Source organism: Mytilus galloprovincialis, chromosome 10, assembly GCF_965363235.1.
Source record: "Mytilus galloprovincialis chromosome 10, xbMytGall1.hap1.1, whole genome shotgun sequence".
Lineage (NCBI taxonomy): Eukaryota > Metazoa > Mollusca > Bivalvia > Mytilida > Mytilidae > Mytilus > Mytilus galloprovincialis.
The window spans coordinates 86,041,001-86,329,358 of NC_134847.1; the positions used below are offsets into that span (position 1 = coordinate 86,041,001).

General features: G+C 32.7%; 4 protein-coding genes and 5 long non-coding RNA genes across 11 annotated transcripts; all 9 read left to right on the plus strand.

The window, feature by feature from the left end:
• Window positions 1-22,111: 22,111 nt before the first annotated feature.
• On the plus strand, window positions 22,112-44,505 carry LOC143049419 (acid-sensing ion channel 2-like). Its single transcript, XM_076223065.1, has 7 exons — window positions 22,112-22,227; window positions 22,761-22,862; window positions 27,146-27,302; window positions 38,846-38,899; window positions 40,164-40,329; window positions 41,592-41,686; window positions 44,206-44,505. Exons 1-7 carry the CDS (start codon window positions 22,165-22,167, stop codon window positions 44,376-44,378), a joined length of 810 nt encoding a protein of 269 aa, XP_076079180.1. The 5' UTR covers window positions 22,112-22,164; the 3' UTR covers window positions 44,379-44,505.
• Window positions 44,506-78,910: 34,405 nt separating this feature from the next.
• LOC143049423 (uncharacterized) lies at window positions 78,911-205,958 on the plus strand. The gene is made up of 4 exons (XR_012970232.1): window positions 78,911-78,941; window positions 204,360-204,533; window positions 204,780-204,876; window positions 205,698-205,958. It is a non-coding gene; the product is annotated as an uncharacterized LOC143049423 (long non-coding RNA).
• Window positions 93,909-106,902, plus strand: LOC143049420 (uncharacterized). Its single transcript, XR_012970230.1, has 4 exons — window positions 93,909-94,012; window positions 97,972-98,025; window positions 99,553-99,939; window positions 106,662-106,902. It is a non-coding gene; the product is annotated as an uncharacterized LOC143049420 (long non-coding RNA).
• On the plus strand, window positions 108,743-111,497 carry LOC143049421 (uncharacterized). Its single transcript, XR_012970231.1, has 3 exons — window positions 108,743-108,935; window positions 110,131-110,224; window positions 110,946-111,497. It is a non-coding gene; the product is annotated as an uncharacterized LOC143049421 (long non-coding RNA).
• On the plus strand, window positions 138,775-150,900 carry LOC143048809 (uncharacterized). Its single transcript, XM_076222677.1, has 8 exons — window positions 138,775-138,860; window positions 140,362-140,415; window positions 141,656-142,039; window positions 143,112-143,354; window positions 145,194-145,367; window positions 146,835-146,962; window positions 149,597-149,603; window positions 150,824-150,900. The coding sequence occupies exons 1-8, from the start codon at window positions 138,812-138,814 to the stop codon at window positions 150,898-150,900; spliced, it is 1,116 nt and encodes a 371-aa protein (XP_076078792.1). The 5' UTR covers window positions 138,775-138,811.
• Window positions 187,162-201,583, plus strand: LOC143048810 (uncharacterized). The gene is made up of 4 exons (XM_076222679.1): window positions 187,162-187,251; window positions 189,273-189,326; window positions 192,733-193,116; window positions 201,447-201,583. The coding sequence occupies exons 1-4, from the start codon at window positions 187,203-187,205 to the stop codon at window positions 201,581-201,583; spliced, it is 624 nt and encodes a 207-aa protein (XP_076078794.1). The 5' UTR covers window positions 187,162-187,202.
• Window positions 205,959-213,453: 7,495 nt separating the features above from the next.
• LOC143048682 (uncharacterized) lies at window positions 213,454-229,740 on the plus strand. The gene is made up of 6 exons (XM_076222489.1): window positions 213,454-213,579; window positions 220,740-220,799; window positions 222,107-222,493; window positions 226,119-226,307; window positions 227,597-227,687; window positions 228,978-229,740. The coding sequence occupies exons 1-6, from the start codon at window positions 213,519-213,521 to the stop codon at window positions 229,471-229,473; spliced, it is 1,284 nt and encodes a 427-aa protein (XP_076078604.1). The 5' UTR covers window positions 213,454-213,518; the 3' UTR covers window positions 229,474-229,740.
• A 23,672-nt stretch (window positions 229,741-253,412) lies between these two features.
• On the plus strand, window positions 253,413-257,648 carry LOC143048683 (uncharacterized). The gene is made up of 3 exons (XR_012969915.1): window positions 253,413-253,643; window positions 255,640-255,838; window positions 257,257-257,648. It is a non-coding gene; the product is annotated as an uncharacterized LOC143048683 (long non-coding RNA).
• Window positions 257,649-281,726: 24,078 nt separating this feature from the next.
• Window positions 281,727-285,064, plus strand: LOC143048684 (uncharacterized). Of its 3 annotated transcripts, none has more exons than XR_012969918.1 (3): window positions 281,727-283,121; window positions 283,517-283,693; window positions 284,247-285,064. It is a non-coding gene; the product is annotated as an uncharacterized LOC143048684 (long non-coding RNA). The 3 variants fall into 3 exon arrangements; XR_012969917.1 differs by having other exon boundaries at window positions 281,727-282,520; window positions 282,989-283,693; XR_012969916.1 differs by having other exon boundaries at window positions 281,727-283,693.
• Window positions 285,065-288,358: the final 3,294 nt, after the last annotated feature.

A 288,358-nucleotide genomic window follows, 5' to 3' on the forward strand; every position in this document is an offset into this window, starting at 1 on the left:
TTATTTGTTCAACATATTTAAGAGTGTTTCCATTTATATAAATCAATAGTTTATTATTGAATAATTTGATCCTGATAAAGCTTTCTGTCATCGTTATAACTATGTCCGAGACCCATCGACCAGTAATTCATCAACGTAGTTAGCGGACTGCCGAGCTGACCTTGAGAGCAGCCGTGGTGGAGGAAGTAGATTGCAACCAAACAACAATAGTCAAAAACAAAATCAATCTAGCAAAACCAAAATGGCCTCCTTGTTCCTGCTTAACAACAATAAAAAACAACAACATTTAAATGTTCACCAAACACTCTTCGGGCACCGAGCCGACCATGCAGGGGCTGTAAAGCCAGTCAAGGTCGCTAAACACTTTCATATCATCGAATAACATACCAATGGGTCTTCAACGCAGATAGAAAATCCCGCTCCCGCAGGTGGTTTTCAGCTAGCCCCTAAATAAAATTGTTTACTAGTGCAATGGACGTCACACTAAACTCTAAAACATATAAATGAACGTAAATTAAAAAAAACTTGTGATATACATTTGACGTGCCTCTGTACTTATGTATCCCGTCATACTTTGAACCACACTATTATTTTATTTATTATTATTACTTTAACTGTTAAGCCAGTTTTTGTTATATCTATTTTGCGTGACTGTATTTATGCATCCCGTCATACTTTGAACGACAAAATTATTTCATGTCTACCTGTGCGAATTTCAAACGCGCAATTTTCACCAGTACTCAAAACCCTCCTTCCTTGATGGGTGCATTTTACATAGACAAATAAAATCGTATAATATAATCAAAATGAGGATGTCAATTTGATGTATGCCTTTTTGTGCTTCTTCGTTACATTTGTTGTTTTTATAGTGATTAAGATGATAACACAATGTTGACTGCTGTACCCCTATTTTTGACATTTTTACCTATTGTGTCTGTTTGTTTTGTTCACGCATCGGTGACAATATAATGGAATTTGATGCGACTGTCATACAAGTGAGAGGTTTAGCTAGCTATAAAACCAGGTTCAATCCACCATTTTCTACATTTGAAAATGCCTGTACCAAGTCAGGAATATGACAGTTCTTGTCCATTCATTTTTGATGCGTTTTGTTATTTGATTTTGCCATGTGATTATGGACTTTCCGAATTGATTTTCCTCTGAGTTCAGTATTTTTGTGATTTTACTTTTTAAACATACAAGATCAACAAAGGCCAGAGGCTCCTGACGTAGGACAGGCGCAAAAATGCGGCGGGGTTAAACAAGTTTTTGAGATCTCAACCCTCCCCCTATACCTCTAGCCAATATAGAATAAAGAAACTCATAGCAATACGCACAGTAAAACTCAGTTTAAAAGAAGTCCGAGTCCGATATCAGAATAGGTAAAAAGAGACTAAGCAAAAGGACTATGATACATACCTGAACAAAGGACTACAAGCAGTTACTGACATGCCAGCTCCAGACCTCAATTAAACTGATTGAAAGATTATGACTTCATTATATGATAATCAAGTAAAATCCCTCCCGTTAGGGGTTTAGTATTATACCGCAATAAAATATAAGAGTAGAACATGACGCGCATCATGCCAACAACTGATTTTAGAATGAATGTGTTTATTTCCGGTGCAAAGACCCTATGAGTTAATCAACATTAATACCAAAATAATCCTCAATTACTTGACAACAGTATCGTAACTATATCCTTTCCGAATAAGTCTATTTAAAGACTTGGTTAGCTTTTGAAGTGATTGCCGACGTTTTTTTGTAAAGAATATTTTTATAAAATATTGGATGTGAACTACCTGAGAAACACTTTAAAGAACAATATTCTGGTGCAAGAGACTAAAGCAGTCATATCATTTAATGTTTGCTTATTGTGTTGATGATATATGTCATTATACTTTAAAACATTGTCTTGTGATATTTCTGTGTAATCTGTAATATATCTATTGTATATAAATGTTAAATAATATGATTACAATAAAAGATAAACTAGAGGCTCTCAAGAGCCTGTGTCGCTCACCTTGGTCTATTTGCATATTAAACAATGGACACAGATAAATTCATGACAAAATTGTGTTTGTAGATCTTTCTATACTGAACATTCTTGTTGCTACAATTATCTCTATCTATAATGAACTTGGCCCAGTAATAACAGTTGAAAATATTTTCTTAAAAAATTTACAAAAATTTACAAAAAATTATGAAAATTGTTAAAAATTGACCTAAAAGGGCAATAACTCCTTAAAGGGTCAATTGACAATTTTGGTCGTTTTGACTTATTTGTAGATCTTATTTTGTTGAACATTATTGCTGTTTACAGTTTATCTCTATCTATAATAACATTCAAGATAATAACCAAAATTTCCTTAAAATTACTAATTTGGGGGCAGCAACCCAACAACTGGTTGTCAGATTTGTCTGAAAATTGCAGGTCAGATAAATCTTGACCAAATAAACAATTTTACCCCTCGTCAGATTTGCTCTAAATGCTTAGTTTCAGAGATATAAGCCAAAATCTACATTTCACCCCTTGTACTATTTTTAGCAAAGGGGGCCATCTTGGTTGGTTGGACGGGTCACGCCACACATTTTTAAAAATTAGATACCCCAATGATGATTATGGCCAAGTGTGGTTAAATTTGGCCTAGTAGTTTCAGAGGAGAAGATTTTTTAAAAAGAATACTAAAATTTTTGAAAAATGGTTAAAAATTGACTATAAAGGGCAATAACTCCTTCAGGGGTCAACTGACAATTTTAGTCATTGTTAACTTATTTGTAGATCTTACTTTGCTGAACATTATTGCTGTTTACAGTTTATCTCTATCTATAATCACATTCAAGATAATAACCAAAATCTGCAAAATTTCCTTAAAACTACTAATTTGGGGGCAGCAACCCAACAACCGGTTGTCAGATTCGTCTGAAAATTTCAGGGCAGATAGATCTTTACCTGTTCAACAATTTTACCCCTTTCAGATTTGCTCTAAAAGCTTTGGTATCAGAGTTATAAGCCAAAATATACATTTTACCCCTATGTTCTATTTTTAGCCATGGCGGCCATTTTGGTTGGTTGGCGGGGTCACGCCACACATTTTTTAAACTAGATACCCCAATGATGATTGTGGCCAAGTTTGGTTAATTTTGGCCCAGTAGTTTCAGAGGAGATTTTTGTAAAAGCTAACGACGGACGACGACGACGGACGAGGGACGACGGACGCCAAGTGATGAGAAAAGCTCACTTGGCCCTTTAGGCCAGGTGAGCTAAAAATAAAATAAGATAATAATGGCAAAGATAAAAAAATAATTTAAGGGCAAACCAATTGTAAAATGATGTTAATTTCATTGACTGTTAATATTGAAGAAAAAAAATTCTACCTGTATAGTTTATAACAGTTAAATGTATTATTAGTTATTATAGTTTTGTATTATATAATCTGTGATATTCCATTAAAGTACATACTTATGTTATATGAAATAGCACGAATAATCAGAATTGTTTTTTTAAACTACTGGTAATAAACATCAGAACATTAGATCCTTGTTAGTTGTTATTCCTTAGGAAATCATCTACAAAACTAATGAATCTAAAATCTTAATTACAAAGTATTCCTGAATAACATTTTTTAATTATGAGAATGGATAGCCATGCGTAACTGATTTCCCTTTGGCTTTGGACGAGTGTAAGTTTGGTATAATCGAAAAAGACACGTTTGATCCGGAGTGCCTTTTATTTGATAACGTCATTAAAAAGTGATTTTGCATTTCAGATGTGCTTGTTTAAATAAAAGTGGTTGGTATTATCATGTATATTTAATATTGCATTGGGTTTGGCATCAAAATCAATGCACTTATGACAATAAAAATTGATGAATTAGAACTAACCAAACGTCTGCTTAATATACAAATTTAACAAGTACATTGTACAATTTAGTTTCGTATTAATAATGGCAGAAAGTGATCGTAAAACGTTAGCGACAGTTTGGGGAGAATTTAGTCAATCAACAGGATTCCATGGCGTAAATAAGCTTAAAAACGGCAATAAATTAAGATGGTAATGTAGAAATATTTAAAAAAACTTGTTAGTGTGTTAATACTTAATAATAATTAAAGATTTTGCCAATTTTACTGAAATAGCAATAACGACTTCATAAGGCAAAGTTGACACAATAGAGACACATTTGGCATAGTTCTATATATACTCTGTATATGCACAAATAAGAAACGCATAACGGATTTTTAAGAATTATATACATGTATTTTGTATGGAAATTTTACAATTACTAACAAAGATATTCACTCAAAACCTGTTTGATTTAGAATAGAACAGTCAACTCCTTCGAGAATGATGAATAAAAGTCAGTTTATCCCAATTAGAATTCTTTCCGGTGCCATTAACGATAGTACCGTGCATGACAACCTCTCGCTGCTAAGACTGCTACGCATCTCCTCGGCATGGATGCTCTCAATGTTCTAATGTTGCTGCGAAGAATTGTTCGCCATTTCTGTTGCAACATTTGTCGGTGCTGATCAAGGTTCTGAGGCGGGGTTTACGCTGGCGCAAACGTTTATCCATTTGGTCCCTAGATGCTCAATAGGATTCAATTCCAAGGGAATTACTATTTTTATAAGGTTTGTCCTGACTTTTTTTTACATAAATTATCATCCTGACATATTTGTTTGCCAAGTTGCTAATTCTGCCTTTTTTTATTACTCAAAACTCCTGTCCTGCCTTTTTTCAAATTTCATTCCAGCATCCCTGCCCCAGTTGCGGAATGTACACCCCCTCAATCTGTAGCACCAACGGACTCTATTCTGTCTATGTAACGGCCTCAAAACGGGTCCAAAATACGGCCTCTTTGGCCTAATGTCATGTTGTTGCTGTCGATAGCTGTTTGTGAGCTGATTCTTCTCAATCCTGGTATCCCAACTGCAGTGAATGTTGCGGCAATGGTTCGATTACGTAGATGAAATACCCGGATGTAGCGATGTTGTCCAGGATTCGTTAGGCGAGGTCGTCCACTGCACGGGCGGTCCGTAGTACAGTCTGCTGGTATCTGTTCTAAGGTCGCAAAAGTGTTCTCTGGTTAATATTTTAAGTTTTTGCTTCTTAACTTTAATTTGGGACAGTGCGGCCTGAAGAGACGGCTGATGACGATACTTCAAATAACAGTGTCAACCTTGGCATGGCAGCGTTTAAACGTTGTGATGAATTAAAATCTTCAAACTTGATCCTTATAAGCGCAAAAGTGTTACAGTTGAAATGACATTCTCGTGAAAAACGTTAGCAAACTTTTGCGGTGAAAAGGTCATATGCACTTTTAGCGAGTCGCCATTTTTAATGCGACAGAGAGCCAAATCAAACGAACGGGCATCTAAAGTTTAAAACTTCCCAGTAGAAATTCGATGATGCAATTGACCGTTTCATTTTACCTTGTAATATATATATATTGTGCATTTTGAAAAAAATCATCCGAGCTATGCGTTTCTTTATTTTTAACAGTATATTTATGAAATTACCGACACTGTGCATGCTTATTTTGATTTTTAATGTCTTACAAAATAACAACAGAATACGCAAATAAAATTTCTTACAAAACGCTAAAAAAAATGTTGAATTAAGTTGTTTTACATGACATGGTTTATATCCTAGTTGTATGTCCTTTTGCTTATATTTATAATTTTTAATGATTGGGATGTTAACGACCAATCAAAATGTTTTGGTGTACGCTCTTCAAAATATTGGCCAGATGGCAATATATTCTGAAACGGGTAATAAAAAATGCATATCGATTGCAGCAAATGCAGCATGTTTATATACAGTTCTCCGCTATATAAGCAATCGTAAAAGCATAATGGCCGCCAGTCGATATAAATAAACACATGCAATAACTTTGAACTTTTGAACAACTAACAAAATAAAAAAATCCTACCTCAATACTTTGTAATGTTTCCTTTGTTCCTCATTACTCAAAAAATCTTCCTAGGAATGCTGTTGTACAACGATTTCAGGTAAGTTACAGTTAAATGTCCCATGTGTCACGAATTTTAAGTTCCAAGTCTTTGTTATTATGTATGTTCTGCGTTCGTTTTTGTAGTTCCCTTAATAATACCCACCAACAATTCTCAATAAAATTGAGGTCCGAACTCGGAGCTGGCCAGCTCATGCTTTTTAACCCCGTTTCCCTACGAAAATCTTAAACATATCGGACAAGATGGGCGGGGGCATTTGTCATCTAGGAAAACGTAGTCATTATCGGGAAAATTGCAATGTATTTTAAGGTGTAACACCACTAATTCAGGCCCGGCCAGAAAGCACATACCAGAAAGTAGTACATATTTAACACAAAATAATTCCTACGCATGAGTGTAATTTTCAAAATATGTAGAATATTTAGGTAATTTGGTACCAAATGAAAGCTGAAGGACTTGTGATCATTGTAGAACACTTTTGAACTTTTAATTTTGAATATTAAAAAAACTGCATCAAATTTTAAAAAGAGGGTACATTTTGTCTGTTGTCAGATCTGAAGTATCTGTTTTGGTACATCCAAAATTACGGGAACCAGTTCTTTCTTATATGCCATTAAAGGTATGTTGATTTTTTCAGTACACGACACCATAAAGTTTTGCTTTGAAATGATATGGATTGATAATAACATAGATGAAGTCTACATCTATATCATGTATATTAATGTTTAGTAGTTCTAGCACTTTGATATATTGTTCTCGGAGAGATTTCAAGAGAGACATTCTTTCAGTTTCTATAGGTGTACATGAAATCAGAAAATGTGAAATGGTTTCATCCTCTTTGCCGCAGACTCTGCAGATGGCAGATACTTCATTTTAATTAAATTTTGCTCTATTTGTCTGCAAGATGTAATTGCCAGTTGCAAATCTGGTCCTAATGGGTAATTTGATGATATCTCTACAGTTTGATGTATTTGTTGTAAGTATTGGATGTATTCTTTTTGTCTTAATATGTTCACCAGATATGTATTTTAAGCTGGAGTATCTCTCAGAGTCTTTATTAATTTTGTCATTCCAGTAGGTATGTATTTTTCTGTGATTAAACTTTTCCATTGCAATTTTTCTAAAGGGTTGTTTAAAACATCCTGGCAGTCCAAAATGTCATATTTCAAACATATTTTCTTGATTTCAATGAACCAGCTATTACTTTGATTTGTCTTTAAATGTAGTTGTCTTTCTGCTAGTCTCCATTCAATGGTAGATCTATCTGCTCTTGTAATATTTACAAATAAAGATAATGCTTTTAGATGTAGTTCAGCCTCTTATAGGTAGAGATCCACTTAGAATATATACCGCAGGATCAGCTGTAATTTTGGCTAATGGCAGTATTTGTTTTATCATTTTCTTATGGAATTGATGTATAGAATCCAAAATACGGCCAGATGGAAGTAAAAGTTTCAGGATCCAAACCATTTTTTCCATGTAGACCTGTACCCATACGACTATAGAGTGATCGTCTGGCTTTTTTCATGTTTTCCTCAGCAGTACGTATTGTAGATTATTTTGGACATTTTTGTATTTCAATGTTTTCTTCTATTTCAATAGATTTAGTAGAATTACTAATTGGTATGACTACACTTTTTGTTGGTTGCAACGTGTAGCCCTCACTCTTACTGAAGTTGGCAGCAATGTCTATCAACATTTGAAGTTCCACAGGGTTGTTAGAAATTATGGCTACATCATCAGCACATGTTGGGGCACAGCATCCAATGTCACCTATATGTCCACCCAGTCCTGTTCCACTTAGAATATTTAATAGCGGATTAACGTATAGTTTGTATAAATCTGCGCTAATGGCTCCCCCTGTCGTACACCTTGTTCAATCTCAAACATCTGTGAAAGAGGGACGAAAGATACCAAAGGGACAGTCAAGCTCATAAATATAAAATAAACTGACAATGCCATGGCTAAAAATGAAAAAAAGACAAACAATAGTACACATGACACAACATAAAAAACTAAAGAATAAACAACACGAACCCCACCAAAAACTAGGGGTCATCTCAGGTGCTCCGGAAGGGAAAGCAGATCCTGCTCCACATAGTATGGTGACCGAGTAAGGAAAAGTCGCTTATTTAAGGAGTTTAATTGTCATTTGGACTATATGGCTATAAATCACAGTATTGGTAGTTCAAAGGTTAAAGTTAACATTTTGACTTGTCGTCAAAAAATCGTACGGTACAATTTTCGTAAAATGGACTTTAAAGTACGTTAGTTTACTTGAACGAAAAATCAATTTAGAAAAGTGTTGAGGTCTACATTGTAAAAGAACATCCTTGTTATGATTTCTGTTGTTATATACATTGTTGTTACACCTTATTTCAACAATTTGAAATAAGTTAAGCAAAATTAATCCGTTATTAAAGAGTTTATGTAAAAGATTACCACTACGAATATTTTGCATTTAATAGAGTGTTTCAATTTAATTTCTTCTTTATTTTCTAATGCAAAATGTAACATAATCAACATTTATATGATATTTCATACCTTTATTAATCAATAATATTAAATTCATTTATCTCAGACGCATATTTCGGCAATTCAAGCCAGACACAAGTGCTCATATGACGGAGCTATTTGAAGCTCATACACAGCATCTTATAGATACATATAAGCAATGGAGGTGTGCTGTATCACTTACATTCAAATACTTGGATGTTTTCGTTGAAGCAGTAGACATTTTGCTTTCAAATATTAGTGCAGAACGAGAGGGAAATGATCAATTCCTTGAGATCGTCATCCCAAATGTATCCTTATAATTTGTGTTACCAAACGTACCAATTACTGAAGGTGGATGCCAGTTTACATACTCTATATGCTTCAACTTTCTGAGAATTTTATAGATGTCTACTTTGCTTTAAGACAGACTTCTGAACATTTTAACGGTACATGGGCGACATGGCAACATAAAAGACCGTTATACAAGCCCAAGGGGGTCAGGTGGCACTGTAGGCATAACAAATCAAAAGTCCGCGCTTGTTAGATTGACCCCTACTAGACATTTCTAGGAATCCCTTAGTCGTGTAACGCTAAAAAGGGCTTGAATTGCTGCAAAACCAACAGCAATGAAAAGAGATGAAGAACATGTTATTGCCATTGTGAACTAGTTGAATGCATGCTACGAGAGATATTCGATTTCTTTGCTCACAGCTGTAGATAAAGGCTTAAACATGTCTAAACATTGTATCACTAGTGCTCTTTCTTTAGATCCAGACAAGGAGTTTTTATAGTCCAATATCAAAGTCAAAACTAAAAACGTTTGAACACATGACCACAAAAACATACCTTAAATATAGATCGGGGGAAATACTTTTAGGTCACATAAAAACTTGTATTTGGACGTGCACTGACATTTTGGCCTAATGTAGAGATAATGTTACCGTATAACATGTTCTGTCGCACCCTGTAGGTCCCATTCGAATTTCCTTTTTTTCAAGATGACGGCACTATAAGAAAATCATGCACGTCTGATTTGGTGAAGCAATAAGAATCTGAAGTCTCTTTTGCACTTTCCTTACCTTCCTTTGTACCATCTCTCTCAACTTACATTAGAGATGATATGACATTGGTTCAATGTATTGATATTAAGGTTCCACACAAGTGTATCAGATTATTGAGGGGAGAAGTATTCCTGACTGCAAAACTTTGAAATATCCCCCATGATTCCAACTGATGTGAAATTGTCAAAGGCATTCAAACTAACACTGTTAATGGCTGTCGTAACTTGTTTAGCACTCAATAGGAGACCTAGGTAGATACTCACTGCCTTAAACTTTGACACGAAGTTTAGAGAAATGGGAAAGAGCGGAATAACAATCATACGGACCTCTAATACAAATGTGATTGGTCTGTGTGTTCACTACTTTAAATATATGACACATTCAAACGAGTTGTGATTGCAGATGGGGAACATTAGCAGTGTAAAGGATTGGCGGAGATTTTCACCTATTCACCAACTATATGTCTGTTTTCCCACTATTAACTGCTGTACATGCAGTTACCGGATGAGACACAATTTTGTCTCTGTTTGGAGTAGGTAAACACACTGTTTACAAGATTTTGAAGGACACGCTCGACTATTTCAGTGGTTTTTAGAGTTTCGGTAATATTGACAAAGATAAACCCCCTGCTTTGGCATGAACGTTTATTTCAAAGTTTTATGATCAGAAAACTCTCTTTAAAACTTGCCACCAGTAGAGATGTAAGTTTATTCGGGTCACTTCCCTGTGAGGCGGCAGTGAAATAGCATGTTTCACGTACTTCGTTTTAAACTAAAAATTTGGACCGCATTACATATGCTAAAACTTTATTCCGTCAATTTTACAATACGGTTGGTGAAAGTTTGATTCATTACACCCCGTATATTTTAAAGGGCATATGTCAGCAGATTTCCTGCAGGATCTTGTGTTTTCTTTGAAGGGAAAATCTCCATGTAAAAAAGTCAGGTGTTTGTTCACAACAAAACCATACATGTCCGGAGCTTTGCTACTGTAAAGGGTCAGCATTATGTAGAAATTTGAAATCATGTTCCTTGGTAGATGAACAAGAAGATACTCCTGGTATAATTCTGTTGTGTGTATCTCTTTGATTAGATTTTCTAATTGTAACTGTTTTCGAGGTATTCAATGCTTTTTAATTTTAATGAATTATATGAATGAGCTTATGCAAAATACGCCTTCATTATAGAAGGCTTCTTCATTTAAAATAATGATATTTATCTTTTATTGCTGAGGTTGAATGTCAGCCGGCAAGGTAACTACTGTAACTTTATCAGAAATTGTGTAGAATAGATCAAGTGTTTGAAAAACGCCAATTACAAGAATAATTTGATTTCCTATTTTTTTTTTTTATATTTTCGAGATAATTCATTGTTAATGGATTTGAAAACATGTCCGTATCTGAAATTTAACCTTAACTGGTGTATATATCTTCAAATTTTAAAAGTATGGAAGAAAAAAAGGAAAACACAGAATTTGATCTTTGACTTTATTTCATTCAAAACTGTTACCACATTTCTTTTTGACGACATCGATTTTATAAAAGTACTAATTTTTCCGAATCCAATGATATATAATATAGCCATATAGTATGTTTGACGATTAAATATAAAAAATATTGGGTCTGGTCACCGTACTAACATGTGGCACCCGTCGTGTTGCTTATGTGATAACAAATCCGGTAAATAGTCTAATTTGAAGTGTTGTTTCTCCATTTTACGCATGAAGTTGCATTTTTAAATAAGCTATCTATTAATATTATAGATTGGTCTGAAATACCAGCTTGATATAATCTTCGTATTAAATTTGAATGAACAACGACATCAAATGCAGATTTACCATTTAAAAGGGCTATATATGTTGGAAGTTTCAGATCTTTGCTCTCACGTTCAAACTCTTCGATCATTAGTTCACATAATAGAGGGGTGGTGTTTTCTGTAAATCCTCTTTGGAGTGGATTCTGATTTTTCAGGATAACTGGATTCTCCCTAATCTTTATTATTTTCTCTATCAGCATGGAGTATGTTGGAATTACAGTAATACCACGGTAGTTTTTAGCACATTAGATATCACCCGTATTCTTATGTACTGGGAACAATATTCCAATTTTGAGAATGTCAGATATGCAGCCAAATTCAAATGATTTATCAAAAGGTAATTGCAAATATTGATGAAGTTGTTTTCCACCTTGTATGATGTTTTCTGTATTAATGCCAAAGTAATCAACTGCTTAATTTCCATTTAGATCAGATATTGCTTTTTCTATTTCTTTGTTTGTTTTTGGGCAATGTTTGAAACGGTCTTTGCATATGTCTATAATAATTTTGGCTTCATTTTCAATCAAATCAAGATATTCAGTGTCATAATTTGGATTTGGTATTTTCTTTGCCAGTTGATGGAAATGTGTACTCCAGCCTTCTAGTATATCTTCATTATAAAATATTTCATCATCAACATTTAACTGGTCATTAAACTTTGATAATTTTCCTCTTTGATTTTTAATGATCTTGTTGAACATTTTCCGATCTGTTGTTCTAGCATCAATCAATTTTTGGCGTTCACATATCCTTCTTTAAGCAACTTCTAATCTACATTCTTTTCTTAAAGCATGTGTTGTATGTTTTTTATTTTTCAAATATAAATTATCAGTCTTTTTCATTAATTTTCCATTTATAAAATGCAATCTTTTTGTTTTTGAGAGCGTCTTTAATTTCATCATTCATAACTTGAAGTTTTGGTCTTTTTTCTGCCAATTTTCCTAGTTGGGACCAGAGCTTGAGTAGACTGTGTAAATGTGTAAATGTGTAAATGCATTGGCTATGTCTTCAACAGATTTAATTTCCAAGTTCTTATTTGAAAGTTAAGAGTTGATGTTGTTTTCATACTTTTCCTTGTCTATTCTATCCCAATTAATCTTTGGTTTTAAAATGTCATTCTGTGATTTTTGCTGATTTAAATAATGACGATGTTGTAGGACCATTTTAATTGGATAATGGTTCGAGACATTAGCACCTAGTTTCTTGATTTCAAGAAAATAATTTTTATATGAATTCTGGTATAAAAAACAGTCAATAGCACAGTGTAGATACTGTTTTGTACGCTATCCGGAAGTCGCGATTTTCGAAGCGATGATTTTCAACTGGCTAACAGGACAGTTCTGCCTACGGTGACTTTTCTCATCATTTGTTTAATCCTATATCTATAACGTGCTTTGAACATCTTCAAGGTTTGTATAGCATCTTAAATATGAGTAACGGTAACAAAAACATGCATTAGATTATAAGATATACGTGTGCATCACACCACCTTGACAGAAAAAAATGAAATCGATATACAATTTTGCTCTCGTAGTACAAAGCAAATAATCTTTTTTGGCAAATATTTGCATTATTTTACAGTTAAATATATACTGTTTCAATATTCTTTTCGTATTTAAGTAGAATATTCGTATTTCCCATAAAAAAAATATGCTTTCCTTGAGGATCCCAAAATAAATTACTGTACGATCAGTCTAGAACTGACTGTATTCTAAAAGCGATTTCAGATTTTTTGACTGTATGAACAGTCGTGATTTTGAACAAAAAAACAAAAAAACAAACGGCAATTTGAAGGTATATACGTGACTATGTGATTTTATAAACTGTCCAGGTAACTATAAAGTGTAATCAGACAAAACAAATATATTTCTGATGATTTTTGTAGACGGCAAAATAATTGTATTTGTGTTCCGTCAGTCTTATTTAAAATCAAAAGCCTAAAAAGCAATACATGATTCGCTTTTTGTAATAGTGTAGCGATTTTAGTTTGACTGTAAAATTTATTATTATGTAAGATGTCTTTCTTTTAAATACTAATACATAAGGGTTGAATTACGTTTCTATAGGGCAATTCCCGGTATTTTTATTTATTTGAACGGTAACTATATCACTTAAATTAACCGCCCGGTTCCTCATCTTTGGAACCGTCGAGGTACCGTCCGGTACCCCATCTTTGAAACTGTCAGGGTACCACCCGGTAGCCCATCTTTAGAACCGTTGAGGTGCCGCCTGGTACCCCATCTTTGGAACCGTCGGGGTACCGCCTGTAATTGTGTATATAAGGGGATGCGAGAGAGATCAGAGAGTAAGAGAGAAAAGTAAGAGAATAGATAGATTGTTTTTTTTTTGTAATTTATTTTTATTTCATCTGAAAATACACCAAGTATATATTGTGATACATAATTATATAATTAATTCATAATACATATAATGATATTAAATTTTTCAATAACAGTCTAAAATTAAAAAGTTAGTTATGCTAATTGTTCTAAATTTTCTACTGGATCATACACATCCTTTATCACTCTGGATTAGAATACCTGAATATGCTGATAAGGTTAATGATTGCACCAGCCCTCTCCTATAGCCACATGCATCACTGCCTATACAGTGATGTAAAACATGAGAGGTACCAGGAGAGGCCACCAGAGATCATTAACAGATAACATATTGGACAACATGTTGGACAGAGTCACATAATAAATGTCAACCTAAGTCAAGGGGAGATAATTCAAATACAATCAAACAAAAACTAATATATCAATATATATATATAACAATAGCAATAAACATAGATAGTACTTTTAAGATGCACACAAATCACTGTCCAGTTGTGATGTGCATCAACATATTAATTCTACATGAACTATTATAAAGCCTTAAGTAAGTACATAAATAGAAAGATCTCTCCTCAAATGTGAACTAAGTTTTTAATTAATTCCCATTTACTATCAAATTTCTCTCTTGCTCTAGGGGATCTGTAAAAGGAGGTAGATATTTTTTCTATTTGGTAGGAATTTTTAATCATAGCTATGACACCTTTAAGAGTCGGTAATGAAGTATTAAAGCGACATGTATAAATATAATATTTAACCAGAATAGTGAACAAGTTTAGGGAAATATCCCAAGACTCTGACCCAAGAACAATATTTTCCACATTAAGAATTAAAGTTAAATTATTTTCAACTAGAAAAAGTGCTGCAATTTCTAACCACAAATTTCTAACTAGCATACATTCCCAGAAAAGGTGACTTATAGTTTCTTTAGTTTCATTACAGAAACTACATAAGTTAGTTTCTTTTAACCCGTATTTCTGCAATAATGCATTTGTAGCGAGAGTTCTATGTAAAATCTTAAACTGGAACATACTTAATTTGTTGTTTTTAGTGCAACAAAAGGGTAAACTATAAAAGAAATCCCAATTTTCTATATGAGTGCCTAGTTCCTTACACATTTTGTCTTCTTGTTTTGTAGGACGTTCTGTATACATTGACAAGAATTTTTTATTAAAGAACTGACATGACTTTTGATTGTTTTTTATAAATTCAAATTTATCGTTAGATATGTGAGTAATTTTCTCTGAAGAAGTGATTAAATTTTTCCAGTCTTTTGGTATCATATGCAGCAAAGAATGGTATTCCAAGAAATTAATATTAAGATTATATTTTTCGCAGAATTCTTTTAAAGTAAAAAAATTACTGTTTTCATCAAGTAAATCACCTATAAAGAAAACTCCTGATTCAACCCACCTCTGGTAAAAGACAGTTTTATTATTGTTTAGCCATATGGATTGTTTCATGATCCCTTCAGCAGTGCCATTAGTGACAGTGTTTAGGATATTCCAGTTTAGTAAAATATCTTTCCAGAAATTATTAAAATTTGAAGAAATCTTTTGGATACCACCAGGGGTCATCAACCATATTTTGTCTGCTCCGAATAGATAGATTGTTAGTTATAAGTGTTGAGAGTAATATTGTGCTCGTGAATTAGGATTATTGTTCAACTGTTTTATTATGTCAAACTGATATACATTTAAAAGATTGCATAGTGATTTGATTTGAAACTTTGTGTTGTGGTTTGTTTTCTTTGTGCCATTTGAATATGGATTTGACGTAATTTACGCTACCAAAATAACACATCCATACAAAAACGACAACGCTACAATAGTGTATCGTTGCAGTTATCTGTTTAGCTATTACATTTTTAAAGACTATTTACACCGTCCGCCGTTGACCAATTGATGATAACATAAATCAAGCTTGTCTCTTTCAAAAATTACAAAAAAATGGACAAAGAAAGCTTTGCGTAGGGGGATAATTCATGTGATATAATTTGGGCAAGTTTACGGAAATCATTACCTGTATCAATATCGAATGAATTTAAAATGAAAAGGATTTTATCAGTTTACTTAAAGCGATTTCTGGGTTAATCCATATATGTCATTGTACTGATTGCGTGGCAACTTGTGGAAATGATAATAATTTGCTTATGTACTTTCATCCTTTTTAACAGGATTTTCCACAGAAAAATCGGTTGGTAGGTTGGTGCAACCATTAAATAAAGGCAACAGTAGTATACCGCTGTTCAAAACTCATAAATCCATGGACAAAAAACAAAATCGGGGTAACAAACCAAAACCGAGCGAAACGCATTAAATATAAGAGGAGAACAACGACACAACATCGAAACGCAACACACACAGAAACAGACCAATCATCAGACAAAACACCACGAGAATAACAAATGTAACATGAAAACCAAATACATGAATTTGGGATAGACAAGTACCGTGCCACGTCTTATCTCAATATCTCAAAATAAAACGTTTTTGTATAACAATACTAATTAAATCTGTGTGTTTGTACAATTTTAAGTATAACGAAGAACATTTCTGAAACTCATATATACAACAAACCTACCTTTTATTTAAGCAACATTTAAACATCCTTATACTTAAGTAAGTCAAGTACACCCTATCAAGCTAAAACATGTTTCATAAGTTTTCAGGATGTAAATTTATTGAAATATATTTGTGTTATTTAGAAAAATGCCACCTTATAATGTATCGTAAATAACTTTGAAATCACCACTAGAATACAGTGAAATAAAGACTGATCATACAGTTACAAAATATACAAGCGAGACTGATCGTACAGTGAGAAATTCAAACAAGTGTAATTTTCTTATTTCTGTCTCCAAAGATCTGGTTGAAACTTTTACCACTACTTGAAATATACTTCATTTAGTTAATTAAGTCTGGTGTTTACGTAATTTGGTACACTAAGAGTGTAAAAAGATTGTTTTTAGGTCCACCGACTGATTTTCCTTATTGATGCACTTGAAAATCTCTTGATTAAGGCAAAACTACGAATAATGAATGCTCTGAATTTAATTCTAAACCATTTGAGAATATCGATGTTGGCTGAATTAATCATTAAGCAATGTACAGATGATCAACTAACCGTTTAATTCAGTATATCCATCAAATTTTAAATGTGATCCAAAAAGTTCTCGCTTCGAAAATCGCGACTTCCGGATAGCGTACAGAATAGTATCTACACTGTGAATAGCGGTGGTATTATGGCCATTAGAGTGTATAAATGTGCTGCCAGTAAATTTTGTTTCTAAAGAATGATCTTCCATAAATTCAGTGAAAGAGGCCTTTCTTTGTGAGGATGGACCATTTATAATATCTTCATTAAGATCACCACCTTTAATAATTTGATGAGTACGTTTGTAGGTGCAGACTATTTCATGTAGAAGAGCTATACAGTCTTGAAATTCATTTATATGGTCAGAAGTACCTTTACAAGGCAAATATACAGAATAGTATGATGTGATTGGGTTCACCAGATATTTCAATTCCTTGTATTCTCTCATTTCCTATGGTTAACGTTGTTATAAGAGTGTCTTAATCTTTTTTCCATAAAATAGCAGTGCCACCATAGCCCCTAGGCATTGGAAAGGGGGAATTGGGTCCAATGTATCAACAGCTTTGCCAACTCCGGTAAATTTATCATTGGTTTCATTCAGTAGAGGTAATTGGCAATCAAACAACCAATGTTCTTGTAAAAGAAAAATGTCAACATCACTTTCTGTTTCTTTAAAAAAAGGGGCAACAGGTTAAGATATTTTTACAATTAAAATCTAAAATATTCAGAGTCTCATATGTACAAGTATTTACATTGTACTCATTATTTACAAGTTCTGTTCTTTGTATCTGCTGGGGTTGAGACTGGCCAGTTGTAAAAATGAGTTTGTTGAAGAGTTGGATGAAAATATAGCGGTTATCCAAGGATAGGAAAAGAATGATCAGAATTCTGAGTTTGCGGTTGGTTTGTATACTTTTCACTATTTTGAGAATTTCTGTTCACTTTCTCTAAGTTGCAATTCAACTTTGGCAGCTTGCTTTTGTCACAATACATTGTTTGCTGAGTATTCACAGGTTTTGAGTTTATTATAGACGTGTGATTATTTGTAGGTTGGATTTCAATAAGATTGTCTGTGCAGATGTTTTGAGCAAACTCTGTATTGTCATGATAGTTATAATGAGTTTGAGTATTTCTTTACTGTCCTGAATAGCCATTGTTGTAATTCCAATAATTATCAGAGTAGTTTTGTCTTTCATTATTATATTGATGGTTAGAACTTGTTTCTTTGTTGAGCATTGCTTCCTTAATTTTCAATTGCTCCTCTTTCTTTTTCAATTTTTGTTCTAGAGTTCTTAATTCTTTCATCTTATTTGATGTTTGAGTTTCATTTTAAATGTTGGCAGTGTCATGATTTGTTTATCTAAATTGGCTGTTTGTTTGGAAGAGCCTACAGAAGATGTTATTAAATTTGGTGCAGGAGAAGAATTGTTGACGTCTAAATTTTGAAGATTGTGAGATGTTTGTTTCACTTCAGTTTGATGATAACTTTCTGAGTTTATGACGGTATCTTGGTCATCAATTCCAATACATGAGAAACATTGGTCAGTTGTTTTATCTAGACATTGATTATGTAATGTCATATCGCAGTTAACACATTTATTTTCTATTTTATCCAAAGTGTCATTTCAACCATTACATTGTATTTCTTCTATTAATAGAGTTTTTGCTAAAGTGGAAGTTCCTGTTGATAGTATGCTTTTATTTCTGATAATTTATGAGCTATTTGGTAAAGTTATACACCTGGATGGTGATTTAAGTGACAAATTGGAACATTTTTTCCAGATGTAGTTTTGTTCATCTTTTTCAATGGTTTGTATATCTTTTTCAGAAAGTTTGTCGCCCGAATTATGCACCCAATGGCCAGATTGACATAGAACAGCTCTAGATTTGCGACATTTTTCAACAGCTTTATGGGGGTTGGATGTGGCTGATGTTGGTTCTAAAGATGATTTAAAATGATCAATGGACTCTAATGCTGTCTTTAATTTTGAGGCTAAATTTTTGTTCAAAAGTTCAACATTCACTTTTGCTCCTTGAATTGTTGTGTTTGACATAATCTTATGTATATGTATCACATCATTGTTTATGAAATGTTGTGTATTTCTCCTATTTATCAACAATGATCATTTTGTAAGATATGCATTAATAGTATAATTGAACGGGTCTGAATCTTTTGTCTTTATATGGAAAGTATACTGAACATTGTTGCTCTGTCTATCAGTAGCAGTTGTTTTGGTAAATTCATGTATATTGGATTCCCCGTAGAATTTTTCACAGGCATGGATAAAGAGTTCAAAGGAAACAGCATTCAATTTAGACGTTATACCACCCCTTGTATTTTCATATTCAATTCAATTTCTGTTATTTTAGTTGATTCTAACTTTTTCTTTAATGATTTCACAATATTCAGTGTGTAGTTGTTCTCATATTCGTTTGTACCCGAAATTTTACTGTCACTTTTGGTTTTTCTCAAAGATTTTCTTACTAGATCCATTATTGTTGTTTGTTACGTTGTATGCCCAGTTTTATATTACCAATGAACCCTGTATGGCAAGACTGTTGCCACACAGATAACTAGACACTGTGGAAGGTCCCACCCTAGCCTAGCTATACTGTGTCAACGGTCCCACCCTGACCGCTAGCCAACAGCCTACCAACAGTCGATCTTGTTTAACTAGAGTGATGTCCTGATCAATAAATTGTTTAATGTCGGGATGTGAACGACGAGAGTTCCATTCATATATTGAGTAGGGTGATATTTAAAAAAAAGTTGATTTACATGCTGGGTTATTCTTAAGAATTTCAGCAATTTTCTGGAAATTATTTATCACAGATTGAACAATTTCTTCAGGTTCTTGTCTCAGCTTTATAAAAGGATGATTGTATTCAGTGAGGTCGCAAGTGCCAACCCAAATGTAGAATGAAATGTTGCCTATTAGTGCTATTTTTGTTTCTAAATTATCACGTTACCGCTTTAGACCTTGTTTTGAGTTACGGCCAGATTTACCCACCATCTGATACTGGTTTCAATAGGTAAGCTACACTGTGCTTGTACATATTTCCTCTTACTATCTGTGAGAACTACTGGGGTGAGTATTTGTACTTCGTTTGGTGGCTCAAAACTTTTTCTCAAAAATTAAAGTAGCTTTTTATCATTTGTCATTAGTAATTGATAACACAGGTATAAAAGTATATATGGAAAGCTCAGGTGCAGACAGCAAGTTAGGTTTAAGTAAATGTCAAGCATAAGCACAAACATACACAGATAAAAGTATATTTGGTGTTGATGGTACTTAAATACAGCTATATGCAGGTGATAAAATGTTTCTTGATGGAAAGGGTCATACACTGATGCAGGATCACAATTCCGAAGCTTTTGGATTTCTTCACAATAAAATTTCTGGATATAAGAACTTTCTATTAAAATGTCAAGTATTATATTTACTTTAGGATAGATTATCAATTAAAATCTAAAATCTAAAAGTGGTGTGTGGACTGCAAAAACTTCTTTCTCAGCCAAGGGCCGTCATGTTTTCTCGATTTTTGATTTTGGCGGTTCACATGTAAAAAGTTTTTCTTCCTAAAAATCGTAGAAATACTTTTTAAAATTTTAAAATTTATCACGCCAGTGTTATTATGCAATGTTATGATATGTTCCTTACACAAATAAACGCCAACAGTACAAGTTATTCTTCAAATTTGAGCACAATATAAAAAGACGTCCGTCACCATCCACCACCAAATCAAAGTTTATTTGAACTTAAAACAAAAGAGGTGTGCCTACTTGAAACAGAGGAATTTAACATAGAAAGCAATGGGACCATGAATTAGTGGTGTACTTCCTAAGTGCATTTATGTTCCCTTCAACAACAGTTATAGGTTACAAAATACCATTAGATTGTATGGGCGCAGCCATTTTATGAGCATTACATGGTATTCAGAATTAAGAGTATGGCTAATCCTGATTTGTAGATATGTGCGCCTGTAATGTTTTATTATTAGAGACTTCGTGCATTCTGCATTATATCATAGGCCAAAAAAAAATATTTTCCTTAGCAGTAACGGAAATGAGATGTCTTTTCAACGCTAGGACCAGACACGTTTTTTAAGTGTAAAACTGATAGGCATGGGAGATAAGTCTGCATCCCAAAAAAGGCTATTATTGTCGCCTATGGGAAAATTAATTGTTTATTTCAATCTATAGTTCCGACGCCATAATAAGTAACACATCCCGAGATCCAAAGAATATCGTAAGTAAATAAAGTGTGCATCATGAATATTGCAATTAATGTGTACAGGAATATATCTATCAGAAACATTTAGAGCTATATATACCGTAAGTAAATATATTGTGCATTATGAATATTGCAAATAATTTCCATCGGAAACACTCAGAGCTAAACAAATATATAAACAAATAAACAATGTATTTTCAATATTGTAAATATGATAGGATATAGATAAAACCGGTAAATCTAATAAAATGTTCAATTAATAGTATGTCAAAACATAAAATCTGATAACATTAAAGTTTGTTCGCGATTATTAGATTGATTGATTTGCTGTGTTTTAACGCTACTTTCAGCACTATTTGGGCTTATTTGGCGATAATTAGTTTTTAATGGTGGAGGACACCGGAGTGCATGGAGAGAACCACTGACCTTTGTCAGGAACACTGGCAATCCTATAGTCAATAAAGATTGGCCACGTGCGGGCTTCAACATACAACCTCAATGTAGACAGGATAGTGGCACAGAAGTTGAACAAATAATATGTCTCGCTCAAAGGGCTCCCGGTTTGCATTGCACCATTGTTTAAATTGAATTAAGTGTTGAAATTATCAAGTTATTATAAGGTATATGTTTTGGTTTTTTCAGCTTGTTTTGGCTTTGTTCGTTTCTTGCATGCGCTGTATACCTGACTTATGTTATGATTCAAGAATTAGGAAACTACTACACATACCCTACATACACAACACTTGAAGTGGAGATACATTCTGAAATTGAATTTCCTGCAGTAACTATTTGTAATTTAAATTCTTTAAGCAAATCATCAGTTTTGAATGATTCAAGGGTTGATAATTATTATTTAAGTATTGGACCACGAGAGATACATGAAGTTCAAATGTACAACGAGTTCAATTGGAGTGATCCGTTTTATGAACAATACGGATTTTTCAGCGAAAGAAAAATGGAGGACCTCTTATTGGAACATAAAGCATTACACCAGGGTTTGTTTAATATCTTTGTGTTCGATCAAACCATCTTCAAGTTGGAGGATTCAAAAGAGTATTTCTCTGTGGAGTTTAAACCAAACGGACCATGTCTTACTTCGAACAAAACCAAAATATTTAAAACATCTTATACAGGATCCGACTACAACTTTGTAATGTGGTTGAATGTAGACCGAGAGGACAGTTATTTTGGCCAGTGGTTAGGAGAGGGGGTACAGGTAATATACTCATTATTACACATTTACTGTAATTCATAATTAAAAATATATAGTAGAAAAGGTCGAATGAGTGACTGTTTTTTTACACAAATTAAACAGTTTTCGAGTACAGCAAAGTAGGGCATGAGTACATAACAATTTAACTTAATGAATTTTCTCAAATCGTTTTATCGATTCTTACCTTGATAAACAATCAAAACAGATTTAGAGAGTACGGGAAAAATCAGTGAGATAAAAGTGCAATGTTTATCTTTTTGTTTACTTCATATTTTCCATGCATTCCCATTTGTTAATTAAACTTTGTCATACTGTAGCAGTTGTTAAATGCAATTGTGTATCACATGTTTTCTCTCAGAAACGATTGATACTATCTTACTTCCACGTTTTTTTTCCATCGCGGCTTTCCTCTTGTACTTGCGATGTGAGGGAGTTAAATTTTAACGAGACAATTGTTAGCCAGCGTTATTTTTGTATAAAGCATGCATATCCATATCAATTTCATTTAATCGCAAAACCTTAAATTTTTCTTTTAGTTCACAGTTCATGACAAGGAGGAAGATCCCTACTTCCAAGGATCTAGTGGATACTATGTTGAACCAGGACACGAGTATTACGGTGCACTTAGGAAATATACTGTAAGTTATTCTGGCAACACATACTACGTGAAGCATACAGGTATTATCTAGTGGTCGTGAAACGGCTACCTTATTTGATTAGAGATTCACGCATAACTTTTTCTAGAATCTAAGAAATTTCCTTTAATGTATTCAGTATTCAGAGTATACGAGACAAATATTTCATGTCAGTTGTTTAGATAGTTAGAGCATTCTATCAATATAAACTTGTATACGATATAGTATCATGTTTAAAGTCAGTGGTTCTCTTATGATTAGAAAACATTAACCTTTTTTTACTTTCATTTTAAATGTTTTGAAAGACACATACCTTACACAAGACTAATATAAAAAAGAAGATGTGGTATGATTGCCAATGAGACAACTGTCATAAAGAGACCAAAATGACACAGACCTTAACAATTATAGGTCACAGTACAGCCTTCAATAATGAGCAAAGCCCATTCCGCATAGTTCCTTTTTATAATTGATTAAGTAAACGCGGACCTCGAAGAAGACACGCATTAGCTTCCCATTTTGAAACAATATCAATTATAAACAAAAAATGTTATTTTATCATAAAAGAGAGGCGAAAGAAACCAGAGGGACATTCAAACTCATAAATTGAAAACAAACTGACAGAGCTAAAAAGAAAAAGACAAACAACCAAAGAATAGTACAAAAAACACAACACAGAAAAACAAAGACTTAGCTATAAGCCCCACCAAAAGAAAGGGGGTGATCCCAAGTGCTCCGGAATGGTAAGCAGATCATGCTCCAAATGTGACACCCGTTATGTTGATCATGTTAGTACAAACCCGATAAATAGTCTAATTCGGTAGGTCACATTCGTGAAAAGGAACGAGATTGTAGGTACGACATTAGGAACATATCCATAATCATCGATGGAACGGATATTCCAAAACGGGCAACCAACTCGTGATGGAGTCTGTTAAATTTACGAAGGGATGCTTTCAACTTAACCATTTGAAACTCTCGGTTTAATAGCTTCCTTGTGAACAGCAACCCTCTATCAAGATGATAGGAAATACAAGCCCAGGAATATCGTATCAATTGGGAGATATATTTCTAGATGTAAGTCAAGATATGAGGCAGACTTAGCTGTATCTGTTGTATCCTTTATATCTAGTTCGATGGGATACATGTAGATGCGTTCAATACATTCACATAATTTGGAATTATTTAGTGAGAGAACATCATTTATATAGCAGAAAGTATAGTTAAAGGATAATGCTATTAACTTCTTTTCTTTCTTCCTAAGAAGTTCCTATATGAAGTCAGCCTAATAAGAATAAAGGAACAAGCCGGCAAGAAGAGGGACACAGTTTGTGCCCATTGGAATGCCGATAGTTTGTTGAAAAACACGTCCTCCAAACTTAACAAATATGTTGTCAATCAAGAAATCAAGCATCTTGATAATGTCAGTTTCAGAGAATTTTTTGTTTGAATTAGAGTGGTACTTGTATCTACGTTGGCAATTCTTTTTTTATGAAACAAAGCAATACCAACTCTTTTAATTTGTCTTTTAGTTTGGAATGGGGAATACTTGTGTAAAGTGTCAAATGTTACAATACTATTGCAAGATGAAATAGTCTTAGATTGTATGTTCTCTAAAAGATCTTTGGATTTTTTAGTATTTACATCTGATTCACGAAAATCGATAATTCCTTACAACACTTAATCGATCGCAAGTCATCTCATGAATAATATTGATGGCTCATGAATATAATTGACGCCGGCTGTAATCGACGGCTAGCTTCACCTCACCTCACCTCACCTATCCTCTTCATGCCTGTCGGCATTTAAGGCCCTAGCTTCACAATAGTGATTAATTGTTAGTGTGTTTGTTATCGGCGTATTTTATTTTGATGACAGATATGTGACAGGTTCCGTTTAAGGTGGCTGGGGTGACTTCCTCCATCTTGGATTTTGAAGAAGCAGATCTATACCAATCGGTCTAGATAATAAATGAAAAGTGCAAATTTCGAGAGTAGTGTGTAATTCATGTGTAAGACTTTTCGTGTTAATATAGAAAAGTATGTGATTTATCATATTTAAGGCTAAATGTTACAAAAAACTAATTTTTTTTGTTCGATACTTTTTTTCTAAATTTTGCAACATAAGGGGAGTTAGCTCAGATATAAGAGGAGATTACTCAGATAAAGTAATTTTTATTATAGAATGTGTTGTGAATTTACATATTTTATTGTGAAGCAAGAAAACGAGTCCAGTGACCCGTTTTCTTTTTCTTATTTGAAAGCATATTATTAGAGCTATCTTCTCATATACTATCTTTAAATTATATGGTGCAGTTTTCTTTTTATCACACAAAATTAGATTTTCCATGCATAATCCATACAAAATCTGACAATTTTGCACAACCTGTAGCATGAAAAAAAACCCCGGTGACCCATATTTTTTATTATATTTTTGAAAAAAGCATGATATATAAACTAGATTTTGACAAATTATTAAAACATTCTATGGATTTAATTTAGACACCCCATTTACATGTTAGAACGACTTAGATATGTGGCCAATGTAATGACAACTGTCTTTTATGAGATTCTCCATGGATGGTCCTACATTTCTGTATTCATTATTTGTTTAGGTATTTTTTCTGTATTCTTTATATTTTTGCGCATTATTCTCTATTCTTGATATTTTTGCGCATTATTCTCTATTCTTGATATTTTTTGGGCATTATTCTCTATTCTTTATATTTTTGCGCATTATTCTCTATTCTTTATATTTTTGGCGCATTATTCTCTATTGTTTATATTTTAGCACCCCATTGCTCTCTTTTCTTTATTTGTTTGCCTTATTTTTCTCTTTACTTTATTAGCTCATCGGGGCCGGAAGTACCCAATGTAACTAAAGGTTAAAATATGTTTAATAGGTCAAGGTCTATCAGCCCTGAAATTTCTAGTCGAATCGAACAACCTGTTGTTGAGTTGCTGCCACTAGAATGGTAATTTTAAGGAAATTTTGCAGTTTTTTTTTGTTATTATCTTGAATATGATTAAAGATAAAGATAAATTGTAAACAGCAAACGTGTTTATCAGGACCTCTTATTCAGTGGTTGTCGTTTGTTTATGTGTTACATATTTGTTTTCGTTCATTTTTTTTTAGATAAATAAGGCCGTTACTTTTCTCGTTTGAATTGTTTTACATTGTCATATCGGGGCCTGTTATAGCTGACTATGTGGTATGGGCTTTGCTCACTGTTGAAGGCCGTACGGTGACCTAAAGTTGTTTATGTCTGTTTCATTTTGTTCTCTTGTGGACAGTTGTTTCATTGGCAATCATACTGTCGATACCTGTAAATTTGTCATGTTTTTCTCTGGCCGTTTACGACGTCTTTACACTAAATCCATTGGATGTTGGATGTGTACGGATTGATAGTTTAGTCTTAGATGCATGATTTTTTATTAGTTGTTAGTGGCTTTGAACTAGCTGTCAAATAACTGCGAGAACTCTCAGATCTGTTCATTGTGTCTTTTTGTGTCGGGATGTATAAGTACCCGGCCACGTTCACTTGTATTTTTGTCCATCTGATGAGTTAAGACTTTTTCAACTGATTTTTATAGTTCGTTCTTATTTTGTACTGTTATACCACTGTCCCAGGTTAGGGGGAGGGTTGGGATCCCGTTAACATGTTTAACCCCGCCACATTAATTATGTATGTACCTGTCCCAAGTCAGGAGCCTGTAATTCAGTGGTTGTCGTTTGTTTATGTGTAACATATTTGTTTTACGTTTATTTTTTTACATAAATAAGGCCGTTAGTTTTCTCGTTTGAATTGTTTTACATTGTCTTATCGGGGCCTTTTATAGCTGACTATGCGGTATGGGCTTTTCTCATTGTTGAAGGCCGGTGACCTATAGTTGTTAATGTCTGTGTCATTTTGGTCTTTTGTGGATAGTTGTCTCATTGGCAATCATACCACATCTTCTTTTTATATACCACATCTTCTTTTTATATACCACATATTCTTTTTATATACCACATCTTCTTTTTATATTAACAAAGTAAGATCTACAAAAAAATTCAATGAGCAAAAATGTCAATTGACACCTTACCGAGTTATTGTCCTGTATTGAAAGACAACTTTACACAATTTGTTCATCATGTTTGCTAACATTTAAAAGTTATCTCCTTTAAACTACTGGGGACAGAAGCAGTTTTTGGCTTATATTTAAAAACTACAGCAGTTAAAGCCTCTTGATATCTATATATATGTGGTAGTCTTAATAGAAAAACTTAAAGATATCTACTTCCAGTATGAATATTTGCCAGAACCGTTTAAAGCAACACCAACAGAATTCTGCAGAGAATCTTCTGTGAATGGAGATGAGTATTTTTCAACAAAGTGTTGGAAGGAATGCTATGTCAGATATATTTACGAAGCCTGTAATTGTATTGATTTTCATTACAAAGGTCAGTATGTATGTATTATTATCATTTTTCCTTTGATCTTTTTTTGTGATAATTTTCATATCATGCTTCTCGCTTGAGATGGAATAATTATCGTTAGAAACTAAGCAGGCCACTAGGCGTTGCTAACGAAATTGACATGAAATTGACAACGTCGTCATAAGTAAAATAGCGATAAACAGATTATCATTGGTCATCTCAACTCGATTGCTTTTCTCACTTTCGCTGTACCAGCTAAAGCGAGAAAATCAATCTCGTTGACATGATCAACGATAATCTATAACAAACGAGAGTCGAGAAACGATAAACATTTTAAAGGGGTCGTCTCAAAAGACGTTTTGAATTTCTATCGTTAACATAATTGCACTAGTTATGTAAAGTCTAGTGAAATATGATAAAGTAAATATAGTATTACTTTCAGCTAATTAAATTATGTTCTCTTTCTACAAAATTAGAGCAAAGTTTAACACTGATTTATTTAACATTTGAGTCTGCGAGTAGAGTGTGTGATGTATCACATTTACTTCCGCCAAAGATATCAACCAATGAGGTTACATAATACGGCATTTTTCCTTTGAAGTTTTTACGTAATAATCTGCTTCATAGTTCGGTTTCTGCAAAAACCATGGTTTAATATAAAGATTGAGATGGTATTCTATTAAAAGGAATCATGACGTACTTTGTTCTTGCAACTTCATGTAGATAGGCGGAGCTTGGACTATGGTTTAATCTGATATCTTTTTTCATGTTAAACCATGATTTTAATTCCGCCCCTTGTTATTCCTTAATGTGATGACAGTTTAGTGAATACACGAGGACAAGGATTTCGTTTGTTTTACAAATAGGATTTCTACTTTCTGGGAATTCCGTCACTGAATTCATAATTTCAACAACATTTGTACACACCTCTAACGACTCGACCAATGTTTCATATAACACAGAGAAGGCATCTGGTCAATGCTTTTAGTTTTAGGAACAAACCATTTAATTTTCGGAAGAAGGGGGCTGTTTATACCTGAGCCGGATTATTTTTGCCAATAAAATTTGTTGCAATACATTTTTTGGGGGGAAAATCATTTTTTTTTTTAAATTTTATGACAAAGCAGAGTCGGAATATTTTGTTCTAAAAACTCCCAGGCCAAAAGAAAATTAAATGTTATGTGACTAAGAGGAGCCAGAGTCTCTCAATTCAGAAAAAATAAATTTGTCTGATGTGCCGTATTTCCCTTATCGTTTGTTTTTTTTCAACGAAAAAGGATATTATATACCTAGCGTATAGGATTAATTTATTGGAATGGCTGGTGTTCTTGTTTTGTAGTTCGTTCCGGAGCACCTGGGTCGAGATAATTAAATGTCCTCGGTGGCATCAATGAGCCTCTTGCTCGGTTCCAACAATTTCAATAAAATCTACGTCTTCAATTTTCAAGGCCATTCTAAACAACATGTCAGCACTGAATGAAACGGCTGATTTTCGGAAAATTGCCAGGATCGATTTTCTCGTGGGCTTACTAAGCAGAGGGCTAGAACGAAACTCCCACTGTTTTTTTTTATTGGATACAAAATCATCAGGCCACTTTTGAATGATGTTACAAAACATATAGACCACGCCTTACTCGTAACATATAAATTTAAACGAACTCATCCTGCGGATTTGTCGTCGTTTAAATATGTTAACTCGTAAATAGCGTGGTATATTTAATACTTGGACAGCATAGTCACACTTTGAAAAGGAAAAATCCCTTCGCCTACAATCCACGTGGAAAACTACTAGGGAATCAGTGTCCCTCGAACTGTAGACAAAGAAATTTTAATTCAAAATTTCACCATACATAAAATATTAATATACATTGGTATACAAAATCAATCAAATTATATTTAGTAAATAAAACAAAACAAAAATATGGAACAACAGATTTTTGTGAAATCGTTAAACACACCAATGAATTTATTTACACGTCAAATAGGAAACATCCCAAAATTACGGACACATTTTTTAGAATTACTTTTAAATGGGATCATTTAAACATAAAGCTGTTCCATCAGAGATTTTTTTCTTTTTTCTTTTTCAATTAAAATTACTGTGCCAAATTGACATCTTCTGCTTTTCGCCTCAATACAGACAAACATGATCCAGTGTTATCCATATATACACCATTTTTATGTTATTATTATTATATTTTCTGAAATCGAACATTACTAAATCTTGCAATTTGTACACAACAGATGCTGATCAGAAAAATCCTTTTCTTTTAGGTTGATTGAACTCATTAACATGCATTAGCGTGCAATGTCATACATGTATTGCTTTTTCTTCATTCATCAGCTTGTCAAAACTGTAGCTAACACCATCTGAAAACAAAAAATATTCTATTCAATTCTATATACAACCAAACAGACTGCTAAACGCGGACCTTGACGAAGACACCTTATAATTCAATACACATCACTCCAGCTAATAACAAAACTAATATCAAATGACATGTCAGTGTAATCACACTCACTAACTTCTTCACTTTCTCAATCTTTCTATTCTTTTCAAACAAAGATGTAGAAGAACATTTTCTAGTAGTATGTACGATATTATTAATTATAATAAATAAAAAATCTACATAACAGCCAAAGGTTACTAAAGAAACTAAAGGAGTAGGTCCGGTAAGGACCGATTTTGGCCTCAAATTTCAATTTCATCTGACGAAAGATTTTGACCACTTTTTAAACACTTAAGTGTCTATTTCATATGATTCAATTCATTTATGTGAAATATTTTAACTTATTTAGTCATAAAAAGCGATCCGATTCAAGCTCAAATATGAAAAATCTACCAAATATGCGAAAAAATGTCACTTTTCAGATGGTTTCTGTCAAAAACGAAAGTGGTCGAATCCGTGTTCATCTTCAATCTTTATATATGTTATGTATTATCATCAAATACAACTTCCATTTCAATATTTTGGATGAACACGAATGCGGCCACTTTCGTTTTACACGGAAACCGTCTAAAATTTAACTAAAATGCTGGAATTGTGAAGATTTCAGTAATTTAGCATGACTTATTGGTGCTAGTACCCAATATATGTGCATTGTATTGTCAAAAAAGGCCCATATTTATGTAGCAGAACCATTCTACTATCCAATAAATAACTACAAGTTTACATTTTAACAATTTTGTAAAACTGCTATATTTTGGGGCCGAAAAGAGGTCTTACTGGACCTACTCCTTTATTATTCTACTTTCAAATACTGGTTTTGCCCAGCATTTAACTGACGCACGGCATAACAAATATCTGACTACCCGAGTTAATAATAACTACCCATGGCAAGTTCTAAATTCCAAAACATTTCGCCACCAAGGCAAAAAATCATTAAAATGACCACGTATGTCTATAAACACTGGTATTAAAGTGATAACCGTAACTGGAATTACGACTACCCCAATATGGCGACGGCAGATATAGGTAAAATATTTACAGTCATTTTCCTCAAATATAGCATGTATTGTCAATAGTTACTCAGCTACAAAGTTTTTCTATACTATTACATCATATTTGAATCGTAACGGTACACAATGGAATTGTCTAAGCGCTTTGAAAATTGCCGCTGAAAAATTCGGGATGATAATTTTAACTCGGAAAAAAGATAATCGTAATTATGGTATTTAACAAAGACTATCTTTAAAAAAGATATCCGACGTATTTAAATTTGAGTATCATTTCGATAACCTTCAGAAGCACAAAGTTAACATTTAAATAACGTTTTCTCTGTTTGTGTTCAATATTCTCTGTCCTCGTATCTTTCTGTTTACATTCACCAAAACCCCGCAGAAATCTCGCATGGGTAGGTGCGTTCTAAAAGTCATGTACATTCGTACAACAAAGTTTACGTTTAAAATTATATAATTATCCCGAATAAACAGCTGTCACGGATGCAAAGAGCTATTGGAGAAACAATTATTTTAATAAAAATATAAATCTTTGTAAGATCTAGTTCAAATATTTATATTTTTTCACTTGCTTTCCATCACGATATAATTAACGAGACCTTTTTTTAAACACAACCAAATCACCCGACATGACAGCATTTTGTCCAATCACAAATAGGATTTTCGAGCATGCGTATTCTGTTGCCATAGTTAAGCGTCCTTAGGTTCAAAGGGCACAAACCGAAACTATACCGACAACGTCGGAAAAATGAGAAGATAATCGTAACTGGGTAGTGTTTTATTGTTATTGACACTAAAAACGTATATCTGATTGCACATGATGAAATTATGGTGATGAATTAATCACGTTTCAACATCTTATGACAATTCTTTTTGTGCATATATTATTAGGAAATAGTTCTAATGAAAACAGCTACATACTTTTATATCATAAAATTGGAAGGGTGAACAAGCTTCAAGAAATTTGGAAATGGGAAAAACACGTGCTACATGTATGTTAAAATACAGAAAATTCCATGAACTAGGAATGTCACAAAATATGGGAATTAGCGAAGATGCAATTTTAAAAGAAGTTATGATATATGGCAATAATTTTCGGGCGAAACGCATCTGTCACCCTACATCAAATTTGTGATTAAGACTGTTAAAAACATAGATTTATCCTGAATAAAAACATAGTAAATATTGTTTTAAATAGATGCAATATTCAAAATGAAACTAAATAAAGCTCCTGGTCTAGATGGACTTAATGTTGAATTTTACAGAAAATTTTGGGAAAAAATAAAAGATTTTATTGTACCAGTATTCAACTTTTGCCATAAAAAAAGGAGAATTGTCAACTTCACAAAAAATCGGAGCAATATCATTAATATATAAAAAAGAAGATCCACTTTCTTTAAATAATAATCGTCCAATAACTCTGTTAAATTATGATGTAAAATTGTTAGCTTATGCACTTGCTCAAAGATTAAAACAAGTTTTACCAAAAATAATTCATACTGACCAAAAAGGTTATATAAAAATAGATACATAGGCATCAATATAAGGCAAATACAAGATATAATTGATTACTCACAGAAATTTAAAGTAGATGGAGCCATACTTTTTGTTGATTTTTCCAAGGCATTTGACTCCCTTGAATGGAACTTTATGTCAGAAACTTTAGTACAATTTGGCTTTAAAAGTAGTTTTATAAGATGGATTCAAACAATGTACACGGACATAAAAGGTTGTATACTCAACAATGGATGGGTGTCCAGCAGTTTTAATATTTTTCGCGGAATTCGACAAGGATGTCCAATTTCTTCGTTAGCCTTCGTATTAGTAGTTGAAATTATGGCAATTAAACTAAAACAAGATAATAATCTCAAAGGCTTAGAGGTGAAATTAGATGGTAGAAACTGCACATTAAAAATATGTCAACTTGCAGATGATACAACACTATTTCTTAAATCACCAAAAGATGTAAGTTTAGCAATGAACATAATTGAAACTTTTGGAAGTTTATCAGGATTACAACTTAACCGAAATAAAACAGAAGGATTTTGGTTAGGAAAACTTAAACATAGCAGAGATAAATTTGAAAGCATAAATTGGAAAACAGATAACATTAAAAGTCTTGGCTTTCACTTTGTTTATAACAATCAAGACTGTCAAAAACTAAACACTGATAAACAGCTTAAAAAATGTGAAAAAATTATATCAAACTGGATGAAAAGAAATTTAACATTAATAGGTAAAATAATAGTAGTAAAATCACTAATTCTTCCAAATTTAACTTATATTGCATCAAATATGTACATCCCAAAGGAAATAATACAAAAGTTTAAAACTCTAGTATATAATTTTATATGGAATGGAAAAAAAAGATAAAATTAAACGTGCAACCCTTTGTGAAGACTATTTAGAAGGTGGGTTAAAAATGATCGATATAGATTTGTATCTCAAAGCACTTCAATTACGCTGGATTTTAAAACTTAAACAAAATTCTGGTGAAAATTGGTCAATCATACCCCAAGTTTACTTAAACAAATTTGGTAAAAACCTTTTGATATTTCAAATGAACATTAAAAATGTTAATATGTTAGACAAAAAAATATTTAAATCCCTTCCTGAGTTCTATCAGCAGTTGATTAAAACTTGGATTAATGTTAAGGGGGGGGGCAGACAAAGACCCCACAAACATTTCTAGACATAAGAAAGCAGATTTTATGGGGTAATCATAACATACAAACAAAAGAAAAATACTTATTATTTACTAAATGGATTGAACAGAATATTTTGTATGTAAATGACATACTTGATGAAAAAGGTTATATATCAGAAAATAAAATATTAACCAAAATAAAAGATAAACGCGATTGGATTCGAGAATTATCCTTATTAAAGAAAGCTATTCCAAAACATTGGCAGAATATTTTAAAGCAAGAAAGCTCATTTAAAACAAAGGTAAATATAAAGAATACAGAAAATCTGCAAATCAATCATAATATTCATCCAGAAATGAGTAATAAAGAAATATATTCAATACTATTTGTCCCCCATAAACAAGAAAAACCTGTAGGTTTTCTAAAGTGGGAAAGAATCTTTGAATAAAATTTAAATATAAAATTTAAAAGCACTCTTGATTTTATATTTAATTACCTAGATAACAACAAATTTAAAATGTTTAAATGGAAATTACTCCACTTCATCCTTCCATGCAATGAATTGCTAGTTCAGTGGAAAGTATTAGAAAACAATTCTTGTAATTTTTGCAAAGAAATTGACAACTATAAACATTTTTTTATTACATGCCCGTATAATAATAACTACTGGCAAGAAATAAATAAGCTTTTACTTTATCTTCAAATAGATAGACACATTCTAAAGATAGAAAATTTAATAACTGGCTATAAAATAGCAGATATAAAATATTCTGATATAAATACCCTGATAACAGTTATATTTTTCTGCATATATAAGGCACATTTTGTTTCAAACAAAAAAGAAACAAAGATAGAAATCTATAAAATTTTCAAAAAGGAAATAAACGACATAATAAAATTAAATGCGATAAGAAACATTGAAACCGGGAAAATGTTAATAAAGACGTCAACATATTGTAACCTGTAAGTAAAAGTATTACTGGTTGACAAATTAACAAATGCTAATTTCCTTGGCCTAGTCTAAATAATACACCACGAGGTGCCACAAAAAAAAACGCATCGTAAATAACCTTTTGATTTGAGTTTAACATTATTCACTTACCTTTATGTTTATTTTCATAAATAAACATGATCAAGAATGTAAGCTAGAAAAAATAAATCCTTAATATCACAATATAAAAGAATAAGTTAGGTCTACACTATTAATACACAGGTTACCTGTGAGAAAGTAAACACACATAATATAATAACAAAACGGTACGGCGTAGAACCGTAACTTTTCCCGATTTGTAAACAGACACAGACAAACAAAAATTAAAAATGAATGAATCTATTTGTATTGATGTTTATTTATATAATGTATTATGTTTAATTGTAAAATACTAACATTAATATACTATTTTATTATATATTCTCACTGGATGTATAATAATTGATATACAGGGATACTTAGCCTAATGCTGTAAGCTAGGTAAATTGTTAAACAGCATTTAGTGCAATAAAGATGATTTAATTGTTTCAAAAAAAAAAAATAAAAAAAAATATAAATCTTTGTAAGATCTAGTTCAAATATTTATAGTTTTTCACTTGCTTTCCATCACGATATAATTAACGAGACTTTTTTTTAAACACAACCAAATCACCCGACATGACAGCATTTTGTCCAATCACAAAAAGGATTTTCGAGCATGCGTATTCTGTTGCCATAGTTAAGCGTCCTTAGGTTCAAAGGGCACAAACCGAAACTATACCGACAACGTCGGAAAAATGAGAAGATAATCGTAACTGGGTAGTGTTTTATTGTTATTGACACTAAAAACGTATATCTGATTGCACATGATGAAATTATGGTGATGAATTAATCACGTTTCAACATCTTATGACAATTCTTTTTGTGCATATATTATTAGGAAATAGTTCTAATGAAAACAGCTACATACTTTTATATCATAAAATTGGAAGGGTGAACAAGCTTCAAGAAATTTGGAAATGGGAAAAACACGTGCTACATGTATGTTAAAATACAGAAAACTCCATGAACTAGGAATGTCACAAAATATGGGAATTAGCGAAGATGCAATTTTAAAAGAAGTTATGATATATGGCAATAATTTTCGGGAGAAACGCATCTGTCACTCTACATCAAATTTGTGATTAAGACTGTTAAAAACATAGATTTATCCTGAATAAAAATATAGTAAATGTAGTAAATATTGTTTTAAATCATTTATTGCAGGTGGCAATATGTGCTATTTCTGCCCCCGGGAAGCTACTGCTGATTAAATTCTAGCCCATACTCTATTATACCATAATGAAGTAGGGAAAACGTTAAGCAATTGCCAGAGACAGTTTGACGAGAAATTAAGAAATACAGTTTTGAAATTTTAGGATATGGGATATTGCTAATCCCCCTCCATTTTCTCCCCCCCCCCCCCCCCCAAAAAAAAAACCCTATTAAACGCGCGCATAACATAGAAACTTTGAAAGAAATTAAAATATCTACTTTACACAATACCTGACTGCTTCATTTTCAATATCTTTAACAGGTACATGTTTATATTAAAAGGTTATGCATATTGTTGTCAGTTATAAGCGCGTTTTTCAATAAAAGTGTGAATGTCAGACCTAAAAAAATGAGAAAAATCAACTTGTCGAAATTTTTATTTCTAGAGTTATTTTGAATACCTTTATTATAGACCTGTTTGTAAATAAAAAGTCCAATCTTAAATATTCTTCAAAATGATATCATTTTCATAATGTATGACCGTTTTGTATTGGACATATTTATATGTTTTATGTTTTTCCCCACAATCACTATATTGCAATAGTAACAAGAACGATTATATTCATCAAAGCACGTACTAAGCTATACACTGCTATTTTTTCATAATTTTAAAACCAGATACTGAAGGAGATTTGAACCGTTTCGTAGTGGACATTAACAAAAATACGGTATCACTCTGGTCCATTTGATGCGCTCTTTTTTTGCCAAAAATTAAACTGCCGTTATAAAAGCATAACTTCTTTTGTAAGACACTTATGTTTATATCTGTTACAAACATTGAGAATGAATGTTGAATAGGGCGTCTAGGGACATGCCATTTTTGTTATTTTGAATCATTCAGGAATCATTATCTTATTAATCACTCTAAAAATAGTAGGTTTCTTTGCTTAAAAATCTAATTCCATGTACTGACTGCACAAAAACTCACTTGTAAAGACCAACACAAGTGGCTGGGACAAGAAATCATGGGTTTATTGGAAAAACTACCATAGATCGAGATATATAAGTAAATTTGTCCTAGATATTAATAGTTATCAAAGGTACCAGGATTATAATTTAGTACGCCAAATCTGTAAGTTTCTTCATTTATTTTTATTTTCCGTTAATGTCATCAATTAACTGGACATTTGCCTTTTAACATACAAAATACCATTGAAATGCTGAAAGACACATTGATTATTGTTCAGTTACTATTATCCGATAAAGAAATTACGATTATCAAACAAGAAAAATTCCATAGAGTTACGATTATCATCCCGAATTTTTTAACGGCAATTTTCAAAGCGCTTAGACAATTCCAATGCATCGTTACGATTCAAATATGATGTAATGGTATAGAAAAAAAAACCTTGCAGCTGAATAACTATTGACAAAAACATGCTACATTTGAGAAAAAATGACTGTAAAGATTTTACCTATATCTGCCGTCGCCATATTGGGATAGTCGTAATTCCAGTTACGGTTATCAGTAATAAAGAAGCCACCAGGGCGAAAATAAATGAACACCAAGGTCTTAAAGGGGCACTAGCTGTCATGTTCACCGATTCTAATTAAATTCTCATACTTGATTTATAACAAAGTAAAACATTTCTCCAGACTATTAAAAGCCTAAATAAAGCAATAAACAAGGCACAGGCAAAATACATAGCTTCGTAGTTGAGTGTAGACGCCATCTAATTATTTATCGAGTTGACCTCTGTAGTCATCCGATGACCATATAAGAGATGTAAACATAAATATAGATATAACTAGATTAAGCACACACGTGCTTTTGAATTATTCTAGGTCTATTTAATTTCATATCACAGATAAAAAATAAATGTTTATCCTCGTTTTTACTTGTATTAGAATGTTTATTTGTGGATCGAATCAGTCAATCAAATGATTTACCTTTGTTTCACTTTGAATGTTGACATTCTCTCCCTTTAAGTAACGTTACACATACAATTCACGTGTTATCCATCTCAAGCTAAGGAGTTAAATTAAAGTTCACATGATTACGGATTTAATGAGGTCGAATTATTCACTTGCAAGTGAATAATTCATAATTAATGTTTTTTACTTTTTTTGACAAAATTGAACCTTATTGGCTACTAAAAAGGAATTATTACTTCAGTATTTGTATTTCATTACTGATTGAGCCAAAAAAATAGTATATTAGGTTTTTTATATATCTCGTAGCTAGTGCCCCTTTAAAGCCATCAAGGCACTATTTCCCATTTAAAGTTGCCACCAAGGCAAATGTAAAATATAAAAATTACCACCTACAATGTAGGTCTATTGCCACCAAGAAACAAATATTAATGACTACCTAGGTCTATTTCCACCACGGCTTATGTAAATGACCACCTAGGTCTATTGCCACCAAGGCATATATAAATGACCACCTAGGTCTATTGCCACCAAGGCATATATAAATGACCACCTAGGTCTATTGCCACCAAGGCATATATAAATGACCAACAAGGTCTTAAAGCCACCAACTTCAAGGCTTATGTAAGTAGGAGTTAAAGAATATAATTACGTTGCCGACAACACGTGGAGCACGACCATCCCACAGCTTTGATATTGATTGATTGATTGATTGTTGGTTTACGCAGCATATTGATTATTGGATATTGAAAGAACGAGGATGTATCACTTGTACTTCTGCCAAAGATATCAACCAATGAGGTTAATGTATGAACATGAATATATCTAACAAAAATACGTGTGTACTGGCGAATGGTCAACGCCCTTGTTGATAATTTCAAATCGAGTCCACCGTTTTTATATACCCAGGTTCATTAATCTGGTTACAATTCTATTGATATACGGTAATGATAGAATTATCATAAGATAAAGTTAATCCGCTACGTACATAAATACATTTTCCAGCTATATGACGGATAATTGATTTGAAACGTTTGCACGAAGTACACGAACAATGTGTAACGTAGTGTTGATTATTAGGTACACAAATGTAATAAAATTGCATGATTAACAAAGAAAACAAGCAATTATGTCCAATCAGACTTGGTAACGAATCACGAAAATTAAAACCATTATACAACTCAATTGCTTTTTCAAATTAAGCTTATTAAGATTATTAAATATAAAACCTTACTTTAAATCTATGATATATAGGGTAGAATATCTTATATCGTGGTAACATGTAGCTGTGTTTCTTTTGTAGATTACCCAATTTGTTCTAAGTATGACTATGTCAAGTGTGCAAGACCAGCAAAAGGTACGATGTGGAAGGAAAGCACAAAGGGCAGGGCAGTATATTCTATAAACTGAGTCAATTTATGTTACTGGGATAGAAATTGGTGTACTGATATAAATTGGTGAACTGATAGAACTGATTGATTGATTGTTGGTGCTTAACGTCCAGTGACATACATTTGGAACTGATAGCAAAGTCATTCTCCTTTATTAAATTCAAACCAATCTTTTACATTTAATTATTTCATCCTTGTCACAGCAACAATCCAATCCTTTTTTCACCTTTTTTGACATTTGTTATTGGAGTGAGAAACACAACGGGTGCAACTTGTGAAGATGGAACTGATTACTCTTTTGGGGAACCTGATCATTTCACATACTGTCTTTGGAGATGTTTGTGTTGCTTAGTTTTTATAATTCTGTGTACAGCTGGTTGACCGTTATGGAATAACCGTTTCCCAAAGATAACGGATATGTTCCTTACGTCTTAACTACAACACTCTTTCCTTTCATGAATGTGACCTACCGAATTAGACTATACCGCATTTGTTATAACATAAGCAACACGACGGGTACCACATGTGGAGCAGGATCTGCTTACCCTTCCGGAGCACCTGAGATCACCCCTAGTTTTTGGCGGGGTTCGTGTTGCTTATTCTTTAGTTTTCTATGTTATGATGTGTGTACTATAATATTGTTTGTTTGTCTTTTTCATTTTTAGCTATGGCGTTGTCAGTTTGACTGTCCCTCTGGTATCTTTCGTCCCTCTTTTACGTTGCTGATCTGGTTATGTGCCTCCCTTTTTGTTTGACCTTATATTTGGTTAATGTTCCTCTTGTATCTTTACCCTTTGTTACAGCGGATTCCATTGAGTGTGTAGCCAAAGGTAATATCTTTGGTTAGCTTGCTTGTTAGCTGATCCGTGAAGTCATTAGTAGGTGAGGTATACTACCTTCTTTTCACAGTAGCATAGTCCAACAGACAGATAGATTGGTTTTCTGTAGGACTAGTCTATTTATAAAGTAGGGTAGTTTACCTACCCTAATAATGACTTCACGGTTCAGCAAACCAGCAAGCTAACCAAAGATATTACCTTTGGCTACACACTCAATGAAAAGTCTTTCATTGAATTTGTATTTTTCGTTTTCTGTCCAATTTTGAAAATTGGTCCAGGTATTCCTAAAGTTGCAGTGTTAAACATAACGCCTTTTTGTAACAATTACATATACGTTAAACTAATACGAAAAAGACGTTTCTTTATAATATTGTGTTTGTGTTTTTTATAGGAAAATTTTATGGAAACTCCAAAATGAAGACCACTTGTCATTGTCCGCCTGCATGTTACAGTACACGATACGAAGTAACACTTTCTTCATCCATATTTCCATCTGACTTCTACAATGATTTTCTTATAAAAGCGGGTAAAGATCAATTCGAACGGGATTTTTACAGGTAAAAACGTAAATGGTGTGAATTATAAGAGCTTTGTCTGTCCAAAGAATAGAAATGTCCCAGAAATCAAAATTTACAGAAAACAAGCTAAAATAACTCCAAAAGCAGCACATGAAGGTTTTGTTTTTATTTCTTATCTAATTGACTATGTAAATAATAGCTTGTACAATAGAAAGACAAGGATATGGGGTATCTATCCATCACATAAAATCAGTACATGCACAACGAAAAAAGCCAAACACAAAGCAAAGAAAGTAATTTTTAAGTCACAATGAGGCCTTCAACACGGAACAAGAAAACTCTTACCTAATTGCAAGTTTGAGACGGCCCCTAGCACCGGCTTGAGCCGAAAGCTTTGTAAAAATAATTCGCATCTACTTTGTAAGATGTAAATGAAACACCATCTAATCGGGCCCGGTAAAAAAAAGGAAAATAGTACATATTTAAACAAAAGAGTGCCTACTCACAGGTGTTAAACCTTAAATCATGTAGCATACATTTTAGTAATTAAGATATCAGATGAAAGGCGTAGGACTGGTGATCATTGTAGAACACTCAATTCACTGATAATTCTTAATAATTAAAAAATGTCTGATTTCTAAATATAAGGGCATATATAAATCTGTTTCTCAGGTTTTGTGTATCCAAAATTCAGAGTGCAGAACAGTATGATGTATAAATAAAGGTACACTGATCCCGCTTGCATAAAATGTTTTTAAGTGAAAACAAATTAACGTGGATAGGAATGAGGGCCACGAAAAGGTGGTGTGCTTCTTAATAAAATTTTAGTATACCAACTGTCCAAAAATTGAAAGAATGATGTGGTACACATAAGAGGAGTTATTTAAAGAATAAATACACCATAACTTTAAAAATACAGGAAGCATACACATCAAGCACGGGAAATTTTTTACCGCCTCCACACAGCACGAAAACTCCATCATAATAGAAACACAAAGGATATGGGGTATCTTTCCATGACACAACATCACTACATGCACAAAAAAACCAAAACAAACGAAAAGCAAAGGGACATCACTTTTATTGCTGTTCTTCATTTCAAAGTCACACGGAGCCAAAATACTCTCACCTCATTGCAAGGTTAAAACGGCACCTACCACCGGCTTGAGCGGAAGGGTTTTCAAAAATAAATTTGTGTGCAAATTTTCATCAAAAATTTATCGTTCGATTAAAACTGTATCTTACGCTCTTAAGAGTTATCTATTTAGACCAACAATTTTTTTTTTTATTATTTCTTTCAGGAAAAACTTGATCGTCATTCACATCTACTTTGATGAACTAAAAACAACAATTGTAAAACAGTTACCTGTCTATGGATCTTCAGTGGAGATATTTGGTTAGTACTCGTTTGTGATTACGTTTCAAATCAATTGATGAGACTGTGAACAAAGTGAGAAGTTTAGCGCTATAAAACCAGGTTTAATCCACTATTTTCTACATTTGAAAATGCCTGTACCAAATCAGAAATATGACAGTTCTTGTCCATTCGTTTTTGATGTGTTTTGTCATTTGATTTTGCCATGAGATTATGGACTTTCCGATTAGATTTTTACTCTGAGTTCAGTATGTTTGTGATGACATGAAAATACCATTTTATAAATGTCGGTTGTCTGAAGCGAGTTTCTGGGTTTATCTTCAGCAGGGATGCTAGATTTTAAACATTTGACAGCCAGTTATGTATAAAACATAAAAATGTTAGAAGATATGAGATTTAACCGTTAAAGATATATTATCTATACTCCAGAAATCTAATAGTAAACTGTAAAGTAAACATATCAATTTCTCTTGGTTTTGTTATACAAAAAATAAAGCAAACTCGCCTTGTTAAGTCTATTATATAAAATGATACTAAACTACACAAAATATGATACTAAACTACACAAAATATGATACTAAACTACACAAAATATGATACTAAACTACACAAAATATGATACTAAACTACACAAAATATGATACTAAACTACACAAAATATGTAATGGAAAAATATAAAGCGGGAGAGAAATTAAACAAGTTTCGGATAACACTAAGGTGAATTTTAGAAATTAACGGTGAACTGTGTGTATTACTGTTATGTTCAGTTCTTAACAGAAGTTTTCTGATTCATTTGTTTTACCATTATATATTCATATATATCGGCTATTGATTTTAATAACATATCAAAAGTTTTGTTTGAAAAGATTATTATGGTTGTATTGAAAACCATAAATGTCAACGGAGCCAAACTGACTCAAAAGAGCTTATTTCAGCTTGTGTGTGTGTGTTTATTTCACATTAGGTAGAGGTATAGGGAGAGGGTTAAGATCTTACAAAATATGTGTTACCCCGCCGCATTTTCGCGCCTGTCACAAGTTCCCTGGCCTTTGTTAGTCTTGTATGTTTTTTTTTTATTTTGGTTCATTTAATTTGTTTCGGAGTTTAGTGTGACGTCTATTTTCGCTGAAATAGTAAAAACATTATTGTTAAGGGTCCTGCTAAAATCCGCAGTGCTTTTTTACTGTTTTAGAATTTACCAAGTCGTATTTTACTTATTTGAACTGATTTACATATTGTTTTATTTCTGCGCCTGTTATAGCTTGCTGTACTGTTTGAAATGTGTTCATTGTTGAGGGTCACTGATCTATAGTGTAAACATATTTTATTAATCAAATTCAAGTCATATGTTGTACACAGTTTGGCATTCACATAATAATACAATTGAATAATCAAATGATCCGGAAACAAGCTGTTAACTTATATTAATTCGTCTCCTTTCTGATCTGTCACAGTTACACTGGTTTAAAATTGAAAAGGGTGTGGTGTAACTCTTTTATAAGTTTACAGATAAATTTTATGGAATATTAATTACGACTTAAAGAATTGATCGACCTATCAAGCATTCATTTTATTGTAAAAAAAAAAAGAAGCGAAAATGGAATTCCCACATTTTTAAAGCACGTCTATGACTATAATGTACATTGTAATTACTAGTTGGTGGTAAAGTGGTCTTAAACATGCTTAACACCCCCTCCCCACATACCGCATGTTCATGTCCCAAGTCAAGTCAAGTCAAGTCGTTGTCGTAGGTTCAAGTCTATCATATTTGTTTTTCGTTTTGCTTTAAACTAGGCCGTTAGTTTTTTTCGTTTGAATTGTTTCACATGTTTCATGTCGTGGACTTTCATAGCCGACTCTGCAGTTATGGAATGGATATGCGGTTGCATATAATTGCGTATTTCTACTTTATTTGAACTCTGTGGGATAATTGTAGCATTGGCAATCAAATCACATCAAAGCAAATCCGAAATTATGAAGACAAGTATTATCCATCAAAAAACATTAACGTGATTTAAACTTTAACATTAATCCCGTCGTTGCTACATTATGTTCTGTATTACACAACAATAAATTCGACATTCTATAGAAAATTGTATCGAACTAGTTTACTTATGTTCCATGTACATTTTGAGAGTTTTCCAATGTCGTAGAAAGAAACATGCTTAAATTTACAGGTTGCAGCACGTATAACAACGTCACGTGTAAAGATTCATAAACAGGCTTAACAATCCTGAAAGAACTCATGAAATATTGGATTTGGAAGAATTGTTTTATTGCATGCAAATGAATGTTAAGTTATCAATGCTATTTTGAATGAGCGCATGTATGTGTAGACTTGACTTAACAAAGTTATTCGAACATTCGTATGTTTGTGAATGAGTCGGCTTAATTTGCGCATCAATACACGATTCCAAAAAAAATAGATTTGTTTTCTGTAAATGTGATTCAAACACATGTGAGCTTCCTGATTCTTATTCCCCCCCAACAGCCTTGCTAAATCGGTAATATAATTTCAATTTTTTTCCCTTCATATTCAGGAAATCTTGGAGGACAAATGGGACTATTCCTAGGAGCTAGTATAATCACCATTACTGAACTGGGGGAATTTTTGGGGTTTGTATTATGGTTCATCTGGAAGAAATGCAAGAACGGAAATCGTACAAACTTTTCAGAAGAAAAGAATGGCAATGTTACACTCGATAAAATGTAAATGACATGTATCCATAAATTATAAAGATAGAAAGTTATCTTGGCATGTAATCTATCTTTTCTTTCCTTAACTATAACCAGATGTGATTCAATTATATCAATATATAACAATGTATATTTTGATTCGGAGTTTTGTTTTTGCTCTAATTTGGTTATTGTTTTTTTTAAACTATTTTAACGAAATTTATGTTCGACGGAATAAAACATGAAATTGCAGACTTTTCATGAACAATTTGTTTGATTGCACACACCTCAATGCATGTCATAGGTAGATGTAAAAAGTAAAAATAAAAATAAAATACCGAACTCCAAGGAAATTTCAAAACGAAAAGTTCTTTATCTTATGGCAAAATCAAAAGCTCAAACACATCAAACGAAAGGAAAACAACTGTCATATTCTAAACTTGGTAAATAAAGGCAACAGTAGTTTACCGTTGTTAAAAAGTCATAAATCGATTGAGGTAAACAAATTCGGGTAACACAAAAAAACCGATTGAAACACATCAACTGTAAGAGGAAAACAAAGGAACAACAGGAACACTGAAGAGCAACTATTAACAACAAACGCCAACATACATAGATAAAGGCAACAGTAGTATACCGCTGTTCAAACTCATAAATCCATGGACAAAAAACAAAATCGGGGTAACAAACTAAAACTGATAGAAACGAACCATTTGATAACTACTGCCATATTCCTGACTTGGTAGAGGACATTTTAAGAAAAAATGGTGGGTTGAACCTGGTTTAATGGCATGCCAAAAAGGCATTTTCTTATGCAGAATTCGGATACAGAATTTGTGAAAGGGATGTCATTACATGAAATTGTATATAATAATTTTACCTATTATATCTGTTTGTTTTGCTCAAACATTGTTGTCAATATAATGGAATTCAACGAAACTGTAATACAAGTGAGAGATTAAGCTAGCTTTATTTATATATTTATGCAGGTTTAATCCACCATTTTCTGCAACCAGTAACTTTATAGATATCAATAACAAAATATGGTTCGTATCATTTTCAGGACTCTAATATATCTTATGTATGAAATTAAGAGCAACAACACTATTTCTATTTTATCTATTAGACCACAGTTCGATTTTAATGTATGAATGTACTCACGTTATGCCAAGACCACTAGAATTCTGATATCAGGCTACATTTCCTTAGTATTTTCAATAAAAGCAAAATGTAAACGTGTCAATGAGAAATTGATCAACCGACACAATGAACCACAATACATTATGGTCTACAACGAGTTTACAATCGCCGAAGAACACGTTGAATTTAATTAGAAAGTTTATTTTTTTTATTGAATCTCGAAATCTCTTGTTTAATATTTTTGTTCTAGTTTTATACTTGTATTGTACAAAACGTAATCTTAAATTTTCTTGTTCAGATTAAAAATAATTAATTGTTCAGCCTTGCCTTGTCAAATAAGTATAGAACAGCTTGTCTATTGTTTTACACCGTACACTTGATTTCACACGTGAAATTAATATCAAAGTGTCCATTGTCCAGTAAACCTCTTTTAAACTAGTTAAAACATTTAAAAGGAATGGTTAACCTGAACTGTATGCTCTAAGAATTTTCATATCGTATATTCGTATGTCTATCTAGAAACATAGGTATTTCATAAAGCATACTGCAGATAAATCCTACTCCATATCACAAATTGCAGGCAGCAAAGCGCCATAGGTATGAAGACAGAAACATTCTTTCTATACACTGCTTGCGTTGTCTTTTTCGTCATTCCTTGTATCAAAATAGTTATGTTAAAATTAGAAACTAAATTCAGGATTCGCATGAATTTGTTATTGTATAAATAGGCCCGAGAACACAGTTATTTTCCCCTATTTGTCTATGAAAAAAATATGTGCAATAATAAAAAATCCATCTGCTTTATTCTCATAAGATTTAGAGTGCATAAAGTTTGACCTACTCAAAAATATATGAAAAATTCAGAAACATCTACTTGCTCATTCTCTCATTGTAACCCTCAATCATAAGAACATTGGTAAGGAGAAAGCAAGAGAGCTTCCGGGAATAGAAAATTAAACCTTTATTTACCTGACCAAATCACTCATTTCAACCGAAAATTAAAAAAAGTCTTTTCTTTCGCCTAAAAACAAACAAATAATGAAAATTTTAAAGGAGACAAAAAAAAAAAAAAAGAAAAAATACACTGAAATTAAAGGGACTACATTTTCTTATACCTTTACATAAGTGCAATTTTTTTGAAAAACTAAAAAATGAAGTCTTTGTAAAAGTAGAAACATTGATAAAATTGAAACAATGATAAACAATTTCCAAAATCAGAACTCAGCATTGTGTAAATAAGGTGATTTTTTCTAAATTCATTTCTTATCACTAAAATCCCATACCAAAATATTAAAAAAAACTCAGTAAAAAATTCATAACTCAACCTACAGTTTCCAGAATTGCTTAAAAAAATTCTATATTCATACTACAGTACATATAATTTAACTTTATTATTGGGGTATTGAATCATCTTTTGGCTTAATTACCAGTATATTCAACACCCCCTTTTAATCATCTGCTCAGGGCAAAATCAACATGTAATAAATATTTTAAAAGCTGTAAAATCATTATAAATATTAGAAGAAAATGGAACAATAAAACATTAAATTACACAATCTGACAAAACAAGTTTCTAAAGTTATGAAAATTAATGTTTGTAAAATCTGAATAGGAGAAGAAGTTTTAATTCACAAATCAAAAGCCAAACAAAGGAATTGTGTTTGCAATGGACTGAATCCTTTGAAGCCAAAGTTAGTCATATTTTTAATCTGCAGCTAAAATTAGATCAAAAGAATCAAAAGAATTGATTGACAGCATCATTTAGACAATTAAAATTCTGAATGAAAAGTTATAAAAGGAAAAAAAGTATAAAAGCTAACACTTTAAGATTTCATTGCACAATTCATACTGCACCACCTGAATATGTGTCTCAAAATGTTTCCAAAAGGTTAATGGCAATTCAACAAAGGCTTAGCTGGATGGCTGCAGAGAAGGAGAGTTGCACCTGCTGGTAGATTCGAGAATGGTAGAATTCTATGGAGTGTTCCTGTCCCTGTACTAGAGTTGTCCACTTCACCAGACCAATATATCAATTATAATGCTCCTGTTGTTTAAATGAATATTGAACAGAATGACATTAATGGTGAACCCACAGTCACTTTTTCTACTACAGCAATGACGGAATAAAGACTCGCTCCCATATACTGGTATCAACCTATAACCTGAAAACAGAAGATTCGAGTTTACTTTCTGGTATGAGATTTGTCGACCATCAAGAGATGCATAACATGCTGAACATGTTATAAAGATTCACAGAAAAGAATTCAACTACTGCATAATCCAGAAACACTTGCACACAGACAAGTTAAATGGGGTGTTTGCGAGAAATATTTCTTTAGATGTAAGAACTACACCTACATGAACCCAGCTATAAAGTTATACAAAGTAATTGTCAATAATAAACATGGTACCAACACTTGAGCACCCACTGTTACAGTAGCTGCAGTCCTACATGACTGTCCCTTGGGTAGTACACAGTTCCAAGAGCTGCTTGCTAGAATGAACTGTCCTTCACCATCCAGAATAAGCATATGCCCGTGACGTCATCAACAGTTTTTCATGATTTACTGTTTAAACATAAAATTTAGAATTAAATTATAAGGAATGACTGTAATATTTTTTTCTGTGTATTCGAAATAACTTCAAAATGTGATGCACACTTTTAGATAAACAGCTTTGCAGGTTATTTAGTGTGAACAACATTTTTTATGTTTTTTCTTCATAGATAGAAAACATATTCGATCACTCTTTAAGAAGACGAAATGTGCTTTTGTTGAGTTTAAAAAAATAAAAATTTGATGTTACACATACCAAATAAAAGAAAAGGTGTTGTTGACTTTCTTTGCTACGGTGATGATTTTGTATTCCAAAATAGGATTTTGCTGATGTTAAGACCTATGTATTTTCAAAAGTTGATGTACCATATGTTTTTCTATGAATCCTGTATTCCTTTATCATCCGGTTATATTTTTGAAACCTGCATCTATAAATAAAATATTGTACAACTGAGTTAGGACTCTCGTTTTGATGGAATATAATCAAGGACTGTGGATGTGGATGTAAATTGGTTATGAACGATGTTGGCTTTGGTGTACTGTACAGTATTCCTTTTTTACGTAGATGGCCAACTTTGTTCTCAATTAATTTATCTCCAAAATCGTTTAAGATTCTTGGTACTATCCTCATAAAGCTTTCTGTGTGTTTATTTGCTTCTTTTTGATAAATAAGAATCTTCTCCTATTTCTTCCTGATTGGTTAATTTTCGAATATCTGTCAATGAAAACATACAATTAACTTATACATTTTATTTTGAAGTGCAAATCTCAAACTGTTAGATTGAACACCACTTTACTCCTTATCATTTATATTTGGAAAGATGAAATTTCTATAAAAGAGAGTTAGTTTCTTCGGAAAATGCCAGTACCAAGTCAGGTATATGACAGTTCTTCTGGTCATTTCGTCAGTTGATATAGTCGAGCGTTTAGTTTTGTCTGTTTTTATGGAATTCCTTTTTTTGACTTTTTCACGGATTTTGGTATTTTTGTCTCTACATTTTTAAATATGATGTACCTGTTTTATGTATCCTTCAAGAGTTTTATGACTTCATAATAGTTTTTGCTTGGACGATTTCCTTACGAAGAAAGTCAATGTTTCCTATGTTTTACATTTCCATTATGTTGTGTATAATGGTTTTAATGTTGTACAAATTACAATTTGTACATACATTTTGAAACTCACCTTCTTTCCTATTTTTTATAATTTTCACTTCTAGAATTATTAGATCATAGATTTTTTTAAATTTTTGTCCATTTCGGTAGTAAGATGTTGGACCTGTTTGTATCTATCATGTCTTAATTGCGAACATTTCAAAACAAACTTTTTAAGTGAAAATTCATCACCAATGAGCGTCAATATTGTTTAAATTGTTCTATGAGACTTCCTTTAATATTATAATATAACAATGTACTAAGCATGCAAAATTATGACAAACTAGTTGGTGACTCTCTGCTGTTGTTTTTTATTTGGTCGGGTTGTTGTCTCTTTGACAAATTCCCCATTTCCATTCTCAATTTTACAATATCTAGAGAAGATATAATATTCTCATCCCTTGATTTTTGTATATATAATTATACTAATTAACGTGACGGTTATTTTTGCTTTCCTGTCAGAAGTTTCGACCAGTAGTTTACAAGCTTCTCCATATATCATGCCATCTGGTGCTGATTGCTTTACATTCAACAAAACCTCCCTCAGCGAAAAGCTGTAAAGCTGTGTCACCTGATTTAACTATACAGTGTGAATCTGATTTTAAAATTTGAACGACTATTCTGATATGTTATCAAAATCAACAGTTTTTGTTTCACTGAGTTAGAAGTATGATATCATGGTCACCAATCAAGTTAAAAAATTAAGGATACTCCGATTCTACTTCTTTTTTATTACATAATTACTTAATGCCATATGTATATATCTTTCCGTTAATTGAAGTAACATTATTTATAATCATAAACGGTTTTTGGTACAGTTTCCATTTCACCTCAGCTAACTGATATTGTAAATATAATTGGACTGGTCTTGATTTTAGCGTGTACGCTTCCAGATCTGCAGTTATTCTGGGGTGATAACAAACAAATCTCATGTATTATGCTTTCTGGGTAGATATTGATTAAATTAACAGTATACATTGCAATGTTTGTTCATTTGTTACATTTATAAAGCTTACATTTACCAAATTTACATAAATTGAAATCCATATTTCTCACAGAATGCACATATACAATAGGCTTTTCACCTATTTTAAATTTTCATTTATTTAAGTTTATGTATATATTGGCACTAACAGTTTTGTAATTCCGTAATAAGGTGGAATTTACTTAATTTCATTTGTTTATTGCATTGTTATTTGATGAAAATATAATTTACACAAAATTTGAACCACCACACGAACTGTTCTGATTGGAAATTAAAACTAACTTCCAAATAATTTTAACGTAAAATAGTCAAATCTGTAGTGTACAAGAGGCAACTCTTGACTTTCAACACATTATAGACATAGGAAAGAACATCAGTTTTAAAGAATAAAACTGTTGCACGTAAACGGACAAAAAGAAGAACTCGAAGAAAATTTAATTGTTTTCACAAATTTTCCATAAACATTTAAGCAATGTTTGAGCAAGTTACCGTGTGTGTCAACAATACAAAAAATTGGTCTAATGTCTGCCAACTTTAATGATGACTTTTAGAGGCAAAGCGTACCTCGTTTATATGTATTATAACACTACATTGATTTGAAACATTACTTTTTCCACTTAATACTTAGTCCTTTTTACAACTGTATGTCAGTACTCAAAGACATTGATTAATCAAATAGTGCTGAGAAAGCATGACAATCAGGAATTTGTCCGTCACTGGTAACAAAAATATAGAATATAATTATTCTCCTTTTATCACCAGGCGATAACTGTAAACGTTGTATACAATAAGCTTCGGTTATAAAGTCACTGGACTGTTAAGAGTTTACACACAGGTTTATCTTTTCTGGACATTACTTCCTTAATCCTATGCAGTAAAAGCAATATCATTAACAATGAGGAATAATATTTGTATTTACACATTGGCATTTATTTTATTTTCGATTGTTACAGGTAAGATGATAATTAAGTTCGATTCTCAATTCAATAATTTGCGCCATGTTTTCATATTCATTATAAAAGCGAGTGCAATGATTTTTTTCACTTTTTTACCATACTAAATGTTGACCCATTTTACACGATACAAAGTGTTCTTGAAATACTTGTTACGTAAATAGAAACGTTTAGGTTGATAAAGAATTACCTACACACCATGCTGTAATTTTCTTTAGATTGTTTACCAACTTTAAAATTAAGTATGAAACAAATGTTAATATGCTTTATACCCGGGTAACATGATATTAAATGTTTGTTATTTGAACATTTTATTTATCTTTGAATAAATTAAATAATTTTCTGTTTGATTTAATTGTCTTAAGATGTTAATACCTGATTTAAACTGAAGCATTACGTAAAGATGTTTTCCATATTTCGAGTCTCTTACTGTTATTCAACTGAACATCTGTGTGAAATCAATAAAAATAAAGAACATTGTACCTTTCCTCAAAATAGCCGTTGTTGCAAAATGGTGTCTTCAAAATACCAATCAACTAGTACTGACATTTTTACAAACTGGCTTTCCTACCCTATTTGGCAACTCTTTTTTTTTATCCCCCTTCATGTTTGTATATGCTGATTCCGTCAGCAGACGGGGTTAAAAGGAAAGTATTTCCGTTTACTAACCTGATTTTGTAGTTTTAAAAGTGAATAATTGATACAATTATAGCTTATTGTTTAAAGGGGCATTAGCTGTCAAATTCGTATACACCGATTTGACTAAAATTTTCACATTTGACCCATTACCTTCTAAAACGTATATCCAATTTAAAATGTATATACAAAGGAGAAATCTGAACACTCTGAATTAAAGCCGACCATAAATGTTAGTAACTGTACACCATTATTGCTTCCAGTTATCGTGCTAAGTTAATATAAATCCACCCTGAGTTGAACAAATTTAAAATACCATGATATATTTTTCAATTTACCGTTTATATGTGGCCATTGTTAATCGATGCTACCTGACATTAAACCAAGTTTTTCAGCTGACAAATGTACACGGACTGGAAAAAATTGATATTTATTAAAATATACAATGAACGTTATGTTTTTCATTAACTGTATAACCTGGTAACCAATATTGTTCTGGGTTTCTTAAAGGTAGATCACGCGGATAGGTCAAGGAACATCGTATTATAAATAGTTTTAAATATATATATATATATATAGAAACGGTTTAAATAGACTAACAAAGACATTTTGAAATATTTAATCAATCGTAGTAAAGTGGTCTTGGTGCCACTTTAACTTAGTAAGCTGACCAGTCAACAGTTAAATTGTTTGGTTTAAATTGAGTTTTCCAGGTCGAAACTAACTGTGCCCCACATGCGGAAACTTGCGGGCGTGATTTTATTGGGCTAACAGACTGTTTTATTGTTATTGGTCACCCCCCTCACACACACACACACACACACACACACACACACACAAACACACACTACACGATGCAAGATGCACTCAAATTCGCAAGTGAGTATGGATGCAAACATACTTTTCGATGAAGGGGCTCAGTGCTAGTTTATTACAAAGGGTCTAGCGGAGCAACTATAATAGAAACCCCAAGAAACAGAAGTCATATACATTTTGGAATTTGGAGAAAGTATTGAGTCGGTGCGCTATTTATAAACAGCCAAAATATATGTACGCAAGGGTGACGAAAGCCGCATACAGCTTAATGTGCTTATTGTTCCTGAAATAGCTTCACCAATACGAATATATATTTCCGAGACAACAAACTTACCATACTTGTGCGGATAGAGATTGACGCACTCAATCATGAGCTGACTATTATTGGGATGTCATCGATGATAAGACAATACGAGGCAACGGTACAACCACAATCAAGTCCAGCATAGGCTATTTGCTATCAGGCCCAACAAAAAAATCAACAACAAAAAAAGATGGAACTGCGTCAATGATGAAAAAAAGATTGAACTACGTCAACGATGAATATTTTAATTATACACAACGAATAGGAATGCGACTTAGAAATGTTCTGGAGAGTAGAGTCATTGGGGAAAACAATTACAGTTAAGGAAAAAATCAAACATAGAATATTTGGAGAACTTCATATCTACCAATATATCTTACGATGACACTTCATGTAAGTACACTGCAAAACTTCCATGGAAAGACGACCATGAACCACTTCTGTCCAATATCGATATATAGTATAGTATATAACCTTTATGAGCCCCGGACACTATGTTTAAATATGTTAAATTAGCAGTGAGTTTGTATCCAATTATTCTAATGTAGGGGTATGAATCGTGGGTCTATATATGTTAAAGGTATTGAGTTCGAATCCTAGAATAGACACTGGATTTTTTCTGCACAAATTTTAAAAGTTAGTTTTTTCCGTATAAATATTTCTATGTTTTATTGTGGATTTGACGTTCCCGCTAAAATGTTACTAGTTAATAAAGCATATTTGAAGTCTAACATATTGTGTGGAACATATATACTTCAAACTGATTCAGCAAAATTTAATGAACACCAGTTAGTAGTTGTGTCCTTTTTAATTGCAATACTCATATAAGAAGACCCTATATCAATACTGAACGAATAACAATGAGACGAAGAACAACGATCAAGAGTTGTTGACGTATTTTCTAAACTATGATAAAAATTAAACTAGAGTTGTCTCTCTTTGTGTGTTGTTAATTGTAATTCACAAATACCAAAATTAAAATACTGTACAGACTTAATGTATATTATACTCATTTGTGTAGAGGTTCCATCCTCTGTATTTCATTTACAACTTATACAAAAACAATCCTTTGAATTAAAAATACATTTTATTACACCAACTTGTATTTACATTTTCATGACTAGAATATACATTTTTACTTTGTGGCATTACTTTGGCTACAGAGTATTCTATAATATTTTGTTGAGGCGCCAGGGTGACTACTGATTACCTATACACAATGGCTATCAGCTGACCTATGTTGACATAGTGTCATAAAACCCCTGGTAGTTAAACACGGTTACACCACCACCTACCATGGGGAGTGACCGGGGAAAACACTCGTATTACCAATGCTCCAGTTATTAGTGCCCCACCTGTTGGCAGGTGTAGGCCTCCCCTCTATAAGATGAGGTGGAGGAGGTCCCAGAGTCACCCATCTGTAGACCCCACCGTTACCACTAACCACATTTTCCAAACCTGCAAGTTTTAGAACTTGTCAGGCCCAGAGCAAGGGCCGAGTGAAATAATCCCCCAATCACTACCAGTCTCCCTGGACCGCCACATGAGAGCCCAAGTCAGCTACCAAATCTGACATGGGTTCTCACCTCCACAAAATTTCATTATTGAATCTTAGGAAAAGTTGATTATGGTGTGAATAGGAAAGACTCAACCCCACACCCTTGTATATTATTCAAGAAAACCTGATTTCCAGTTTGTGACAAATTAGTTCCATTTGTTCTGTATAAAGACACTTCACTTGCCTTAATGTTCTCATGTAATATAGCTTTACCCCCATTTTCTGTAACAAAGTTTTTGGACACTAAATTTCTCTTTTTCTGTTCTGTTCTATTATTGCACCCGCATTCAAGGGGGCAACATGCCAGTATCGCACTGTAGCATTAAAGACCATATTATAATAACCTTTTTAAATAAAGCCTGGTAACGTAGGATAGACCATTTTTACATCTTCAATTAAACCATTCCCTGTCAATTCTAAATCTGTCAAATCATAAGCTCCACAGAGAATAATAATAAAATGAGGAGATGGTAAAAAACAAATATTCTTTTTGCATCCATTAGGGAGTCCAAATCTTAAAGAGACTATAGAGACAATAACAAGTGGAAACAAGGAACTATCGTTATAAACTCGGAACAGTAACTTATCAAGTCCAATTTGGAGATTTAGTATGGAAGAGACATGTTGATCAGATTCGTGAATTCGTACCGCAGGAAAATAAAAACATACCAAACATACATTTGTACTTGAAATTACCATATCTGATATTGACACTGAATTCATAACAATCCAACATGTAATTCAAATGCGATACCGAAAACTCTGAAAATAACAATGAATCCGAACAAACTAAAATAACTAAAAATAAAACAGTTGAAAATGCTAATGATACTATCGTTATGCACCGCACAGAAATAGTAAGAAAGGCACCAGAGAGACTTATTAGAAACATATGACTGTAAATATTTGTGGTTAAGTTAGTGATATCACTGTAGGTTTAGGATTTCATAATTGAACATTAAAAATATAGACAGTAAAACTTGTAGTTATTTAGTTCAATTGATTGCAAATTGAATTTATTACTTTCATTCACTAGAGATTAATCTTGTTTATCTTGATCTTCTAAATTAAAAGAGGGAGGATTGTTATGTTAACATTATTCGTTATCACTTTTATAGTTGAATTGACAGTTAGGAATTTATAATCATCAGATTAGCGGATGTTGTGTATTTGTTCTATAACCCTATGATTGCACTGACACACTGTTTGATGTGATGTGTAATAGCCAATATTCACCGTGTATATTTCCCCAAGATAAATTTGGATTCTTTTCTATTTTTAGCCTAAATTGCTCGTCAAAGGTGGCCCAGTTTTCTGACCTCGTTGCCGCTAGTCTTATATCGCGCATATATTTTAACAATTCCTGTGCCCGTGTGCTGTATTTTTCAATGTAGACACTCATAAAAACCAAGAATGCTGAAGTCCATTCATTTATGGACAAATAAACACTCGACGATCTTTTTTCAATGCAAATTTTCCCCCTTTTTAATTTCAAATCGCCCTCGTCCACCTCTTCCATTGCTTTTCGCGTTTTCAAAAGAGAATGAAGCTCAATAAACTTTCCCTCCCAAATTTTTTTCTTAATTTTAAAAGACACGTGTTCCCCCACTGTGTCATGAATGCTAGATTCTTGTGACGGAGTGAAATCAATGGAATTATTTGCAATTTCAAAGTTTTGGTGTAACGGGTCGTGGCTTAAAGAGGGGAACGCTCGTGCATCCTCCTCCGACTTATTACCTGATGAGAAACCAGTAGTTTCCACCGGTCCTTCTGCCACCACGTGTCCGACCCCTTGTGTTTTCTTTGCAGTTCTTCTCCGTCCAGCTCCGTCCTTCTTTTGTGGGATTTCCTCGTTCTGCATTCTCTGTCCGCCTGTCCTGTTAGCCGTTCTTCTCTTCTTTCCCATGGCCCTGGATGGCGATCCTATGGCATTTCTCTTGTTTGGCATCTTTTCTTTTTCTTTTAAATAGTTTAACTTATTTGTGAAACACCTGCTTTCAAGTCGACAGCAAATTAACAAGTGCCCGATACGGGAATTCCAAAATTCTAATTCAAGCTGATACGGAAATTCCAAAATTCTGATTCAAGCTGCGAGCGCCATCTATGGCCATGCCGAATATGGCAATGAGCTACAGACTGCAACACCCACGCACCCACACAAATATTCGATTGAATTAAACCAGATTATTGAAAATATAAAATTTTTATAATCTCTATTATTTACGTGTGACGCAATTTATTGTTACCTGGGTTTTTGACCAATCCACTAAATGAGTAACAATGCATTATGGACTACTACGTCTATACAATCAACCAAGAACACGTGCTACTTACTGACATACAACACATTTTTTCGTGCAATGCGGGATTAACTATTTCGCTTATTTTTTATTTTTTTGTATCCACATTGATAGTTCGTGATATAAAGTATTCGTTCCATGCTCAGATTAATGAAGAGTTGTTTCTATGCGAAGGAACAAGTGTTTGAATTACCAGATATATAGTTATTTACATGTTTGATGATGACATGCAGATTTCATGTATTCTTCCACCAGAGTGAGACAGTAACGAAACAATAGTGAAAAACACAATTACCCATAACACAAACATACAAGTGTAAAGCTAGCCGTCGATAACAGCCGATACTAATATGCATGTCTTTTGAGTGCAGCAACTTTCGTATAGATAGTTAAAGAGAAATGTTTGATCCATGAATGTTGTGTTCATACAAAAGACGAAGACTTAGAGTTTGTCAAGTATCTGATGGGGTCAGTAAACTTTTTAAGTTTTCACAATTTTTTTGTTTTATATTGTACCTACTTTTTGTTGAAGAAGTAATTTAAATCGATGAAAAAATGTGTTTATATATTTGTCTTTAAGAAACAACAGCGTATAATCATCAATCGGGGCCATTAATAGCCGACTATACGGGTATGGGTTTTTCTCATTGTTGAAGGCATTACAGTTGCCTATCATTACTTACATCCACTTCATTTGTGCTTAAGTGGATAGTTGTCTCATTTGGCAATCATATCCCATGTCCTTATTTTTGTTTATAATATTATATATTTATATATATAAACATCCCTAAGAAGTTCGGGTTTCCATTATGAAATATTTACATACATGACAGTGTTTACAAAAGCTATAAGTATTGATTTTTGACATATTTCAGTATTTGGGACTTTCAAACATTTCACTTTGCTCTGACGGTAGTGGCAAACAACTGTAGTTTCATATTGTCTTCGTCTTTGCTAAGATTTTTTTCAAATGGAGATATTAGACTTTTTAAAATTTTTAACGGACTCGGACTCGAACATTTGTCAATCTTAATAAAACCATTAATGATGTTATCCATGTTTATGTTCGAAAACGTGGGAACTTTGATATGTTTTGTGAAAATCGCAGCGTTAGACCTAAACCTACTATATTTCTTTTATTATTAGATATAAAAATTTCTATTTTTGTATATAAAATAAGGCCGGTTCTTTTTTTTATGTTTCTTTTTATGTTGTTACAAATAATGTTTGGTCCCTTTATAGCTTACCTTTTAGCAACGAACCTAATATGATTGCTTACTTTACTAGATTGTGTCTTGAATGGGAAGATGGCTCATTTTGCACTCATACCTCATCGTTGTATTTGTAACTAAATAGGTAATATTGCATCTACTATGATCCAGAGGATTTATATAATCGGAGACATTGCACATGCGTCAATAGGACAGCAGCCGAACGATAAAAATACCTCTGACGGACTCTGCTGTTGTCTTTTCTATTGTTACAAATTAAATTTGGATGACATCGACTATTGCACATTTGTCCTGCTATTCTACAGGTACATCAATATGATTCACATCTGTTTCTACCTCAACATCCATATTAAAAAAAAAATTGTCCTTCACATATCGAATCCGATTTAAGACCAATGTACGGTCTAAGAGAAATAAAGTTTTCAGTACAAACAGCTGAGATTAAAATTAGAGGCTCTCAAAAGACCTGTATCGCTCACCTGATATTGGCCCCGAAATTTAAGCAACAGCAGAATTCTTTGAAAAGTTTACATAAATCACCATTAAACTCATTAAAATTGTAAAAAATGACGTTTGCTCTTATGCCCTTGTATGTTGTGACGTTTGAGATTTTAACGAACTTAATCTATTTATTATATATGATCTTGGTAAAACATGATGGACTTATCATTAAGTAAATTGCATATCAACTAAATCAATGTATCCATGTGAATTGAATTCTTTGCTTACAGTAGGTTTTAACAACAAGTCCCAAAACTGATGAAAAAAAATGTATACCAATGAGACGCTAATCACATAAATGGGCAAATGACAAATACTTTAAAATGTTTCTTTATATCTAGTTTCTATGCTTTCGCTATTCAAAAAAATAATTTTTCGTCAGCCAGCCAGCCCCCATCTTATGTTAATGTATAATGATGTAAATAGGGTTAACTGTATGAAATATAAGAGATGGTAGGAGCCTTTTAAACTATTTAAATACTTGCTGTTCACTTAACTTTCAAGGAATAAGTAAAAAAAAAAATGATAATCCAACAGGGGATCTTTGAACTATTGAATATCCGTGAAATAAGGGCATTTGTAGAATAATTATTTAAATGATCAATTAGTATGTAAAATCACTGGTCGTTTTCAGGGTTTATATATAATCACTAATGATTTTAGTGATTTTACAAAATCTCTGAAAAATACAAATTCCCTGTAGAGAAAGTATATTGAGTTTTTTTGTCCTTTTATCTATGGTTATGGTGGTCAAAACGGAACTTGATATTATTTAACCATGAAGTTGTGTTACCTAAAACTAAATCTGTAATTCGTGAATATATCCATGAAGTACTCAAGCGATCAGTATATTTTATGAATAAGTGATTGATGGTTGTTTAATGTGAACTGGGAAGTTATTCATGCATATTCCGCACTGTACCAGATAAGCAAATCATTACAAGAAGTAAGCTTGGACGGTATGTCGACTAAAGATGATGAACAGACATTCTGACTGAAATTGAAAAATGAGAGTATCTTTGTTAAGAGCAGACACATTTCTTTTTGACTCGGCCATCTCCAAACCCCTCAAATATCTATTGCAAGGTTTCTTTTAAGTGTCACTCACTCTATTAGAGGCATCGAATTAATGTTGTTATTCCAACTGCTAGATAGATACCTTTGATGAGTTGTTTTACCTACACTAATCGGTGTCAGTCTTTCAGTCTTTAGTCATTTGTCCCTTTAGGGCATAATTATACATTTGATGCTATATAAATCTTTTTAAAGTTCACTTTATCCGACTGCCACAATTATCAGATCAATAGCTTGTAAATCAATAATATATCATGATGTTTTCAGTTTGCTTTACTTGAATACTGATACATGTATTATTGGGAATTAACAGGACAAAATGTGGTCGGTTGCTCCAAAAGTTGCATGAAACATTCTTATCAAGTAATTTAATTTCAAACAAAATTGAATGAAAACGTTTATGGTTACATGTATTAATCCTAAAAAGTAAAATCACAAAAATACTGAACTCCGAGGAAATTCAAAACGGAAAGTCCCTAATTAAATAGCAAAATCAATAGCTCAAACATATCAAACGAATTGATAACAACTGTCATATTCCTGACTTGGTACAGGCATTTTCTTATGTAGAAAATGGTGGATTAACACGTATTCCTATTGATAGGGTAGCATAATATTTGCAACTTCTAGTCCAACCAATTACCTCGAATTGCCCTTCCCAGGACATTTTTTTCGCGAACGATTTGATGATGCATAGGTTACGTCAACCTTTAAATGTGTAAGGCAACAATGAATTGTAATCAATGATTTGTGCTTAAAACAGAACGAGCCGTTGACTCCTTTGAAATGAAAGTTCTATGTTGTTCGTGTTTAATATAAACATTGACATAATCGTATTCATAAGAAATTTAATCCCTATCATAAATGGAACATTAAGAAAATGCATCTATGGCAAATAATTTGATCTTGTTGATCATCTAATTCTTTGCCATAAATAACATTTATACAAATATCTCTCAAATAAAAAGTGTGATCAGGTAATACAGCTTCAGATTCTGATTTTTTTAAATATGAGGTTCTTTAAGGATCCATTTTAGGCCCCTACTGTTTATCAATAAATGACATGACTTAAGAGGCATGAAATTAAGTCATTGACATGTATGCTGATCATACAACACTTCATACCTATGGTATGAATAAGGAAGAGATAGAGAGAAAGCTAAACAATGAAGCCAACATTATAAATACATGGTGTTTAAAGAATAAAATGGTAATCAATCCTTTAAAAACAACTTCTTTGCTGGTTGGATCGAATCTAAATACGAGTTTGGATAGTCATAAACTGAATATAGCAATACAAGATAACACAATAACATCTGTTGAAACACAAAAGCTTCTAGGTATATATATTGACAAATATTTAGACTTGAAATTTCAAATTGATCGTGTATGTAAAACCATAAGTTCTCGAATTGCACTGCTATTCAGAATTAAGAAATATATAGTTATTAGTAGTAGAAAATTATTTTACAATGCTTATATTCTGCCCATATTTAATGTTGTTGCTCAATATCTGGCGTACAAAGTTTTACGCTAGATACCTTTGATGAGTTGTTTTACCTACACTAATCGGTGTCAGTCTTTCAGTCTTTAGTCATTTGTCCCTTTAGGGCATAATTATACATTTGATGCTATATAAATCTTTTTAAAGTTCACTTTATCCGACTGCCACAATTATCAGATCAATAGCTTGTAAATCAATAATATATCATGATGTTTTCAGTTTGCTTTAAGTTCAAATAAAAATCAAGGAATAAGTATTTCTCCTTGTATCTGTAGTTTGCTATTATCTGAAAATATGTATTAAAGGATTTTGACAATAGAAATGCAAAGATCTAGTTTGATTGCCAATGAGACAACTCTCCACAAGAGACCGACCAAATGACACAGAAATTACTTTCTGAAAAATATATTTAATTGATTTTTAGTTTTTAAAGTGTTTCATGTATTGTACTTCCCATTGTTAACTGCATATTAGAAAAAAACTTCATAAATTTGTTTTTTGTTATTTCGATTTCAATATCCTTTTATATTCCTTGTCAAAATTTCTTATATTTTGTTTTTTTAAGCAAAATATATATATCTATTCATACTCATCTTTGATCTATATTTCTGATTATGTTGTTTCACTTAGCTACTTCAGTTTATAAATTGAACAATCTTACAAAGACGCATTTATTTTTGTCTAATTGAAAAAATCAACACCTCTTTTATCCCAATTATTTCACTATAGGTAAATAACACTTCACACATGCTATTTTCGAACATTACCTGCATACCCGATGATGTTTGAAATATGAGATTCATTTGGAAGTAAGTTTATCGAACCTACAAAAAGAGAAGAGGATTTGGGTAGAAATAAAGAAAAATGTGGAAAGTTACCGTACCATCTACTTTGGCCTCTTCTACTTTAATGTGCATATAAGATAGTTATAGTTAAAAACTCAAACAGTTATTTTGTAAATACAAAAGATGACATAAAAAGCCTAAGTAAATAGCAGTAACACCCATCAGTGAGTTTTCATTTTAAATGAAAAGGATTGTTAATTAACTACAATTAAAGAACTTTTAATTTTATAAAAAAATATTACAGAATTGAAAATAAGATGTTACCCTCCAGAATCAACAACCCAAACAGACCAGGTAATTACAACGGATGACACCTTTTCAACCAAATTAGAAACAGTTTCAAGACCAATCGGCGATAACCACGTGACAAATTCTAATACTAACTCAACTATTGCGACAGAGAAGGAAATTATCAAAGGTATACATGATTAATGGTTGAACTGTTGAAAAAAAAATAAAGAAGATAAAATTGAGAATGGAAATGGGGAATGTGTCAAAGAGATAACAACCCGACCATAGAAGAACAGACAACAGCAGAAGGTCACCAACAGGTCTACAAGGCATACAAGACTTACATTTGTACTTTATACATAGATATAGGAAGATGTGGTATGAGTGCTAATGAGACAACTCTCCACCCAAGTAACAATTTATAAAAGTAAACCATTATAGGTCAAGGTACGGCCTTCAACACGGAGCCTTGGCTCACACCGAACAGCAAGCCATAAAGGGCTCCAAAAATTTCTAGCGTAAAACCATTCAAACGGGAGGACCAACGGTATAATTTATATAAAAACGAGAAACGAGAAACACGTATGTACTACATAAACAGACGACAACTCCCTGTAAATCAGATTCCAGACTTAGGACAGGTGCAAACATTTGCAGCGGGATTAAACGTTTGAATGGTGCCAAACATGCATGCAAATAACACTATATTACCTGTTTCATTTTCCATTCAAAAATACAAAAATGATTGATATCGAGTAATTAACTTCGGCAACGGACCGCATAGTGTTACATACTGATAAAATAATTTGACATGCAAAATGTTATGTTTAATTTATTATGAGGGTGAGCTTGGTAAAAAGATGATTTTTATTTCCAAATATTTTTTGTCCTCCAGATAACCTGACTTGTAGATAGAAATGATAATTTTTGATTATACCCAATGATTGCAATCGGGACATCAAACGATTCAATACTTGACTATGCTTAGAAATGGCTGCTGGTATTTTTTTTGGTTTTATTTAGGTTATACATAAGAATTATTAAGTCAGTCATTTTGACAGCCGTCTGTTATGAAGTCTTTTTCAGAAATAAAGTAGTACTCGAGATAAATGAATAAGTGTAATTGTTTACACTGTATGACGTCGTAGCGTTTGAAATTACTTCAAAAATGGAAAATAGTCTTAAAATCGATGTTATTTGCTGTTTAATTTAATGACTCAAGTGCATGTGTTAAATTGTCGAACGATTTGTGAAGGGATAATTTGTAAACATTTTAACACTGGAAATTTACAATTGTTTAGATGATTTACGGACACAACTTTTGAACGGTCGCTGTCAAAATGATCAAAATAGAACCAAGCCTGTTTGTATGGTCCTTGAGTATAAAAATAAGGTGATGTGGTATGATTGCCGATGAGACAACTACCCACAAAAGTTCACTTAAAGTGGATGTAAGCAATTAAAGGCAACAGTGCGGCCTTCGACAACGAGAAAACCCACACTGTATAGTCGGCTATAAAAGGCCACGACATAAAAAACATTCTTTTGAGAAAAATAACGGCCTAATTTATAATAAAACAATTAAGGATAAGCAAGTATGTAAGACACGAACCAACGACAACTACTGAACTACATGCTACTACTGACAGGCACATAAAGAATATAGATGGGAGAAAAATGTTTGTGAGTGCCCAATACTCCCCTTACCGTTTAGCGAGGTGTAACAGCAAAACATAAGAACAAACTATCAAAATCAGTAGAAAAAGACTTTCTCATCGGATAGATATAAAGGGAAAAACATCATACATTAACATTGATTGGACGTGGCAGGCTATTTATCTACCCATTATCCCTAACAACAAAAAGGACACCAAGTACATATCTGGGAATACTCGCAGTAACTGACAGCTAGTGCAGAGGCAATAACAACTGATAAATAATCATTTATCTAAGACTAAAATATCATCCAGTACACTTTTAACAGCCAGCTGATTTAATGAAAAGACGTCATTTACAGTCAGAGAAAAAAACATGTCTTTATGCAATGCCAAAACAAAAGAATCGACAGAATGTAGTACCGTTAAAGTGCATAAGTGTATACGAAAACTACATAAGTATGATATTAATTAACTGATAAAAAAAATCAATATTTTAACCAATAAAGCAATTTCCAAGATTCAATTACAGTGTAGAATTGGTTACCTTTTAGAAAAAGATTATCTAAAGGATTGATCAGTTTACCCGGATTGTATTGAAATTTCCGGGCTAAGTAAACAACATCACCGTAAAACAATCAGCATTCTGATGGAAACCAAATGTGTTCCTCTTTCCGACTTGTTCTATCATTTATATGAAGTTGACTTCATACAAGATCCGTTAAAAAGAACGAAAAGAAGCTAGCATTATTCTTGAACTTCACATTCCGATATTAAGATGATGTACTCTTAATAATAATTAAAAGTTTGGTGACCATGTTGAACGTGTTTATATCATTGAACTTGAAATAAACGATCCATCTGATACAGTTAAGTCTTTCATATCTTGACTTACATCTAACAATTGACAATGAGGGTCGGTTGAAAACAAATCATTAAAACCAAAGAGATACTTCAAGCTGCCTAATTGTGAACTTTCCATTTCTATGTAGCAACATTTCAAAAGCACCTGCGTATGGAATATATATCTCTTAGTTATACATTCCAGAGCTTATATTTTCTATCATGATTTTTCGATGGACAATACCTGCGTAAAGAAGCTATTGAATCAAGATTTTGAAGTGGTGATGTTGAAATCAACCCTTCAAAATTTGAACGGACGCTATCACGAGTTGGTGATAAAATGACGAAAAATAGGGAACAATTATTCAGCATTTTGTCTTAAATGGGACCTACAAATTATACTTATTACCAGGTTTAGTATTGCATGATCAACGCTACGGGTTCCACTTGTTGAGTAGGATCTACCTACCCTTACTGAGCATCTGAGGTCAACCCACGGTTTCGGGAGGAGTTCGTGTTGTTTAGTCTTTAGCTTTTATGTTGTGTTTTGTGTACTCTTGTTTGTCTTTTCGTCTTTCTTCTTCGGCTTTTTGTTAATTATATGCAAATTTAATTTTACAACTTGACAGTTACCTGTTCTATTTAAATCATTCTTTTCAGAAACGTCTACCTCTTTTATGGTGGCATTAGTTATTGCTATTATCGGTTGTACCATTGCTGTCTTTTTTGCTGGTACAACAGTATTTTACAAAAGGTATTAAACGATGTATTTAGATTTTCATGCAGCACATCATTATATAGCTGATTCTACCAATCATAAGCCGGTTTGAGGATCATAACACTACAAACCATTAAAAGTCTAAAATGGTCTATATCTGTACTCGATTTTTACTCGACCAGTCTGAGATTTACTTGATAATACTCGACTGCAGTCTGAACCATACTTAACAGTCTGAATGTGTACTTGACCAGTACTTAACCGTTTTATACGAGTCTGAACCGTATTCGACCTACTCTGAACCATACTCGACGTAGTTGGAACCATACTCGACCAAGTCTTAACAATACTAGACCTATTCTTCTTTGTATTTATCAACTGAATTTTATCAATTTAGGAATTGTTTAAATAAAAATGAAATTTGAACAACAACTTGAAATTAAAAATGTATTCAATACAGTATTGAAATTAAAATTTCACAATAATCAATCATAATATAACTTGAACTCAATATTAATCAACACTTACATAATAATATGTATCAACTTTAAAACAAGCTTATCAAATAATTTTACAAAATGAATTGTGACTAATATTTTCAATATTATTCAACATTTTATTAATATTTCGGAAGTATTTTATTGTAACTGGACTATTTTCACCATTAACTTAAGCCTAGTATAGATTTATGGTGTCAGTTGAGTTCAGGTAATAATGCACTGTTTTTTATTAAGATATATATAAAATAGTATATGAAACAACTTAATAAATTTAAAAAAAATGAGAGCTTAATTGTTTTGTTTTATTAAACCAAGAATTTAATATAATCATTATAATAGAATTTCCATAGCAATCCTTGATAACCTTTTTAAAAAAGGAAATGTATTCCAAAGTAACAGTAAAGCAAATTTTCAATTAATTTAAGCATTTGTTTTTGTCAAATTAACATGGCATACATAAAGCACTTTAATATGTTCTAATTGCCTCAGTACATGTGTGTTTTACAGGTAAAAAGAAAGCCCTATTTTCTTAAATTCGTGTATTACTTATCTAGTCCATTACATGTATATTCGAAAGGCCTTGTTATCTGATTTAAACAGGATGTTGCAATTTTGAATCAATGTTATTTAGAATTTAATACCTCTGACCAGGTGTGATCTTATTTATGAGTTTTACCCCAAGCAGAGGTTATACTTTATATTTCACCACAAATCAGAAAAACAATTTCAATTATTTATTTAATTTTATCCCTTTTTGATATAAGTTATATATAATATATATTTTTTATCCTAAATATAATCAGAGATATATTTCTTTTATAAGGTTAAAATCTTTTATAAATTTTGCTGGCTGTTGTTATATATGTCAGTCAAAAAGAAATTTATTTTAACAGTTAAAAAAGTAGAGGTTTTTTGGTCTAGTATGGTTCAGACTGGTCGAGTATTGTTCAGACCTTTGGTTTAGTATGGTTTAGACTGAAAAAATAGGTCGAGTACATGTCGAGAATGGATTAAGACTGTTTCAGACTGGTCGAGTAATAGTTCAGACTATTTTCAACGGCAAAAATAAGGGTCAAGTACGATTCAGTACAGTCAAGTATGGTTCAGACTGGGGTCGAGTAATGTCAAGTAAAAGTCAGACCAATTCAGACTAGTCGAGTAAAAATCAGTACAGTCGAGTACAGATATAGGCCATTTCAGACTTTAATGGTTTGTAGTGTAATAAGCGGCAAAACATTTCCTCCTTTGATCATATTTAAAGTATAAAATAATAAAAAGAGTATTGAAAATGTATTTTATTAAACAACAAAACATAATGTTGAAACTATATTAAAGCATAGAATTGGCACAAGTTTCATACCCAAAAATAATTTAATAATGACAATCAAAGGAATGCCACCAAAAGGACTACAACGGTGTTCCTGACTTGGGACAGTTTCTTTTAAACAGATGTGGAATAAAAAGGGTACATTTTAGAATAAACAATAAAAACATGTAGTGGAGAATTTTAAACACTTAATATATAATAAAAATGATACAAGCAAAACATAATTACAAACAGCACTAAATGATACAAGCAAACCGCAATTAATAACCGCACTAAATGATACCATATAGTTTATATATCTTTCATTTACCATGATTGATAATATTTGTTTAAACTGAAAATTGCATACACAGAACAGTAATAATTTGTTAGCGCAAAGCGTTAATTATGTCGACCTTAGTAGAGCGAGAGATGATTCTGACTATAGCGCTATCAATTCTCAAGCGGGGAACGACCAACAATATGAGAAAGTCAACCAACGAACATAAATACGTTCGAAATTTGATACATTATTTTTACGGTGAATGTTACTTGCATCATTCAGATCCGGAATATGGCAGTTGTTATCAAATAGTTCGTTTCTATGTTTTTGGTGTTCGTTATTTATAAAAATTGAAACTACTCTTGACTGTGAGGTTCCAAGGCTATGCTATTGTTGACCTTTAATTTCAGAATTTAAGTCTTTCTCGAAATCTTCAGCGAAAATTTTGATAGAAATAAACATTTGACTCTTCAGTGTTTGCGCATGCGCGAAAATGTAACAAAATTCACACATAAACATTTGAACTATTTTCTATTTATCTTGTGCTTTGGGATTTTTAATGATATTATGAATTGGTTTGATAACATTTTTAAGGTTATGAAACAATTGCGTTATCAATTTTGCACATGCGCAAACTATTTATAGACATACAGAGTGATTTGCACCCACTACCAGGGCACAATGATGTAAATCGTAGTTCATCTAACAGACGAGGATTTGAACTTCGTAAACATATCTTGGTCGTCATTCAATTCATCTAAAATCTATGCTCTTCTATTCAAGTAAGTGTAACTTCTATGATGTCACTGTTTGAAAACACACTCGTTCAGTTGAATTAATCAAGCATTCGATGGATAAGGTGAACAAAATGGTAAACTTTCAGAATCCCGGCCGAATACAATTATAGCTGCAGATCACCCAGTTTTTGTATTGGCTAAGCAAATTCAATGGGAATGGCCAGATTTGTATGGAGAAGATAAGTTTATCGGATTTGTAATCACATAAGCAACACGACGGGTGCCACATGTGGAGCAGGATCTGCTTACCCTTCCGGAGCACCTGAGATCACCCCTAGTTTTTGGTGGGGTTCGTGTTGTTTATTCTTTAGTTTTCTATGTTGTGTCATTTTTACTATTGTTTTTCTGTTTGTCTTTTTTTCTTTTTGAGCCATGGCGTTGTCAGTTTGTTTTAGATTTATGAGTTTGAGTGTCCCTTTGGTATCATTCGTCCCTCTTTTATCTTTATGTTTGGTGAATAGTACATTGAAATGGCTTGTTTTAAAAAAAAATTATGATATATTGCAGGAAAGTGGATGGACTTATGGTCTAACTGAAGCCGATATTGCAACACCTAGAACTTCAAATTACTTTCATGAAGATTCAAATTTACCTAGGACTAGACAGGCGTATCATATAACTGCGTGTGTTCCACTTGAATCATTAATGTCTAAACGCAGACAATATAGCTCATGACTCTGTGTCGTTCGATTATTTGATAGACTGGTGTAAGGAAAGAGATTTATTTCGACCATAGTTGAATTTTTGGCCTTCAATTATGAATCTATAGGAATTTCTTGAGCTTTCGGTCGTACGCTCATTGTTATGGGTCCATATCGTATTAATAAAGTTCGATGGTTACTAATCCATCTCTGAAATTGCTTTACTTCAAAAACATCACCTACGTGGTGGCAATAGAATTTGCAAATGGTAATTTCATCGTACGTAAGACCAGAAAGTCATTTTCTTATATCACATTGATCAGGCACAAAAACAGAATAATGCAATTGTGAAGAGTGATGTTGGTACCACAGAAGATCACTTTAAGACGATGGATGGATGAAAGTCAGTAGACTGGTAGATGAATTTAAAAGATCTAATAGTTTGAGTCATTCTAAATTAGATGAACGACATCATGAAGACTCTACGAAGCACAAAAGGATTTCTTTGAAAAGTATCGAAGGCTTTCTAAAGTGATGAACGAGTTCTATGTTTTCTTTTTCTAGAACAGTCGTCCGATTTGTACAAAATTGACTTTTTTAAGGAAATTGTTGACTCGAAGGCCGGTTAGATATGTATATAACTCCAAAATATTGGGTCAGCACAATACGAATATCTTTTGAAGCAAAAACAAAAGGAGGGAGAATCTGCTTTTTATAATCAGATAAAAAACTATTTCCTACTAAAGCCGTCAAATGAAACTGGAAATGTCTTTGTCAAAAAACAAAGCTGAAGAACATGAAAAATGAATGCGATCTCTTTTCTAGACGTTTAATTTCTTGTCAAAGTAGACAGTTTGACTTAGCGAAGACTTTTTTATCCATGAAAACCAAATTACTCATCTGTCTTTGTCTAAGGATGTCACGTCAATCAGTGTTATCAGATCGAAGCAAGGTGGTATGCATAAAACTAAGTGCGATTTTGCCATTAACTGATCCAAATTCTTGTGCATTTATCGTTGGTTGGCCAGCTATGGTTGATTCCAGGCCACCAGATACAAAAATATTTGATGATTATGCAAATGATGTCAGGCTGCCTTACATAACGTCTTCCAATGATAAGTATTTAAGAGTAATTATTGTATTTGATGTTTACTAAATTAATAATTTAAAGACTTGACCGAGAAAAGGCAAGGTGCTGGTGATAGACGGAAATTTGTTGTTTCTTTTGGAACGCCAAGGGTTTGGAGTAGTCTCTGTGAAGATGACAACAACATGAAATGGTGCAAGTTTCTAGCCGACATGATTGCTTCTTTAGAGAAAAAAAAATGCTTATCTTACTGAAAATGAGATATTCTTTGCAATTTCAATACGGATACTTACGAGCTATCCCTTTATAACCGCGAACAAGCAGATACACGTATGTTTGTTCAAAATGGTTGATAAAGGAAATTTAAGTAGTACTGACACAGATTTAGTATAAGGGATTGCAGCTCTCGAATTATTAGGTATGGACAAATTGAAGATATGTTTTTGAAGGATTAAAGACTTTCGATGGCTTCTTTCCTTCCATGCATTCTGCGAATGTGACACTGGTGTCAGCATTTGGTGGGAAAGCGAGGAGTCAATTTAACAGACGTAGGAAGTATTTTCAGATGTAACGAATGTTTTTGCTCGCTCTAATTTTGAATGAAGACACAGACATGGACATCATAGAAGCATTTGCTTGCATCACGTACGACAAAACCCACATTTAATGTTATCAAGGCACGATTTGAATCATTTGTCAGGAAGAGGCGCCCTTGTGAGTGCTATGTGCAATGTGCTATTCGTCATACCAGGGGTTCTCTTCCGGAGCACATCAAAAGAGAAGCATATCAAGATGGACTCAAGCGGATTTATGCATTCAACAGGTTTACATACCAAGTCATGAACGCTGAATTTTGATAAAAGGAAAAAAGACAATGGTAGCTGGAAACCAACAAAATGGACTTCTTTGGTTGCCGTTGCATCATCGGATCAGGAACTTTTCAAGTGCTGATGCAAAAATTCCAGCGCTGTTGATATCTGTAAACGCTACCGTTCTGGCCTTCTATGTATGGGCTTGTGTATTGGCAACTGTCTGGTAATTATAGGAAATGCAACCTGTCTTTCCTTACCAAACAAGGTATTTGAAATTAACAAAGTAAGTGATATCTCTTGTAAATAAGAAGAAAATGAAAAAAAAATATGAAGTTTTCAACTTTTTGGCCGCCATTTTGGAATCGGAAGTCACTTTTTCGTCATGTATGTATTGTTTTATCGTACTTTAAGCCCCAGTCCCACTAGATCACGATCGCACCACGCTCACCGCGATCTAAAATAAATTTAGGTCGTGGTGAGGTCACAGTATGAGCGGCATGAAAATGTAAATTTTCGTTGCTTTCACGATGCTACTACGTCCTCTCTACGCTTCTACACAGATCCCGCTACGATTATACCACGTTCTCACCGCGCTTATTCTGCGACCTCACTACGCTTATCAAGATCTTTCTACGCTCTTCACGTTCTCACTACGACCATACCACGAGTTATCCGATTGCAACACGATCTTACTACGATTATAACACGTTCTTACCACGATTATACTACGTTCATAGCGCGATCTTACTACGTTCTCAGCAATAACGTCAACATCGTGTTCCATATCAATACAGTTCAATTCCTTCTATTTCTGATTAAATCGTAGATTTCTCGGAAACAATACAGTCATGCCATCAAAATCTACCAGAACACGTGGACATGGTGGTAGGAGTTGATGTAGAGGCAGAGGGATCAAAGTAACGAATCCTGATCAAGCAGAGATGTCGGATCGACCAATCCAACCTAAATTACAACCTATTGCTGGTCCATAAAGCTCAATGACGATATTTTAGTGAACGATAGCAGAGATGACATAGATGTATCAATATATATAGGAAGATGTGGTATGAGTTCCAATGAGACAACTCTCCATCCAAGTAACAATTTATAAAAGTAAACCATTATAGGCCAAGGCTCACATCAATCAGCACGTTATAAAGGACCCAAAATATTACTAGTATTAAACCATTTAAATGGGAAAACCAACGGTCTAATCTATATAAAAACGAGAAGCATGGTTGAGCCGTTAGGGCAAATGGATAATTACATTCAAACAAACAAAATGTAGGGAGCTTTTTTTTAAATATTTTATGTGAAAATGACAATGAGAATGATGGTCGTAGTGTGAACGTAGACAGGTCGTAAGAAGAGCATGATGAGGACGGCAAGGGCATGCTAGAATCGTACTATGGTCGTGAACAGCGTGGTATAGTCGTAGTGTAAGCGTAGTTGGGTCGCAGTGTGAACGTGATGGTCGTAGTGAGGTCATGATAACGTCGCTGTGCGATCGTAGCGCAGTCTCTCCGAATAGAATCACGTTTTCGCTACGCTCTCACTACGATTGTACTACGATCTTAGTGCGCTTCTACTACGACCTGATTTCGACACGACCGCACCATGATTGTTTTGAACATGTTCAAAGTTGGCCACGCACTTCAAAATCTTGAAGACCTCACCACGACCGTGATACGACCTTACTGCGATCTACACGATCGCACTACGATCATCAAAATTTGCATTTTTTTCACAGATCGTAGTGCGATCGTGGCCTAGTGGGACTGGGGTATTAGGCACAGTAATCTACGTTTTATCAAAATTTACATTGGATTTCATCTACAACACAGCTTTCAAAGAATTCCGAAATGTAGGAATTTTCAACGTTTGATGCCACCATTTTGGATCCGGAAGTAACTTTTTTGTCAATTATGTATTGTTTCATCGTACTCAAGTACTGTTATTAACGTTTTATCAAAACTTACTTTGGATTATCCTTACAACACAGCTTTCCAATGATTTACGAAATGTAGCCATTTTCAACGATTTTGCCGCCATTTTGGAACCGGAAGTCACTTTTTCGTCATTTATATATTGTTTTATTATACTTTAGGAACTGCAATTTACATTTTATCATTTTGGAACCGGAAGTAACTTTTTCGTCAATTATGTATTGTTTCATCGTACTTAAGTACTGTAATTAACGTTTTATCAAAACTTACTTTGGATTATCTTTAAAACACAGCTTCCAATGATTTACGAAATGTAGCCATTTTCAACGGTTTTGCGGCCATTTTGGAACCGGAAGTCACTTTTTCGTCATTTATATATTGTTTTATCATACTTTAGGAACTGCAATTTACATTTTATTAAAACTTTATTTGGAATGTACCTATAACACAGCTTTCAAAAGATTTACGAAATGTAGCCTCTTGGATATGACGCAATTTGCAAAATGAGCGGTGGCCATCTTGAAAAAATGGAAATTTTTTATGGCCAGCAGCTGATTTTTTTCTAAGTATCTTTTAATCAACCCTTATACCAAATTTCATGCTTGCATCACGATTTGCACAATTATTTCAATAATATTTTCCACTATAAATTATTTCTTTAAAATCGCTTTTAAAAATACAATCAAATATACAATGTTATAATTAATGATATGAAATACACTATTATAGTTCTTATTAAAAAGTTATTCATGGATGAAAAAAGTAAAATCACAAAAATACTGAACTTAGAGGAAAATCAATTCGGAAAGTCCATTATCAATGATAATTGGACTCTATAAACAAGCTGCTTTTGAATCTACACATCAACAACGTCTGGGAAAGAATTTGTTTATCTCCAAATATGCTGTTTTAAATCAAGTGAAATTCATTAAGCTGTGCATTGTAATGTTTATGATAATATAGTTAATGACGTGTATTGAACATGTTTAATTGTTATGTTGCATTCATCGCGTTTTACAAAACCATTCTACTAGATTTAATCATTTCCTAATATCTTTGATATATATTCTAGTTTATATAAAAAAATAGACGAATTTAAGAATTACAAATGCATGCACGTTGCCAGAAAATTAAACTGAAAATTCTGGATATGAATATATACAGATATTAAGCAGAATTCTTAATTGAAGTCCTTAACAATTTTTGAATATCATTTATAAATATTAGGAAATCATACCAGTAAATATATTTATACATGTACTTTCTGTTATTAACAGATTTGTGTACAGAAGATTCTATAGTAGAAGACAGCAATGATGGAAGTAGAATAGTTGACAGTGTATTATTACGTATAACTAAACAACAAGACAACTGTACATGTCACATTACTCTTAAGAAACCCGTACCTAATTATACTATATATATATGTCTAAATATAAAGAACAACTTAATGCAGCCCCGGAACAAGAGAGATGTGGACTTGCAGTCGATGTTGCTTATGTAAATACATCAGATACCACGCGATCTCTTCAATCTATTGAGTGTACAAAAGGGACTAGTTTGAGGTCTATAGCTTTGAGTGGCAATGGACTAAAATTTACATCAAGGATTATAGATGGTGAATTCACAAGGGGATACTGTATGCAAATATATAGAGGTAGGCAATTGTTTATCTTTAAAAAGTATTTTATTTAAATTCAAGAATTTTGTTACATTTGGTTATAATAAATCAGAAACATCACCCAGTTAATTGCATACGAAACAGTAGCCCGGTCAGATAATACTCGTCATTTATTGTGTTGTTTTCGCAATGTTGCTAATGATAAGTTTCCAAAACTCAGGGAAAAAGGCATTTTTAGCAAATCTGATATGGGGGTAAAACTGTTTATCATGTCAAGATCTAACTGCCCTAAAATTTTCAGACGAATCAGAAAACTCGTTGTTGGATTGCTGCCCCTGAATTGGTAATATTAAGGAAATTTTGCAATTTTTGGTCATATCTTGAATATTATTATAGATAGAGATAAACTGTAAACAGCAATAATGTACAGCAAGCTTAAATCATGTAAAGACAAAATTGAGGGAATCAACTGGAGTAATGGACCAGTCAAAACTCTTGGTATATACTTTGGGCATTGTAGGGAGGAATGTGAAAAATTAAATTGGGAAAATAAAATTGAAAAGATGAATAAATTATTTTGTTCTTGGCAAAAAAGAAATCTTACTATTTTAGGAAAAATTTTGATAATCAAAACACTAATTGTGCCCATTTTTACTTTTGTGGGATCTGCCTGCATAGTTCCAGAGAAATATTTAAAAGAAATAGAAAAAAAGTTGTTTTAAATTTGTTTGGGATAATAAACCAGATAAAGTAAAAAGAAATTCAATTATTGGTCCATATGAAAAGGGGGGATTAGATATGATAGATATAAGGAGTTATTTCACTGCTTTAAAAGCTATTTGGGTAAAAAGATTAGTAAATGATTGTGAAGGAGGTTGGAAAATTATACCTCAGCACTATTTTTATAATTTTGGGTCAAATTGGTTAGTGTTTCAAACAAACAGTGGGAATAAGCCAGACGAAAGCATTGAACACATCCCAGATTTTTATAAAGATATCATTAAATGTTGGAAATTAACTGGTGGAGGACTAACAAAAAAACCAGAAACATTTACAGACATAAGAAAACAAATATTATGGAACAATAAATTTATTAAATTTGAAAATAAAGCTATATTTTTAAAAAATTGGATTAAAAGCGATCTTGTTTATGTAAATGATATCATAGATGAAAAAGGCTGTATTTCTCAAGACATCATTTTAAATAAACTAAAAAATAAATAAAATTGGATAGCTGAAATTAATTTAATAAAGAAATCAATACCGAAAGATTGGGTAGCAACTTTAAAATCGGAAAACTCTGTAAAAAGTATTGTTAATATAAAAAGAAACCAATTTATAATGGAAGGTTTACCTATAAAATTAGAATCACTATCAAATAAACTTTTATATAAGTCTCTGATAAATAAAAAATTTGAACCAGCTATTGGACCTAAAAAATGGCTACGTATATTTGATATAGATGATGTGTTATATCAAAACAATTTGAATAAATTTAAAAGAAAATAAACTTAAAATTTTTAGATGGATATTACTACAACATATTCTACCTACAAAGAAACTTTTATGCAGGTGGAAAATTGTAAACAATAGTTCTTGTAATTTTTGTACACAAGAAGAGGATTATGATCACTTCTTTATGCTGTGTCCGTATTTAAAACTTTTTTGGAATAAAATAGATGATGTTTTAAAGAACAGTAAAATAACGTTTAAGATAAAACTAAGACACTTGATATTTGGATATAAAACTTCTGACGAAGAATATTTTGACTTTAACTATTTTTTAACAATTGTTGGTTTTTCAATTTACAAATCCTATTACATATCTGATCAAAAGACAAAAAATGTCAATGTTTTCTCAATTTTTCTCAATGAGTTCAATAGAAGAGTATGTCTACATATAAAAAGTAATTTCTTAGCAACTATTAGAAAACATATGAATAGTTATACTAAGTGTATTATTTAATATATATATTTGCAATACAAATGTTATATGTATTTTACAACTTTTCACTACCCTGAGTGATTAGTGGATTGTAACAGGGAACATCAGGAGGAGCTTGGACTCTTGAAGGATATTGTAACAAGCCAATATTTGAAATAAATATTTAATTATGTTGTTAAAAAAAAAAATAATGTACAGGAAAGACTTATCTACAAATAAGTCTGCATGACCAGAATGGTCAATTGACCCCTTTAGTAGTAATTGCTATTTATAGTAAATTTTGAACAATTCATAATCTTTTTTAAATTTTAGTAACTTTTTACAAAATATTATCCTCTAAAAGTTCATTATAGATTGAGATAATTGTAAGCAGCAAGAATGTTCAGTGAAGCAAGATCAACAAACACACCAACATCACTTAAACACTATTTTGTCATGAAAACATGCGTTTCCTATGTTTAATATTTACATAGACCAAGATGAGCGACACAAGATATTTAGAGCCTCTATGTTTTTTTCGTCGTCTCACTATAGTTGAGATTATCCTAAATACAAAATATTCTGTTGGTGGTGTATAAAAGTTTCTACTACACCAACTATGCATATAATTCAACATTCATTTCTGTCTATTGATTAGATATGAAAATAATGATTCATCCTTTCTCTTCCCAATACCCGTATTTTGTTAATGGACTATTATTGTGATGTATTATTCATAATTTTGCAAAGCTGACCAGTATTTGCGGTTGAGGAAACAATCAAAGCGTCTTTTGCAATATTGTTGAATGCTATAGAATAAAAAATGGGTTTTATATGTTACACGTCTTTAGAATAATGCAAAAGAAAAATTGAATATACAATTATTCGAATAATAAAAAAAAAATGAATCAAAGAATAAAAATTAAAATAATAAAAGAAGTTGGAAAAAGAATTACTTACCTTAGAAAACAAATCACATTAAATATTAAAGCACATGTGAACAATACAAACATTTAGTATTGAATTACGAAATAACCAGGAGAGTGAGCCATTTTTACGAAATCTATATACAATATGCACTATTTTATTAGAATTAAAGTTGCCTTTAAAAGTTAGTTATTTGAAATTACCTATATCAAACATTATTATAATGTTTCAGAGGGGCCTACCGTTATTTAATTCGGCGCATGAGTAGATTAAGAATAGTATGCATCCTAATACTTAAAGTGTAGGTAAGCCTCGACGCAAAAAGTAAAAATGTCCTTATCTTTTATATTTACTTGTCTATGTATAATTTAAGTCCAGTTGCTGGCAACTAAGGGAACATCACTCGTATACATGTGTGTAGGATGTATCTACACAAGTTTACTAGCTCTCCTTCATTTCGACTGGATTTTTATGTTTACGTTACAATATATATGTTTTGTCGGTGATAGGATATCCCATACTAAAAGACCTACTACCCGGCATCTTGGCTGTATATTGTACCTTGAACAGATGATTATTTTCAACTAAAAAGAAGAACTACAGTTATGACGTGACATATTTATACGTTTTGTTATGATAAAACACCCATGCAACCACGCATCACATGTTGCATGCTAGGACCCGACACTAATTTAGTGTTTCGGCAGTTAAGCTTGGGATGGTCATTTTAAGATGCATTATCATAATATAATCAAAATATGAAAATTATTCCTGTATTTATCAATTTATTTATATTTTAATTCTTTATCAATAGATCTAGTTATTATGTCATATCTGCCGTCATCTGTGGTCCTACTGTCAATTCCATGTTGAAGTTTTATATTCAGTAATATGCAACAAACATTCGATAAACGGTTTTGCATAGTTTGCATAAAGCGAACCCACGACACATCTGTTATAATCATTATAATATAAACGTATACGAAGAAAGTCGTTTACTTGGACAGAACTTATAATGACACTGAACAATATTGAAAGCAAATGGCACACAAAATATCAGGCCTTCTTTATATACAAGTAGTTCGGAGTCAAATGCGCGAGTGAACCACGACTGTTGTGCGACAGTCGTACGACAATCGTAAGACAGTGGAACGACAGTGACACAACAGTAACACGCGCATCCAATGACACGAAAACCTGCAAAAATAGCCCCAAATAACTCACGATTGTCGTACGAATGTCGCACGACCGACTTGCGACAAACCCATGACAGTACAATTACAATTTTGTTTTCTGACATGTACCCATCGTGAAACCATCGTTCACATGTCGTAGCTGATGTGACCACGCGAAATATGTTTTTGATATTTTAGCACGACAGTGCCACGACTACTATATAGATCTTCCACGATAAAAAAATCGAACAATCTGTTGTGACCGGGGCTTAAGATGGAAATGTTTCAATTCAAATGTTAATGTAAAATTTACCTTTGCAGATCAAGCAATATATGAGTGTATCATGAACGACCAAGAGAATACTGTAGGTTTAGATAGTGATTGGATACAAACAAGTGGGGAACAACACAATTCCTTTGATGATTGCAAAAAATATTGCATGCAAACTGATGATTGTGTAGCTGTTCATTTTGAAACAAGTACTAGCCAAAATTATTGTTTTGTTTACATCAACACGACAACTACAATACACAAAGATAATGCGTTGTACTCACAGAAGCATTGTGTCGACACTCAAAGTAGGTAGCCATAACACTCGTTTTGAATTTTAACTAAAACATAAAGAAAAGAAGTTTTCAAAAAAGACAATGATCCCTTTTGTCGTCCACACTTCGGATTTTATAATGAGAGGACATCATCCTTATAACCGAACGTAAGGTTCAAATACGATTTTTCACCTATTTTCATTCTTCCTCAGAGGCTCATATGAAATAACTCTCATGCTTTGAATGTTATCGCATGTTTTTTTTTTTTTTATTATATTCAACTAAAAAAATTTGAATATCGAACGGACAGTAAGCCGCCGGTTGGATATTGAATATCGATTAAGGAACCGTCCCTAACTTCACATATGTCATCGCTGAAAAAGGGAACGATGGTTGCAACACCAAGGGCGCATGTCCCTTGCCTTTTGTGACTTAGATTTTTTCTATAACGGTCGATCCCAGCATGATGAGGTCCACAAACCTTCAATTATGTCTTCAAATGTCTTTTTAATACCCGTTGAATGCTCTTCACCTACGTCCAAAAATTGACAAGTATGGATAGTTGAAAACAAAACTACGACAAAAGAGATGATTTAAGTTTCCTCATTGTCAAATACAAAATTTTGGTAAAAAATCACTAAGGGATCAAAACTGTAATGCATGCCTTTTTTTCAATTAACTTATGTGAGAAATGGATTAAGTAATGATGTTTTAAAGAATTCATATTTTTTCAAATATGCTTATTACAGAATTGAAAATAAAGTGTCAACTTCCAGATTCAACCACCAAAACCAGCCAGGGAACGATTAAAGAATCAACCATTAAAGCAAGCAATGATTACCCTCCAGAGACAACTACCACAATAAGCAAGGAAACGACTAAAGAATCAACCGTAAAAGCAAGTCAGGGTTACCCTCAAGAGACAACCAACAAAATAAGCCAGGGAACTATCACAGTTACAATAGCAAATAGCAATAGTTCTCACTCAACTATGATGGTAGAAAAGAAAAGTAATAAAGGTAGAAGTTATAATTAACTGGATATTCTATATAATATAAGAAAAAAATCCTTAATAGTAAAGTACAGATATTTTAAAATTTATCTTTATTTTCGCTGGCCCGAAGAGCCAAGTAGGCTTTTCTCATCACTTTGCGTCCGGCGTCCGTTGTCGTCCGTCGACGTCGTCCGTCGATAACTGTTCCAAAAATCTTCTCCTCTGAAACTACTGGGCCAAATTAAACCAAACTTGGCCACAATCATCATTGGGGTATCTAGTTTAAAAAATGTGTCCAATGACCCGGCCAACCAACCAAGATGGCCGACATGGCTAAAAATAGGAACATAGGGGAAAACTCAAAAACCAAAGAATTTAGAGCAAATCTGACATGGGGGTAAAATTGATTATCAGGTCAAGATCTATCAGACCTGAAATTTTCAGATGAATCAGACAACCCGTTCTTGGGCTGCTGTCCCTGAATTGTTAATTTTAAGAAAATTTTGCTGTTTTTGGTTATTATCTTGTATATTATTATAGATAGAGATAAACTGTAAACAGCAATAATGTTCAGCAAAGTAATATTTACAAATAAGTCGACTTGACTGAAATGGTCAGTTGACCCCTTTAGGAGTTATTGCCCTTTATAGTAAAATTTTAACCATTTTTCGTAAATCTTAGTTATCTTTTATAAAAATCTTCTCCTCTGAAACTACTGGGCCAAAATAATCTTAACCTCCCCACAAACATCTTTGGGGGATCTAGTTTAAAAAATGTGTCCGGTGACTCGGCCATCCAACCAAGATGGCCGCCACAGCTAAAAATAGAACATAGGGGTAAAATGCAGTTTTTGGCTTATAACTCAAAAACCAAAGCATTAAGGGCAGATCTGACATGGGGCCCACACAGGGCAAAATTGTTTATCAGGTCAAAATCTATCTGCCCTGAAATTTTCAGATGGATCGGACAACCCGTTGTTAGGTTGCTGCCCCATAATTGGTAAGTTTAAGGAAATTTTGCCGTTTTTTGTTATTATCTTGAATATTATTATAGATACAGATAAACTTTAAACAGCAATAATGTACAGCAAAGTAAGACCTAAAAATAAGTAAACATGACCAAAATCGGCAATTGACCCCTAAGAACTAATTATCCTTTATAGTCAATTTTTAACAATTTTCATAAAATTTGTAAATTTTTACTAATATTTTCCACTGAAACTACTGGGCCAAGTTCATTATAGATAGAGATAATTGTAAGCAGCAAGAATGTTCAGTAAAGTAAGATGTACAAACACATCACCATCACCCAAACACAATTTTGTCATAAATCCATCTGCGTCCTTTGTTTAATATTCACATAGACAAAGGTGAGCGAAACAGGCTCTTTAGAGCCTCTAGTTTTAAATGTCTGTGTTTCTTACGTTTACATTCACCATAAAATAAACTGAACTTTGTATATAGCTTTTTATCAAAATAGCTGCAAAACATATATTTTCAAACATAAAAATCACACAACAATGTTATCCCCAAATGCGCGAGGTTTGTTAGCCACAAAACCAGGTTCAGCCGTCTTTTTTTTACTTAAAATTGTTATCTTATAGTTCGTTTCTGTGGATGTTACATTGTCGTTTGGGTTTTTGTTGCACGTTAGGGTTTCTGTTGTTTCGTTGTTTTTCCTCTTATAGGTGATGTATTTCCCTAGGTGTAAGTTTATAACCCGGATTTATTTTCTCGCAATCTATTTGTGACTTTTCAGCAGTGCATTTAATTATATCTATCATTTTCTATGGGACTTAAAAATAATACCGAAGATGGGTATGTAAAAAAAATTGTTTGAAAATAGAATGTAAGTAAATTAGTTTGATAAAGAGAGGATACAGGAAGGGTAACAGTAATTGAAATTGCATGTCAGGCGAAAACACCCTTTGATATAATTTGTGGAAAATGGTTGGGGTAAAATTACAAAAATACTGAACTCCGAGAAAAATTAAAAACGGAAAGTCTGTAATCAGATGGCAAAATCAAAAGCTTAAACACACCAAACGAATTGATAACAGCTGACATATTCCTGAATTGGTACAGTCATGTTCTTACGTAGAAAATGGTGGATTAAACCTGATTTATAGGTAGCTTAACCTCTCACTTGTATGATAGTCACATACATTTCAAATATTTGGGTACAACCGTCAACACACATTGTGTTATAATCTTAATCACTATAAAATAAATAAATATGTAACAAAGAAACACAAAAAGACATATAGACGAAGGTCAATATTAAAAATGAAAGACGATGATGATAACTTACCATAGCCAATAACACAATGACCGGATGTATATGAAACAAAAAACACATTAAGACATATAGAATATAGACTGAGCACATTAGCAAAAATGAAAAACAAGAAAAAAAAAATTTACCACAGCAAAATAACACCATAACGGGATAAATAAGTACAAAGCCATGTCGAATGGATATCATCAAAAACAGACTAACCCATTAAAGTAACTTTCATAAAGCAAACCATAAAATTAGAATAAAATTATTTGGTTATTATTTTACAAGTATAAATCCAAGTCACAATATGTAAAAAGCAAACAATCATAGGTCAAAAATAAGGCCGTCGAAAGGACTCCAAAATCACAAGTGTAAAACAATTCAAACAGAAAAACCAAATGGTCCTATCTATATAAAAACGAGAAACACTTGTCAACCAAACCAACAAATGACAAAATTAACCACATGATAACCAAGGATTTTCTTACCCCAGGAGTAAATTACCTTAGCCGTATTTGGCACAACTTTTGGGAATTTCGGGTCCTCAATGCTCTTCAACTTTGTATTTGTTTGGCTTTTTAACTATTTTGATCTGAGCGTCACTGATGAGTCTTATGTAGACGAAACGCGCGTCTGGCGTATAAAATTATAATCCTGGTACTTTTGATAACTATTATGTGTATATTTTTAACCTATAAACTAATGATGACTATCGTGTAAAAAATTCCCTGATTAGGATGGTATGTCAATTAGATAATTGGTGACCCTATCCACAAGACACAGTAGGGGATCTCTGTTGAATTATAGTTTTTCAGGAGTACACGTTCGGAATTCGAGAAATATATTATACTATTAAACATCTTTGTTCTTCCGGAAAACACCAAACTTAGCGGAAACATACACGTCTTCGTCTGCGAGAGTAGCATAAACAACCCAGCATAAGTACAATTGTTGGTGTAACTGAATATTTATAATCAAAGTGATAAGTGAAAGTACAAGTGAACATCTGCAGTATATTTATAGCGCCTATCTAGATTTACTTTTTCGAAAACGCTTACAAATGGAACTTCAAAATATATGAGTATTATCTAACCATTTCTGCGTATATCACAATTCCAGCAGCGCCTGCAGCAGACGAAGTTTTTATCCCGAGTTGCTTTCTGTCCAAGGATATCTAAGGTCCAAATGTTTTACGGAATCATTATGGTTTAGTTGACTTTAATTGAATATATGTGTCAATACCACTATAGTATTTCCAACAACCATAAACACAATCCGGCTGTTTATTTTTTATATGGCATCCCCGAATGTGAACTTATATCAGCAATATAACATTTGATAATGTAGAGCAATATCTGCTTACTCTTCAGGAACAATATCCGCGTACCCTACATGCTCATCTGACATCTGCTTGGTGTTAAGTGAAGATCGTAATACTTATTCTTAAATCCCCTCTGCTAGTACTTTACTAATGTGCCAAATTTTCTTTGTTGTGTTTTGTTGACTGTTCTTTGTCTTTACGATATTTTTTTTTATTTTCGCAATTGCGTTGTCAGTTTGTCGTAACTTATGAGTTTGAATATCTCGTCAGTATCTTCGCCTCTCCTTAAAAAATTATCTCAACTTTGTCGAACAGGTTTAATCCCCCTTGATATCTAAAAGTATATGGATGTATGCACACATTCCTTGTAGAATATTGAATTTATTACACTTGGACTGAAAATCTATGTGTAAATGCCTGGAACCTTGCAACACTGCTCTTATTCTTGTAATATACTAAAATATGACATTATTACACCAGGCACAATTATTATTTTAACTTCAATCATTTTTTATGGCTTTTTAATTTGTCGCCCATTATACATTTTGTAATGCAACTGTGCTGAGCTTTTACACTTTGATTTACTTATTGCATATCGCTGACCCTGAGGAAAATCCATATATCTTTACCGTTTCAACGAAATTTACAGATAGTAATAGTTTATTTGTTTAAGGATGTCCAATGGGTTATTTCTCGAAAACAAGCCTATGGATTCTTTAATTTTTTTCTGCGTTTTTTAGTGTCTTTATTTATATAATACCAACTATTTTTTTTAAATAGAGTAGCGAGCATCCTTTAAGAATTTTTCGTATTCAACAAATTGAATAAAAAGAAGTCGATAATCAGAAATCGAAATGGATGGATAATTAATTCTATGTTTAATGTTATGAATATTAAGACAAGCAAATGTTTGTTTTTTTTTCAGACGGGAATTCCGATCTGTATGTTTATATTGGAGCAGGAGCTGGTGGATTACTTATGATATTGTTGATTATTTGCATTATTGTGTGTATAAGGTATTTCATCATATTTACAATACGCTGTAATCCATTCAAATATTCGTTTGTTAATTGTTAAAGGCCGTACTTTGACATGCTATTTGACATAAGCTAAAGGTACAATGTAAGTACGATTAAAAACATATTTCGCAGAAACAATATCTTATTTATTGTGGTATGAAGGATAATCATATTTTATTATAAAATCTAGGTTCAATAATGCCGTTAAATTACACCTCTTCCTTAAATTTAGTTAGTGGAATCTCACTCATATTGAAATTATAAAAATAATATAAACTGCTGCACTAATTATTAAGATATATTGAATACATCGTTTTGCAAATTTAATTTGTCGTCTTTTTTGAAATGAAAAGGGTCAACCAGTCACCACCAAAAGAGTCCAAAAATGATTCAACAAAACAATTTTGCAGAGGAGACAGAGACTCCGATAACGACTATGGTGGATTAAAAGACAATGTTTTATATGTTTCCTCCGAACCAAACGAGATTTTGGAGGACGGAAACTATAATACTGTTGATCTGGAACAAACTCGGAAAGTTAATGAAGACATCAGTTTTGACGGAAATTATAGTACTGTGGATGGAACATGTAGCATCATTGGGAGTTACAGTGATAGCAAATCAAAGCCAGTTATCAAACCGAAACCAAAGGCAAATTCAAGTTTAAAAAGTGGATCAGACGAAGAGACAATTCATTTATCTACAATGGACAATAGTAACAATGAATATGCCGTTGTTGATAAAGGAAGAAATTCAGATGCTGTAAAACACATAAATCCTGAGCATGGGAGTGATACAGAATATGCGGTCGTGAACAAAGTAAGGAAAAGCAGTAATAACAATTAAAAGAGTACGAGATGGATCGATTATACATATGCCATTTTCTACAAAGCAAATAAAAGACAAGTTTATGTTTAAACAAAGTAATTAACATATATTCTTATAAATAAACATATATGATACTATCAAAAAGAAAATGTACTTCAGATGAATACAAAAAACATCATAATCATATGTATGTTGTCAAACGAATATGATATGGATTTTCATATATATAACATAATGTTTGTGGTCAAAAACTTAATATTCATATATGTTCTATGTATTTCATTTTAAAACAATCATAAATATAAATATTTATATATATTTCTATAATAATGGTTTTATTTCCACATGAAGACAATAGTAAGCTACTAACATTGTATGCATACTATAACATATAAACAGAAGATATACAACGCACGAAATAGACAAAGCTGAAATAGTTTTGTAGATTGCAGAATATGATTGCAAGACAAAGGCTGATTTGATAGAGAATACATATTTTAATGCTCTTATGGTTATGATTTCTTCAATAATATACAAAACACTCTCTCTTTTAAACTCTCGTTATTTAATTTAAGTAGTAATAATAAACTCGCCAAAGAATCGTTCATTTTTATATTGAAATTAAATAACTCGAGTTGATATCAAGTGATATCCAATTCTCACTCGTTATGAAAAAGCTAAGTCACAAAAATACTGATCTCCGATGAAAATTCAATCGGAAAAAACACATCAAACGAATGGACAACAACTGTTATATTCCTGACTTGGTACAGGCATTTTCAAAGGTAGAAAATGGAGATTGAACCTGGTTTTATAGCGCTTAACCTCTCACTTGAATGACAGTCGTATAGAATTCTGTTATACTTACAACGATGCGTGAACAAAACAGACATAATAAATAAAATAGTCAAAATATGGGTACAGCAGTCATCGTTGTGTTACAATCTCAAAACAAGAGACCTCAAATTATTCAATATTTATACAGAGAGAGTTTTTGTTTATTTTGTTAAGTGACAATAAAGGATTCAGGGGTTCCAGTACTTCTTTTTCCCTATAAATAATTTTTCTTTTAAATACCATATTCGTTTGTTCCAATGATAGTTTGCGTCTGTAAATATAGAATTTTGTTAACACAAAGATTACGTTTCTTGTGTTCTTTTATCGGATGTCGTAAGGATACTAATATTTAAAGTAAGTTATTTTTGTAATATTCTCAAATATCCAGGACTTAAGGTCTTCCCCTAATCATGATATATACAGACAAGTCCAAAATATAAGTTCAATGTTTCGAACCCTCCGCATCAATACCTTCTCTTATCTGTATCATTGACTTTCATTAGTGTCTAATAATTAAAGGCAACAGTAGTTCAAAATTCATAAATCGATAGAGAAAAAACAAATCCAGGTTACAAACTAAAACTGAGGGAAACGTATCAAATATAAGTGAACTACGACACAACAGAGACAGAACACCGAAATGTAACACACACAGAAACGAACTATAATGTAACAATGGCCATTTTCCTGACTTGGTACAGGGCATTTTATGAAACAATGGTGGGTTGAACCTGGTTTTATGGCATGCCAAACCTCCCGCTTTAATGGCAGTGTTAATTATAACATTAAAATGACAACATTACACGGGGTTACAATAAATAAATAGATAAATGGGAGAGAAAAAAAGGAGGAGAAACAAACGAATAATAGCCATCAAAAGGTAACATTCGATTTATTATCCTGTATTGAAACATCTTCAATTTTGAAGTCTTGGTATTATAAAACTAAGAATAATATATGGATATTTTTCCAATTGTAGTTTGTTTTAAGAATTAATGATCTTTTGGTATATATTTCTGCGTTTTTTTTTTAATATTTAAAGTATTAAAAATAGTTTTTTCAGGAATTTGAAAACATTATTATCTGCTCTTTTGTCGAATATTTTTAAAGTTATCAAAATATAAGAAATTTCCACTTTCCTGTAATAAGTCATTAATCAGCCATAAATAAAGGCAACAGTAGTATACCACTGTTCAAACTAATAAATCCATGGACAAAAAACAAAATCGGGGTAACTAACTAAAACTGAGGGAAACGCATTAAATATAAGAGGAGAACAACGACACAACACTGCAATGTAACACACACAGAAACGGACCAAGCATCAGACAAAATCCCACGAGAAAAACAAATTTTACATCAAAACCAAATACATGAATTTGGGATAGACAAGTACCGTGACACGTCTTATCGCAATGTGAATTTACACTCAAAATTAAGAGAAAACAAACGACGCAACGTTAAAATGTAATACATACAGAAACGAACTATAATATAACAATGGCCATATTCCTTACTTGGTACAGGACATTTTTAAAGAAAAAAATGGCGGGTTGAACCTGGTTTTGTGGCATGCCAAACCTCCCCTTTTATAGCCATGTGAAATATAACATTAAAAGGACAACTCAATACCACAGGACTACAATATAAATAAATTGGAGAATACAATTGACAAAGAAACACACGAACAACAGCCAACAAAAGGCAACAAGTTGAAAATTTTAATACGTCAGAAGTGCATTTTATCCACACAAGATCCACCAGTGACGCCCAGATACAAAAGTTTGAAAGCCGAAACAAGCACAAAGTTGAACAGCATCGAGGACCAAAAGATAAAAAAAGTTGTGCCAAAAACGGCTAGGGTTTTCTGTTAGTTACCAGAACATCCTTATTATTTAGAATAATTTATACTTTTGCAAACAGTAAATTTATAAAATTACTAAACAAAAGCTGTACATGATAGAACTGAAATATTAACTAACTACAGGAAACAACTGAAATACATTACATAACCAGACATTTGCAACACAAAATGTAGACACATCCGAACAAGCCCAAACCCCAACGCCAAGTGACGTCATATTTGAAATTGTAAAAAATGACAAAAAAATGATGACGTCATTTGAATTTGTAAAACAGATCATCAAAAAATGAAAAATGACGTCATTTGAATGAATAAAATAGAATTAGGATTGATGTAAGATTATATTTGAACTAAAACCGTTTTAGTTCAATATTTATTTGAAACTGATTGATAACCAATATTTTTCCTTCATATACGATATATTGCATGTGATAGATTGAGTTATTTCGTTTATTTGGAATATTAATTCAAGCATCAAATACTTCTTTCAAATCTATTTTTCACCTTGGATATTGACCTAAAAATTGCATTTCCAAAAACATCAAATTTTCTGAAAAGAGTGATAGTTTCACAAGTTATTAACTTTTTTCTATAAATTCTGTTATGGAGTTTTCTTTAGTATTTAGCTATTTTACCTCACTCAAACAGTGTGGTTTGAATAAAGTGTCTCTTTTTATTTAATCTGTTTTGTTATCCCATATAAAGGATAATATTGTGTCAGTAAGATGTATAAGCTTTTTACCATTTAGACTAGGCACGGATAGGAATAACTGGTTTAATTTTGATATAATAAGTGTTTTTATCACTGTTATTTTTGGTTTGGTTTGTCCAACGTTTTATAGTATTTTCGATTTTTTTATCCTCGGTTCAAATTTAAAATTTTTAATTTCATATAGATCCACGGAGAAATTAATACCAAGAAGTCAAAAATCTGCAAGAGACCTACTCCGATCCTTTCGTAACACACATAGTTTATTTACTAAATGTTTTCTTCCCAATCCAAACACCTTGGTCTTGTCTAAAATTATATTTAGACCTGCTCGAACTGCATATTTATATAGAAAAGGGAGAGATGTATCCAAAGATTCTTGTAATCTATCAAACATAAGAGAAGTATCATCTGCGTATTTTATAATAAGATACTCTGAGTCATCTATCGTTATTCCTTTAATGTGTTCATTATTTTGTTGAAGTATACCAAGTATATCTGCACACAGTAAATATATATGCTGTTTTGAATTGTCATTTGGTATGAGTTTAGTTTTGAGAGCATCTGCTGACATAAATAAATGCTGAAACAGGCGGAAAAAGTTGTTAAAGGTAGCAGGATTATAATTTAATACGTCAGACGCGCGTTTCGTCTATATAAGACTCATCAGTGACGCACAGATCACAATAGTTATAAAGTCAAACAAGTACAAAGTTGAAGATTTGATTTTAAACATATTTTATTCATTAAGATATGAAAAGTATTGAGCAACAGGCACAGCCTTTAAAAGCTCTCTCCATAATACATGTACAAGGTATAATTCAATAACAACAACTGTATTTAAAATAATGCAATATAGCGGAACATGCATGCTATTTGTGAGCACACACGAGCAAATATATGTTAACAGTGTTACTTACTAAATGCAAAGTATATTTAAATATATAGGCAATTAATCATCAGTTATTTAAAGTACCTTGAAACATGCAAATATCCTTTATAAGTCATTAGAAATATATATATATATATGTCTTGAAAGAGACACTAAGCTTGCTTAGAGGAATAAATGAATTAATGTTGGAGTGTAGAAAAAAATAAAAAATAAAACTAGATGAAACAAAAATTATTAAGTTAGTTTCAAACAAAACGGTGAGTGTCACTGATATATTTCTGAACAGATTTAAAAATAGCAATATTCATATTATATGAAAATAATCTGTTTCCAAAAAGTAGTAATTCAATATTATGTCAATATTATCAACAATGGAGTAAATGAAATCAAGTAGGATCTGTCTTACATCATTAAACTTAGTGCAAATAAAAAAGAAATGTTGGTTATCCTCAACAGGATGGTTACAGTTTGTGCAAAAAGTGTTCTCGGATAAGAACTGATTAAACAAATGCGATTTAAGGTTACTAGCATTATTTCTGAGTTGGCAATGACTTATTTTAAGTTTCCTTATCCCATAGTTGAAAGGTTTAAATATAGCATCAGTCCTATAAAACTTATCCAGTCCATTTTAAATATACCCAAACTTGGTGATTTTTGGAAGACTATTCCAAAGTCTTATAGTGGAAGGAATGAAACTATTAAAATATAAGCTAGTTCTAGCAAGAGGCGGGTGAAAAGTGTTATTTTCATTCCTCAAAGTATTAGGAGTTTGTCTGGGAAAATATGGCTGGACTAACTCATATAAGTATGCAGGTGTCATCCCATTTAATATTTTGTAGAATAGTATAAGCCTATATTTATTACGTCTATTCTCCAGAGTTTCTAAACCTAATTCAATATAAAGTTTTTGTCTGGAGGAATTACGTTGCAATTCTGTAATAATTCTAGCAGCTTCTATCTGAATATTTTCAAGAAGCTCAGTCTCATACTGGGAGCAATTGCCCCAAATAACATCACCATATTCTAATATAGGTCTAATAAAAGTATAATAAATACGTATAAGTGAACTCCTATCTAATAAGTGTTTAACTTGACGAAGCACAGAAAGACTACAGCATGCTTTTTTATACGCCCGTCAAAATTTTGACGGGACGTATTATGGTATACAAATGTCCGGTGTCCGTCCGTCTGTCCGTCTGTCCGTCTGTCTGTCCGTCCGTCTGTCTGTCCGTCCGTCCGTCTGTCTGTCCGTCCGTCTGTCCGTCTGGCGTAAACATGTCGCACCGTAACTTGAGAACGACTTATCCAAATTTCATAAAACTTAAATAGTTGTTTCTTATGATGGTCAAATGATCTGTATACTTTTTGGTGAAACTAAGATTAAAACTTTTCGAGTTACGGCACTTTGTAACTAAAACAGGGGTGTGTTTTTTTCACATGTCGCACCGTATCTCAAAAACGATTCTTGATTATGGCTTAAAACTTTAAACACTTCTTAGTTATATTATTCTTTATATCTGTATACTTTTTGGTGATGATTCAAAATCTTATTTTTGAGTTATTGCGTATTTTGTAAAAAAGGGGTAGGGTTTTTTTACATGTCGCACCATATCTCAAAAACGATTTATGATTATTGCTTAAAACTTTACACATGTCTTTGTTATATTAATCTGAAGATCTGTATACTTTTTGGTGATGATTCAAAACTTTATTTTGAAGTTATTGAGTATTTTGTTAAACAGGGGAGGGTTTTTTTTACATGTCGCGCTGTATCTCAAAAATAATTCATGATTATTGCTTAAAACTTTACACACTTCTTTGTTATATTAATCTAAAGATCTGTATACTTTTTGGTTTTGATTCAAAATTTTATTTTAGTGATATTTAGTTTTTTGTAAAAAAAAAACAGGGTTGGGGTTTTCACATGTCCCGCCGTGTCTCAAAAACAATATATGGTTATTGCTTAAAACTTTCTTAGAAACTATTTATGATTATTGCATAAAACTTCCACACAAGACGTCGGGCGTATCATGCGCTCATGGCGCAGCTGTTTATTTATAAATAATATCAATATGCGTGTGCCATGAAGCTAATTTTTGTTTTCTCAACCTCTTCGCCATTTATAAAAAAAAATACAGGTGGATGCTCCCTTTCCCTAATTCTAATAAATACAATATTTTTAGTTTTCTTAGAGTTAAATTGAATAGCCCATGATTTTGCCCAATTTGAGATAACATCCAAGTCATCAGTCAAAGAATCAGCCGCTACAGCATGCTCATCATATACTATGACAAATAAAGAGGTGTCATCTGCAAAAAGTATTATATCATTAGCAATGTCATTTACTATATCATTTATATAAATAAGAAACAGAAAGGATTTCAAAACTGATCCCTTGGGGACACCTGCATGTATACTTCTTAGAGTTTACGAAAAGCCTTCTGAACTACCTTTGTTGACGATCCGAAAGATAACTTTCTATCCAAGATAAGAGCTGGTCATTTAAGCCAGATTGTTGAAGTTTAAATAAAAGTCCTTTATGCCAAACTTTATCGAAAGCTCTAGATACATCACAAAATACAAACCTTACATCCCTACCACTATCCATATTACTAATAATTTTATGATATATTTCGATTAACTGATTAACAAAAGAATCACCTGGTTGGAATCCATATTGAAACTTTGACAAAAGGTTATTACTCCTCATAAAATTATACAAATGTTTAAATAAAACATTTTCCATAATCTTACAAACAATACAAGTAACAGATAGTGGACTACCTTTCCCTTTAAAAATAGGTTTAACATGTGCAATTTTCCATAATAGTGGAACCTGTTTAACTGATAGAGACAAAGTTGAAGAGCATTGATGACCCAAATTTTAACCAAGTTTCAATGTCTAATGATTTTATTTAGTCATAACCTGGCTAATTTAACAAGTCTGTGCTTTTTTTCAAAATAAAAAGCAGCATTAACCATTTCAGAAAAAAATCAATGGTCATTAAAACTAATTTTATAATTCAATTCGCCAAATATGATTTCATCTGCAATGAGACATATCAGGAGCTCTTGAATAAATTTGGTGAAAAACCAAACATAAAGGAATTAAGAGTCACTAAAACTTAAATATAAAAAAACACAATCTTACAGCTGTGCTAGATTCTAACCAGTCAATTAATGCATCGTTGGTACTGCCCGTGCTATTCACTGAAATATGTTTCATTATTTGGGTGCCTAAAGAGAATTCATTTTCTTGTTTCAAATAATCATTGGTAAATGAAGAAAAAAGTCATGTTAAATATAAAGTTTTTATTGATCTATCGATAATTTGATAGTTCCGATAAACCTACAAAAGAAACATACCATGCTAATATGGTAATAATAAAAGAAAATTTAGATAGATGGATGTGTACAAGTAAGAACCTACTTTGTGTTCACTTTTGTCTTTTGTGGTGTTCGAGCTTATCTATCTTTTTCGTGTAATCATTCGAGACATTGGTTCTCCCTTTTTTCATTGTCATCTCAATCTGACTTTGAGAAGCATGCCTTTCTTAAATCACTAGTTTCACTACCCCGGAGTCCCTGATTGTTCTTTTTATTTTGTCGACTAACTATCAATCACTCAGTGATTTACACAAATTGAATTGATTGAATGACGAATAAGGAGCATTTTTATAACAAGATCGATGTAAATGATATGTCTTTAAGTTAGCATTCGTTTCGATTCCCAGAAATCCTTGAAAGGTTACTTCCTTAGTTATGACACATGATTAAATTAACTTCATTTGTTATAATTTTCTAAATATCTTTGTATCAGTTTTATATGTTTTAGATTGATTCTGTGTAAAACATTGTTGAATGCAACTTCACACATGTATGTCACTTAATCGTTTAGTTCCAACTCCTAATTCATGAACGCCCACTTACAAAAAATCCAGAAAATTTTTTTCGAACGCATAACATTTTAAAAGTGTTAGTATCAGGAAAAAGACAAAGTCTATATATAAATATTTGAGGGTTTTACAACGATATATTTATTAACATTCCTTAGAGATAGTAGAGAATTTGATTCAGGATAATTGATAGTCGCCATTGCCATTTAATTGTTTCAACAAATAGGAATATATTGCTCATAAAATGATATACTATAAATTAAAAGTCTTGTGTATTTATATTCACGTTTCGTACAAATATATTATGTGTGGTAGAAAAATCACTCGACTGTAAAGTGTTTACACATACGTTTACTGGTGATTACTTCCTCAACTGTATGGAACAACTTAGATATAATTAACAATGACTTTTAAGATAGATGTTATGACATCGGTAATAATTCTATCATTTGCTATTCTTAAAGGTAAGATGATATTTATCAAAACTTTTCTTAGTTTGATAGGCAATGCAAAACAATCAGAAAACAAAACCATCAAAAGTCAAAAACGGAAAGACCCCAAACAAATGACAAATCGGAAAACACAAACACATCAAAAGAATGGATAACAACTGTAATACCCCTGACTTGGTACAGGCACTTTCTTATGTTCAAAAAGGTCGATTAAACCTTGTTTGATAGCTTGTTAAACCTCTCACTTCCATGAAAGTCTCATAAAATTTCAATAAAATATTTTATTGACAATGATCTGTGATTGATTGATTGATTGTTGGTTGCTTAACACCCAGTGACAAATATTTCATGCATGTTCAGGACGAGAAAAGTTAGCAATGAACACAATAGGTAGGTCTTGTAATAGAGGCCATTCTTTATGATTGTCGAGGACATTTTGACTGCCACTGGAAAATTAGGGTATATTGGATAAGGCCAGAAATTTTGCCTTGCAAACAGGCCACATACGGCCCCTCAAAGAGTTCTTGTACATAGGAAAAATTGCAACAAATGATTTTCATATGTTTTTCATATGTTTTGAAAACATATGAAAAACATATGTTGCAATTTGTCCTGTGTAAGGGTTCGTAAGGTGCAAGGAGCATGGCATTCTCTTTTAAAACACTAGGCATCAGATTTAACGTCCCCATTCTGACCGAACGTGGCTGTAAACCTGATACATCCCACAGAGTCAAACGGACGTCCCACATTGACAAGCGTTTTACTGCCTGTCGGAAGAAGACAATGTGACCATATTTCTATTAAATCGGTCCCCCTTGACAGTATGACACATTAATATTTTCCTTAATTTGACTCCCATAATATGCTATTCAGATGAAAAACTAATGCATACAATTGTGTATATGTATTTGTAGAATTATAAAATTGAGAATGGAAATGGGGAATGTGCCAAAGAGACAACAACCCGACCATAGAAAAAAACAACAGCAGAAGGTCACCAACAGGTCTTCAATGTAGCGAGAAATTCCCGCACCCGGAGGCGTCCTTCAACTGGCCCCTAAACAAATATATACTAGTTCAGTGATAATGAACGCCATACTAATTTCCAAATTGTACACAAGAAACTAAAATTAAAATAATACAAGACTAACAAAGGCCAGAGGCTCCTGACTTGGGACAGGCGCAAAAATACGGCGGGGTTAAACATGTTTGTGAGATCTCAACCCTCCCCCTATACCTCTAGCCAATGTAGAAAAGTAAACGCATAACAATACGCAAATTAAAATTCAGTTCAGGAGAAGTCCGAGTCTGATGTCAGAAGATGTAACCAAAGAAAATAAACAAAATGACAATAATACATAAATAACAACAGACTACTAGCAGTTAACTGACATGCCAGCTCCAAACTTCAATTAAATTGACTGAAAGATTATGATTTCATCATATGAACATCAGGCACAATCCTTCCCGTTAGGGGTTTAGTATCATACCATCATAACATATATGAGAAGAACATAACCCGTGTCATGCCAACAACTGGTTTTTGAATAAATGTGTTTAGTTCCGATGCAAAGACCCTATAAGTGAATCAATATTAACGCCAAAATATGCAATCTTTAATGACCTGACAACAGTATCGTAACTATATCCCTTCTTAATAAGTCTATTCAAAGGTTTTGTTAGTTTTTGAGGTGAATACTGACACCTTTGTGCTTTATAAAGAATATTTCCATAAAATATTGGATGTAAAATACCTGAACGTATGAGAAGTCTGCATGTTGAGCTATATGTACGAATGATGTCCTTATACCGATGATAAAATTTAGTAAATGTCTTGACTAGTTTGTGATATCGAAAACCATGGTGTAATAATTTTTCAGTAATACATAAATTTCTCTAGTTAAAATCTAAAACATTGTTACATACACGAGCGAATCGTACAAGTTGAGATATATAAACACCGTAAGATGGTGACAAGGGAACTCACCATAGGAAACGTCGTACTTTTTCCAAGAAGGTGTGTAATTTTTATATAGTTTTTAAAATTTTAAAACGAAGTAAATTACTATTCAAATTAGATTTTTAGGCATACAGAGATACATCAATATCACAACTTGTGTTAAAACATACTAAACCACATGAAAAATTCAATGAAATAAACTTCATAAAAAACTTGCAAAGCCGAAAGGGAACAATTTTGGAGATTTGTATAACGAATACACGCACTTGACTATACGTCGAATTCTAATATAAATTCTACTTCAGCGTATCAAAAGAATCCTACTACAATTACCACTGAATGCAATTGTGTCAAAGGAGACAATGCCTCTGCAGCCAGATTTTAAAACTTAAATGCACGTGGATATCCACAAAATTCCACGTGCAAATACCAGAACATTACTGATCTAATCACAAAAGTAAAATCACAAAAATACTGAACTCCCAGGAAAACTCAAACGGAATGTCCCTAATCAAATATCAAAATCAAATGATAAAACACATCAAACATATTTGTCCCTAATATTTTATTAACTGTGTATTTGCATTCAGATATCGCAGATCAAATTTATTCGTTCATAGTGTGTTAATTTACGTTTCTTGATTGAGTTAAGCCTGCCAATTGATATTTTATCGTGTGTTTTTCTATGTTGTGATGTTATGCTATTGTTTCAGAAAAAAGGAGAAGGTTTGGTACCATTAAAACGTGTTATACCGCTGCAAATGTTTGTACCTGTCCTAAGTCAGGAATCTGATGTATAGTAGTTGTCGTTTGTTTATGTAATTTAAACGTGTTTCTCGTTTCTCGTTTTTTTTATATAGATTAGACCTTTGGTTTTCCCGTTTGGTACATTGACCTATAATGGTTTACTTTTATAAATTGTTATTTGGATGGAGAGTTTGCACTCACACCACATCTTCCTTATATAAATACATAAAACACATAAATATTAACTTCTCACAACAGTGAAAGGAAGAGCTTTTTCTCTGCTTTGACATTACACAAAACCCCAAAACCTTTTACATCTGGCAACTTTAACCCAGTCTTTACGTGTGGTATTCAATATGTGGAAAAGACATAAAACATTAACAACTTTGATATGTCAACATTTAGATCAACATAATCACAATCTAAAATGTATAAAATTCCTACCACTTGAAACCAAGCAGAAACAACCAGGACAATTACAGAAATGATTTGAAAAATCCCGCAATATTCGCACAATAATGCACGAGAAAACATCACATGCTGTTTCTTGGTTTCGAAAAACCTGAAAATCATAACCGGACATTTTCTTAAATTCAAATATGTAGAGGTACTGATTTGATTTATAGAATATTGATCCATAGCCGAATACCTCCATATTTCAATAATACAGAAGCAAGATAGATACACAAAACATTTATCAAAGTAAATACAGTACAGAAATATAAAAGAGGGGTGAAAGATACCAGAGGGACAGTTAAACTCTTATTCGAAAAATGAAACCGACATTGCCATAGCAAAAACAGAAAAAGACATACAGACAAACAATAACACAAAACACACATAATAAAATAATGACCAAACAAGACGAACCATACCACAAACTGGGGTGATCTTGGATACACCGGAAGGGTAAGCAGATCCTTCGCCACATGAAATAGTCATCATGTTCCTAAAGACGTGTGCACTTAAACTTATATGTTTTAACTGAAAATTTTCGTAAATGATGAAGCCGATGTCTATACGATAAAACGTCAAAATTGAATGCTCGACTTTACCAATGGAAATCAGTTGTCAACATCCTGTGTTTGATATGACTGCACGCTGTTTGCGTATGTATTATGCAAAACGGAGAAAAATCTTAATGCAATAACCATTCTGACAAAACGATATAGAAATATGAATGTCGCAGATCTAATTAGATTGATGCCTTCCATTGAAAAAACAATTATAATTTATTTATATTTTATACTGTTTTGTATTACAGTTATGCATGCAGCAGATCCTATAGACCCTTGTCCAAGTAAATTGAACCATATAGGTATATTATAAATTGTACTGTAATTGTACTTCTTTAGTTGTTCATTAAACAAAAATTTAACAGAAACAAGGTAAATAAATAATAGAATAAACAAATTATTGCATCAAACTTAAACAATAGGAAAGTTTAAGCCAACATTTCAAGATTGGTGCGGACAAATCGTCAATTGATAACATGTGCGACATCAACTCTTCAACTTTGTACTAGTTTGGCTTTATAAATATTTGATATGAGCGTCACTGATGAGTCTTATGTAGACGAAACGCGCGTCTGGCGTACTAAATTATAATCCTGGTACCTTTGATAACTTTATGTTCATCTTCATAACGACATATTGCATATATTGAGAGAAGCACTTCAGACATACGAAAAAGTGTTATTTCTCTCAATGGTGCAGTTAATCCTCTGCGTTGAAAAAAATAATTAGTTCAACTCAGTTCAAATCATGTAATGCTACAGACTCAGTAAATTTTTGTGACACATTTTAAAGTACCTGAAATATAATTTTTTAAGCACATCACCATTCTAAAATCAATATCAAATAAGAATAAGAATAAACAAAACAAAAAAGAGTCTTCACAAGAACTAGTTATGTAACCGTCAGAGAACAAAACATAAACCTGTTAATGGGAATGAATTGTGTGATCACCCTCCTTCAATTATTGAAATAAGTTAAAGATTATTTTATTGTTAAGAATGTAAAATAAATCGAAAGTCAAAGTGATAATACGGGTATAAGCATTGAATAACATATTGCATGAACCGCCTTTATGATAGCATTGCCGACAGAATAAACATTGGAGAAAAGTCGATAACAAAAAAAAATACAAATTCAAGGTGAATTCAAAATTGGAAGTCTATCAAAAGTCGAATGAAGAATTGTATAAACCAAAAGAAAAATAAGGACCTTCCTATTTCTCACTTGGTGCAGATACTTTCCGAAGAAAATGGTGTGTCAAACCACGTTTATCAGCTAGCTTGTATGGCATTTTTGTATAGTTCAAATCCTGTTAATCAAATAACAAATTAACATTGCACAAACGAGATTATCTTGTTATTAAATTTTGCATCTCAATAACTTTTATTATGAGAAGTCGAGTAAGAAAAAAATGTTTGTTGCTGTTGTATTATACAGGCACATACCTTTTAATATATCTTAAATTAATTGTTTCTGAAAAAGAACTAAGTGGACGGTATTGTGTTGTATAGGATAATGAACACCCATAAAAGTTTATCAAAACTGTACACTTCTATTTGCATGTTTTAAAAATCGAACTTAATACATCCAAACTGTTTTGATTGACAAATATAAAATTAATTTATTTTCTACTGTCTTCTTAAAACTATTGTGTATAGAGAATTGCAAATTCGTGCATTTAGCAGCACCACTTAATAAAAAAATTATATATAAACAAAGTGGGATGTGAGGTATAAATCGTTAATAGTTATGTATAGTTTTCTATTAAAAAAAGTATATCATTATGATCTTTATTTGAATATATAAGAACATGTAGATTTTTTCCTTAGTTTCAGAAATGTGTACAAACGATTCCGCAGTAGAAATTAGCATCGACGGAGGTATATCAGTTGACAGCGTATTATTACGTATAACGAAACAACAAAACAACTGTGTATGTCATGTTAGTCTACAAAATACTGACACTAATAACTATACTATATATATGGCTAAATATGAAGAACAAAGTAACACGGCCCCAGTCAGACAGAACTGCGGACTTGCAGTCGATGTTGAATATGTAGATACATCGGATATAACTGGATCACTTCAGTCGATTGAATGTACCTCTGGGACAAGTAGGCGGTCGATTACTTTGGGAGGGAATGAGCTTATTTTGAAATCAAGGATAATACCAGGAAACTTCACCAGAGGATACTGTATGCAGATATATAGGGGTAAGCTTTTGATAATGAGTATATCAATTTGAGACCCACTTTTTCTTGTAATACATGCATACTCAAATTCAAATGTATTCCCTTCTTGACCGGCATGAACAGTTTTTCACTTCTTGTCATCTTTTTAGTAAAACTTATCATTTTTACGCCTTAGCGACATACCAATAGAGGATATCACTTCAAATTTCACCCAAAGAAGGAGATGTAAAAACCATTCATTTCCGTTTGTTTAATAAACAGATATGACCAATGGCTTTTATATTTCTTTCGAAACAGGCTTACGGTGTCAAATGCTTTGTTGAATTTGTTCCCAATCTCATAGCATCACAACTTCATACGAGAACTGAGCGGTTTTTAAGACATATTTCGTATTTGTTAGCTAGGTATCCAAGTAATAAATTATCAGACATGCATCATTTTAACATTTGCACAGTTTATCTTTTGCCTAACGTTGAGATTTGGATAAATAAGAAAATGCGATCATTATAAACCAACATGTTCAGAGAACAAAACAACATTTTTCAAAACGATATATGTATAAATTTAAGGATCGAGTTTTGTTTATGTTATGATATTCAAGATTATGGATTAAAATCAATAGACCAAAACCTATCTGTGTTACTGAGCTTTTTTACAAATACAATCAGTATTGTTAAAGTTATTCACACTGACGAAATATTTGTCAGCACGATTAAATAACAACATCGTCGTATAATACCATCTTATATTAGTACCGTTATGCAAATTGTAAGACATTTTTTGTCATGCATCCGATTTCACCTAGATAGATGCACACGCCCGATGAAGCTAATTTGTTTAGCGAAATATTGCGTGAATAATATATAAAATATAACAACTAATTTTATAACACTCATTAGTGTGTTAAAGTTACATTCTTAGACACTTATATATATATATATATATATATATATATATATCAGCTACGTACTCTTGAATCTGATGGACTTAATGAGAGGGATGAAAACAGTTCTAACCAAAACCAAAGGAATAAATCCTGAATTTCATTCTATTTAACTAAAACAACTATTTGTTTAGATTTAAGAATTGTTATGTACGATAAACGGCAAAAATATGTTTTATATAGACCATCGATAAATATGTTAAACTTTTACACAAATTTAGTGTAGGTCAAGCTACAAAGATATTTTTTGTCATGCGAGTTCGTGGTCTAGTTGTTAAGACCGATGGCTACAGTGCTGAAGGTCCCGAGTTCGATTCTCACTCGGGGTGCTAAAAATATCAGCACATCAGAAGGGTAATTTTCACTCTCTCACACACATCTCTGGTACCCAGACCGGAATTTAAACTAGAATGGGTACTTTGGGGGCCTCAGTTGGTCAAAGTTGTCCCTTACTTTGACCTGGAGATCAATCTTCTGATATCTCTCTGGTTTGTCTGTTTCCACAAAGTGGCCCGGTGGTTCTCTCCGAGTACTTCGGCTTCCTCCACCATAATAACAGACTGCCCGGTGTCCTAGCACTCCCTTTGTGTTGGGTGGGGATTGATTGTGCTTGTAAAAATAATTGTCGTATAAACATACGTTAGTGACACATCTCCATTAATCCCGTTAGGGAGTGTACATGGATGCCACTGTACCCTCGCAGTTTTCGAGGGGTTCTTCGGATATCGGAGGCATTTACCAGTACATACATACATTACATGCATCCGATTTCAACTAGATAGATGCACACGCCCGATGAAGCTAATTTGTTTAGCGAAATAATGCGTGAATAAAATATAAAATATAACAACTAATTTTATAACACTCATTAGTGTGTTAAAGTTACATTTTTAGACACTTATATAATGCAATTTAGTAACTGCATCAGTTTATTTACAACCTGATCCCCACCTAGATAGATTGAATGTTGATTATTGCTATTTTTAGACACTATATATATATATATATATTGTCTAAAAATAGCAACAATCAACATTCAATCTAGGTTTTGGTTAGAACTGTTTTTCATCCCTCTCATTAAGTCCATTAGGTTCAAGAGTACGTAGCTGAAATATATATATATATATATATATGTCTAACAATTTGCATAACGGTACTAATATAAGATGGTATTATACGACGATGTTGTTATTTAATCGTGCTGACAAATATTTCGTCAGTGTGAATAACTTTAACAATACTGATTGTATTTGTAAAAAAGCTCAGTAATACAGATAAGTTTTGGTCTATTGATTTTAATCCATAATCTTGAATATCATAACATAAACAAAACTCGATCCTTAAATTTATATATATATCGTTTTGAAAAATGTTGTTTTGTTCTCTGAACATGTTGGTTTATAATGATCGCATTTTCTTATTTATCAAAATCTCAACGTTAGGCAAAAGATAAACTGTGCAAATGTTAAAATGATGCATGTCTGATATATAATTTATAACGACGGGTGCCACATGTGGAGCAGGATCTGCTTACCCTTCCGGAGCACCTGAGATCACCCCTAGTTTTTGGTATGGTTCGTGTTGTTTATTCTTTAGTTTTCTATGTTGTGTCGTGTGTACTATTGTTTTTCTGTTTGTCTTTTTCATTTTTAGCCATGGAGTTGTCAGTTTGTTTTAGATTTATGAGTTTGACTGTCCCTTTGGTATCTTTCGTCCCTCTTTTATAACTTGGATAACAAATACGAAATATATCTTAAAAACCGCTCAGTACTCGTGTGAAGTTGTGATGCTATGAGATTGGGAACGAATTCAAAAAAGCATTTGAAACCGTAAGCCTGTTTCGAAAGAAATATAAAAGCCATTGATCATATAAAAATAAAATACAGGTTCCAGCCCCGGCGCCGGGGAGGAAGTTACGAATCAAATCTACTCTAACATCATTAGGTTGATTTTCTAGGCACTTTATATATATATATTTATATATATATTACTTATAAATCCAACATTTCCGGTATGAATAGTTTTAATTCACGTTATATATGGTGTACAAATTTTAGCACCTCGTGTGTGTGGTTTACCATCTTTGCCGCAAGTTTATTGTTTTTTATTTGGTATAACATTAATATAAAGCTCCACTTCGTTACATCTTGTGATCCTCAATGGCAGTCAGCATGGTTTAAAAACATTAGTTGTTCGACCTGTTAGTCAAATGCGTTTGTTAAAATATACTTTTAATTTCTTTTGGTCTTTTGAAAAATGATGTTGTGCTGTATTTAGACCACTCTACAACGACATTTGTATTACATTCACACGATTAAAATTGCTTTTTTTCCCCAACACAGTCAGAAGTTTGAACGTTGTTATCAATTCAATCTTTTTAATAATATTGTTGATGATGAAGATTGCCCTGTTAAATTTTTCGACTGGAAATAATATTTAAAGCAATTTTTTAAACAGTTGCCAGCACTAACAACATATCATCACTTTCGGATGATGAAGGAATCACCAGGAGTAGTTTTTGTTAGGGAGTATTGTGACAATGATGAAAAACAGTTTCGGTTGTTAAAAAATAGAGTTGTAATTAACCCATTATCTGAACCAACGGAATTGCCAAAAAAGGGGTTAGACGCAATGCGTCAGTGGTACTTGTATCAAGAGATTAGGCCACTCTGTTATGGCAGCAAAGACATTACGTGCCCCAAACCCACTATACCAAAGCCGGAAATTACAGTTATTGAGGACAGACATAATACAAGAAAATGTGGTTACTGTAAAAAAAAAACTGGACACGAGACAAGTAGAAATGGAAAATTGTTGTGTCCACTGAAATCTAAATAAAATTTTTACTAATATAAACAAATTAAAGTACAGTTATCATGTTTTATTTTTAAATTAATACTAATTACTGATTCAAAACATGTGCATATATGAACACACATATTTTGAGTGACATACACATTTTAAGTTCTAAAGTTTTGAGTGATTTTTTTTTAAAAGTAGATCCATGGTTGCTATGGAAACCGAATGGTTGCTAAATTAAACTCAAATTCACTTATCAATAAATTAAGTTCACTTAAGTTACATTTTGATAATTTGAAAGACTAGAAACAAAAAAAAAAACCACACAACAATATATGTCAACTTGCAAGGAGAACTAAATAAGATAAACCTTAGAAATATTGCTAAGTGATACTATTTTTACAAAAAAATCGCGTTTCACAAAAATGACCATAATTCTATTAATTTTAATAATTCGACCAAAAACACTTTCTGTGTGTTTTGTATCTATGTATACTTCATAAAAATGCAAAAAACTCATTTTGGTCCTGATACCTCCATAAGCCTGAAAATCTCATGGCTAGTCACATATAAGAAACGAAACACCCGGCCACCGTAAGCGTTATTATTGTGAAGCCTAGGTAGCCGAGTGGTCTAGCGTGTCGGATACAGTGTAAGGTGATTTGGTGTCAGGATATCTTAGTAGCATGAGTTCGAATCCCGGCAAGGGAAGATCACAAAAAATTGCGAAAGCAAATTTACAGAACTAAATTGTTGGGCTGATGTTTATACGAATTATATATAGAATGTATTGTCAGGCTTGTATCACCATCACTGCTGGTGATCCGATGGATAAATCTGTTATAAAGGTCAGACGTACTTATCAATATAATTATTTCTGTGACTGTATCTGCATTTATTTGTGGGATCCTTTACAATAAATAATTCAGCTGATCTGTAACAATTCCATCTTAATGCCTTATATATCATGTACTGTATTAAGACGTTAGGTTAAAACTGACAAGGAAAGGTAACACCCGGCCACCGAAAGCTTAATTATTGTGAAGCCTAGGTGGCTGAGTGGTTTAGTGTTTCGGATACAGTGCATGGCGATTTGGTGTCACGATATCTCAGTAGCATGAGTTCGAATCCCGGCGAGGGAAGAACAAAAAGTGTGCGAAAGCAAATTTACAGATCTAACATTGTTGGGCTGATGTTTAGACACAGTTAAGCAACTAAGTTACTTTTGAAATCTGTGCTGTTGGAGATTCAGCATGTTCTTGCAAGACGAGGTCAATTAACCGAGCTTTTATAATACTTTCAAAACACAGGACAGTAAACTAACTGGTCTATAATTATCGGGTGGAATTTTGCCCTTATTTACACCTTTGAAGATAGGAACAAGGAAGCCTAGTTTCCAGTTTTTTGGTATACGTCTGAGTTTGACAATGAGATTACATAAGTCCGTTACACACTTCACAACAGGGATACCTCCGTGACGTAAATTCTCATTTTGTACTTTGTCATGACAATCCACCAGGTAAGTATTCACCTTCAACACCACAGGTTTAAATGATATCTTTGTATACGCTCTCAAAAGAACATTTATATTCATTGTCAACATTATCATTGTCTTTTGGATGGTACAGCTCATGAAATTACTCAAAGAAACAGTTTGCTACATACTCCCGAGAACTGTATACTTTATTTTCATAAACAATCTCTGGATATATTTTAGAAGAGCAACCTTTATAAACGTTTTATGTGTTTCCAAAACAACCGTCCATCACAATCTGCAGTTCATTTAGATCATCATAACACTTTTGCGTATACAGTTTGGTGTGTGGAATGAATCCGCATTTCCGAATTGCGATGTGCACAGCATTATGCAATATATTTACGAAGTCGTCATAGATAGTGTCAATATCAGCAAGAGAATAAGAGTTCATTTTATCAATTAATATCTCGAGGGGGTCAGTCAGCAGCTTTTGGTATTCATTGATCTGTGCATCAGTTACCTTATGCCAAGCAGGTAATTTGTCGCTGGAGTTTATTACACGATACGAGTCCGTCACAAACTCAATCACCACTGGCAAATGATCAGACGTGCTAATTATCCCCCCTTCATGAATGGTTTCATAGTACCTTAGTTTTCTATATATACTTTCATTACACAAGATATAATCTGACATTGTTTGTTTGGTTATATACGAATAATTTAGCCCTTTAATTTGTATACAGCAATTGATGCCAAGATTCAAATTTTGATAACTCTTTTGATTTATTACTTTTTGAAATAGGTCTATCTTAATCTAAGCAACTAAAATTTAAATCACCTGCAATTATACAATTACCTTCAACACTATGGTATGAATATTAATTATCTAATATGTTCATTTAACTCTTATAATTTTCAATAGAGTCATCAGATGGTAAGTAAGCACCAAAGATAAAAAGCGAACCATTAGTCTGTTTTTTTAGTTCGATACCAGCTACTCTTACTGGAGCTAATGTCACGTATTTCATTTACAAATAATTGAAGTGAAGTTTTGTATAATATGGCAATACCACCCTCACAATGATATGCATTATATCCTATGGGTAATGCATCAGCTTTGCCTATACAGTTGTACTCTCTTACTATAGGAGATAGATAATGTAAAGACCTTTCTTTCAATATATGTTCAGATATAACACATATATCACAATCACTGTTCTTTAACAATTTACTAAGACAAACAGGAGAGGACTTGATACCCCCGACGTTCCATGCTACTAACTTAATACTAGACATAAACAACAAAATGAGTAATACATTCAGAAATAATACAACAGTTGAAATATTAGTTCTATTCATTATTAAAGTTTTTAGTTTTCGCCTTGTTTTTGGTCGCTTGGAACCTCGGAGCCTCGTTGGTTATTATTTCTGGTTACTAAGCCAGCGCCTACAATGCACAGCAATTGGTCAAAATGTTGCAAGTGTATGTTTTAGGCTGTCAATGTATACAATCATTTCTTGCAGATCAAGCAATATATACTTGCAAAATGAATGATCAAAAAGGAAAATCAGGATCAGATGCTGATTGGATAACTGCATACCTTACCTCTGTTGATGAGTGTAAACAATATTGTCTGCAAACTAAAGCTTGTGTAGCTGTTCATTATGAGCATGACAACAATTATTGTTTTGTTTACAACAGGACATCAACAGTTTTCATTCGACGTAGTTCAACTTACTCACAGAAGCATTGTGTTGACACTCAAAGTAGGTAAATATAGTACTCAGCTCAGTCATTAACTGATTAGTCGAAATATGAATAAAAGATTCTTTTAAAAGACAGAAATATAGCGTTACACGTACATAACCAAAAGATGTACATGCTTTCTACTTTTATCTATAGTTATTGTCGTTAACTTAGAATATTTTTCGAAAAAGAAGTTAACATTACTCCTCCGTATATTTTATAAACTTCGCATCACTTTTGGAAAGGTGCAAAGAAATATTGCTAATATTAATAGAATTTTAAGCCTAAAACAAGAATGTGTCCATAGTACACAGATGCCCCACTCGCACTATCATTATCTATGTTTAGTGGACCATGAAATTGGGGTCAAAACTCTAATTTGGCATTAAAATTAGAAAGACCATATCATAGGGAACATGTATAGTAGGTTTCAAGTTGATTGGACTTCAACTTCATGCGAGACGGACGGACGGACGCACAGACAAGAACACATAATGCCCCTCTACTATCGTAGGTGGGGCATAAAAAGGCAGCACTGATGATTTTAAATGAGTTAATTATTATGACATTGGAAACAATACTTTCTGGAAAGCCTCATTGCATACATATCCAATGTAAAACCTGTCTATATATAGAACTACATTTAAGGTAGCACAATACAAAGATTATTTTACTCCCAATCAGACAACTTTAAACTGATGTAATTCATTTCATCCTTCTTTATATTTTATAAATGAGGTACCAAAAGAAAGAAGAAAGATTAATCCTTCAAATTGTGATAATTTCATTATGACATAATATATTACATAATCTATTATTATGTAATTAGCTGCTATATTGTGATGTCCACACTTGAATGAATTTAGCGCCTTTGTTCTTCATAGCATCCCAAAATATTTTATAAATTCTTGTACAACACAGCTTGACCTCCAAAACTGTGTCTCAGATTTCCAAAAACATCAAAAGAACAAATTTTATACCCAATTGAATTTAGTGATCTCTTATGAATTGATGTTGCAAACTTCATTGAAGATTTATGAGAGAATGAAATACAATAGGTAAAATCTGAGACACAGTTTTGGAGGTCAAACTGTGTTGTGCAAGAATCTATAAAAGAAGCTAAATTCATTCAAGTATGGACATCACGATATAGCAACTAATTACATAACAATTAATTATGTAATAATTATGTCATTATGAAATTATCACAATTTGAAAGATTAATCTTTCTTCTTTCATTTGGTACCTCATTTATAAAATTTAAAGAAGGATGAGTGGAATTACATCAGTTCAAAGATATCTGATTGGGGATGAAAAATCTTTGTATTGTGCTACCTTAAACACCATTTGTTCTTCAAATTTACCGTACCAATTCAGGAATATGACAATTGATATCAACTAGTCCGTTTCAATGTATGTTGGCGTTTGTTTTGTTGCACTTCAGTGTTTCTGTTGTTGTGTTTTTTTCCCTTCTTTTGGTCGATGTGTTTCACTCGGTTTCTGTTTGAAACCCGACTTTTTTTCCCCTATGGATATACTATTGTTACCTTATCTATAGAAAATCAATTTTAGATATTTCAAGGTATTTCACCAAATGACTCCAGAATATCTTTTTTATACTATTATATCAGACAAAGCATTGGTGATACGTAACTGCTCCAAAAATGTTATTTAAATATCATTTTTTTTCTCAGGCTGGAGTCAATGGTCCTTTAATGGCATAATTTGACGTCTGAATGATATTTAGATTGTTTAATTATGTTTTATGCAACTAGCATGAAACAGAATAAGAAATTCTGTATGCATATTTTTTTACTACCAAGATGTACTATTATATATTTATCTGTAATCAGTATTTAATAATTTTATAATTGAAGAATTGGAAATAAGATGTTACCCTCCAGAATCAACATTGCAATCAAACCAGGTATCTACTACAGAGGACACTGTTACAACAAAATTAAAAACACTAACAAAACCAACCAGCGATAACCAATTGACAGTTTCCACCACTCAGTCAACTATTGAAAGAGATAAAGAATATATCAAAGGTAAACATGATACTGGATAACTTTTAAAAATGTTTAAACTTTCTTTTACTTTTAAGGTGATATAGAATTTAGGAAAACGTTCTTTGTATTTTATACAGGTTAGAAAGCGTACAAGATATTCATTCATAATGCTTACATATATTTAAGAAGATGATATATGATAATAAGACAATTCTGCTACACAATCTGTAAAAGTAGACCTTAATCGGTCAAAGTACAGTCTTTGACACGGACCCTCGGCTCACTCGGAACAGCAAGTTATAGATGGCACCACAAGTAACTAGTGTAAAACCATTCAAACAGGAAAACTAACGGCTTAATCTATGTAAAAAAACGAAAAACACTTATTAACCACATCAACAAACGACAACCACTGTACAAGGGTTCCTGACTAAGAACATTTGCAAACAAATGTAGCGGGTTTAAACGTTTTAACATGCCCCAACCTTTATCATAACATGAAACAATAATGTAAAATTACAGCATAGAAAGACACATTATAAATAATATCAAATGACATAACACAATATAAATTCAAAATTAAATAAAAAAAGGGGTTGAGATGTAGAACAATATCAGAGATACAAACATAATCTTGAAGAAAATGCCGCCAAATAAAATAACGTATATGTACGCAGGTAAATACAATTATTTGTGTTGTATGGTTAACATGCATTTACGTAAGACAATCCATGCAGATAATATTTTCTATTAGGATTGAAATTAACAATACAGTTGTCTATTGAGCAATTATTTATTTTTTATCATGAGCAATTAAATCTGACAGAAACCGTATAGTGTTACGCAATGTATCCAGAGAATCTGTCTGGTAGAAAAATAAGTTACTGTTGACATTCAAAATCGAACTTGATCTATGTTTAAAGTCCATGACTCAATATCATATGCTAATTTCTTGAACAATTTGTGAATGGTAATTTTTAAATATCTGTTAATTTTAAAAAATCCCAATTTTATTTTAGATCATATATAGATACAACTTTTGAAATGAACGCTGTCAAGGTGACCAAATTAAAGTACAAGTCTTAAAGTTCTTGACCAGCTTTACTTTCATTGTCATCTGGCGGTTGGGTTGCAATCCAATCAATATAAAGGAAAAACCTTTGAACAATGAGTCGTATGATATTTGGTTTGTTAGAACTAGACAGTCGCTTTTTCTAATAAACAATCATTTCAGATACACATCCTTCATTTTTGGTGGCATTAATTATTGCTATTATTGGTTGTACCGTTGCTGTCATCTTTGCTGGGACAACTTTATTTTACAAAAGGTACTTTACGATATATTTAATCAGAAATGTAGCATGTCTTTATATAGCAGTTTCTGTCGATTATACACCCGTTGAAAGAAAATTCTATGTGGCAAATTAAGATTGGGGGTTTTTGGGCTAGGTAGGGCTCGCGTGTCTATGCAACGGTTTTTCTTTTACTTCTTTTTTTATTTTATTTTCTGCCATTATCTGTTTTGTATACTAGTAGCTAATTATGTTTTAATTTCATTCGGCATCTCCTTACATTTTGCGTTTCCTTATTCTCTTAGCATGTGTCAGGTTTAATGTAGAACTAATAAAATTTTCTGTCTATGACTATTTTAAGTCTAGAATATTAAAAGGAAATGTGGTAAACTATTCAACTTCTGTTTTTAGATTATGAAAGCTTTTAATTGGTCCTAGTTTTACAACCGAATGAATTTTATAATGCCTATCTAAATCTGCCATTATTACAAAAGAAAAAAATCAAAGGACACAATGATGTTCCTATCATTTGAACTTTTGATTTTGCCATTTGCTTTCCGTATAAATTTTTCCTCTGAGTTTTTTTACTTTTACAAGATTGTGGAATAAAAAAGATGCAGTTTAAAACATTTCAATAAGTAATGATAGTGTAAAACGGTAAGCATGTTAAAATATATAATGAATTAATAAAAACAAAAATACAATTTAGTACAATCAAACAGTTGTAGTAATCTAATCTGATTTAACATATTTTCAGACAGTTGCTTACACAGAAAAGTAAAAGTCCATTGGCATCTAGCGTTAATTATGTCGACCTTAGTGTAGCGAGGGATGATTCTGACTACAGCGCTATCAATACTCAAGTTGTGAATGAACAGTATGAGACAGTCAATGCGAGAACATGAATCCGTGCATTATCGTGTTTACATCGTGATCATATAAAACTTTAATTATCACATATATCGGGTCATTTATTTATAAATAACGTAACATTGGACTTTAAAAGAAACACAATGCTTAACTACTTTATCGAATTTGTCAAACAGAATTGACTTTATAATAGTTTACGAGCAATACACAAACTTTGTTCATAGAAATTCAAAACGTTACTAAAGATACCAGCATCGAGGACGAATTCGGATATTTAAATAACTATAAATGGTGTAAAAGAAACATCACTGTACAAAAAAGCAAAATCAACAATAGGAAAAGTAAACTCAATTGTGTATCAAAAATGTTTGTGTGGAGTTCGTGTATACCGGTAATTTCTGCGTTTTAGAAGAAGTTGCAATAAAAAAGAGAAAGTAAACGGACAATATTTCAAGTCGACAACAAACAATCCGACCAAAGAGCAAAACAAATCCCAGTCCAATGCCATCAATGGCTCTTGAAAGAAGCGATGAAACTCCGTATACATACTTATTCCTATCAAAAAGTAAAATCACAAAAATACTGAACTTAGAGGAAAATCAATTCGGAAAGTCCATAATCACATGGCAAAATCAAATAACAAAAGGCATCAAAAACGAATGGACAAGAACTGTCTTATTCCTGACTTGGTACAGACATTTTCATATGTAGAAAATGGTGGATTAAACCTGGTTCTATAGCGCTTACCCTCTCACTTTGATGACAGTCTCATCAAATTCCGTTATATTTACATTGATGCATGAACTTAACAGACACAATAAATAACATAGTCAAAATATGGGTACATCAGTCATCATCGAATAACAATTTTAACAGGAACAATTTAACAGAACACAAAAACATCTATCTACAAACACGCTCATTGATTTGTGTGTCTGACTTCAGATTTTTTATACGTCACATAAATTTGTCGTTCAATGTGCATACAAACAATTTTAAAATTTACATAGGCAATGTTAGCATATAGGGTTAAACATTCAAAAGTATGTAAGAATACATTTCAGAAATAGACCGAGATTGAAAATAGTCCAAAAGTCATATATAGAATTTATGAGAATCCACAAATAGTTAATTTCAATACGCGATTGAATGATTTTGACATTTATGGTTCAACGTATTTTGAAATTCATAATAGAAATATATCATAATAACATAAACTGGAACATTATCATACTGACGGGGTCTTTTAAAGTACAGATTCACGTTATAAGAACCAAAGAAATACAAAAAGTCGCATATAAAAAGCACGCCACCAAAAAATGAAAGACAATACAAACACATTGACCAGATGTATAAGTACCAAGCCACGTCAAACGGATATCACATAAAACCATTCAACAGTAAAAATAATATTTAAAATAGAACAAAGACAAATGTAAAAACTATGAAACACGTTATTAAGATGATACACAACATCACTACGCAGAATCTATACATCAAGACCATCGAATATTTATCAACAAGGTCTTGGTACCTTACGATGAACTTTTTTAGAAAAAGGACGAGACGTTCTTTGACATACCACTGGTTCATCAACTTTCTACTCAGACACTGATGACGTTTTACAAAGTCTGAGTAGGAGCTGCAAGCTCTTGAATATCGAATAAGTTGGGAAATATATATCCCATATGCAGGTGAAGTTGGTATATTGCTACTAAGGTGGGGGAAATTTATAATTTCAAAATTAAAATCGTCTCGTTTGTCATAGATTCTGGTACTGAGATGACTGTGGAAGTCGAATTCGAGATATAAGTCTAAAAATGAGGCGGAGGAAGCCGTGTCTGTTGTTTCTTTAATCTCTAGTTCTGGGGGATATATTAATGGAACCCAATCAGAAAAGTTCGGATTGTTTATGGAAAGAACATCAACAATATATCTGAAAGTGAAATTAAATAATCTGTCTTCTTTGATCTTCTTGTTTTTGACAACTGTCTGGAGGAACTCCGAATCATAAGAAAATAAGAGAAGGTCGGCAAGCTGAGGTGCACAGTTTCTTCTGTTCTTCTGTGTAGCATGTTTTACCTTTTTGTTTGTCACTATTAACGAAATATGCCTTATGAAATCCCAAAGTAATAAATTTATAGCGTATGCTACTATTTTTATGTTGGAAGGCATTGTGGATTATTTCTTAAAGGCGATTTTTCAATTTCACATTGGGAATGGTGGTATACAGGGTTGAAAAATCAAACGTTTTGATAGAACTAATTTCAGAAAAAGACCGAGATTTAAAATTGTCTAGAAGTTCTTTAGAATTTTTAAGAATCCACATATGGTTAATACCACTACGCGAGTAAACAATAGTGTCATTTTAACACGCATCACAATCAACACACACAGGGCGGCCCAGTTACCATTTCAAAATTATAGTATTAGTTTATTGATTTTGATTCCATAATATATTTGATAAATTGTTTTATTATATACTTAGACTAAATAACATATGATTTTTACCGTATGATCATAGCATTAAATTTACGTAGATTTCATATTTTTCGAATTGATGCTTAGCGGGCTGATATGAGAAGTTTATCACATGCTACGACTTTTATCACATGCCTTTCCGTAATGTTATTGCATGGCATTCCGATGATACTCGGCAGTTCCGGAAAAAACACCTCAATGGTAAGTTTCAGTGAAACACATTAAAAGGTAGGGTATTTGGATACTGGAAAGTATATTTTGTAAAATAAAGAAAAAAACCCACATCAAATAAACAAATGATAAAATAAATGCATTTTTAAGTTTCTAACATAATTTAGAAAGTTACTTTAAAAATGTTGACTTTTTCAAACAGTGTTCATTATGATATTGTTGATTTTTTTTTATCTTCCATATTAAAATATGTATTACTGCTGTTTTTCTTCTCAGTTGAGACAAATTGAATGAACTACCTTTGGGATGCAACGTCCGTGAACTTTTCACTCTTTGAATCTCTATTTGAGAACCACATAAAAGGACCATTTATACATTAATCTTTTACTTTTCTTGATTGTTAAATCATATGTTAAAAAGATCATAACATGTCATTTTTCATGTCGCATGTATTATCAGTCCTTGGTTAATATCAGCACTCCAGCCATGCGGCTCTCGGGCTGATAGTGAACCTAGGGCTGATAATACATGCGATATGAAAAATGACATGTAATAATCTGATAGTTGATTTTATTATGAAGAAGCCATGTCATTCATACTATTGCAATGTGATTTGTTTACACCTTCAACTCAAGGCTTATTCATATTCACATTACTATAAGACGTGTCACGGTACTTATCTATCCCAAATTCATGTATTTGGTTTTGATGTAATATTTGTTATTCTCATAGGATTTTGTCTATGCTTAGTCCATTTCTGTGTGTGTGTGTGTTACATTTTATGTTGTGTCGTTGTTCTCCTCTTATATTTAATGTGTTTCACTCTGTTTTAGTTTTTTATCCCGATTTTGTTTTTTGTCCATGGATTTATGAGTTTTGAACAGCGGTATACTACTGTTGCCTTTATTGATGACAAAAGAAGTCTTTTAATAACTATGATGAGATTATTCAAAACAAATATCACCCGTTATACTAAGTCAAAAAGATACAATTGCTCATTGGTGAACTGCTATTTCACTTGGTATTAACAGTCGAGTATTACGACACTGGCACCATTGAACACATATTTTCTAATCGCCCCGTTGATACAATTAACAACTAGGTTCCAACTTCTCTAGAACAATAACATAAATTATTTGGTTATTTATTAAGTTATAAAGTTCTCCAGATGTGAAATTATTGATACACCATTGGATAACATGGTTTCTTGTTTGCGCGTTTATTGTTAAGGTACATCTTGGAAAACACGAGTACTATTCTTTGTTGTGTTTTGTGTGCTGTTGTTTGTGATTTTCTTTTTTCACATGACATTGTCAGTTTGTTTTTCAATTTATGAGAGCGAAGATCCTTTTAATGTCTTTAAAATCTATCAAATCTAATTTCATAATATGTTACTGAATAAAGTAAAAGATGAATTAAATAAATGTCAAAATTATTTGTAATAAGTTGTAAAACTAAACATTTATTATTTTGAGTTCGCTTTCTTTGGTAGGTGTACTTTAATGGTAAAATAAAGTCAATGTTGCAATTGAATTGTTTGTGAAAAGTGGATTTTTTTTAACCTTTCAAATGACAAAATTGCGGAAATGTTATGAACTGAAAGTATAATTTATCTATTGTCACTTCATGAATAAAGTATGTTAAGCGCGGCCAAAGAATTGCTTGACTTTTGATTGATTCCTGAGGTTACTTCCTCAATCATATGGAGAAGATTATAAGTAATGAACAATGGAGTTCAAGATTCCTTTCTTTACATCGGTTATCCTCATGTTGCATGTACTTACTGTTTTAAAAGGTATGATGATGATTTAGTAAATGTTATTTCTTAATTAAAGTTTTAGTTCCAAAATTTGCACCTTCTTTTAATGATATTGTTTAGAAACTATTTTTACCATTTTTATGTCATGTTTTTCTGGTTATATCAAAAGTTTAAGTTTTAAATATATATTTCTGCTGAGTATAATAATATAAACATTGTGTAGTTGTTTTAAAGGTTTGTGTACATAGAGTATGAAACAAACAAAAAATGTCAGTAATTTGATTCTTTTATTTATATTTAGCTGAGGAAATTATATTTATGTCACTAATCGTGCATATCTACTATACTGTAGGTGTGTATTAAGGTCAAGGTACTTCAAATATACAATATCACAGATTTTGGTAAAAAATTACAAACACCTTTAGCTTGTTGAATTAAATTGAAAAAAAAATATAAAAAAATGCATTTATATCTCTTTTATTTTTTGAAATTCTAATTGATCATTTTGTCAAAATAAATGTAAACTTGAAAAGAAAAGAAAGCATATGAAATTGGCGGAAAATGTGCATGAGGACTTTCCATTTTGAAATTTCCTTGGAATAAAGTAATTTTGTTATAATTTTACTTTGTTCTTGTTATCGTCAAATCTCCCGTTTTCAATGGACAGATGTTACCGTAGCCGTATTTGGCACACCTTTTTAAAATTTTGGATCATCAATGCTCTTCAACTTTTTACTTGTTTGTCTTTATAAATATTTTGATATGAGCGTCACTGATGAGACTTATGTAGACGAAACGCGCGTCTGGTGTACTAAATTATAATCTTGGTACCTTTGATGACTGTTTTTATAAATTGAAATATTTTAAATCACAAATTTTCATTTTATTGACGTAAAATTATAAAAGGGTCATATACGATGACATTTTCTTCATTTATATGTGGAATTGTAAAAATAAAGCTTCTAAAAAAGAATGAAAACTTCATCATATTTCAAGCTCTGCTATATGGAAACATTCCTCTCACTTAAAATTCAACGTTTTGTGAACATTTTGAACACAATTTTCTACAACTTAAACCTGAGGGTCAGCTGTCAAATTACTTAGTTCAATGAGCAGCAGATCCAATCACTACAGTGGAGCTAGATCTTCTTACAATTCCTTAGCACCCCTGTATAAAATGTTTCCATAAAATGGTCTTCAATTACATATAGAAAGCTTAATTCTCTTTTTTTAATCTAGCCGATTTTCTGAAAAACACTAACACTGAAATCGATTGCGATGATATGAAACTGTTTCAACTGTCTGCTAGCGCTTGATATGTTAAGTATGTTAAGTATGCTAGACAAATGAGTGACAAAAAGTATGAACTAAAACGAATCGATTTAGACAAGTAATGATTGTATATTTTAGCTTACCGTTGAAGACATTTTGTAGTAATGAATCTTTTACACTTTTATATTTTGTAGTAATGTATGCATCAGACCCAGAAGACCCTTGTCCAAATGAACTGGGTCATATAGGTACATGTAATAACATTAAATAAGCTATAAGTTGATTGTCCTTTTGTCATTGACATATATATAAAAAAATAAAACTGATATAATGTAAAGCAATTCGAAAAGAAATGACATTCTAATAGAATAGACTTGAAATATTGACAAGTTTTAGCCTAACTTACTTCATTAGATTGCTTCTAAAACAGGCAGTGAGGAAAATTTAAAATTGAAATATATCAACTTTCATTCCAATTGTGGTAACGCCGTGAACACTGATGAATGTGAATCCAGTCGGAGAGACTAAGGTTACCTCCCCCACATTTTATAAGGCCCTTATTACTAATCTGGTAACATTATGCCATTTTGATATTTGTTCTTGTCTTTATTGCAATCGTGTTTTACTTATTTTATATATACTTTACTGATATTTTTGTACATCTTGAATTGATAAAAAATCTACAAAATTCAGTTTATACCTATTTATAACATTTCGAATTGACAAAATGAGTGAAAACGACATTTAAGGGCAATTAATCAAAGTAGGAGTCGGACGTGAGGGTCATTTTGTCTTACATGTGGATGTTATTTTGCTAATCGCTTTACGTCAAAGATTTTCTCAAACGTTTGTTTAACTAATATGCATATAAAACATTAATATCATCATTCGGAGAAATAACCTCGGTTATCAATTCAGCCATGTCGACCTATTCGTAGACCTTTTGTCCGAAACATCTTTAACTGCTATTTCGTCTATTGGGTTTTTTATCTGTTAGGGTTTTGAGCAAAATATAACAAAATGGAGGAAAACAATCTTCCAAGGTTTTTTTTTTTATTATCATTGTCAAGGCATAAATCAACGATTTCAGTCATGTTAAAATATTATTGTAACAAATGCACGATCATAATCGATCTTCAAGTAAAAACATGAAAATACATTTTAATAAATATATCAGCGGGTAAAGAAAGGAAATACTTATCTCATTTTAGTATGCATTTATATTAGCTTTACACTTAGTTGCAGACATGTGTTCAGACGATTATGCAACCGAAGAAAACTTTAATGGAAGTAACACTGTTGACAGCGTATTATTACGTATAACTAAACAACAAAACAACTGTGTATGTCATGTAAGTCTTCAAAATAATGCGACAAATTATACCATATTCATGTCTAAATACGAAGGTCAAAGAAGTGCTGGCCCGGAACAACAAAATTGTGGACTTGCAGTCGAAGTTGATTATGTAGATACATCGAATACTACTCGATCGCTTCTTCCGATTGAATGTACCAGAGGGACTGATATAAGGTCTTTCAGTTTGGATGGCAATAAACTGAGATTCAAAACGAGAACCATTGGCGGTATCTTCACCAGGAGATACTGTATGCAAATATTCAGAAGTAAGTACTTGTTTATTAATATATGAATTTAGTACCAATTGTTAAACTCAATATGGTACATAAGTTTTGATATTTATAAATCGTAATGGCGTACATCATTCAATCGTTAATGAAAAAATATGGCAATAGTAGTAAGCCATTGTTCAGCAGACATAACTCGATTAAGCGGAAACAAATCTGGGTAACAAACAAAAACTGTGGGTAAAAATAAAAGCGTTTCCTTTTGTTTTACTAGAAACACAGATAATATATTGTTCTAATGGCAAAACAAAAAGACCTCTTAGGCATCGGAACTATCAAATGTATCGTAGGATATTCACTTCTCCTGTTTAAAATTGTTCTTTATAATGTTAATCACTGTGATAACAATGCAGTGAGCGTTTTGTAAAAATCAGCATCTTTATATCTTGCCTTATTTTAAAAACCTTAAAGTTAAACATATTTTTGACAGAACATTTCAAAACTCTTGCTATTTTACAACATACAGTGTTCCTGGACATACCATATAATCTTCATTTGCAGACGTTACCTTTGTTATGTATTAGTCATAAAAACTGAAGTTTACTTCCTCCGTTTTAACTGGCATCATACGGGGAGACCCAATTTCAAATTATATCACTGCCTAGTCTGATTGCCAAATATCAAGCTCTAGTTAAATAAATAAAGTTAAATTTTGTTTTCCACCTTTTGACTTATTTAAGTAAATTTTAAGTTCCTGCACCAGAAGGTGAATTGACAAATTTTTTTTTTACATGTTTTATAGAAAGGTACAACTTATTTCATATAAATCTAATTCACCACATACCGAAGATCCAAATTTGTAATTTTTGGAATTACACAGAATAAAAACTTAATAACTTCTCAAATTATAAGACGTTTAGTATTTATCAAAAGAAAAATATATAATAATTTATATTACCAAAAACATAACCCTAATCAAGAATTAATTTCTATCTACGAATACAACGAAATAGTGAGAACATGAATTAATTTCATTATGCACGTTTTGTTAAGTGCACATGAGATGGCAATTGTGAATGTATTTTTTGGCTGTGTAACTGAAACCTTACTTTTGCAGATCAATCAACAAATCCTTGTCAAATGCATGCGCGAGATAACCTCGTGGGTAGAGACGATGATTGGATACAAACACATGGAACCCAACATACAACATTTAGTGAATGTGAAAGATACTGCCTGCAAGAAGCAGCTTGTGTAGCTGTTCATTATGAAAGTAACTATTGTTTTGTATACTACAAGAATACAACAGTTTCACGAAAAGATGATGCAACTTATTCACAGAAGCATTGTGTAGACACCCACAGTAGGTAGATATTGTACTTAATATAAACATTTAATTGATTAGTTAAACTAAATACTAGTAATAACACAATCTTACATACAATGATCAAGAAAATATTTTAGTATATGCTCTGTACTTTTATCTATGTTTATTGCTACTGAATTTAAAACAAATATTAAATAAAAGAAAGTGTGCATTTCACGATTTCATTTCAAATATGTTAAAAGTTCAAATGAAATTATAAAATATATCAATGGAGAACGTGTACACTCGACCTAATGATTGACCTTGGTTATTTATTTCATAATTTAAACTAAATATTTCTTTTTCTCAGTAAATTAATATATAACTTAATATTACGATAATGCAGCTATAATCTTACAAAAGAGGGACGAAAGATACCAAAGGGACAGTCAAACTCAACCTTTGACAAGTTTCTGGACACTAAACTGAACCATATCAATCGCCTAACTATACCAAGACTATTTTCAACTTTTTGATTGACTTTGAACCATATCATCATTAAATCACTGGAACACTCCACCATACACCTGTGGTTTGAATGGATCTGTTAAAAAATCAGAATACAAAATGTAACTTCTTATAGATGATAGTTACTCCGTCGGCTCAAAAAGCACGTTTGATGATTTTGCTCGTTTTTGAAATTATATAAGAGAAAAAAGCACTATACATGTATCAGTAACCGAAAACCGGAACGATAGGCTGACATTTAAAACCCAATATGATTTGAGAAATTTTTAACATTTGTATAATAATCAAATGCTGGATGATTGCATAAGATACACCTATCAACTGATGGCAATGTAAGTAACTGTAGGTTGTTGCCGGTCTTTAAAAATGAACAAAACGTATACCACATAGAAAACGTTTGAATGCCCTAACATGAGAAAACATCAAACAATTCATACGATAGCTGATTGCCTGGTTCATAACAAACATACACAAATGTTAAATCTTTACATTGATAAAAAGGGACATACCAAGGTTAACAAGAAAAGCTGCGGAAATCGCATGAACTCAAAAGAAATGAGACCGGGCGCACAAACACGGTAAGTGACCAATTCTTTGGTTGAACTATCTCTATACGTATCCACAAATCAATAAACAAACATTTTATTTCAATGATGATGACTTTGTTTAGTTGAACGAGATGGCATTGTGTATCATGGAAATCTTTATATTATTTGCCGTAAAAGTAAAATATGATTTTGCAGATCAAACAATATTTTCTTGCGATATGATTGACCCCCAACATCATACAGCAGGAACAGATGGTGATTGGATAGAAACACAAGGTACACAACACACATCATATGATGACTGTGAAAGATACTGCCTGCAAACAGAGGCTTGTCAAGCTGTTCACTATGAGTCAAACTATTGTTTTGTATACAACAAGAAGACAACAGTATCTCCAAAAGATGATGCAACGTATTCACAAAAGCATTGTGTAGACACCCAAAGTATGTAGTTATTGTGATAACCATTCAATTAATAATGTGAATAATAAATAAAGGGAAATTTCCAAGAGATAAAAACCTAGTACCATGCTAATATATAAAGCCACTGATAGTGTGTGTACCTTTAATGTTTTTTATCATCTATGATAGAATATTTCTCGAACTGAACTCCATGGAATATAAAACTATTCCTGAATAACTACCACCACAGCTTTTAGTCGGTTTCAATTTCATTAAGTACTCCAAATTTCATTCAAATAAAAATTTGGTTGCAGTAAATATTTAATGCATATTCAGGATGGGAATAATTTAGAGTTTAATACGATAAGTAAGCTCTGCAAGGTAAGTCGACCTGAATTATGAAGGGAAACATCCATTAACATGGGAAATTTGGGATAAAGGCGGACATTTTGCCTTTCCACAGGCACCCACAGGTCTCTTAACGATTATTTACAATGGTTTAATACCATTCAAAGCCCACTATATACGAAGTATCGTTTTTTATGTCCTTATTCAGACCTGACGTGACTTCATATATCCCAAAAAACCAATGCTGAAGCAAAACTGGGGGAGAGGTACAAGAGTCTTAAAACCAAGCAGTAGAAGTAAATGAAATATTATATATCGATACCTAAGTTAATTAAAAGTTTTGAATATACAAACATATGAAAACTCACTGAAGAGAAGTACGCATCTGTTGATTAAAATTGGTTTCCGATTTAGTCTTATCGATTTCAACTCAACTTTTCCATCAAATAAATTGTTTGTATTTACCTTTCATGCTTCAAAGTTAATTTTTAATCGTTTGATATTATACAATATGGATATATGTTACCACAAGTGATAGACAACAGTCGATTATTATCCAGAAGGTTTCCTTGTTGGTTTTGTGAAAACATGCTCAGGTCAAACTAAATGCTTGAAATTGGTATTTGCTTTTTCTCTGAATAGTTCAAGGCTTGAAATTATTCGACCGTGTAGCAGGGTAACATTTCCGGCTACGGAGACATATTTTGATGTGTGAAGCATTTGAAAAGTAAATAGTCGTCTAGTTTCCAGTACGCGTCTGTCGCATCTATAAACTTATATCGTTTAAACTCAATTACACAATTTAATTGCTTGAACCTAATTATTATCGTGATTATGACTGGACATTTGGTCATCTCTCAAGGCCAATAACTACTTTGTCCACAATGATTGTTTCTGTAAAAATGGACAATATCATCTTTCAAGTGCAATAACTCATATTAGTGGTCAAATGCCAATTTCGGTCATGTTTGTTAACATGAAAAAATTATTTTTACGAACATTTTGCTCTAACAAACCCTGTTTTATCTATCTCGGTTTCTATGAAAATGGATACATTTTTTATCTATACATCCGTAAGTCCTGATTAAAAAGGCAACAGTAGAAAGTAAAATCACAGAAATACCAAACGGAATGTAAAACGGAATGTCCCTAATCAAATGGCACAATGGCTTATAAAAACCGACAGCAAGGCAATCAACAAAATTTCAAATCAAGCATATATAGAAATACGAATAAAGTCAAACATCTAGATGATATCAGTTATCCCGGCTGGGTAGGCAGATCGTCCTTTGCATATGGAACCGGTCGTGTAGCTCATGTCTTTACAAAAAAGACTAATTTAGTATGTAACATTTGTTAAACAAACAAAAAAACCAGATCGGGATCGAGGTAACAACAGTAGGAACACATCTGTAGTCATCTGTGAAACCAAAAACAAACATTCATAAAGATATTCATTCAACTGAAAAACAGGTTATGCGGGGTATAAGAGGTTCACGTCAAACCACAACCATGTATTTATCTAAATAGTTTTCATAACTAAAAAAAACATAAAATATGCCAGAGACAATAATTTCTTTTTCTGAAAGTAACAGTAGATCTGTTAATGGGTTAGGGTTAGGGTTTAACCCTAACCCTAACCCTAACCCTAACGTTAATTTGTCGATCATGTTTGATAACTATCAGTTTTATTTGATTGTTTCTGTTTATGTTTAAGTCAAGACTTCTAAAAAATACGTTTCAAGGGTTATATTTTCAAAATGAGACTATCCTGATGATCATGGGAATCTAGTTTAAGAACTGTTTTAGTCTTTGAGATGAAGCTGTAAACTGCATATTACTAGTTTTAATAAATATTTTAATTCTTTGAAATTTACAGAATTGCAAATAAGGTGTTTCCCTCCTGAATTAACAACCCAAACTTATCAGGACACTACTATTGAGGCCAATCCTTCAACAAAAATGGGAGCAGTGACAACCCAAATACAAGTCACTACCTTGGGGGACAATCGTTCAACAAAAATGACAACAATGACAACACCAAACAGCGAAATTCCTATGACAAATCATTATTCAACTTTGAAGATAAAGACGAAAATTAAGAAAGGTACTTAAAAGACTTATAAAACTGTTTGATGTCACTTTCAGAAATATTGATGATGTCCTGTCAACCAATAACTCACATTTTTATGAGTGGTTGCATATCATATCTTAAAGCAAACGTCTGATTAAGGATACTACCGAAACTAGAGGATTTGTATCATGTCGTTATCTTTTCAATTCATCCCACAAATGACTACGTGCACACGACAAAAACATTAAAGGCAAAAACAAAATGCTTGTATTGCATTTCTTCTTCTTTTAAAGTCTTTGTCATGTAGAGGGGAAAGGAACGCATTCAAAAATCATTTGAGTTTTTTTGTTTTATCGTTACACAATTTCTCCTCTGTTGCTATAAACTTGTTATTAATCAATTATCAAATATTTTGGCAGTGACCATCATTAGAGAATGCAAAATATTCAATCTTGAGTTTGTAAACATATTCCACGTATTTTTCCCCATTTTTGAGACAGCTGAAAATGACTACAAGTGTTATACATTTTTGATAATTGTTTGCTATATTCATATTCATACCATATCCATTTTCGTACGTCTGCATTTCATTTGTATGTCAAACTATATGCTGAACGTTATAGACGGAACGATAATTATTAATTTTCAAACATGTTCTGAATCTGTGTCAGATAAATAAAGGCAGCAGTAGTATTCCGCTGTTCGAAACTCAAAAATCGATTGAGAAAAAAACCCAAATCCGGGTAGTAAACTAAAACTTTCGGAAACACATTAAATATAAGAGAAGAACTACGTCCCACATAAATACAACACTAAAAAACCTCGCGCTTTTATGGCAATGTTAAATATAACATTAAGATGACAACATGAGATGGCAGGATTACAGTACAAGTAAATGCCAGAACATTTAGGACAAATAAATACCCAAATAAACATTACAATAGGACATTTCGACATGCTAATAGTTATCAAAGGTACCAGCTCATAATTAAACAAATACCAAACGGAAAGTTTCTTATCAAATGGCAAAATCCAAAACACAAACATATCAAACGAATGGACAACAACTGTCATAATTCTGACTTGGTACAGTAGGTGATTTATTATACATGTTTACCGATATAGGCAACAGACAACAAGTTATGTAAAAGACTGAACGACACAGCTGTCTTAAGGGCATGCGATACAGTTTTGATCAAATGATCAAATTTTGATCAATATTTGTATAAAGGCTATATTATAACCTGATTAAATCAATATTTTATAAAAAAAAAATATACCTTTATGTGTTACTATTTGAGTAAATTGAGATCGATATTTCAGATATTTCTCAAAATTCTGATTTTCGACGTATATTTCTTTTCGAGAAATGCACAACCTTTTTAGCTCACCTGGCCCGAAGGGCCAAGTGAGCTTTTCTCACCACTTGGCGTCCGTCGTCCGTCGTCGTCCGTCGTCGTCGTCGTTAACAATTTACATTTTGATCTTCTTCTAGAGAACCACTGAATGGAATGGAACCAAACATGGCATGAATGTTCCTTATGAGGTGCTGACCAAGTGTTGTTACTTTGTAGCCGATCCATCATCCAAGATGGCCGCCAGCGGGGGACTTAGTTTAACATAGGACCCTATGGGAAATGCATACAAATGACTTCTTTTAGAGAACCACTGAATGGAATGAAACCAAACATGGCATGAATGTTCCTTATGGGGTGCTGACCAAGTGTTGTTACTATGTAGCCGATCCATCATCCAAGATGGCCGCCAGCAGGGGACTTAGTTTAACATAGGACCCTATGGGAAATGCATACAAATGACTTCTTTTAGAGAACCACTGAATTGAATGAAACCAAACATGGCATGAATGTTCCTTATGAGGTGCTGACCAAGTGTTGTTACTTTGTTGCCGATCCATCATCCAAGATGGCCGCCAGTGGGGGACTTAGTTTAACATAGGACCCTATGGGAAATGCATACAAATGACTTCCTCTAGAGAACCACTGAATGGAATGAAACCAAACATGGCATTAATGTTCCTTATGAGGTGCTGACCAAGTGTTGTTACTTTGTTGCCGATCCATCATCCAAGATGGCCGCCAGCAGGGAACTTAGTTTAACATAGGACCCTATGGGAAATGCATACAAATGACTTCTTTTAGAGAACCACTGAATGGAATAAAACCAAACATAGCATGAATGTTCCTTATGGGGTGCTGACCAAGTGTTGTTACTTTGTAGCCGATCCATCATCCAAGATGGCCGCCAGCGGGGGACTTAGTTTAACATAGGACCCTATGGGAAATGCATACAAATGACTTCTTCTAGAGAACCACTAAATGGAATGAAACCAAACATAGCATGAATGTTCCTTATGGAGTGCTGACCAAGTGTTGTTACTTTGTAGCCGATCCATCATCCAAGATGGCCGCCAGCGGGGGACTTAGTTTAACATAGGACCCTATGGGAAATGCATACAAATGACTTCTCCTAGAGAACCACTAAATGGAATGAAACCAAACATAGCATGAATGTTCCTTATGAGGTGCTGACCAAGTGTTGTTACTTTGTTGCCGATCCATCATCCAAGATGGCCGCCAGTGGGGGACTTAGTTTAACATAGGACCCTATGGGAAATGCATACAAATGACTTCCTCTAGAGAACCACTGAATGGAATGAAACCAAACATGGCATTAATGTTCCTTATGAGGTGCTGACCAAGTGTTGTTACTTTGTTGCCGATCCATCATCCAAGATGGCCGCCAGCAGGGAACTTAGTTTAACATAGGACCCTATGGGAAATGCATACAAATGACTTCTTTTAGAGAACCACTGAATGGAATAAAACCAAACATAGCATGAATGTTCCTTATGGGGTGCTGACCAAGTGTTGTTACTTTGTAGCCGATCCATCATCCAAGATGGCCGCCAGCGGGGGACTTAGTTTAACATAGGACCCTATGGGAAATGCATACAAATGACTTCTTCTAGAGAACCACTAAATGGAATGAAACCAAACATAGCATGAATGTTCCTTATGGAGTGCTGACCAAGTGTTGTTACTTTGTAGCCGATCCATCATCCAAGATGGCCGCCAGCGGGGGACTTAGTTTAACATAGGACCCTATGGGAAATGCATACAAATGACTTCTCCTAGAGAACCACTAAATGGAATGAAACCAAACATAGCATGAATGTTCCTTATGGAGTGCTGACCAAGTGTTGTTACTTTGTAGCCAATCCATCATCCAAGATGGCCGCCAGCGGGGGACTTAGTTTAACATAGGACCCTATGGGAAATGCATACAAATGACTTCTTTTAGAGAACCACTGAATGGAATGAAATCAAACATGGCATGAATGTTCCTAATGTGGTGCTGACCAAGTGTTGTTACTTTGTAGCCGATCCATTATCCAAGATGGACGCCAGCGGGGGACTTAGTTTAACATAGGACCCTATGGGAAATGCATACAAATGACTTCTTTTAGAGAACCACTGAATGGAATGAAACCAAACATTGCATGAATGTTCCTTATGCCGTGCTGACCATGTGTTGTTTCTTTGTAGCCCATCCATCATCCAAGATGGCCGCCAGCATGGGACTTAGTTTAACATAGGACCCTATGGGAAATGCATACAAATGACTTCTTTTAGAGAACCACTGAATGGAATGAAATCAAACATGGCATGAATGTTCCTAATGTGGTGCTGACCAAGTGTTGTAACTTTGTAGCCGATCCATTATCCAAGATGGCCGCCAGCGGGGACTTAGTTTAACATAGGACCCTATTGGAAATGCATACAAATGACTTCTTTTAGAGAACCACTGAATGGAATAAAACTAAACATTGCATGAATGTTCCTTATGAGGTGCTGACCAAGTGTTGTTACTTTGTAGCAGATCCATCATCCAAGATGGCCGCCAGCAGGGGACTTAGTTTAACATAGGACCCTATGGGAAATGCATACAAATGACTTCTTTTAGAGAACCACTGAATGGAATAAAACCAAACATGGCATGAATGTTCCTTATGAGGTGCTGACCAAGTGTTGTTACTTTGTAGCCGATCCGCCATCCAAGATGGCCGCCAGTGGGGGACTTTTGAATGAAATTGTTCCTTTCCTTATCAATGAGGTTGTGTTGTCACTTTTAGCCAAATTTTATATTTTTTCATATGATTTCAAAAACCCAAGTAGAATCAGGTGAGCGATACAGGCTCTTGAGAGCCTCTAGTTGTTTTAAAAGATAAGTACAAGCTTTGTTTTTAAAAGTATTTACAAATTCTGTTTGATATTAATTTCCCATAAACTTCTGCATTTTTTTTCACAAATAACTCATATTCATCAAATTTTCATAAATGTAGAAAAAAACGTATTTTGTTTTTGCTGTTTTTTTGTCAAATAATTTTTTTTAAGCATTATTCACTTTTTCATTAAAATTGGAATACAGAATCCTTATCCATAATCAAATCAAATGTAATTTTCAAGAAGAGGGGTCCATCAACTCGTTTTCAAGTTCAATCGGTTTAAAAGATAAAAACAGTCGACAACAGCATCTTTTCCCGATATGTCACAGTTTCACTTCGCGAAAATAACAATTTACGTTAGGAACGTCATTACCTCCCCTTTTACTTTATCGTAGGCCCTTAAATTGATTTTCATATGTGTAAGAGACAACGGACACATAGTAAGGACAATTATCTGTGATAATTTGTAAATATGGATACCAATAACAAGCAAGAAAGTGTAAGTGGAAGTTTCATTCATTTTTTTTTCAAAACGACAGAATAAAATAAATGCGACTTTGTGTGTGGTCAAATAATTCTGGACTCGAAGTTTATAATTTAGATGCATTCCAATAGTTCCGAATGTATTGTTAAAACCCCGCTAGCCGATCCCGTAGCTGCATTTGAAATTCTGAGAAATATAATGACGGTTGCGATCAAATAGTTGGAAACTACTTACCAGTTCCTCGCTTGTAAATTGAAAATACATGTATTGTGTATAAGAAAAAACAATAATTGAGGTTTGATAATAGATATTCACTAACAAGTTGTTGCTTAGACCAACAAAAACATTTTATACAGGAATATCACACCAGTGAAACTAATTGAAGCTCTGGCAATCTAGTTAATTTGTATGCATGTATACGTAAATATCAAACAAACATACGATTTTTTTCAGACATGATTTCAGATTTGTATGTTTATATTGGAGCTGCAACTGGAGTGCCATTACTATTATTGATTGTTTTGATAATTGTTTGTATCAGGTAATTGATCAAAGTTTACATTATAAATAAATCCATTGTTTTACGTTATGTTGAGCTCTGAATCATTTATACTTCCTGTTTTCCTTGTGTAATGATTAATCATATTGTCATGCTTATAAACATGTATGTGTGTTAAGCAAATGTGCGTATTGCATTGCATAAAACTATACCTTCTACTTCTATTCCATATTCAACGAGGTGTTAAACAACATTGACCACACGTGAGGGTCTCATAGAGTCGGTTGAATTTATCAAATCCGACCTTAAACAAAATATTTAAAAATTTGAATGTTCATGGTAAAATATTTGAATCATAAAGGCAACAGTAGTATACCGCTGTTCGAAACTCATAAATTGATAGGGAAAAAAAACAAAAAAAATCCGGGTTATATCAACCAAAACCGAGGGAAACGCATTAAATATAAGAGGAGAACAACGACACAACATTAAAATGTAACACACACAGAAACGAGCTAAGCATTAGACAAAATCCGATGAAAATAACAAATATAACATCAAAACTAAATACATCAATTAGGGATAGAAAAGTACCGTCCCACGTCTTATAGTAATGTGAATTCACACTCAAATATAAGAGGAAACAAACGACACAATGGAAACACAACGTTAAAATGTAACACACACAGAAACGAACTATAATAAAACAATGGCCATATTCCTGACTTGGTACAGGACATTTTTAAAAGAAAAAAATGGTGGGTTGTATCTGTTTTTGTGGCATGCCAAACCTCCCGCTTTAATTGCAATGTTTAAAAAACATTAAAATGAAAACGCAACCTTACAGGACTACAATACAAATAAATAGGAGAACATATTGGACAAAGAAACAATCGAATAATAGCTAACAAAAGGCACCAGATTTAAAATTTAATACGCCATTGATCTTTATATTGTTCATGTTATTATGCAGGTGGTTTTGACGTTTTAATTTCCTGCTTACAAAACTTTGAATTTTTTTTGAAAAACTAAGGATTTTCTTATTCCAGGAATGGATTACCTTAGCCGTATTTGGCACAACTTTTTGGAATTTTGGATCCTCAATGCTCTTCAACTTTGTACTTGTTTGGCTTTATAACTATTTTGATTTGATCGTCACTGATGAGTCTTATGTAGACGAAACGCGCGTCTGGCGTACTAAATTATAATCCTAGTACTTTTAATAACTATATGCATCTAGACTGGAATAATTCATGATTAATGAGTTTGTACATACATATTTCAAAATAAAGAGAATGATTGATCGGTACAATTGCAAAAACATTAATATTTCTCTATGATTTAAAAAAAGAAGCTAGAAGACGTTAGTACTTGTTTTCTGATTATTCAAATTAAAAAAATTTAAACGTCTTATAAGCTTTGCATGTACAATACAAACCCACTCATATACATATTTGTAGTATATCTGATTATCGGATAATATATATCCTTGTAGCACTAACCTAAACTCTTTTGTATTATCTGATAAAACAATGTATATTGCTCTCCTATAGTTGATGTATTATGTGACTCATTTAATTTGTAAGTTTATTATAATTAATGTGTCTACTTTTAAGGAAATGTTCCTACCAGACATATCAAACAGAAAACCAGTACGAAAAATCAATGCGAGCTCACAATGACAAGAAAGACTCCGATAACGACTACGATGAATTGAGTGGGGATTACATCACTCTTAAAATAAATTCCAGCAACATCCAGAGCGACAAGGATATGTCACAAAACACATCCGAGCCAGTTAATTAACAGAAAGCAAACACATACGAAAACGTTAATCTTCAAATATAATCAGACATGTTATCCTAGGTTGTTACATAGTTCATAATGTATTGGGGCAATTAGATGGTAAACCTTGCAGGTTATTTGTATGTATGTCAATCAAACGTATCATACAGTCTCACAAACATTAATTGTCAATGTGTGATCGTCAAATAACCAATTTGTATGGTTCGAGAGATGACATTTAAATTACGTATGTGTATACAGAAGGTTTTAAGTGTTGAAAAATCCATAACTATTACTATTAGGCGTCATCTTTAGTTCATCTCTATGGATCTTATGTTTAAGTTGCAGGCAATTGTTCATTTTGTAGAATCGGCAATAAATCACCAAATGAATTCAACGCAAACCATATCTTCATTTTAAGTTATTCCAGGTCTATCTTACTAAATCAGAGGCTTTTAAATATCATTTATTAAATTACACACGTAGTTCTGTCTTTTGCATCAATTAAAACACATGCAGCATGTATTAGTCATTCACATAGACATTGTTTTCAAACTCTAAATTATCTCTTGATTTCTATGAAGACCCCATCACTTTTCAATCCAGTAGGTTAACAATTTAGTCAATTCAGAATTAATGTTTTGTCACCTGGCGAGAGTTTTGTGGGACATAGATATACCGGGAGTCGGTCCATGCGTTCGTCAATCCGTCCAGTCTTATGCTGATGCACATTCACACGTGTACTCAATTCAGAGCTTTATATGAACAAATTCTGGCACAAGTTCGGTAAACTGGTTCCAATCAATTATCTATAAAAGATTGATTCCATTGGGATTATTAATAATATGATTTGCATTAAAAACCTTCGCACGTGTACAACTCCTGCCAATTTTTAAAACATAACAAAGGTACATATCAGTAAAGCATCGAACAAGTTTGAAAACCAGTGCCGATCAACTATTTCGTAAAGAATTATGTACTTAACAATATTTATCATACAGAAAAGTGCATTGTTTTCGCTCTTAAGTGTACAATTCGAATCAGATTCATATAAAACTTTAAACTTATATTAAAATTTCGAAAACAATTTCCGACAAGAGTTATGCTCCAGGGAATTATTAACTATATTGAATATTGCATCAAATGCGCATGCAAGCCATCAATCCAGAAAGATATTTGAAAATAAAAATCTAAAGATCATATTCCAGATGAAATATGCACGACGTCAAGGACATATGAACTCTGTTTTTTTTTTATCAATTTGTTGTATATTAATTGTGTTCAATTTTATCATAGTGTATTCATAACAACCATTGTCACCAAATCAATGTAGCAAATGTGATCAGTATAGCATAGAAAGTTATCTACAAAATGAGATATTTGTTGATTTCACCACGAAATTCAATCAAATTTAATACAAGGTGCGTAATCCTTAGAAACTATGTTTTCTGGTTTTTAGTCGGGGTTTTGTCACTTTCATACATTCCCAATTACCATTCTCAATTTCATTAATTGCTAGTTTTTAAACAAAAAACGACATTGTCCTTTAGTCCGTATATCGGAGAATGTAAATTTTGTAAAAGAATGATATAAAAAAACAAGCTCAAGAAATATGAAAATTGTTCTGTGTTTGCTTTGACCAAGAATACAATAAAAACTGAGAAGTTTAGACATGATGTACGTTTACTAAAAGGCAGATATTAGTTACCTGCTCTGAAAATACACAAAAAATGACAGACAGAAATAATAATTGGTGGATCCAAAATGAAGGCGGTGTCTTTTTCTAAACATTGAAGTGAAATCAGAATAGGAAAATTAAGCATAAAAATCAAATAGAATAAGATTAAATTTGATAAAACTTTGCATTTTAGTAATAAAAACAACAATTGGAATATATAAACAGTTATAAAAGTAAAATGGCAATTTGATTACAAACATTTCAACAACAGTTTCGTAGATAACGGGTATCTTAATCCAAAAGTTTGTCCCGACTAATTTTTAAAACTTAATGAATAATGTAGCAGATATCCACATCTTCATAAGATTATTTGAGTTGATAATTGAATCGAGTATGTACACATTACTTAAAAGATAAGATACACCATCATAACATGTATCTTAAGATTAAATACCGCGAAACCATGTGAATATAGATATGAACAAGTTTGATTTGTCTAAAAGCTATGAACTGCATCGCTCTATCCTTGTTTAAGGTAAAAGAGGGACGAAAGATACCAGAGGGACAGTCAAACTCATATATCGAAAATAAACTGACAACACCTGGTTAAAAATGAAAGAAGAGAAACAGACAAACAATAGAACACATGACACAACATAGAATACTAAAGAATAAGCAACACAAACCCCACCAAAAACAAGGGGTGATCTCAGGTGCTCCAGAAGGGTAAGCTGATCCTACTCCACATGTGGCACCCGTCGTGTTGCTTATGTTATAACAAATCCGGTGAATATATAAAAAGAAGATGTGATATGATTGCCAATGAGACAACTGTCCACAAGAGACCAAAATGACACAGACATTAACAACTATAGGTCACCGTACGGCCGTCAACAATGAGCAAAGCCCATACCGCATAGTCAGCCATAAAAGGCATTGATATGACAATGTAAAACAATTCAAACGAGAAAACTAACGGCCTTATTTGTATACAAAAAAATGAACGAAAAACAAATATGAAACACATAAACAAACGACGACCAATAAATTAAAGGCTCCTGATTTTGGACAGGCACAAACACATACAAATAGTCTTATTCGGTAGGTCACATTTATGAAAGGGAAGGAAATTATGTGTACATGTGGTTGTAAATTTATTATTGGAAATGTGGTATTTTTAAATATTGAGTGATATAAAATGAATTTACTTTGAGAGTGTGCGTTATATACTCATTCTTTTGTTCACTTAACTTAACTTTGATGAAAATTAAAACATAATAAATATACACGAATCTGTAAGTATCCCTCTATGAAGGTGTGCCTAGATTAACAGAAGGTTATACAATACAGAGATTGAAGTTTGTAAACATTGCACATATAAACATTGTTTATCATCAAAAAATCGTGTATATTGCAGATTGACAAAGCAAAAGAACAAGTATCAATATATGCAAAACAAACATCCATGAAATAATGACAGATGATCGGAACTGAAATACACATATTTAACTTTCGTGCATTTGGGGTCTTATCCTGAGACGAGAAAAAGTTTGTAATTAGTTATGTCATTTAAACCAAAAGCTGTTGTTGTATATCAGCCACATCATAAAGAAACCAATTAGAATCTATAAGTAATTATCTCAAGATGGCGTGTCGACTGAAACTAATAGCTCCGCACCGTGATGGGGATCAAACACATATCGTATGGGTCAAATATTAAATAACAAATACACTGAAATCCAAAAGAAAATCACAACGGAAAATCAGATGATAATATTAATAGCTGAAATATGTCAAACGAATGCAAATCAGCTATTATATTCCTGTGTTGGTACAGACGTGCATTTCCGTATGTATCAAATGGTGTAATATGAGGAAGGCGCTACCTTAAATGCCAGCTTTATAATGTCCTAGATATTGATTGGTTGTTGGTTGTTTAACGTTCAGTGGCAAATATTTCATGCATGTTCAGAACGAATGTCCAAGGCTACAGTAACGTTTTGTTTATGTCTAAAATAAAATTATAAGTTCAGATGGAAAATGCTATTTTTCTTGAAAAAAAATATTCTGATTCCCAAATTGATGAATAAAAAAGCATAGGACAAAAAAATATTTTGAATCCAGATCTTTGCCAAAAATGATTTTATCTTTCAGATATGCAAATTAAATTTAACTTTTATATTATCTAAAAACATAAAAACTTCCCAAACCGCACATGTCAGTCTGTACACAGTATTTTTTAGGTGATAATAAGACTGTATTTGCCAATTTGTTATGATAAACCTTAATACTAGTGTTAAATTTTGACTAAAAAATTTTAAATGATAGTGCTGAATGGCTTCGGTAAAAAAAATATCTGACTCGAATAAAAACATTTGTATTTCTGATCATCTTCAGTTTGTGAGTTCTACATCAATATCTGACATGTACTATTAAATTCAGAGTCAGTTTTATGTCATTTCTTGCATATATTTTTTTTGTTACATGTACATAATGTAGCTTACTTTTCAAGTTCTTATATGATAGCAAAAAAAAATTGAGAATGGAAATAGGAAATACAAGCATGTTAAAAAAAACACATTTTGTTTCAGACAATAACTTGAGTTAAGTAAATGGATTTCCATGAAATTTTACCAGGAGGTTCATACACAAAACTCAAAAGGAAGATAAGAATTGATTTTGGGGTTATAGTACATTATTGGGGGTATTTTTATTTTTTTATTTTGGGTTTTTCTTCCAAAAATTACCTTATTTACATCAATTATACTCATCTAGTACAGATTTGGCAGGAGATGCACTCAAAATATGGTGTTTTAAACATTTTATCTGTAGTCTGTGCATTTTTCCTATGATGTACATGTACTTCTTGATAATGTTGATGTGAGTATCATGATAAAGAAAATATATTTGGTAACCGTAAGTATATATTCACAATTGACATGCACCAGAGCGAGAAAAGGATCTTCTTTCCCTTTAATTCCAAAAATTGCACATGATTTTTTTTCTCTCACAGAAACAAAAGTTATTTGGTAAATTAAACATTTGTCAATGTTTGAAACTTTCAGTAATAAAAATTCAGTTTAGCTTGTTTGAATGTTTCACTGATTGTGTGAAAATTTTAACAGCAATGTACAAAACACTTGAATAAATTGCATTATCTGCAGAATTATTGATAACTTTCCTCACAATAAATTCACAAGGACATAGAACTAACACATTGTCCATGCTATTCTGATCTGAGTTTTATACATACATATACTGGCATGGCTGTGCTGTTTCAAGTTGTCTTCTTTTTCTGTTTCCTAAGAAGTATTTGTTTAACCTGTTCAGTCACTATAAAGTGTTACAATTCTTATTTAGATGCAACACATAAATGGTGACCAAAAAGGTTCTGCTTTCACACGAGAGGAGCTAGAAAAAAATTAAATGTACACATTTTCAATAGTTAGTAGGACTTACTATCAAATGGAATTAAGGAGATATGTACATGTAGTTTGAGACTTCTGCTGAATAGAAATATGTGGGTCTACCTGTGTCTGTTTTCAAATTAGTCCATATTGAAGTTTAAAGGATCCAAAATTAAAAATATGTTTGATTTCAACTGACATAAAAAAAATTGGTGTTATTTATATGCTCAATATACATCTGCGGTCGTATCAGGCTGTGCATGGCAAAGCATTTTATTGCCTTTAGGTTTGTACTTTTTTTTTTGGGGTCATGAAAATAAATTTGCTAACATGAGAATACCCTAATTTTACCTAAATTGTCAGTTTTTTTTACCAAACTTTTTTTTATGTACCAGACAAAAGTTTATTCTGTGCTTATTTTGTAGACTTCCCTTGTTTACAATAGAGTTACACCAATTTAATTTTGAGTCCATGTAGAGTCATTGAAAAATTAGTTTGAAATAACATCCAAACAATCCATGATCCTGTAATGAGACCAGTACCCAAATTCCATACATCTTTACATGTATGGTTAATTTCAAATCCTTTAAACTGGGATATAAAAAGAGATTTTGTTTTATTTCATGCTGTAACTATTATTTTTGAAAGAAAAGGATGTTCATGGTAACACATTTAATTTGCTCATTTTATTGGAACCCAATTGAACATTTCCATAGATTCACCTGATAGTTACCTGTCCATTTAAACTTTATTAATTAATATTAATTAATGTACCAGAGTAAAAAGATGATAATAAGATAATTTCACATGGTGAACTTGTAAGTTTTTTGCAGGTATTTTTTGTTGAATAGGTGCAATTTGGTTACTGAGTACAATTTTTGTACTGTGATGTTATATCATAAGTGTGTATTGCTAAATAGGTTGAAATGTGAACCTGATAGTGATATAGTGATAAAATACTTGGTAGAGTGAAAATGTTTTGATCAGGGATAAACTGATGCATAAAATATGCAGGCGACTGCTGCAGCTTGAATTTTAAAGGATGTAGCCCACATGCTTCCAAGTAACATGCCCTATAAACACATCATGGTTTATTCTCATGGGTTATCATAATAACTCCATCTTCCCATAAAATCCAATTTTGGACAATATTGAAGCATACAATATATACAGTTGTCAGTTCTAAATGTACTACTTAGACTCAAGTCTACTTTTATGATTCAACTTAGAGAGAGAAAACAAAACAGTTTCCATTTCCTTGGACTGTTCCCATGGCTGGACGGAACTTTTACGCTAAATATGTTATCGTTAACTATGATTTTGTGACTTTTGAATAAAGTACCTGTGATTATTTAGGACATTTGCTTTGACCTCACTGATAATGGAATGTTGAAGCAGACGAAACATGGCGTCGGATGTTGTTGTCATAACTTCGGTAATTTCCGTGGTACAATAAAATTTAAATAAGCTACACAAGTAGCCAACATTTCTGAATTCTTGTTTTTGCAAACAAATAAAAATTCATGTCGTATTTAACATCGAATTTGTTCCGTTCTGCCTGTTTTTACAAGATCGCGATTGAACGAGAATTTTGGCAGCCATTAATAAAAAATAATCGTACGAGATTTAACGAGAGTGACGAAACTTTTCAGATGGGTCGTCTAGCAAGAGTTATCGTTCTTTGTCCCAAAACGATGCTTCTACCATAAGTGCCAGCATAGCTGGCATATTAAATTCAGAGTCAGTTTTATGTCATTTCTTGCATATATTTTTTTTGTTACATGTACATAATGTAGCTTACTTTTCAAGTTCTTATATGATAGCAAAAAAAAATTGAGAATGGAAATGGGAAATACAAGCATGTTAAAAAAAACACATTTTGTTTCAGACAATAACTTGAGTTAAGTAAATGGATTTCCATGAAATTTTACCAGGAGGTTCATACACAAAACTCAAAAGGAAGATAAGAATTGATTTTGGGGTTATAGTACATTATTGGGGGTATTTTTATTTTTTTATTTTGGGTTTTTCAGCTATTATATTCCTGTGTTGGTACAGACGTGCATTTCGGTATGTATCAAATGGTGTATTAAAACTATACTCCCCACTTCTTTGACAGATTCATAAAATTCCAAAATATGTAAGCAAAACAGAAGTAAAAGGGTACAAATATCGAGAAAAATACGGTACAGCAGTCAACACTGTGTTATTATCTTAATCACAATAAAATTCAACAACTATGTCAATAAAGGAAAACAATATGGCATATTCATTGATATTATTCTAGCTAAGTGACCACTAAGCTTATACAGTTTCGAATGTACTTATTCATCTTCATAATCTCTAAATTCGCACAACCTTATGAATAATAAAGGAAACGATTAAAATATGAAACAGACTGTTTTTTTATGTAGTATACTTAATCTCAATTCTATTGGGATATGGAAACATGTTCATCAATAAAAAATTCACAACATGCATTTTGTTTACATTGCCTAGCCCAGGATGGACTCAGTTGCTAGTGAACTGTTTATCAAATGATATCATCAGCTCAGAAGCATCTTTTATAAAACTAAACGATGAAAACACCTTTTGACAAATTTAAGTTGGGAAAATTCAAAATTATTAAAAACTTAATGTTCAAACTTCTTTATATAAAATTGACATGAGTGGATGTAGCACTTCTCATATGGTCCGTTTTGCTAATACAGCTCGTCAAAGTTGTATTACTCATCCATCCTTAGAAAAATTTTTAAATGTGTTGGGGTAAGCGTTCATTGTTACGGTTAATCCAGACAAAGCAACAAGGATGCATTAAATTTATAACGTGTTGGTTTCATAATCTCTTTTTACATTGTAAAAATGGGCTTTCAATAAAGGGTATGTGTGGGTTTTTAACTATACTTGCATGCACAGTAGATATAGATATATTAACGATAAATGAAAGTCGTCTTAATAATTCACTTTTGTTTTTGATTTAGGGTATGTTTTCTTACAAAGTGATGATAACTATCCGACTTACTATACATTATTTATTAACGGTCTTATTCATCTTTTAACACTTTATGCACAATGCAATATGAGTTACAGGAAATTATTAGACTGTAAAATATTTACAAACTGATCTACATTTACCGGATATAACTTCCTTAATCATATGGTGTAATAGAAAATAATTACAATGACGTTTAAGACATCGATAACGATTCTATTATTTGTTATTCTTGAAGGTAAGATAATGATCAAGTAAATGATTTTGATAGCGATTGTCAATTCAATAATTCCCCCTTGTTTTCACGTTTTTTTTTATTGTTCATGTATAGATTTTCACGCCATTCTAAAATCATGTATCTTTAGCGATATTAAAAGAAGTATTACTTTAACCTCATTAAAACTAACCTTAAAATATTGTGAATTTAGAAAGATTTCGTGTTAGATTATAAATGAAGTTCATTTATGTCAAACAGGTGTTTTTCGTAATTTGATTCCTATAATGCAAATCAGCTGAGTAACTTTTCATTGTCCGGACAATCTTGCATATCATAATTTACAAATGTATCAAACAGGAAGAAACATCGAGGACCTTTATTATAAAGTTTAATTTGTTATATATAATCTTTACAATTTGAAAACAAATGACCCTTCTTCCAAAAATGAATATTTTATGAAAAAAACAGAGATAAATTAGAATCAGAACTGTTGTGGGTCGAATACCTAAATAACAAAAAAGAGTAGTACACAAAAACTGACAAAACCATATATAAACGAGAACATCTGACCAATATAAAAAAGAAGATGTGGTATGACTGCCAATGAGACAACTATCCACAAAAGACCAAAATGACACAGACATTAAAAACTATAGGTCACCGTACGGTCTTCAACAATGAGCAAAGCCCATACCGCCTAGTCAGCTATAATAGGCCCCGATAAGACAATGAAAAACAATTCAAACGAAGTCTATTGTCATTTTTCTCTTAAGTATATTTTCAATGGTAGCCCCTGTAAAGATTTTGTAATAAGGTATCCCTTACACTGATTGCAAGAGAATAAACATAGCTTACAAAATAAAAAAAATACTCTTTCATGATTTTTTTTAGTTTCTCTAAAGAGCGTTTCTTTATTTAATTTCAACAGGAACGATCAACAAACAAAATTAGGAGTCATATGCATACATGTAATGTAACATACAATAGTAAGTGCTCTGTTATTGACATGATATATGAAATCAAACTTTTATTTTAAATGGTACGAGTATACACTATTAAAACAACCAAAAACATAATATATGGTCTCACACCACACCAGTTTTATGGTTTCAGAAAGTCGCATATACAATGTTCAATACAACTATTGAGCTGAAGTACATACCACTTAACGAACACGGGGTATAAGTGAAAATGTTGTTTTACTGTAAGCCCTTTGTCTATCTACTGATCGGGATAAATTAGAGAAAGTGTTGATAATTTACCTTTGAATTCTGTGTTTTGTTTATATTTTTGACTGGTGTTCTACAGTAAAGGTTTTTTTTATAAACAGAAGAAGAAAAGAAAAACCGTCTTGGCAACATAAACTAACGGATCGAAAGGAAAATAACTCTGATATTCCTGACAAGGAACAAGTGTATGAAAAATACGCAGAGAAATCAATATGATGGTCTTAATATAGATGTCGGCCTCTCGTTTAAAAATAATAATATTCGTGTACCTTTTATATTGTTATATTTTGTAGTTATGTATGCAGCAGAACCTGATAATCCTTGTCCAAGTAACCTGGAACATATTGGTATATAACATTTACTGAATTGAAAATGTATATCAGATTAAACAGTTATCAAGTAAATAGAATTTGTTTTATAATAATCAGAAAAAAAAAACAATTGGAAAGTGAAAGCCAACTTCTCATGACTGGTATTCAAGAAGTGTAAATTGATAATATGTGTCATATTCACTTTTAGTTTTAAAATTGCATGTTGTATATATTGAAAAAAAGCGGTTCGGACGCATAAAGTTGCTAAAGTTTTATATTTATCTGAAAGTAACAACTAAAGAGTCAGTCAATCCTCTGCGTTGAAGAAAATATAGAAATGTAAATTTAGTTAGAATCATACATTGCACATACTCAATATATCTTGTGACAAGTGTTAAATAGCTAAAATATAATTTTCAAAGTATAACGTTGATAAAAGAAATTAAAATAAAATTGTTAAACTGCAAAACATTGTGGTTGAAAACTGTTTTGAAATATATAAGTTCCTTAATGTTTTGGTATTTCAAATACTTTGGTCCGGAATATATTATTGTCGAAATATACATCTGGTAAAATACACTATCGTATTGTCTCATTGGCACTCACACCACATCTTCCTATATCTACTAACTATCGTAAATAATCTTAGAGGACAGTATGAAAACGCCAAAAGAGATATAAATATATAAACATAAGCTCACAAGGGATCTATAACAAACGCTGTTAAACAGAAGTCACATACACTTGTAAATGGGGAAGCTACTTTTGTGAATTACAAATTCTCCTTCAATTAATGGAATAAGTTGTGATATAACACTATGGTTACAAATGCAAGAAAACTGGAAATTCAAAGTAATAATAGATAAATATTGACTAATATATCAAATTTACCAATGATGTAGTATAAACTTCATAGAATTGTGTGAGGTTTCAAATGAAAAACAACTTTATACATTTCGTGCGCCCGAAATGCTGTTGTACATATTCCATTAACGGGAACGGTCCAATTTGATATCAACGGATATGAAAATATAGAAAAGAAACGCTTTAACCAAAAAAAAATTAAAAAGGAAAGCCATGTTCAACTTCGGCTGTAGTAGGTAAAATATTAGTTTAAAAAATTATTCAGTATTTGTACTGAAAAGCAACATTTGAGTTATGATACATTTTTACTATTAAAGTAGTCTGTGCATAGAAAGTTATTATATACATGTAGTTTATTTGAATTCATCAGAAACAGTGAGGTATCTATCATAAAAGATGTATTTTATTTTAGTGGCAAATATGTGTACAGACGATTTTGCAAAAGAAGATAGCGCTGATGGAAGTAAAGCTGTTGATAGTGTATTATTACGTATAACGAAACAACAAAACGACTGTATATGTCATGTTAGTCTACACAATAATGCGACTAACTATACCATATATATGTCTAAATACGAAGGGCTGAGTATATCAGCCCCAGTACAAACAAACTGTGGACTTGCAGTAGATGTCAATTATGTAGATACATCGTATATAACTCGATCTCTTCAGTCGATTAACTGTACCCATGGGACAGGTGTGAGGTCTATCGCTTTGGGTGTGAATGAGCTAATATTGAAATCAAGGATTATATCAGGTGACTTCACCAGAGGATACTGTATGCAGATATATAGAAGTAAGCTATTGATTAGGAGTAAATCGATTTGAGACCTACTTTTTCTTATAATGCATGCAGACTTAAATTCGATTGTATAACCTTCTTGACCTTCATGAACAGTTGTTCACGTCCTATCATCTTATTAGAAAACTCTATCTATGGTACGCTTTAGGAACATACCATTAGAGAACATTCCTACGATTTTCATAAAGAAGGCGGTGTAAAAGCTGCTTATTTATCTTTTGTTTAATAAACAGATATGATTAATGACCTCTATATTCATGTCACAACAGGCTAATGGTTTAAAGTGATTTTTGAAATCGTTCCAAATCGTTAAATTATAGTCAAACCCTTCATCGTTAATATTTGTATATCGTCTAAGGTGTCATCTACAGTCGGATGTTTACAGTGGGTGTAAATAAAAACCATGCTAACGATTTTGATATAAAATGTTGATAGTTTTTGTATTTCAACAAAATAAATCATTTGCACGATTCTTACTGTAACGTCAAATGGTTATGTGTAATTACAAATGCTGTAAAGGGCAATTTGATTTTCTGTAGCTCAAACGCTATACTTGCTTAATGGATTCACAAATGAATAGGCCAGGTAAAGATGTGATTTAATACCAACTAATTTTTTGGGGCCCCCTTATAGCATGCTGTTCGATGTGAGCCAAGGCTCAATATTGAAGTCCGTACTTTGACCTCTAATGGTTTATTTTTAAAATTGTTTACTTGGACGGAGAGTTGTCTCATTTGCACTCATACCACATCTTCTTATATATACCTAAGACAAAACACATAACATTGTGAGCTGATATGTTCATATTTCGATTCGATTTCGTCCTCATTACGATTTTTATCATACATTGACATAACATCAAGGATAGTCCTCTTATAGATATAACACATTAAAATTGTTTCGATATTTACATTTTGCAAATAAAATTGAGAATGGAAAAGAGGGAATATTTCAAAAAGACAACAACCCGACAAAAGAGCAGATAAAAGCACTGGCAAAATTTAATAAAATGATAGTGTATTAATGCATAAGTGTATGCTTTATTCCGTATACTCTAATCTTGCAGATCAAGCGAAATATATTTGTAAAATGAATGACCGAATAGGATATTCAGGATCAGATGATTGGGTAACGGCATACCGTACACAAAATACTTCTGTTGAAGAGTGTAAACAATATTGTATGCAAACTGATGCTTGTGTAGCTGTTCATTATAGCAACAATTATTGTTTTGTTTACAACAAGACTACAACAATAATACAGCGAGATGATACAACTTATTCACAGAAGCATTGTGTGGACACGCAAAGTAGGTAGATATAGTAACCAGTTTAGTAAAAGACACAATTAAGCTGCACATGTACAGAAGACAGATAAATAAAGAGAGTGTGTTTTTTTTTAATTTATCAATGTTTTTTGTCATCGGATTACAATTTTAGAATATTGAATGTTTCTGACAGTTTTTTATCAGTTTGTTTTGAATGACTACCATATATTTCAGCCTAAGATATACTAAATAAGTACTTAAATGCTCAGTACAATAAAAATGTAATTCAATGATGGTTGCTTAACGCAAACTGGTATTTTTTATGCATATTCATGACAAGAACAAATGAAAACCATTAACTTAAAATATGTTTATTCCAATAGCGGTTCCCCAGAGCGAAATGACCCAAATTCCAAAACGTTTTGCCGAACACAGCTAATTTTATCTATACCTGGACAAGAACATCTGTAGTATTTAGAATAATTCGTACCCTTGCAAACAATAAATTTATAAAAAAAATACTATATAATTGATGTTCATGTCAACACCGAAGTAATCAGACACGCAAATAGTCCTTTGCCTTTTCCAAATTAAAAAGTTACATATCTTACAACACAAGCAACATTCACATGTATTTATATAATTTAAGAAAAAAGTCATAACCAAATGTGATTCTGATGTCATGTGTATAGGATTTGTGCATTTTTGTTAATTTTTTAAAATATACTATTTCCTTCCAAAAGACAATCTATTATTGTTATAAATGGCATTCCTTGGTGTATTTTTGTTCGTATCGTTTCTACCTATCTGTGCTATTATATAGTAATATGTCTTACACCGAAAGTACGAATGTAAAGTGTATTTATCACATAGTTTTCATGTTACTCAAATGTATAAAAAAAAATTAAAACTTTTCTTCTTAAAGGCAGTTATAATAAAAAAATAAAATATTAGAATAGAAATATCTTACCAATGTAAGCTAAGCTCAACCATACCTTGTATTTTTTGTTTTACTTCTTTTTATGTCATTGACTAACCTTTGATTTTACTGGGTTTAAGATAACAACGTATTATATTTTGTAATTCAACCTGTTATTTAAGTTTGAGCGACATTCTACCTATTTGTTTTCTTATTTCGATTTAATAATACCCATCCCTCTCTTTCTCCCTTGAACTTTCTGCAACAATTTTGTATATTTTCAAGATCCTTCTGAACTAAAAAAATCAAATACCAAATGGACGACCATTCAAAGCTGAAAATTACTAAAACAATCTCAGTGTTTGAATAATTCAGCAATCTATTATAAATAAATTTCTAGAAAACGAACAACTCAATCTTATTTTATGTCAACAACATGTTATACCCTCTGGGCGAAATGTCCACCACGAATTGTACCAGGTGGTTGTAAACAGTCATCAAAGACACCTGGCTTTGAATGTGGTACACTTGACGTGTGTTTCGTTTACATCAGACTTCTCAACTGAGCTCGAATTTAAACAGTTTGATGTACAATAAAAAAAAAAAAAGAAGTTGAAAAGCATGCAATACCAAACTTAGGAAAGTTGTATCAAATAAGACTCGGGCAATATATATGCCTTTAGGTAAAAGAAAACCAGTATTTGTGATCCCGATTATATTTTAGAAAATTCCGTTGATTAAACCCACAAAAAGAAAAGTAAAAGATGTAATTGTTGTATACAATACCCGTCACGTTTACCTTCCTATACTCTAAGGATGATATAAGAGACGAATACAGAATAATGATGTTGAAGACTTGAAAATACACATATTTCGTATGTACACGATATTGCATTTGATTTAAGACAAAGCGCAGTAACCGTTATGTAAAATGAATAGCCTTAATTATCTTATACTTACAGAATTGAGAATAAAGTGTTACCCTCCGGAATCAACAACCCAACCAGACCAGGCAACTTCTAGAGAGAATACTGTCACAGTAAATTTAGAAACAATAACAAACCCGATCAGTGATAAACGAGTGACAGTTTCCACCACTCAGTCATCTATTGAAAAAGAGACAGAAAATATTAAAGGTACACATGATAAATGAATAACTTTTCAAATGTTTCAACTTTTTTTTATCTTTAGGTTTATATGAACTTTTGTTTGAAATATATTGCAATGTTGACAAATAACGTTCTTTCAGTATAACGTACATTTTATTAACCAACTAAGTGCATTATTGCCAAAAGTGACTGTTTATTAAAAATTACATATTTTCTGTAATGGCCCTGTTTTTCTGTAATGGCCCTGTTTTTTTCTGTAATGGCCCTGTTTTTCTCTAATGTCCCTGTTTTTTCTGTAATGGCCCTGTTTTTCTGTAATGGCCCTGTTTTTTCTGTAATGTCCCTGTTTTTTCTGTAATGTCTCTGTTTTTTCTGTAATGGCCCTGTATTTATGCCCAGTTTGTCTGTATTAAGCCCTGTTAGGGTTTTTAATAAAGTTAATAAAAATAAGTTGTAAAGAGTATAATACCTTTTTTGTATTTTATTAAATTTAGTAACCAGCAACCAATATTAAAGAACCATATAAAGGGATCACTGTTCATCCTGTTTTTTTAACACATATCTCTTTCAACTTAATATCTTGGATATTTGGTATATTTAAAGCTTTATAATGGTTAAGTACACATTATTTTGTTCAAACTAAACTGTCATTAAAAGAATTAGACAGTACATCAAGTTAGCAGCAACACATACACTTTTGTTCAGTTGGTTAATAAATGTATTAAGAAATGGGTGTTTTTATAATGGCCCTGTTAGATGTCCTCGGTCAGTAATAATGGCCTCGGATGTCTGTAATAGCCCTCGGCGTTGCCTCCGGCCATTACAGACTTCCTCGAACATTATTATAGATCTTGGACATATAACAGGGCCATTATAAAAACACCCATTCATTAATACTATAGTATTTTATACAGGTTAGAAAGCATAGAAGATACATATTTATAATTCGTACATAAATACAAGAAAATGTGGTATGAGTGCTAATGAGACACCTCTCCAACACAATTTGTAAAAGTAAACTATTATAGGTCAAAGTGTGGTCTTTAACACAGAACCTTGACTCACACCTTACACCAAATTATAAAGGGCCCCAAAAATGACTAGTGTAAAAACAGTCGATAAGGAAAATCAGCGGTTTAATATTTTCAAAAAAAGGAGAAACATTTATGAACCACATCAACAGACGACAAACACTGAACAAAAGGTTCCTGACTTAGGAAAGTTGCAAACAAGTGCAGCGAGTGTACAAGTTCCAACAGGCGCCAACCTTGATCTTTATTAACCTGAAATAATAGTGTAACATCACAACATAAAAAGATATCAAATGAAATGACACAAGGTCAATTCAAAATTAAATAAAAAAAGGGGTGAGATGTAAAACAGTATCAGAAATACAACAATAACTTTGAACAAAATGCCGTTAAATAACATAACGCAAACTAGTTGGAATGTTAGAATGGCAGTCGCGTTTTCTAACAAAATCATTCTTTTTAGAGACATCTCTGTCCTTCTTGGTGGCATTGGTTATTGCTATTATTGGTTGTACCGTTGCTGTCATCTTTGCTGGTACAACTTTATTTTACAAAAGGTATTTAACGTATATTGCAGCTGAATGTAGCAATGTAGCATGTCTTTATATAGCAGTTTCTGTCGATTATATACCCGTTGAAAAAAAAATCTATATGGCAAGTTAAGATTGGGTGTTTTGGGTTAGGTAGGGCTCGCGTGCCTATGTACCGGTTTTTCTTTTACTTCTTTTGTTATTCTTTTTCTGCCATTATCTGTTTTGTATTTTAGTGGCTAAATATGTTTAAGCTTCATTCGGCAACTCCTTACATTTTGTGTTTCCTTAGCCCAGTTACCATTTCAAAATTATAGTATTAGTTTATTTGATATATGTTTTTGATTCCATAATATATTTACTTAGACTAGATAACATATGATTTTTACCGTATAATAATATCATTAAATTTACGTAAATTTTATATTTTTCGAATTGATGCTTAGCGGGCTGATATGAAAAGTTTATCACATGCTTCGACTTTTATCACCTGCCGTTCCGTAACGTTATCGCATGACATTCCAGTGATACTCGGCAAATTCCGGAAAATACACCTCTATGGTAAGTTTCAGTGAAACACACTAAAAAGTAGGGTACAGAATAATTACTTTATGATGTGACTCTGTACCTATGTATCTAGTCATACTTTGAATGACAAAATTATTTTATTTATTAATATTACTTTTACTGCTAAGCAACTTTTTTTGTGATATACGTTGACGTGACTCTGTACTTATGTATCCCGTCATACTTTGAACCACACTATTATTTTATTTATTATTATTACTTTAACTGTAAGTTAGTTTTTGTTATATCTATTTTGCGTGACTGTATTTATGCATCCCGTCATACTTTGAACTACAAAATTATTTCATGTCTAACTGTGCGAATTTCAAACCCGCAATTTTACACCAGTACTCAAAACCCTCCTTCCTTGATGGGTGCATTTTACATAGACAAATAAAATCGTATAATATAATCAAAATGAGGATGTTAATTTGATGTATGCCTTTTTGTGCTTCTTCGTTACATTTGTTGTTTTTATAGTGATTAAGATGATAACACAATGTTGGCTGCTGTACCCCTATTTTTGACATTTTTACCTATTGTGTCTGTTTGTTTTGTTCACGCATCGGTGACAATATAATGGAATTTGATGCGACTGTCATACAAGTGAGAGGTTTAGCTAGCTATAAAACCAGGTTCAATCCACCATTTTCTACATTTGAAAATGCCTGTACCAAGTCAGGAATATGACAGTTCTTGTCCATTCGTTTTTGATGCGTTTTGTTATTTGATTTTGCCATGTGATTATGGACTTTCCGAATTGATTTTCCTCTTTAGTATTTTTGTGATTTTACTTTTGGATACTGGAAAGTATATTTTGTAGAATGAAGAAAAAAAAACAACACATCAAACAAACAAATGATAAAATAAATGCATTTTTAAGTTTCAGACATAATTTAGAAAGTTACTTTCAAAATGTTGACTTTTTCAAACAGTGTTCATTATGATATTGTTGAATTATTTTTTTATCTTCTATATTAAAATATATTACTGCTGTTTTTCTTCTCTCTTGAGGCAAATTGAATGTACTACATTTGGGGTGCAACGTTAATGAACTTTTCACTCTTTGAATATATATAGAACCACGTAAAAGGACCATTTATACATTAATCTTTTTCTTTTCTTCATTGTTGAAGCATATGATAAAAAGATCATAACATGTCATTTTTCATGTCGCATGTATCATCAGTCCTATGTTAATATCAGCGCTCGAGCCATGCGGCTCTCGGGCTGATAGATACCCTAGGGCTGATAATACATGCGATATGAAAAAAATACATGTAATAATCTGATAGTTGATTTTATTATGAATAAGCCATGTCATTTATACTGATGCAATGTGATTTGTTTACATCTTCAACTCAAGGCTTATGACAATAGTAGTCTTTTAATAACTATGATGAGATTATTCAAAACAAATATCACCCGTTATACTAAGTCAAAAAGATACAATTGCCCATTGGTGAACTGCTATTTCCTTGGTATTAACAGTTGAGTATTAAGACACTGGCACCATTAAACACATATTTTCTAATCGCCCCGTTGAAACAATTAATAACCAAGGTTCCAACTTCTTTAGAACAATAACATAAATAATTTGGATATTTATTAAGTTATAAAGTTCCTCAGATGTGAAATTATTGATACACCATTGGTTAACATGGTTTCTGTTTTGCGCGTTTATTGTTAAGGTGCATCTAGGAAAACACGAGTCTTTTTCTATGTTGTGTTTTGTGTGCTGTTGTTTGTGAATTTCTTTTTTCACATGAGATTGTCAGTTTGTTTTTCAATTTATGAGAGCGAAGATCCTTTTAATGTCTTTCACCTCTCTGCGGACTCTCAATCTTCCAAATCTATCAAATCTAATTTCGTTATATGTTATTGAGTAAAGTAAAAGATGAATTAAATAAATGTCAAAATTATTTGTAATAAGTTGTAAAACTAGACATTTATTATTTTGAGTTCGCTTTCTTTGGTACAATGTAGGTGTACTTAAGCTTTAATGGTAAAATAAAGTCAATGTTGCAATTTAATTGTTTGTGAAAAGTGGATTTTTTAAAACTTTTAAAATGACAAAATTGCGGAAATGTTATGAACTGAAATTATAATTTATCTATTGTCACTTCAGGAAAAAAGTATGTTAAGCGCGGCAAAAGAATCGCTTGACTTTTGATTGATTCCTGAGGTTACTTCCTCAATCATATGGAAAAATGTATAAGTAATTAACAATGTAGTTAAAGATTCCTTTCTTTACATCGGTTATCCTAATGTTGCATGTACTTACTGTTCTCAAAGGTATGATGATGATTTAGTAAATGTTATTTCTTAATTAAAGTTTTAGTTCCAAAATTTGCGCCTTTTTTTAATGATATTGTTTAGAAACTGTTTTTACCATTTTAATGTCATGTTTCTCTGGTTATATCAAAAGTTTAAGTTTTAAATATAAATTTCTGCTGAGTATAATAATCTAAACATTGTGTATTTTTTTAAAGGTTTGTGTACATGAAGTATGAAACAAACAAAAAAAATGTCCGTAATTTGATTCTTTTATTTTGTTATAATTTTACTTTTTTCTTGTTATCATCAAATCTCCCGTTTTCAATGGACAGATGTTACCTTAGCCGTATTTGGCACACCTTTTTAGAATTTTGGATCCTCAATGCTCTTCAACTTTGTACTTGTTTGGCTTTATAAATATTTTGATATGAGCGTCACTGATGAGACTTATGTAGACGAAACGCGCGTCTGATGTACTAAATCATAATCCTGGTATCTTTGATAACTGTTCTTATAAATTGAAATATTTTAAATCACAAATTTCCATTTTATTAACGTAAAACTATAAAAGGGTCATATACGTTGACATTTCCTTCGTTTATATGTTGAATTGTAAAAATAAAGCTTCTAAAAAAGAATGAAAACTTCATCATATTTCACGCTCTGCTATATGGAAAGAGTCCTCTCACTTAAAATTCAACGTTTTGTGGACATTTTGAACACAATTGTCCAATTACTACAGTGGAGCAAGATCTGCTTACCATTCCTTAGCACCCCTGTTAAAAATGTTTCAATAAAATGGTCTTCAATTAATTCTCTTTTTTTTTAATCTAACCGATTTTCTGGAGAAAAAAACCCACCAACACTGAAATTGATTGCGATGATATAAAATTTAGGAAACTTTTACAACTGTCTGCTAGCGCTTTTTATGTTAAGTATCTTAAGTATGCTAGACAAATGAGTGACAAAAAAAAATGAACTAAAACAAATCGATACATACAAGTAATGATTGTAGATTTTAGCCTACCGTTGAAGACATTTTGCAGTAATGAATCTTTTACACTTTTATATTTTGTAGTAATGTATGCATCAGACCCTGAAGACCCTTGTCCAAGTGAACTGGGTCATATAGGTACATGTAATAACATTAAATAAGCTATAAGTTGATTGTCCTTTCGTTATTGACATATAAAAATAATAATAAAACTGATATAATGTAAAGCAATTCGAAAAGAAATGACATTCTAATAGAATAGACTTGAAATATTGACAAGTTTTAGCCTAACTCACTTCATTTGATTGTTTCTAAAAACAGGCAGTGAGGAAAATTGAAATATATCAACTCTCATTTCAATTGTGGTAACGCCGTACACACTGATGAATGTGAATCCAGTCGGGGAGATCGAACGGCCCTTATTACTAATCTGGTAACATTATGCCATTTTGATGTTTGTTCTTGTCTTTATTGCAATTGTGTTTTACTTATTTTACATATACTTTACTGATATTTTTGTACATCTTGAATTGATAAAAAATCTACAAAATTCAGTTTATACCTATTTATAACATTTCGAATTGACAAAATGAGTAAAAACGACATTTAAGGGCAATTAATCAAAGTAGGAGTCGGACGTGAGGGTCATTTTGTCGTACATGTGGATGTTATTTTGCTAATCGCTTTTACGTGAAAGATTTTCTCAAACGTTTGTTTAACTAATATGCATATAAAACGTTAATATCATCATTCGGAGAAATAACCTCGATTATCAATTCAGCCATGTCGAGATATTCGTAGACCTTTTTGTTAGAAACATCATTAATTGCTATTTTGTCTATTGGGTTTTTATCTGTTAGGGTTTTAAGAAAATATAGCAAAATGGGGGAACAAAATCTTCCAATGTTTTATTTGATCTCTTTTAAGGCATAAATTAACGATTTCAGTCATGTTAAAATATTGTTATTACAAATGCACGATCAAAATCGATCTTCAAGTAAAAACATGAAATACATTTTAATAAATGTATCAGCTGGTAAAGAAACGGAATATTTATCTCATTTTAGTATAGTAAAATAAATGCAAATGTATTTATATTAGCTTTAAACGTAGTTGCAGACATTTGTTCAGACGATTATGCAACCGAAGAGAACTTTAATGGAAGTAACACTGTTGACAGCGTAGTATTACGTACAACTAAAAAACAAAACAACTGTATATGTCATGTAAGTCTTCAAAATAATGCGACAAATTATACCATATTCATGTCTAAATACGAAGACCAAAGTAAGGCGGCCCCGGAACATCAGATCTGTGGACTTGCGGTCGATGTTGATTATAAAGATACATCGAATACAACTCGATCGCCTCAGTCGATTGAATGTACCAGAGTAAGCTATTGCTGAACAATATGTGAATTTAGTACTAAGTACCAATAGTAAAAATTCTATATGGAACAGACGTTTTGATACATGTAGTTATAAATCTTTAACACGAACTGACAGCTTTCAATCATAAATGGGTAAATACGACAACAGAAATATGCCCCTATTCGATTGTCATAACAAGAATACGGTAAAACATACCCGGGCCAAAAACCGACACCAGGGATAAAAATAAATATGTTTTATTTTGTTTTTTCAAAACGCAGATGGTATATTTTTCTAATGGCAAAAACACGAACTCTTACGCATCGTTACTAGGATATTCACCTCTCATATGTTAATTTTTTCTTTATAATGTTAACACTTTTTGTCACTGTGAAACATGTAGCAATGTAATGAGCGTTTTGTAAAAATCAGCATCTGTATGTCTCGCCTTAATTATAAAGTGTAAAAGTTTAAAACATTTCTGACAAAACTTTTCCAATCTTTTGCTTTTCTACACCATACAGTGTTACTGGACATAACATTATACCTTTATTTGAAGATGTTATATTGTTTATGTAGAAATAATAACATGTACAACGTACTAAGGTTAACTCCCCCACATTTTATTTCTGGCATTGCATACGGGCAACCCGTTTCGTTTCGAATTGAATCCCTTCCTAGTCTTGATCCGCTTGCCCAATGTTAACCTCGGATTAAAAATATATGATCACTAAAACTAACTTCAGTCGCATTTTGATTTAACGAAGTAATTTTTAGTTCCTGCAAATGATGGTAATTTAGTAACCATCTTTCCACATTTAATTAATAAGAGGTAGACCTAATTTCCTATCAATCTAATCCACCACAGACCGAATATTCAACTTTCTAATATTTACAAGAAATACAGTATCAAAATTAAATAACTGCTCAGAATTTGAAGATGTTAAGTATTTATAAATAAAGAGCTATATGATCATTTATATGATCAAAAACAAAACTTTTCCGAAAACAAATCAAATAATAATGTTTATCTACCATATAAATACAACAACACCATGAAGACATGTATTAATTTCAGTACGCACATATAAGAAAAAAGAGAAGTGGTATGATTGCCAATGAGATAACTCTCCACAAGAGACCAAAAGACACAGAGATTAACAGCTCTACGTTTTGTATTGTTTTAATGCGAGTGAATGTATTTTGCTATGCAACTAAACATACATTTACAGATCAATCATCAAATCACTGCCAAATGAATGCGCGAGTTAACCTCGTGGGTAGAGATGATGATTGGATACAAACACATGGAACCCAACACACAACATTTAGTGAATGTGAAAGATACTGCCTGCAAGATTCAGCTTGTGTAGCTGTTCATTATGAAAGTAACTATTGTTTTGTATACAACAAAAATACAACAGTTTCTCCAAAAGATGATGCAACTTATTCACAGAAGCATTGTGTAGACACCCAAAGTAGGTAGATATTGTACTTAATATAAACATTTAATTGATTAGTTAAATTAAATACTAGTAATAGTGTTTTCAACAGACCACAATCTAACATACAATGATCAAGGAAACCTTTTAGTATATACTATGTACTTTTATCTATGTTTATTGCTACTGAATTTGTGAACAAATATTTAATAAAAAAAAGTGTGCATTTCATGATTTTTATTTCAAATATGTAAAAATTTCAAATTAAATTCTAAAATATATCAATTTCTCAGTAAATTAATATATAACTTAATACTAAGGCAATGCAGCTATAAACTTACAACCTTTGACAAGTTTTGGGACACTAAACTGAACCATATCAATCGCCTAATTATAACATGGCTATTTTAAACTTTTTGATTGACTTTGAACCACATCATCATAAAATCTCTGGAATGAATACTCCACAATACACCTGTGGTTTGAGTCGATAAGTTAAAAACTCTTTCTACAACATATCACAGCCTTTATTAAGTATGTGTCTTAATATGATACCTATTTTTAAAAAAAGCACGTTTGATGATTTGCTCGTTTTTGAGAATAAAAAAAGAACGATAGGCTGACATCTAAAACCCAATATGTTTTGAGTATATGTTTACCATTTGTATAATCATCAGATGTTGAATGATTGCATAAGATATAACTATCAACTAATGGCAATTTAAGTGACTGTAGTTTATTGCCGGTCTTTCAAAATGAACAAAACGTATACCTCATAGAAAACATTTGAATGCCCTAATATGCGAATAACAAATTAAACGAGAAATGATTGCTTGGTTATAACAAAATTTCAAAAAATTCTGAATCGTGCACATTGATTAAAAAGAGACTACAAGGTTAACAACAAAAGCTGCGGGAATCGCATGATCTCAAAAGAGGATCGAGACCGATAGCGTGAGCAGTGTAAGTGACCCCTTCTTTGATTTTCGATCTCTACAAGTATCCACAAGACAATAAACACACGTTTTATTTCCATGATGATGACTTTGTTAAGTTGAAAGGAGATGTCATTGTTAATTTATAGAAGTCTATATATTATTTGCAGTAAAAGTAAAACATGATTTTGTAGATCAAACCACCCTTTCTTGGAATATGATTGACCCCCGACATCATACAGCAGGAACAGATGGTGATTGGATAGAAACACAAGGTACACAACACACATCATATGATGAATGTGAAAGATACTGCCTGCAAACAGAGGCTTGCCAAGCTGTTCACTATGAGTCGAAATATTGTTTTGTTTACAACAAAAAGACAACAGTATCTCCAAAAGATGATGCAACTTATTCACAAAAGCACTGCATAGACACCAACAGTAGGTAGATAGTATTAACCATTCAACTGATAATGTGAAAAAAATATACAGGGAGATTTCAAACAAAAACCTAGAGATATGACAATCTAGCTCACTTGTTTTTGTACTGTTTATGTTTTTTTAGTTAGGACGAGAATAATTTAGAGATGAATATAATAAGTTGACTCTGTAAGGTAAGTCGAACTGAACGAAGGCATACATTTTGCCTTTCCATAGGGCACCCTAAGGTCTCTAAAATATTCGTTACAATGGTTTAATACAAGGCAAAGATCGTTATATTCGAAATATCGGTTTTTATGTCCTTATTCAGACTAAATGTGACTCTGTGTTTATATAATTATTCATATAACCCATAGAGCCAATGATAAAGCAAAACTGTGGTAAGGGTGCACGAGTTTTACATCCGAGCAGCAGAAGTAAATGAAAGATTATATGTTGATACCAAAGTCAATTCAAAATTTTTAATATACAAACATGTGAAAACTCAGTGAAGAGAAATGCGCATCTGTTGTATAAAAAATCAATATTTGCTTTTACCTTTCATGTTCAAAGTGCATTGTGTATCATTTGATATTTAACCAAATACATTTATGCTAACATAAGGGAAAACAACTATTGCTTATTACCCACAACGTGTCCTGATCGGTGTTATAAAAACAGGACTGGTTCAGGTCAAACTAAACACTTGAAATTGGTATTTGCTTTTTCTTTAATTAGTACTCGGCTCCTGGTGTCAGGATAACGTTACCGGCTATGGAGACATATGTTGATGTTTGAAACGTTTGAAACGACGATAATCTTCTAGTTCCTAGTACGTGTCTGTCGCATCTATTAACTTATATCATCAAAACTCAATTACACACTTTAATTGCTTGAACCCAATTACTATTGCGATTATGAGTGGACTATTACTCATCTCTCAAGGGCAATAACTCCTTTGTCCTCTATAATTAATTCTGTAATACAGGCAACATCATCTTTCAAGTGCAATAACTCATATAAGTGGTTAATTGTCACTTTCTGTAATGGTTGTTATCATTATTATATATTTTTTACGAACGTTTGTACTCTAACCAATTCATTTGATTTATCCCGGTTTCTATGAAAATGGATAAAAATAAATCTGAACACAATGAGAAAAAAGATAACAGTAGAAAGCAAAATCAAAGAAAAACCGAACGCCGAGGAAATGTAAAACAGAAAGTCCCTAGTCAAATGGCAAAATCAAACGACAAAGCACATTAAACGAATGGACAACAACTGTCATGTTCCTGACTTAGTATAGGCATTTTCTTATGTAAAAATAGCGGTTTAAATCTAGATTTTTACCCTTTTAGTTGATGTGTTTCCCTCGGTTTTAGTGTGTAACCCGGATTATTTTTTCTCGCAATCGATGAATGACTTTCGATCTATTGTTACTATTGTTGCCTTTATTTATAGCTTAACTTCTCACTTTTATGCCAATCGCCTAAAATGCAATTATATTGACAACGATGTGTGCAACATGATAGGTAAACATGTCAGTCAATATAATATGGTGCTATTAGCTTTATGTAAACCACTGTTCAATAGTCATGAAAAGATTGAGCGAAAACAAATCAGTGTGAAATAACCAAAACCGAGAGAAACATACACTAAAAGAGGAAACAACGAATTAACAGAAACAGTAAACTGCTACAAAACAAAAGTCAACAAACATAGAAACAACTGTCATACTCTATATTAAAGAAGCAAAAGAAATGTGTTGCCACAAAAACCGACAGACAAGTAATCAACAAAACATCAAATTAAATTATATAGAAATACGAATCAAATCAACATCCGGGTGATATCTTCCTTTGCATGCGGCACCTGCCGTGTAGCTCATGTGTATACAAATAAGACTAATTCAGTATGTCACATTAAAAAAAAAACACCAGGTTGTTATTGAGGTAACGACAATTCGAACATTTCCGTATCAAACAAAAAAAAGTTCATAAAGGGAATTCCAACACAGAGGTTCATGTTAAACATCAACTATGTAGTTATCTTAATTGTTTTCATATCTAAAAATCTATAAAATTTACCAAGGACAATAACTGCAAAATGAATTGCCCTACTTTTTATTAAAGTCACAAACTAGATATACATAAGCCTATCTATCATGTTTAATAACTTTAAGTTTTCCTTAAACTGTTTCTGTTTTTGTATAAGTCAAAATAAGACTTTCTCTTGATGATCATGTAAATCAAGTTTTAAAATTGTTTTAGTCTTTAAGATGAAGCCACTAACTGCATTTTACTAGTTTTAAAAAATCTCTTGAAATTTACAGAATTGCAAATAAGGTGTTTCCCTCCTGAATTAACAACCCAAAAGGTTCAAGACACTACTATTGAGACCAATCCTTCAACAAAAATGGAAGCAGTGATTACCGATACAGGGACAACCCAAACTCGACCGGACACTACCTTTGAGGATAAACGTTCAACAAAAACGAAAACAGTTACAAAAACCAACAGAGAAAATCCTATGACTAATTTTTATTCAACTATGAAGATAAAGAAGAAAATTAAAAAGGGTAATTAATAAAACGCTCTAATTTCACTTTCAGATATCTTGATAATGTCGTATCACCCAATAACCCACATTTTCTTAAGTGCTTGCATCTCATATATCTTAGTAAAAGTCCGATTAAGGATACTACCGAAACTAGAAGATTTGTGTCAGGCGAGATCTTTTCATTTCATTTCACAAATTGCTACGCTCAGACGACAAAACATGTTAAAGTTAAAGAAAAAAATGTTTTTATTGCAATTCTTCATTTTACGTCATAAAGACGCCTGATTTGTACTGCATATCTTTGCCATTGTAAAGGGAAAAGAAAAACATTCACACATCATGTTTTCTTTGTAATATTGTCATAAATTTCGCCTCTATCAATAATTTCAAATTATCAAAAATTTGGAATCGAGCATCATCGAGGAGACATTATTGGTCAAAATGCGAATCTGGTGCAAAAATATTGGTACCGTTATAATCCCTATTTCTCTGAACACATATCTTATTGGCTTCAACGGAAAGCAATATTGATTTTGGCATCGAACATCATCGAAGAGATATTAAAAGTGGGAAAGCTCGGAATCTGGTGCAGAAAAATTGGTACCGATTACGTTATAATCACTATTCTAATCAGTACCTGTCCGATTGGAACCAACAGCATAGCATACAACATTGTTTACACAATTTGTAAGAGAATGAAAAATATTCAATCTTGAGTTTTTAACATAACCAACGTATTTTGTCCTATTTTTGAGGCAGTTGAAAAAGTCTACCAGCATAATTTATTCATTTGGATGTTTGTGTAATGTTCATATATATATATTTATACTATGCCGGCTGTTTGGTGTGAGCCAAGGCTCCATGTTTAGTTCATTACGTTGCCATTTAATGGTTTACTTGAACAAATTGTAACTTGGATGGAAAGTTGTATCATTGGCACTTATACCACATCTTTCAATACCTACATATCTACTTTGAAACATCCGCACATCATTTGTATGTCTGAACGTTATAGATGGACCGGTTATTATGCATATTTTAAATTTTGTCGCTCACTTTTGAAAATTGATGAAAATTCATAAAGGCGTCTTGTTTCCTTATTGCACAGAAAATACTATAGGTCCACGCATTAGCGTATGTAATGTTTTGTAACGATTGTACTATTGAAATATTCACGGAGGCAGTCCTGACCTCAATACGATGTCTAGGTAAGATAATTGAGGTATGATAATAGGTATTCACTCCCAAGTCGTTATTTAGAGTAATAATAAAACGTCATCACATACAGTAATATCCCATCAGTTTAACCGAATCATGGTAATTTAGTTAATTGTATGCATATAGATATTAACCAAACATTTTTTTGTCAGACATGATTTCAGATTTGTACGTTTATATCGGAGCTGCAGCTGGAGTGCCATTACTATTATTGATTGGCCTGATTATTGTCTGTATTAGGTATTTTATCAAATCTTAAATTAGAAATCAATCAATTTGTATACTTAATGTTGAACTTTGATTCATTCATACTTACTGTCTTCCTTGGGTGTATGATTTATTATATTGTTATGCTTATACACATGTATTCATGTAATTTAAATATGTGCACTTGTACTGCATAACTCTATAATACTGTTACTACTACTTCCTCGACATTGGCGACACGTGATGGTCTCACAGGGTCGATAGCCAAGTTGATTTGAAAAAGTTATAAAAAAAATTAAAGATGCCTATCTGAATTTATATATAAATAATTTTTATTTTTACCTATTGTAAAATTAAATTCTTTCATTTCACAGCAATAAATCAAACTACCTAATAAGCTTGAATTTTGTAAGATCAATATTTAATTTAGTTAGATGGGCTGATTTACACCAGTCAAAACTAAATTTGACTTCAAGACTAGTCGAGAATGTTAAAATGATTGTCGAAAACATTTATATCACAATAAATATTGTTGCTTTACGTTATTTAAGGTACAGATTGTGTTCTTATTCACTCAATATATTCATGATATTCATGGGACACATACTTTTTTAATGAATAGAGGTCATGGGACATAACTGTTTTTCCTATCACATCAGCATGGGACAATACTTTTTTCCAAACAGGTTTTGCGATTTGCACCGGTCCCCCCTGCTTGATAAATATTGCACCGTCCCTTAAAAGGTTTGCATGCATACACATACTGTCAAATAATTCAGATACATATTTTAGTAATTATGATTCGTAGAGGATATAACCAATTTTATTTGCTAATTGAAAATTAAGCGGGATAAAATAATTTAAGACAGCAGAGAAGATAATTCTGTTTTAATTGGTTATTATAACTAACCGACTTAAGGTGACTTCTTTCTTTTCTTCGTATAAGCTTCCTCTGTTAGGAACATCCCTCTTTTGAGGGTAATATGGTTAAAAGTCTAACTATATACACACTCCAAAATTGCTTAAAATCTAAAATAGACTTTAAATAAAAAGTTTTTAAGATTGAGTGATAATTGTCAACAGCCATTACACACTTATACTTATCAGTTTTAGCCTCGAGTTGTGCATCTTATAACACATATCTCTTGTGAGCATTTCTAGTTCCTCTATTTTGAGCTTACTTTCACTAAATATATATGAGAAGTTTGTGCAGTCAATTATAAGGACTGTAATTTGATGTCTATCAAAGAATGTCTCTTTCCACTTCCTTTCTCCAATAAATTTCGTTACATGGTTTTTAATAGGGTTGAAAGTTTCTTTTCTTGTTTCACTTAATGCTGAGCAGGTAGTAAGCATATGAGTAAGGTCTTCTGGTTCTTGATTGCACATTTGACAAGTTGGAGCAATTTCATATCTGCTGAATTTGTGCCGATCATCTTGTAGGGTGTACGTTCGTGTCATCATCCTACTTTTGATTATACCTTTTCGAACATCAAGAATTGTAGGCTGCAATGTGGTGTAGGAGATATGCGGCTTTCCATTTTTAAATTGATTTATAGCTAAATATTTGAGTGATGTCTTTTGAATTGTATCAATTTGAAGAATATTTTTCCAGTGGTTTGACATTTTGAGATTCACTAATGTTTTCCAACTATATTTAGTAGGCAGACTGCATTGAAGTTCCCATATATTTGGAAGATTATATAATTGTAAGGTTTCCATCACACAAAAGAAGAAACTTTTTGGATTGTCAAAATTAATTGATGATTGTCTTTGAACAAGATCTTGAATAGTTTGGTTTTTGGCCGATAATAAAGAGTAGAGCATAGATAGTTGCCGCTTGTGAAGCTCTCCTTCAATTGGTATTGCACCTAAGAGTAGATATATTGCTGATGTAGCTGTTCTTTGCGGGAGAGATTGAATATGTCTCAAGGTATTTTTATGAAATTTTTCTAGTATTTCAATTTGCCCTTTGGTAAGTGGTAGTATTTCTAAACCATATAGAAGTCTCGGGAGAATGTATGTTTTATAGATGTTATATCCAGTAATTGGGTCAACCCCGTTTGTTCCATGAAGACCGGAGCTCATTAAGGAGTATTTTGTTCTTCTCGCCAGTTTAATGCGGTCATCGATGTTAATTTCATTTTCTCTTTTGTTTGTTCTTTGAAGACCTAAATGTGTTGTGGCATCTGTTGGTTCTATAGTTTTTCCTTTTAATACCCAACTATTGCCTTTTTCTTTCGTATTACACTGTACTATTTTAGTTTTTGTTGGATGGATGTTATATTGATGCTGATCAGCATATCTGCCTATAATATCAAGCATTAATTGCATTTCCGAAGAATCCGAGCTCAATAAGGCAATGTCATCTGCACAAGTAGGTGCACCAATATAAATATTTCCTAGTTGAAAGCCAATAGAGTTGTTTTTGAGTTCTTCAAGAAGATAATGCATGAAGGCAAAAAAAGAAAATTAAGAAGGGAGGGGCACCCATTCTCATTCCACATTATTAGAAATAAATGTGAGTCTGTGATCTATAAGAATAAAGGTAAACATGAATTCACAATCATATTATATAGGTGACTTCCGATACTAAGGGAGATAACAACTATTTACTGATGTAAAACTGGTTCCCGTTTAAAAATTTAGGATATATCGCCTGTATATCTAGGTCACGGTAACAGTTCCGATGTCGTCTGTTGACAACGTGTGTAAACAACTTCCAAGTTACAGCTCATCGCTCAGAAGAAAGGAAGGTTTATCATAAAGGATAAATGCATGCGTTCTTTTAAAATAAAGAATATGAACAGCTTCAGCCTGAAAGTTCACACAGTCTTAAATGATTCTCAACTTATTATATCATATGATATAAGTTTTTGGAAGTTGGAGAAATTCGGCGTCCGATCACAGACAGTGATGTTTTGTTTGACGAAACCTGGAAAGAAGGTCGACTGCTAGCTCTGGTTGATCACCTAGCGCAGAATATGTTCGTTAAGATGTAAAACTGTCCCCTGCGGATACTGTCTGTGAACGGATATACGACCTTCAAGGCTTGTACCAGGAGGTGGAGGCCGTGGAGCATTTTGTCCATACCATATCGTTGTAGCTGCAGTGCATGTAACCTGCATATCATGTGTGACAGTGTAGAAACGAGGGGGAAAATGGGACTGGTGAATTTTTATCAATTCAAACGCTGCACATGGTAAGAGAGTTCAATTTTCTCTTTATTATATATTCTCTTTACACATTTTACTGGTTGGAGAAGGTGTATGGTTTCATGTCTTGAATAAATGAACCTGCCCCACACCTCTCTTTAATTCCCCTCTATTATGGTCTGGGGTTTATGTGGTTTGAAGGTAAAAAGCTTTATTTTGAGGGGAAGTGCTGCCCAATTTTTTTATGAAGCTGGACTTAGTAATTTTTCTGGAATTTTGCCCCTGGAAGTTTTGTAAATACTTATTTGGTAGCAATTATATAACCATACATAAAATTAGAATTGAAAAAGTAAACAATTGCAGTCACAATGATTCATTCACAAAAATAATGTTTTACAAACTCAAAATATTAGTTTTCTTTATTTTATAATCAGAATTTTCATATTAAGTCATCTTTTACATGTGATCAGAGACCAAGTGGTCTGATACCTTACATATTTAGTCTAGAATGATGTGTAGAATGCAGGATAATGCATGAAGGCAAAAAAGAAAATTAAGAAGGGAGGGGCACCCATTCTCATTCCACATTATTAGAAATAAATGTGAGTCTGTGATAAATAAGAATAAAGGTAAACATGAATTCACAATCATATTATATAAATATAAATTGAAAAAATCAATTGTATATTCCAAATAAAATTATGAACTCAAGTCTAAATAGTTTATAGTTTATCTAATTAACCAATACATGTGCAAACTGACATTTCATATCATATTTTTCAGGAATGATACATGCAGGAATTTGTGCCGCACATTTCAACAATTTCCTTAATGGATTGAATGTACTTTCTGTGAATTCATCAGCCATACTTAAAGAAAAAGGAGAATTAAACTGGAAAGAAAATATTTGCAGTTGCAAAACAATCCTGTAAATAAAGTCAAAAGAAGAAACAGTTTTAAAAAGTAAAATCACAAAAATACTGAACTCAGAGGAAAATCAACTTGAAAAGTCCATAATCACATGGCAAAATCAAAAAACAAAACGCATCAAAAACGAATGGACAAGAACTGTCATATTCCTGACTTGGTACAGGCATTTTCAAATGTAGAAAATGGTGGATTAAACCTGGTTCTATAGCGCTAACCCTCTCACTTTAATAACAGTCTCATCAAATTCCGCTACATTTACATGATGCGTTAAATAAACAGTCACAATTAATAAAATAGTCAAAATATGGGTACATCAGTCATCATCGTATAACAACTTAACAGGACACAAAAACATCTACTATCTACGAACACATGGATTGATTTGAGTGTCTGACGTCAGAAAAATTATATACGTCACATAAATTTGTCGTTCAATGTGCATACAAACAATTTTAAAATCTATATAGACAATGTACGTATACAGGGTTAAAAAATCAAAAGTATGTAAGAATAAATTACAGAAATAGACCGAGATTCAAACTAGTCCAAAAGTTATACATAGAATTTATGAGAATCCAAAACTTTTAAAAGAAACAATTTAACAGGACACAAAAACATCTACTGTCTAAGAACACATGGATTGATTTGAGTGTCTGACGTCAGAAAAATTATATACGTCACATAAATTTGTCGTTCAATGTGAATACAAACAATTTTAAAATTTTCATAGGCAATGTACGCATACAGGGTTAAAAAATCAAAAGTATGTAAGAATAAATTACAGAAATAGACCGAGATTCAAACTAGTCCAAAAGTTATACATAGAATTTATGAGAATCCAAAAATTGTTTATTCCACTACGCCATTGATTGATTTTGACGTATGTGGTTCAACATATATAGTAATTCATAATAGAAATATATCATAATGACATATGACATATTATAGACAAATATCATACTGAAGGGATCTTTTAAAGTACAGAGTCACGTTATAAGCACAAAAGAAATACAAAGAGTCACATATACAAAACAAATCACAAAAAAATGAAAGCCAATACAAACACATTGACGAGATGTATAAGTACCGAGCCACGTCAAACGGATATCACATAAAACCATTCAACAGTACAAGTAATCTTAATAATAGAACAAAAACAAATAAAAGAACAATAAAACATGTTGCTAAGATGATACACAACATCAGTACGCAGAATCTATACATCAAGACCATCGTGTATTATTTGAGAAGTTGATACGGAATATTTATCAACAAGGTCTTGGTACCTTCCGATGAACTTTTTTAGAAAAAGGACGAGACGTTCTTTGACATACCCCTGGTTCATCAACTTTCTACTCAGACACTGATGACGTTTTACAAAGTCTGAGTAGGAGCTGCAAGCTCTTGAATATCGAATAAGTTGAGAAATATATATCCCATACGCAGGTGAAGTTGGTATATTGCTACTAAGGTGGGGGAAATTTATAATTTCGAAATTAAAATCGTCTCGTTTGTCATAGATTCTGGTACTGAGATGACTGTGTAAGTCAAATTCGAGATATAAGTCTAAAAATGAGGCGGAGGAAGCCGTGTCTGTTGTTTCTTTAATCTCGAGTTCTGGGGGATATATTAATGGAACCCAATCAGAAAAGTTCGGATTGTTTAAGGAAAGAACATCATCAATATATCTGAAAGTGAAATTAAATAATCTGGCTTCTTTGATCCTCTTGTTTTTGACAAGTGTCTGGAGGAACTCCGATTCATATGAAAATAAGAAGAGGTCGGCAAGAAGAGGCGCACAGTTTGTTCCCATAGGAATGCCGACAACTTGTTGGAAAAGTTTACCTCCAAACTCAACAAATATGTTGTCGATAAGAAACTCCAGCATACTGACTACTTGTTCTTCTGTGTAGCATGATTTACCTTTTTGTTTGTCACTATTAACGAAATATGCTTTATGAAATCCCAAAGTAATAAATTTATAGCGTATGCTACCATTTTTATGTTGAAAGGCATTGTGGATAATTTCTTTTAGGCGATTTTTCAATTTTACATGGGGAATGGTGGTATACAGGGTTGAAAAATCAAAAGTTTTGATGGAACTTATTTCAGAAAGAGACCGAGATTTGAAATTGTCTAGAAGTTCTTTAGAATTTTTAAGAATCCACATATGGTTAATACCACTACGCGAGTAAACAGTTTCACAGTATTTCTGAAGACCCTCTTTCATGGTTAATTTAATGAATAATTAGAAGGTAATTAAACCTTTAGTGATATAATTTCAAAGTATTTTTTGATAATTTTCCTAAGTAGATATATAAAGTATAACGAGGACCATAATTATATTCATATTTGCACTTAAGCAGTCATAAAAATGAATTAACAGATCTTGGTAATAATTTCAAGTTTAGGGTCAATATTTCAAATCAATTTTGTGGTAAAGCATTGTTATATATACTTGACGACTTTCATGTATAAAACATGACAGAATTTGTTTCAACAAAAATATTGAACTAGAATTAGTTACATGTGTATTTATTAAATGAAATCTATATTAATGTAATGTATAATTTCAACAAATTTAATGAAACCTATTTGGTTTTGAAAGCCTTTATACATATTATTATTACAAATTTCATTGTTAACAGCCTGAGTTTCCAGTTATAATTTTAAATGTAACTAGAACACACCCGCGAAATCGCGGGCATATGCAGCTTGTAGAATGTTGTAGGATGATTTTTTGTAAAAGATATTATGTATGGAGAATTTCATAAAAGGTATCAAAAGCCCTCTGCCTTTTTCCAAAGTCCGATATTTGTTTCCTTTCTGTTAAATTCAATTATTTTCGTGTGTCTGGCCTCAGACCACAATTATTCTTCTCCTTTGCTACAATGCTTCTTTTGATAAAAGTCAAATCAAATTAACAATTTGCACCGTTTCAAACATGAAATAAATGTAACTGCTTATATATAGACCATTATTAGTCTAATAAAATATGCTTCTTGGACAATCCATCAGTGTTTTATTTTTCTTTTGAGAGCATGATTAACATGCCAATGGTAGGATATGAATCATGTATAAATGACTAAGGCTAATTTGAGGGGTGGTCGGACGGGTCCTAATCCCGAAATCCCGGGCTTTAAAACCATCAAATCCCGAGATGCAGAATTTAAAGAAATGCATATCCCGAAATCCCGAAATCGAAAAATATATTCCCGGATCCCGTAAGGATCAATCCCCAAATCCCGAGCTTAAAAACACCCGATCCCTACGCCCCAAAAAAGGTCCTGCCTACTTCTAATCTCTACCTTACTTTCATTTTTGCCAAATCACTATTTTCCCTTTCAACAATAAATTGTTATGCCCCATTTATGGGCATTATGTTTTCTAGTCTGTACATCCGTTCGTTCGTTCGTTCGTCCGCCCGTGTCTGTCCCGCTTCAGGTTAAACTTTTTGGTCGAGGTAGTTTTAAATGAAGTTGAGCATGTTTTACCTATTTTAATATACATGCAAGTGGTATGACCCCTTAAATAGTAAAAATTTCAAAGAAAACAGTAGACAGAATCAGGGCCGACTTTCTATACTAACATACTAACATACTAACATAGAAAGTCCCTGACAGAATACAGACAATCGTAGTTTACATGTAGATAAACGCGAAAAATAATTGTCTTCTCTAAGGAGGTATAATAGTTGTGGTTCTTGCGATCTAAACACCATGATATGAAACTCGAAAAATAATTGTCCTCTCTAAGGAGATATAATAGTTGTAATTCTTGCGATCTTAACACCATGATATTTAGAACGCTCTGAATGGCTTATTTTTTTCCCCATTTTTGTTATCCATCATACGATTGGTTGTACTTGTGTCAAATGTTTTACTTATTTTGATATATATACAATTGGTATGACCCCTTAAATAGTAAACATTTCAAAGAAAACAGTAGACAGAATACAGAGAGTCTCTATATATTAAAGTAGTATAATCGTAGTTTACATGTAGATAAACGCGAAAATAATTGTCCTCTATAAGGAGGTATAATAGTTGTGGTTCTTGCGATCTAAACACCATGATATGGAGAACGCTCTGATTGGCTTATTTATTTTTCATTTTTGTTATCTATCATACAATTGGTTGTATTTGTGCATCTTTAAAACCGGAAGTCTTATCAATGAATAAAAGTCAGTCCGATGACGGAATCATATCCGGACTCCTTTTTTGTCGTTTTTCTCCCAAAATAACTTAATCTGAATAATCATAAGAATGGATGACAAATGCGACTATGCATGTTACCTATAGGACACAGAGGCATGATGATTGATTTATTGTGGAAGGAAGAGAAGCGACACCCAAAATGAGGTCTTCTCGTTTAATAGTATAGATATGTTTTAGCTATAGTATTTGAACACTGCATGCACTTTCATTTATATATATTTGTTATCACTTTTTTTCATTAGGTTGAAGCTAGTTTTATTGCAGAATGGCAAATGTTTGGTACTGGCTGAACTATGAAAGTAATACAGGTAAATTTAAAGAATTTAAACTTTAACTTTATTAATAGAAAAGATATTCCCAAATGTCAAGGTGAAAGTGGACATTGTAGATTCTAAACACCCATGTGAAAGCAACAGTCTTCTATGGTGAGAGGATGCCATACTTAGCATTAATGCTCTTGTTATTATATGGAATATGGCTTTTTTTATCATTATTTTCACTATTTTGATATTCAACAACCAACATTGATAACAAGTAATATAAAACTCTCACTTTTTATGAATCCTATATCATATTAATTTGCTTATTTAATTTTTGTTATATTTGTTATCAATTGTAGGTCTCATGGTTATCATTTAACAGCAGGTTATTAGCAGCAGTTTTGTAGAAGAATGAAGGATGACTGTCAATGGTAAATACAAACATTTTAGGATAATTACATGTAGTTACTTTTGAAAAAAACTTAGGTTTCATTTGAGACTTTTTAATCACATTTCTTTTTGGACAATATATTTTAGACTCAACTATAAAATGTAGGATCATGTAAACTTGTACACAGATGTCACTGACCTACATTTTCCACTTCACTGACTTTGGTTACATTAAACATCCAATTTCATATACAACAAATGTATATCTCAGCAACTAAAAGGTGTCAGATCATGCAAACTTATATATACACTCTCAGAGTCTCAGTAACTCAGCTTTCAGGCAAAAGAAGGTCACAGTGATCCACATTTTACACTATTGATTTGTACTTTATTTTATAATTTAAATACAAAGTATATTATGAAGACTGCCACTGGTTCTTATGTGCCACAATTCTGACAATGAAGATAACTATGTGATGTAGATAACTTATGTTTATTTCAAACTTGGTCACATGCTGTATATGTAAATTTATACCAAAAAAGAACAGTTCAACTGTATTGATTTAAGGTATATGGTAAAGGTCACACCTATTAAATATACATGTGTACCTTGAATTTGCATTGGACCCTATAATACTACCTATATCATTTATATTGTCAATTATTGCATTCCAAATTGCCATTGTACACAAAACAAAAACCACTAAAAAGGATGGCCATCATATGCAAAAGCAATATAAAATGCATACCCATCAGCTGACCTAATTATTGCAATCACTTCAAAACCCCGGGCCATATATCATATTATAAAACTCTTAATGAGTACCTTTGTTAGTCAGGTATACTATAATCTTTTTAAATTGATGTTGTAATGCATGATTGGATTAATTTTGCACTCACTGAAATATTATATAGATTTAGTAGTTTATTAGTATTTAGAACATACTCACCCCTTCTCGTCCAATGAGAAGTCAGTTTTTTGCCCTCTAATTTTCATAGTACATGGTTTTCCATGCACTATGAAATGCTATACATGAATGACTTTTCATTGTCGGTTAATTATGAAAGTGAACTCTTACTAGTTGCACTAACGAAGTGTTCAATCCCCTAAGGCATTTTCCTTGGGAAAATAGCCTACTGATTAAAGATGAAAGAGCAAAGATTTAAATGAATTTTGCAAAATTTTATGCATTTGTTAATGGAACACATATATAGAATACACAAAAAAAATTGGTAAGGATAAATAAAATGATATTTATTTAATTTATATACCTTACATTTGAGGGAATTATTGTCTTTTTCTTTCAAAAATACACAATGCCAGACTGCTGATATATAAAGCAAAAGATTGTTTTCGGAGAAACACAATACATTTAAATTTATCAAATAAAAGTAAGCATTTAATGTTGAATGGTCTGAATTCAAATATTCATACAGAGAGTACGTCGATTTATATTTATAAAAAAAAAATCAAATTTCAAAAAGGGGATTTACATAGCATTGTGTTGCTTTTTAAAATAAAAAAAAAATCTAAAGATATATAAGTATTAAATTTTACCTGAAGCAGAAGAAAAACAATTTATCCTTCACAAACTATGTCAGTACTATTTCATTTCATCCATTGAAATGATCATTACATGTACCTATGTTTTATATTTAGTTCATTATAAAAAGTGAACTCTTATCTAGGTTTGACTATTACAATGGGAAGGGATAGTTTTGTAAGGTCACTCGAAAGTGTGAATATGTTCTAAATTGGTCAGACAATACTTGGTCATGTTTTATGAAGATTTAAGCCCTCGGCTTCGCCTTGGGCTTAAATCTTCATAAAACATGACCAAGTAGTGTCTAACCTATAAATATTACACCGTTTCATTACAAATAAATAAATTAAACTTTCAGGTAAATGCAGCAATAGAATGTTCCCCTGGACAATTTACGCAGAAAATTTGGGAAAGTATGAATAAGACATTAGAGAGGCAAACAGACAACCTGAAAACAGATTTTAGAAGAAAAGAATTGCCACTAATAGTAATATGATATATCTGACTGGGAGCAACATGTACTATTCAATATGGAAGGATTGACAATTTTGACTGAGAACAAAGTGAACTCTAATAATGCTATGACTATCAATAAGTACTTGACTGAATCAGAGGAGTAAACTATTTACATATTTGTAAATATAACAGTTATATGTTTGCTTGATTATTGAGGCATTCAAAATAAAGTAAGTTGAAAAACCTTTGAAAAAGTTATTATTTCATCATTTTTTGGTTATGTTACTATGACAACTGAAATATATAATGTATTATCATTATGCTTCATCAAACTTAAATCATTAATTGCGGAAAAGGTGACAAAGTCTTTTTTAATCCATTTACTTGCATGACTGTTACCTATGAATCGATAATTTAAAAAAATATATATTTGGTGATTTTCGCTAACTTCTGAGTAATTTATTTTGCTCATTTAAGACCACAGTAATGCTAATATAAGCTGCATTACAATGTATCATAATATTTGTTTACATTTACATAGAAGCCATGTGTTGTTGCTCTGAAATCATGGTATTTGATTTGCCATTGTCTGTTAGGTTGTTAATCTTGCACATCAGAACAATGCAAAAACTTGAATTTTCCAACTTCATGTCCTGTTGCCATGGTAACCGTTGTTCATAGAAACCAAAAAATTGTTCTCATATGATTGCCTTGTGAAACTGTATTATTCTGTGTTAGTTTAACAAAGGATATGACAACATATGTCACACTTTGATCACCGATGATGAAAGATATACAAAAAACTGCTGTTGATCACTGTTTCGTTAGGGGTCACAAAAACGTTTTTCGGGCAAAAAATAGTCTGGTGACCCATATTTTTTTTTATTTCTTTTTAAAGCTCATTGTTATGACCATCTTATGTCAAATTTAAAAAAATATTCAATGGACCATTTTTTTGGAAATTTAAGAAAAATAGAAATTTTTAACAAAATCTGTGTTTTTTTTTGTGGAGCAGTGTTGATGAAATTAGAGCCGAAATCAATGAAAATGAATAAAACTGCCATTATTTGTGTTTTATTTACATTTTAAATAATAATTTTGTAATAAATGAAGAACAAACCTTTCAAAATACTTTCAAAGGCTTAAAAAAAATCCAGAGTTTCTACATCAGGTATGTATTTATGCATACACGTGATGTACCAACTTTGGTGACCGTTACCATGGAAACGAGTCTGGTGACATACTATTTTTAACTCAAATTTTCATAGAGGCCATTGCATAGTATATGTATGCAAATTTTAAGAAAAATTCAATGGTGAAAAAAAATTTGCTATATCTGTAGGGATCCACCTTAAATAAAAGAGTGAGCTATTACTACTCTAAATGTATGATGTCTCTAGTCTGGTATATTTTAGTAATTATGATTCGTGGATGATATTATATGTTATTCAGGTCTCAGACAGGGTATATACTGTGACATTCCCGGCTTAGAGTTTATATCCCCTGAGCCGAAGGCGAATGGGATATAAGCCCTAAGCCGGGAATGTCACAGTATATACCCTTTCTGAGACCTGAATTACACATATATTACGGATTACCCCTGACTTAATGTTATTATTATTTTTCCAGTGCAGGTATTTGTTGACAACACATATATAAGTTGAAAAACCGAACCTGATATGTTCGGCATACGTGAAGGATTTTCTAATTTGCTGTAAACATAATTTTATCGTGTATGTAATAATTTATAATAACAGCTTTAACATCAAATTTAAGTATTAAAAGTGTAAATTACGGGATTTTGTATCAAACATGTATTATTGACTGAAGCACGTCATTATTTTCCCACTGTGAGCCTCTGGCAGTCTGTTAGCTCTTGACTACGTCACATAGTAACCGGTGTTATGATGACGTTTTTGAGGTTCCAATTGGGGATAAAAACGTCGTATATACCCGGCAGTTTCCTGAATATATACTGACATTTCTATGTTGTTATCCAATCACAAACCTCGACACATTTGTAATCCGTAATATAATTATATACTTGCAGCACTAACCTAAACTCGTTTGTACTATCTGATAAAATAATATATATTGCTCTCCTATATTTGATTTGATAGCGCGACTCATTCAATTTTTAAGTTTATTATAAATTATGTGTTTTTTTAAGGAAATGTTCCCACCAGCCATATCAAACAGAAAATCAGTACAAAATATCAATGAAAACTCACAGTGACAACATAGAATCTAATAACGACTATGATGAACTAAATGGGGAATATATAACTCTTAAAATGAAATCAAGCAACACTGAGAACGATAAGGATACGTCACAAATCCCGTCCGACCCAGTAATCTAACAAGAACAAAACACATACGAAACCGTTAATCTCCAAATATAATCAGATATTTTATCCTAGGTTGTAACACAATACATAGTGTATAGTGACAGGTAGAGGGTAGATCTTGTAGGTTAATCGTATGTCAGTCAATCGAACGTATCATGCAGTCTCATAAAACTAATTGTCAACGTATGGTCGTCAAATAACCAACTTTACGGTCCGAAAGATGACATTAAAATTAATCATCTGTGTAAAGACGATTTTGAATATTAAAAATACCATAACGTTGTTTGGTATTATAATTGGGCGTTCATTTTTGGTTCATCTTTGAAGTGGATGTTTAAGTTGCAGACATTTGTTAATTTTGTAGAATCGTCAATAAATCACCAAATGAAATCAACGCAAAAAATATCTTAAATTAAATTTATTCAAGGTCTTCCTTACCAAATGATAAGTTTTCAAATACATTCATCAATTTACATCTGTAGCCCTGTCCTTTGCTTCAAGTAAAACATATAATTCTGTTTTTTCTAGTAGAGATCAAGCAATTAGAAGATTTTTTTTTATTTCTGATGGACTTCATTTGTCCAAACAGGGAACCAGTTTGTTTGTAACAAACATGAAATTCTGGCTCAGAAAAGCTTTGAATATTAAGATTGAAAAGAGTAAGCATTCTTACAGAAATTTGAATGTACAAAACCATTATGATGGTTCTCAAAATCACTATGTAGGGTCAAGGTCAAATGGTAGATATATGTATGACACACATGATAGATTTAATAACAGGGAATTCACACATGACAGATACAATAGAGAATTTACTAATGCAGGACATAATGCATACTGGTAATCAATATTCAAGCTACATGTATAATGGGTCTGGGTAGAACAATCATGAATAGAACAAAAAGGTGTATTTTCTATGTTTTATATTCAAGATATATATATTGTCATAACTCTACACACTAAATATGAATATATAAAGTGTTTAAAGAATCACATGTTGAAATTAAATTTTATTTTTTACTATTTGTTTTGCATATTTTTAGGTGTTTATTGTCATGACTGTACTGATTGACTGTTATATTTAGAAAGGATATTCACTTAACTAAAAACACAAATTTTGCCAAAAAATGTTAACTTGAAAATTAAGCATGTTTGGTAATACATGTTTAATGATAAATGTTATAACTCATAAGAACATTTAGAAAGATAGTCTATGAAAGTATTTAAATAAGTGAAAAGCTTAGATGTGAAGTGTAAGAAGTTTAAAATTTCAAAAATATTTCTTTGATGATTATCAGTACTAGTACAGTCAGACAAGTCAATATATATAAGATTACAAGAGTTATCTTTCTTATCACATGTTATATAGTTGTAATTGTTCTTGTTGGCCATTGGTATATAATTTTCTTTGTACATAGTATTAGTATAAAAACTTTGTGTCAAGTATAAAAAATGTGTATATTCACAAAGAAATCGAAATTACATATCAGTTGCTGGAATATAAATGGTTTTAAGGTAAAGGGTACAATAAATATCAGGACTTTAGATTTTTAAGAGAAATAGAAACAAAGGATATTGTTTGTTTATTGGAGACACATTGTACCCAGGAGGAATCATTAGTTATTAATGGGTTTAACTCAATTCATTTATCAAGAGCAAAATCCAAAAAGTCCAATAAAATATCGGGAGGAATTTCAGTTTTTGTAAAATCAAACTTGAAAGCTGGGGTAAAATTTTTAGAACACAAAACTAATGATTACATATGGTTAAAACTTTGTAGCACATTTTTCAGCACAACTGAGGATATATATCTTTGTTTCATTTATAATCCACCCTCTAATTCTTCTTACTCGCAATCTCTAGATGAAGACATTTTTGACCTTTTGGAAACAGATATTGAGAAATATTCAAAAAGTGGAAGTATAATTTTAGCAGGAGATTTAAATTCTAGAACAGGTACTAAACAACCAGATTTTATTGAGGGGGATAATAGAAATGGTGTAAACCAGATTTTTAATAACTTTGATCCATATATAAATGTACCTGTACGTTATAGTATGGACGAAACTATCTCGTCTAGGGGTAAATTTTTAAATGATATCTGTATTGAAACAGGTCTTAGAATTTTAAATGGACGAACTACTGGAGACTCTATTGGCCAATTAACATGCTATACTCCAAATGGATGTAGTGTTGTAGATTATTTTATTGTATCAGAAAACTTATTATCAAAAGTATGTTTTTTTTTAAAGTCCATAACTTATTGGGCGATCTCTCTGATCATTGTCAAATTTCTGTGTTATTGAACATACATTGTAAAATAAAAGGATATACATGTCAAACTCAGATGTCTCTTAAAAGTTATAAATGGAATGAGAACTCTACTGAATTATTTCAGGAAGCATTATCTTCAGGCAGTATGCAACAAAAAATTTTGAATTTTAATAAAACTGAATACCATTCTGATATAAATAACATGATTAAAGATGTTAATACTATATTCTATGAAGCTGCAAATTTATCACTAAAACAAAAGCCTACTAAAAAATCAACAAGCAAGTTAAAACAAAATGTAAAGAAAAAACCCAATTGGTTAGATGCTTCATTATCTAAATTAAAAAATAACTTAAATGATAAAGAAAAATTATTACAAAAATATCCTTTTGATCCAGTAATACGGTCATCTTTTTTCAGTCTATTAAAACATTACAGAAAAACAAGGAAGAAAAAAATAAGGGATTTTCGACAAGATTTAATTGATAAATTAGATAATTTAAAAGACAATAATCCAAGTCAATATTGGGCACTGCTTCATGAGTTATCAGATACAAATAGGGAGAATACCACATCTGATGTGTCAACAGATGCTTGGTTTTCTTATTTTAAAAATTTAAATGAAAAAGACACTAATGCATCCTGTGATTATTTAAAAGATAAGCTAAAAGACATGGAAAGAGAAAAAATATTTACTGAACTTGATAATTTGATTTCAAAAGCAGAAATAGAAAAGGCGATTAGTACACTAAAAAATAAAAAAGCCAGTGGTTTTGACTCAATTTTAAATGAAATGTTAAAGTCCAGTCAAATATATTTAGTTTCTTGTTTTCAAAAATTGTTTAATAGTATCTTAAACTCAGGAAATTTTCCCAAAATTTGGGCAAAAGGATATATAGTTCCTTTATTTAAAAGTGGTTCAAAAGATGATCCTTCAAATTATAGAGGAATTACCATTGGAAGTTGTTTAGGCAAGTTATTTGTGAACATTTTAAATATTCGTTTAGAAAAAGTTTTGGCAAGTAGAAATATTATTAAACCGGAACAAATTGGTTTCTGTAAAGGCAAGCGCACCAGTGATCATCATTTAGTTTTGAGAACTCTTATAGAAAAGTATACTCAACAAGGCAATAAAAAATTCTTTACATGCTTTGTTGACCTACGAAGAGCCTTTGATACTGTTAATCATGATGGACTTTTTTATCAACTGAGAAATATTGGAGTCAGTGATTTATTTTATAACACTCTAAAAGATATGTATAATAATACTGAACTTTGTGTAAAGGTAAACAAATATTCTATGACTGAAAACTTTACATCTAACATAGGAGTCAAACAAGGGGATAATTTAAGCCCCACTTTATTTAAAATTTTTATAAATGATATTCTTGACTCTTTTGATAGACATGTAAACCTGCTATTTTAAATTCCTTACACCTTAATTGCTTATTGTATGCAGATGACTTAGTATTGATGTCAGAAACAGCTGATGGTCTACAGAGGTGTATTGATAAACTATATAATGACTGTGATAATTGGGGGCTCCAAATAAATATAAAGAAAACTAAATCAGTAGTATTTAATAAAACAGGAAAACTAGATGAAAAATATTTAATATTAATAATATACCTATTGAAAGGGCTAGGGGCTATAAATATTTAGGAATTTATGTGAGCGCAAGTGGAAGCTTTACAGAGGCTAAAGATGATTTATATAAAAGGGGACTGAAAGCTTTATTTAAATATAAAAAAAGTTTTAACTTATATAAACCTAAAATTAACACACTTTCACATATATTTGATCATACTGTGAAACCTGTGTTGTTATATGGGAGTGAAATATGGGGATCTTCAGTAATAAATAAACTAAATAAAAATGAACATAATCTTTTTAAACTATGCAAGGACATGAAACAAGAAAGTATTCATGTCAAATTCTGTAAATTTTCTTTGGGTTTAGGTAAAAAATCAACAAATATAGCTGTATTGGGTGAAATGGGAAGATTTCCCTTATTTCTTGAAGTAATTTTAAATATGTTTAGATATTATAAATATATATTAAAGTCTGATGATATCCTTCTCTCTGAAGCCCTGAATGTCTCTAGATCACTAAATAGTTTAAACAAAAATAGTTGGTATAGTTGTATTGCTATTCTTATGAAATATCTTGATATAGATCTTAAGCTTATTAAAAATTCAAAGATGGATTTAAAATCACTAATTTACCGGAAATTAAAACAGAAATATTCTTGTATTTGGAAATCTGAACTTTTCAATGATAGACAAAATAAACAGCACATAAATAAACTAAGAACTTACAGATTATTTAAAGAAAATATTTATATGGAAAAATACTTATTAATTTTAAATGAGGATGAAAGGCGACTGCTCACTAAGTTTAGAGTCAGTGCACATAAATTAGAAATTGAAAGAGGCAGATATGTGGGGCTTCGAGTGGAGGATAGAATATGTAAATTATGTAACACTGAAGTTGAAGATGAAATTCATTTTCTTCTTTAGTGTCCTGTTTTAGAAATTAAAAGATCTGAATATATAGATTACTTAAATAAGGTTAACAAAAACTTTAAAAGCCTCCCAAATAAATCAAAATTAATATGGTTAATGTCATCTGAGGATAATGTTATAATTAAAAAAGTAAGTTTATTATTGTGTACTTTATTCAAAGAGGGAAGATCAATTCTAGATACAGTTTAGTCACCGGTAGTTTGTCCATCTATATTATATTGTAAAACTATATATATATATATATATATATATATATATATATATATTCATCTTTATTGCAGAAATAATTTGGGTGAAAAAGACTTGACTTTGTTTAATTGTTAAATAATCAATGTAATCAATATGTAATCACTTGTATGAAATTGAACTTAATTGTACTGCTCAAATTATTGGGCGTCATAATTGACAATAAAAAACTTTGTATTGTATTGTATTGTATGCGGCATCGATAAGCCATTCACATAGACATGTACACAAATCATTGAATTACGTAATAGAAAGCCATATTTTCATAAGCTAGGTTATATGATTTGAGTTGTTTATTTAATCGAGTATGTACACATTACTAAAAAGTTTAGATACGACTTCACAATAGAAATATGAATAACATGAGACAAATATCGTATCGTATCGGTCAACATTTAATTAAAAAAACACTGAACACCAAGGAAAATTCAAAACGGAAAGTCCATTATCAAACGAAAAAAATCAACATCTCAAACACATCAAACAAATAAAAAGCAACTGTGATATTACTGAATTGGTACAGACATTTTCTTATGTATAAATCATGAATTAAACCTGGTTCTATAGCTAACTCAAACTCTCACTTGTTTGACAGTCTCATCGAATATTCCAATATAGTCAAAACAATGTGTGAGTAAAACAAGCAGACATAAAAGGGTAAAAATATCGAAAAATTGGTTATAATGTTAGTCACTAAAAAACCCCATTTAAGTCAATTAAAGAAAACAAAATGACATTAAATCTAAACCAATTTGTGAAATTTACCTCATAACTTATATATGTAGTGTTGATTTCAGTCATTATTCCTCATACATCTCTAAAGTCGCACATCTGTGTAAATAATATAGGAAACGATAAAGATATGAAACTTTCTGCTTTATGTTATATTCTTAATCTATAGTTTACTGTTTATATTGACAAATATATAATTATTTATAATAAGGTTCCAAACATATATTTTATTAACATTTTTCTAGCACTGGGTTGATTAAGCTGCTGGTGAACTGTTTATCAAATTGTATCATCAGCTCAACAGTATGTGTAACAACGTTGAAACAGTGGAAAGGGAAATCACAAAAGTACTGAACTCCGAGGAAAATTCAAAACGGAAAGTCCCTAATCTAATGTCAAAATCAAATGATAAACACATCAATCGAATGGACACAACTGTCACATTCTTGACTTAGAACAGGCATTTGCAAATGTAGAAAATGTTAAATTGAAACTGGCTTTATAGAGCTAAACCTCTCACTTGTATGACAGTCGCATCAAATTTTATTATACTTACAGCGATGCGTGAATAAAACAGACATAATAGGTAAAATTGTCAAAATTGGGATACAGCAGTTACCACCGTGTCATAATCTCAATCTAATAACAGAGATAGAGAAATAAAATAATTTTTCGGTCAAAGTTTTTTTCAAAATTATAATAGAACAATTACATAATGGCACTAAAATAGAACAATAACATAATGGCGGGATGTTTTAAAGTACAGAGTCACGTCATATGTTCCAAAGAAAATGTCACACGTACAAAGCACACTAGCAAAAAAAAAAGATAATACAAACAAAGCATTAACGGGATGCATAAGTACCGAGCCACGCCAAACAGTGAAAGTATCATTTGTAAATAACAGAACAAACACAAATAAAAGAACAATACATTTTTAAAAATTTCTTTAATAGAATTCGAATAATTAAAAAACTTAGGATCAAACTTCTTTACATAAAGTTGATCTTAGTGGTATGTTTTGGTAATGCAGTACGTCCATTTGTAATTATTTATCCATTCACAGTTTCAATTTGTTAAGAGGTAAGCATTACTTGTCACAGTAAATACAGACAAAGCGACTGGAATGCAGTACGTATTGGTTTTTTTTAATCTCGTATTTCAAGGTAAAAATGGGCTTTCAATAAAGGGTATGTGAGAGTTTTAAACTATATTTGTATGAAAGAGGGACGAAAGATACCATAGAGACAGTCAAACTCATAAATCTAAATCAAACTGACAACGACATGGCTAAAATGAAAAAGACAAACAGACATACAATAGTACACATGAAACAACATAGAAAACTAAAGAATAAACAACACGAATCCCACCAAAAACTAGGGGTGATATCAGGTGCCCCGGAAGGGTAAGCAGATCCTGCTGCACATGTGGCACCCGTCGTGTTGTTTATGCGATAACAAATCCGGTAAATAGTCTAATTCGGTAGGTCACATTCATGAGAGGGAAGGGGATTGTAGTTACGACGTAAGGAACATATCTGATATCATTTGTGAAACGGTTATTCCATATTGGTCAACCAACTCGTGATGGCGTCCGTAAAATTTACGAAGGGATGATTTCAACTTCACCATTTGGAACTCTTGGTTTAATAGCTTCCTTTTGAGCAGCAACCCTCTATCAAGAAAACCATGATAGGAAATGCAAGCACGGGAATATCGTCTCAATTGGGAGATATATACCCCGTATGCAGGTGCTGCTGGAATGTTGTTACTTTGAAATGGAAAGTTCACAATTGGAAAGATGAAATCATCTCTTTAATCGTAAAGTGTTGTTTTCAACCGACCCTCATTGTCAATTTCTAGATGTAAGTCAAGATATTAGGCTGACGTAACTGTATCTGTAGTATCCTTTATATCTAGTTCGATGGGACAGATGCGTTCCACTTAGTCACCAACTTTTGAATTATTTAGTGAAAGAACATCATCTATATAGCGGAAAGTAGAGTTAACGAATATTGCTAACTTCTTATCTTTCTTTCTAAGAAGTTCCTGCATGATGTCAGCCTCATAATAATAAAGAAACAAGTCGGCAAGTAAAGGGGCACAGTTTGTTCCCATTGGAATTCCGACAGTCTGTTGAAAAAACTCGTCCTCCGAACGTAACAAATATGTTGTCAATCAAGAAATCAAGCATCTTGATATTATCAGTTTCAGAGATTTTTTTGTTTGAATCAGAGTGATCCTTTACAAAGTAGGATATATCCCTCCCTAAGATAAAATACTTGTATCTACGTTGACCATTCTTTTTTATGAAGTAAAGCAATACTAACTATTTCAATTTTTCTTTTAGTTTGGAATGTGGAATACTTGTGTAAAGAGTAGAAAAGTCAAATATTTTAATACTGTTACAAGATGAAAGAGAGTTAGATTGTATGTACTCTTAAAAATCTTTGGAATTTTTAAGTATTCATATCTGATTCACGCCACCTCTAGAATATGCAGTTTCACAATAACTGTGAAGCCCGTCTTTGATTGCTGATAAATCAGATGTTAATATTTTAGAAAGATGTTTCGTGGAGCACTTGGAAGACCCAGCAATATATCGTTGTTTGTAAGGACACTTATGTAGTTTAGGTATCCAATACAGTGATGGTAGATCCAGTTGTTCATCTTTGGTTGAAATTCCAAAGGAACAAAGAAAAGACCTTTGATTATCCAGGATTTCCTCTTTGGTAAGTGTGGTGAGGGTATATGTTGAGTTTCCAAGTGAATTGTGAATACTTAATTCGTTTATCAAGCAGTTAATGTAATGAGTTTTACACACAAACACGATGTTGTTTGGGGCTTTATCTGCGGGGACAACAACATATTTGTCATGGAAGTAGGATAGGTATTTTGCAACATGTGGGTCTTTAAAGATTGACGTACAATTGGGTGCAGACCAAGCATTACATGTAACCGGGCCGAAAAAGTTAACGCGGCGTTTACTCGCGTGCACTTTATGTAAACGGCGAGTTAACTCTGCGTTAACTCCGAAATTTAAGTAGACATAAAAAGTAAACGGGCGTTTACTTTCGTGTTTACCTCCGCGTTAACGCAAAAACGGCGCGTCTTCATATTTTGTAAAGAGTAAACGGGCGTTTACTTTCGCGTTTACTTCGCGTTAACGCGAAAGAAGGGGTGTCTTCTATTTTTGTGAAAAAGTAAACGCACGTTAACGCAGATTTTCATCGTATCCTGGATACACTGAACTTACATATAATATGATAAGGTACATCAAAATAACCATCTGTCCTTTGTCGATCGACATATGTACTATTGCAGTTACATGTTATGATATTACACCTCTTTAATTAATTGAAGATTAATCATTGCATATAATAATAAAATGGATATTAGTCCTTAACTGTAAAACCTAAGATACTTTCAGTTTATATTCGTGAAAGGAAAGTTGCATGGTATAAACTAGTCCGGCCGTCAACAGTCTGTAGTCGTAAATACTAAATAAGAAGATGTGGTATGATTGCCAATAAGACAACTATCAACAAGAGACCAAATGACTTAAAAATTTACCATACGGATTTCAACAGAAACTGAGAGCTATAACATCGATAGTAAAATTGTCCAATCGGAAATGACTTAACTTTAGATGTTACGCGTCTTCTGCTTTGCTAACAGTGTTTTGTTTATCATCTCATAGACATAGATTTGTCATGTGATCGTACCGTCATCAACATATTGTCATAATTTACACCGAATTTAGAATTAAATTAAAAGAAATGGCTGTAATATTTTTTCTGTCTATCGAAATAACTTTCAAAATGTGGTGCACACTTAAAAATAACCCGCGTACCTCATCTTTGATTTTATTTCTTTATAAGAAAAAATATTACTGTAACAGTCATTTCTCAAAAAATAATCTATACAAAAATACATTATTAAGGTCGAAATTTCTATAACCGTAAAAATGGATAAAATATGCTGTTAGAATGAATTTGAACTGAATATATTCATGAAACATTTGCCACTGGACATTAAACAAACAAATAGCTACCCGGCATGTTCAAATAGACATGACCATGTACTGTTAAGATCTATACTTATAAAGGACGAGACTGATTTCATTTCTCCTCTGAAACCTTACAAAGTCTGAAATATTGTGATATAACGTATAATACATGTAATGTTTTAACATTCTACAGTTGTCTTTACAATATTTTCCCCCCCGAAAACGCCATTTTTTTTAGAAAGTTTCCAAATCCAAAAATCGTTATCGATCCGTGTCTTATATACGATTTCGCTTAATGCTCAGTTACCGTACTACATGCGCAATTCATATTTTAATGGATCAACAAACGTTTTCGGTGAATTCGCTGGATTTTCCGTAGTTCATACGGTTATTGAGTTATAAGTCTTAGAGTAAAAAAATACTGAAAACCAAACTTTTCCACGCCTTTCTTAGGTTATAAGATTTCAATATTTAAACCGAGATGAATTTTTTTTTTTGGGGGGGGGGGGGCATTATGTCCTTCATAAACTCGTTTACTCGAACAGTACCCGGCCACGTCCACTCTGTTTTTGTTAGATTATTTCTTTTTTTCCCCGTCTGATGAGTTAAACCTTTTTCAACTGATATTGATAGTTTGTTTATATGTTGTATTGTTACACCACTGTCTCATTTTAGGGGGAGGTGTGCTTCCGCCAGCATGGTTAACCCCGTATTCTGTATGTATCTACCTGTCCTAAGTCAGGAACCTGTAATCCAATGGTTGTCGTTTGTTGATGTGTTACACATGTGTATTTCGTTCATATATTATGCCGTTAGTTTTACATTTGTCAACTAAGGACTTTTTATGGTATTAGCTCATTGTTGTAGGTCGTACGGTGAACTATAGTTGTTTTAAATTTCTTTGTCATTCATGTTAGTAACTAGTATTCGACAAAAAACTTCACAAAATATATTTAGTTTGACAAAATGTTAACTACTCCGTGTCTCAATCATTATATATTTTGTTTGAATAAATGTATCCCACTTGTTCCGTTAAATATATGTACCAAACAACCTTAATAAATTGTATTACCTTTTCGTAGTCATTCGATGGACAATGAAAATTGTCCGTTTGATTGTTCGGGTTGTATAATTTTCCAAAAATGTCAAGAGTGGTAATGTTATATCAGATGCCTCGTGAAGAGAGAGTGCCACGCTCTCTGCAGGTTTCGAACCGTTGCAACAAATCTTTGAGGGGCTGTCAGTGGCCTTTTGTCTGAGCATGTTGCAAAGTAAATAACTGTCTTTATTAAATCTACTTTTATTGTCCAGTGGCAGTCCAAGTTTCTTTGACCTATTGTCATCCCGGATGATTTCTATTACAGGACCTACCTATTGCATTTATTGTTGAATTTCCTCCTCCTGTACATGCATGATATATTTGCCACTGGACATTAGGCAAAAATATAATGTTGTAATGTTGTTCAATTTTTCGTGTCGGAATAATGGGGTGTGGGACCAATGAGATGTCGGACTATTGGGGTGTCGGACCAATAGGGTGTCGGACTATTGGGGTGTCTGATCAATGGGGTGTCGGACTATTGGTGTGTCGGACCAATGGGGTGTCGGACCACAGGGGTGTCGGACCAATGGGGTGTCGGACTAATATGGTGTCGGAATAACGGGGCTGTTTCTCTGAGGTCTTGATGTCATCATCTTGAAAGTAAGCAATGAACAGGAATATTCCCAAGTGGTATGATAACCTTGTAGATGACAACCTTCGTCTGTATAAGCTGTTGACACACACAACTGAACATTCACCTAAAATCTTCATCCATATGCAAAACACTGCCAATATGCAATATACTGCCAATATGCAATATACAAGTACTAGTTTCCATGTCATTTGAATGAATTTCAAAGCTCAATAACTCAATAAACAAATACCCGATAAACGAGAGAAAACTATATATACACCTACCGGTATTCATATAACATATAGAAAAGTAAAATCATTAAGAATGCAATATTATTATCAAAACTTAAATTGCGAAAGCTATTTTAAATCATATAACAATTAGAATGTAATCATTGAGAGTACAATAATATTATAATAACAAATAATCATTTATGATATATAGCTCCTGTAGTTTCTTTTTATATACTTATATAAAAAAAATCAGAACACTTTGATCAGAAACTTCAGCGGTATAGCTAAACCAAAATTAAAATATTCTACATTTTTTCTATGCTCAAAATAGATGCAGGAGATGTGGACTAATATAGCATTTGATTTGGCAATGAAGGAAAAGGTGTGCCTCATCTTCTAAGATTACAAACTTAACACACTCTGAGTTCTTTTTGATTTTATTACCTTTACCTATTCCAATTTCTCAGTTTTGTTCACTCAGACGGAATTTGTAAAGTACTAAAAATTTCTTTATTGAGCATTGTTTAGTCGCCGATTTTGACCCAGAGGCACGGAATTGAATACTCACGGAAACAAAACATTTCAGTCGTAAGAAGTTAATACAGATGTTCAAAAGAGAAACACACTTAAAGACATTTTATCAGACTTGCTATCGTATTTTCTCGTAATATATACATATTTTATAAATTGTTATTTGGATAGAGAGTTGTTTCATTGGCACTCATACCACATCTTCCTATATCTATATCTATATATTAAAATGAGGGTCTGGGGATCCTTCATTACTCTATTGTTTATATTTTTGTCTATTATTCTGGCCCGAGACCACAATTAATTTCTCTATCATTTCTTTATAACGTTTTGTCGCATTTAAAAAAATTTAACTGTTGTTTTTTTCTAATTTTTTGTGTGTGTAATGTACAGTACAAGTCCAAAGATATATGCAATTTTCAGAAAAATTGCATCATTACATCATACAAATTTGGCCAATACAAATCCCTACCCCTATAGGCAAGTCAAGAGATGTTCCGAAAAGTGTAAATATAACCTTTTTGCACCTGGCCTAATCACTCTTTCCTTATTGAAATCAGTTAAAATAAAACATCCAAAAGTTTATTTCAGCTCTCTGCTTTCATTTCCACCCCAGAAAAGCTAAGAAATGAATGAGAAAGGGAAAGAAAAAAAATAAAGAAGAAATACACTATAACTAAAGGGAACTATATTCGTGAAAAGAAGGGTCATTAATTGTGGTCTTGGGCCTTCTGTATTGTGTTAACCCAAATCCAAACCCTCATACATGTTTTCCTGTCTTAAATAGAAAATATATGAAAAGGAAACATAACATTCGATTAGTTTAGCTATTGCATGTAAGAATACCTCGATATCAGTTTGTAGTAGTCCGGCTTTCATGCAAACAAACTTGTCACACGATGAGCATCTGCGTGTAATATTTGTCGCTGGAATATATATGGTCGGCCTTCGCAACAAGAAACAGTGTATTAACGTAAACATTTAATTTTACATGAAATCCAAATGAACTTTCGCTTATGTTCAGGTTTTTTTATTGACTATTTTAAACCCTAATTTCACGATCGATTTTATTTCTGTTTTTCGACTTACGTGTCTGTAGATTGACGGCCATACAATTCTGTGCATACATAAGTGCCTATGACAAGACTATTCTAACTATATGTGACAGATAATTGCAAGTAAATGGCTTCAGGTTATGATAAAAATAAAATCCTAGTTCTTATTTTAATTGGGATACAGGCAGACAAGGGTGTGAGTACGAATTTGATTAAGTTGTGACACTATCTTGAAAAATAAAAGAAAGTAACCAAAACTTTGATTTGTCCCTGAATCGGACCAGTACTATTTTTAAAACAGACTAGCTTCATTCAATATAATAGTACTTCCAGTTTTAACGTTTAACAAACACATTCAGTAAAATTTCTGTAAACACAACCCACTACAGTGGCGGATCCAGAACTCTTTTCATCACAGGGGGAGGAGCGTTGACTGACCATAACGAGGGCTCGCTCCTGCAATGCTTCAGTGATTCCCTTTGTTATGTTTTCCCACAAAATTTCGGTGGGGGGAGGGGGGCAGGCCCCCTTATATCGGCCTATGATTTACATGATACATGTAATGGTGCAATCAATTTAAAGAAACGGAATGAATAAAATTAAACCAAAAAAAAAAAAAAAAAAAACCTACAAAGCCTCTGTATATAAATTTGACCAATAATTAACTTTTAGATTAACAGATAATGTGCTGCGGCATATAATCAAATTATTGTACGATATGTCATGCGTTTTATTATTTGAAGCATAACCTAGTTGGGTCTCCGGTATAGAGTAGTGACCAATAACTAGTGATACTGTTTACAACATAAATTAACATGTTACACATGTACACATAGTTTTGCAATATTTAATTTTGGCATATTTTTTTCAAATATGTAAATTCTGAACAGAAAAAATAGAAAATCCGCTGTTTTTAACTGATTATTTTGCAATTAATAAACGTTTTTATTTCTAATTAAACGTGTTTTTGATTGTACGGTTTTAGATAAATATACGTAAAATATCAAGTCATTTTAACAAAATAAATAAATGTACAAATGCACACGATGATTAATTTATGATTAAGACAATTAGTAAACGCGAAAAGTAAACGCGCGTTTACTTTCAAGTGCACGTAAAAATACAATTGAGTAATATGTAGTAAACGCCCGTTTACTTTGAAGTACACGTAAACATAAACTTGTGAAATCTGAAGTAAACGTCCGTTTACTACTGACTAAACGGACACAGCGTAAACGCGGGTTTACTCGAGTAGATATTAGAAATTTCCATTTTGTACGCGTTAACGTAAATGAAGTAAACGGGCGTTTACTAGTAAACGCGAAATTTAAAGTTAACTAACAAAATATGTGCACGCCGCGTTAAACATGTTAAATTGCGTTTACTTTATGTAATGTTTGGTCTGCACCCAACTGTAGCATGGGAATTGATAGATCCATTCATGAACTTTGCATTGTTTTAGTAGATGGAGGTAAATTAACGATAAAAATAAAGTCGTGTTAATAATTAACTTTTTTCAAAATAGGGTATTTTTCTAATAAAATGATAACACTAAGCCGATCAGCTGTACGTTAATTGTCTTTTTTTTTTTTTTATCTATTAACACTTAATTCACGAATGCAATACGAGTAGCAGAAAGTTACTAGACTGTAAAGTATTTACAAACCGATTTATATGTACCGGATAAAACTTCCTCAATCATATGGTGTAATAGAAAAATAAAAATAATGAAGTTCAAGACATCGGCAATAATTCTATTACTTGTTATTTCTAAAGGTAAGATAATGATCGAGTAAATGTTTGTAGATTTATTGTCAATTCAAACATTTTCCCCTTTGCTTGTTATTAATGTAGTTTTTTATTGTTGGTGTATAGATGTTCATGCCTAACTGATATCATGTGTAACTCTGGTGATATAACTTTAAACTGATTTAAACACAAAACTTAAATATATTGTAAATTTTTCAAGAATATTGTGTTAAATTAAACATGTTATTTCACTGCATGTTGATTTCTAGTGGCAACATCACATTTGACTGATTGAAACTACCCCACTAGACGTCAAATAAAACTCCATATTCCCGTCAGAGTATCATATTCCCATCTGAACATCAGGATTGGATTTTGCAACATTACCCTTGGTTAAAGTTTTAAAACGTTTATATCCTTTTTTTTTTTATGAAAGCACAGTGAAAAGAAATCACGATTAACTTTTAAAAAGTACTGATTATCATTGTGTGTGTTGTGTTTAGTTACAAAAAACAAACGGATAAGAAAAAAATATGTCAATTAATATTATTAGTTAAATAGTGTGCTAGTGACCTAATACGGTATATATGGGGTCAGTAAATTCCATATGGGGTGAGCGAAGCTCGAATCCCCATATGGAATTTACTGACCTCATACATACCGTACTAGGTCACTAGCATACTATGTAACGAATTTATCTTACCAACTATCTTAACTTGTGAAATTTAGACTAGTGTCCTATCAAAACGAGCAAGTCTGCAATACTGTTAGCATTGAGAAACTACTTCCCCATATATACCGTACTAAGTGGATCTTACAAAAACAGATACCAACAATAACAACTTGTTAGGTTTAAATGTGTTTTATGAATTTATTTCAATCTTAATCATCACTTTCTTCGTCTGTTGAAACCTTTACGATATTTTTTTTCAGTACCGTTTTGTTTTCATAAAGGGACGTAACACCACTACTAACCGTGTATGAAATGGGCCCCGCCCCCCTACTACCTTATAAGGAATAGTAAAGGACGTAACTCCACTACTAACCGTGTATGAGATAAGCCCCGCCTCCCTACTTACCTAATATCAAATATACACGGTCTCCACGAGGGCGCTTTTAACCAATCACATTCCTAGAAATGTATAGGAGGTAAGATAAAATATTTTCAGATGTAAAAAAAAAGTATAGTCAGTGGAATACAACATTTATTTCCATTAGAAAGATATGCAGATTTGTTCACCCTCGACAAGTCATATTTCTGTCGGGCGATTCCCTCCTAAAATACATTTTTCTCGGGTGAACACTCAGACACAGGAAATAAATGTATAATGTTTATAAATGACACAAATGTGCTTTTCGTAAACAAACACACTTAATGTCATTCAGCTAAGAAACTTTTAAATTGGAATCCGCTTGTATTACACTCCACAGAAACATAGATTTTGTTGTGCCAAATATGTCTAAGGTAATCCTTAGTTTTTCAATTATTCAATCTTTTGTCATCATCGAAGTGTTGGTTACTGGGCTAGCAATAACATCGGGGATTAAAATTCTACCAGGAGTGGCATCGACCCAGTGGTGTAAATAGTCATCAAAGACAACAGGCTTATAATTTAATACGTCAGACGCGTGTTTCGTCTACATAAGACTCACCAGTGACGCTCAGTTCAAAATATGTAGATAGCCAAACAAGTACAAAGTTGAAGAGCATTGAGGACTTACAATTTTTTTAAAGTTGAGATAAGTACGTCTAAGGTAATCTGTTCCTGGGATAAGAAAATCCTTATGATTTCGAATAATTCATACTTTTGTTAACAGTAAATTTATAAAAATCACCATATAACTGATATCCATGTCAACACCGAAGTACTGACTACATAACTAATAGAACGAGAGAAAAACAACTCTTATATTCCGGACTAGCTACAGATGTTTGATCTGACTGTACGCTAGTTGAGTAAAACGGAGAGAAAACAAACTTATATACATCAAGAATACCAGCTTTTCGTTAGAAAATTTAGTATTCTTGTATCTTTCATATTTTGTAGTTATGCATGCAGTAGAACCTAAAGACCCTTGTCCAAGCAATCTAGACCATATTGGTATTTGATATTTACTGTACTGTAATTATATCACACTTTTGTTTAGTTATTCAATAAAAAATTTAAGTGAATAAATAAAAAAAGATAAAAAAAAAGAAATTTTATTCCGAAAAATTAAATAGGAACAATTGAAAAGTACTTCTCATGACTAGTGTCTAAAAAGTGTAAATTGATAATATATGTGAAAATTGTCGAAATAGGCATACGATGCAATACAAAATGTACCGTAAATAATCTTAGACATTGTAAGAAGAATATGAAAACGCAAAATAGATATAATTATATAAGCTTACAAGGGATCTATAACATACGATGTTAAACAGCATTAACAACATGCACTTGAAAATGGGGAAGCAATTTTTGTTAGTAACAAATACTCCCTAAGTCAATGAAATAAGAGAATAACAATCAAAACCACGGAGTAAACAAAGACTCACAAAACCAAAGGACATGTACATCAACAGTTATGAATAATAATTAAGAAACAACACGAACTTCACTAAAAACCGGGAATGAAATCAGGTGCTCCGGAAGGGTTAGCATTTCCTGCACCGTATACGGCACCCGTCGTGTTATTTCTGTGTTCAGTTCGGTAATGTTGGGCGGTTATCATGACTAAGAAAGAATATCAGAAATGATTTCTGACACACTTCTATCATAATGGACAATCAGCTCATGATGGCGACCGTAAAATGTCTTAAATGATGACCTTAATTTGATTGATTCATAGCCCTGTCTTAGCAACTTTTGAGAAAGCAGTATTCCTCGTTCAACAAAATCAACGTACTTTGAGCTAGCTCTAGAGTAACGTGTCAATTTGGACACATATTCTCCATATGCTGGTGCCGCTGGGATGTTGCTACATAGAAATGGGAAGTTGACTATAGGAAAATTAAAATCATCGCGTTTGTCATAAATTTTGGTATTAATAAAATTGAGAAAGGAAATGGTGAATATGTCAAAGCGACAACCACCCGACCATAGAGCAAACAACAGCCGAAGGCAACCAATGGGTCTTCAATGTAGCGAGAATTCCCGCACTCGTAGGTGTCCTTCAGCTGGCCCCTAAAATATGCATAATAGTACAGTGATAATGGACGTCATACTAAACTCCGAATTATACACAAGAAACTAAAATTTAAAATCATACAAGACTAACAAAGGCCAGAGGCTCCTGACTTGGGACAGGCGCAAAATTGCGGCGGGGTTAAACATGTTTATGAGATCTCAACCCTCCCCCTATACCTCTAGCCAATGTAGAAAAGTAAAAGAATAACAATACGCACATTAAAATTCAGTTCAAGAGAAGTCCGAGTCTGATGTCAAAAGATGTAACAAAAGAAAATAAATAAAATGACAATAATACATAAATAACAACAGACTACTAGCAGTTAACTGACATGCCAGCTCCAGACCTCAATTAAACTGATTGAAAGATTATGTCTTCATCATATGAATATCAGGTACAATCCCTCCCGTTAGGGGTTTAGTATCATACTATCATAAAATATATGAGAAGAACATAACCCGTGTCATGCCAACAACTGTTTTTTTAGAAATAAATGTGTTTAGTTCCGATGCAAAGACCCTATCAGTGAATCAATGTTAAAGCCAAAATATGCAATCTTTAGTGACCTGACAACAGTATCGTAACTATATCCCCTTTTAATAAGTCTATTTAAAACCTACCATCAGTAGTTATTTCGAGAAAAAGGTCTAAATATGAAGCAGATTTATCTGTGTCGGTAGTATCTTAAATTTCAATTTCAATTGGATATATTAAATGTCAGTGATGACTGAATCTATTATTATTAAGAGACAGTACATCATCAATATACCGAAAGGTGAAATTAAAAGACTGGGCCAATTTCTTTTCTCCTTTCTGTACAAGCCCTTGGATTAATTCTTCTTCATAGGAATATAAAAACAAATCTGCAAGTAGAGGAGCGCAATTGGTACCCATTGGGGTTCCAATAGTCTGTTGGAAGACCAAACCTCCAAATTCAACAAATATGTTATCAATTAAAAAGTCCAGCATGACAGTGATATTCTCGTCGGTATATTTTCTCCTTGACTCTGTATGATTTTTCACAAAGTAAGCTGAATTCCAGCCAAAACTAGATATTTAAAACGTGTCCTTTTTGTTAAAGAAACATAAGCTGACGAGTTCTTTCAGTCGAGTTTTACATTTAGTATGTGGAATAGTGGTATAAAGAGTTGGAAAATCAAAGGTTTTAATGTTGGTACAATGTTTTAATGATTGAGATTGTAAATTCACCAATAATTCTTTTGAATTTTGAAAGAGGTTTAGTGGAATACTTGGAAGAACCTGCAATATACCTTTCCTTATCAGGATTTTTGTGAAGCTTAGGAATCCAATATAAGGATTGAAGATCCTGGTCTTCATCCTTTGGATTAACACCAAAGGAGATTAGAATCGATTTGTGGTTTTCCAGGATATTCTACTTCGTAAGCGTACTTAGCGTATATGTAGGATTTTTATGTTCATATTTATCCCCAGTTCCTTAATCAGGCAGTCAATGTAGTGTTTCTTACAAACAAAAACAATATTGTTTGAGTCTTTGTCAGCTGGAACGACAACGTATTTGTCAAGGAGGCAAGACAACTCCTCTATGACCTGAGGGTCTTTAAAGATGGAAGGAGCTTTGGTGCTCATTGACCCTTTAAGCTTACTTACTCTTATCTGAATCAATGACCTCACTGATTTTGCCCACTCCGAAAGAGTTTCAACCTCAACCTATTCTCTTTTTGTCCAGTCTTTTGCATAACACTCAACAGAATCCAGTAGTAGTTTGAAGTTCTGCTTCACATTGATTGGCTGTGGCAATCTGTATTTCGGACCCTTGGACAACAGTTGTTATTGACTATGTTTAGGTCTCCAGAAATTACATGGCCAGCAGGATTATACACGAAATGGGAACACAATGGTTACAAATGCAAGAAAACTCGAAATTTAAAGTGATGAATAATAAATTAATATTGACTTTTATATCGAACTGTCTGGTTTTAACATCATAGAATGGTGTGGGGTGGAAAATGAAAAACAACCATATACATTTCGTGCGCCTGCAACGCTGTTGTACGTTTTTCTAAACCGGGACGCACTAATCTTTAGATTCGATAGCCAGGGATGTGAAATTTGTAGAAACGCTGAGAACATTATAAAAAAATAGACTTAAAAGGTAAGCCAAATTCATCTATGGTCATCTTTCCTGGTTTTTTAATTTAGCAACATGTATTATCCAATATATTAGGTCAGTATAGCAATATTTGAGTTATGATTTTACTTTTATAATTGTGTGTGCTGAGAAAGTTATGATATAGTTGATTTGAATTTATAAGAATCCGATAAGTATCTATCATAAAAAAATGTATTCTATCTTAGCGGCAAATATGTGTACAGACGATTCTACAATTGAAGACAACAATGATGGAACAAAACATGTTGACAGTGTATTATTACGTATAACGAAACAACAAAACAACTGTATATGTCATCTTAGTCTACAAAATAATGCGACTAATTATACTATGTATATGTCAAAATACGAAGAACTAAGTAAAGCGGCTCCAGAACAACAGAACTGTGGACTTGCTGTAGATGTTGATTATGTCGATACATCTGATACAACTCGATCTCTTCAGCCGATTAGATGTACCAGTGGGACTAGTTTACGGTCAATTGCTTTGGGTGGCAGCAAACTTATACTTCAGTCGAGAATTATAGATGGTAACTTCACCAGGGGATACTGTATGCAAATATTCAGAAGTAAGCATTTATTTATCTATTTATCAATTTTGTATGTATCTTAAATTCCTGTGGCATATACTTCTGTCAATTGCCATAGAAGGACGTGAACTGTCGAGAGTTGTCTTGTTTGCAATCATACCACATCTCTGTTTTATTTGAAACTGGAAACAAGGATTATGATGGTGATTCGAGTGGGGATACTGAATGCAAATATCTAGAAGTAAGCAATTGTTTATCAATACTAAGTATATTAATATAGTACAAAATTAACAGAACTCGTTAAGTTATGAACGAATAAAAAATTACATCTTATTTTAAAAATGCAATTGACAACGTGGAAGCACAACAATAAAACTAACTAATTTAAAACTACATGATTTGTATTTAATGTTAATAAATAATGATGATTTAGAACGGATAACAAATTAAAGATATACAAGCAGAACAATCCAAACAAATTTATTTAAAGATAAATCCTTTAAAGTTTGATTTTTGATTGATTTAATTTTTAATCTCTAAGGCTTTTTTTTCAAGACAATGAAATCAAGGAAATTGCTCCAAAAAAGTCTTTATATTGCATCTGTATCTTGCAAAAAAATTGAATAGTGACGATTGAGCATTTACCCAAAAGTGCGGTGACAGAATATGAAAAAGTCGATTATTAAAAGAGATTAATTTAAATTCATGGTACACGGCTAAAAATTGGCACAGTCCTAAAACAATGATTTAACCTGAATTTAAGATTAGTCGTCAAAAATTCGTACGGTGCATTTTTATTTATTTAAGCTTTTAGTCAGCAAATTTGACTTCAAATGCAGATCATTAGTGGCATGCAGTTTGGCTTTTTATTCAAAAGCTGTCCTCGAATATCTTTCTTTTTTTGTTTTATTCAAACATCAGACATAATGTTCGATGCATTAGGCGAAAAATATAATCCTAAAAGGCTTTTGATGATAAATTATAAAGGTAAAAACAACTATTAGCGGGGACAGTTTGTGTTTTACCTGATTCCAACATTATACAATAAAGATCGGATGAATGGATTATATCGTATCTACTATAAAGTAATATAAGTTACGCTCCTGCATGTTGAGTCTATACAGACATCCCAAAAACGGTTTCAACCCTAACTACTTAAAACAGGCCGCAGGATTTAAAGCAATATTCCAACATATTAGTCGACGATAATATCGGCATGGTAAAAGTCGAAGAACGACGTAAATGACAAACAAAATCTGCAAAACCTACATAGACCACCAAAGATCAACATACTGAAAACCAGGGGTTATCTCGTGTGATCTCGGAACGTTTAGCAGATACAGTTTCAATTGTGACACCTGAGTGTCTAACGTGGAAATTTAAATTTGGTGACATTATTTAATTATAATTAACTGGCGACTGAAATAGATACAAAATAAGTTTTTATATCACCGTATCACGAATAACGTTACATTTAAACTCTGTCGTGACCCAACCCACTATCAATATCTGTTTGCTGTTTAAGATTTTAAGAGTCTACTATAAAATATCAGATCATATCTGATAGTTTGCAATTAATTATTTGGGTTCCATTCCTGTATGTAACATATATTGATACTTTTGATTCGCATGACACGGCTTTCATGTTGTCGACCAAACCGAACTGAAACTCTTTTTAAAATGTTGGAATTCCCATAGCTTTGTTTAAAAACATGAGTTAACATTGAAAAACTATTGTTGCCTCTAATGTTTCTGTGAAACATACAGATAAAATAACAGCCGACTCAAGTTAAGAAATCGAAGTCACGGCTATCAAAGGTTGTGCTATGTGTACTATTGTTTGTCTATGTTTTTTTTCCTTTTTGTTGGCCATTGCGTTGTGAGTATATATTCGATTGATTACTTTCGATATTAAAGTCCCTCTGGTGTATTTTGTCTCTCTTTCATATGCTTGCATCTATCAAAAAAAAAAAAATACAACCTGTACTGGGAGTCAAACTGTATTCTGAATTAAAAGAACATTCACAGAATAAAGTTTTTTGCATCAGCAGTGCGATATAAATGCTATTTCTAGTTCAGATATCAAATCAATTATACAGACCAGACTGTAGGGCATAACGACCACGAAAATCGGAAACATTCCGCAGGCTACAGTTAGGTGATCATGGGTTCGTGTTGTTTATTCTTTAGTTTTCTATGTTGTGTCGTGTGTGCTGTTGTTTGTTTGTCTTTTTCATTTTTAGCCATGGCGATGTCAGTTTGTTTTAGACTGTCCCTTTGGTATCTTTCGTCCCTCTTTTAGGTGATCATGGCAAGTGTATAGTTCGATGCGGATCAGAGATGGGTTTTTTCTTGACTTTTGTGTAGAGATGTTGAGTTACAAGCAGCAAGAAAAGACGTTTCTTTCAATACAGGGTTCTCTTTTGACATTTGTCCACGAGGTGCACTGATGTTGCAGTTGTTTTATGTCCCCCATTTACAAATTGATATGGCCAAAGTGTATTTTGCAATGACGAAATATGTCCAATAATGCTGGATAAAAGCTCTTTATATTCATATTCGAAATATTATTATATGATTTGATGCTTAAGAATCTTGTCGTGTTCTTTAAACTCTATGGACCAATACTAACATTCGTTTTTTGCTTAACCTTCCACAAAGTTTGTGACAAACATATGCATTCCAGCCAAGTGTCAGAACGTCGTAATAACATTTCCACATAACAACGTGTTGTCCGATTCATCTGAAAATTAAAGGGCAGGTAGATCTTGACCTGGTAATCAATTTAACCCCAGTCAGATTTGCTCTAAATGCGTTGGTTTTTGAGTTATAAGCCAAAAGCTGCATTTTACCCCTATGATCTATTTTTAGCCGTGGCGGCCATCTTGGTTAAAAGGCCTAGTCACCAGACACATTTTAAAACTAAATACCCCAAAAATGATTGTGGCCAATTTTGAATCAATTTGGCCCAGTAGTTTTAGAGGAGAAGATTTTTTGTAAAAGATTACTAAGATTTACGAAAAATGGTTAATAATTGACTATACAGGACAATAACTCCCAAATGTGGTCAACTGACCAATTCGGTCATGTTGACTTATTTGTAAATCTTACTTTGCTGAACATTATTGCTGTTTACAGTTTATCTCAATCTATAATAATATCCAAGATAATAACCCAAAACAGTAAAATTTCCATAAAATTACCAATTCAGGGGCAGCAACCAAACAACGTGTTGTCTGATTCATCTGAAAATTTCAGGGCAGATAGATCTTGACCTAATGAACAATTTAACCCTGTCAGATTTGCTCTAAATGCTTTGGTTTTTGAGTTATAAGCCGTAATTTACCCCTATGTTCTACTTATAGCCATGGCGGCCATCTTGGTTGGTTGACCGGGTCACCGGACACATTTTTAAAACTATATACCCCAATGTTTGGTATAATTTGGCCTGGTAGTTTCAGAGGAAAAGATTTTTGGCCTGTGGGCCAGGTGAGCTAAAAATAATCTTTCGATACTTAGTTTGGGATTGAATATCCGAAACTTTCATCATTTTCAAACGATTAAAAGGCCGTTCTATCATAAAACATAGATTTTTAAAATTGTTAGTTTATCCAAAAATGATTTATATTCCTTTTAATACAAATTAATTTCATAGAAATCGTCATGACATTGTAAAAACTAAATTATAAGTATGTTTTGAAATAATGTTGTCTGTTTTGCATGTACCTAATTCAACGTATATGGCTTAAACTTAAATTAAGTTTTCACTTTCATTGAGGTATACTAGATGGTTATATTAATAAATACATATTTGTTTATAATTTATTTTAAATTTTGTTAAGTTTTGACGGACGTTGTTCTCATTACTTGAAAAAAAAAAAACCTTTTGGAAAGTCGCATACTTGTGTTCGGAAATATCATTTAAGGAGACTCACGGGTACAAACAAATCAGCAAAAAATTAAACATTTGTTTTTCATTACAAATTTTATTTATTACCTTGAATAGTTGTCACTTTATCATATGGTACAAAAATCATTCCAAAATATCAATTCGTGTTGGCTCTAGGTGACTTTTAATTGTTGAAATCATTTAAAAAGCTAAAAATTATCTCCCTTTGGTGCAAAAATGCCTTTTTTGGCATTAAAATTGAAATATCTTTTTTAACTCATCGGTGACCTATATTTGTTATTGTTGTTTTCGAATAAGCTGTACATAAACTAAATAACTGTACAATTTAAGTGATTTCTGTAATTTAGTTCTTTTTTTATTTCGATATTACCACTATTTCTCCTATTAGTTCAACAGAAAAAAGGACATCAACAAAAATGTATGTTTCTTTCGAAGGCAGATTGTAAGCGTAAATGAACGGTGACCACATTTTTTATTTCATTTTTCTATAAAGTATAATATAAAGTTCGTTTATAGAAAAATATAGAGAAATCCTATATTAGATAAAAAATTTGATTTAGGACCGCGAGCCCCCTTTATGATGGGTTTCCACCTTTTTGAAGAAAAATTGAATAAAGAAGAACATAGATTGAAGTTTCAATTATTCTACTGTAAAAAGAGTATTTGAATTGGAGTTAGATATTCAATTTTGTTTTTCCTTGAAAACAACATGTGACATTTAATCAAGATTTCTGAGAAAAAAAACTGCACCATATTTTCTTCACGACCAGAAGAAACTCAAAGAACACATATTTTCGGATCCAATGATATATGGAATAGACGTATACCATTTTTGACGATTGAAATTTCACAACTATTTAAAGTAAATCATTATAGGCCAAAGTACGGCCTTCATTACGGAGACTTGGCTCGTACCGAGCAGCAAGCTATAAAGGGCTTCTAAAATGACTAGCATTAACCCATTCAAACCAAATGTTAACTCGTGGATCCGAAACTATAACTCAATCTGTCAAGGGTGGAGATCTTGTGTACAATGTAGCAAAGAAAAACAGTTAATATGTTTGTGTTTCGTTCTGGGTGTCAACTATTCGTTTTTACAATTATGGTAAGACAACAGATTCTTGGTATGTAACTCGTACATCCAAAACCTGCAGAGTGTTAAAGTAGATCAATAAGAAACACATTATTTGGACGTGTATTTTTCAGTATACTACATAATACAGTGTATGTAAAGTGCGGATCCTAAAATATCATTTTCACTGTATATGCCAGAAATTTTTGATGTAGAATGGTAAATAAACAGACGACTTTTTTTTTTATTTTTGAAGAAAATGAAGAAAATTAGTTAAAAAGTATATGTTAAGAAACACATAATACTAATAAAACAAAGTAGGAGATGCGAACTGGTTTTTTTTCGCGCCTAAATCCAAATAGCTGTGAAATATATACCAAAATAGGTGAATATTTAGGACATTTCACGAACAGATCGTGCAGGTGTTTTATAACTAACAGGTAAGATGTTGTTGCAGAAAAAATATTCATTTCAACACAATTATTAAAGTTGTATAACGTAGAATAGGTTTTGTCATTCAGTTTCTTCATATTGAACTGAATTCCACTATGATGCTTTCTTTATGCGAGTCATGTTTACTGTCGAATAATGATACTATTCTTTCATTTTCACTGTAGAGCGATTCATTAGTATTGTATATGCGGCGCATTTTCACTGTATGATATATTTATTTTTTTATCTATTACAGCGTATTTTTTTAAGCATGTAAAGCAAGACTTTAGTTAGCGTGCTTGCTTTGTTTTTTTTGTACAATCATTATGATAACACCCAATTTAATTCAAATATAATAATTATATAAATACAGGTTAAACTATGCCGATACATATTGTTTAAAGATGTCAATCTTATTTACAAAGTTTGTATAAACAATTATACAAACTAAGCAATCAAGTCAACCAAAATTTTGCTTTACATGCATTAGGAAATTAGCTGTAAAGCCTTAATTTAGCCGACTTGCTCAAACAATAGACAAAGTAAGAGACGGATTTGATAAAATTTAACTTACGGATGAAAGTTTGTTTTTAAAACACTCTAAAAAAATTCAATAGAAATAACATTTATTTCAAATGTATTCCATTTTTTTAAATTTCTTATGAATCGCATAGGGATCTTTATCCTTTTTTTTTTTTATCCATTTCCATATCCTTGTTTTTTTTTATCCTTTTCCATGACACTTCACCACTAATTACGTACATCTTGATAACGATTGAATCGTTGGTTTTCCCGTTTAAAAGGTTTTACACTGGGGCCCTTTATAACTTGCTGTTCGGTGTGAGCCAAGACTCCATGTTGAAGACCGTATTTTGACGTATAAAGGTATACTTTTATAAATTGTGACTCGTTTTGAGAGTTGTCTCATTGTCACATATGACATCTTATCTATCTGTGGCTCAACCCGAAACGAGACGGGATAAAAGGGATAAAAACACACTTTTTTAATATATTTATAATGGGCTTAATATGAGTCAGAAAAGAGTAGAATAGTGGGTCGCGTTGGGGTATAAGCGTGACGCGGAATTGCCGATTTTTTTGTAAGCATGACACGTGATAGTCAAATGATTGTGTCGTGAAAACGAGAAATAAAGTATAGCGGGACACGGAAAATTTAAAAAAATGAGAACTGCATAGTATAAGCGGGATACGGGAATCTGATAAAGCAGTAAGCGGGATCAGGGTCAGACTCACCCCCCCCCCCAAATGAGACCCCAGAATAAGATATTTTTTTTTTATCTTCATCCTATTGTTACAGTCATGCCTTCAATAACAAATGTATCCCATGCATGAATTTTTATAGACAAAAGACCTTATGGATATTTGGGGTTCTTTGACATGCTGAATCTAACCTTGTATCCAGTTTGGGGATTTTTACCAAGTTACCGAAATAGCCCACATAGATGTCCAAAGGGTCTAAGATAATCAAACCTGAATTGTAGCATGCATGTTGTGTACAATTATCCAAATGTGCATTGTTTGACCTCTGTGGTAGTATATACTCGCGGATCTAGAAATTTTTATAAGTAGGGGTCCAATGACTACCAAAGAGGGGGCCCGCTCCAGTGATTCCATATAAAAGTAACCAAATGTTTTCCCAAAAATGGGGCAACCCCCTGTCCCCCTAAATCCTCCTCTGGTATCGAGCTGTTCATTACGGATAATTTTTTTTGTATCAAGGGTGCTCTACTTCACGTACCAATGCAAACAAAAAAGTTCGCCCACACATTACATTTCATGTTTTAATGACTGTGGATAATTTATGTCACATACCGTTTCATCTTATACAGTTAAAATCATGCAAGCAACAATCGAGTCAAGAACATTTGTTCTACCAAAACTGTCTTTTTCAGAATATGGAAATTGAAGCAGTTGAGGGTACAACTGGGGAAAGTTAATCTTTTATAAGTTTTTCGGTCACCATTGCGTTTCAAGATGCATATTTCTCTGTTCGCAAGTGTATTTATTGCGTGGAAAATAACGTCCTCAAATGTACTCGTCTCTATTTTACACAGACTGCACTTAAACTCCGCAATATCAATCTTTGACTTAAAAAAAAATACAGAAATATATTTTATTTTTTTTTTTAAATCAAGGAAAAACGTAATTTGAAGAATACAATATGACATTTTGAGAAGCGTTTTTGTTACAAATTTGAAAAGCTATATATTTGGTAAAGAATGAATGAGGAGTTTGTATTTCAATTTGAAAATACATTTATCATAAATTCTAAAGTCATCAACTAAGTTTTTTCATTTGTTTCAAGTGCATTTATCACATAATTCTACAACAAAAATTCCTCGCATCTTCGAAAATTCCACATCAGAGATGACTGCACTAACAGTGATAATTCATCGCATCTATAGTTAAAATGGATCGCTTTCAAAAATCGATATGCTATATTATGTTGCTTTTATAACACTTATTTGAACTTTAATGCTATGTTTGTACATAATAAAGACATATCACAATGAAAATATGTAAAAACTTTCCTTCAAATCAATTAATTAGGTATTTTCAAAACGTAAACAAATACAGTTTTCCCATGATCCTTTATTCTACAATAGACATACCCACATATGACAGTGAAAATGAACTACCTGGATTCGCACTTCATATACACTGATAATATGTCACAGTTAAATTAAAATGTGCATACAATTTGTAGAAAAGCGAAATTATATTTTTGCTGATCAATAATAATACTCTCTTAATATTAAACTTTTGATAGTTTTGATAAAAAAAAGTTTTATAAAATTAATGAAACGTGTTATGATTGTCAATGTCAACATTCACCCATATTTCCAATGACGTTGCTGAAAGAAATTCAAGGTAACTGCTTTGCAAGGTTTGACCATTTAATGCAATGTAAATGTATAATAAATATTGTTGAAGGTGAAGCAATTTACACCTGCAGTATGATCGATCAGGTAGATAAAGCAGGTTCAGATAATGATTGGATAATGACAAGTGGTACACAGCAGACACCTAAGAGATTCTTTGCAAGGATTCTTTTTATTCATTTACTCTAGTTAAGGTTTTGAATTAACGTCCATATTCAGACTTGATCTCACGTCGTAGTTATAGATGTTCCATTGCAAAACGGTCTCTCATATGTGACTAAGGTTTTCAATCGAGCCGAAGAAGAACAGGAATATCTTTATTTCTGAAAATTAAGTGAAAAGTTGAAATATAGGTAAGACGCGAATTTTATAATTTAAATATTGGGAAACATGATAAATGTTTTATTTGTATTCTACGGGTATAAAAGTGTTAAGTTGGCCAACATGTGGCTTGCAATTAAACATAATTATTTAGTAAATATAAAAAAGAAGATGTGGTATGATTGCCAATGAGACAACTGTCCACAAGAGACCGAAATGACACAGACATTAACAACTACAGGTCACCGTACGGCCTTCAACAATGAGCAAAACCCATACCACATAGTCAGCTATAAAAGGCCCCGATATGACAATGTAAAGTTTCGTTTCAATTTGAAAAGGAAAAAAAATAAGTTCATTTAAGCTGATGTTAATTATTATACCTAATAACCAATTCCCGGAAGCATATTCATGCAGTTCTTATAGGCTATTTAAAGTTGACAATAAATGAAATTTGAAATACATATTGTATTAGAAGCTACAACCCTTATTTTTGTCTGAACGCAATTGATCTTTATTGTATTATGGCTGTTTAATGATATACTTAGTTTACAGCATTGACTAAGTTTCCTTGTGTTTTAGTCATTAGGTACATGTATTCAGGGAAAATATCTTATAAAATATGTATTTAGTTTTAGTATAATTCATTTAAGTATATTTTGATTTGAAACGCGCGTCTGGCGTACGACATTATAATCCTTAACTATAAATATTAAACATCATATAAATAAATAAAATATGAACTGGTTCATAAAGTTTACTTCTGCTAACCAATCGGGAAAATAACGTATCTACATTTAACTTCTACGGTTATTATGTGGTTTTGTTCACTTTTCATATGGCACAATAGTATTTCCTGAAAAAAGGTATTTTTAGAATTTTCAATACTTAATAGCACTTCCCAAAAATCTACTTGCACAGTAAACTGAAGTACTTTCATTTTATTATTCAAAAGTTAATTATAATATGTATAATGACCGTTTACTTGATTTGGAATCTTTATAGATATAAGGCCACTCGTGTTTTTTATGTCTTTCAACAATTAATGAATAGAATAGGTACTTGAACCATGTAAGACAGTGACCAAATTATAAAACGGTTATCATGATCCCATGAGCAAGGATACACAACTATGCAAAGTTTTTTATGCCCCACCTACGATAGTAGAGGGGCATTATGTTTGCTGGTCTGTGCATCCGTTCGTTCGTCCGTCCGTCTGTTCGTTCGTTCGTCTGTTCGTTCGTTCGTCCGTCTGTCCCGCTTCAGGTTAAAGTGTTTGGTCAAGGTAGTTTTTGATGAAGTTGAAGTCCAATCAACTTGAAACTTAGTACACATGTTCCTTATGATAAGATCTTTCCAATTTTAAAGCCAAATTAAACTTTTGACCCCAATTTCACGGTCCACTGAACATAGAAAATGAAAGTGCATGTTTCAGGTTAAAGTTTTTGGTCAAGGTAGTTTTTGATGAAGTTGAAGTCCAATCAACTTGAAACTTAGTACAAATGTTCCCTATGATATTATCTTTCTAATTTTAATGCCTAATTATATTTTTTATCCAATTTCACGGTCCATTGAACATGGAAAATGATAGTGGGAGTGGGGCATCCGTGTACTTTGGACACATTCTTGTTTTATTTCTTTTTTCAGCACTGATATATTGGTTAGCTTTCACATAGTATGTCGAACAACGGTGATTATAGCAATAGGGGTTAAACAAACAAATATGATGTGAAATTATATATAAATTGGTTTCAGAATTTTCTTCACTTTATAAAAGCTTCAGAACAAAATATTGATGGATTTATTAATTGGTTTATTGAATACATAGTTATTTTAGAATAAAGTTTGAATCAATGTATGCATCCATTGGTTAGTGAAATTCTGGAAAGTTAAGAAAGAGAGAATATAAAAAGGATTAATATTTTTTTTAAAATTTCATTAGCTCTTTTACCTATCGTAGATAGTCAGTCTCTTTAGTTTAGTTTCTTGTGTATAATTCGGAGTTTAGTATGACGTCCATTATCACTGTACTAGTATACATTTTTTAAGGGTCCAGCTGAAGGACGCCACCGAGGGAGTTTCTCGTTACATTGAATACCCATTGAAGGCCTTCGGCTGTTGTCTGCTCTATGGTCGGGTTGTTGTCTCTTTGACACATTCCCCATTTTCTTTCTCAATTAAATCTTTATTTTCCAAAATACATTTAGGACAGTAGAGTGACAATGACCGGTATGAGTTTTGTCATTATAGGATCAATGATCCCTTCCAGGCATACATGTACGTTTGAGATGTAGTATTATTTATCAAAGGTACCATTTGTATAATTTGATACGCCAGGCGCGCGTTTCATCTACATAAGACTCATCAATATCCAATAAATTTAAATGATCTAAACTATACGAAAATAAGACCAATACTCATCGTCAGGGTAGTTTCTGCTATTCTGCTAGGAGAAGGATTAGGGTAAGTGGCAACTACAGTACAGATATATCAAACACATAAGCAGTTATTTCGTTTACACGAACGATTTGAATCAAGTTAAAGTAAGTAGCGGAAAGACCAAACAGTGCCTTTCCATCATAGAAGAAAATGATAGTGAATCATTTATAGTTTACAGAACTCTTAATTTTATTAATAATTACAGAATTGAAACTAAAATGCTACCCTCAAGAACAAACAACCCAAATAAGCCAGGTAATTACTACAGAGGACACCTTTTCAACAAAAATGGAAACAGAAACAATACTGATCGGCAATACCCACGTGACAAGTTCTAACACTCTGTCGACTGATGAGAGAGAGAAGAAAATTACCAAAGGTATACAAGAGAAATGTATGAATTTTCCAAAAGAAAAAAAATCCTAACCTAGTTTTGCCTTAAATATTTCTTTCTTTACTACAAATTTGATTTAGATATGCTTTTTGTTTTAATATTTACTAACAAATATAGCATTTGTAAAGATTCTTATACATAAGTTTTACGATATATAACTTGAATTACATTTTAATTTTCAGCAAACTATGATTTCAGTTCCAATTCTCTATTTACGTTTGTTATTTGTAGAAAAGAGCAGTGTCAGTGTACCAGTTATTATTGTTGCTGTTTTTGGTTGGTGCTTTACGGCACTCTTTGCCATAACTACGTTCTTTCTTTACCGAAGGTATACAGAAATCTTACATTACCGCTAACGTTATAGTGGGTTTTCCTCACCGTGAAATTATTAGATAACACATATTTGTTTTTGAAAAGTTTGCATGTACAAAGCTTAAGGTCAGTGAATAATATAACAGATATTGAAGGAATAACAGTACTGTATTTGGAGTCAGTAAAACTGTATTTGCTGCCGAAAAATTTCCATTTGATTGCGGATACTCTTCAACTAAGAAATGTTATTCTATTATAATAAAAAAAAAACATACAAAATAATTTACATATCAGAGCTTGTACAAATCCGCTCTATTGTGATTTTGTGGATAATAGTCGCATTGGCAGTTATACCACATCTCCTTATTTTTATATAGATTTAAAAAACTACATAAATAATTCTGGATAATTATAACTATGACATGAGGTCATACAAATGAAACATATTAAACCGAAGGTTATGACGTTACTTGTACCATTCCAATTGGAAAACAATCTCATAAAATCATTGTCTTGTAAGTAGGCTATGAGTTAATTTCCGATTATGTCGGATCATTTATTATTTCGAATTATGTTACATTATCTCATTCTCAAAACTGTTGTTCTTTGGTCTAGTCCCTTTATGTAACTGCATCATACAGATGTACAGAATCCATACACCTTTTCAATTTTTAAAAAATTTGTTCAAAAAAGAAAAAAATAACTCACGCTTATCAATCTTCTTCTTAGACTAATGGCTTTTCTTAAAGCTGCTGTATTTTAAATGTATTATTAGGTGACCGTTATGGTACGAATAAATTATTTATTTTCAAATGATATGTATCAATTTAATTTTAGAAACAATAATCCACGAACAACCATTTGTAGGGAACAAAATGCCAACAACCAGTATGAGGAGTTAAGCGCATCACGACTTTCATCTAATTACAATTCCCTTACTGTGGCAACAGATACAACATGAGTTGAACAATATTGAAACTTGTGATTTACATGAAAAAACTGGTAAAACATTTGATTGATAATGCAATTGATAAATAAATGCACAGACTTAAGAAAATGTGTCTAACATGAATAAAAGTCAGTTATTTGACCCATAAATGTTACATAGATTTATACAAGACTGAAGCATTACTTGAAAATAGTTTCTACATGATACTTATGGTTCCGCATAACATTCATGTAGTTTTTATGTAAGGTTTCTTTTTTGAGAGGTTAAGGCTGTGAGGTCGTTGATACAACGAGGAGTTGGAACACTGAAGTGGTTTGTGACAATATATATATATATATATACGTTACGTCGATCGTTAATAACCCAACATTTTGCTAAGCACTAACAGCATTATGGTTGTTGGAAATATTAACTTAAATGACTGCTTGAAGAAGGAATTGGGTACTAACAACTCATTTGAAAACTGAACATTTATACCCGACGACTGTTGATAAGAAGAAAATACTGAATACTCGTGGACTTTTATATGTTCCTGTAGGAATTTCAATAAAAAAATGAGGAAATTGGATCTTCTTCCACTGTGTTGGATATAACACAGGTGTCCTTACACACAACGTTACTCATATTGTTGGGACTGTCCTTTATGTAACACTTTATTCTGATAATTAACAGTGGGTGAACTTACTTTCGACTAAGTTACCAATTTTCCTGTGAAAAGGTATTTGCATTTAAAACAAATCCAGTTTTATTTTTCAAACTAACGTATAAAATAAACAGGATTATTCCGTATTGCTAAGATTTGAGTAGTTTTTTCTAAATGAATTGGATTTTGATGAAATAAGCATATTCACCTGTAGAAAAAGTATATTCACTGCGCAAAACGTCGCGTGCTTTTGCGTGCAAAATTTTGGTAAAAAGCGTTTGAGCTACAATTGGTTTTGGTAAATAATTTCCATCACATACATTTCTCTCGGGAATATGGAATAAAACAATTACTGTCTTTTGTTTCGGTAAATATGTGGTTTAATCGACTTTTAAAAAACTGATATTCAATTCTGTAGTTGTCCTCAGTGAATATCAGCAAAGGTCAATAAAACTACATCAATTTACCTCATCAAAGGACAGTAATTGTTTAATATATATTTTACGTAATTTTCATTTTTATCGAAATATATCTGCTTAAAAAAAAAGAACCTGTATGCTTGTGTTGCTTAGTCCTTGAATTAAAGAATCCCTAAAATTTTATGTGCGATACATTAATAAGGTTAAACGATGATTCATCAAGTGAAATTTGTTTAACTGTATTTCATAGGAGTGTTTGTCTATAAGTTTTTACTCATTTACACTTTTTAAGTCATGATTTTGTAAAGAAGGAAATGTTTTTGTTCATTTCGGTACTATATTTTCATATTCCTCGAAAAAAATATTTTTGGTCATTATCATTTAATAGTATTTTTTTGCATTTTAATTCTTAATTTTTTTCGCAATAATTCTATTTACAGTTTCGCTAGTATTAGTTCCAACGTTTCATGACCGTTAGAATTAAAAGAGAGATATGACAAGTGTCAAAGGCAGCTTCCTAACGAACCAAAAACATATTAGTTAATTACAACAATTAAGGTTTAATTAGCGCTATTTTTATTGTTTCTAAGTTTACTTAAATATCATTTTTTGGTATTTTAAATTCAAAAATGTAAATGCCGATTAGTCAAAATTAAAATCGACTTTGACATCTAATTTCGTATATATGACAATGTACTAAATTTTTGAAAGATTTGCGTAGGGATAATTTTTAATCATTTGCACACTTGAACATTTCTGTTTTTCTTTAAGATAACTGAAGAAAATACCTGTCAAGCTATCACTGTGAAAATTAACTAAACTGAACCTGACCTATACTTTATGGTCTATGACCTAATTCTAATTTAATTTCCCATTATAAGGTCTTTCTACTTTTCTGTGGAACGATCTATTGTATTTTTGCTGATTATAATTTTTTTTTTCGCTTAATTTTGATCTTGCGATAAATATTTGTTTCGCAATATATCGCTTAGACAATTCTCATATTGTATGTTGTTTTTTTTAACTCATCAACTGTTTACCGTATTGTACTGGACTGTTTTCATTTAAGGCCCTTAGATCCTGACATAGATAATGATGTCAAGTTCAAAGGTCAAGGTCAAGTTTTCAATTTTAACTGTTCCTATTTTTGGCATTTTCTCCAACACTTTTAAAGATATATATAAAAGAACAAGCGCAAAATGTTTGCTTTATTGTAATGAAAATATTTTACATTTGGTCTGATACAATCTAAAGGCACATTATAGGAGTAAGTGCCCCTGAAATGTACAATTATCAGGAAAATTGATTATAACTTCAACAGGGTTCCTTATAAAGCCATATGACCTTTTACAAAAAGATTGGGTGACATATGACCTTAAAAAATGACAACCAGAAGTGACCTTTTGGAAACCGGAGGTAGCATTTTTTACACTTTTTCCATGCAAAAGTACTCGGAATCCAAATATTTTATAATATAATACAATTTTTTATCACCATAAACTAAAAGTGACTTTCGATAAACTGGAAGTAGCCAATTATTTCCTGGTTTACAGGAAAAGTTATATAGAACTATATATTTTTGGAATCGGTGTGAAAGAAGCTATCATATGAGACCGGAAGATACATTTACTTAACCGGATGTAGCAAATTATCTCCCTTATTTCACTCAAAAGTATATATATTTAAAAAAAACTTAATTTATCCCATCAGTATGAAGAAACTAATGATTGGATGCCTTTACAACTTTGAATAAACCGGAACTAGCTTCATTTCAACAGATATTCCAAATTGTTGTGTAAAGACCTTCAATTGTTCTCTGAACAATTGGTTTATAATTCTATTTACATACTTTCTCTGTAGATCGTTCCTGTTGACATCACAGTTTACACAACTCTAGCTCAAATGAAATGAAGCTGATATCAAAGCTCTTTTTATATACATCATGTATGACAATTAAATTTTTGTTAGATACGATTTTAGTTTGATTTGTAATTTTTAGATGATGATAAAGCCAGTTTACCTGTAGTTATTGTTGCGGTTGTTGGTTGGTGCTTTACGGCGTTCTTTGCCATTACAGCGTTCTGTCTGTACCGAATGTATATATTCAATTTACCAAATAAAACAAACTAAAGATACCTAAGGCACATAAGAACTTTTGACCATGCCATGGCAAAATACGAAATTCGATGGTTACAAATACAATGGCAATCACTATTGAAAATGGCAACTTTTAAACTACGTTGAGCAAAACTATCATTACTATTTTCATTGTATTACAATAAAGATTTATTTTAAGTTATTGTAAAAAATAATTTGTTTTTAATTTAAAATTAACGTTTCCGCCAACCTCAGGGATAATTTTTGAGCATTAACATGACGACCAACAAAAGCTAACAAAACCTAGGTTATTGGTTACTTGTTCTATTCAGATTTCGGTGTTTTGTAAGTAGGCTAAAAGAGGGACGAAAGATACCAGAGAGACGGTCAAAATCATAAATCGAAAATAAACTGACAACGACGTTATGGCTAAAAAATGAAAAAGACAATAATAGTACACATGACACAACATAGAAAACTAAAGAATAAGCAACACGAACCCCACCAAAAACTAGGGGTGATCTCAGGTGCTCCGGAAGGATAAGCAGATCCTGCTCAACATGTGGCACCCGTCGTATTGCTAAGTATAATTTTCGATCATTGTTATTTATTCAAACATTTGTGAATTCTAGCAGTTCATTATTTTTAGGAATTATTTATCTTTTCTTTTTATGTTAACTATAGGGATTCTTTAACTTTACAATACTTACATTTTTAATTCAGAATCTGTACTGCACCATCAAACATTAGTAGGGACCAAAATGCCATCAACCAGTATGAGGATTTAAGTGCATCACGACTTTCATCTAATTATAATTCCCTCAATCTTTCATCACAAGCAAACCAAAATAAGTTAACAACATAAGGGCATTTTACTTTAATGAAGATACTAGAATAAGGGATTGGATTGATGTTTCAATTGATAAACATATATATCTTTAGTACATGTATGTAGTATGCCATAATTATTTACATGTAGGATTTTATGCTTGTGACAGAGATGTCAACACATGTTTTCTTGTGGAATTGGCAATTATATCACATCTTCTAATTTATAAATATAGATTCTACCACTGCATCGAGTGTAATACGATATTTATCCACTCGAGACAGTTAAATTTTCAAATCTAAAACGCGAGGCTGGCCGAGCGTTTTAAATATTTAAAATTTAACTGTCGAGAGTGGATAAATATCGTATTACACGAGATTTGGTGGTGGAATCTGTTTCTCTAACGATTTTCAAACAATACACATGCAAACTTATTCCATCTTTGCGACTGATCTGCAAAAAGATGTGTTCTTTCTATGTGACGTTATCAGGCATGGTCGCCTTTTTTCATACCGTCACAATAGGAAATTCAGAGGAAAACAAGACAATTCGACGTCGCAATCGGAATTTAACCAATGAAGAACTGAGATCAAACGAACCACACGTTGATTAATTTTTTTTACAATGGGTGCAGAAAGGGATAAATTGACGAAGAATTAGAGAAATATATATATAGGCACCAGCCTAGGGAAATTTATCTTATTTTAACCTGGAATTAATTTAGACAAGAGATATGTATAAGAGTTTCCGCATGACATGCATGTAGCTTCCGAGTAAAATATATTTATTCTCTATGAAAGTCTTGACTGATCAAGAACAAGGAACTAATGCTCTGTTACTTACCTTCTCTGTTTTTTAAATGGTCTCACACACATTTAGATTTCTACTGCTTTCTTCCTTGTTTTATGTATATTTTGCTGTTTATGTCGCAGTAGAAATGTCTTTTTACGGGATAAATCACAATAAATAGCATCGAACCAGGATATGATTCACAGTTAACAACACGTATTCCGTAAACGGTGTGTCAAAAGCGTTAAATTAATGTTTCAAGTCACAATACGTAATTCAGCATAGATAAAGGCTCCAACATCACTGTGACTTTACGATTATCTATATGATGTGCCCGAGTTATACACTTGAACAGAAAACGAATTATTATTGTAAAAACAAACTCGGAATATATCATTGTTATGTTAAAACATTATGAACATTTGAACTCATATTTTTTCAATCAGGTACCTATGATTTGTAATATTTTCATGATTAGGTATAAGTTGTATGTCTAACGTGACATGCTACCATGTTCAGATGACCAATCTGTCTCATTTGCAATCATACCACATGTTATAATGAATTTTATATAGCTACTAATTTCTACGTGATTTGGTGGTGAATTTGACATTTATACATCATCTTAATTGTATATAACGAATAGTTATCAAAGGTACCAGGATTATAATTTAGTACGCCAGACGGGCGTTATGTCTACATAAGACTCATCAGTGACGCTGATATCAAAATATTTATAAACCGAAACAAGTACAATGTTGATTATTACGAAAATATCTAAATTACTGCAAGCTAAATTTTACATGTATCTTTTTTATCAGGAAGGTGTCATGGTCGTTTAATCTGACCAAATGGTCTCTTGCAAGAAGGGATTTGATTTGATATGCAACAGTATTATAAATAAGTAAATGATGACAATAATCAGTACAATAATTAGTACAATAATCGATACAATAATCACTTGATATATCGGATTAATCAAATGTTGTTTCATATTTGCTGTGGTCATCTGAAAAAGAACACTACTAAGTATCAATCGTTCAAAAAAATGTCCAACAAAGTAAAAGGAACAACATTAAAACAATATGTTTCGAAAAAGAAGTTGGCATCATTTAATCGTAACATTTAGACTAAATAGGAGACTTGATGTATAGCATACAATCATTTACCCTTAAGGTGGCTCGGGTGTCTCCCTCCATCTTGGATTTTGAAGTACCAGATTACAATTGGCCTAGACCTTTAATGAAATGTGCAAATTTTTAGAGGAGTATGTAATTCATGCGTAAGACTGTTACTGTAAATATAGAAAATTATGTGTTTTGTCATATTTACGACTGTATTTTAAAAAAAAGAGGTGATAACTCAGATAAAGTAATTCTATAATAGCAAATGTTGCGAATTAACTTATTTGACTATTTAACAACAAAACAAGTCCGCTGACCCAATTTTTCTTCATCTTATCTTCTAACATTTTATTTTAACTTACTATGGTGTAGTTTTCTTTTGATTACACAAAATAGGATTGTACATGCATACTCTACACAAAATCTGACAATTTTGCACACCCTGTAGCGTGAAAAAGTTTCCACCGACCCATACTTTTTATTATTTAAAAAAAAAAAAAAAAACATGACAAGGCTTCATTTTGACATATTAGTAACACAAATTTCTGTGGATTTTAATTAAGAAGCCCACGACACCTGAAAGTCACAAAAATTCAGTAGTAACGTTTAATCACAAATACAATATGTTTATAATCGTTCATTGATAAAAAAATAATAGGATTGTTAATTCTAATCTTTATTTTTCCCTCATACTATTTGATTCAAAAACAACTGACGTGTATGTTGACGAAATGTCTGGTTCAGCAAAAATAAGCTTGGTATATTCGATGAGTTTTTCATAATTCATAGTTTGTTTGTTACATTATTTGAAGTGAGCCATTCAAAGCGAGCTAATTCAGATAATTTCATTAATAAAACAAAATCTGAAGTAAAAGACTATCGAATTGTGTTAACCTTATGCGCTTATGGACAATAGACGCATTTACACTTGTATCCCAATTTGTTCGCCATTACGTGAAATCACATAGGTTCCCTTAAACTTTGACATCATAATTCAAATCATATGAAGTCAGAATTGAAAAGTGATTGTTGCTTGCGTCAAAAAGTAATTAGGAGTAGATCTAAGGTCATTCGGAGGCAAAATTCAGCTAAATATTCAAAATGTAAATACATTTATTCTTACCGGCATCGAATAAAGGTAGTTGTTGATCAGTAAAGAAGCAAGACTGAAATATCTCGAAAAATAATAGTACACAAAAATAAAAGGTATCTCCACAGTTGTATTTTAAACGACATTGTTCAAACTGTAAAATACACAATCGTACAGTAGTCGCGTATGCATTTTAATTTTAGTTACTTTTGTATATTTCGGAATTTAGTATAACGTCAATTGTCAACAAACAAGTACACTTTTTTGTTTAAGGGCCAGCTGAAGCACGCATCTGAGTTCGGGATTTCATCGCTGTATTGAATACACATTGTTTGCCTTTGTCTGTTTCCGCTTTTTCGTCGGGTTATTGATGTTTCAAGAAGTGGTTTCTTTTTTCCTCTTTTTAGTTTGATAATTCAAATCATCCATATTAAATATTTGTTTTAAATAATATCAACTCTTAAAGTGCAAACCCAGATTAAAATTGTAGATGAATTGTATTCAGGCACTGATAAAAAGTATATACTTATAACTTGAAAATACTAATATATGAACTACTTACAGTTAATTTAAGTAGGGAAAACTAATTGATTAAACGCTGATAAACTTGACCTGTAAGTGTCACCCACAATTACTGGTATAACGTTTACTCAACAGTCTATATTTGCACAGTGTACTTCCTCATTGATGCAGTTAGTTGTTTGTATCACTAATTACCATGAAGATTACTAGTTGCACATATTTGTTGTCAAGAATTTTGTTACTTACCGTTATATCAGGTAAGCGTTTGATCTATACCAGGTCTTTGCATTTTGTCTGCTGTTTATGCATTTTGTTCATGTTTATTATGTATGCTTTTGTTCGACCGATTGACGATTACAGTGTTTTAACAAGGCTTTCTTAGCTTTTTCGACTGCTATAATAGAGAGCTGTTACAGGTAAGCTTTTAGTATATTTCATCTCATTGTTTGCATTTTGCCTGCTGTTTATAGTTTATTTCATGTGAATAACGGTGTTTGTTATATCGTTTTGTTTATTTTCAGTTAAGTCTAAGTCAAATGTTTTCTTCATATTACTTTTTAATGAATTGTTACCACTATATCTTATCTTTAGAATCAAATTATACTAACTCACCTTGCCTGCCCCAAGTCAGGAGCTTGTAATTCAGTGGTTGTCGCTTGTTTATGCTTTACATTTTGGGACATAAATAAGGCCGTTAGTTTTCTCGTTTGTCTTGTTTTACATTGTCATTTTGGGGCTTTTTGTTCATTTCTGTGCAATTTGGTCTCTTGTGGAGAGTTGTCTCATTGTCAATCATACCACATCTTCTTTGTCATATTAATCTTGTTTTGTATTATTTGATAAATAAGAAAATGCGGAAGATATCATAGAAGTCGACAAAATAAGAACGATGATCAAACACGATAATCGACGAACAGACGAGCAAAAATATAAAGTCCTTATATAAAAAAAACGATTGAATGAACAGTTCACACCGTACCAAAAACTGGGGTTGATTACAGGTGCTCCGACAATGTAAGTTGATTCTAAATGGATAAGATGAAATTCCCTGTAGTATGAGCATATGGATTTCTAACCCATTCAAGAACCTCGAGGTTATGGATGCTTAGTTTTCTTTTCACGACAAATATGTCATTCGAGCAGATGAAGCCACCATTAAAATTGTCTTCATATGTAAAAACCATTAATTTGAATGTCGCATAAAAGACCTTGGAATTAATTTGTATGTCATTTTAGTCTCTCTTGGAGAGTTGTCTCATTTGCAATCATATCACATCTTATTTTTCTATATTGGAATAAAGAACAAAACTGCATATTCCTTTATATTAGCTAAATCATAAAGATGATGGACAACTTTCTTAAATGCTGACTTCTATTCTTTCGACAGTGAAAGATGGTCTTCAGAAATACGTCGATAAAGATTCGTAAAAGTTCTAAAGATCTACTGCTGAATCTTAGATAACAATCTCACCATTTTTGCACAAACATTATGACCTTCGATTTTATACGCTTTACACTGTTATTCCTCATGCTCAAATTAAAGATTGACTTAACCATATCATTTTAAAGAACGTTGTCCTATAAATATGGTAATCGTAGATATATATTTCTTGCTTCAGGTAATAATTCTTATCGTTGGTGATGTCCTATCATTGAATAACCCATGTTTATATCTCATACATCCCAGCGAACTTCAAATTAAGGATACTATTCAAAATAGAAGGACTGCTTCATACCTTTATAATTCATCAATACTGACACTGATGGATGACTTCAGACATTATATGACAAACGGGCTGATTCCGCCCTCCAATTTATGAAATTCCAATTTCTCACCAATAACCTATCGTTTGACCCGTTGAATGTGTTTACATATCTCAGTAGTTACGTTACACTTGTGCATGTTCACACTTTACGTTCTTCATATACAAGAGTAAGATCTTTACGTAGAAACTGCCCAAACTGAGTTATGAAAAGTAAAGATTGAAAATGATAGTTTAACTTGTATGGACATCATCACGAATTGCTTTACCTATCCGATATGTCTAAACAAACTAAGGAAATGTTTAACACGTCTTAAATTGTGGTTTACCATCTTGATAAGTACCGGACGTGACCTATTACCGAAAATATATATAAAAAAAAGATGTGGTATGATTGCTAACGAAATAACTCTCAACAATAGAATTAATGACACAGACATTAATTATAGGTCGGCGTACGACCTTACTGTTTAACTGCGTATGAATTCGCATTGCTTCCGAAGTTTCATGGTATTAATATATCCAGCATTCATATATTTAGCTACTCCGATTGAAAATTTTCTGATGTCTTGTGTTTGCTGTTTAAACGAGTATTATATGTTTTTTCACAATTTGTTTTATGATAGCCTTAGTCCCATTAGCCCATTGTTTTGCTATCGTCGTAATTGTACTAGCAAGTCGCCAAATGATTGATGGAACAGTGTTGTTTGCTGTTAGACGTGTTAGTGTGTAGTTCTACAATGAACAACGTCCATTTGTTTTATATAAAATCAAGGATGTGTCGCACTATAATTCTCCATGTTGAATGGACCGTGATGTTGGTTAAAAAATCTAATTTGGCATTTAAATTAGAAAAATTGTACCATAGGGAACATGTGTACTAAATTTCAAGTTGTTTAGACTTCATCTTCATCAAACACTACGTTGACCAAAAACTTTAACCTGAAACTCGCACTTTCTTTTTCTATGTTTAGTGGACCATGAAATTGGGATCAAATGTCTAATTTGGCTTTACAGTAAGAAAGATCATTCCATAAAGAACATGTGAACTAAGTTTCAAGTTGATTGGACTTCAGTTTCATCAAAAACTAACTTGACAAAAAACTTTAACCCGAAGCGGACAGACGGACGAACGGACGGACAAACGGATGCACAGACTAGAAAACATAATGCCCCTCTACTATCGTTGGGCATAATAAGCTGATATGGTATTATTACCAAAGAAAACTCTCCACAGGAGACTGAATAAAACAGAAATTAAAAAAGGTCACTGTATGGCCTACCGCAAGGTGTAAAACCCATACCTCGAAGCCAGCTTCAAAAGGCTACGACATGATGAATAAAAATATCATTTCAAACGAGAAAACTAGTGGCCTGATGTATGTACAAAATAGAAAACTAAAAAAGAAATAAAAAAGAAATACAGTAACAGGCTCCAATCTTGGGACAGTCACTTACAAAATGTGACGGTGTTAAACTAGTTTGAAGGCGCCAACCATCCGCCTACACTGTGGCAGTGGTGTAATAGTATAAAAAAAAAGCCAACTATAGAAATTAGGTGAAAAGGACTTAAATCATCAGATGGATATAAAGCAGACTACAAGCTGTTTCAACTACACAACAAGTCGTCCCATAATCGTTAAATAGATCGCATTGATCCTGATTCTATGATGTTTGTTTATTACGTCAATGTCATGAGTCTTTTTAAAAGGTGATGAGCATTACTTTTTATAATATTCGTTATTAACCTTTTATCTGAATATAATAAAAAGGAAGTAAAATGTAAACTTCCTGATTGCTTTGTTCATTACTAATAGCCGCTGGATATGCGATAACCAGGAACAATGAATAACTGATGTTGATAGCCAAATATATTGTATTATCTAGCTAATCAACTTGAAGAACAACTTCAGGTTATTAATTGATGGAGTTGAACCGCTGTATGTCAGCAAATTTATGAAGAACGAGACAGATGACTTTATACAAGACACTTTAACTGAAAGAAAGAAAAAAAACCCGTTCGGTCATGCATCTACAATTTGACAAGAGAAGATGTGTTACCATTCAAGTAACCCTAGGTTTTGAATGCATTATAATCAATTTACAAGAAAACAAGAAAAAATTTTGCTCCTGCAGACAAAGCATTGAATTGTATTTTTCGTAAATGCAAAAAATGCAAAACTTTAAAAGATGAAATTCGCAGCAAAACTTGAGATCCCACATAAATGCTTACATGTACATCATAAACAAAACAGTTTATAAAATCAAAAAATCCATCCTTCTCGTCTTCCTCAACAGAAAATTGACAATAAAAACATCCCTTTTTCACTTGACACGTAAACGTTATAAAAATCCTAAAACGAACGACAAAAGAAGCGTCTTCATTTAACAAATATATCGAGGATGGTATCATATCAAACTTTTGATTGACAACATATCTCTAGGGTTTAGTGGCTTGATATGTTTATATAGGGTTGAAGGTGATGTTATTAATTTTCTATTTGTTGATTTCAAAAGTTTCAAAAGCAACATAAATTTTGAATACACATTTATGTCATTAAAAAAGCTCGATCCACACTATTTGGACATCGTTTACCAAATAATAGTCTTTTCGAAACACTTCGCAAACAGAGTAATAACGAAAACAATTGAAATCGACTAAACTTACGTTTTACTGTAGTTATCACATATTTGATGACTGATACGACGTGAATGTGTCCTAAAGTATTGAAATAATAAAATACCTCAATGCAAAATTCAAAACGAAAAAAATGAAAATCTCAAACACACCAAGATAGTGAAAAGCAATTTAAGTTATTTCAATTTAAGCTCATTAAAAAAAATATGTTTTGGAATTATTTTTGACGTCCATTTCCACTCAACAAGTACAGAATTTTGTAAAAGGACAGCTTACGACCGCCTCTGAGGGCGGGATTTTTTAGCTATGATAAAGTCGGATTGTTGTCTCATTAACAATCCCTCAATTCCCTTCTCAATTTTAACTGATATATTCCTGACTTCTTATCGAAACGTCCTTTTTATGTAAGAAAAATGGTGATTTGACCTGATTTTATAGATAAATAAACCTCTCACTTGTACGACAGTGGCATACGAGTCCATCATATTGACAATAATTTGTAACCAAAACAAACCTAACTATGCACCACTTATTGCGGACCTGTTTTTGTATTGCTATGAGTTACAATTTATGACAAAAATCAGCAAAGACCAATCGAAACAACATCTGATACACAAATTTAATAATACTTTTAGATATTTGGATGCTATTTTGGCTCTAAATAATGACGACTTCAGTATGTTTACTAAAGAAATGTATCCTGTTGAACTTACTTTAAATAAGGATAATACTAACAATGACCACTGCCTTTTCCTCGATCTTGATATTTATATCATTAACGGAAAGCTTAGTACTAAAAGTTATGATAAAATAGATGATTTTTCATTTCCTATCGTTAATTATCCATATTTAGATGGTGACGTTCCCTTGTCATCATCGTACGGTGTTTATATATCTCTACTTGTACGATTCGCTCGTGTATGTAACAATGTTTTAGATTTTAACGAGACAAATTTATGTATTACTGAAAAATTATTACACCACGGTTTTCGATATCACAAACTTGTCAAAACATTTACTAAATGTTATCATCTGTATAAGGACATCATTCGTAAATATAGCTCAACATGCAGACTTCTTATACGTTCGGGTATTTCACATAGTGAAACACAGTTAGACTTATCGTCGGGTTTTAATAACACGAGCAACACGACGGGTGCCACATATGGAGCAGGATATGCTGTCCCATCCGGAGCACCTGAGATCACCTCCGGTTTTTGGTTGGGTTCGTGTTGCATAGTCTTTATTTTTTCTATGGTGTATTCTGTGCGCTTTTCTTTTTTAGAAAAGGCATAGCCAGTTTATTTTCGATTTAGGAGTTTGACTGTTCCTCTTGTATATTTTGCCCCTCTTTTATTAGTAAATGTTGACACATATACATATTAAAAAAAAATAAACTCGTTATCAAGATGATAGACAACGTCAGAACCTAAATACTCCAAGACCATCTACTCTCACCTGTGACATGCGTATGCGGTTTTTTAATCGTTAGAAACTACAATTGCCGTCTGGTCTATGGAATTACCCATCGTGTCTTATCTTCAATGTTACGTGTTGACTGAATTTGGATTTGCATGCCGAATGACGCAATGATAACATCTGACGCTTACTATCTCGACATACCCGGTCTCGCTTCTTTTGGAGTTTCTAATTTATAATTGCGTACATGTCATGCTGAGGTAGTAAATATTTCAGAATACAAAGCCATTTTAAGTACATACAATTGGACTATTGACTTTGAAAAAATATTTCTTTCTTTATCTTCTTACTGATCTTTGAATGTTACAATAGCTTCTTATATTAAAGTCCCTGTGCCTTTCTAAGGAAAAATTAAATGGGAATTTGGAATGTAGATTCTGAAATAAGAAATCTGAAATGAGATATTGACATACATTTCTAATATGTAATATGAAATGCTACAGACATTTCCCCCCAAAAACATTTATTGAAAAAAATGCAACAAATAAAGGCAACAGTCGTATACCGATGTTCAAAACTCATAAATCGATAGAAAAAAAACCAAATCCGGGTCACAAACCAAAACCGAGGGAAACGCATCAAATATAAGAGGATGACGACACAACATTAAAATGTAAAACACACAGAAACGAACTAAGCATTAGACAAAATCCGATGAGAATAACATATATAACATCAGAACCAAATACATGAATTTGGGATAGAAAAGTACCGTGACACGACTTATAATAATGTGAATTCACACTCAAATATAAGAGGAAACAAACGATACAAAAGAAAAACAACGTGAAAATGTAACACACACAGAAACTGCCTATAATATAACAATGACCATATTCCTGACTTGGTACAGGACATTTTTTAAAGAGGAAAACGGTGGGTTGAACCTGGTTTTGTGGCATGCCAAACCTCCCTCTTTTATGGTCATGTTAAATATAACATTTTATAAAACACAACATTACAGGACTACAATTGAAATAAAAAGGAGAACACACTTGACAAAGAAACACACGAATAATAGCTAACAAAAGGCACCAGGTTTAAAATTTAATACGCCAGAAGTGCGTTTTGTCCACACAAGACTTACTAGTGACGCCGAGATACAAAAGTTTGAAAGCCAAAACAAGTACAAAGTTGAACAGCATCGAGGACCAAAAGTTCAAAAAAGTTGTGCCAAAATCGGCCAGGGTTTTCTGTTAGGTACCAGAACATCCCTTTGATTTAGAATAATTTATACTTTTGCAAATAGTAATAACAAAACTATATAAAAGATATACATGATAAAACTGCAGTATTAAAAAGTTACAAAATGGGTATCAAAAAGATTAATTTCACAGTTTAAATATTTGATGGCATTATCTTTACGCATCATTTTCTGAAAGAAAAAAACCCTTTTATGTCGATTATTGAAAATTGACAATAATAATCGAAAAACATTTGATTGCATAACAAATATCAGACATAAAATTAATCTTTTTGTTTTCTTTACATTTTTTTTGTGAACATACACGATGATAAGATGCTTTATATATTTCAGAGTTGGGAGCTGTAGATGATCCGTGTTTTATTGGCAAAGGCTATAAGCATAATGATATAGGTAATTGATCTAGTCTGTTGCACATTCCTGTATGATGTCATATGTCCTTTTCCTGCGTCAAACTTTAGTATCAGACATTTAAAGACCTGTGTACACTTCAGAATGTGTAATAAAATTTGATAAATAGGAAGGAAGATTGTCTGATGAAATGAGTTAGTGTTTTATATATTATTGACGAAATCACACACGTCCGTTGTTATGGACGAAATATACATCATCTTAACCTTTGAAAGTCGTCAATGACCGTAATGTCGACTTGTGATATTGGATGAACCAATCAAATGAACGTAAATTTCAGTATCACTTTTAGGTATCACGCTCTGTGCAGTGTGATACTAGATTTATCTATCCTTGCGAGAAAAAGATAACAGGTCAAAACCATAAGATAAAATTTTAAATCAACTGGTCGCTGAGACATTGTCTATATATGCATACTAGTATGTTCACAGTGTCCACCCGATAAAGGTAAATTCGGAGTTGTATACCGATCGCCATTAAATCGATTCGATAAACTAGTATTCTGCTTAGATTTAAACAAAGCTCATAATGATTTGACAGATACGGACTTTATATTGAATCCTTGCAAAATATACTTCTTTCCTTTTCAGAAATTAATAGAATGTCGAAAGTATGAAAAAGCTTTTTTTTTTGCGATTATCACCTTTGTACTTTGAAAAAAATCGGTTAAAATTAATAAATAAGCAGTAAGCGTATACGGAAAATGAGCTAATATATATATAAATGTCTTTAATATAAGAACAAAAGTAAATGTACTTATATTCCTTTATATTTCCATCTTCAGTTACTATAGAACTAGTTCGGTTAGTATCTAATTATAGGTCTTTGGTTAGTACTGCACGGTCATTTTATAGTCGGTAGTACGAGTGGGGTTCCATAGCCATATAAGTCAGATACTTGTATTGTATGTATCGATGTGCTGAAAGTATCTTCTAAGAACAACACGTTCTGTATAGTAAATGTGTATTATTTGCATTATATTTTTATGATTAAGTGTAGAAAAGCTAGATGTGTGTTTCTTTAGAGATGTTTGTTATGCTTTCATTAATTGTTGCATCGCACAGAAAATAATAAGTTATTACGAGCAGACCTTGTCTACATGTTGGCTTGCCTCTTATGTCGTCATGTAGATTGATTAGAAATGTGTTCAATTCGGACGAATTTATGAGAGATCATTTAAAATAAAAGAAGCTTCATTTTGAAAATAATCATACTAAAATCATCCCTGTTTAAGTTACTACTCACATGAAAAAAAACAGTTTATCTACTCACATTGTTTCTTCTCTTAGCGGCAGACATGTGTACAGGCGACCACGTATTTGAAAATAGTGCTGACGGAAAGAAATTTAAAGACAGTGTAATTATACGTGTAATGAAGCAGAAAGCTAACTGTAAGTGTCGCATCAGTCTTCTAAATAATACAGGCAATTACTCTGTACAAATGAGAAGATACCAAAACCTGGAAAAGACAGTTCCATCAACACAGAATTGTGGACTAGCTATTGATGTTGATTATCCTGAAGTTACAGGATTTATTAGAAATATTGACCCAATACAATGTAAAAATGGTACTAAAAAGCGAGAAATTGTTCTAGAAAACGATAGCGTTATCGAACTGAAATCCAGAGTTATTGCTGGCAATTTTACCAGAGGATACTGCATGCATATATTTAGAGGTATGTATCTGTTTCATGTAGAAAAATTAATAAAATGCACGATGCTTTCTTACCTGTTACGCGAAAGAGAAAAGATGAACTTCCTAGTTCTATCCACAATTTCAATGTCAAACAATACAGCAGAGGCATTCAGGTGGCACGGTAGTATTTGCATTCCAGAATTTAGGCTGCTCTTTTGTGTACCCTACCTAAGTCAATGTATCTGAACAGTGTAATTGAACAAAACATACAGTATCAACTGAACATACTTTCCCAAGATGAGGGATGAAGCGGGTGTAGAAAAATATGAAATAGTTTTATATACAGATGAAAATGATTTTTTGAGAACTTTTTTAAATTGTGTATTCACTGCATGATAAAAGACCCAAAAGCCCTAGTGGCCTAAGGTTTTTTTTAAATAGGGAAAAAAGTAAACAGGCATGGTACACAATCATTTATTTAAGAATTGATTGCCTCTTTTTGTAAATTTGTTGGGGTGTAAAAGCGAAGTACTTCATTTTAAAAATGTGCGCACGGTCAACGCTTTTACAACCCTATGAAGTTACAAAAAGAAGCATTCAATAGTAATCGAAGGTACCAGGATTATAATTTAGTACGCCAGACGCGCGTTTCGTCTACAAAAGACTCATCAGTGACGCTCATATCAAAATATTTATAAAGCCAAACAAGTACAAAGTTGAATAGCATTGAGGATCCAAAATTCCAAAATTTTATGCCAAATACGGCTAAGGTAATCTATGTCTGGGATAAGAAAATCCTTAGTTTTTTTAAAAATTGAATAAAATTGTGTAAACAGGAAATTTATAAAAATGACCACATTATTGATATTCATGTCGAGTACTGGGATGGTGATCCCCTCGGGGACGAAACGACCACCAGCAGTGGCATCGACCCAGTGGTGTAAATAGTTATCAAAGGTACCAGGATTATAATTTAGTACGCCAGACGCGCGTTTCGTCTACAAAAGACTCATCAGTGACGCTCATATCAAAAAATTTATAAAGCCAAAAAAAAGTTAATACTTATAATAACGTTTTTTAGCTAGGATCATGAAAACTCGTATTTTATCAACTTTTTATTTAATTCACCTGTGAACTTTATTGTGGGACCTCGTGTTAACATGAATGATAAGTTTTATTGAGTAATGCATTTGCTTAAGGAATAACACGTGATGTGCAGTTAGCCAATCAGAATAACGTATTATAATGAAACAAACATAATATATTATTTCTTAATAGTAAAATGAAAGTACTTCAGTTAGCTATGAATGTAGAATTTTTGGCAGTGTTAGAAAGTGGTGAACATTCTAATAAGGCTATCATTATCCCTTATGGGCCAGGAATACTACCGTGCCACCTTCATGAACCCGTTGAATGGTAACGCGTTGTTTTAAACAAAAGTCAATACACGAAAAGTGCTTAAGCATATCCGGCTTATTGTCATCATTAAATCAGGAACATATCGAAAGAATTTGAATGCAAGGAAAAAGAACACGGCGCGAATCTAAGTACGAGCAATTTACTGCGTACAGGATTCAGCCAAATGGACAACATTTCCCTTAATCATTAATATATTCTAACTTATGACGGTAATCCATATCACGTTTATAAAAATCAAATTCTGCTATACATTGAAGCATAAATAAAATGCATGTTATCACCATAAAAAGGATATCCACTTTCATAAGGATTAGATTTTTTGGTTTTCCTATCTAAATGGTAAGCAGCTTGACCCCAATATATTTTTATTCGCAATCGATCGTATGCTTACATATATTTTAAATATTATTTTCCAATCTTCAAACACATTATTACAGTTATGTATTGCTTGTATTAATTTAGAAATCTTTTTTTTCAAAATTTTGTGTGAAGCAATAGCCATTCGGTTATTTGTTAATTGCATTAAAAAATTGTAGATGAAGATAATTGATTACTTTTTATACCTATACATTGGTTGTTTGTCGGCACCAATAAAAGTGCAAACATTTTCCTTTTTTTTTAAATATTTTTACGCAACGGCATTAAATACTGTTCTTTTAGTCATTAAGGATGAATAATTTTAAACAGATGAGAGCTCTATAATGCTATAGTTACTAATAGTTTTGTCGATGACAATACCAAGTGACAATTTTTCGTCTTTTTTTAATTAATATTCTTGTATTGGCCTGATAGTTGAGTACTTTTTATACCCGATGATTTTGTAAAAGAAGATGTGGTTCGATTGCCAATTCTCCACAAAAGACAAAAAGACACAGAAATTAATAACTATAAGTCACCGTACGTCCTTCAACAATGAGTAAAGCCAATACCGCATAGTCAGCAAAAAAGGCCCCGAAATGACAATGTAAAACAATTCAAACGAGAAGACTAACTGCCTAATTTATGTACAAAAAATCAACGAAAAAAAATATGTAACACATAAACAAACGACATCCACTGAATAGCAGGCTCCTGACTTGGGACAGTCACATACGAAGACAATGTGGCGGGGTTAAACATGTTGGCGGGATCCCAACTCTCTCTTCAACTTGAACAGTGGTGTAACATAAGAACGAACTATAAAAATTTGTTGAAAAAGGCTTAACTCATCAGATAGATAAAAATTCAAACGCCAAAACAAGTGGACGTGGCCGGGAATTGTACATCCCGACAACCAAAACACACTAAGTACAGATTTGAAATTACTGGCAGTTACTGAAAGCTAGTATAAAACTATATACCAAATAACAAATTAAAAACTTCAAGCATGACAAAAAGAGTGTGGACTGATCATTTGAGTGCATTTTCTTAGTCCAAGGACTAAAACTCTGCACATAATCATTAGACCGAAACTAAAATTCGAACTTGATCTGTTACTTGTCATGATATAACAATTTACTAAAAAAAAAATTTATTAATACACGCGGGTTATTCAGTGTGTATCACATTTTGTATGTTATTTCTTCGTAGACAGAAACATTATTACAGTCATTCCTTAAGTGAACAAAACAAACTGACATAAATTGTAAAACACAATGTCATTTCGTTGTTTAATTTGTTTAACACGTCGTAAATAGTTTCATTTGATATTAAATCTAGATAGCGTTCGATCGTTTGACTGTTCCTCTGGTATCTCTCGCTCCTCCTTTGAAAGCTATGAAATCCGATCCTTCGGTTCATTAAAAAAGGGATCAGACACATTCTCTACTTAATGTGGATTGCATACTTATGACTAAAAGCAGAATTTCGTTTTAAATTTAAACTTGCGTTTGATAGTATTTTATTATGAATTTCGTTAATTGATACAGTAACTATAACAAATAAATTTAATAGTACTTTATTGTAAATTTCGTTAATTGATACTATAACAAATAAATGTAATAGTACTTTATTCTTTAATTTCTTTAATAGTAAGATACTATAACAAATAAATATAATAGTACTTTATTGTGAATTTCGTTAATTGATACTCTAACAAATAAATATAAAAGTAATTTACTGTGAATTTCGTTAATTGATACTATAACAAATAAATACAAAAGTACTTTATTGTGAATTTCGTTAATTGATAACATAACAAATAGATATAATAATACTTCATTGTGAATTTCGTTAATTGATAATATAAAAAATAATTTTAATATTAGACGATAAGTCGAAAGATCCCAAAGTACAATTAAACATACAGTGTGATGATCCTGATGAGACAACAACACATGTATCAGCAGCAACAACATATAAAGACAAGCTACAATCTGAGGGAGAAATAGTGCCGACAACAGCTGCTACTGAAGACAATGATAAAACTGGATCAAAGAAAGGATACAATCAAGAGGGTAATGTTAATCATTTTAAGATGTAGTAAAGTTCATTAAATTGAGAATGCAAATGGGAAATGAGTCAAAGAGACAAAAAACTTACAAAAGAGCAGACAACAGCCGAATGTTTGCTAGAAGCAAAATACAAAAACATCAGTTATATATTCGTAGAAAGACTTCCCCATAGTAAAATAAATACAAAAAATACAATATTCATGCATTTAGGTATGATGTTTTATTGTGTGTTTTGTGGGATGTTTTGTTTAGTCTTATCGTTTGTTGTATTTTCAGTTTATTTCACATTTGTATTATTAGTCACTATGGTTTAGTTAATTTCCATTTTCCCTGAATAAGTTATCGTGTTAATCCAAATAATTATGACGTCGTCACAGCCTTTGTATGAACTTCAAGATTCTAACATGACGTGCGTCTTTCGCTTTGTTAACAACAATGTGATAAAATTCTCGATATATCTATACTTAGCGCAGACTTATAGAGATGTAAGTTATATAATGGCTGTAAGAAATATATAGCATACGTAAATCCTCATGTATCGTAACATATATGTGCAAACGCTATGTCGATTTCGCTGTGTTACAAATATCAATCCTATTATAATCGAAATAATGTATGGAAGCAATAGATTTTTTTTATTCTACACAGGGCCTGGGCCTTTATATTCAAATTTTATCATGAGCTTCAGCTGATAGTTCTTGCGTTTGTTTGTGCTGTTTCCTGTCACACAATTCTAGTGATATATTTATAGTAACATTTCTGTAAAATTGCCATATAAGCAATACATAAAGGCAACAGTAGTATACCGCTGTTCAAAATTCAATACATGATAGTGTTGATGGGTTTCCTTCGGTTTCAGTTTGCACACCGGATTTGTTTTTTCTGAATCGATTTATGACTTTTGAATTGCGGTAAACTTTTATTTTTAGACTCAGTATGTATTATATAAAAAAGTCTACATACTTTAAGTAATATAAACGATAAGAAACACAAACGTCATAACTATCAGCTAAAGCTCATGATAAAATTTGAAGTGACGACGCCCCTAAACGCACGAATGATGTTCACTAAAACCAACATTTTTGACGGATTTGCAACGAACTCGAAAGTTGTCTATTTAGTTTATAGATCATATTATGAGACCATAATTATCAAGATTAATGAAAAACAGACATACCATTTAATGTTGTTATCGGTTTGATATTAAAGATACAGTAATAGAGACAACTTAGTTGAATGTGATTTATATTCAAAGTTGCAAAGAATCGTATTGAATTCATTTTTTTTTACAGATAAGAAGTTAGAACTGTACATCTATACAGGAGCGTGTGCAGGAGGAGTGCTTGTGATTATAGTTATTCTATTGATTATACTGTGTATAAGGTAAATTGCATTCAACGTTATTTTCTTATTTTGTTTATCTGCAATATGTCCATTAAAAACCTGAAATATGAATATCACTACAAAAATGACAACAATGAAAAAAGTAATGCGTATTAATTGGTTTGGTGTCTTCCATTTTCAGTGCTGGTATTCCGTCATCAAAATGTTTCAAAGATAAGGTACATTTTTGTACATTGTAAAACAATCATGTGAGGTTTAGCTACCTATAAAACCAGGTTTAGTCAACCGTTTATATATGGTAAATGCATGTTCAAAGTCGGGAATATTACAGTTGTTGTTCGTTAGTTTTGTGTAAATGAGCTTTTGGTTTTGTGTTTAATACGAACTTTCCGTTTTGGATTATCTTTGGAGTTCGGTACATTTGTTGTTTTGCATTTTCATGAAATAATCTCATGATTTACAACAACAGACCTAGAACAAACAGCCCTAACAGAATGGAAATAATCAAAACAAGGACTTGTTGAAACTGATTAACTTCATATCTTTTGAAGATATCATCTCTATCCGCGTACTTTGTGTCGTTATATGAGATTTATTGATTTGTATGAAATAGAAAAGATCTCAGATTAACACCGGCATATCAATAGTTTCCTGACCATTAAATAGATTGTTTTGCTGCAATTTCAGAATTGTACAATAATATAAAAAAAGCCATACTAAAACCAAACGAACCGCGCGTCTTTATCCAAAAGTGTTAGTGAGGCCTTCAACACAGAACCAAGACTAGTTTATAATAAAGGTCATTGTATAAACAAACAAAAACAGATTGGAATGGAAGTCAAACACATTCTGATTATTTAAAAAAACAAACTTTAATGGATAATAGCATTCGTACCGCATATCAAATTACTGCTAAGTTCGAATTTACTGTATGTGTGAATATAATAGATTGCATACCCTATACTTGTTTGTTTTATCTTGTGTACACCATCGTGAGTGTTCTGTATATAATTGCTTTTCTGACATGTTTTTTTTTTTATTATACAATGGTTTTACTGATTTCTAATTTAAAGACAAATTTTTTCGTATTGAATATTACAATCATCGCTAATTTTGAATAAGTTAAGTTAAACGTTTTATATGTAGTATCAAGTTCCTGGTGTTCAGGCGAAAATTTATTGACCTTAACTGGGACATTATTGCCGTTAGATAACGGCTCCTTGGTAATTATGCTCACTGATACTCAATATTCCATATTCCATATTTCTAAGAAAAGAAAATTAAAGTTGTTTGTTTATCACGATAAAACATAATTATTTGGAATTACAGGAAAAGATCAAAGAAGAAAACTATAAATGGAGAACAAACTACGCATGGAAGTAATGATCCTGATTCTGATAATGGCGAACTAAAGGGTAACATGTTATACGTTTCCTCCGATCAACAAGATATTATTGAGGACGGTAATTACCATATGGTTGATTTAGGACGGAAACGAGGAGTTAATGAAAGTAGAAGTTCTGATGTCGAATATAGTACAGCTGACGGAAACTACAGTTCAATAGGAAGTCCAGATACTAAACATAAACCGAAAGCGGCCGTCAACTTCCGTGAAGCAGACAACCAAACACAACATATATCTATCTTGGAAAATAGCAATGATGAATATGCCGTGGTAGACAAAGGGAGAAAATCTAAAAGTGTTAAACATGCTTCTACTTTGGTAAGGAATAGCAGCGAAAAGGACATGGAGATGTCTGGTTTACATGTAGATCAGACATATGCGGTGGTTGATAAAACAAATAGGGGGAAAGCTGATGAATGAGGACAAAACAAAATGTGCAACAAATAGTACGAATTACCAGAAATTACCCTTTATTGGAGTTGTCGGACATGACTTCTAATAAATGCAAACAGCAATTAAAATGCGTTTTCTAACAAGCGTCCGTTATTACGCAACAGCATACGATAACTGAAATAAAATTCGTGTTAACATGCTTAGTGCCTAATGCTTTGCGTGTAATAAAGCCATACTGTTGCAATCTCTACATTATATTTTGTTAAAACTGTATAATAAAGCATTACTTTGTCATATTTTCAAATATTTAAGAGGTGAACAATTTTTTTTGTGAAAGGGGTACGCTAAGAATACTTTTTTATTATTGATATTTAAGGTAGTAAGTTACCTTATTCGTCAGTTGGGTAAAGAGAAAAATATCAACACTTCATAAATAATATATTGGAATCCATATTATACATGTATTGACGCTGGAGTATAAATGTTGTTAAGCAAGTACAACTATATGCAATTGATATCAAAAGTCTACAATAGTCTTTTGATATTACTTTTTTCCCAATTCTTATGTTTCTTAACATGATTAATTTTTGCTCAAAATATTTATAAATTACTGAACAAAGAAACTAAACTTATAATTGTATACTACAGAAGCATTTGGACCAGGATCTGCTTACCCTTCCGGAAGGCCCAGTTTATGGTGGGGTTCATGCTGCTAAGTTTTAAGTTTATATGTTGTTTTTTGTGCACTGATGTTTTGTCTTTCGCTTTCCTTTTTTTACCATGGCGCTGTTAGTTTTGTTTCGACTTATGGTTTGGGTGTCCCTCTGCTATCTGTAGCCTCTCTTTGGTCTACAAAATCCTCATCAGTGACATTCGAATCAAAAACTTAAAAGGTCAATACATAATATACGGAGTTGAAGAGCATCTGGGACTCTAACTATATCCACAATCATTTCGTGGCCTTTTACAGATGACAATGCGGTACGGGTTTGGCTCATTGTTGACAATCGGGAAGCTAAAATCATCTCTTTTGTCGTAAAGTTTTGTTTTCAACCGACCATCATTGTCAATGTCTAGCTGTACATGTAAGTCAAGCTATGAATCAAACTTAACTGTATAAGTTGTATCCTTTATTTTAAGTTTGATGGGATAGTTGCGTCCAAAATAGTCAACAAATTGTGAATTATTTAGTGAGAGAACATCATCTTTATAGTGGAAAGAGAAGTTAAAAGATACTGTTTATTCCTTTTTTGGCTCACCTGACCCAAAGGACCAAGAGAGCTTTTCTCACCACTTGGCGTCCGTCGTCCGTCGTCCGGCGTCGTCCGTTATCATCCGGTGTAGTTCGTCGTCGGCGTTAACTTTTTACATTTTGAACTTCTTCTAGAGAACCGTTGAATGGAATGAAACAAAACATAGCATGATTGTTCCTTATGAGGTGCTGCTCAAGTGTTGTTATTTTGTAGCGGATCCACCATCTAAGATGGCTGCCAGCGGGGGACTTAGTTTAAAATAAGACCCTATGGAAAATGCATACAAACTACTTCTTTTGGAGAACCACTGAATGGAATGAAACCAAATATGGCATGTATGTTCCTTATGAGGTGTTGACCAAGTGTTGTTATTTTGTAGCCTATCCATCATCCAAGATGGCCGCCAGCGGGGGGACTAAGTTTAACATAGGACCCTATGGAAAATGCATACAAATGACTTCTTTTCGAGAATCACTGAATGGAATGAAACGAAACATGGTATGAATGTTCCTTATTAGGTGCTGACTAAGTGTTGTCGGACATGACTTCTTATAAATGCAAACAGCAATTAAAATGCGTTTTCTAACAAGCGTCCGTTTATACGCAACAGCATACGATAACTGAAATAAAATTCGTGTTAACATGCTTAGTGCCTAATGCTTTGCGTGTAATAAAGCCATACTGTTGCAATCTCTACATGATATTTTGTTAAAACTGTATAATAAAGCATTGCGTTGTCATATTTTCAAATATTTAAGAGGTTAACAATTTTTTTTTGTGAAAGGGGTACGCTAAGAATACTTTTTTATTATTGATATTTAAGGTAGTAAGTTACCTTATTCGTCAGTCGGGTAAAGAGAAAAATATCAACACTTCATAAATAATATATTGGAATCCATATTATACATGTACATGTATTGACGCTGGAGTATAAATGTTGTTTAGCAAGTACAACTATATGCAATTGATATCAAAAGTCTACAATAGTCTTATGATATTACTTTTTCCCAATTCTTATTTTTCTTAACATGATTAATTTTTGCTCAAAATATTTATAAATTACTGAACAAAGAAACTAAACTTATAATTGTATACTACAGAAGCATTTGGACCAGGATCTGCTTACCCTTCCGGAAGGCCCAGTTTATGGTGGGGTTCATGCTGCTAAGTTTTAAGTTTAAATGTTGTTTTTTGTGCACTAATGTTTTGTCTTTCGCTTTCCTTTTTTTACCATGGCGCTGTTAGTTTTGTTTCGACTTATGGTTTGGGTGTCCCTCTGCTATCTGTAGCCTCTCTTTGGTCTACAAAATCCTCATCAGTGACATTCGAATCAAAAACTTAAAAGGTCAATACATAATATACGGAGTTGAAGAGCATCTGGGACTCTAACTATATCCACAATCATTTCGTGGCCTTTTACAGATGACAATGCGGTACGGGTTTGGCTCATTGTTGACAATCGGGAAGCTAAAATCATCTCTTTTGTCGTAAAGTTTTGTTTTCAACCGACCATCATTGTCAATTTCTAGCTGTACATGTAAGTCAAGCTATGAATCAAACTTAACTGTATAAGTTGTATCCTTTTTTTAAGTATGATGGGATAGTTGCGTCCAAAATAGTCAACAAATTGTGAATTATTTAGTGAGAGAACATCATCTTTATAGTGGAAAGAGAAGTTAAAAGATACTGCTTATTCCTTTTTTGGCTCACCTGGCCCAAAGGACCAAGAGAGCTTTTCTCACCACTTGGCGTCCGTCGTCCGTCGTCCGGCGTCGTCCGTCGTCCGTCGTCCGGCGTCGTCCGTCGTCATCCGGCGTAGTCCGTCGTCGGCGTTAACTTTTTACATTTTGAACTTCTTCTAGAGAACCGTTGAATGGAATGAAACAAAACATGGCATGATTGTTCCTTATGAGGTGCTGCTCAAGTGTTGTTATTTTGCAGCGGATCCATCATTTAAGATGGCTGCCAGCGGGGGACTTAGTTTAAAATAAGACCCTATGGGAAATGCATACAAACTACTTCTTTTAGAGAAACACTGAATGGAATGAAACCAAATATGGCATGTATGTTCCTTATGAGGTGTTGACCAAGTGTTGTTATTTTGTAGCCTATCCATCATCCAAGATGGCCGCCAGCGGGGGGACTTCGTTAACATAGGACCCTATGGAAAATGCATACAAATGACTTTTTTTTTAGAGAATCACTGAATGGAATGAAACAAAACATGGTATGAATGTTCCTTATTAGGTGCTGACTAAGTGTTGTCGGACATGACTTCTAATAAAAGCAAACAGCAATTAAAATGCGTTTTCTAACAAGCGTCCGTTAATACGCAACAGCATACGATAACTGAAATAAAATTCGTGTTAACATGCTTAGTGCCTACAGAAGCATTTGGACCAGGATCTGCTTACCCTTCCGGAAGGCCCAGTTTATGGTGGGGTTCATGCTGCTAAGTTTTAAGTTTATATGTTGTTTTTTTGTGCACTGATGTTTTGTCTTTCGCTTTCCTTTTTTAACCAAGGCGCTGTTAGTTTTGTTTTGGAGACTTGTGTGTCTTTCCGTTGTTTTTAGTTCAATGTCGTGGCGTTGTCAGTTTTTCTTCGACTCACAAAGTTTGAATGTCCTTTGGTATTTTCTCTTCTTTTTTATAAGTAAAAACGGACAACAAGAATAGGTTACAAATCAAACTCCGAAACAGTGGTGACGTTGCTTCGCTAAACTAGCATGTGCAATGTATTCCATTGGCATAAACATTAAAGTTACAGGAAAATTATTTCTCTCAACAAGTAACTGGTCAATTTGACTCTTATAAATGTTTTCTATTTTTTCATAAGAGGTGCCTTTAACCTTTTCACATACCATGAGTTTTAAATTAGTTTTTTCAGGACTTACAGAAATGACTATAAAATTGCTTATAAGCAACTGCTTGGATAAAGCATTTATATGTTTTCCTGTTATTGTTCCACTTAAACATGCTATAGGGACATTGTTGAAGAAAGATTTCAGAACTACTAATTCTGAAAAACTTTTTCTGAATTCTCTTCCCCTGAAAAATAAAAACATGTTTTATATAATGGGTAAAGTGAATAATAAGACTAAAACTAAATAACTTATGTTTTTTTATGTTGTTTGTAATATAAGTATATTTAGAAAATACTGTGAACAGTCTAACTTTAAAATCAATCCTGTGTGTGTGTGTTACACAAATTATGTTACATTACCGGTATATATTTTATAATCAAAAGCATTTATACTGCTGATGACAGGTACTGTTTTGTACTGATGATTCCATTTAACTGAATGTGATGCTATATAAATTTTACTGAATGTAATGGTACTTATATTGAATGTAATTCTATTTTAATGAATGTGATGATATTAAGATTTGTTGATACTTCTTTTTAACTTAATGTGATGCTATTTAGATTAAATTTAATACTACATTTGTATCTAAATGTCAAATGAATGTGATTGTATTTAGAATTAATTGAATACTATTTTTCTGAATGTGATTTGAATTGAATGCAATACTATTCTACTGAATGTGATTTAAATTGAATGCAATACTATTCTAATGAATGTGATGATATTTAGCTTGAATGTAATACTATTTTACTAAATGTGAAGATATTAAGCTTTAATGCAATACTATTCTACTGAATGTGATATTTTAATTGAATGCAATATTATTCTACTGAATGTGAAGATATTAAGCTTGAATGCAATACTATTCTACTGAATGTGATATTTTAATGAAATGCAATACTATTCTACTGAATGTGATTTAAATTGAATGTAATACTATTCTACTGAATGTGATGATATTAAGCTTGAATGCAATACTATTTAATGAATGTGATGGTATTGAGATTTATTGTTCAGCCCATGAATTTTATATGAATCTGACAAGTAATTGTTGGGTTGCTGTCAATAAATTTTAATTGAATGTGATGCTCTTAACTAACTTAAGTGTTATGCTTTTTTGATTCAATGTTATTCAGCGTTAATTGAGTATGATGTTATTTTGATAGAGTGTCATTTTATTTTGAATGAATATGCTATTTTGATTGTATGAGTGTGATGCTATTTGAATCAATGTAATGTTAATTTGATTGAATGTAATGCTATTATATTGAATGTAATATATTCTGATTGAATGTAATGCTATTTTGATTGCAGGCAATGCTGTTATATTGATTTTAATGCTACATGTATTTTGATTGAATGCAATGTTGTTAAATTGAATGTAATACTTTTTTTTAATAACGATACTATTTTGATTGAATGGGCTGCTGTTTTATTAGAATATAATGCTTTTTAAATTGATTGTGATGCTATATAGATTGAGTGTTATTTTATTATAACTGAATGTGTTGTTTTTTTGTTGTTGATAAGGTGCTTTATTGATTTAAAGTGATAATATTTAATTTAATGAGATACCATTTTGACTGAATATGCTGCTACATTGATGTTCATTAATGTGTTGATTTATTGCTTGACTGTGATGTTAAATGTAATAATAGGTATAATATAAAGAATTTTACAATCTGTTTTACATGTTTAAAACAGGGTATATTAACTTTATCTAAGAAACTATGTAAATAAATATTGCCTTCAATCATATGAAATGGAATGTGATATAGTGATTATATGAATTAGAAAGAAAAAAATTCTATGATTGTAATTATTTGTATGTGGTGCATGTATGAATATATTGGTTTTCTATCTGTGACTCTATTTATTTTGATGTTTGTTCAAATATGAATTAAGTCGGCTTCATATCTTGACTTACATCTAGAAATTGACAATGAGGGTCGGTTGAAAACAAAACTTTACGACAAAAGAGATGATTTCAGCTTTCCAATTGTGAACTTTCCATTTCTAAGTAGCAACATTCCAGCAGCACCTGCATACGGGGTATATATCTCCCAATTGATACGATATTCCCGTGCTTGCATTTCCTATCATGATTTTCTTGATAGAGGTTTGCTACTCACAAGGAAGCTATTAAACCAAGAGTTCCAAATAGTGAAGTTGAAATCATCCCTTCGTAAATTTTACGGACGCCATCACGAGTTGGTTGACCGTTATGGAATAACCGTTTCACAAATGATATCGGATATGTTCCTTACGTCGTAACTACAATCCCCTTCCCTTTCATGAATATGACCTACCGAATTAGACTATTTACCGGATTTGTAATCACATAAGCAACACGACGGGTGCCACATGTGGAGCAGGATCTGCTTACCCTTCCGGAGCACCTGAGATCACCCCTAGTTTTTGGTGGGGTTCGTGTTGTTTATTCTTTAGTTTTCTATGTTGTGTCGTGTGTACTATTGTTTTTCTGTTTGTCTTTTTCATTTTTAGCCATGGAGTTGTCAGTTTGTTTTAGATTTATGAGTTTGACTGTCCCTTTGGTATCTTTCGTCCCTCTTTTAATAGTATTTGTACATGTATAAAATAGTGAATAAACAATTATTGTGTACTCAACGTAAATTTATGATTTAATGTATTGTACCTATAGATACTGTAACAAGTTATATATCTGTTAAAAAAATAACCTTGGGCAAATACATATGATTAAAATAGGGTGGTTGGAAAACCTCTTGTTAACAAATTGGAAATTTCTATAACAAACCAAGTTAAGTTAACTTTCAAAACTTTGAAATTACAACAACTGAAACACTTAAGAAACCAAAGTACGTTCCAAAAACTAATAAAATTGTTTTCCTTGTTCAAAGAGAAGTTATGAAAGGCTCAAGTTAACAACTTTTTGTTATTATAAAAAAAACATTTTGACATTTCAAATTGAGTTATTTCCCTTAGTCCATAATGTTACCTTAAAATTTCTTCTGTGTAAACATGCCAACCAGGCTATAAATCAGTAATAAATCGAAAAGAATAATGTATTCCACTTGAAATTAAATTAAATTAATTTTGATAAATTATCAGAGTTCTGATAAAAGTGATTTTATGGCTACTGGTAATCTGTACTGCAATAGTGTGCATAAAACTACAAAATAACTAACAAATAACATTTTAACTTTCAATAACAATTTCAGAAATTATACAAAATACAAAAGCCTTTAAAAAAATCAAATGTTCAACAATGGAAACTTCTGAATTACTAGTCATCAATTTTGTGACATTCATCAATGATAATTGCGCCAACTTTTCCCTCCAATGCTCGTAACTATTTAACACCATTTTCTGCAACTAACAGTCCCTCAGGGTGTGTCAGAATGATACTGGCACTAAGTGATTCCTCTATGACTATATTATATACATAGATAAGTAATTTGTTCAGTTTGAGAAGTAAGGGCTTGACCTCAAAGGGATTCGATCCCATGCATCACGCAACCCTTCAATGTACATCAATGCCAAAATCCATGAAGATAAAGGCACCAATATGAGGAGAATCTTTTTCACTTTTGAGTATTTAATATTTCTTAAATAATACAGTAATAAATGTGAAAATTTTCTTAGTTTCTCAGACAGTTGATTTGTCATTAATCAAGTTAATGTTTCATTTCGGCAGAAAAAGATAAACCTCAATTATAATAAAGAGGTCTTTCCCATACTGAACTTATTACAGAAAATAAACTCAAATTATTAAAGTTATTTTAACATTTACATTCAGAATTGCTAATAATGAAAACATTATAAAATAATTCCTTCTTATTCAGAATCAGGTATTGTTTAGAAACAAATGCAAACAAGTATATGTTGCCTTCTTGATGTTATTGTTTTATGCTACATTTTGTATATTGTTTGGTTGCTATATATTCATCATGTACATATTGATAATACCATGAATACATACCATTTTCACAGCTGTCTTTGTTGTTCTCAATGATCTGGCACTTCTGGCTAAGCTGAACAACCTTAACATTAATCTTGTTCAATGTTTTACATTGATCTTCCATAATGGCATTTAGAGGAGACACCACCAATACCTTATTCTGCACTCTTCCAAGGTCTTCAAATATTTCTTTAAAAAATATAAACATTCAGAGATATACAACTGCAAGTAATATTTTTTGTATGTAGAATCTGTTGGCCGTTTGCATGAACTAACCCCATTGGAAAAAATCTATAGAGCTTAATCATTATTATTATTATTATTATTATTCAGAAGCATACATTTTAGTAGCCCAGAGCCCCTATCAAATATGTGAGCTGTAGTCACAATAGTTGTCCATATTTTTGATTTATCATATTGATGATTCAAAATAAAATTTGCTTAGTTTCAAGATGTCCCCAAAATTGCTTGGTCTTGTGTAAGAGAGGTTGGCTGAATCGCTAAAATACCAAAGAGATAATAAACTTCCAACAATTCAAAAATGAACTGAAAATACAATGGCTAAAAACATGAAATGCAAAATTGACAAACAACAGTTACATGTATATCAAAAACACAAGATAGAACCTACACAGAACACCAGCCTAACAAAAACTGGTGGTGATCTAAGGTGCCCAGGAAAAGTAAGCAAATCCTGCTCCACATATGGCATCCAATGTGGTTATACTTGGATACAAACAAAAATGTGGAAACAATTATTCAGTATATCTATCAAATAGTGTTACAGGAAGCACTCTTATAGTTAGGTGTGTACATGTATTTTCCAATTTTGGCGCCTGTGGATTTTTGAAATAAGAGAGCAAGATGCAATAAAATTCTTGTTTGGATATATAGCTGAGGATTAATTTATATGAACATGAAGATTATGTAATGTATGTAATAGAGGCTGTTTCCTGTATGTCAGTCGGTAATTGCATATCCATACCAAACATTGGTCCAGCATATATTGTAACGTTCTTTTTCAATTTTTTTTGGGGGGAACAAACTTTGTGATTATACATGTATATTAAGAAAAATAATGAGGCGAAATAGACCCATTTTTTATTTGATCATGTCATAAAGTAGATTACTGTCAAGAGTTTCTGAAAAGGAAACGCTCAAAGGCATTGTAATTCTAGTTCAGTTCAAAATTGAAATTTTATGGGGGATATGTGACATTTTCACCCCCTTTTCGCAATATTCCATGGTAAATAAATGCTGAATGTTGCCATGAATACACTTGGAGGAATTATTTTTCACCATTTTAACTTTTGAAAATCTTTGGAAGATACTCATTACATACATATGCACATGTATAAGCTTTCGGGTCGATCCGGCCCATATTTTAAGTCGATACGGCCCCTCAAGTTACAAGTGGCATTACCTTAGTTCACAATCATCAGACAATTGTTGAATAAACAAACCAATTATAGACTAATGATTTCGTTTATATATACTGTTCAAATTTGTCACAAATTCCTCCATATATATAGTGAATATAGTTTATTCATATTTTATTATCGGGCCGGATCGACTTTGGGCCGGATTGACTTGAGGCCGGATCGGTTTGGGGCCGGAACGACCGGATACCCATGTATAACACAAACAGCTAGGTTAATGTATTAGAAAGCCAGGAATAGAGAATGATAAAACATTTTGTGGTTCAATTTTAATTTTATTTTCTTACGGTGAATAGTGGAGTGCTACCATTATATAACTAAACCACAAATTAACAGGTTGGGAACAACCCTTCATATATATACTTCTTATATTTAGGGGTACATTTCAATTTTGTTGTAAAAACCCATTTTTGTTACAAAAGGGCACACATCTGTATTTTTGAAGATAAAATAGCCTTGCCCGTGTGACCTCACAATTATTTGAACTCATCTACATTGAATGTTTCCACATTTAAGTTATGTTTTTCTTTTTAATATATTATAAATGATCACTTGCAGACTTGGCCCTAGCTGCGGAACCGTAGCTCTTTGGTCCTTATGTTATTTTTTGACTATTTGCGGACCATAGTCTATGGTCCGCAAATAGTCAAAAAATAACATAAGGACCTGGTCCGCAAATAGTCAAAAAATAACATAAGGACCTAAGAGCTACGGTTCCGCAGCTAACTTGGCCCTTGTCTGAGCCGAGGGACAGTGACTGATTTCAGGCCTGAGCGATTCTTTTTGTTAGGTGGTGTTCCGAACCCGATTTAGGACTGGACAAATATTTAAAAGAGCCGTCAAGATCGAATTATAATAAAATTTATAGTGTACAAAAATATATATTTCCACGATGTTTCATAATTTGTTTGATTAGTTCAATATAAATAGTTGATGGAATTAATATACTCACTGGGCAACAAATGGAATATAATACTCTTTCCAAACCCAACAGGCAGATTGACTATAATATTATTTCCCTAGAGAATGTTTTCTATGGAGGAAATTTGTTCATGTTTCAGTGTCAACTGTGGATACAGCTGACACTGTACGTTCCGTATCGTCTCTGTAACATCCATGTTGGATTTGACAAGGGTCAAATAAGTATACATGTACACCAAAATATATCTCCAGTTTAAAATATCATTTTCTAAAAATTACTGCTAGCTTATATTGTAGTCTTTAAAATCTGTATTCAATTATTAATATAGTATAAAATTCCATACAAATAAAAACAATTTGGACATATTTAATTTTTTTTCAAGAATGTTGAAAAAAACCTACGCTAGCGTTAGGAGTTGGTGGCAGTGGTTAAAGTCAACGTAGCGTAGTAAAGAGGACGTAACCGCTGTTTCGGAGTTCGGTTACAAATGTGAAGGTAGGTCGTGTCTTCTTGTATTCTGGGATGATAAAATAGCCAAAACAAACACAAAACGGTCTTTAATTGCATATTCAAGTTCACCTTATTAAGATTATTAAATAGAAAACCTTACTTTAAATCTATGATCTATAGGGTAGAATATCTTGTATCGTGGTAACATGTAGTTGTGTTAACACATGCGATCATTTTTGTGTTTTTGGTGCTCATAACAAAATTGTAGCATGTGTGAACAAAGATGGGTTTTTTTTGGGTTTTTTTTGTAGAGCTAGACATTTTGTGTTGCTATTGGAAATTATCAATGCATTTTATTTGAACATTTTGGATCAACTAATATATGAATTCGAAACAGAAAGGAAACGATGGAAGGAAAAGGAGGAATTCAAATGTGCAAAATTCAAGTAGTGAGAAACATGGCAAGCAGAACTGTGCTCACAATGGTATTAAAGGTAAAAATGTAAACAAAGTGAAAGATAATTGTACCGAGACAGACTTGATTATGAACAACAATAATGCAATGAACTCTATAACACCAACCTTCACACCAAATTTTAGCTCCCCTGTACTGCAAGGAAGAGGAAATCTTCAACAATATCAATATATCCAAAATCCAAGCCTTCCGATGTCTGGTTTCTATGGCATTCCTTACACCCCACAAGGCCCAATTCCACAACCAGTTTGTAACTCTTCTATAAAACAACCAATAGATAGTATGAAAATTGACAACCTGGCGAATAAAGTTGACGAAATGTGCAAAAAATTGTCATCGTTAGATTCTTTGACTGCAAAAATCGACAAATTTCAATCTACGGTTAATGCTATGGTTTTAAAGGTAGAAAATGTAACAAAGCGGGAAGGGGAAATGGAACACAGCTTGGAATTCATGGGTGCGCAATACGAGGCTGGTAAAAAAAAAGATGCTGATATGAAAACTGACATTTCAGACATTAAATCGTATAACGAAGAGACTGGCGTAAACTTTAAACGCAGATTTACACGATCTACGCGAACGGCATCTAGATCTCCAAACACGTTCTATGAGAGAAAATCTTATATTCTCGGGAATTCAAGAATATAGCGACAACGAAGAAAGCGAAGAGAAATCTTAAAACAATTCATGATAAAAGAGCTTAAATTATCAAACCCGATTGAATACGTCCGTACGCACAGATTCGATAGAGCAGACAAAAAACCTAGGCCAATAGTTTGCAGATTCAAAACGTTTAACGATAGAGAACTAGTTCGGAAAAATGCAAAAGTTCTTAAAGGGACTAACTATATGGGATTAGTGAACAATTCCCGAAAGAGGTAAATGACCGTCGCAAGGTACTATGGCCATACTTTAAAGAGGCAAGGGAACAACACAAGAAGGAACACTTTAAACATGATAGACTGTTCATAGATGGCAAATAATTTATTCTTGACGACAGAACTAACCACAACATGGAAACAGATAACAACAAAGCAAACAAGATACGAGAAGCAAGGAGCCAAACCGAAGCATTTTCCCCGCAGAGGACCTACAAAGACGAAAACTGGTAACGGTAAATAGGTGAACCGTGGAGGATCAACAGAAACTTATAGTAAATTTAGTTACTCACGCGGAACTGACGACCTCGAAAATGAACATTTAAATTTTAGCTCAGACTTTAATAATACTCTACACTTATTGTCTTTAAACAGGTCGAGAACTCTAGATTTTCTGACGTCAGAATATATTTGCATAGTAATTTCCAAAACACAAGGCCAATATGGCCTTGAAAAACTGACCAATTGACTCAATGAACTACAATGCATTGTGGGCTACTACGAGTAAACTACTTCTTAAAACACGTGGAATTAGTGGGAAAACAGTCAATTAATATATTGTCTGGGACTCTCATTACCAAAGTTTTTATTCTGCAAATATATTTAATGTAAAATATATAACGTAATCTTCAATTTGCATGCTCAGATTAAAAAAATATTGTTTATTGGCTTCACGATTCGACTTTCTTTTTCGCCTTGCAAAAGTAGTTGAACGGTTTTGTGCATTGTTATGAATTGAACCTGCATTAATTTCACGACATGACACAGTGAAATATCCAATGAAGTGACCACTGTACATGTCCAGTAAGAAAATCATTTGAGCTCTTTTAAACCTGTATAATGTCATTGCAAAATCATTTCTGCCTAGAAAAACACGAAACTTTCATTGAAACACTTCTTTCTGTATTGAATGTGTATTTTTTTTTATCAGGACCTGAACTAATAGTAAGAACATCATAATATTCAGTATGCTAAAAAGAAGTGTTATGAAAGCGGCAGGGGCGGGAATAGTTTGGAAGTCCCATATACTGAAATGTGACCAACAAAAATACTTATAGATTTTGCTGACATGTATGTAAATATTTCTTCACCTTCTTTACGAACACAAAATTCAAGGATCCCACATTTGCCTTTAATTATCTATACGAACATTACTGTACTCTTGAATATCAGCACCGGCTGTTATCGACGGCTTACTTTACACCAGTAAGTTTGTCTCATGGGTCATTGTGTTTTTTCGCTGTTGTTTCGTTGCTTCTGGTGGACAAATACATGAAATCTCTGTGCCATCATCAAACATGTTAATGGCTATATATCGGGTAATTCAAACCTTTTTTTCTTCGCATAGAAACAACTCTTCGTTAATCTGAGCATGGAAGTAATACTTTATATCACCAACTATAAATGAGGATACACAAAATGAAAAACTAAGCGAAATTGTGAATCCCGCATTGCACGAAAAAATGTGTTGTATTTCAGTAAATAACATGTGTTCTTGGTTGATTGTAAACACGTAGTAGTCCATCATGCATTGTGACTCATTTAGTGGATTGGTCAAAAACCTAGGTAAAAATGAATTGCGTCACATGTAAATAAACAATAACATGTGCGAGAACATAAGTATGCTAATTTATGCATTTCCATATAAAGTAGTGGTCCCGACCTGTTAAATGTATGTGGGGTGAAAACAAATATTATATCAGAATTTCAAACTTTACTCAATACTTTCGATATTGTTTGTCTAACTGAAACTAAACTTGATGACTTTGATGATTTAATGTTAGATAACTATGTTTTTAAATATAAGAATAGAAAGAAATTTATAAATAAATCAGGAGGCATTGCTTTAGGCTATAAAAGTTACTTAGAAGCTTTTATAAAACCTATTGATACTGAATGTAAATTTGTATTCTGAACACTGGACACTTTTAATTTGCAAAACACTCATTTGCAAATCCGCCGCCGCCTCAAACAAGAGCTACAATATCATGTATATAACCAAAATGTGCGGAATTACATGGGATTCAATAATTTTATTGGTTTTATACTGTTACTTTCATATTTATTTTGCAATTTGAATTACAAAAACATGGGATTTTCAATATCCCATGGGACAGGGCAAAATCCCATGGGATTTACCATTATCCCATGGGATTTTGGTTAAATCCCATGGGATTTTTTTTGGTCCCATGGGATTATTGTAGTCTTATTTGTATATAACATCAACTTACTCATCATTCTTGCTGTTCAATATCATGAATATTATCATTATTCTATGAATATGAGGTCACAGTAAAATTAACCTTGGCAGGCAGACATCTTTTTTTATATGATACCTTGTAGTCATTCCATACAACAAGTAGACCTATGCTTAAAAAATCTAAGGCCAAAATTAAAAATATGTTTGTTTCCCCTCCCCCCACACGGGTCAAAAATAAGCGCCCGGGTCAAAAAATTATTTTCCACAAAAAAATCGAAATTATTTTTTTCCTGAAAATAATTTGTTTCCATTTTTGGAAAGTGCTTGAAAGCAGAAGGATTGATAATCTAAATAAATACACTCAAATTGAGCACAAACAACTGATAAGTGGCCTGGACTGGACAAGTCAAACCATTCATGTGACCATGCTATGACAATCACATCCAGTTAAAAAAAACTAGAGGCTCTCAAGAGCCTGTGTCGCTCACCTGTTAATGTGTTTACTGATGTCGGCCATCTTCGTTGGTAGGCGGGGTCATTAGACACTTTTTTTTTAAATAGATACCCTAGTATTATGATTGTGGCCAAGTTTGGTTAAATTTGGCCAAGTAGTTTTAGAAATGATTTTTATACAAGTTACAAAAATGACGAAAAGTTGTTCAATATTGACTATAAAGGGCAATAACTCCTTAAGGGGTCCTCTAACAATTTTGATCATGCTGACTTATTTGTAGATCTTACTTTGCTGAACATTATTGCTGTCCACAGTTTATCTCTATCTATAATAGTATTCAAGATAATAACCAAAAACTGCAAAATTACCTTAAAATCACCAATTTTAGAGCAGCAACCCAACAACAGGTTGTCCAATTCAACTGAAAATTTGTGAGGGGATATATCTTATTCTGATGGACATTTAAATCTTGAAAGATTTGCCCTAAATGTCTTAGTTTCAAAGATATAAAGCAAAACCTGCATTTTACCACTATGTTCTAATTTTAGCCATGTCGGCCATTTTGTTTGGTAGGCTGAGTCATCGGACACAATTTTTAAACTACAAACCACAATGATAATTGTGGCCAAGTTTGGTTAAATTTGGCAAAGTAGTTTCAGAGAAGAAGATTTTTAAAAAAATTATGAAAAGTTGTTAAAAATTGACTATAAAGGGCAATAACTCCTTAAGGGGTCGACTGACAATTTTGATCATGTTGACATATTTGTAGGTCTTACTGTGCTGAACATTATTGCTTTTACAGTTTATCTCTATCTATAATAGTATTCAAGATAATAACCAAAAACATAAAAATTTCCTTAAAATAACCATTTCACAGGCAGCAACCCATCAACAGGTTGTCCGATTCGTCTGAAAATTTCAGGGCAGATAGATCTTGACCTGATCAACAATTTTACCCCTGTCAGATTTGCTCTAAATGCTTTGGTTTTTGAGTTATAAGCCAAAAACTGCATTTTACCCCTATGTTCTATTTTTAGCCATGGCGGCCATCTTGGTTGGTTTGACAGGTCATGCCACACATTTTTTAAACTAGATACCCCAAGGATGATTGTGGCCAAGTTTGGTAGAATTTGGCCAAGTAGTTTCAGAGTAGAAGATTTTTGTAAAAGTTTACAGACGACGGACGCAGGACGACAGACGACGAACGCCAAGTGATGAGAAAAGCTCACTTGACCTTTCAGGTCAGGTGAGCTAAAAAAAACCTGCCTTCCTGGTCTGTTTACAAAGGGTAGACCCGGGGAGGGGAAACAGACATTCTTTTAAATGTGGCCTGATAAAATGACAAAACCAAGAAAACTTATCATTGACTAAAGAACAATAAAATGCGGTCATGGTTTATATATGAATCTGCCATTCAGACATGCACACCTTACAATTGTTTCATATCTACCAAATATAATCTACCTGTAACTTTAAACATATGATAAACTGACAAAACAATGCAGTGTTTCATTGACCAATGAACCATGCATGAAAATGAGGTCAAGTTCATATAAAATATGACAGACAGCTAAGTGCATCTTACAATTATTTCATTCACTAAATAAAGGGGCCTTATTGCTTACAGTATCCGGAAAATTGACCAAACCACAAAAACTAAATATTTTCAAAGTTCCTTATACCCTGCCAATTTGTTATGGTTGTGCCTGTTCCAAGTCAGGATCCGATAATTCAGTGATTGTCGTTTGTTTATGTGTAACATATCTGTTTTTCAATTTTTTTGTACATAAATTAGGTTGTTAGTTTTCAACTTTCAACTTGGCTATCATGTGTAAAATCATACAAGTGTTGGGAAAACAGGAAGTTGTCGAGTGATGAATCTGAAAATGCATCACACGGTATAGCTGACTTATTTAACCCTGAAACCAAATTTCAGAAATCCTTCTATTGTAGTTCCTAAGGAAAATGGGACGAAAAATATTCATCGGACGGACTGAGTGACGCAAGGATGGATGGACAGACAGGGGTAAAACAGTATACCCCCCCCCTTTTTTAAAGTGGGGGCATAATTTTAATACGGGGCTATAAAAACCCATGCAAGATGTCAAAACAAAAAGAAGTAACCTAATTCTTACTTGTTAGGGGCTATTTATTTATTGTCGGTTATACATATAACAATACAACATATTAAAGGTCTGTAGAGCTTTTATCCGACATACATATATATGACAAGCACAATACATTTGTACATGAAACATAAAGCTCATCACTGAGATAGTAGTCTCAGATAGAGGGAGGCGGGGTCAACCAAACTCCCCTATTCAATCTGAATGCAGGACAGAAAGTCACAGTCAAAAAGTCACACACTGTCACAGGACAAAAAGTCACAATTTAGTTTTGAGATTATTTTTCTTTGAACAAGAAAACACTCTTTTTGTATTTTTCTTGAAGTTTTATACATGAACATAATGTAGCAACTTTAAATTAAAATTTATTAAAAACAAATAAATCAGTGCATTAGGTTTGCGCACATTACCATTACATTTTGGTCTCTTGTGGACAGTTGTCTCATTGGCAATCATACCACATCTTCTTTTTTATATTATGAACAATTTCCTAAAATTAAAAATGAATATATGTAATAAAAAGAAGATATTTCAAAATCTTTTTTCATTTATATTCAATCAATTGTCAACAAATTGTTTGTGACTTTTTGTCCTATTAACTTTGTTACTTTATGCCTGAGTTTGACATGTGTTTGACTTTTTGTCCTGTGACTTTTTGTCGGAATGTCCTGTGACTTTCTGTTTTTGCAGAAGTCCAGGGAGTGTTAAAAAATCACATGTGCAAGTTGAGAGTCAACACTTACACAGGGACTACACAATACTTTTTCAGAATGTCAGCAAAAAAGAATCACTGGTGACAGGGGAGTGTAACCGATGAATTGATCCTGAATCAGATAAGATTTTCCCGGTACGTCTAAACACCGCTCAGGAGGACCTCCTGGGTGCACACATGCAGGGCATACAAAGTGCACTCATGGCAGACCCTATATAGTCGCCGTCGTATCTGCACACATGATGGATGTATATATTCGTTATAGATCGTCATACACTTCTCATTTTAGAGTTAAATTTGCAAGCAACCTCTTAAGATTCTAAAATAATAATGCTACTAAAAATATATTATTTCCCCCAATTTTCGCAATTTTTTCGCCATATAAAATATTTAGGCGACTGTGCTTTTCGTGAATATAAACGATGACGAGGCCTCATGAATAAATATAAATATGAAATATACTGGAACATCGATTAGCATAGATCGAGCAGCAGAGTAAACTTCCACATAAATCTCGAAGTTATTTACGCCGGATAATATAGACTGTGCTCCTGAATAAAGTTGTCAAATACATTAATTTGTGTTTTTTACTTCTACAAGAAATTTGATTCAAATGCTAATTACGCATCATTTGCTGAGCAGAGAATCATTCTAAGCCAGGAACCGTCTATACTAACTGATAACAGTAAGAATAGAAAGTCTCTGTAAAAAGGCAGTCAATACTAACAGAACTGTATTAACTTAATGATACATGTACATCAAGTTCCAGCACCTCACCAAGCACCCTTGCCTTGCACACTGAGATGGCAAACTGGTGTGTGTCAGTATTTTAATATAAAACTGCGTAGGTTCATATCGTTTGATTCAACGTTTGTTTGGTTATTTTTTAAGGATCGTTGTAAAATTATATCTAAATCTTTGTTAAAATACGATTTTAAATTGTTCAATTCTTTCTATTTCATAATTTTGTCAAAGTCTACTTTTTAAAGTTTTAAATTTTACAGAAAAAATGAATATTCCAATTTGATTTGAAGAAAATCTTTTTGAACTGTCATGACATGGTGTTGCAAAGCTGATTACAGGTAACTATAACATACAGTAATTTTCCATTACGACAGTGCGTGTATTCTCGGGTGTGTATAACGTATAGTTTTCTAGAGAACATCCTGTCTACGTGTAATACAGATTGATGACATTATACAACATTTCTTTGGTTAAATGTGATAAGGTATCTGTGTCCATTCCCTATTTCAACACCACTAATTTTTCGAAGAAAAAAAATCAAAAAAAAAATTATATGAAATTAAGAAGAAAAGTAGCAAATATAAACTTCAGTAATTGCGCATGGGGTAAACATAATTCCAATATTGCATGAACAAATCCGTGAGAAAACGTATATATACATGTATGAATAAAGATGTGTTTTAAAAGACCTATTGGCATTATTTCACACTAGGACCTAAGATAACTAGAACTAAGCAATGGTTGCTCCAGAAATTTTCATAAGTGAGGACTCATTGACTGCCTTAGAGGGGTCACGTCCAGTCATGCTTCCGTGATTCCCTATATAATCTACCATTTGTTTCCCAAGATTTAGGAGGGGGGCTGGTACACACATATATATATAAATATACCTCTGCGGCGGAGCCAGCCATTTGAAAAGAAGGGGGTCTCAACCCAGGACAAAAGGGGGAGGGGGTGGTTCCAACCATATGTCCCCATTCAAATACATTGATCGTTCAAAAAAAGGGGTGGTTCCAACCCCCGAAACCCTCCCCCTGGATCCGCCACTGATACCTAGTATGCATATAATTAAGAACAGCTTTGAATATATGCATATAAAATAATGGTACGTTTAAAAACCGTTCAGGATCTCCTGGTTGCACACAGGACATTAAGTAACTTAGGACATGTATATATAATAGTAAGAGTTCAGGGTATACATTCGATAACTAACATATTTTATAATTTTGTAATTTTTGTTTTGATAAAATCAGAGACATATAATACATGTATTGAGACATATATAATACATGTGTCTCTGAAAAAATCAAACCATCTTTAAAGAAGTTATTTCAGTTTGAATCGACTGTCTTTTGCATTAGAATTCCAAAACGTTAATGTTATTTACAAATGCCAAAACCTGCAAGAAAGAAACATTTATATTCGGTGATTTTTACACTAAACGTTTTCGTAATTTGTTTTTAAAATATTAAAAAGTACATGTACATCGTTTTTTTTCAAGATTTGTATAGTAACTGGTTTAATTAAGTCCCCTTGATGAAATTTAAATTGCGAGACGCTAATTAATAAACTATGATCTATCTATCGGCATGCGTCGTTATTCGGGATACGTCACGGATGACCGATGGTCATATTCAATACGATATACCAATCATCATTTGAATTTGGGCAATTGATCTTTAATAATTAGGACTAATTGGTGATGGCAGAGAATAAGTCGCTGGTGATGGTTAAAAACATATAGAAGTAAACTTTGCAAAAAAAAAAGGTTTCCTCGGAAAAAATTATGAAAATATATGAATATGCTTTTCAAATAATTTTTTTTTCCGAAATAATAATTAAAGACGTTTAGAAATAACAAATTTTCACAGTTGGGAAATTTTCAATTCAAGTTATTTCATTTTGAAAACGTTGAAAAATATAGATCTTATTATATGTTAAATGTGGGCCGCTTGGAGATCAACTTGTGAAACCCTGCATAATTAGGGTTTGTCTACTTTCGTCTTTTTATATTACCAAACATTCTATAATCAAGGATTTGTACAAGGCCTTGTTATAATGAATATTATCGCCAATATCACCATAATTAAATAAAGAACAGATACAATATTCGCCTAAAGAGTTTGCCATCTAACAATTCAAAATGAAATGTTGAGTCGAAACTTCCTTCTATAAAATTTAATTGTAAACGATTTTCGTTCTTAATTTGTGTTTGGGGTTCATGCTGTCAAAAAAAATAATGTCTCCTTGTGTAAAAGTTTTGATAAGAAAAAATTGAAGCTTCCAGAAGAATAACGGTACGTCTAAACACCGCTTGAAGGACCTCCTGATTGCACTCATGACAAACGAAGTGCACTCAGGACCCTTTATAGTCATCGCACACAGGATGGATGCATATATTCTTTATACGCTTCTTATTTTAGAGTTAAATTTGGTAGAATTTGTAATTCTTAGAAAATAATAAGGGCACGTGTCACTGATTACACAACTACTGAGCCATGAATTATCCAATCAACAAAATTAATTGGATTATCTTTATTGTTGTTTTATACATTGTGTTGTTAGTACAGTGTGACCATGCGGGAAGTAATATTGTGACGTCTAGAATGAATATCACGATGTTTTAAGATTTTCGTCTTTTATTAAAATTTCGTTCCATAAATTTTTAAGTTTTATTCTTAATTTTATTATCATGTCCTGGACCAGTAATTAATTCTTTGCACGAGTTTGAAAAGGGAAATAATTATAAATGTTCATACTTTAAAAGAATTTATATTAATTAAAGTTTTGTATATGGAATCCGTTCTAAACGGTAAAAGCCGTACTTTTCAAACAATCAAACTCATATACATGTAGTTAGATGTTATTTCTCATTTTTATCGAACTTGTCCAGGAATTTTATTTTTGAGTTATACGAATATTTTAAGAAATCCGTTTTTATTAAGTTTTTTTTCTCTAATTAAAGTCGTTTTGTCCAGTTTCACAAGCCTGAAACGAATTTCAATGCGAAAATAAATTCTGAAAATGAACTTGTCTCCGTTTTCGTCTCCGTTTTTTGAAAATTATGATATTTTGGGTATAATTATTTCTAAAAAATATGTAAGTTAGATTGTAGTAGCGAGAAATTTTAAAAAAGAAGATGTGGTATGATTGCTAATGAGACAACTATCCACAAAAGACCAAAATGACACAAACATTAACAAAGAAAGACTATTTCGAAGACAGTTTATTGACACGAAATCCGTTCAAACCACGACTAAGTCTTCGTGCACAGATTTCCGTTAAGGTTAAACTGAATATTGTACATAATTGTCTTCTCTTGTATAATGGTTTGTTGAGAATAAAGATATACAAATGTAATAAAATTTGATATTCAGTCAACATTGTGTTTGTTTAAAAACTTGATTTAGAGAGAGAGATAGAGAAAAGAATCACACTGAAAAACAAAAATCGAACTTGTTACAGAAAAAAAAACGCAACTATAAAATAATTTATCAGGCAAGGTTATGATGGTGTTTTTAATATACATTTATAATTGAACTCTTAATGTTCCATTATTCTATATATTGTATTGTATTATATTGAATTTCATTGTATTGCATTGTATTACATTGTATTGCATTGTATTACATTGTATTGCATTGTATAGTATAAAATTATTGTTTGATTGTATTGCTTGACCCTTATGGGTGTAATTTTGCAATTAAGATTATTATAAGTGTTATAATGTTTGGAAAGTAATATTTAGAAGTAATTTTACTAACTGTCTTGTTAAAACCAAGATGGCATCCACTTTCATCATGACATATGAATAAAACAGCATCTAGCTTGTCACAGTGTACCACTAGTTTTTCTGACCTTTGTATTACTTCCCTTGGAGGACACAATTTGTTAATAATAGTAGGATTTAATAATGTCCTCTATTTCATAACATTCTGTAGTCAAGTGGACACTATTTCATAGATATTGCTATGACAATCTGTCCACTTTGGGGACAATATTCCATGGCAATGGACATTATTAAATACCTAAATTCTAGGAAATAGTGTCCATGTGGACACTATTTCCCAGGACACTATTTTGCCTTACATAGACGTACCCGAAGAATAAATCATTTCCTGAACCTAAAATACATTTATCTGTAATTAAAGAAAATTCGCCTAAAACATTCTCTCATATATTTAAACAATTAATTGCAAAATAATTAATTCAACGTCGGACTTTCTACCAGGCAGAAGCTAGCGAACAATAGCTAGCGAACAATAAGCCAGCGAACAATAAGGCGATATATCGAGAAACCAAAAAACAGAATAAGACAACAACGGCCGTTAAATAAAAAATATATTTAAAAAGGCAGAAAATCAGTTAAAATATAGCAATTTAAACTCAATTTTGAAATGGTTTTTATCCAATCTATTGATTTAACTTATTGTTCGCTGGCTTATTGTTCGCTAGCTATTGTTCGCTAGCTTCTGCCTTGTGGACTTTCTGTCTGTTTACTAATACTTTTCTTGTTCAGTTTAGTTTATACCCATAATAGATGAACGGAAATAAGTACTTTTTTTAGGAAAATTTACAATTAGAAGAACGGAATTAAGTACTTTTTAGGAAAATTTACAACTCAAATTTTCAAAAACAAAATTCTACACTTTCTACCTGGATGTTTTTCTCTGTCTCGAAGCCGCAACCTTTGACCCCGTATCAAACGTAGCGACCAACACCTCACATGACGTATTCTCGATGTTGAGGTATTGACAATATACAATCACATTTATCAATATACAGCAAGTAAGTAATTTGGTGTTGAATGCCAGTAGATCAGAATTTGTTAATTGAACTTTACCTGTTTAAGGGGCACTAGCTGCCAAATTCATGTTCTTCATCGATTTTAATCAAATTCACATAACGTGTATATAGTGTTGAATTGTTTATTAAAATGTTGCGCACAATCTTGGCTGATATGCATAAAACCATTATATTTCATGACACTGCATGAAAAAGAAATTGACTTATCGCATAATACCAGAACCAGAGACATATATATTGTATCTAATATCTCTGCCAGAACTAAAAAATAAACTACAGTAAGTCCACATACACATAAGAGGGTATGGATGTGAATTAACAGAATAGAGAACAAAGGACAAAGAAAAAAAGGAATAAAAAATAGTGAAAGAAAGAGAATAATGGAAAAAAGTGTAAGTTATTAAAAATATAACTAAAACAAGAATGTGTCCCCAGTACACGGATGCCCCACTCGCACTATCATTTTCTATGTTCAGTGGACCGTGAAATTGGGGTAAGAACTCTAATTTGACATTAAAATTAGAAAGATCATACCATAAGGAACATATATACTAAGTTTCAGGTTGATTGGACTTCAACTTCATCAAAAACTACCTCGACCAAAAACTTTAACCTGAAACAGGACGAACGAACGGACGAACGAACGGAGGCACAGACCAGAAAACATAATGCCCCTTTACTATCGTAGGTGGGGCATAAAAAGAAGACAGAAAAAAGACACCCCTCCGAGACGAGCCTTACATGCACTGTTATTACCCAAGGTTAATTTTACGGCGGCTCATTTTATTTTGGCTTAGAAATAAACATAATTGACAAGTTTCCTTCCCCTGCATTCTCGATCCCACATGTAAATAGCACGGTGATTTCAAAAAGACATTGATACATCATTACAACACTTGCCGTCAGTATTTGAATATATTGATTAAGAAGGTATAGAAGATTAATGCACGCACACTATTATCCACCACTGGCCTAAATAGTTAGTCCGCAAACAACGAGGGTCATAAAAACCCAGCACTTTGAACACAGCCACCGGCATGGTGTGAATCTGAAAGCTTCCCACTATCCATTTCTACCCATAGAAAACTTTTGCCTTTCATTTATCAAAAATGAAATATGTTGATATTAATGGTATATAAGAATTATTGGGGAATTCAAACCATTCCTATTGTAAGTGATAAAACTAAATTTATATCAGGGTGATTGAAATGAGGAAAAAAAAGGGGGAATCAGGAGTTCAGGGCCCCCTGTTTGGGAAAAGAATTGGTTGATTATATATGGAATCACTGAGTCATGGCAGGAGCAGGCCCCTCTTAGGCAGTCGGTGGGCCCCACTTATGAAAAATTCTGGATCCACCACTGTGGTCATGGTGGTCTTCAGTTGTATTATCTTTTAAAAAAAAAATTACACCTGTATAGTGTATATTCTTTAGTGTAAATCAAGGGAAAATACTGTGAACTATCTGTGCATTGGGGCTTATTAAAAGGTATTTCGGGGGGAAGAAAGAAGGGAGGGTGAGTCCATGGGAGGTAATCCCCACCCCTTTCAATTTGAGAATATGCTATTATCTTGTAAACGGTCCAGATCCCCATCCCTAAACCATATATATTCTTGAATGGGACGATAAAACAAATCAAATGAAATTAAAAGGAGGTCTTTGGGGGTTACCCCACTCTGTTCAATTTGAGAATGTGCTATTATCTTGTGAACGATCCAGATCCCCACCCCTAAACCATATATATTCTTGTCGGGGACAATAAAATTAATAATGAAATAAAATAAAAGTGAAGTCCCACCCCCTCTAGTTTGAAAACTTGTAAACGGTCAAGATCCCCACCCCTAAACCATGTTTATATATTCATGTATAGAACAATAAAACAAATCAAAGGAAATATAGGGAGAGTCCATGGGGTTCACCCCCACCCCCACATGTTTGAGAAACTTTTAAATGGTTGAGATCCCCTGTCATCCAGTGGTTAGGTGAAAAAATTTCAGGATCCCTGATCCCCACCGTCAAACCATATATATTCTTGTATGAGACAATAAAACAAATCAAATGAATTTAGGATCATCCCCTTTGTCTTGGGTTGGGAACCCGCCTTTTTAAAATGGCTGGATCCGCCCCGGCATACCATCTAGCTAGCTATAAAGGCTTTAAAAATATGAAATCAAACAAGGAAATTAACAGTGTAGGCAACTGTTTTGAATTTAAAAAAAAGTCTTTTACATATATATAACAATGTTAAATTTTTTGTGCATTTATTTTTGCTTATCGTGTTTTCAATAATAGACAAAATTGCATGATTGAATATTGTAATTTAAGAAAAATCAGCATACATGATATAAAATGGGAAGTGGAAACTGGGAATTTGACAAAGAGACAACAACCCAATCAAAGAGCAGACAACGGCCGAAGGTCACCTATGGGTCTCCAATGCAGTGAGAAAAATTCGGCACTGGTCTTCAGCTCATAAATATGTATCAGAAATGAAAACGAGATACAGCTTTCAGTTGTATTAATAAAAACCTCACAATAAGTTCTGAATATCAGAATATACAGTATTGCAAGATTCTCTCAAAATGTACACATAGAGCTGAAAAACTGTCAGTGACTGTAAAATTAATCATGCTTACATTAAAGTCCATGGAGTCCATCTTAATATGCATACTCTCGTACAAAGGAATATAAGTATGCAATAGACATCAAGTTTTCAAAAATAAGAGTATCTATGCCATTAATTTACGACAAGATCTTAATCAAGTAATAATTTCGGTTTGTTTAAATATTTCGGAAGTTAGTATGACCTCCTTTTTGGTGATGATGTTTTCGTTTTAAAGTTGGGAAAATTGTTTGTACATGTACCAACAAAAATAAAAACACAAATTCAATCTAGAATTATGTTTTTATCATTTTTTTATGTTTAGGTTGTCAGCAAGATGTAAAGGACAAGTATGCAGTTCAAAATTCAAAATGTGGATAAGTTGAGGTTCTAGGTCTTACCTTTGCAGATTTTCATATTTTGCATGAATGAATTCAAAGGTTATATGATGGACAGCAGAGAAAGAAAAAAACAACTTTTCAATTATCCTGCTCCTGGATAAATGTAAAACATCTTGTTTTTCGGTAAGTTTTATGCTCTGTTTTGATAGTGTTAGTGCATTCATCTTTCCAGTCTTTCCTCTAAATTGTAAGTTTTTGGTGAGTGTTCACCATGAATTTCAGTAAGTAACTTGTGGATTTACATGTATATACTCAAAATTTAGTACTAATATTAATGGGATTTTAGCATGACATCCTGCCAAATGCTTGTTAATCATGTTTATGTTCCAGAACAAACAAGTATTTGGACTGTACGCATACAGTCTGCCCAATTTTAAGAAGTTGGTCAAGTTTATTACAAACAAATGTACAGTACAGATCAACATAACTGAAATCTTTAATAGATTAATACAAAAAGTTTAATTGCAGTTAAAATAAAAACACAGGTTTGGTTGAGCTGGTACCAGACAGTACAAGTATACTTAAATGGTCTGACTGTACACATATGGTGGGACTGTAAGTTCTGGACCATAAAAGTAAGATCCGAATACTGATATGGTCTGGAACATTTATACATGTCTTAAAATTAATATCAAACACATTGGTGTTTTTGAACTTGGTAAAAAGTTATGTGATAGAACTATAATGTTTTGGGATATCAAAATCAAAAATATCCCATTTTTACTTTTAATAAAGAAGAAGATTATTGATGTATGTTTAAATGTATATTAAAATGAGACAGCAAGCCAACAACACAAAAAAAAAAGGATAAAACATACATATTTTGTTTGTATCAATGTTATAATTTCCAATATGACAATAATGTTCAAGGTATTTTTTCATTGAAATAAAACACAAATTGAAATCTGTCTGAACTTCAAAAGCTTAAAGAAATATTGTTTCTGTTGTCTGCATTTTGTATAATATATTGCAAATTCTTGTGAATAATGGAATGTTATTATAGTTGTCTAAAGTTTTAACTTTTAACATTGATCTTTATACTGTAAAATTCATAAATTATTGCGTGCATTTATTATTGCGATTCTGTCATTTTAGACTTAAATGCGATTTTAAATTTTACGATTTTGAAAAATCCTGTTTAATCCATATAAAATATTTCATAATACGAGTTTAAATTATTGCGTTTACAACTCCGTTGCATTTTTCTCAATAAAAAAAAACTTGCATTAATTCCGAATTTACAGTATATATATATATTATGTATATAACTTGGGAAAATACCCAAATTTTATAAAGAAGAATAAATTAATTGATTGTTATATGGTATTAGAATAGGAAGATGTGGTATATTGCTAATTTGACAACCCTCCATCAGAGACCAAAGGATGTAGGCCGTTAGCAACTGATGACACTGGACAACCTTTAACAATCAGTAAAATCCATACCACATAGCTATTTTTATTGAAAATCATATTATTGCTACATGTATGAAAACAATTTTGTATAATCCATTACTTTAGATTTTATTGATTCTTTTTCAGAAGGATTGAAATTCACCACCTAAAATAAATGGAGAAAACATAGAAACAAGACCAGAATAAATTCAAAGAAAAAAGTTGGATCAGTTATTATTTTCATCACTCAGTCAATGATTTGAAGTTCTTTTAAATTCAAAAAAATATTGAAACCACAATAATGTCAAAGTTCTGTGCTGAATGTCCAAAAAGTGGACTATACCATCAAACAATGCTGGATGATAAGAAACTATTAATGTTTTGTGTTGAGGGATATTGTGAAAAAAATAGATTTACTTAAATAGCTACTATAGTATGTTAAGCCTAACAATAGAGTTTTTATTGATTTCAAATGGCAAATAATTGTGTTTCAAGAAAGTATTCTATAATTCATGAATAAACATATATTGATACTTACATTATCTGCTTTGTTGTTTAAAAGTTTAGTTTTGAACAGTTAAAGAACAATATGCTAAATTAACATTTCCCAAGAAAAAAAGATATTCAATTAAAAAGATTCATCTTATAATAATTTACTACCAAATAGAATACATTGTAACATACACATTCACGGCTGGTAATCTACACACGCAGAACATTTGGTTCTGCAATAAAAACCGTGAGAGGATTTTCCGGTTGTGCTTGAGTGGAGTAATTGTCACCGCTTCAAAAGGTATGTACATTTCTAAATCTCAATTTTCTTATTCAACTGATCAAAATATTGAAAATCGGAGAATGCTATGCTGTGGTGAATACTTTAACGAAGAGATACATGTATCATTTACTGTTGTACGTAGAGTTGAACTCCTACAAAATCAGTTGTCCCACGAGAAATTGCCTAAAAAAGTAACATTTCAATTTTGAAATGGTTCTATTTACAGACTTACAAGTTCAAATTTAGTTTTTTTTTCGGGCAATAGGTATGAATGTTGTTTTTGGCGGCGTGTGCGCTGTCCTGTGTTGATAGACGTCTTAATAATTCCAAAAACAACATTTTTCCGTGAAGTCATGCGTGAGGGGATCGGTTCTGATTGAGGACATCGTGAATGCGTGAGGGGAAGTACAAACATTTTTTTTTAATCTTTGGCTTTGTGACTTTTGTTGACTCAATAAATGTGATCAATGCTGATTAAAAGCACAGATTTATCCTTATACTTTAATAGATGTAAACTGATCACTGATTCAATGAAATCAAACTATTAATTGTTTGTTCAACTTCAGAAAATGCCATTGTTCAAAGGAAAAAGGAAAAGAGGACTGAAATTGACTCTCTACAAAGAGCCATGGAGATACAAGTTATCCCCGCCCTCGAAGCGAACTAAACCCTCTGGGAGTAGTCCTGTCGTCAAATATACGTCACAGAGATCACCACATATATCTAAGAAAATGATATCGCCGATGAACACTTATTATTTGTTTAAATAAGTCTGGACATTGAGTCTCAAGCACGAGAAAACCGATCCCCGCGAAAAAGTGACCGGACGAACAAATTATATATAATACATAAAAAACAGTAAAATGCGAATTTACGATGACCCATAACGTTACAGTAGAACATAAGAACGAACTATAAAAATCAGTTGAAAAAAGCTTAATTAAGATTCATGTTATACACATTTACGAAAGGAGTTATCTCCCCTAAAATAGTTTATTTAAAAAAAAAAGATGATTCTCAAAACACAAAATTTGATATTTGTTCAAAGATTTTGATTTATACAATAAATCACCAAATATTCTTTATGTGAATAAAGTCTAACTATTGAATTGCAAATCTGTCTCCAAATTTGCAGATGGGGGCAAATAATCGGTCTAGTTTTTACTTGTAGCAAGAAAACAAAATCGTTGACAACATTTTTTGTCTTTATTCTTCGTGAAACATATTATTAAACCTAGGTTCCTACAATTATTTCAAAATCCAATCTCGTAATCTTTTTTAAGCACACTCACATATGTGTTTTTTCATGAACAATGTAGCCAAATTTTGGTAAGTTTCAACGACTGATAGCTTGAATATAAAGATAAGATGTGTACCTCCCCTCACGCATTCACGATGTCCTCAATCAGAACCGATTCCCTCACGCATGACTTCATGAAAAAATTTAGTTTTTGGAATTATTAAGATGTCTATCAACGGCGGACAGCGCACACGCCGCCAAAAACAACATTCATACCTATTGCCCGAAAAAAAACTAAATTTGAACTTGTAGGTCTGTAAATAGAACCATTTCAAAATTGAAATGTTACTTTTTTAGGCAATTTCTTGTGGGACAACTGATTTTGTAGGAGTTCAACTCTACGTACAACAGTAAATGATACATGTATCTCTTCGTTTAAGTATTCACCACAGCATAGCATTCTCCGATTTTCAATATTTTGATCAGTTGAATAAGAAAATTGAGATTTAGAAATGTACATACCTTTTGAAGCGGTGACAATTACTACACTCAAGCACAACCGGAAAATCCTCTCACGGTTTTTATTGCAGAACCAAATGTTCTGCGTGTGTAGATTACCAGCCGTGCATTACTGTTTATTTATATCTATATATTTACAATTAGAATCCCATAGGATTTTAATTTGTCCCATGGGATATTAAAAATCCCATGGGATAATAAAAATCCCATGGGATTTTTTTTGTCCCATGGGACAACAAATATCCCATGGGACTACAATAATCCCATGGGACAAAAAAAAATCCCATGGGATTTAACCAAAATCCCATGGGATAATGGTAAATCCCATGGGATTTTGCCCTGTCCCATGGGATATTGAAAATCCCATGTTTTTATAATTCAAATTGCAAAATAAATATGAAAGTAACTGTAGAAAACCAATGAAATTATTGAATCCCATGTAATTCTGCACATTTTGGTTATATACATGATATTGTAGCTCTTGTTTGAGGCGGCGGCGGATTTGCAAATGAGTGTTTTGCAAATTAAAAGTGTCCAGTGTTTCAGACTGGTTCAGTGTTGACAAAGTAATTTCGAAGACGTCTGAAATTGGTATTATTTATGTGCCTCCTGAGAGTAGTAACTATTCATCAGTTGATGCTTTTTCTGAAATTTTGAATCAGAATTTCAAAGATTAAATAAAAATTCTGAATTTATTTGTTTACTTGGAAATATGAATGCACGTACAGGAATTTTGTCCGATTTTGTTGTTTAAATACAAATGACGATTTTTTTTAAGAAAATGTTTAAGATATCAGTGAGTTTACTGACGTTAAAATTTTAGATGACATGGGTTTGTCAAGAATAAGAAACAGCCCAGATACTGTCATCAACAGTTTTGGTCGAAAGCTTATAAGTTTTTGCAAAGATAATAAATTGTTTATTTTTAATGGTAGAGTTGGAAAGGATAAAATTGGAATGTCAAGAAGTAGAAATAACAGTGTAATTGATTATGTTGTTGGTACTTCTTTATTGCTACAAATTGTACATGATTTTGAAATATTTTAATTTAATAAGCTTTATTCAGATGTACATTCCCCACTTGCACTTACATTACGTCTAAATGACAGTTTTTCTGGAAAAAAGTGTAATAAATAAACAAAATCATTTCCAAGAATTAAATTATGGAAACAAGAAAAAAGTGAACTATTCAAGACTAATATAGATCAAGAAAAACTTGCATCCCTGCATTTCAATCTGCTCGACGGATGGTTTAACTGAGATTGCAAAACGTCTAGAAGGAAATATCGTAAAGCAAAGAGATTATACAAAAAATACGGTTCAAATCTTTTTAAGAGCAGATTGAAATTGACAGAAAATGTATATAAGAGAACTCTGGATGAAAATATAATTAAGTTTAATAGAGAGATGCGAAGAATTTTGGAAATTTTTTAACAAAGGTCGAAGAAAAAGAAATACAAATATTTCTATAGATGTATTGTTAGATTTTTGTCAAAGATTTTAATAAAAATAAGTTTGACGGTCAAAATGACTCAGTGTTTGTAAAGTGCGGATCCTAAAATATCATTTTCACTGTATATGCCAGATATTTCTGATGTAGAATGATAAATAAACAGACGACCTTTTTTGTATTTTTGAAGAAAATGAAGAAAATTAGTTAAAATGTATATGTTAAGAAACACATAATACTAATAAAACAAAGTAAGAGATGCGAACGGGTTTTTTTCGCGCCTAAAGGCAAATAGCTGTGAAATATATACCAAAATGGGTGAATATTTAGGACATTTCACGAACAGATCGTGCAGGTGTTTTATAACTAACAGGTAAGATGTTGTTGTAGAAAAAAATATTCATTTCAACACAATTATTAAAGTTGTATAACATAGAATAGGTTTTGTCATTCAGTTTGTTCATATTGAACTGAATTCCACTATGAGGCTTTTTTTATGCAAGTCATGTTTACTGTCGAATAATGATACTATTCTTTCATTTTTACTGTAAAGCGATTCATTAGTATTGTATATGCGGAGCATTTCACTGTATGATTTATTTAAAGCAAGACTTTAGTTAGCGTGCTTGCTTTGTTATTTTTTTTTATTGTACAATCATTATGATAACATCCAATTTAATTCAAATATAATAATTATATAAATACAGGTTAAACTATGCCGATACATATTGTTCAAAGATGTCAATCTTATTTACAAAGTTTGTATAAACAATTATACAAACAAAGCAAGCAAGTCAACCAAAGTTTTGTTTTACATGCATTAGGAAATTAGCTGTAAAGCCTTAATTTAGCCGACTTGCTCAAACAATAGATAAAGTAAAAGTCGGATTTGATAAAATTTAACTTACGGAGGAAAGTTTGATTTTAAAACACTCTAAATAAATTCAATAGAAATGGCATTTATTTCAAATGTATTCCATTTAATTTCTTATAAACCGTTTAGGGATCTTTATCCTTGTTTTTTTATCCATTTCCATATCCTTGTTGTTTTTTTTTTATCCATTTCCATGACACTTCACCACTAATTACGTACATCTTGATATAGATTGAATCGTTGGTTTTCCCGTTTAAAAGGTTTTACACTGGTGCCTTTTATAACTTGCTGTTCGGTGTGAGCCAAGACTCCATGTTTAAGACCGTATTTTGACGTACAAAGGTATACTTTTATAAATTGTGACTCGGATGGAGAGTTGTCTCATTGTCACATATGACATCTTATCTATCTATGGCTCAAACCGAAACGAGACGGGATAAAAAGGGATAAAAAACACACTTTTTAAATATTTTTATAATGGGCTTAATATGAGTCAGAAAAGAGTAGAATAGTGGGTCGCGTTGGGTTATATATAAGCGTGACGCGGAATTGCCGATTTTTTTGTAAGCGTGACACGTGAAAATCAAATGATTGTGTCGTAAAAACGAGAAATAAAGTATAGCGGGACACGGAAAATTTCAAAAAATGAGAACTGCATAGTATAAGCGGGATACGGGAATCTGACAAAGCAGTAAGCGGGATCAGGGATCAGACCCCCCCCCCAAATGAGACCCCAGAATAAGATATTTATTTATCTTCATCCTATTGTTACAGTCATGCCTTCAATAACAAATGTATCCCATGCATGCATTTTTATATTTTTGGTCCCTTTTTCAAGTTTGTGGTCTCCAAATTTATAGACAAAAGTCCTTATGGATATTTGGGGTTCTTTGACATGCTGAATCAAACCGTGTATCAAGTTTGGGGATTTTTTGCCAAGGTACCGAAATAGCCCACATAGAGGTCCAAAGGGTCTAAGATCATCAAACATGAATTGTAGCATGCATGTCGTGTACAATTACCCAAATGTGCATTGTTTGACCTCTGCGGTAGTTTGAACAGCGGTATACTACTGTTGCCTTTATGTAGTATCCACTCGCGGATCTAGAATTTTTCATAATTATAAGTAGGGGCCAAATGACTGCCTAAGAGGGGGCCCGCTCCAGTGATTCCATATAAAAGTAACCAAATGTTTTCCCAAAAAGGGGGCAACCCCCTGTGCCCCCCCCCCTAAATCCTCCTCTGGTATCGAGCTGTGCATTATGGATCATTTTTTTTGTATCAAGGGTGCTCTACGTCACGTACCAATGCAAACAAAAAAGTTCGCCCACACACCTTACATGTCATGTTTTAATGACTGTGGATAATTTATGTCACATACCGTTTCACCTTAAACAGTTAAAATCATGCAAGCAACAATCGAGTCAAGAACATTTATTCTACCAAAACCTGTCTTTTTCATAAGATGGAAATTGAAGCTGAGGGTACAACTGGGAAAGTTAATCTTTTATAAGCTTTTCTGTCACCATTTCGTTTCAAGATGCATATTTCTCTGTTCGCAAGTGTATGTATTGCGTGGAAGATAAGGTAGCACTCCACAGTTAGGTGTGTAGTTTCGCATTTTGGCCCCTGTGGATTTTTCAAATATGAGAGCTAGTGTGCAATAAAATTCATTTTTGGATAGCTGAGTATTAAAATAGCCTTTGTATTGGGTTTATATGAACATCAAGATTATGTAATGTATGTAATATAGGCTGTTTTCTGTATGACAGTCCGTATTTGCATGTCCCTACCATACATTGGTCCGGCAATTATTGTAATGTTTTTTTCCAACTTTTTATCGCACGAACTTTGTGATTGGATTTTACGAAAAAATGAGGCGAAAGACCCCCATTTTTTATTTGATCATTAGGAAGATTTATGAAAACAGTTTCTAAAAAGGTATCACTCAAAGGCATTGAAATTCTAGTTTGATCCAAATTTTGGGCGGATATGTGACATGTCCACCCCCCTTTTTTGCAATACTTTATGGTAAATAAATGCAGAATGTTGCCATGGATACACATAAAAGGAATTAATTTTCACTCTTTTAACTTTTGAAAATCAAATCTATGGAATATACTGATTACATACATATGCACATGTACAACACAAACAGTAAGGTTAATGTATTAGAAATCCAGGAATAGGAGATGATAAAACATTTTGTGGCTCATTTTTAATTTTATTTTCTAACTGTGGAGTGCTACCTAACGTCCTCAAATGTACTCGTCTCTATTTTACACAGACTGCATTTTAAACTCCGCCATATCAATCTTTGACTTAAAAAAAATACAGAAATATCTTTTAAATTTTTTTTTAAATCAAGGAAAAACGTAATTTGAAGAATACAATATCACATCAGAAATGACTGCACTAACAGTGATAATTCATCGCATCTATAGTTAAAATGGATCGCTTTCAATAATCGATATGCTATATTATGTTGCTTTTATAACACTTATTTGAACTTTAATGCTATGTTTGTACATAATATAGACATATCACAATGAAAATATGTAAAAACTTTCCTTTAAATCAATTAATTTGGTATTTTCAAAACGTAAACAAATACAGTTTTCCCATGATCCTTTATTCTACAATAGACATACCCGCATATGACAGTGAAAATGAACTAGCTGGATTCGCACTTTATATACACTGATGACTTTGATATACAAAATGATATAAATGATGTACAGAATGATATGTTGAATTGTAATATAACAATTGAAGAAATAAAAAAAGGCAATACAAGCTTTAAAAAACAACAAATCACCGGGTGAAGATAATGTTATAAATGAATATCATCGTCTTTTGAGAAAATGAGTGACATATATGTATTTATTAACTATCGATAGCACATGGGTTTGTTGTTATATTGGGAACATGTGTTTATGTTTACAATAATATTTAAATTATTTTAGCATAACAATAAGTCACCTTAACAAAGTTAAGAGTTTAAAGTTCTTTGTATGAAACCGCGCTGAAGTACGTCCATTATTCATAGTTCATTATTCATTATTCAATAATGAATAATGAAATAGTTCACTATTCAATATTCAATTTAAAAAAAACGAATAATGAATAATGAAATAGTTTATGTTATTATACTTCAGTGTGTTTTTTCTATATAAAAAGTAATGAAATAGTTGTGCTATTTCATTCCACAGAACCATTTGCCAGTCAATAGTTTCAAAGACTATTACACCGGTTAATAGTTTCATAATCATCTTTCCCGTACTTTTCATGCTTATTTTTCATTGGACGATAATGATGTCATTGACTACTCTGCTTGGTTACGTATGCTTTGCAACGTCAAACTCCCGCTAATATTGTAAACGGTGGAATCTGTTTGTGTTGATTGTAATTTCACTTATAAGAAGCAATTATAAAAAAGAAAAAAAAATCTTCACTGGGAATTTTTTAAAGATCTAAAATATAGTACCTTATTCTTAATATGGGCTCGCTCTCCGTATATAAAAAGTGAATTTGCGTTTGGTGTATTTTAGCTAGAATTTTTTTTAAGCACAGAAAGTTTAACATAAGTATTTCTTGTCTTGATTAAAATTAATGAAATATTTATTAATACAAAACGAATTATAAAAAAAAGTATAGTTCATCATGTGCATATAAAGTTATGTGACATTTTTGTTTTCTTTCAGATGATATATATATACACTTTTAGAAAATTATTTATTTGGTATATATATAAAATACTTAATGGCTGTGTTGTTCAGTATAATAAAACACCTGATGACTGGGTGTGCGGGTAATAGCAAGTGTGTTGTCCCTTCGCATACCAACTATTGCTCTCGGCTTTGCCTCGAGCAATAGTTGGTACCTCAGGGACAACAAACTTGCTATTACCCTCACACCCAGTCAATAGGTGTATATTTCATTATTCAACTTGAAGCGGTGAATAGTGAAATAAATATAAAAAAAAATTGACTGTGACACTATAGATATATCCTGATTCGCAATGACCATAAGAGGGTTTACGGAGGACCTAAATGCCACAATACGCATAAAAATGAGGAAATAGCCAATTTTGAATAATGAAATGGATATTTTGAATAATGGAATGGACTGTTATGACCCTTCAGCCCCTAATTACAGATATATATTATACCTCAATCGATAGCTTATCAAGAGAGGAACACATATTATATAGTCAATATGTTCTGCAACGTATATTAGAGGAGTAACGAAGGACTTAAATATCGAAATACGCCTGAAAATTGAGAAATAGTCAATTTTGAATAATGAAATGGATATTTTGGAATGGACTGCTATGACCCTTCAGTCTCTGATTACAGATATATATTATACCTCAATAGAAAGCTTATTAAGAGAGGAACAAAAGGTATATAGTCAATATGTTCCGCAAAGGATATTACAGAAATAACGAAGGACTTAAATATCGAAATACGCGTGAACATTGAGAAATAACTTATTTTGAATAATGGAATGGACTGCTGCAACCCGTCGGCTCCTAATTAAGGAAGAAAAAAATACACCAAATTAAAGCTTAAGGATGGACGAATAAACTGAGTATAATCGATATGTGCCACAATGACCATTACAACGCTTACGGAGGGACATAAATCCAAAATACGCGTGAAAATTAAGAAATAGCCGATTATAAATAATGAAATGGATATGTTGAATAATGGAATGGACTGGTAGGACCCTTCAGCCACTAATTACAGATATATATTATACCTCAATCGAAAGCTTATTGAAATAGGAGCAAAAGATATATAGTCAATTTGTTCCAGAACAGATATTACAGGAGTAACGAAGGACTTAAATATCGAAATACGCGTGAACATTGAGAAATAGTCAATTTTGAATAATGAAATGGATATTTTGAATAATAGAATGGACCGTTATGACCCTTCAGCCCATAATTACATATATATATTTTACCTCAATCGAAAGCTTAAAAAGAGAGGAACATTATTATATAGTCAATTTATTCCACAACGGATATTACAAGAGTAACGAAGGACTTAAATATCGAAATACGCCTGAACATTGACAAATAGTCAATTTTGAATAATGAAAATGGATATTTTGAATAATGGAATGGACTGCTATGATCCTTCAGCCCCTAATTACAGATATATATTATACCTAAATCGAAAGCTTATCAAGAGAGAAACAAAAGGTATATAGTCAATATGTTCCGCAACGCATATTAGAGGAGAAACGAAGGACTTAAATATCGAATTACGCATGCAAATTAAGAAACAGCCAATTTTGAATAATGAAATGGATATTTTGAATAATGGAATGGACTGTTAGGACCCTTCAGCCCCTAATTACAGATATATATTATACCTCAATCGAAAGCTTATTTAAGAGGAACAAAAGGTATATAGTCAATTTGTTTCGCAACGGATATTACAGGAGTAGCAATGGACTTAAATATCGAATTACGCCTGCAAATTAAGAAATAGCCAATTTTGCATAATGAAATGGATATTTTGAATGATGGAATGGACTGCTATGACCTTTCAGCCCCTAATTACAGATATATATTAAACCTCAATCGAAAGCTTATCAAGAAAACACAATGTGTATAGTCAATTTGTTCCGCAACAAATATTAGAGAAAAAACGAAGGATTTAAATATCGAAATACGCGTGAACATTGAGAAATAGCTTATTTTGAATAATGGAATGGACTGCTGCAACCCTTCAGTCCCCAATCAAGGCAAAATGCATACACCAAATTAAAGCTTATTGGTAGAGGAATAAACTGAGTATAAACGATATGTGCCGCAATGACCATTAGAGGGGTTACGGAGGACCTAAATGCCAAAGTACGCGTAAAAATTAAGAAATAGCCAATTTTGAATAATGAAATAGATATTTTGAATAATGGAATGGAATGCTACGACCTTTTAACCCCTAATAATAGATAAACCTTATACCTCATTCGAGAGCTTATTACAAGAGGAACAAAAGTATAAAGTCAACATGTTCCGCAACGCATATTTGAGGAGTAACGAAAGACCTTAATATCGAAATACGCTTGAACATGTAGAAATAGCTTATTTTGAATAATGGAATCGACTGCTGCAACCCTTCAGTCCCTAATCAAGGCAAAATTTATACACCAAATTAAAGCTTATTGACAGAGGAATAAACTGAGTATAAACGATATGTGCTGAAATGACCATTAGAGGGGTTACGGAGGACCTAAATGCCAAAACACGTGTGAAAATTAAGAAATAGCCAATTTTGAATAATGAAATAGATATTTTGAATAATGGAATGGAATGCTACGACCCTTTAACCCCTAATAATAGATAAACCTTATACCTCATTCGAGAGCTTATAAAGAGAGGAACAAATGGTATATAGTCAATTTATTCCGCATAGTAACGAAGGACTTAAATATCGAAATACGCGTGAACATTTTGAGGGGAATTTCTGCTGGGACCGGACTTCAAAATCCGAAAATTGTTTTTTTTTTTTTTTTGTTATTGCTGTTTGTTTTTTTCGGGGTTTTTAATTTTCACCATGGTGTTGTCTGTTATTATTGGACTAGTAATTTTATACTAAAATTACAAAAGGAATGCAACACTAGCAGAATACAGAAGTGCAATAAATGAACAAAACGCACCAGACTCAAGCTGGCAGCCACTTTTATCGGCCAATCAAGATAGCAGCCACTTTTTTCCAGCAGCCAATTTTGACGATATGTCTAAAAACCAAAAAACTGCGTGAGGCTCAAACGTTCCAAAAATCGCTCAATCTTAGTTAAATGCAATCTAACAGCGGAAATCGACAATTTCACGGTTTCTGCTAATTTCTAAAGCATTTCATTCCGTTTTAAATATGTATGTAAGCGGTCTGTCCTTTATTTGAAATTCGATAATTGATATGCAATATCCAACCGACTGCTAGCCGTCGGTTCAATATTTAAATTTAGTTGAAAATCACTATAAAGCCTGAAGGAAAAGATACCATTCTATGACCCCTTCAAGCTGTCATAAATTTTCGTTGTCCTCGAATATAAACCCTGATACAAGTTGTATATTTGTCTTTATGATATATAGATTTTTATCAATAAAACATTACAGAGGATTCACCAAAGATGTAATTTAATATATAAACTATGAAACAAAATCCAATTACTCCAGAAACATATAGAAATATACATAGAAATACTTATGGAAAGCCAAAAAAGAAAAGAAATTAATAGTGAACACCTACCAGAGACTGCTTAAATGACGGTGACCACCTTAAGACGACTTTGGACCTCTGTGGTGGCCAGACGGGCCCGGATCCCAGAAAAATATTTAAGTGGGGAATAGCTTGGGTCAATACCTTTAAAATGAGCTAGGTCCGGTTCGGAACTTTGCCGTTGGTATATGCCGAAAAGTACCGAATGTATGCATATGGTTAATACGGAAAATTACATTAAGGGGCACCTTTGAACCTCTGTGGTGGCCAGACGGGCCCGGATCCCAGAAAAATATTTAAGTGGAGAATAGCTTGGGTCAATACCTTTAAAATGAGCTAGGTCCGGTTCGGAACTTTGCCGTTGGTATATGCCGAAAAGTACCGAATGTATGCATATGGTTAATACGGAAAATTACATTAAGGGGCACCTTTGAACCTCTGTGGTGGCCAGACGGACCCGGATCCCAGAAAAATATTTAAGTGGAAAATAGCATGGGTCAATACCTTTAAAATGAGCTAGGTCCGGTTTCGGAACTTTGCCGTAGGGATATGTCGAGGAGTACCGAAAGTGTGGTTGATATGGAAAATACGTAAATGGGCAACTTTGAACCTCGGTGGTGGCCAGACGGGCCCGGATCCCAGAAAAATATTTAAGTGGCAAATAGCTTGGATCAATACCTTTGAAATGAGCTAGGTCCGGTTCGGAACTTTGCCGTAGGGATATGTCGAGAAGTACCGAATGTGTGGTTGATATGGAAAATACTTAAATTGGCAACTTTGAACCTCTGTGGTGGCCAGACGGGCCCGGATCCCAGAAAAATATTTAAGTGGGGAATAGCTTGGGTCAATACCTTTAAAATGAGCTAGGTCCGGTTCGGAACTTTGCCGTTGGTATATGCCGAAAAGTACCGAATGTATGCATATGGTTAATACGGAAAATTACATTAAGGGGCACCTTTGAACCTCTGTGGTGGCCAGACGGGCCCGGATCCCAGAAAAATATTTAAGTGGAGAATAGCTTGGGTCAATACCTTTAAAATGAGCTAGGTCCGGTTCGGAACTTTGCCGTTGGTATATGCCGAAAAGTACCGAATGTATGCATATGGTTAATACGGAAAATTACATTAAGGGGCACCTTTGAACCTCTGTGGTGGCCAGACGGACCCGGATCCCAGAAAAATATTTAAGTGGAAAATAGCATGGGTCAATACCTTTAAAATGAGCTAGGTCCGGTTTCGGAACTTTGCCGTAGGGATATGTCGAGGAGTACCGAAAGTGTGGTTGATATGGAAAATACGTAAATGGGCAACTTTGAACCTCGGTGGTGGCCAGACGGGCCCGGATCCCAGAAAAATATTTAAGTGGCAAATAGCTTGGATCAATACCTTTGAAATGAGCTAGGTCCGGTTCGGAACTTTGCCGTAGGGATATGTCGAGAAGTACCGAATGTGTGGTTGATATGGAAAATACTTAAATTGGCAACTTTGAACCTCTGTGGTGGCCAGACGGGCCCGGATCCCAGAAAAATATTTAAGTGGGGAATAGCTTGGGTCAATACCTTTAAAATGAGCTAGGTCCGGTTCGGAACTTTGCCGTTGGTATATGCCGAAAAGTACCGAATGTATGCATATGGTTAATACGGAAAATTACATTAAGGGGCACCTTTGAACCTCTGTGGTGGCCAGACGGGCCCGGATCCCAGAAAAATATTTAAGTGGAGAATAGCTTGGGTCAATACCTTTAAAATGAGCTAGGTCCGGTTCGGAACTTTGCCGTTGGTATATGCCGAAAAGTACCGAATGTATGCATATGGTTAATACGGAAAATTACATTAAGGGGCACCTTTGAACCTCTGTGGTGGCCAGACGGACCCGGATCCCAGAAAAATATTTAAGTGGAAAATAGCATGGGTCAATACCTTTAAAATGAGCTAGGTCCGGTTTCGGAACTTTGCCGTAGGGATATGTCGAGGAGTACCGAAAGTGTGGTTGATATGGAAAATACGTAAATGGGCAACTTTGAACCTCGGTGGTGGCCAGACGGGCCCGGATCCCAGAAAAATATTTAAGTGGCAAATAGCTTGGATCAATACCTTTGAAATGAGCTAGGTCCGGTTCGGAACTTTGCCGTAGGGATATGTCGAGAAGTACCGAATGTGTGGTTGATATGGAAAATACTTAAATTGGCAACTTTGAACCTCTGTGGTGGCCAGACGGGCCCGGATCCCAGAAAAATATTTAAGTGGGGAATAGCTTGGGTCAATACCTTTAAAATGAGCTAGGTCCGGTTCGGAACTTTGCCGTTGGTATATGCCGAAAAGTACCGAATGTATGCATATGGTTAATACGGAAAATTACATTAAGGGGCACCTTTGAACCTCTGTGGTGGCCAGACGGGCCCGGATCCCAGAAAAATATTTAAGTGGAGAATAGCTTGGGTCAATACCTTTAAAATGAGCTAGGTCCGGTTCGGAACTTTGCCGTTGGTATATGCCGAAAAGTACCGAATGTATGCATATGGTTAATACGGAAAATTACATTAAGGGGCACCTTTGAACCTCTGTGGTGGCCAGACGGACCCGGATCCCAGAAAAATATTTAAGTGGAAAATAGCATGGGTCAATACCTTTAAAATGAGCTAGGTCCGGTTTCGGAACTTTGCCGTAGGGATATGTCGAGGAGTACCGAAAGTGTGGTTGATATGGAAAATACGTAAATGGGCAACTTTGAACCTCGGTGGTGGCCAGACGGGCCCGGATCCCAGAAAAATATTTAAGTGGCAAATAGCTTGGATCAATACCTTTGAAATGAGCTAGGTCCGGTTCGGAACTTTGCCGTAGGGATATGTCGAGAAGTACCGAATGTGTGGTTGATATGGAAAATACTTAAATTGGCAACTTTGAACCTCTGTGGTGGCCAGACGGGCCCGGATCCCAGAAAAATATTTAAGTGGGGAATAGCTTGGGTCAATACCTTTAAAATGAGCTAGGTCCGGTTCGGAACTTTGCCGTTGGTATATGCCGAAAAGTACCGAATGTATGCATATGGTTAATACGGAAAATTACATTAAGGGGCACCTTTGAACCTCTGTGGTGGCCAGACGGGCCCGGATCCCAGAAAAATATTTAAGTGGAGAATAGCTTGGGTCAATACCTTTAAAATGAGCTAGGTCCGGTTCGGAACTTTGCCGTTGGTATATGCCGAAAAGTACCGAATGTATGCATATGGTTAATACGGAAAATTACATTAAGGGGCACCTTTGAACCTCTGTGGTGGCCAGACGGACCCGGATCCCAGAAAAATATTTAAGTGGAAAATAGCATGGGTCAATACCTTTAAAATGAGCTAGGTCCGGTTTCGGAACTTTGCCGTAGGGATATGTCGAGGAGTACCGAAAGTGTGGTTGATATGGAAAATACGTAAATGGGCAACTTTGAACCTCGGTGGTGGCCAGACGGGCCCGGATCCCAGAAAAATATTTAAGTGGCAAATAGCTTGGATCAATACCTTTAAAATGAGCTAGGTCCGGTTTCGGAACTTTGCCGTAGGGATATGTCGAGAAGTACCGAATGTGTGGTTGATATGGAAAATACTTAAATTGGCAACTTTGAACCTCTGTGGTGGCCAGACGGGCCCGGATCCCAGAAAAATATTTAAGTGGGGAATAGCTTGGGTCAATACCTTTAAAATGAGCTAGGTCCGGTTCGGAACTTTGCCGTTGGTATATGCCGAAAAGTACCGAATGTATGCATATGGTTAATACGGAAAATTACATTAAGGGGCACCTTTGAACCTCTGTGGTGGCCAGACGGGCCCGGATCCCAGAAAAATATTTAAGTGGAGAATAGCTTGGGTCAATACCTTTAAAATGAGCTAGGTCCGGTTCGGAACTTTGCCGTTGGTATATGCCGAAAAGTACCGAATGTATGCATATGGTTAATACGGAAAATTACATTAAGGGGCACCTTTGAACCTCTGTGGTGGCCAGACGGACCCGGATCCCAGAAAAATATTTAAGTGGGGAATAGCTTGGGTCAATACCTTTAAAATGAGCTAGGTCCGGTTTCGGAACTTTGCCGTAGGGATATGTCGAGGAGTACCGAAAGTGTGGTTGATATGGAAAATACGTAAATGGGCAACTTTGAACCTCGGTGGTGGCCAGACGGGCCCGGATCCCAGAAAAATATTTAAGTGGCAAATAGCTTGGATCAATACCTTTGAAATGAGCTAGGTCCGGTTCGGAACTTTGCCGTAGGGATATGTCGAGAAGTACCGAATGTGTGGTTGATATGGAAAATACTTAAATTGGCAACTTTGAACCTCTGTGGTGGCCAGACGGGCCCGGATCCCAGAAAAATATTTAAGTGGGGAATAGCTTGGGTCAATACCTTTAAAATGAGCTAGGTCCGGTTCGGAACTTTGCCGTTGGTATATGCCGAAAAGTACCGAATGTATGCATATGGTTAATACGGAAAATTACATTAAGGGGCACCTTTGAACCTCTGTGGTGGCCAGACGGGCCCGGATCCCAGAAAAATATTTAAGTGGAGAATAGCTTGGGTCAATACCTTTAAAATGAGCTAGGTCCGGTTCGGAACTTTGCCGTTGGTATATGCCGAAAAGTACCGAATGTATGCATATGGTTAATACGGAAAATTACATTAAGGGGCACCTTTGAACCTCTGTGGTGGCCAGACGGACCCGGATCCCAGAAAAATATTTAAGTGGGGAATAGCTTGGGTCAATACCTTTAAAATGAGCTAGGTCCGGTTTCGGAACTTTGCCGTAGGGATATGTCGAGGAGTACCGAAAGTGTGGTTGATATGGAAAATACGTAAATGGGCAACTTTGAACCTCGGTGGTGGCCAGACGGGCCCGGATCCCAGAAAAATATTTAAGTGGCAAATAGCTTGGATCAATACCTTTGAAATGAGCTAGGTCCGGTTCGGAACTTTGCCGTAGGGATATGTCGAGAAGTACCGAATGTGTGGTTGATATGGAAAATACTTAAATTGGCAACTTTGAACCTCTGTGGTGGCCAGACGGGCCCGGATCTCAGAAAAATATTTAAGTGGGGAATAGCTTGGGTCAATACCTTTAAAATGAGCTAGGTCCGGTTCGGAACTTTGCCGTTGGTATATGCCGAAAAGTACCGAATGTATGCATATGGTTAATACGGAAAATTACATTAAGGGGCACCTTTGAACCTCTGTGGTGGCCAGACGGACCCGGATCCCAGAAAAATATTTAAGTGGGGAATAGCTTGGGTCAATACCTTTAAAATTAGCTAGATCCAGTTCGAAACTTTGCCGTAGGGATATGTCGAGGAGTACCGAAAGTGTGGTTGATATGGAAAATACGTAAATGGGCAAATTTGAACCTCTGTGGTGGCCAGACGGGCCCGGATCCCGGAAAAATATTTAACTGGCAAATAGCTTGGATCAATACCTTTGAAATGACCTAGGTCCGGTTCGGAACTTTGCCGTAGGGATATGTCGAGGAGTACCGAATGTGTGGTTGATATGGAAAATACATAAATGGGCAACTTTGAACCTCTGTGGTGGCCAGACGGGCCCGGATCCCAGAAAAATATTTAAGTGGGGAATAGCTTGGGTCAATACCTATAAAATGAGCTAGGTCCGGTTCGGAACTTTGCCGTTGGTATATGCCGAAAAGTACCGAATGTATGCATATGGTTAATACGGAAAATTACATTAAGGGGCACCTTTGAACCTCTGTGGTGGCCAGACGGAACCGGATCCCAGAAAAATATTTAAGTGGGGAATAGCTTGGATCAATTCCTTTAAAATGAGCTAGGTCCAGTTCGGAACTTTGCCGTAGGGATATGTCGAGGAGTACCGAAAGTGTGGTTGATATGGAAAATACGTAAATGGGCAACTTTGAAGCTCTGTGGTGGCCAGACGGGCCCGGATCCCAGAAAAATATTTAAGTGGCAAATAGCTTCGATCAATACCTTTGAAATGAGCTAGGTCCGGTTCGGAATTTTGCCGTAGGGATATGTCGAGGAGTACCGAATGTGTGTTTGATATGGAAAATACGTAAATGGGCAACTTTGAACCTCTGTGTAGGCCAGACGGCCCGGATCCCAGAAAAATATTTAAGTGGGGAATACCTTGGGTCAATACCTTTGAAATGAGCTAGGTCCGGTTCGGAACTTTGCCGTTGGTATATGCCGAAAAGTACCGAATGTATGCATATGGTTAATACGGAAAATTGCGTTAAGGGGCACCTTTGAACCTCTGTGGTGGGCAGACGGGCCCGGATCCCAGAAAAATATTTAAGTAAGGAATAGCCTAGGTCAATACCTTTGAAATGAGCTTGGAAAGGTTCGAAAATTACCGTAAAGATATTATTAGGAATTCCGAATGTAAGATTGTTGAAGAACCTCAATAATGCGTTGTGTTTTCTATATACGTTTAAATGTAGTGATAGGTAATGAATAATACAATAACATCACTTACTATAGCGTTATAGTTACAACGTTACCATAGCATAATGTTTGTACCTTGCGAATTTTCCGAAGTATGTAACGAAAAATTGTAAGAAAATGTAAGTTCACAATATAGATAAAAGAAATTTAAATTTATGTTCATCTCAAATAAAATAATCTAGTTCCTTAACCTTATCTGATCACAACTAAAGTTTATCTCATAGTCCATTCATGGATTTTTCTTCTGCCGCCTACTGTAGCATCACTCAGCGGTAATTTTCTTTATGCGTTGTAAGTTCCTTTCTTGTATCTATTTGGCTTCTTGACTCTACCAGTTGAGGGTGTGTTCATTTGTCTAGGTAGCAAGTTACTTTCTATGAAATTTTTCCTTCAGTGGGTTCATGTGCGATCTACTTTGTACGAGCCATTGTGATGTGTCTTCTGGTCTTCTCTTGGCAACGGTCGTGCCTGAAGGTATATCATCTGAACGGTCATGTTTCCATAGCAACTTTGCCGTGGACTTTCCTTTTTCGCTGTGTTCTTGTCTTCAATGACGTTTACCAGAGCTATTGATGTTGTCGGATGGTTGATGTTTCTATTGATTAGTCCTGATAACACACATCCGAACTTTGACTGTACAACGATTGGTCCTTTTCCTCTTATAACTCTGTCCTCGATAATTTACAAGTAGTAGTCGGTGCCTATGAGTAAGTCAATTTCGAAACGTTCTGTACTTAAGTTTAAATGTGTAAAGTTCCTTGTAGTCTATGAAATCTTGTTTTAAATCGGAACGGCAATCTCTGGAACAATGAGTGTGGCGATATGGACTTTTTCTCCTGTGTCGGTCTGTAACTGTAATGTTGCAGTGTCTAAGTTGCGAACCTTCTGGGATAAATTTCAAATCACAGACGGATGAATGCTTACTTTTTCTGTAGGATTTATTTCTAATTTATCAGTTAATTTCTGAGTTATAAAATTGAAGAAGGCTGTGCTCCCTCGTCAAATAAGATGTTACTTTCTAGTTCTTGGTCGTTATTTACAACTGGTGCAGTTGTTGTTTTCGGGAGAATGTCGTGACTCTGATGTGATGGATACATTACTGTAGTCTCGTTTGGCGTTTCAACTACGTTGATTGCTGACTATTGTATTGTAGGCTGCGGTGTCATACCTGGAATTACCTCTTTTCCTTTACATATGCTAGTATGATGTATTCCGTTACACTTTTTGCATCGTTCAGTAGAGTGGCATGCGGCTACTTAGTGTGACCCTTTACAGTTAAAGCATAACTGTTTCTGTTTTACAATTTGATTTCTTATGTTTACGTCTGTAACTTCAGGGCACTCCGCCGGATAGTGCTCAGCTAAACAAATATACATGTATGTGTATTTACCATCTTACGTGTGTCTTTGAATTCGCTCTTGTATGAATGTGATTGCGTACCCATAAAAAAGTGCAGTGGCGTACAATATGTCTGAATTCATGACTCCTTCGCCAGCTTTAAGTATTTCAATCTCTTTAGTTATTGCTATTCGTATATTTTTCAATATCAATTTATATCTCCCGCGTTTTCTTGCAATAGATTTTCTCATGTCAATCGGTAACTTGTCCAAAACTAAAGCGAACCATACATCTCAGGTGTTTGACAAAGTGACTCTAATCCTCGCACATATGATTCAAGTTTGTCTCCGTAAGATCTCAAGCTAAATGCATCATTTGTCGGTGCGGGTAAGCTCATGAGTGATTTCATGTAAGCATTAAAAAATTGTGTGAGTTTCCAAATCTCTCTCTTAGCAAACAAACGGCTGTCTCATAATTGGTGTGCGTAAGCGCAAATACTGCTATGGTTTGGGCGGCGGTTCTTATAAGCTGGGCTTTCATATAACTAAATTTCTGTATTGGTGTAAGGCTACTATTTTAGTGTATGGTACATTCGTAAAAGTCCCAAAATGTGCTCAACTGTAAAACATACCCGTCAAAATGTGGCTAATCTAATTAAAATAATCTATGATTTACATTACTAAATACATTTGGTAGTTGGGCTGGTGGTTGTATATACGAACAATCTTCCTGAGTATTGTATGATTGTAAAATCGGACCAATAAAGTTGCTTGATTGATTTCCGGTAGGATTTTCCTCCGATGGAATTCGTTTTCTAGTGTTTACTTGTAAACGGCTGATGTGTTTGTATACATAGCGTTTGATGTAGGTATATAGCATTCAGTGTTAGCGTTCATTGTTTACTTTCTTTTAAATTAGAATTATTGTTGGGGGATTTGATTGTTTGCTTAAGTTTTTGTATTTGCTTTAGTTTACTGTCTAAATCAAACATATACTCATCCGAGTCTGTAATTTCTTGTTCAATGTGATTCTCGTGTTGGATTTCTTTCATCTTCTCGTTTAAATCATGAATGATCTTCTTTTTCTGGGTTACGGCATACTCTATGGCTTTGAATTCCTCCATTTTGACGTTTTCAGGATTCTCTTTCAGCTCCTCGAATTTGATCCATAGCTTCGTCACTGCTGCTCTGTTGCCGACACGTATTGCCTTTAACGTCCGTCACGGCACCATAAATGTTAAAAAATCTCAATAAATGCGCTGTGTGTTCTATATACGTTTAATCGTCATGATAGCTAATGAATAATACAATAACGTCACTCACTATAGCGTTATGGTAACAACGCTACCATAGCATAATGTTTGTATTTGTGTATTTTCTGACATGATTATTATGAAAATATGTTAAGGCACAACTTTTAACCCCAATTGTGGTCAGGATTGCCATGATCCCAGAAAAATATTAAATCGGAACTTTGCCGTAAGGATATGCTAAGATGTTCCGAGTATGTGGTTTGTAAGTTAAATACGTTATATGAATTTCGGAACCACTGTAATACAGATGGCTCTGGATTATATAAAAAAAGTAGTGAATAGCCTGGGTTCATACCAGTGGTGTAGCATAGAGAATGCTGCAACACTTTCAATTTTAGTACTTAACAGTGAACGCGAAAGTAAGAAGGTGACAGTGAAAAAAGTGACGTCATATTAGTAAGTAAAAGTTATGACGTAACATTATACAGGTAAATAAGCATCATGGTGTAAAAGTTAAAGTAGTCTGATTTAAAACTGCTCATTAAGGTGTTTAAGGTTTTAGAGTAAGGTGTGTTAGGGTAAGGGGTGTTAGGGTTAGAATTTGAATAGGAGTACGGGGTGGTGTTTTTTAAATTGAAAAAAAACCAGAATATAGGAATATTTTTTTAGTATTAGGATTATGAAGGCATCTTATAATCAATATTATTTCATTGATCTGAATACCTTTGACACAAAAGAAAAACAAAAATGGAAGGACCTGCCAACAAGTGAGGTGAACCAAATTATTGACACTACAAGTGGAGATGAAATAATTTGTGATACTTACCTACTAATCTTGAAGTCAATATAACGGGTAACAAGTAAGGTGTGGGCTTGTAGTGGGTTGTTTTACGAAACAAGAACTTTGGAAGGACCGTTAATCAGAAGTACGACTGCCTATTCCCTTATTAGACAGAAAACCGCGTAGTAGTACGTGTCCTTATTTTTCTTTTCACATCTAGTAAACATTATATTAAAAAAATTACAAGTGGTGGTTAGGGGTGTAAAATTGAAAAAAAAATAATCATTAAAGACATATGTGTGTAAGTATTAAATAAACAATGGCATTAACAAACAAAAACATACCAGGTACGCCTAGATTGTCAGTTAATATACATGCTATACATCATAAAGAGGTTGCGCTAGGTTTATAAAGACAATACCAACGGGTCATTTACAAATAACGGTAAACTAATTACATCGAATGGCAAAGGATTTGGGGTTAAAAGGATATAGTATAAACCCAAAAGACGTGTTGGTTAAGCTTATTGAAGACAAAACGTATCAAATGTTACCCCATACAGAAGTGTTCACTAAAAATGAATTAATGCTAAAAGCAAAGACACGTGGTATACCTTATATACTGAGCGACAAAAGAAACGATACACTTATTTATTCTCAAATTGTCAAGAAATAGGTTTTATAAAAAAATTAACATTAACAAATGTATGAATGACTGACAATGAATTATGCATACTAAAAAAATAAAGTACAGCGGAGTAACAGTTTTGGCACAATTTCAAAAACAACAGATGAGATCAAAAATCTGGAATAACAGTACGTTTCATCAGATGTTTACAGTTTGAAAAGTCCAAATCTCGTGTGTCCACCATTGGTATTAATTACTGCTTGGAGCCTACGTCGCATAGACAAGACAATTTTGGAAATTTTAGCCTGAGGCATGTTGTTCCACTCCTGTTGTAATGCTTGGGACAAATCTTGCAGTGTAACAGGTTGGCGTTGCCTTGAGCGAACTCTGCGGTTCAGTTCATCCCATATGTGCTCGATGGGATTCATGTCTGGAGATTTCGATGGCCATGGCAACACATCGATGTTTTGTTGCTGCAAGTAGGCATTTGAAACACGAGCAGTGTGGGGACGGGCATTGTCATGCTGAAATGTTATTCCAGGTCCATATCTGTTAATGAAATTAACCACTTCCGTTGACAGAATTTCATCCCTATAGCGTTGGGCATTTAGTGTTCCATCGACTATCACGAGATTAGTCCGGTTACGCGTAGATATGCCACCCCAAACCATGACACTACCACCACCAAATCTGTCATGCTGTTGGACGCAACAATCTCCAAATCGTTCACATGATCGTCTATAAACTCTTGCTCGACCATCTGAAAGCTGGAGAGTGAATCTGGACTCATCAGAAAACAAAATATTGCTTCATTCATTATTGAGTCTCCATCGTAAACGAGCTTGACACCATCTTAACCGCTCTTGTCTGTGTCGTTGTGTCAGTGTCGGTCCCCTAGAAGCACGTCTAGGACGAAGATTAAAAGACCGAAGTCTTCTACGGACTGTTTGTGCACTGATACGTCTGCCCTGAACAACACCAGTCGATGCCCTAGGAGGCATAAACCTATCCCTCAAATGCCGTATACGAATAAATCTGTCGTCAGCAATTGTTGTTACCCATGGCCGCCCAGACCGAGGTCGATCCGCCGTAGATCCAGTTCCTTGGAATCGCTGCTGTAGCCGATATAATGTCAAACGTTTACAGCCAATTGCTCTTGACACGGCAGTCATACCCATGCCTGCTTGAATCATGCCAATTGCACGTTCCCGTAGTGCGGGCGTAAGACGGGTCATTTTAAAATGTTTTCGTGAAATTTTGTGAACTTACGACTGGATACAGTAACAGGTGTTGAACAACATCAAATTAAGTCGAAATTTACTAACAGATTTCTCTGCACGTGCAAATTTTCCAAAATTAGAATTTAAAAACTGTGAAGAACTCACCTGTTGTACAGGTAAAAAATCAATAGGTATGGGACGTAGTTTTACCTAATTAACGCGTGTATCAATGTATTTTATTTCGTTTGAAATAGGGTTTTTCCCGTTTGCTATTTGTAGTTAATATTTACAGATGGGAACTAGTATAACTAGTTTGGATACTGGTTTTGTAACAGTATGTACTATTTATAAGTTTGATGTTAGGTGCAGGAGGCACGAGGAAAGTTTTGGCGGTTTTTATGGGTGGGGTTTAAAGGTACTATATAAAGTTTGGGATTTAAATGTATTAGTATCGAAGGTGCTCGCAGTTACGTCGGATTGAAGTTGGTCACATAGGTATATGTGCAGTTGCTGCTATGTTTATTGTACGTACAGGCGTTGGAGGCATTAGCCGGGGGAAAAGAAACGATGCGAAAGAGGAACATGTTTTCACATGACGGAGTTGAGTATAATGTTGACTTTATTTACATTCTGAAATCATGCCTGGAACGTATTATTAAGTTAGAAGCGAAAATCAATATATTTGTGTTCTTTTAAAAACCGTTTTACAGGTTTATGATTTTATTTTAAAATACTACAGAATTTGGTTATATATTTCCATTCAATACTGAACCATGTGAACCATGTTGAGTTCATTAATATGAAAAACAAATCAGCTTTTAAGCATGAAAATTTTTATTTAAAAGTTGATAGATGAAATGCTCACTAAATATTACAGTGTCCACCTTTTGTATAAATCTGATTACTGTTTCAGTACAAAGTTCAGGTAAAGAATTTGTATGACTTGTACTAGATTTGAGACATGGAAACAACATATGTTTAAATCTTCTCGCAGTGAGATGATTTTGTCACGGAGAGTGATACGAGTTACAGATGAGTTTGAAATGGTATGTATGAAATTTATTTTATTAGATCGCTGGTAGCGATGTGATTGGTTGCACAGTGTAGTGCACCATGGAATGTTGTCGCTGGGAGCGATGTGATTGGTTGCACAGTGTAGTGCACCATGGAATGTTGTCGCTGGGAGCGATGTGATTGGTTGCAGTGTAGTACACCATGGAATGTTGTCGCTGGGAGCGATGTGATTGGTTGCACAATGCACCATGGGATGTTGTATAGTTTAATTAATATACAGAAAACAAAAGATTAAATATGAAGGCATTAACTTTTTGTACATTATTAAATATATGTATACATTGATTTGAAGATGAGACTTGTAATAATCATCATGTGAACCATGTTGAGTTCATTAATATGCTTTTAAGCATGCAACTTTTATTTAAAAGTTGATAGATGAAATGCTCACTAAATATTACAGTGTCCACCTTTTGTATAAAATCTGATTACTGTTTCAGTACAAAGTTCAGGTAAAGAATTTGTAAGACTTGTACTAGATTTGAGGCATGGAAACAACATATGTTTAAATCTTCTCGCAGTGAGATGATTTTGTCACGGAGAGTGATACGAGTTACAGATGAGTTTGAAATGGTATGTATGAAATTTATTTTATTAGATCGCTGGTAGCGATGTGATTGGTTGCACAGTGTAGTGCACCATAGAATGTTGTCGCTGGGAGCGATGTGATTGGTTGCACAGTGTAGTGCACCATGGAATGTTGTCGCTGGGAGCGATGTGATTGGTTGCAGTGTAGTGCACCATGGAATGTTGTCGCTGGGAGCGATGTGATTGGTTGCACAATGCACCATGGGATGTTGTATAGTTTAATTAATATACAGAAAACAAAAGATTAAATATGAAGGCATTAACTTTTTGTACATTATTAAATATATGTATACATTGATTTGAAGATGAGACTTGTAATAATCATCATGTGAACCATGTTGAGTTCATTAATATGCTTTTAAGCATGCAACTTTTATTTAAAAGTTGATAGATGAAATGCTCACTAAATATTACAGTGTCCACCTTTTGTATAAAATCTGATTACTGTTTCAGTACAAAGTTCAGGTAAAGAATTTGTAAGACTTGTACTAGATTTGAGACATGGAAACAACATATGTTTAAATCTTCTCGCAGTAAGATGATTTTGTCACGAAGAGTGATACGAGTTACAGATGAGTTTGAAATGGTATGTATGAAATTTATTTTATTAGATCGCTGGTAGCGATATGATTGGTTGCACAGTGTAGTGCACCATGGAATGTTGTCGCTGGGAGCAATGTGATTGGTTGCACAGTGTAGTGCACCATGGAATGTTGTCGCTGGGAGCGATGTGATTGGTTGCACAGTGTAGTGCACCATGGAATGTTGTCGCTGGGAGCGATGTAATTGGTTGCACAATGCACCATGGGATGTTGTATAGTTAAATTAATATACAGAAAACAAAAGATTAAATATGAAGGCATTAACTTTTGTACATAATTAAATATATGTATACAATTGATTTGAAGATGAGACTTGTAATAATCATCAATTTTACATGTTTTTTCATTAAATACCACAATTTTGATTTTATTTTATCAGCAGGTCGCATTTACTATAAAACGATCAGAGTTTTAGTACCATATTGGAGACCTTGTGTATGTGCTAATTATTTCCCGGATGCCACAAATATGCAAGTGTAGGTATAAAAAGTAGCCCGTTTTTATGTGAGATAAATCGGACAGTACCAAGAGTTCAACTTGGAGAGATTTTAAAACGGTAAGCAGTAATATTTTACAGTCCGTACACATGGTACATAACATATTGAGTGGAAATTTTTTTTTTTTTTTTTTTTTTTTAATTTAAAATCGATAATAAAAATGTAACAAAGATAATAAAAAACCTTGTACAAAGTCAGAGCTTCAGACATAGCTGTAGACTTTGTTTTTTGTTGTTGTTGATATAATAGATATATATATATATATGTTTAGATTTTTATGAATGTAACAATAGGATCACACAGTGTGATATGAAGTTGATGTATGTAGATCTGAGATGCATATATGTTTAGACTTTCATGAGCTATGTTGCGCAGTGTGACATAAAGGATCACAGTGTGATTAGAAGTTGATGTATGTAGATCTGAGATGCATATATGTTTAGACTTTCATGAGCTATGTTGCAGTGTGTAACATAAAGAATCACATAGTATGATTAGAAGTTGATGTATATAGATATGAAATATGTATATATCTATAGAGTTTAATGTTTATCTGATTAAGATACAAGTACATGTATGTATGAAGTTTTGATTGTGTTCTTCTTTTTACAGAATCAAGGAAAACAGTTTGAGAAATTATCCATCGATTCAAGATTTGCAAAACATTTGTCTGCATAACCATCTATTGCGGAAGCTTCCGGTTCAATATGTCGTATTTGACGTTCCGATTGTCGACTTGAAACTGATATTGGTCCAGTTTAGTGGTTGAAGATTTATCTTCAATTAGCAATATCTCAAAAGACTTTTTATATCAGCATCTTATTCTGAACTGTTTCATTTCCTTTGTTTCGATGTTACTGCGAGCAACTAATCCTATATCTGTGTTTGTCTTGTTTATAGCCTATTGAATTAGAAATTAAATGCTTTAAATTCGGACGAGCAGGGCGAGGGAGAATTTAAATGTATTTTATTTCGTTTGAAATAGGGTTTTTCCCGTTTGCTATTTGTAGTTAATATTTACAGATGGGAACTAGTATAACTAGTTTGGATACTGGTTTTGTAACAGTATGTACTATTTATAAGTTTGATGTTAGGTGCAGGAGGCACGAGGAAAGTTTTGGCGGTTTTTATGGGTGGGGTTTAAAGGTACTATATAAAGTTTGGGATTTAAATGTATTAGTATCGAAGGTGCTCGCAGTTACGTCGGATTGAAGTTGGTCACATAGGTATATGTGCAGTTGCTGCTATGTTTATTGTACGTACAGGCGTTGGAGGCATTAGCCGGGGGAAAAGAAACGATGCGAAAGAGGAACAATGTTATATGTCATGTGTTTATATAATGTTTCGATTGAAGAAATATGTACAATTCAGTAAAATAAAATATTGTATCGCAAGAGAAAATAAGATGTTACTGCGAGCAACTAATCCTATATCTGTGTTTGTCTTGTTTATAGCCTATTGAATTAGAAATTAAATGCTTTAAATTCGGACGAGCAGGGCGAGGGAGAATTTAAAGTTTCATTTTTATATCTTTACTTTTTTTTTAAATTATCAAAAAAATAAAAGTGTATCCTTTCTTTTGTCGCTCAGTATATATAGATCAAGATAAAGGAAAAAGGACTGCAACAAGACATAGCTAAGAAACCTGTTATTAAGATGAAAGATGGTAGAATAGAACTACAGTGTTTATTGAACCATTTGTTAATTCATTTTTAAGGCAAGTCGAAGTGCTTTACATACATTTGATTCGTAAAATTTCAGAAGACAACTTAAAGTAGGCATCGAAGGTGCTTCTAGTACAGTTGGTAAAAAAAACCTTGCAACAGGTGACAGTGATTCCACTTTTAAGGTCAACTCAAGCATGGCAAGTTAGTATTACTGAATCAACCAACTAAGACACTGAACTAACAGTAATGATAGAAAAGGCAAAAGAAAGCATAGCAACTTGCATGCGTGATGGAAGTGAGTGAACGTTAGTCATATTGTAGAAGTACACCTTCATATGAATAAATTGTATCCCTAAAGTTTGAGTCTTACCTACGCCTTTCAGTAAAAGTAGCACAGAAGAAGGCCATTATTAACGTGAGCTGTATTCTCACAATCACATCATGAATAGGTGGATCAGAAAAGTACATTTTACGAGTGAGTCAATACAAAAAATACAAAAAAGTACCCGTTAAAAATTCAAAAAACATCAGAAAGAATAGAACTCACACAAACACGTTGTATTTAACCAATGCTACTAAACATTATTACTGTTAGATAAAAAGTTTGTACTTGTTTGGCTTTATAAATATTTTGATATGAGCATCACTGGTGAGTCTTATGTAGACGAAACGCGCGTCTGGCGTACAAAATTATAATCCTGGTACTTTGATAACTATTTACACCACTGGGTCGATGCCACTGCTGGTGGACGTTTCGTCCCCGAGGGTATTACCAGCCCAGTAGTCAACACTTCGGTGTTGACATGAATATCAATATTGTGGTCATTTTTATAAATTTCCCGTTTACAAAACTGAATTTTTCGAAAAACTAAGGATTTTCTTATCCCAGGAATAGATTACCTTAGCCGTGTTTGGCACAACTTTTTGGAATTTTGGATCCTAAATGCTCATCAACTTTGTACTTGTTTGGCTTTATAAATATTTTGATATGAGCGTCACTGCTGAGTCTTATGTAGACGAAACGCGCGTCTGGCGTACAAAATTATAATCCTGGTACTTTAATAACTATTTACACCACTGGGTCGATGCCACTGCTGGTGGACGTTTCGTCCCCGAGGGTATTACCAGCCCAGTAGTCAACACTTCGGTGTTGACATGAATATCAATATTGTGGTCATTTTTATAAATTTCCCGTTTTCAAAACTGAATTTTTCGAAAACTAAGGATTTTCTTATCCCAGGAATACATTACCTTAGCCGTATTTGGCACAACTTTTTGGAATTTTGGATCCTAAATGCTCTTCAACTTTGTACTTGTTTGGCTTTATAAATATTTTGATATGAGCGTCACTGATGAGTCTTATGTAGACGAAACGCGCGTCTGGCGTACAAAATTATAATCCTGGTACGTTGATAACTATTATCACATTTGTTAAGTCCCCAAGTGTCATCCCGCAATGGTAAAGTGTTTTTGTCGAAGATGTTTCAATCATTGTTAAAGTGAGGACTTTTTAGACGAACATTTAATTTATTGTGATAAGATGAATGGAGTGAAAATCGAAATTCCAGAAGAAGATACCATTACAATATCTTACAACATAGTACCAAGTTTAACGTAAAATGCGATTTCCTTATGTTATTTATTCTGACATTCAATGTAGCTCAGAACAGATAGACACTTGCCAACCTGACAAACTAAAAGCTTACACGGATGTTAACTAACAAAATACACCTTCTGGTTTTACTACCGTGTCCAGTATGCTCATAGGGAATATAAAGAAACAAAAGTGTACTCACTGGAAGACATTGTTCAGAGATTTGTGGCTTGTATGGAAGAGATAATGAAGGCGATTGCAGACATCTACATTGATAAAAGACCTAGTGATGACTGAAGAAGATCCCAATGTTTTACAGCGAGTTAAGATTGTCACATGTGCGATGATGAATTAGGTGAAGACAAAGTGCGTGATCACGAGCGTTCGACAGGTAAGTATTGTGGTGCAGCACATAAAAAAAATGTAACTTAGACTGTCAATTACCGGTAAGAAATGCCTTTCATTGATTCGTGTAAGTTTATGTTAAATTCGTCCGACACCTTATATATTTAGCTTAGAATTTAAAGTTGAACCAATTTAAGGTATGAAAGTCGTGATTTAGGTAGAATAATGAATTTATGATAAATAATTAAAAATAAAATGTTTATCTTACGATTTCATGAAGGGTCATTACGACATGACGAAAACACAACTACTATCTGCTGACCGACTTAATAATAAACACATTAGTGTGGCTGACTATGTTCATGTACTACATGTGTTTACTATTTTGTTTTTTAGAAATTTGAAACAGTGTTGTTTCCAATGGTTGGTATTAACCAAAGTGCATCGTGTGTCAAAACTTTAACAATCAATTTGGCTTAAAATTTTCATTGACCTGAACACTTACCTTAGAATCATAGCCAGCATCGTATCTGAAAAGTATTCCTTTAAACTGAAGAACAACTCAATGTTTGAAAATACCATGGAAAACACACGTTAACGGGTGAATATAATATTAATGTCTACTGATAAGCAACCGTTGAAACTAATAGCTACACCCAACTGTGACCAATTCGTGGTGTATAACGAGTCCATGGTAGTAGTAAACATAAAGAGAACCAAACTTAAGTTTAACAAGCCTGTGTACTAAGGAGCAATTATCTTAGACATTTCAAAGATTTTAAATGTACGACATTCATTTGGACTTTGTGCGTAAACCAACGGGAACAAAGTTCGACAATTGTTTACCGACACTGATAGTTAAGCCTATTAAATTTAAACCGACGACTTTTACAAAGACATATCTCACATTCAAAACAAGATTGACACATCATACTATTGTATGGACAACCCGTTTTCGAATTCCGACCAACGTCAACAAAAAAGAAAATGATTGGTATGCATGTGGTGGTCAAATGATGGCTAACTTTGTATGGATTCTTACAAGATGTGTTAATATCGAATGGGTGATGGTCAACACACCAGAAAAGCTAAAGGAACGAAGAAACAAGTCAATTGAC

Coding starts and splice junctions, on each gene's coding strand:
- LOC143048810 (XM_076222679.1), top strand. CDS start 187,203: ATGAAGTTCAAGACATCGGCAATAATTCTATTACTTGTTATTTCTAAA. Junction 187,252..189,272: donor ATTACTTGTTATTTCTAAAG/GTAAGATAATGA, acceptor CATATTTTGTAG/TTATGCATGCAGTAGAACCT. Junction 193,117..201,446: donor CTGTATGCAAATATTCAGAA/GTAAGCATTTAT, acceptor ATATTGTTGAAG/GTGAAGCAATTTACACCTGC.
- LOC143048682 (XM_076222489.1), top strand. CDS start 213,519: ATGAAGATTACTAGTTGCACATATTTGTTGTCAAGAATTTTGTTACTT. Junction 213,580..220,739: donor GTTACTTACCGTTATATCAG/GTAAGCGTTTGA, acceptor TATATATTTCAG/AGTTGGGAGCTGTAGATGAT. Junction 227,688..228,977: donor TTGATTATACTGTGTATAAG/GTAAATTGCATT, acceptor TTGGAATTACAG/GAAAAGATCAAAGAAGAAAA.
- LOC143048809 (XM_076222677.1), top strand. CDS start 138,812: ATGACGTTTAAGACATCGATAACGATTCTATTATTTGTTATTCTTGAA. Junction 138,861..140,361: donor ATTATTTGTTATTCTTGAAG/GTAAGATAATGA, acceptor TATATTTTGTAG/TTATGTATGCAGCAGAACCT. Junction 145,368..146,834: donor AGAGACAGAAAATATTAAAG/GTACACATGATA, acceptor CATTCTTTTTAG/AGACATCTCTGTCCTTCTTG.
- LOC143049419 (XM_076223065.1), top strand. CDS start 22,165: ATGTGGTTGAATGTAGACCGAGAGGACAGTTATTTTGGCCAGTGGTTA. Junction 27,303..38,845: donor TATTGATTTTCATTACAAAG/GTCAGTATGTAT, acceptor TTTCTTTTGTAG/ATTACCCAATTTGTTCTAAG. Junction 41,687..44,205: donor ATCTTCAGTGGAGATATTTG/GTTAGTACTCGT, acceptor CTTCATATTCAG/GAAATCTTGGAGGACAAATG.